Genomic DNA, 288,358 nt, shown 5'->3' on the forward strand with positions numbered 1-288,358 from the left:
GTTCACTATCACATCATTAACAGTGAATACTTTGCTAGGACAATCTCAGACCATAACACCCTCTTGCTGGGACTCTGTTGGACACGAGTTAGGCCATCCATTCCCACCTGGTATTTAAAGCCGGAATCTCTAGAAGACCCAGTGTTTCAATCAGTAATACGAACGGCCATAGAGCAATAGTTTGAAGAGAATGATGGGACAGTGTCAAGCCTATCGGTGGAGTGGGATGACTTCAAGGCAGTAATAAGGGGCAGGTGTATCTCTGAGGCATGGGGTATCTGAGGGACCCTCCTAAGAGAGACGCTGGCTGCGGAACAAAAATTAAGGGAGATCGAGAAAGACAGACCATAAACTATATGATCAGAGCGCATGCAGAACGAGACCGTACTGGAGCGCTGCTGGCATGGCCATCAAATTCCGCTAAGAGAGGGTCGTAATCCTGGAGCTCACGGACAAACACATGCCAGCACTTGTCCGTCAGCAGGAAATCAACTGAGCCTTCCACGACTATTATGTAAATCTGTATCAGAGCAGGGTGTTGGGTAGAGAGAAAGATACTGATTCCTTCTTAGAGCCCACGAGGCTGCTGACTATAACAGAAGAAGAAGCAGAATCATTAGGAAGAAAAATATATATTCAGGCAGATAGGGCCGCAATTAAGGCTATATTCAGGAATAAAACTCCTGGCACTGATGGCTTACCAGTTGAATTCTTTGATAAGTAAGTTGAGGTGCTCGGGCCCAGACTGCTGGAGCTCTATAACTTAGTGAAGCAAAGTGGTAAACTGCCAGTGTCCACGAGAGAGGCCCTTATTATCATGTTTTTAAAGACCGGAAAAACGGCCTTTGATAAAACCTCCTACAAATCCCTTTCAATGCTCAATTTGGATTACAAGATCCTAAGCAAAGTGTTAGCCACACGACCTCTACCACATAAGACGAACCTCATCCATCAAGACCAGGCTAGGTTTATACCTGGTCGTAACAAAGCCCTTAATGTTCGGAGACTACTGCAAGCATTAGCTGGCAATACCTACTGTAAGGAGTAGGCCGCATTATTTGAAATAGATATAGAAAAAGCTTTTGACAGTCTAGAATGGCCGAATCTCTTTAAGGTGATGAGGCGGTTCTGACTGGGGTCGGGATTTGTGTGCTGGACGGCCATATTATATATGGAATCCAGGGCTAGGGTGCGAACCAGGAAATGATCTCAAGAAGCTACCGGGTGGGCAGAGGAACAAGAAAAGGCTGCCCCCATCCCCCTTCCTGTTCTCCCTAGCTAAGGAGCCTCGAGCTGATCGAGCTCAAACAGGGATCCCATACCGGGATCTGGATATAATGGGTAGACAGCACCATGTGGCACTATATGCTGATGACCTCTTGCTTTTCCTTCGAACGGTGAGGGAGGTTTTAGATGGGGCTATGGAACTACTGGTGCAGCTTCGACAGGTATTGGGCCTCGTAGTTAATTGGAAAAAATCATGCCTATTCCCAACCAAAACAGATAGAGAAAGACCGGCAAAAGTAGAAGCAGTGATATGGTAACATAGCTGTCTCCCATAGCTAGGGACTACAATATATCAAGAACCAGGAGATATATTGGAAGGTAATATAGAGAAAGCCACCCGGGGTGCGAAATCGAACATGGAATTCTGGGCTTCCCTCCCCCTCTCAATGAAAATGGTGACTTTACCGAGGTGACGCCAGACTGGATCCCGGCGGGGGTATTCAAAACCCTGAACTCACGGATGAACCTTTATCTGGGGGGCAGGCAGGTGCAGAGTGGCATTAGCCACCCTTCAGAGACCTAAGGAGCAGGGTGGCCTGGCACTGCCGGACTTTGAGAGTTACTATTTAGCAGCACAACTACAGTGGTTCAGACAGTGAGATACCGGACCTGGACCTTCTGTCTCGCATAGTGCTGTGGTTGCCCATCATGCGGGTGGAAGACAGAGCTGAACTGAGGGTGCTCTGCAAGTGGTGAGTAAGGAGTTTACAAAGGCTGAAAATACGATGCCCATACACCCCAGACATTCCATTGGTAATCCTTACGCTAATGCCTCATGGAAGGGTCTGGCGAGGTCTGAGGGAATGGTCGGTAGCAGAAGCGTCCACTGTTGAAGCACTCTATGAGGATGGCACACTTTTGCCTTACAAAGAATTGCAGGGAAGTTATGACTTACCACAGAGCCACTTCTTGCTACACAGAGTCCTCCCTGCAGCAATACATATACACTGGGGAGCAGGGCTGTAGGGAGGTAGGATCCTTCTGCATGGTTACCCTCACTTTTTGCCTGGTGTTTTGCTGGGTTTTTGACCAGCCTGACTGGGATCCTGCTAATCAGGACCTCCGTATATCTGCTTTCTTTCTGTTGTGTTAGTACCTAGGTACAATCCCAAATTGGACACTGGTGTACCCTTATTAGTCCCTAGTATATGGTACCCATGTACCCAGGGCATTGGTACCCCAGAGGTCTCCCGTGGGCTGAAGCATGCATTATGCCACTCATGAAAGACCATGCAAAATGGAACTACAGGCCTGCCATTGCAGCCTGTGTACCTTGGTGCATGCACCACTTATAGGTTTACTATATCTAAGGGTCACTGCACATAAAACCTATAAGTCACCCCTATAGCAGGCCTTTACAATCCTGAGGGCAGGGTGCTTGGTTCTAAGTGAGAGGGTGCCCCTGCATAAGCAGGACACCCCTGCAGCCTACGGAGTCCATTCTCCTGGGTTGTCAGTGAAGCAGCCATATACTATATAGAGAGGCACCGTGTACATACATGATGACCATCTTGAAACTGGCTGCAACGAATCCTAACATGTTTGGTATCCAACATGTTGGAATTATACCCCCACACCATAAATGGTGTGGGAGGTATGATTCCAAGCACTGGAAGAGCCCTCCGTTAGGCTCTCAGTTTTCCCGGTACCAGCCAAAATGGTTGCTGTTGACCAGAGACATATTTCCATCCTCCTGCTGCTGAGCCAAGCTCGAGCAGAGGAAGGTGGAACAACAGGCATTCTGTCACAGGGAGGTGTGACCACCTTCCAGACAGGATTTAGTGTATTGGGGCTGGGTGGGTGCGCTTGCCAGCGCCTGAAAGTTTGCATGAGGGGCACATTTGCCGTCCCTGTGCATAGTCCAGTTAAAACCAGTCCCGGGAGCCGTATGCTCCTGCTATGGCGCGAAACTGGACAAATGAAATGGAAGTAACCTCCCCCGGTCCAGACCCTCCCCTGGGAGGGTCCCCTGAATCTTCCCAACCATTTCCCTAGGGTACTTAAGAGCTTACCTAGGTGTTGATCCCTGGATTCGTCATGGACAAGATTCAGAACTGAAACCACTGCACTTCTACCGTCTGGGCACTCTAGACTTCGCTGGACTTCGTTTGGGCCTAACTTCATCTCCCTTTCAGTCTGCTGCCTCGTCTGTGCCTGTGCACCATACAGGATTCGTGCAGGACCTGTGGAGCATCCAAGACACTTGAAGATACTCTCCCTTGGAGTGAAGGAGTCACACCCCTGCATTCGCAGGCACTGCAACACTGCTGACCGGTCTGCTGATCTCGAGCTCCTACGAACTTTGAAGGGTTCAACAACACAGGAGGTAGGTTTCTAAGTCCCTCAAGGCCAGAGCTGTCCTCTCACCCAGTTTGAGGCCAGAATCCCTCGCGGGCTGCAATACCCAAACCCCTGGGCACTGCGTACTTTTGCAAGTGCAAATGCCTGTTGGCAATTCTGCAGCAAGTGCATTGGGCTCCAAGTAGCCCAAACCTCTGGCAACTTCTCCTGCAAAGATCTTCAACCACATCGCACTGTGTGCTCTGTGGCCTGTTCTTTTGTAAAGGTGCACCAGGTCCTCCTGTGAATCCAGTGTCATCGACCTGTGGGTCCTGTGGAGGGTCAACTACATCTTCTTGGCCTACCCTTATTGCTCTGGGCTTGCACTGACTCCCCTGGTTGTGGTGAGTCTCTTGGACCTTGCTGGTCCTCTTCCTGCAACTTCTTGAACTCCTGCGTGGGTTGCTTTTGCCAAGGCTTGTTGGTGCTCCCGTTGGACACTGACCCCTCAGCACTCGACATCTTTCGTGGGACCGCTCGTATCCGTCACCTGGTCCCCACAGCTGCAGAGTCAAGGTCATCGACATCTCTCCTGAAGCACCCGCCATTGGTGGGCATTCGTCTACCAAGCCCCGGGTCACTCCCAAATGACCCAGACTCTCACCCCTCTGCTTTCAGGTACTCTTTGTCAAGAATCCACATTTGGATTCCCACTGACACTTTCTCCTCTTCCAGTAGCGGCCCTTTCCATTGGGTTTGACTGCAGTTTCCGACGCCACTTCACACATATGCACCGGGCTTCCCTGGGATAGGTAACTTGGGTACCACGGTATCCACGGGTGGGTTGGCTCTCCAACCTTCTGTCTTCCACGGCATTTCTTCAGGGTCCACCTGGAAAAGTTCTTAAACTTTAAAAATCCAACTGCGACTTACCCGTAGAGTTGTACCGAGCCTGCGATCTTGTTCTCACACTGCACGCGTCATCAGTGGGATACAACCTCTCGACATTGCCCTGACTCGAGTTGCAGTTCTTATACCACTTTCTAGGTATATAGTTTGGTCCCCCCTGGGGCCCACTGTGTATTAGTGCTATTTACTGTGATTTCTTTGCTATAGTATTGTATGCTTTGTGTATATCTCTGTGTGGGAGATACTGTAATGTATTAGAGAGTATTATATAATAAATACATATTTTTATAAATACAATGTGTGGTTCTTTTTCATTTGGTCTATACTATAAGATTGCATTCTGGTAAAACTAGCTGCTCTACACTCTTTCAAGACTAAGCTTGAAGGCTGCTCTCCACAGCTACCACTTGGATAGCTTTCAAAGGTTGTCTGGGACCTCTTAAATCACCATAAGGGTTGTCTGGACTGAGCCAAGGTGCCCACTTACATTAGTGGACATCATATACCAGGCCAGCTTCTCACAAGGGCTCTCTGAGCCGCAATTATGAAGTGGGTCCCAATATATAGTGTCTTCCTCTGGGAGGTACAAAGCAGTTGTTTGCCTTTCCGAAGGCTTTAGAACGAGACTTCACCCGTACTTAACAATTTGCGATTACGTTGGGAGGAGGACCTAGGGAATCCCATTGAAGAGAAAAATTGGACTGATTCCCCATTTCTAACATCCCTACCTTAGCGAATCTCCTAGAAAAATGTGTGCAATCCCAACTTTGTGCTCACATAGAGAATTACCAACTATTAGACCAGCATCAATCTGGCTTTAGGAAGGGGCACAGCACCGAATCGGCTCTCACTCACATTATGGATGACATTTTAAAAATGCTTGACCAAAACAAATCCTGCCTCCCGATCCTCCTTGACCTTTCCTCCGCATTTGACACGGTTAATCATGACAACCTCCTATCCATCCTGCAAAACAGAATGGGTTTTTCTAATCAGGTGTTACAATGGTGTTCATCCTTCCTTCATCACAGAACTCAAAGAGTCAAGGCAAACCACTCTCTCTCCCAGCCCTCTCCTGAACTCATGGGGGTCCCCCAGGGTAAGCTTTATCTCCTATCCTCTTTTCTTGGAACCTCTTGCAAACTCTCTAAATACCATGGACATTCTCTTCCACATGTATGCTGACCGACACGCAACTATATCTGAAAGTCTCATCCTCCGGAAAACATCATCTCACTCAATACTACCCTAAGGTTTACCCAAAACTGGTTAATGGAGGACCATCTCCTGCTCAACACTTCCAAAACGGAATTCCTGCTCATCTCACCTCTGAACCACATCCCTGAGCTAGACCTCTGGCTGAGTCAACTCAATGCTTTCAACTGCACTCCAGGCATCGTAGATTCTGCCAAATCTCTCGGTATCACCATGGACAAGCACCTGAACATGAAAAATCATATCAGCAATGCATACAAAGGAGCAAACCACTTGATGAGGTCACTCAGAAATATCAAACCTTTCCTTCCTCTAAATAGTTTCAAGCAGGTGGTCCAAGCGCTTGTCAAGGCTAGACTACGGCAGTGCTACCCTCTGTGGCCTTCCCAAATACGCCCTGGCTCCGCTAAGGGCCTCACTGAATGCTGCGGCTAGACTGGTTACAGATACCAAATGAAAAGAGCATATATCCCCAGTCCTAAAATCCCTCAAGTGGCTGCCCTATGAAGCGCAAAATCACTTAAAGATTGCTGTTCTTACACACAAAGCTCTTCACTTGAACACCCCTACGTATCTTACCCAAAAATTTTAACTATCCTGTGGAGTAAGACCCTCAAGAAGCGCCTCTACCTTCCTCCTGAAACCACCCATCCTTAACAACGAGAGAAGTTGTCACTGAGCCTTCTCTGGCGCTACCCCTAAGATATGGAACTCTCTTCCACCGGAAGTACGTAGAATCTCCTCATCGAAGGCGTTCAAAGTGGAAGCCAAAAGATTCCTAATGAACAAATTCTTACCCTAATAGGGATAGACTCAAGTGCCTGTTGACATTGCTCCTACTACTATTGTACTTCCATCTGATTCAGCCCCTCCCCTAATGCATACTGTAACTCCCCCTTGCTGCTCACCTACACCTGTCTGTTACATTACCCTCCTGGGTGCAATTGTACTGTAATATGTGACCTATCCTGTTTTTTTTTTCTCCCTCCTAGGTGATATGAATATTGCTTTTGTATTTCCTCCCCCGTTACACTGTTAAGCGCTCTGATATCCCTCGGGATCTTGTTTGTGCTATATGAAACTTTATAAATAAATAAATTTAGTGGAACGTTTCCCGAGGGTATCTAGAAACGCCCGGTTTCAGCTGATACATTTTTATATATTACACAGGGCATAACTCACACCTGCACGAATAAATACTTCCTGATAGAAACCACTAAGTGTCTGTGTTGCGAGTAAATAGGGGCCGACTTCTTGCATATGTATTGAACCTGCTCAAAGTTGGGAAACTACTGGGGAGCAGTAACAGACATATTAGCCGAAGTAACCGAGAGAGAGGTTCATTGCACACGGGACACTGTTTATTACACTGGTTTCCACACACCTCTAAAACTAAAGTAACCAGCAAATTCCAGGACTTGGCACTACTTCTGGCCAAACGAGAGATTACCAGGCAGTGAAAATCCCAAAGAGGGCTCTTCATGGAGGGATGGAAAAAAGAGATAGGATGTTGGGCAGATTATGAAGGAGCTATACGACTGAAAGAGGCCAGAAGGGGCAGGGGTTCCCTGCAAGCAGCCAGGGCATGGGAGGCACTGGTTGCTTTATTTCAGGGTCCAAAGGAAGTGACCACATCACTCCTATCCTGTCTTCTCTTCGATGGCTTCCCATCGAGGCAAGATCTATCTACAAAACTGCCTGCATCACCTACAAAGCCTTGCACACTTCCCCCCCCCTTGTTACCTGGCGAATAAACTGAAAATGTCTGGAGGCTCGAGACCTTCTCAGAATGCGGAAAAGTTTCTGCTTGAGCCCCCCTCCTTCAAAAGGGAAAGATCGATGGTTTAATCGTTCTCAGGTAATGCAGTGAGAATCTGGAACTCGCTTCCGCCATTGCTCCGTGCCGCCACCTCCATCCAGATCTTCAAAGCTGACCTCAAATCTCTTCACTTCCAAAGACACTTTCAAGACTAATACCCTCACTCTTAGACCCCTCTAGGAAGTTCTTTAATCATTGTAAATTTGTAATATTTTCTTGTACATTTGATGCAGCGTTTACCAACTTGGGTTACTCAGAAACTATTATACTCACCTGGGCCCATAAATATTCACACATAAAGCTGGTAATTACTACTGCGATCAATTTTGATATTCCTGTGTGATGATTTTACCATTACCAATTATTACCAACCCTATCACCTTAGGTTTTAATTTCCTCTGGTCAATAGATCAGGTTGTTAGTTGAATAGGTAAAACATGTAATTAAACTTTTATTCTTCGAATGACCACAGACTCGAGAGAGAGAGAGTTTTAAAAGTTTTATCTAATCAATAATTTTGTGAGTCAAATACCAATACACGTCATACACCGTTCTCTCGAAGGTAATAATCAAAATAGAACAAATAAGTCTTAGTTAAGATCTCATGTTGACGGAACCTAGAAAGGGTGGAAACAGAGAGCAGTACAAGGACATACCACACAGAATTATATTTACCTAGTAGGTGTGAGGACCAATCCTTAGCCAAGGAGCTGGATAGAGACCCCTGAGTCAGTCAGGAGCTAAATGACAGATTCATGACAGGTGACCTCTTCTAGATGCAACGTCAGCGTCGCACACCTCTCTGGCACTACCTCTTTGATTCTTCCCCTCCTTCAGATGTGCCTCCTCGAATTTCTTCTGTGCTCCCCTTCTAGATGATCAGATTCTTCTTCAGCAGTGTCTCCATCTTTTTTCTCTCTCTCGTGTCTTCTATCAGAGTGCTCGGACAGCTTCTCTGACCTCTGTGGCATCCGCCGTCATCTGCGTCGGTGATGGGTCCCTGTGACATCTAAGTGACTAAACCTACCTTAGTTATACTATTCTATGTGTATGTACCACCCCCATTGTTTCAATATTCGTGAAAAACCCTACTTCTGATTGGACAAGGAGATGGGTAGAGGTCATCACACCATACTAATGTAATGCTTTTTTTTAGTTCTTTGTTCATTATTCCCACCCCTTAATTTACTTTCCCAAGCTTTATTCCCATCCGTATTTCACATTATGATCAATACATTGAGTACGAATTTTGACTTTTTTACTTCCCTCTTCGAGTGAGGTGAGGTACCCAAGCGCTTCTTGCTAAAGCGACCTTGGCTGAGTTTCAACTTGTCTCATCATGGTTCCGGACGGTCTTTGGGTGCGCTTGCGCACAAGTCAGGTAGGATAGGGTTTTCAGTCACCCTCCAGGCCCAAATATGAACTAATGATAAAGTTTAAAAAAAAGACATATTAGAATACAAAAATATAATACAAAAATATTCCTACTCTAATCCCATTAAATTATTTAACCTTTTGCATTAGCAATTTTAAATAAATGTGCAAGGTTTAGTGTAAGCATAGCATGTGCATTAGCATGTGAGTTTCAAGCGACCATCTTAGTAGCTATTGCGCAGCTGCAAAGTTTGCCCACCAAAGCAAAGGACGTCCTACTACGTGAACGCAGTAGACGCATAAATTCCCACGTTTTCAGCAGCCATTTTAAGTCACTCTAGTTAATGGTTAGTAAAACACATAGGCAAGCTTCCCCTAGATTGTGTAAAAAGAATGTAATGCAATATTAGTATTTACAAACATGTTAATTACAGTATTACACGTTATTCGAGAGGATTCCATCCAAGCAAGTCTCTTTCATACAAAACCTTGCTCCATCAATCCCCTCTCTGATGGCATTTATTGCCATCACTAATTTCAATCACTAAATCAGATGCCAACTTTAGCAATTCTCCATTTCAATTTCATCTTCAACTCTTTAAATTTTTCCTTTCTCTTTCTTATATAGTAAACCTTTCATTCTTTTGTAAATATCTCCTTTTATCTCTTCAAGATGAATTTCACCCTATTTTCTCTTCTTTTCCTTCTTATTCACTTCCATTTTCTTCTCCTGTAACATTTGCACCAAAACATTATTGCTAAAACTAATCAGGTTATTCCCATTATTCGCCTTATTATTTGACCTATACTACCTTTACCTAGGTTAGAAAACTAACTACCTATGGTGTAAATACTATTTGTTAGTTTCTTCCATACACTGTCAACTTCCAGTGGTTTTAAATCTTCCTCCAATTTTGTGATATTTTTGATATAGCCTCCAATTTCAACGCTTTTGTCTGGAATATAAGTGCAACAATGTTGCGCTTTCAACATTTTACAGACTCCACCCTCTTTAGCCAATAATATATCAAGAGCAAGTTTATTTTGCAAAACCATAGATCTGACCGCAACCAATTCTGTATTTATCATCAGAAACCCTCCAGCAGTGTCAGTCGATAAGCGATCAACCACTGTGGATAATTTACAAATTCTTTGTGTATTCAGAATAACTCCTGCTGAAGGTATCAATGCACTAAATATGTCTCCTACAATTTCTGAAAAGCTAGCCCTTTTGTTGCGTGTTAGTCCGTTATTATCTTCATTGTTTCCAGTGATTATTTTAACATGATATACTTTAGGGAATATTATTCCGAAATAGCAACTGCCGTACCAATGGTCAGGCAGCTCAAAATAAGCTTTGTTTCCACACACATAATAAATTCCAGGAAATTATGGATCTGTTCCACCTTTTAGTCCCCATCCCCCCATTACTAAGAAATTGTGTTCACATTCACTGGAACCTATAAATATATTGTTATGCTCTGTTTTAACCTATGGAGACAGATATTCCCTTTCTTTTCAAGGTCCAGGGACATAGCAGCATGAGTCTTGCCAGTTGCAATTAGGTCGTCTCTCTCAGCCCATTTAGGTATCTGAGGTTTCGGTTCAGAGGCTCTTCTTTGAAAATCCTGTCTCCTTTGCTCACCTAAATTCAAAAATATATTTTCTTCTTCATGTAACTTACATGTTAAATTGTGCTTGAGTGCTTCAGCTATATCTATTTTTTTCATTGTTAGAAAATATTCACCCATGAATTGTGAGTCTCCAGTACTAATGACTGGGTTCATGCTTTTCCGCAGAGGAACTTCAGAAAAAAATCACATCTACGTTAGAATAATAATATTGTAATTTTCCAGTTCGATAAAATAAACTAGCTAAAACACTACATGAAATACCAATTGTCAATGGCAAGTGATGCTATGTTACACCTTCTGCTACTGATGTGGGCAATTTCATACACTCATGCCAATCACTAACTTCCATAGTTTCTACATAATGTACTAATAGGTTTGCAAAAACATTTAAATCTGTATCATTTTTATTCATAGTGTGATGTAGATCTGTCTCATCTGGTGCTTCTAAATCTACTCTGTCTTGTTTAATGTTAGCCACTCTTTCACGTGTATTAGTGTTGTTCTGTTTGTTTGTAACCATTAAATAGGGGACGACTATTGTTAATACTAACCATATTGTAAGTACTAAAAATATGCTACATATACATATTCTACAACATTTCTTTACACAGTTTCGTTTCAGTTTTCCTGCAGCTCTATTGTCAGCCATTTTAGATTAAGAAGATTTCTCCCTTTTTTAGAGATTTGGTACAAAATACAACCTGGGGAGTTATCTTTTCTTCAAGTTGGTCTCACTTCTTGGTCAATTCGTTCAGCATTTAATTCTTCATCACTTCCTCCACTTATTTCAAGATTCTCAAAATCTTCAAGAATTACATATGTCCATTCAGGACCCTTACATTTATTATTCAGACTTTTCAATCGTGGACTTCTTCTTCTTGGCTTTTCAGTGGACGGTCCAGATTAGCTGGATACTTCATTTACTTGGTCAGGTTCTTCATTTATAGTTTTAAGGCGGTACTTCAATCTTTTAATAATACTCGGCCAATTATCGCCTTTCCTGACCCTTTTAGCTTGCACTGTGCTTCAGCTCTTCTAGAGTTCTTTTCTTTTCATTGATTTGTGGCACAACTTGATTATTTCCTTCTTCAGAATTCCTTTCTATCTGACCTTGTCCAGGACTTATCAACTCAGTCGGTTCTACCTGGATGCGTTCTTCGTCCCTAATCTGACCCTGTTCAGGATTCCTTTTGATTTGTTTTGCTTCTTCTTCCTGAACGTGTGTTTCTTTTCCTAACTGATCCTGCTCAGGTCTTTCAGTTTCTTGATTTTCTTCTGCCTGGGAGTGTTCTCTAAGTCCTCTCTCTCCCACCTCAGACTTGTGAATGGGGAGTTTATTTTCTTCCGTCTGACTAAATAGTTCTTTCCTTATCTGGTCCTGCTCATGTTCTTTTACAACTGTATTTTCTTTTATCTGAACATGTTCTTCTATTCCTAACTCGTCCTCACTCTCGTCCTGTCTTTCTAAAGGGGTGTGACTACTTGTTCTTACAATCACTTCAGGTATGTCCACTACTGGGATCCAGTCATCCTGACTAGTGCTAGGCTGTTCTTGTCCAGCTACTTCAGGATCTGTTATTCGTGATCCTTCAGCTGTACAACCGTCTGCAGCCTCAACTGCTCGAGTTAGTTGGGGATCTATTTTGATGGGTGCTGGTACTCTTTTTGTATGGCTTGCATGAATCCAAAAAGGCAAGCCTGCACATTTTACAGCTATTGTTTTAACCAATATAACCTGATGTGGTTTTTCCCACCTTGGTGCTCGGCACGATTCTCAAGTGTGATTCTTCACAACTACCCAGTCACAGGGATTCAGATCATGCGCTGGGTTCGGCTGCCTGGCAACTGCATCTTCCCCAACCTGGTGAGAGATAGAACGCACTTGGTCAGCCAACTCTTTGCAATACTCCAGTACCAAATCATCAGATATTTTCAACAGCCTGTGTCCTGGTGTGCATGCTTTCCTCATTGCCCTTCCCATGAGTATTTCATGGGGACTCAAACCAGTATTTTTATCTAGGATACTTCTGAGCCCCATCGGGACAAGAGGTACAACATCAGGCCATTCCAGAGGGGTGGATGCACACACCTTTCCCAGTCTTGACTTGATTGTGCCATTCAATTGTTCTAGCACTCCAGAAGCCTCTGGGCGGTATGCACAGTGCAATTTTTGTTCAATTTTAAATGCTTCAAAAATCAATTGAAATATTTCATTCTTAAATTGAGACCCTCTATCTGATTCAATAGTTACTGGAAAACCGAATCGAGGAATGAGTTCCCTCAATAAGAGTTTGGCCACTGTTAAGCTGTCATTCCGCCTGGTTGGGTATGCTTCCGTCCACTTAGAAAATAAACAAACTATGACAAGTACATATTACAGTCCTACGCAAACAGGTAAATGAATGAAATCAATTTGAAGTCTTACAAATGGACCTTCTGCTTTTCCAATTCTTCCCGTGCTGACTACTGTTTTCCTGCCTGGATTAATTTGTTAACCTGTTAAGCATCTCTGGCAAAGACTCTCTGCGACATTCCTGAACCTTGTATTGAACCAATCTTGTCTGATCATAGCATCTCTGCCTATGTGGGTGTCTCCGTGATACATTCTAGCCATGGATACCAGCATACAGTCTGGCATCACTGGCCTTCCATCTAAATAGGCCCACACACCTTCTTCAGCTCTTCTCTGATAACCCATTTTCTCCCACTCCTCCTTTTCTCTTATGTCTGCTTCATCTTGTATGTCTTTTACTTCTTCCCATGTTCCTACGCCCCCAAGGAGCATAAGTTGGCAGCTCATTCCACATGTTTCAATGTTCTTGTCTCGTGCTATTTTGTATTTAGCACAGTATTGAGCAACCTGGTCAGCATATCGATTACCAGCTGTCACATGGTCATTTCCTGACTGGTGAGCAGCACACTTGACCGCTGCCACTTATTTTGGCAATTGTATTGCTTCAATCAATTCTTTTACAAAATTCCAATGTTTAATGGGGGATCCTGAAGTCATGAAATCCCGCTGCATCCAAAGTTGGCCAAAGTTGTGCACACCCCCGTAACCATACTGACTATCAGTGTAAATGGTCACTTTCCAATTTTTCCCAATTTTACAAGCTTTAATTAACGCTATCAATGCGGCTACTTGTGCAGACTTGACTCCTGGTAAATAGGATGCTTCGACTATTCCAGCCAATGTACACACAGCATAAGCAGCGCTCAGTCCTCCTTCTTCATGGCGCATACACGAGCCATCTACAAAGAACTCATGTTCTGCATTCTTCAAGGGTTCTTCCTGTATATCTGGACCGTGTTTGGTACGGAGTTCAGTAATGTTCGGACATTCATGTTCGACTTCATCTTTCACTTCTTCCTGATATGGATCTAGTAACAAGGTAGCTTGGTTTAAAAAAGTACACCTAACTATGTTCACTTTCTCAGACCCCAGTACAACTCTCTCATATTTTGTCAATCGACTAGGAGTAAGATACTGAGTTTGTGTTCTTGTCAATAGAATTTCAACTGAATGTGGGACGTACACTTTTACAGGGTGTCCTATTACAATTGATTTGCATTGTTCACGACTCATGCACGTCGCAGCTACAGCTTTTAGGTACCCTGGCAGTGCAGATGCCACAGGGTCCAAAAGAGGAGAAAAATATGCCACAGGACGTCGCATTAGGCCATGTTTCTGGGTTAGGAATGAGAGTGCACAATTATCTATCTCATAACAGAACAATGCAAATTCTTTTGAATAATCTGGCATACCCAAGGCAGGTGCTTCACACAGTTTCGTAACTTCAAGAAAGCTGTCATGCTTTCATCGTTCCACTCTACTGGATCTTTTGCTTGTTGCTTAGTCATTTGTATCAAAGGTTTGGCCAGTACTGAAAATCCCACAATCCACTGCCTGCAATAACCTATGACTCCAAGAAACATCCTTATTTCTTTTTGGGTTTGTGGTAATCGCATTTGTCTTATTATTTTTATTCTTTCTGTGGTCACTTTCCTAACTCCTCTTTCTATTTGGTGTTCCAAATATTTGACTGAATTTCTGCAAAACGGTAATTTCTCTGGTGACACTTTATGCCCACCTTTAGCCAGATGATTTAGCAATGCAATTGAATCAGTAACACAGTCACTTCGGGTTTTCGATGCGACCCATAGGTCATCAATATAGTGTACCAAGACTGATTGGGCAACACCAGAGATTCAAGAAATTTTTTCTAAATGTGGTTAAAAATTGAAGGACTTTCAGTGTACTCTTGAGGAACACGATTCCAAACGTAAACACGCTCCTCAAATTTAAAATAAAATACAAATTGACTATCAGGATGCAATGGAATGGAGAAAAAGGCATGGCATAAATCAATTACGGTAAACCATCCTGCTGTCCATGGTATCTAATATTAAAATGACTGCTGAATTTGGCACTACAGGGCAACATGGTATGACAATATTATTAATCTTTCTTAGATCTTGAACCACTCTATATTTCCCGTTAGGTTTCTTTATACCAATAATGGGTGAGTTACAAGGACAGCTCATTATTTCTTTCAGAATGCCTTGCTCAACCAATCGATCAATTTCTGCTGCAACACCAGCTTTAATTTCCGGACTAATTTTGAATTTTTGAGTATTTGGATAAACTGCACCTTCTTTTACAGTTACCTTTACTGGATCGACATTTGCCATTAGTCCTACTTCTTTTCCCGTAAAATCCCACACTTCAGGATTTACAGTAGTTTTGACCTCATCTGGTAGTTCGTATTTTGTCATCATAGAAAACCTTCCATTCACCTCTGTTCCTTGCTTGACTAACATGATTTTGTAGACTCCGTCTTCATCGGGGGTCTGAATTGCAACACCATCCGGTGTGCAAAATATTGTGCAATTCATTTTGCACAATAAATCCCTTCCTAGTATGTTTACGGGACTTGAGTCACACACCATGAACTTGTGCATCTCTTTTAAAATTGCCAATACGCACCTCCATTGATTTTGTAATTGGGGTTCTAATTTGTTTATTAGAAACGCCCACTACTTGGATCGCCTCGCCCGAGAGGGGTAGGTTTGGGATGTCTGCTGTTCTCACAGTAGAACGGGTAGTACCAGTATCCAACAAGAAGGTGATGTCATTCCCTTCAACCTTACCATCTATATATGGACCTGACTGATCTACCGGCAAGGATGCGCCAAGTACGCACTCCTCTTCCTCCCCTCTCAGGCACCGTCATTGTATATCATTGTCAAAATAGGAATCCTGCAAAGGAAACTGTGGTGATACAAAATTTTTCTTACCACTTCCTTCCTGAAATCCGGTGTCCAAACTGTACTTGGCTCGACTCACAAAATTTGGCATAGGGCCAGGTGGCAAATGGCTCTGTAGATTTAAAACCTGCTGCGGTTGCCTCATTAACACCTCATTCTGCGTCTGTGGATTTAAATTTTGATTTTCGATGTTATTATTATGTATAAGTTCACACTCGTTTTTCCAATGCCCCAATTTTCCGTACCCGTGACAGGGAAACTTTTCTTTGCCTCATCTCTGCTCAATCGCCCTCTTGGTTTACCCCCACTATTTCCGCCTTGGCCTTGCCCCTTTTCTTGATTTCCTGCCTGATTATTTAATTGGAGTTCTTGCTGTTCTGCTAATTTAACTTGGGCCCACATTACTTTTTCTTCCAAATTCTTTCATCTATTATCTATTTCATCTCCACAGTACTTTGCGTACTTGAGGATTTCATCTATGGGCTTCGCTTGCCAGCATAACATGTGCTGCTTAATCATTTGCGATATGTCCAATCTTAACCCAGACACAAACCGATACACGAAATGTGTCATGGCTTTGTCTCCAATATTCACAAACCCACTGTACTGCTTGAAAACCTGTAAAAAACGTTCATAGTAGGCATGTACTGACTCATCCTTTTCTTGGGTTGTTCTGTCTATTTGTATCCAATCAGTTTCTTTTGGGGGAATCCTTCCTTTCAGGAAAGTAATTACCTGGTGATATTTTTCATTACTTCTTCTGACGAGGCTCCTGTCTTTTCATCCCTCGGGTACTCATCATGGGGCCAATCAATTGTAATTTTACATTCTGTCCGTAAATCTGCAGGTACAACTATGTTGAATAGACCATCCAAGTCCTTCAACAAAACTTTTGAAACCTTCACAAACCTTTCAACTTGTCTGTACCATTCTACTTGGATTTCTCTCCGCTTGGGGAAATCATTACTAAAAGATCAAATATCCTGTCGGGTCCATGGGGCATGTACATAACCTCCTCCTGGTACCTCTCTCATTAGGCACAGTCTTTCAACCTTTTCTGTTTCTTTCATTAAGTACTCAGATGTCGTTCGATTCGCCTGTGCTTCTTCCTTTTTCTTTGTCCACATAGTTTTCCATCTATCTAAATCTCCCCATTTTTGTAACAGTGTTAATAGCTCTTTTATCTGTAATTTTCTTTCCGACACATTCATGTTTTCTAAATTTTTATCAGAAAATTCAGCTCTATAGGGTTTCTGCAATACTTTTGATTTCCCAAAGTCAATTCCCATTTCTGAGGCCCCATTCATCAATTTCTCATGAAATATTTTTGTATTTCGAGTGATGCTTCTACATATGAATAAAAACTCTTCCTCACTAAAGGTGTTTAATCTATCCATTCCTATATTCCCAGCTATCATTTCTTCCAATTCAACTCTTAATTTAAATATATCTAATATCGGGGGAGGAGCCAAGCTCGCGAGCGTAATGGTCGCCTTTTAGCTCGGCTCCCGCAGCCCTCCGGCCTGATCATATATCCTGTATAATATCCTGTCCGGAGACGACACATTATCGGAGAATTGGAGACGGAACACCTCGCTTGTACTCACCGTTTGGCCCGGAGGTTTCGACGTGCAGCGGTTCCGAAGTTGTGCCCTCCGCAAGACCGGGGCCTCCGTGGAACCTAGACCGGGACCTAGCCTGTGGGATCCGACGACTGTCGGCCCCGGTCGAGAGAGTGAACCAATGATGAGAGCCGTTGTGCGAACATCCCGGCGATCCTGATCCGGGCCTGCCCTGGTGACCGCGAGGCTGATGTGGGTGAGATGCACCGGGGACTGATTCTGTGAAGGGGTTCCCCCCCGCCGCTGCTTTGTCCGGCGGCCCTGGACCTCTGCGCCCGGACTCTGCTTGTTGGGGGCGCCGGTGCTGGTGTAGGCGGAGACCCGCATTGGGCGGACATCCTTTCTGCACCAAGGCTGCCATTGCTGGGAACCCCCCGGAGCTTTGTAAAGTCCTACATTTTTGAACTGTTTTTTGAGAGTCGCGGAGGGTGGCGACTGGGCTGACTTCGCGAAATGGCGGCTGACCCTCTGAAACATGAATCGCCTCGTGGCGGCGGGCTTGGGTTGCCTGATTGCGCGGGGGTCCGGTCTGGTGAGCGTGAGCTTACAGTCAGAGATATCCTGGAAGCTCTGAGATCCCTGCGCGCATCCCTGGCCCCCGATGTCCCTGTGAGCCCGCCACGATCTGCCGCCATTTTGAGCAGCCGTTTCTTCTTGCCACCCTCTTGTTTCAGTGACTCCATTGCCTCGCCCCCCTCGACTGCTGCAAGTGTTGCTGCCGCTGAGCGACGATCATTTTGTGTGCCGGTGACTTTGGAGCTCCCTGTTTTTCGAGGTTCTGACCCCGGGGACTTGGACATTGTGCCGCGGCCCTGTTCGGCTCGGATGCCTAGAAATATTGGTGGACTGCCGCCTGCACCTGCTCCGATGGCTTCGCATTTGTCTATTGCCGAGAACCCCTCGCTTTCCCAAACGGCGAAACTGAACTCCTGTTCTTCATCACCCGTGCTGCGATTGCTGATGCATTTAAACTCTCTACTCAGACTTTTGCTCACTTGCGGACCGATTTACCCCCCATGTCTACATGGTAGTCATAATTTTTTTCGATTGTGTGCTGGTCTTGTATTGAATAGCTCATTTTACACTGTCATGTGGTGGGTGGGATTTGTGGTTCGGAAGGGATGGGGGTGATATGCACGACTCCTGGTGGATTATTGGTATACGACTTCGTGGCGCAGTTGTTTGTACCCATAGAGCGGTGGGAGGTCCCCTCCTCTGTATGTTTTATGGCGCTTGATGGGGTGTCGTCCTGGTCTGTTTTTTGCTGCGATTGTCTGGTTGGGAGGAGGGCTGCGGCCGACCATATTGATTTCTGTTCTTATGCTCCTCCCTCCTGTTTTCTTTATTTATGTTTATGTTTCTTTTTGTCTTGTTCTTCTCTCTTTCTTTCTTGCTATATTTCGGGTTCTGGTTTAGGGCGACAGGCACGCTGTCTGAAGGGTAGGCCATAGCCTTCTACAGGGGTGCAGGGTGGGATGGGTGGGTTGGGTTCTATTTGTTGTTTGTTTTATGGTTCTATGGCCCTTTTGTATCTCTTTATAGTAATGCCGCGTCTGTCCTTGCCTACCGTGGTGTGTTCGGGGTGGGGCGTGTGGCGTCGTTGATCCTCCTTTTATGGGTCAGTTGCTTTTCATCTCGATTGCTGTACCCTCCTTGTTGCTGATACTCCTGTTTTCCCCTGTACTCTCGCCACGGGACGCCTGTTTCGGCGTGGTCTTCTTTCTTTCGTTTTTTGTATTTCATTTCCTTTTATCATTTTTCCGTCTTGTCCTCCTCCCCTCCCCCTCTTTCCCCCCTCCCCCCCCTTTTCCTCGCCCCCCCCTCCTTTTTCCTAGAGGTCACTATGACGGGTTAGTTTTGATATAATGTTTATCCGATCCCTCTGTTCTGGCTTGGCTGTGGTTTGGGTGGTGGGCATGTAAAGATGATAATGATCACGTGTCGATTATGTCTAAATTATCCCTATCTCCCTGTGTGTATTGTGTTGCCTCTCCTGTATTACGGCCCCATACCCCCTTATTGTCGCAGAGGATGGTTCTGGGACTTCGGACGTCTCTATATTGAAAGTGAGCCTATCGTACTCCTTATCCCCATATTATAAAATTAACCTTTTTTGCTCCTGTTTCTTGGCCATCTGGTTCCTATGTGTTTTCTCCCTTTTTACGATTGTATTGCCTCTGCTTCTTGCTGATTGACTCTGTAATGTTTGCCTTGGAACCTCTGATTGCTTTACATATTGAGACCGGCCGATTTGGTTGTAGGCCTAGACTTGTATATCCTTTTAACGCTAATAAAGGTTTAAAAAAAAATATATATATATATATATATCTAATATCTTTGGTTGGGGTTTTGATCTATCTATTTCTCGTGTCCATCTTTCTATTTCTTCTGGGGTTACCATTGTAGCAGTTTTCGTTCCTGTAGGTGTCTCAACTCGCATTTCTTTCGAAGATCCTGGTGTGACTTTCCTGAATGAATCATTTATTGGCTCTCTTATTGGCAAATCCATTAAGGAAATTACCAATTCACACTCATTGGTCTGATCATCAATCATTATATTTTCTTTTCTAGGTTGCATGATCGGAGTAGTCATGACAGGTGTTTTAGGACAATTTTGCTTCTCTCCATATAAGGGAACAACAGGACCTATAGTCACGGCTATCGTTAGGGCTTCAGGATTTGTCTTCAGCTGGGTTATTTTCTGAATTAATTCACTTCTATTTTAATTTTTTGCTTCCTTTCCTTTTTCTTGAAGTAGCCTTTCCATTGTAGTCTTGTGTACAATCTGCGGAACTAAAGGTGTTTTCAGAATCAGGGAACTAGGGGTAGTTCTATTTGACTCTTCTTGGTAAGGTGGAGGATTTTTCATTAAAATATCTTCAAAATAATCGTCTTCTGAATCTCCACTGCCTAGCACTAAATGTTTCGTTTTCTCTGTACATTTACTTCCTATCTGTTCTTCTGTCATAAGTACAGGATATAATTCTTCCACCACCATGGCTTGTCTCCGTTGTTTCATCTGACTATCTCGAGTTTCACGAGGAAACTTGGGATAAAATGTACTCAGGTTCTTATTACTTCGTGATCTATCACGCACAAATGCTTCAGTTTCCCATTCGTTTAAAGCTTCGTACTGGTTCAATCTAGGTCTTGGTTCTAAATCATTCATGCGAGTTCGTAAATTATGTAAAATTCTCCCATTAAATGTTCCCAACTTCGGGAAATGCTAATATTCCATCATCTTTTGTATGTTCTATCCAATTTTCTAGCCATACACACGTATGATAGCCTCTCTCCATCATGTATGATGCAGGCGTTTTCGGGGGAGGGATAAGAATTCCTTCTCTAGTTTTAATGGGTTTATCCTTTTTAAAAGAATTTTTAATTTTCTGCATAAACTACTGTGACGGGGTGGACCTGCATGATAAGGATAAAGAAGACGAGCAGGAGTGGTGGGCCGCAACCGATGTCTTACCCCCTCTTGTCCCCTTTCAGCAGGACTCTTGGCATCCCCAAAATCAAGCTTCACTAGACGACGAGGAGAAACAAAGCGGGGGCGCCTTTAACTGGAGCTTCGCGTGTGACGAGACTCCGCCTCTTTTTGACGTAAGATCGTACTTCCAAGAGGAGGCACCGTGGGAGAGAGAGGCGGAAGCGAATCTCGAGGAGGACGAAGCGGTGGCGATTTTGAGAGCGGGAGCGATTGAACGGAGGCAGAGAGACGCAGGAAAGAGCGAGGAGGCGAAACCTGGACCGGCTTCCAGCGCTGAAACACCCGGAGACCAACGACCCCACGAGTCACCCCGCCACGTTCCCAGGGGAGGAGCATGGCTGGAACAGGTACGGGGCAAGGTGGCGGGCTGGGTAGGCAGCAAGCAGTGCCCGGTGTGAACGCGTGTCCCTGCCTGCATTTAAGACCGATTTTTGTATATACGGTATCACTGTATATACCTCCCTAGCACCTTACTTCTCCCTCCCCCTCACGAGCACTGACCTTCACGTTTCCTGAGTGTTCGGCACAGTGCACCTTGGGAGTTGTAGTTTTTCCTCACTCCTCGGACCTTAGTTTAGGAAACGGATAGTAGGACGGTTGTCCTGATTAATTTTTTTTTCTTTTCTTTCTTGTTTTGGGTTGCGGTTATCCTGCGACGAGGTGACCAGAGGCTGGGAAAGACCTGGTGACAAGATAATCATCAAACCTGACCCATTCTTCTCAGAGTTGCTCGACAGACAGAGCAAGACGGATCCTGCCGCCATATATAGAGAAAGACTCACAACTAGACGTAAAAAGGTCTTCGGAAAAATAAAGCCTTCTTTAAAACGATTTGGTCTGATGTTTGATACTGATACCCCGCCACAAGTGGTGTCAAAAGTGGGATCGTCATCTCAGTCCGTCTGCCATACCAAGATGGACGCCCTCATACAGAACATGATTAAAGGACAAGAAAAGTTGGAATGGGCTGTCGAAAGGCAGATGTCAAACAATGTTCTGGGTAGGGAACGCTACTCAGCAGAATGCGCGCGCTATAAACTTGAAACAAAAGTTTCTTCACAATGTTTCTTTTTATTTGTTTTCATAGTTTTTTTGAACGTTTCAAACTCCTTGCTTCAGGATAAATACTTCGAGTTCATCTTTACACACATAATAATAATCTTATGTTGCAGTTTTGAATCCAATGTTTCCATATATCATATCTGAACCCAATGCATTTCGGGTCAACACAACAGGGACCCTTCGTCAGGGGTCTGTAAAAGAAGTCAAAACAGGACCAGTTCAAAACCTCCTCATAAAATATCATCACAATAGTAATAACATCAGCGTAAGGTCACAAATCAACTTGCATGCTCAAACACGGATATCGTTAACTCTAAGGTATACATGCGGGGAAAATATGATCGTATAGTGACTAAATGTGGGACGGTAAAAAACCAAGAGCTTGTGCAGCGTGCGAGTGGATAATGAAATAAAAGCAACTAGCTGTTGGTGCAATTACCTCTTATCGTTACCAGCTGCCATGGTCACCAAACCCATCCAAACCCGAGTGGAAAAAATACACTAGTTACTTACTACAGATCAAACAGTATCGCGTTTCCCGCGTTTTCTGATTTGAGAGTGTTACCTAACCAGATACTTGATTGGGTGATATATGCGAATTGGAGGTCATGTGACCAGTGTGAGGGACCAATAGGAAACCCCAATAGAACATAATGTATACCATGTGATCGTATGCACGAAATGTAAACAACATATCGAAATTAGTTAGAACAAATGCCCGCTTCAATAAGAACAATAAGCGAATTGCAACCGTAAAAAGACGAATACATGACAAAGTAAGCAATGTCAAAAATACAAGGAAAAACATAGCAATGTTCAGTAGTCCACAGTATTTACACATGATGAGTCATACCCTAGAATTGGGGGCACAGGCACGCTCATACCGTCAATGCTGCAAAATAAAGGGTTAATTTACAAAAAACATGAATGTTCAATACGATCATTCATCCCAATCGGATGCATGGAATTTAATTTTTTGATCCAGAAATACTCCATTCTTAGTCTCTGTTTCAAAGGATCCATGTCGCGACGTTGTGTGACCGTCTCTAAAACCATGAATCTCAATTGTGAAATTTGATGACCAGCTGTTTTCCAATGGTTAGCAACTGTGGATTTCATATTAGCCAAACGAATATTGCTTTTATGTTCAGTTATCCGAACTTTGATTTTTCGTTCGGTTTGACCCACATATATTTTACCACACGGGCATTTGATGGCATAGATGCAATTAGTGGTGTCATAGGTACTAGAGTGTCTTAGTTCAATTTGATGCCCTTGGGTGGGATGAGTGAATGTAGTACCTACTATAGCATTGTTGCAATGAGTACAGTTATAACATCTCTGCATTCCTTTCCATGTAACCTTAACTTTCTCGGCAACATTCAATAGTTCCTTTAAATTTTTCGATCTTTTCATGTACACGAAAAAAACAGATAAAAATTCGAGCTTGTTATTCCAGAGTTTCCACCCGGAATCGCTGATCAAACATTTACCCACTTCCCAATACATTCGACTCAAAAGAATCACTACACATGATCAGGATTTACAAGATTCCCTTAACCATCAGACTCTGAAGTACCAACAAAGAGGTTATCCTCAGGATATTCTGGATACATCTCTTAAAACAGTATCTGAACTACCCAGAGCGACATTACTACAATAAAAGACAAAAATCTTGAAAGAAAAAACTGTATGTGTGTTGAAGTACTCTACAGAGTCCGCCAGAATCAAAAGGATCATCAACAAACACTGGTCATTGATAAAAATGGAACCAGATCTCACTGATCTATTTAGCGAAAAAGTAACTTTCGCATTTCAAAGATCGAAAAATTTAAAGGAACTATTGAATGTTGCCGAGAAAGTTAAGGTTACATGGAAAGGAATGCAGAGATGTTATAACTGTACTCATTGCAACAATGCTATAGTAGGTACTACATTCACTCATCCCACCCAAGGGCATCAAATTGAACTAAGACACTCTAGTACCTGTGACACCACTAATTGCATCTATGCCATCAAATGCCCGTGTGGTAAAATATATGTGAGCCAAACCGAACGAAAAATCAAAGTTCGGATAACTGAACATAAAAGCAATATTCGTTTGGCTAATATAAAATCCACAGTTGCTAACCATTGGAAAACAGCTGGTCATCAAATTTCACAATTGAGATTCATGGTTTTAGAGACGGTCACACAACGTCGCGACATGGATCCTTTGAAACAGAGACTAAGAATGGAGTATTTCTGGATCAAAAAATTAAATTCCATGCATCCGATTGGGATGAATGATCGTATTGAACATTCATGTTTTTTGTAAATTAACCCTTTATTTTGCAGCATTGACGGTATGAGCGTGCCTGTGCCCCAAATTCTAGGGTATGACTCATCACGTGTAAATACTGTGGCCTACTGAACATTGCTATGTTTTTCCTTGTATTTTTTACATTGCTTACTTTGTCATGTATTCGTCTTTTTACGGTTGCAATTCGCTTATTGTTCTTATTGAAGCGGGCATTTGTTTTAACTAATTTCGATATGTTGTTTACATTTCGTGCATACGATCACATGGTATACATTATGTTCTATTGGGGTTTCCTATTGGTCCCTCACACTGGTCACATGACCTCCAATTCGCATATATCACCCAATCAAGTATCTGGTTAGGTAACACTCTCAAATCAGAAAACGCGGGAGACGCGATACTGTTTGATCTGTAGTAAGTAACTAGTGTATTTTTTCCACTCGGGTTTAGATGGGTTTGGTGACCATGGCAGCTGGTAACGATAAGAGGTCATTGCACCAACAGCTAGTTGCTTTTATTTCATTATCCACTCGCACGCTGCACAAGCTCTTGGTTTTTTACCGTCCCACATTTAGTCACTATACGCACATATTTTCCCCGCATGTATACCTTAGAGTTAACGATATCCGTGTTTGAGCATGCAAGTTGATTTGTGACCTTACGCTGATGTTATTACTATTGTGATGATATTTTATGAGGAGGTTTTGAACTGGTCCTGTTTTGACTTCTTTTACAGACCCCTGACGAAGGGTCCCTGTTGTGTTGACCCGAAATGCATTGGGTTCAGATATGATATATGGAAACATTGGATTTAAAACTGCAACATAAGATTATTATTATGTGTGTAAAGATGAACTCGAAGTATTTATCCTGAAGCAAGGAGTTTGAAACGTTCAAAAAAACTTTGAAAACAAATAAAAAGAAACATTGTGAAGAAACTTTTGTTTCAAGTTTATAGTGCGCGCATTCTGCTGAGTAGCGTTCCCTACCCAGAACATTGTTTTGCATGAGTGAAGGCACGGCAGACTACGTGCGACGAATGTCAGCGCCAACCAGATTCTACCATAAGTCTATCAAAATTTGATTGGATATTTTGGAGTGCTCTGGGATACCATAGTTCCGAAAGGCAGATGTCGTCAGCCCAGGCAGACTGCAAATTATTTCAGAACACCATAACGGCACATATAGAGAGTCTACAAAAAACCACACCATACCCGGGAACCCCACTGGCCACAGAGAGAAGGGTACACATCCCCAACCCAACAGGAATAGCTCTCCAGAAATATGTACAAGGGGAAGACCCAGACGCCTTTTTGATGAATTGTGAGAGGGCGGCCAGGGCATGTGGATGGCCCGAGGACAAATGGCCTTTTTTTTTAGCACCACTGTTGACAAGTGAAGCGCAATTTGCCTACCAAGTGGCTAACCCCGCTGGGAATGCAAGTTACCGAGACATCAAGGGGGTCATACTGGATCACCTCGGCTTAGACGCAGAAGCATATAGGGTACGTTTTTGAAAAGAACGAGGGACCCCAGGGGAGAATCCCAAAACGCTGTTCTTTCGCCTCAAGATGGCTGCGGATAAGTGGCTACAACCCAACACCAGCACCAAAGAAGAAGTAATGTCGAAGATCTATTTGGAGCAATTCATGGAGGCACTACCCTACACCACCCAAAGTTGGCTAAAGCAACATTCCAGCCTCTCGGTTGAAGAAGCCATTGAGATGGCCGCAAATTACAACCGAGCGCAGCCACGAACAATGGGGTGGGACAGTGACAAGACGCAAAAGGCAGTTATACCAGCCAAAGGAGAGAAGAAGATAAAATCCCTAATCGAACCTCCAAAACCTAGAAATGCTCGGATAGAGTTCCCTCCCGTGAGAGGGCCACAGTGCTTCGAGTGTGGCGAATGAGGCCACATAGCCCGTATGTGCCCCCGAAGAAAACCTGCTGAAGAACCGATGGAAGTCGGATACCTGCCAAAAGCGGTACTTTATTCAGCCGAGATGGGAGCATCCTTTTATGTGAGTGTAAGGATGAATGGCAAATTAGTAAAAGCACTCCTAGATTCAGGATGTTAACAATCCGTAGCACAGAAACAACACATACTACCACGCCAGTATCTCCCGGGGGCAATAGTACATCTCCGCTGTGTACACGGAGACGTAAAACCATACCCCGTGGCACTAGTAACCATAACTCCCTTAGACAAGGAACCCTGTACAGTCAAAGTAGGGGTAGTTGACAAACTGCCTAAAGACATCATACTAGGGGTTGATAATCCGGGTTTTCTCTCACTATTTCAGGATGGGATAGGTGGGGAGAAGGGTAAGGGGGGTGGCCCTACTCTGGCCCTAGTCACCCAGGATCCATGGTTAATTGATTGCAGTTTCGGTTTCGCCCAAGCTGATGACAATACCCTCTTCAATGCCTGGGAAGCACATGTGAGTCAGAACAACCAGATCATTTCGTACCCCCGGTTTCTGATTAAGAATGAGCTTCTTTATCGAGAAGGAGAAAAAGGAGGCCCCACTCAGCTGTTGGTACCACTACCTTTCCGAGAACAGATACTGTTCTTTTCACATGCACACCTAATGGCAGGGCATTCAGGAAAAGAGAAAACCACTGAAAACATGCTGAGACATTTCTTCTGGCCTGGCATTTACAAGGACATACAAAATTACTGCCTCACATGCGAAATATGCCAGAAGAAAAATACACATAGACCTACCGCTGCACCACTACACCCAATGCCTATTATCGGCACTCCCTTTGAAAGGGTCGGAATGGACCTGATCGGACCATTACTTAAATCAGCCAGGGGGCATATTTACGCCCTAGCAATCGTAGACTATGCCACCAGGTTTATTGAAGCCTTTCTCTTACGGACTCCTACTACTCGAACCATAGCTGAAAAATTTCTAGAATTATTTTCCAGGGTAGGATTCCCCAAAGAAGTGGTAACAGACCAAGGGATGCCTTTTATGTCTCGCATGATGAAGGAGGTGTGCAGAACATTAGATATGCATCAGCTACGGACGTCAGTATATCATCCCCAAACGGATGGGCTCGTAGAACGGTACAATCAAACTCTGAAGACCACCTTAAAGAAGATGCTCGCTGCGGAAGGTCGCGACTGGGATCGCCTCCTACCTTTGGCCCTGTACGTCTTAAGGTCCCAAATACAAAGTAGCCTCGGCTGTTGGTCCTTCGAACTAGTGTACGGAAGACAACCAAGGTTCCTGCTCGAAATGACCAAAGACGCATGGGAAACGGAAGAACAAGACCAACGATCGTTGTTGGAATATACACAACAACTAAGGTCAAAACTAGGAAAACTGAGAGATCTCGCTTGCTTCAACCTGGAGAGAAACCAAGTTAAACAGAAGAAATACTACGACCGTGGAAAGAAGTTAAGACGGTTGGCTGTGGGAGAGTGGGCATTGGTGCTTCTGCCATCCACGAACAGCAAATCTAAAAATGAGTGGACAGGTCCATACCGAGTAACAGAGACCATTGGTGATACCACCTACAGGTTACAAGTCACACCTTCCAAGAAGCAGTGTTATCACATTAACATGCTTAAGAAGTGGCTCTGACCTCCTCCTAAGGTTAATAACCTACTCTTACCCTCGACACCCAGCCCCGAATCCACACTGCGGAATCTAGTGGTCAATGAAGATCTTACAAACAAAATGACAGAGGACCTACAGAAGACTCTGCGGCCCTTTTCTGACATTTTCTCGGATCTTCCTGGAAAAACGGGCCTAGCAGAACATAAGATTGAGACTCATCCGGGAAAACTGGTAAAACAGAAACCATACCGGATACCAGCAGCCCGAAGGGAGGCAGTGAAGCGAGAAGTCCATGAAATGCTAAAACTAGGGGTCATTCGCCCCTCTGCGAGCAACTGGGCGTCCCCAATCGTAATGGTCCAGAAACCGGATGGATCGACCCGCTTCTGTATGGATTTTAGAGCCCTAAATGCCATCTCAACGTTCGATGCTTATCCTATCCCTAGGGTAGATGAACTAATCGAGAAGATCGGAGACGCGGTATACATCACAACATTCGACCTCACTAAGGGGTATTGGCAAGTACCACTCCGTGAAGAAGACCGGAAGAAGACAGCCTTTATTACAGATGAGGGTCTATTCGAATTCAACGTCCTTCCTTTCGGACTACACAGGGCGCCGGCCACGTTCCAACGACTGATGAATCGGATTTTAGGTCCATACCCTTCATTCAGTTCTGCATACTTGGACGATATAGTAGTGTATAGTAGCAGTTGGACAGAACATTTGGAACACCTGGAAATCATCCTAGAAGCACTCACCCAAGCAGGACTGCACGTAAACGCAAAAAAATCACGCGTAGCATTTCAGAAGGTGAAATACCTGGGTTATGTGTTGGGCGACGGAACGATCCCCCCCCAAACCGAGAAAGTAAAAGCCATAGAAGAGACACCCTTTCCAACAACCAAGAGGGAGCTGAGGGCATTCTTAGGCCTAATAGGTTATTACCGTAGGTTTATCCCCAGGTTTGCAGAAATAGCCTCTCCCCTAACAGACCTCCTCAGAAAAGAAGTAAGGCCCAAAACACTCCTCCAGCCATCAGCAGAAGTTATAGACGCATTTAAGAAATTAAAGAAAACCATTACCACCAAGCCAGTTCTCATGTTCTCTGATTTCGAGAAAATCTTCGTCCTGGCAACCGATGCTTCTAATGTAGGAATAGGGGCGGTATTATCACAGGTAGGGGGGATGGGTTAGAGCATCCGGTTCTGTACGCGAGCCAAAAGTTATTTCCTAGGGAATGCAAATATCCCACAATAGAAAGACAGTGTCTGGCCATTAAATGGGCCATCGACTAACTTATTGTGTTTTTATCCAGGAGCCTAAATCGATATTACTATTTTATGCCCTTGTTCGGTTATAATCAATAATATCCCTATAACGGCATAATAATCATATCCATATTCAGTCGTAGCACATGCTGTCACATTAAGCAAGGCTACTTCCCCGGCCCCCTAGAAAGCACAACAAGTTCTCTAAACAATCCAAACCTCCAGCAACCTGGGAAATCCCCCTTGCTTTTGTTTTGATTTCATCCTAGAACTCCTGTAAAGCACTGTAAGAACGGCCAGTTCTTAGTGACATCTTTATTGACGTCTTATGTCCAACCTTACGTCAAACTCGGCACCTTTCAGGTATAAATATACCAACGTTGCCTTAAGCAAACACACAGTGGTGGTTTTGGAGCAGCTATCTACTTGCCCGAGAGCCCAGCTGATGCGAGAGCCCACGGACGCTGCCCCTCCCTTTTGACGCACTGAGAGAGACGCTGTCTTTTCTCCTGCGGAGAAATCCAGCTCCGGTGTTTCCGGATACCTTCGCGGGTTACTGGGATATCGAGTCCTGAGAGAGAGATACAAGACCTCCTGCTTTCTAATTACCCAGGTACGGAGCTGGCTAAAACCTTAGAGAGAATTCTTGAGTCAGATTCTTGGCAAAAACAAACTTAACTTAAACTGCTACTTACTTACTCCTTCCCACGTATTAGGCTTAGGTCAGGTACACCGGGGTAGGCGTATTTAGAAGCACCAGTTGAGTACGTTAATCAATGTATATATGTATATATATTTTATCTATTTTAAAGTATCATATGGCTAAGAAACCATATCAATGCTTTTACAGTATTATTTTATAATCCTCCTTTTACTGTACGCACTTTACTTTACTATGAGTATTGCAACTATGGCAATTCATTTCTCTTATATGAGAAAGAAGACTGCTCAATAAATAATATCTTTTATTGAAAACGCCCGTCTCTCTTTTCTCTGCACTCTGGTGAAACTAAGTATGCACACTTGACTGAGTGAAATAGCTGTCTATTGTTTTCACACGACTCTAGCGATACACTCTTATTCTGAGGGAGCAAAGTTGTCATGTTATATGGTTGTTGGAAGCTAATCCCTTCTTGTCTAATCAGGAAAGTTAATTCCTTCTTGAACATTCGAGAAAGTTTCTAGTGACCTCTGAGCTAGCTGGCAAACATTAAGTCTAATATAGTCAGTAGAGACCTAGTTAACCTCAGTCCTACGTCTACACTGCTGACTATATTATTCCAATGCGCAGAGCCTATTGGGAATATAGGTACTACACTACATGGCGCCCAACGTTTGGTAAGGCGATAAATCTAACGCAAGACGTTAGAGTAATTCAGTCGTGCTTTTTCACACAGACCCTTTTTCCCGTAAATACTCCAAAAGACGTCTGGAGTGGGTAAAAGGTTAAGATCCGTCCGAACTTAGTAGAAAGAGATTTCTATGTATAGTTTTTGGTATAGTCAACGTTGAAGGATACAGTGTTCCAAAATATTGTGCACCTAATCTTTGTTTCCTTGAAACCTGATCTGCAACCAAAAAACCTGTCAGTAAAATGCCTGACGGAGACGAAGAAAGAGATGCTACAGCGTCTCAACTGTTGTTGGAAGACACAACTCTCCAACAGAATGACCCGAATGCTATACTCATTCCGGTCAACATAAGAAGAACTATAACTCTTAAACTTATAGAAAATGGACTAACACCAAGAGGTGGAATAGTCGTATTCGTAATTGAGGCTCATGAATATCGGCAGACAGAGGTATTCTATTCATGGATAAACTTTCCAGCAGCAAACGCTGTCACACACGACTTCCACTATTACAAAATAGAGGAACCTCCGGATGAATACACCCCTTTCGAGGAGGTGGAAATCCCACTAAAATACCAAGAGCACCTGCTCTGGTTTAAAGGCGCCCTAAAACATAATAATCACATCACCAGGCTCGGTCCACTAGGTAGACCAGGAGCAACGTGGCCGGTTCTAGCCAGCTACACACCACATCCCGACATCGAAAAAATGTCAGTACCAGAACTTTTAGCACAGCTAAAACAACTGATTAAAATACATAGACAATGAGTCCAATATGTAATGCGGACTTCAACAGTCCAACCAGCTATTAACATTCCACAGCTGACCCCTCATCAGGGGAACACAAACAAAATAACACCACAGAATATACAATCCTGTCTTGGTAAAGTACCCGCAAAACGGGAACAAATTCCATTCTGGTTAGCCCAAAAAAATCACTCAAATAGAGGCAGTATTTCCGGATACTACCCCTACTGAGAAACACAGAATTCTGACTATCTGTATTCCAATGGGGATCGCACCACATGTGGAGGACTGTGACACTTGGGGCACAGTCTTTGCTTCCATTTACACAAAAACACATGGTGTTCTGTCCATGGCGGTTATACCAGATGTGCTAAGACAGATTCAAAATGAATACGGTCCAGAACCTGCTTTAACTCTGGGTATGAAATTACTGAAAGACTTCAAGCAGGTCTCGGCTATATTATTAGCCAACATAAAAGGAGAAGCAGCATCTGTGGCGATCCGCCAGAAATTGAAAGAAACAGATATAGCAGACCAACCAATTGAACTTGCCAGAATCATAGAAAAATCCTATGAAGAACTAGGAAGAGATAGTTTGGGTGGGAAACCAGTAAAACCCCAACTAACTGAAAATCCTGAAAAGATATTTATTAAATATAATCTAAACACTCCAAAAAAGAGCTGGGATGGAAATAAACAATCCACTCCCAAAGAAAAAAGATTCCAGTCCAGAGGAAGATCTCCTCGGCGGAGAGAAAGATCTCCGGACCAAGGACACAAGTCTCCCCAGAGGGAGCCCTCTGAGAAAAGATACAACCTTAGAAATAGGGATAATCTAAAAAAAACCTGATAGATATCAAGACAATGATACACATCCCTCTCGATCTTTTCAGACTTCCTCGCAGAAATCAGAAAGAAGAGGACGGTCAGAACACAGGGAAGAGCACGTCAAGTCTAAAGACAAGGAACCTGCTCATCAAAGTAAAAAATTACAATTTCCAAGGAAGAAGTTAGCCAGTATTAAAATAATTAAACATGCCGAGGATACTGAGGACACAACTGAAAAACTGAGAGTGGGCCCAGACAATGCTAGACAGCGCAGCAGAAGTGACCATAGCTCGCAAGATCCTAATGAATCTTCTGGAGACAGTGGACACAAATGAATACATTCAGGTGGAAACTGCAGATACCAGAGTTAGCAAACCTCATAAAATATACGAAATAACATTACGTATAGAGGGAGATAAGACTAGGAAAGTAAGGAGTCTATTTTGGGATAACCTTTCCAAAGGCTATGACATCCTTTTAGCTGAGAAAGACTGGCCACCAGAGTTTGTCAGGGAGTGCCCTCATGGCGAAGAAATTATTATGCCTGCCTTTTCAAATCATATTCCAATTCATAAAAAATATACATATGCAAGAAAATGGGCAGTAGCCCAAGCTCCTGCATTATATAAAATCATGTCCAGAATTGCTCCACAGAATCTGATCGTTGCTTATAAGGGTCCAACTCCCAACGTCACAAGAACTCTCGTATGAACACACAGAGGTCTTGAGCCATTAGGCGAGGGATAAACAGAACAGGGAAGGGAATGGGAAGGGTCAGCTGGGGAAGGGATATACCTGAAACGACAAGAACATATACTTATTATACTCAAGTGACAACAGTCTACACTCAGTAATTCTCACTAACTGAAACCCTAAGTACCTTGTGGTATGCGAGAAACCAGCCTTGGTGAAAACACAGCAACCACCTCTTGACACTCAGTGAAAACCTACAGGAACATAAACATAGGTCAAAGAACATGTACACCTTCGCAGAAACATAGACCACCTCATTCGTCCCCTGAGCACCACACATACCATGACAGAATGCCAGAGGGTCGAGAACTGGGAATCTGGAAAACCAATGAGGCACTAGGCAGATTAGAACAAGGAACACAGATCCAGGTCATCCAATAATAATCCAAGTTCCTTATTTGTGGAAATGGTAGTGAGTGGGAAGCAAAAACCACATCACTCCGCTCTCAACGTCATAAGGGTAAAATAAATGATAACAATGTCCCCAGCTGTAGTCAACACAGTTCGGCCAAAATGTCGAGATGAGTAGCCAGTAAACCTCCTCGCTTAGGAAGTAGGAATTCAATGAAAATAAAGCAGGATACTTGTCAGCGCACGGTAGCGTGTGGTTTCGACCACCACAACGCTCTGCGAACCGCGAATCCCCGAAAACAAAGAAGCAGTTCAAGATAAAGAAAAGTCCCTTTGGTGCTTTCCCCGAAGCGAACAGAATTCTGACCAAAGGGTGAAACGGCAACGCGTGGCAGAGAACCACCGCGTTCCGCTCAACGAAGAAGGAACAAACACGGAGGGGCAGGAAGAACGCACGTGGACACCAAGGTGCTTCCACAGTTCCGATCCTACCTGGATCACGGGGGCACAACGGGAATAAAACCCGGCAGGGATCCATTACACCACGAGCAGCAGTACGGCGTCTCTGACCGGCTCCAGGAACCCGGAACCTGACAAGAATTGCACGCAACAGGAAGCGTGTTTGGGCTGTACAAATACTCCCCTTCACCGGGGAGTCTGGGAGTTGTAGTTCGGACTCCCGTTTCCGACTACCATGATCGTGATCCATGCGCTGGCACAGCGAGTGTCCAGCAATGCAGGCGCAACCTGTATGGTCCTGACAAATCATGTAGGATGGGATGAGGACTCTCCTCCTCACAAAATCCAATTAAAATGTCAACCAACTGCACAAAGGCAGTACCCAATTAAGCAAGAAGCTAAAAAGCAAGTCAGGGAGATCTTAGATCAACTTGAATACCAAGGGGTGATTGAAACATGCACCTCACAAATGAACAATCCTTTGTTTCCTGTCTCCAAACCATACAATTCATATCGTCTAGTTTTGGACTACAGACACCTTAACTCATGTTGCAAGACATTTGCAGTACAAAACTCACACAATGCAGCACTAATGAATAGCATCGTGCGCAAAAAATACAAAACAACATTAGACATCTCTAACGGATTCTTTTGTCAAACCATTGCACCTGAAAGCAGGTATTTGACCGCTTTCTCAATAATGGGATCAAGGAAAATTTCTGTCGACTCCCACAGGGATTCAAGAATAGCCCAGGATTATTCTCAGCAAGAGTAACAGAGTTACTACAAATATATGACGATGAGGCATTATCATATGTCGATGACATCTATCTAACAGATGATGACTTGGATACTCACTTGAAAAGAGTGAACACCATAATACTTGGGTTCGCAGCAGAGGGTTACAAATTCAACTTTAAAAAGTCACGAATTGCCCATCTAACTGTCCTGTTTTTAGGATATGAATTATCAAGTGAAGGCAAAAGCCTAGCGGACAATTACTTAGAGAAATGCGCAGTACTCCAAGCACCAAAAACGCTGAAGAACTTACAATCAATACTAGGTTTCCTGAATTTTGGAAGAACTTACATTCTAAATTATGCAGAGAGGGTTAAGCCTCTCTATGAATTAATAAAACCAGATTTTAAACCAATCAATTGGACTCAAAAACACACAGAAATTTTGAGGTCATTGCAAACAGACATGTTAGCTAAAACAAAATTGCAAACTCGCGATAACACACGCAACCTTGTAATCCGAGTCATCCCAGGAAGATGCGGATTCACGTACCTGACCTCTAATGAGGGAGAAACGGTACCAATAGCTTACAAATCACATTTGTACACACAAGCTGAAAAATCATTCAGTCTTGCGGAAAATATTGTAAATGCGGTTCAAACAGCTGTAGAAAAAGAAAAAGCCCAAGCCGAAGGCAAAAGGATAACTGTTTTAACAGCAGAATCAGCCTTTGAGGCATTAACAAGCCAACGCAATTTAACTACCGTGGCATTAGATCCAAAATGGATACAATGGGAAATTTCTCTTGCTACAGAAAAAGTGAAATACTATTTTGACCCGAACATGAAAGAACTGAAAGATCTAACGTATGAAAAAGAATATCCTCTGTCAATCGAAATTCTGCCGCTACAACAGTACGCCTGTGTAATATATACAGACGGATATGCAGAACCCTCAGTTTGGGGAAAACAAGCTTACAATGCTACGTGCGAGGTTGTTAAATGCCGTTGGCACGAAGGTAAATTGAGACCACTGGTAACAATGTCTCAATCTGTAAAAGACAATTCATGTCAACAAACTGAATTAATAGCTTTAAAATGGCGCTCGATATTGCCGATCGCGAATTCCCGACACTAATAGTGTGCGATTCGCATTCCAGCGTCAAATCTTACAATAATGACTTGCAGAACTGGGTTCAAAACAGTTACAAAGATGACACAGGTGCCACAATCAAGCAAAAAACGCTTTGGGAACAAATAATTCTTTTACGAAAAGAACTACAAAAGACTCACGTGATACATACACTGAGTCATCAGCGTGATGCCGTTCACGCTGCAGGGAATTCATTGGCTCACAAAGCCACAGAGGAAGCAACTCAACCGGCTTCCGTAGCCACAAAAAAGCGTTCAGAAAAATACATAGACGGGGATACCATGCTGGCGGTAAAAACGTCTTCAAAAGGCGACTGTGCAGCATTACCCGTGAACTATCCACTCAATTATACATACATAATCGATGCAAACTCCGTTCCTTTTGCCCGAATCCCTGGAGTGGGGGATAGAGGGATTCCAAACACGAACAGGAGAATCTTCTTGACCCAAGAAGCACATATGGGATTAGGTCTAAGGCATCAGATGATCAAAGAATCTCTGACAGAATTACAATCAGAATACTGGTGGCCGGGGATGAGCCTGCACAACTACAAATTTGCAATGAGCTGTCCAGACTGCAACAGAGATCGCAGTGGCGAACCGGCCGGAGTAGTGCCAGGACCCCAAATTAGAGAGCATAAGGCGATCTATACGCATAATCAAACAGGAAAAATGCGTCCCATTGTATATTATTTAAGACTAAATTCACTTAAAATGTGGCCCTAGCGCTCGGCTGACGCCAGAACTGTTATAAAAGATTTGCGAGTCTATATCGGCACATACGCAATTGGCATGCTACATTCTGACCAGGGTCCTGCTTTCAGCTCTCGAGCTTATAAGGAGGCCATGACCAGCATGGGCATTGCATTGCGGTACTCTTGTCCCTTCCATCCTGAGGGAAATGGGATTGTGGAAAGAAAAAACCGAGACATAAAGCAATCTATAACGGCGAGGGTATTAGGTTCGGGTGATGGGTGGGTCCAACATTTAACAAGTGTCCAACGTAGTCTTAATAATCTGCCAAGAAATTCTCTGAAAGGTTTCAGCCAGTACGAACTATTGTTCGGGACTAGAATGCATATTCAGGACTTAGATAGTCAGACTTCAGTGGTAGAAGAAAAATGCTTTGATATCAAAGATCGTTTGGCTATTTTACAGGACTTAAATGAAACAAGTAAAGGCCTGAGCAACGTAAAGCTAAAACAGCAGCCAACAGCCACTGAAGATAAACCACCTGTCCCAGCAAGGCCTGTCTGGATTCCAAAGATTGGGGATCTGGTCAAAGAGAAGATCGCGGTGAAGAAGGAATTTGGGCCTTCTTACAGAAAGCAGTACCTGTCTTAGCTATCAGCGGAACAAGATCAGTTGTACTACCGCCCCTTGCTGGTAAAAAGGAGAAACGAGTTGTATCCATCGACCTGGTAAAACCACAATCATGTGACCAATAATAAGTAGTAGGCCCAGTGGACTCCCAAGATGTAGCAGAACACCAAAACTCGCTACAATACAAGAGGTTCAAACTGAGAGACTAATCACATTTGATAAACCTGCAGTGAATAAAAAAGGACTATGCAACAATGCAATGAAACTTGTGCCTCTTGAAACCCAAATTTCAACAGTTCGTCAAGAAACATCAGTCTACAACGATGTAGCCTCAGACTATTCTAATGAAACAAAGAAAAATCCAAAAGCAACTGAAAATTCGGAAGCGATTCCAACAATTGACAGGACTGCATCCGGCTACTTCATCAATTTCGATGACTTTTCTGAGGATCCAAGCGAGCCTGAAAAACAGCCAACAACAAAAACTTTTAAAGACAAAGTAACAGAACTCTTTCATCAACTCAAAGAAACCTATCTGATTTCTCCATGGATTACATTTTGGATTGTGTTAGGTGTACTTTTCCTCCTGCTTTGGCTCATCATGGTTCTTTGTTTGGGAAGATTTATTGAGGGAAAATACAGTACAATGGACACAGCAAGTCAGAACATCAACTTGGTCCTAAAGCCACACAAGTCATCTCACATCGAGAAAAGAGAACTATCATCAGTGAATGTTACAGCCAATCCAATACCCGGTGGGGTAGCATGGGACAAAACAGATTACGAAATCTATGGCCCGGTCGAGCTCTTGAAATATCCACATCAGTTCAAGGTTTCATTTAGTGACTTTGTAAAACCAAGTACATTCTCTGATGATTGGGACTTTGAAAGCATTAATGATATGATGTCAGATTTAGTAATGTCAGCAAAATTTACAGAACATGATTATTTACAGAGTTCATCTAATTATGAAGAAATGTATTGCTACAACCACTATGCACATCACTATTTGCATAAATCTGCTCAGCCTAGAAATGTTTTTAATTATAATCAATGGGAACATTGTGCAACTCCTCCAAAAGGTAGTTCGAAAACATTTTACGAGAAATTCCCATACTTCTCAGGGTTTAACACAAGTGATGCTGAAACGTTTTATTTCAAAATGTTAAATAAGACAGGAATGAAAACAATGCTGACAAATTCTAAATTGATTTATTCAGAAACATTTTATGAAAAAATGACTACATTTGGTTTTGATTTTTGGAAAAAGAACATTGAAACAAAAACGATCTGGGGTACAAAAAATTGGAATGTCCAAGGTATAGAATCATTATTTAGAGCCTGCATGATCCCAGAACAAATAATATTCTTCAATGACACAATTCAACAGACAACCTGTCTTGGTCTAGCCAAGATAAAGGATTTAAACAAACTGTCTATTCCAAAGCCAACACCTGACAGTAATAGCACTACAAATGTTGAGATAGACGTATCCCATATTTTTAACCAAAACAGAACACATCTTGATTGGAAGAAATGGTTGATCTGGCCCACAGACACAAATAACTGTCAAGATAGATTCCTTAACAAAATACAGGGGTTCAAATTGACCAGGCCAGACCCTAGATACTCCCAGAGACAACATCCAGGGATAGTTACAACATACAGTGTAGGAAAACTCTGCCTCGAATGGCTACAGACATCCACACTGGCAGAAATTAAGCAACACTTGACTTTACTTAAAGACGGTGCTGACTTGCGTGATTTCATAATGGGACCACGCAAACAGCGTCATAAACGTTTCATAGCGGCCGGTGTATACGCTGCATACAACGAAGCTTGGAAAGTAATGCAAATTGAAACAGCAGAGAAAATACGGGAAATTTACCATATTAATTTGGAAAAATCACTTTCTGTTGTGGACAATGGGTTAATGACTCTGTCTTCCAGAATATATTCACTGGACAGTATTGTATCATCTGCTATTGATATAATAGAGCAGGACTTACTAATGTTACAACACGGTTAGTCCCAATTGCGTTCTATTGTACAGCTTGGCTGGACGTTGCAAAATCTGCGTTCAAGCTACGTGCCCTGGCGTTTAATCAACACAACGTCATTATTCTCTATCTTTAACCTTACTGATACACAAATCAGTTTGGCACAAAAAGGAGCAGACTATACGATTCTGAGCATTGAAAAAATTGAGAGATTACCAATGACAATGTCAGAATGACCTGTCATTGAATGGATAATACACGGAATAATAACAATTCCGATAACAACTTTCCAATTTAAATACTGTCAAGAGTATATACCAGCAGGCCAGTATGAAAGGTTGGGTAAAGGGTACATTAAGTCATCATGGAAATTACCTTACACACACACATGTTATAGTGAAAAGGAACAAAATGTATTTCTTAGTGGTAACAATTGTAAACGATCACTAAGTGGTATACTTCTGTGTCAAGGTATTAACTTGCATGGGGCCTGTGAGAGGACTTCAAATAACCTTTCATGTCACCAGCATGGCACACCTGCAACACGAATAGAGCCATTCTTTAGACGGCTTTCTAACGGGAGCTATATTCTAATAGTGGACTACAGATGTTGTGGCATGGTGCCAGGAAAAGCTTATCTCGTGAGCGTTAGTTCCATGGTCACTTGCTGTATGCAAGTATTGTAGCCAAACAGCACTCCAGACACGGAGGCGAAAATTTGGCCTTTTTTTAATATCTCTTCTATTCGAATTGATACTTTAAGCAGAATGAAGTCTGTTCTTTTACAGACAACTGTGCCCTTGACGTCATCAAAAGAAACGTATGATCTGCAAGTTGCAAGGACAACGGCAGAGATACATACCCTTTTATCAACAAATTGCCCCGTGCATTTCGCAGAAATGCTAAGCCAAATCCTAAATATGTCTGATACCAGCGGTATCCCAAATATATTTAAGACAATTTTTTCGGGACTGTTAACTCCCTTCAAAACAGTTCTGGGCATTTTTCCTAATTTTGTCCATTCTGTCTTTGGCGGCCTACCACTTCTATTGGGACTCGTAGCAGGCATTTTATTTTTGATACTTCTGCTTCGATATGGCAAGCCATGTCGCAGACAAGACTCCAGCAACAATGGAAGAAACGATCATAGCAATACGCTATCGGGACCGCATAACTAAAGTCCTTGGATTAGCTCGGCTAAGAGATCTGAATATGACCTGGTTTCTTTCATTCAGACCCATCTGGCAGAATTGCATCTTACCTGTGCTTCGATGTATGCTATGCGGAGAAGAATGCGTGTTGGACGTCTGTTTTACACTACCATCAGCAGTACCTTTGGATACAGATACTTTGCTAAGTCCTGTATCGGCTCATGCATCGTGTTGTCCCCAGCGGCTACCCATTCTGATGACGGCATTTGTTGAGACTTCACCACTACGATTAGGGGGTAGTGAAGTACGAGATGAGAGCAACATCACCCAGGTACAACCTTCTGTGAGCATTGCTGATCCTGACAACGACGATAGCAATCATCCTCAAGACTGCTCAGTTGCGGCATTTTCCAACTTGGTCGAACTTTCACCTGAAGCGGTAGACCACTTTTTTCGAGTCTATCTGAAATGATTTTCTCCCCTGAACAAAAAGAATAACTTTTTAAGCAAATGAGCCCACAGCGTTCCCTGAACTCTGAATTCGGCCTTCAGCTTTGATAAACAAAAGCTACTGAAAATATTTGGAACTATCTTTTTTTTCCCCATTGAAAGCAAAATTATTTTTTCTTCGATTCCAAAATATTTACCTTTTTTTCTGGCACATGTACTCTGCTTAAAGTAGAACTATTCTTAGAGAACAGAGCTTCTATTTTTAGGAACTCTAGGGACAATATATTACCTCAGCCTCTAGCACATTTACAGAAACTGTATTTATATGTAATGGAATGGTCTCGACCTTCTTTTCTGTATTCAGAGCCATTTCATGTGTAAATTTCGCAAATCATTCATGCTGTTATATATATGCATCTTTTTTACTGAATGATTACACTGCTTGAATAGCGTACAGTACCTATAATCATTTTCGTGTATATCGTATGCACCATTTCAAATGCTAAAAATGTATTTTGGGGTGGGTTGAAATAAACATGCACTTTTATATGTTTAATATTGCTTAGTTTTAGTAATGATGGACATTAGATCGTGGAGTGGGTATTGTGTTTTTATCCAGGAGCCTAAATCGATATTACTATTTTATGCCCTTGTTCGGTTATAATCAATAATATCCCTATAACGGCATAATAATCATATCCATATTCAGTCGTAGCACATGCTGTCACATTAAGCAAGGCTACTTCCCCGGCCCCCTAGAAAGCACAACGAGTTCTCTAAACAATCCAAACCACCAGCAACCTGGGAAATCCCCCTTGCTTTTTTTTAAATTTCATCCTAGAACTCCTGTAAAGCACTGTAAGAACGGCCAGTTCTTAGTGACATCTTTATTGACGTCTTATGTCCAACCTTACGTCAAACCCGGCACCTTTCAGGTATAAATATACCAACGTTGCCTTAAGCAAACACACGGTGGTGGTTTTGGAGCAGCTATCTACTTGCCCGAGAGCCCAGCTGATGCGAGAGCCCACGGACGCTGCCCCTCCCTTTTGACGCACTGAGAGAGACGCTGTCTTTTCTCCTGCCGAGAAATCCAGCTCCGGTGTTTCCGGATACCTTCGCGGGTTACTGGGATATCGAGTCCTGAGAGAGAGATACAAGACCTCCTGCTTTCTAATTACCCAGGTACGGAGCTGACTAAAACCTTAGAGAGAATTCTTGAGTCAGATTCTTGGCAAAAACAAACTTAACTTAAACTGCTACCTACTTACTCCTTCCCACGTATTAGGCTTAGGTCAGGTACACCGGGGTAGGCGTATTTAGAAGCACCAGTTGAGTACGTTAGTCAATGTATATATGTATATATATTTTATCTATTTTAAAGTATCATATGGCTAAGAAACCATATCAATGCTTTTACAGTATTATTTTATAATCCTCCTTTTACTGTACGCACTTTACTTTACTATGAGTATTGCAACTATGGCAATTCATTTCTCTTGTATGAGAAAGAAGACTGCTCAATAAATAATATCTTTTATTGAAAACGCCCGTCTCTCTTTTCTCTGCACTCTGGTGAAACTAAGTATGCACACTTGACTGAGTGAAATAGCTGTCTATTGTTTTCACACGACTCTAGAGATACACTCTTATTCTGAGGGAGCAAAGTTGCCATGTTATATGGTTGTCGGAAGCTAATCCATTCTTGTCTAATCAGGAAAGTTAATTCCTTCTTGAACATTCGAGAAAGTTTCTAGTGACCTCTGAGCTAGCTGGCAAACCTTAAGTCTAATATAGTCAGTAGAGACCTAGTTAACCTCAGTCCTACGTCTACACTGCTGAATATATTATTCCAATGCACAGAGCCTATTGGGAATATAGGAACTACACTACAAACTCCGATACTACTTAGAAGGGAAGCCATTCATCCTCTACACTGACCACGCTCCCTTGAAATGGATGTATAGGAACCAAGGACAAAACCCACGAATACTTTGTTGGTTCTTGTCCTTACAGCCTTTTGCCTTTGAAATCCATCACAGGAAAGGAAAAGACAATAACAATGCTGATTACCTGTCCCGAGTTTTTCCTCTCCCCAAACGGGAGAATCCAGGGGGGGAGGTGTGTGACGGGGTGGACCTGCATGATAAGGATAAAGAAGACGAGCAGGAGTGGTGGGCCGCAACCGATGTCTTACCCCCTCTTGTCTCCTTTCAGCAGGACTCTTGGCATCCCAAAATCAAGCTTCACTAGACGACGAGGAGAAACAAAGCGGGGGCGCCTTTAACTGGAGCTTCGCGTGTGACGAGACTCCGCCCCTTTTTGACGTAAGATTGTACTTCCAAGAGGAGGCACCGCGGGAGAGAGAGGCGGAAGCGAATCTCGAGGAGGACGAAGCGGTGGCGATTTTGAAAGCGAGAGCGATTGAACGGAGGCAGAGAGACGCAGGAAAGAGCGAGGAGGCGAAACCTGGACCGGCTTCCAGCTCTGAAACGCCCGAAGGCCAACGACTCCACAAGTCGCCCCGCCACGTTCCCAGGGGAGGAGCGTGGATGGAACAGGTACGGGGCAAGGTGGCGGGCTGGGTAGGCAGCAAGGAGCGCCCGGTGTGAACGCGTGTCCCTGCCTGCATTTAAGACCGCTTTTTGTATATACGCTATCACTGTATATACCTCCCTAGCACCTTACTTCTCCCTCCCCCTCACGAGCACTGACCTTCACGTTCCCTGAGTGTTCGGCACAGTGCACATTGGGAGTTGTAGTTTTTCCTCACTCCTCGGACCTTGGTTTAGGAAACGGATAGTAGGACGGTTGTCCTAATTCCATTTTTTTTCTTTTCTTTCTTGTTTTGGGTTGCGGTTATCCTGCGACGAGGTGACCAGAGGCTGAGAAAGACCTGGTGACAAGATAAACACCAAACCTGACCCATTCTTTTCAGAGTTGCCCGACAGACAGAGCAAGACGGATCCTGCCGCCATAAATAGAGAAAGACTCACAACTAGACGTAAAAAGGTCTTCGGAAAAATAAAGCCTTCTTTAAAACGATTTGGTCTGCCGTCTGATACTGATACCCCGCCACAATTACCTTTTTCTCCTTTCTCCATACATTTTATGTGAATTTCCTTACTGTTCGTGGGTAAACCCTATAAATCTTCTATCTGGACGAGACCCTATTATAATTGGATCGTATCTCCACATGCAAATCCCACTGCCTATTATTATTGGGGCTTCTATTTTGATGACTAATCAGATGTTCGCCTTTGCTCTTAATGCTTCTCCAATACCAGAGCGTCTTTTATTCTGGAGACCAATCAACTTCTGTTTTGCTTATTTGCTTAACCAATGTTTGCGCAGCTTTTCAGTGACCTCGGTATCACTCCTCTCTACTGACCCCTCCTTTACAATTTTACATCAGCGACACGCCCGCTGTCTCAACCAATCTCAGTGCAGCTCTCAGTGACTTCAGTGCAGTACCCGCAACTGACGCCTCTTTTCACAAGGTAATGCGAAACTTAATTTCTTGCAATTTTACATACACATTTCATTAATTACCAAAGTAAAAACATTTGCTACTGTGCCAAATTTACTAATTTCAAAGAAAAGTCAATTTCTTCTGCTGCGAGTAAAACTTTTGGCTTACCCTTCATACACTACGAGTAAAACCTCTTCCTCTTACTCCTCACTCAAGCATAAAAGAACCTGCTACTCCTTCAGTATTACCCTTTCTAGGTGATATAAGACCAAAGTTTCATCAGCGAACTCTTTTGCTACCAATCACTCTCACTTTTATACAAAGAAAATAGTCCCTAAATTAGTGCTTTAAGTTTTACATAACTTTTCACACTTTCTTCATCATGGAAAGTAACCTCACTGCAGTATGGCTTCCATTTACCACCCGCTATTCAATATTCCCGAGAATTTCCAGACAACATAAAACAATACATACGGGTTTTGGTTAATACATAAATCAATGATTCAATACGCAATATTTACCTAACTAACTAAACCCTAACCATAACGCTGCTACCAAGAAAAAGATGAATGCAGCGTTTACCAACTTGGGTTACTCATAAACTATTATACTCACCTGGGCCCATAAACATTCACACGTAAAGCTGGTAATTACTACTGCAATCAATTTTGATATTCCTGTGTGATGATTTTACCATTACCAATTTTTACCAACCCTATTACCTTAGGCTTTAATTTCCTCTGGTCAATAGATCAGGTTGTTAGTTGAAAAGATAAAAAATGTCATTAAACTTTTATTCTTCGAATGTCCACAGACTCGAGAGAGAGAGAGTTTTAAAAGTTTTATCTAATCAATAATTTCATGAGTCAAATACCAATACACGTCATACACTGTTTTCTTGAAGATAATACTCAAAATAGAACAAATAAGTCTTAGTTAAGATCTCATGATGACGGAACCTGGAAAGGGTGGAACATAGAGCAGTACAAGGACATACTACACAGAATTATATTTACCTAGAATGGTGTGAGGACCAACCCCTGGCCAAGGAGCTGGATAGAGACCCCTTAGTCAGTGAGGAGCCAAAGGACAGGTTCAGGGCAGGATAGGTGACCTCTTCTAAATGCTACGCCAGCGTCGCACCCCTCTCTGGCACTACTCTCTTCGATTATTCCCCTTCTTCAGATGTGCCTCCTCTAATTTATTCTGCGCTCCCCTTCTAGATGATCGGATTCTTCTTCAGCAGTGTCTCCGTCTTTTTTCTCTCTCTTGTGTCTTCTATCAGAGTGCTCGGACAGCGTCTCTGACCTCTGTGGCATCTGCCGTCATCTGCGTCGGTGATGGGTCTCTGTGACATCTAACTGACTCAACCTACCTTAGTTATAATATTCTATGTGTATGTACCATCCCCTAATGTTTCAATATTCGTGAAAACCCCTACTCTGGTTGGACAAGGAGATGGGTAGAGGTCATCACACCATACTAATGTAATGCTTTTTCTTTAGTTCTTTGTTAATTTTTCCCGCCCCTCAATTTACTTTCCCAAGCTTTGTTCCTACCCGCATTTCACATTATGATCAATACATTGTATATGAATTTTGACTTCCTTCCTTCCCTCTTCGGGTCGAGAGGTGAGGTTCCCAAGTGCTTCTTGCTAGAGCGACCTTGGCTGAGTTTCAACTTGTCTCATCATGGTTTCAGACAGGCTTTGGGTGCACTTGCCCAGAAGTCAGGTGAGATAGGGTTTTCAATCACCCTCCAGGCCCAAATACGAACTAATAATAAGGTTAAAAAAAGACGTTAGATTACAAAAATAAATGAATGCATTGTATACCACTTATTCCTCTTTAATCCCATTAAATCATTTAACCTTTTGCATTAGCAATTTTAAATAAAGGTGCAAGGTTTAGTTTAAGCATAGCATGTGCATTAACATGTGAGTTTCAAGGGGCCATCTTAGTAGCTATTGGCCAGCTGCAAAGCTTTCCCACCAAAGCAAAGGACGTCATACTACGTAGACGCATGCGCAGAAAATTCACACGTTTTCGGCCGCCATTTTAAGTCACTCCAGTTAAAGGTTAGTAATACACATAGGCAAGCTTCCCCTAGATTGTGTAAAAAGAATGTAATACAATATTAGTATTTACAAACCTGTTGAGTACAGTATTACACGTTATTCGAGAGGATTGCATCCAAGCAAGTCTCTTTCATACGAAACCTTGCTCCATCAAATTCCCCACCCTTGATTGCTATTTGATATTGTGTTATTGCCTTCTATGGTTTTACCCTACCTCTTCTAGTCTCCTGTTTATTTTTGTAATGTTCTATTTTGTAACATTTCTCTCATGTAACATAACTGGCTCTATTGTACAGCGCTCTGACACCTGCGGGTAAAGGCCGCGCTATACAAAAATGCATTAAATAAATAGTTGAAGCACCCCGAGCACCCTTCCCCACCGGAGACCCTGGACACCATCTGAGAGACCATGATACACAACAACGGGCTAGATTACACCAGACTATATACACCTAAGTAGTTCGCCCCCAGACAATGAAATCGGAGTGCAGTGTCCAAGATTAGCTAACAAGAATAAGCACGGGTCACCACCACACACCATTGATATGTTGCAATGTACACAAAGACACTAGGCTCAGCCAGGTCACGCCCAGGGGGAAGGGGGTTCGTTGGAACATACCATCCTGATTTACGAGGTCCACCCCGAAAAATCTTTGACTAGCACTGGCGGAACAGTTACCGGCATTTGTAAAGTTATGTTATGGTTAAGAATATACAACCCGGAATAGATGGGTGCCTGTAAAGAATGCATATGTCTTATATCCCGCGTTCTATAGACCGGACGGATTGATCGCCTGGAGGTTTGAAGGACCATGAATATTGTTGATTGACTGTATATGAATAAATCATGAACTGTTCTATATACACCCCGGAATAGATGGGTGCCTGTAAAGAATGCATATATCTTATATCCCGCGTACTATAGACCGGACGGATTGATCGCCTAAAGGTTTGAAGGACCATGAATATTGTTGATTGACTGTATATGAATAAATCATGAACTGTTGTCACTTAATCTCAATTCTCAATAAAATGTGTTTAAAAAAAATCAACCAGAATTTTGTCGCACATCTAAACTGTGCCGCTAAAATTTCCTTTTGGTAGTCCTTCTGACAGGAGTAGCTTCAGCTTGAATGCACCGCTGGAGACTGACGGATGGCAAGCGATGCGCACGCGCAGCCGCCTAGTCCATTATGGTACGATACGAAAGTCTTTCTTCCTTCTCTGCTTGTCCCCGCACGAGCTCCCATGGTCTGTTGTTTATGTCCACGCCCGTCGAGTGCGCGCCTTGCTTTACGGCAGGCGGCGACGGTGGCTGGTTTTACGGTCCTGTCTGCAGCTGCGGCTTCACCGGCAGGTGCCGGTCGTGGAGAACACGGATTCTGCGAGCGTAGAACCCGGACACGGCGTCCCCCGGCGGCGGCAGCGCTCCCTGCCCGCCTCCTCCGCTGGAGGCGCGCGGCGGCCTGGAGCCTGCGGTGGGCGGCCCCGCCATGAGCCTGGGTCCCAAGGAGCTGTCCAGCCTTTTAGGACTGCTCTCGGAGGAGGCGTGCACCAGCACCTTCGAGGCGCTGTCTGCCGCCTTCCATCATGTCTTCTTGAAGTCCGAGCACTTCCGAGCCGGGTCTGTCCTGGTGATGCTGCTACAGCAGCCAGATCTGCTGCCCAGCCCGGCGCAGCGCCTTATCGCACTCTACCTGCTCTGGGAGATGTACCGGACCGAGCCCCTCGCAGCCAACCCCTTCGCCGCTATATTCGCACACTTATTGAACCCACCGCCCCCAGGCTCCGAGGAACTAGAGCGGCCGCTCTCAGGTAAGGAAAGAGGTAGCGCAACATGAGGGTGGAGGGCCCAGGTGTGCAGCATTGAGGCGAGAGTATAGATTGTGGCGAAGAGTGTAGATTGTGGCGAAGAGTGTAGATTGTGGCGAAGAGTATAGATTGTGGCGATCAGGCTGAAGAGAATGGCCTTGGAAGTTCGCACTGGGGCTTAGACCATGCTGCTGTCAAACTAGTTTGGCTTGGGTACACACATCTGGTGATAACCGACCGTTCCTCCCACCCTATATCCGCACTTTTGTATCATGCATGGAAGAAGATCAAAGCCAGCGTAGTGTATCTATACTGTTGTTTGTTTGTTTATTTATTTTAAAAGTTTTATATAGCGCTAGCTTGACCCGTGAGTATCAGAGCGCTTTACATACACATAGTAAACAGCAGAAGGATGATATTACATTACATAGTAGGCCGGCAGTAAGGAAGCAAACCACAGAAAATAAAATGCAGCATGGGAAATGAATGTGGAGCGGAGGGGGAGAGAGAAATAAAAGAAAAAGGCGAGAGTGACATGGTCCGGTCACCCACTATTCTTGAATGTCCAGAGAGAGAGGAGACAACTCGGATAAAGAAGACGAGGTTATTTGACATTGGCCATGAAAGTATTTGTTTAGGAGGTGGAGTTTCAGGTCCCTTTTAAAACAAGAGAAGGAGGGTTTGCATCTGAGGACTCCAGGGAGAGCGTTCCATATCCTGGGAGCGTTGTCAGAAAACGATTGGTATTGGGTGGTTTTCTTTTTCAATTTCGGAGGAATAAGAAGGAGTGAGTTGGAGCTTCTTAGTGTTCTGGATTGACCTGCTCTACTCAGTTTGTTATTTAGGTAGTTGGGGAGAGTGAAGGGTTTTGTGTGTGATGCAGGCCAATTTATAGATACATCTCCCTTCCATGGGAAGCCAATTGAGGCAGTTGAGAGCTGGAGTGATGTGTTCAAATCTTTTAACTTCAGATACGAGTTGAGTGTTCAGCACTGCTCTGAGAGGGGCTAGGTGAGCTCTGCCTTCTTGACGTGTACCCACCTCAGATCTAAAAAGGCGTGGAAAGTACAGGTTTATCTGCTCAGACTTGCATATTTGTAAGCTGCGAACCCTCAAAATAGAGTCTCTTTGTGCCTATTTAAATGCCTTATCAGGTAAGCGATAATCTGCAGACGTTGCCAAACTTCAAGCACAAACAAAACTTATTGTGTGGGGAGATGGTTTATTCGTTGACAGTAAATTGTTTTTCGAATGAGGGTATTCAGATACTTTTAGCTGGCTGCCTCGATGTTAAATCGTGTCTGTCGGAGAATATGTTAATTTATACGAACACAATGCATAGGACTACCGATATTGCCCTTTTTTGCTTGTGTAGTGCAGAGAAGCGAATACGAGGTTGACAGCAAGTTGTTTACAGTCTGCAGTTATTCAAGATGTCTGTCTCGGAGCACCTGCCGCATGGGGCTCATGCCAAGCGACCCAAGTTCATCAAAACTAATATTAAGGAAATAAGTGGGAGAGGGAAATATGTGGAGTAAATGCATAGATAGTGAATAGTAATGTGATGATAGAAGAAAGAGGGAGCGAAACATCAGGGGGAGGCAATAGAGGAGGTCGAGGGGAGGTGCAAGAGGACAAAGGAGGTGAGAACATGGATAGAGGAAACAGCATTTGACAGGAAGAGAGGTACTCAAATTAGGTTAGAGTGGAAAATATACGGTTGTCGGGGTTGTGAGAAAAATAGGATAATTAAGAGTGAAGACGAATAGATAAGAGTAGAATCTGAGGTTAATGGCCCAGCCTTTGGTTTCATAGGGATTGTGGGTTAGATACATGCAAAATAGGTGAGGCTTTGACAGAAGGACAGTAAATCCGGTGCAGTTCTGATTTCTGTAGACATGACGTTCCAGAATAGGGAAGCAGCTCCAGAGGATTATTGATGGAGGGCATGTGCGGCCAGGAGTATTGGAATTTGAAGATGGGGGTTGTTTTTGCTTCATCATTTCTTAGGGCTTTCCTAGATCTTGTATAGATTGTTAGAGAAGGTGGGGCACTTGAGTGGATTGCTTTGAAGGCTAGTCAGCTTAGCTTTAATTTAATTTTGGCTTAATTGGGAAGCTGGAGAAGTCAAAAGATTTGGGAGATGTGATCCAATTTCCTTGAAAACAACATTATAGCTGTGGCATGAAGAGCAGCTTTTAGAGACATACCGTCTGATTGAGGAAACTCCTGTTAGGACACATTCCTTAAGTCCAGACAAGAATTAGAACTTGTGCAGAGGTTTTAATATTGGTTTCAACTTTAACACCTGTAGATATACATTTGAGATTTTGGCAATTTTATTTATGTGATTCCGTAGTTAGTGTAGTGTTATTCCAAGGCAGAAGACGCCTGTCCTAGACTATGGGGTGGTTACGTCTAGTAGGCGCAAGTGTTGCAGCAGAATCGGATGGAATGATTTTTTGGTGCTTTGGTGAGGATAGTAGGATTTCAGCCTCTTCTGGGTTAGGAGTGAGGGAGTTCTTCTTCATCCATTTTGGGTTCTGTGGGACCACTCGAAGAATGAGAATGTCAGATAATTTTGTGGCCTTTAGGTTAAATTTGCATATCTGCGTATTGGTGGATACAGAAGCTTGATACTTTGCAGACTTTGCTGAGAGGCTTGACATATAGGCTAAAGAGGGTTGGAGATAGGGGGCTCGGTCAGAGGCATCAATTTTCTTCATTTGGGTGCACTATGAGAGGAAGGAGGAAAACCATTTGAGGACAGTGTCTTTAAATCTAAAGTGGTGATGTCGGAGAGAGAGAGCAATCTGGGGTGCTTAATTGTTACACAAGCTACTGTAAGGTCAAGTAAAACTAAGAGGCAGGATTCTCCACCATCCAATATATGATGGATGTAGTCCAGATTTTTTTTAACAATGCTGTTTTAGTTCCATGACCTGCTGTGAATACAGGTTAGTGTGTTGTCAGTAAAAGCTTGTTCTTAATGAATTCAGAGAGTTGTAAGGAGACACCTTTTACAATTGTTTTACCTAGCCATGGTAGGCTGGAAATTTGTAGGTAGATTTTGATCAAGGTTGGGTTTACTGAGTAAGTATGAGCTTTGGCAACATTTGAGAGAGTTAGGAAAAGCAGCCATGAGAGAAGAAAGCATTACTGATTTGACACCATTTCTTAAGACAAAAGTGCAAAATTCACTTTAATAACAACAGGGATGAGATCGTGTAAGTAAGGAGTGACATTGAGGTTTTTTTTTTTTGTTCTCATTCTGCCAATTCTCTTGTTGGCAATACTCCATTCCCATTGCTAGGATACCAGCCAGGGGTAGAGTCATTCCATCCAAGCAAAATAGCTGCTTCCACTTCCACCCTTCACTGGTGTGCCCATAGAAAAGAAGGGGCCAGGACCGACAGCAATTCTTTGGCTTAATCATTGGACCCCAGATTTTTTACTCCAATCAACCAGCATAGCCCATACTTTCTTCTGACTGCTAGGATTGCATGCTATATCACGTTGGCTTATAGATATAATATTCTTCTTACACTATGAGAAAGGAGGTGGGGCTCCTGATTTCCAAGATCTGCAAATCTCCTGTTTCCCCAGTAGGATTACATAGAAAATAAATCTTGAAACCAGATTATTAAGACGAGTGGCACTGTCCTGACGTATTCCAAAAAATACAAGTAAAGGACTTACCCTCACCTGTATGCCGGTTACTTCTGTCAGGAACTTACACAGTTCAGTCCAAAAATTCAAGATCTTGGGACATGTTAAAAACATATGCACGTCATCTGCTGAGGGGTCCCCACATCTTGGGCATGTATAGTGTGTTTCTGAAAATGTTGATAACTTTGCTGTGAACCAATATACCCTATAAACAGTGAAAAGGTGGTTACGTTTGAGAAAGGCAGGGAACCAATATACCCTATAAACAGTGAAAAGGTGGTTACGTTTGAGAAAGGCAGGTTTAACTATCTCCCAAAGCATTGCAAATGAACCAAACCAAACCTCGCTCAGGTTTATGTTTACTAGGTCTTCTCCCCAGAGCTTTTGAATGTCTTTATCCAATTCATCTTCCGCCTCTACCAAAGTACGATACCACAAAGAAGACCTCCTTTTTGATAGTGCCAATGTTTATCGACTGATCCAGCCAGAATTCGTCTTCTTCCTCATCCCAATATTTTCGTGCCCACCACGCAGAAACTTGATAATACTTGAATCTAGTTAGTTGACCCCTGTACATAGACTTAACATTTCCCAACTAACTAACGCAGTCTCCGACTTCAGGTCCCCCCATCGGGAAATCCCCGCAGTTTTCAGTGGAAGGCTGAACAAGTCCTTTAAACACTCCGGGGTGTTATTCCTATTTTTTTCCGAATGAAAACCCATAATCTCAATGCCCCCAGCAAAATCTTCAGTCTCACTTTAAAAAAAAACTTCGGGTCCCCATACTTAAATAAAAACTGATCTTGTCCATCCCTCAGTCCACTCAACATTGCCCGAAACAGTATTCCTATTGATGACCCATCAACTTTATTTAACAGCATCTAACAGTTATTAATGTAAAATGCCTGCCCGAATATCATCAGATCAGGAAGCGCCCCCTCCGATTGCTGCATGGGTGGGGGCGGTACACAAATGGGCACTGGCGGAGGAAGAAACATTGAGAAGAAGAGGTGAAAGGGACACGCAAACGCCCTATATCACTGGACTGGGCTATCTTATGGAATCAATTCAAACAATCACTAACCCATGACAACCCGGAGAGGGTCCCTCACACACCACAAGACACACCGTCACAGATGCCAGACCTCCCGCAGTGTACAGTTAAAGTCACTAGGTATTAATGCCGGGCTTTACGCCTTAAGTGTAAGCCTGAACCCCAGTAATAGACCGACCACAGTTCCCGCCACTTCGCCCCATGTAACTTGTGGAACCATCGTTCACCGAGACACATGCTGCCCTAAGTCCTCATCTGACACCTGTACCCAGAATCCCCTGAGCACCCCCCCAATTTTGTCCCCCCCCAGTTAAATTCAGCAGTTCTCCGTAGAAAGATCTCACTAGTGACCAGAAACTCGACTATCCACCGCACGAATAACAAAGCAATATGATATCAATACAAGTAAATGTGTGCTGCAGAATCGTAATTTCATGCAACATGTCACTGTAAATGTAAAATGTCAATAAAAATATGGTTGGAAAAAAAAATCAGATCAGGAAGCGCCAACCCTCCCTTCTCCAATCTTCTGCTTAATTTTTTCTAGGATATTCGGGGACCCTTCGAGGCCCAAATGAAGCTGCCCATTATTCCCTGTAATTTAGCAATCTCGCCTTTGTCAAAAGGTAAGGGTATAGAGTTAAAAAGGAAAGTAACCTTAGGGAGAACAATCATTTTAATGAGATTTACCCTGCCATATAGATTTTGGGGTAAATTCGCCCAACTAACCAACAATCTCCCTACCTCCTGACTTATCTTTCTCCAGTTAACAGTAGTCACTTCACTAATTTCTGCATAATTATTATACCCAAGTAACACATATGCGATTTCGCCCCCAGGGTTTGCCTAGGCTGATTCCATTCCATAATTTCCGTCTTATCTCTGTTTACCTTGTACTTTGATATTGTCCCGAATATTTGCGCTTTAGCCATTAAGTTAGGGTTAGCCCTCTCAGGGTTGACCGTATACAGTATAAGATAGTCTGCGTACAAGGCTAATTTAGCCTCCAAACCTGCATATCTAAACAGAACAATGGAGTCATCATTTCTAATCCAAGCCACTAATGGTTCAATATAAAGATTGAATAGAAGCGGAGACAGGGGACACCCCTGCCTAGTTCGCCGCATTATATTGAACCAATCCGTTAACTTCCCATTGACTAGAACCCTTGCTTTAGGTGAACAATATAGATGTTGAACTGCCCTTATGATATTCTCGGGAAACCCAAAGATCTTAAGAGCCTCCCAGAGCTAGGGCCAATGAACTTGGTCAAAGGCCTTAGTGGCATCCCCTGCCACAACTGTTACAGGTAAATTATAACTTTCCACCAAATCAATTACACAAGCATCCCGAAAGTTAGCTCATTGAGCTTCCTCCCAGGGATAAATCCTCTCTGATCTCAGTGTATAACACTTTTAATAATCCTAGCAACCCAGGCGGCCAATATTCCTGACAAAACCTTATAATCTGGATTCAACAACGATATTGGCCTATAGGAATCTACCGCCAGGGGATTTTTGTTAGGTTTCAAGATCAGAGTTACTGTAGCTTCAGCCCAGGACCCGCGGATCTTCCCTTTCCAACAATATATCGTTAAATAACTCTTTCAACACTGGTATTATGCTATGCAGAAGACTAAGATATATCTCAACTGGAAGAATGTATGATAGATATAGTCCAGATTTCTTTTTAACAATGCTGTTTCAGTTCCATGACCCTCTGTGAATACAGGTTAGTTTGTTGTCAGTAAATGCTTGTTGTTAATTAATTCAGAGAGTTGTAAGGAGACACCTTTTATAATTGTTTTGCTTCTCCATGGTAGACTGTAAATTGGTAGATTTTGCTCAAGGTTGGGTTTACTGAGTAAGTATGGCTTTGGCAACTTTTGAGAGAGTTAAGAAAAACAACCTTGAGAGAAGAAATCACTAATGATTTGACACCATGCTTAAGACAAAAGTGCAAAATTAACTTTAATTACAGCAGGATGAGATGGTGTAAGCAAGGAGTGGCATTGACATTTTTGACCATGTTGGAGAGGTCCTCTTGTGTGACCGATTTAGAAATTATTCCAAGTGTTAGTTGTCTTGGATGTGAACACTTTTCTAACAGAATCCTTTTAAACAATCAATATTCCCAGTGGCCCTGGTCATGGCGCCATAGACCTGCCTTGGTGAGGCTCTTGTGCCCAAATTTAGATCCTCCCTGAAGAGCATTGATCTGTTTTCTCAGAGGCCATCTGCATCCAGCAGACCTAGATCACTGGACCCAAGTCATTTTAGCTGTCATTAGTTTTAGCATGTGTCCCAGTCCTCCACCAAATTGTCTTGGCTAATCTGCCAAGATTTGTTTGTCTCCATATGGTTTTGAACTTTTTTGCCTGCATTTTTGTTGCAGTTCTGGCATTATTATTAGTTTCTACTTGATACATTTCCCTTAAAATCTAAAGGGCTGGAGGAAGGGGAGAGATTTTTTTAAGTGAGGTTACACGTTCATGCTCTCCCTTTCAATAACCATACTCCAAAAACAGACACCCTCATAAACAGTTCACCTACTTGGAGGCAAATCACCTCTAATGCTGAGTGATTCTTTTACTGTGTGTGACGTATCTGTCCCAAACCACCACAGCTATAACCCTAAGGGCATTTGCCTAAAATGAATGGGATGGAGCCTCACACCCGTTGGGTGTCATTCTTCATCGTCTGCCACCTCGCGCTCGCCAAAGCAAACTCTAATGACGGTGGCCTCGTCAAAAGGCTGAGGGGCTATTCAGTGAGGCAAATGTTGTTCAGGCCCTAGCTGTAATGGTTTGGGACTGATATGTTACCTACAGTAGAGGAGTCACACAGCATTAGAGGTGATTTGCCCCCAAGTAGGTGAGCTATTTATGAGGGCACGTTCGTTTCTTGGTGCATGATTAGTATTGGTTTCCCTCAATAGCAAGTCTTGAGAAGAATGTCCAGATGTGGTTATGAATCGGAGTGCTGCTGCAAGCATGTCTACACATATAAAGCTGCACTTGGAGCCCCTCTCTAAGTACCTCTGGTGACAGAGGTTCTCTTGGTTGAACATTGGTTCATTATTTGTGTCTGGGTAGTCTTCCCGTTCGTTGGGCGTTCTGACTTGGACCTGAACTCAATCTTCATACATTGCGTCCTAGACCCAATGGAGGACTCCCACTTGATATGGCACTCTATCTCGTCCTCTACTTCATGAGAAAATTCATAATTGGGCATACCTTCTGTATCCCTCTCAATATTGTTAATCAGACCTGTCATAAGGTCATGGTCTTTGCCTTTCTGTCTCAAGACATGCACATCCTGCTGTACAGAGGGTCTGTGGGCTAAAATTATGAGTCGTTCAAAAATGCTCACTAGAGCTTTTTCAATGCATCTGCTTTCGATGACATAATACTTAGTTTCCTTTTCAGACTTTTGACCTTTATCAGGGCCTGGATGCAACTCTTCTGGTTCATCAGTTAAGGGTAGGTTTCGTGGCTGTTTAAGTTTTACAGCTGAGTCTGATTTCATTTAGCGGTCTAATAGGTAGTGTAGTATAAGTTGCAGCCGTGAACACAGGGTCCTGTACTAAACAAAATCGAGTCAAAATCTCCATAAAAGGTCGTCCTGCTTTTCTAATCATCCATATACTTGGGTACTCCTCAGCTTCCAGGATCTCTCAGACCCAGAGTCTGACATGACTCTCACTGATAACCCAAAGCCAGTAGACATTAATTTAACTCAAACGTCAAACTTTATGGTACCCTGTGAGTCTCATTACATTGAGGAGGGCTGATTATCCACAAACTACTGAGATTATAAGTTTTAGTACTAAGCAAACCTGCTTTTTGCCCTTCCACTGATGCATGTTATAATTGGGCCCTTGGATCTCGGGTGTGGCTGTCCCCTCCCAATAGTCTACCTGATCAACCTGTGAAACCGCTTCATTGCTGGTGCGATAGACACAGATTGTGATGCAGGTCTGTTACTGAATCACCAGCAGTCTCTTTTCATCCAGCAAAAGGGCTTGACACACCAAAAGTGTTTCTAAAGATTTCATGCAATTCACTTTTGACATGAAATGTGTGTGCAAAAGGGCAGGTCATATTTTCTGATGGTTTGGGTAGATCCCTATTACCACCTCCTGCTTTCTTTGCTAATAGGTAAGAGGGGCCCAAGTGAAGCTCAAGCGATCAGTCCAGCAGTGGTCCTGGAAGACACAAACACATACTCGTGGATGCAACGTGAACTAAATTAGTGCTTGCATAGACGTCAAAGACCCAGTGATGTTAGCCAATCCCAAACAGGAAAAAGCCATGCATAAAGTAAAATATTGCATATGTAACGTAAATGCATGCATATTCGATAAATCGGGCCGTACTGCGTGATATATCACAAGCTACATTTCTAGAAATTCAGCATAAAAAAGGTCGCTCTGTTCATGCTGTGGGCATTAGTAGCTGGTACAGAGACTGGAGTGTTGCGTCTAGTAATGTGAGTTTTGTAGTTAGCAAACTTAGTTTTTGGGTAATGTAATTTTTCTGAAGCATCTCATTTTAAAATATCCAAACATTAGAAAAAGCATAGTGTAATGCGAATCTCCGGTTCACATGGAAATACTCGCCCCCCCCACCTTTTAAAATGACTGCTACCTCTGGCAACTTCATGCCATTCACTGAATGCAGCATAGATCACTGTTAAAGTGCCATGAACCCTGAAATCTATGCTCTTTTGCAGGCTGTAATTTTTTGTTGTATGATTCATAAAGTTGACTTCTCACGATTTTTCTTGAGTCAACCAAATGAACTTTTGAGGAAGGTGTTTGGGTTGCATTTTTTGCTGGAAATTAAGAATATAGATCGCAGTTAAGATTGCACGTGGGTGTGAAATCTAAATAGCCTGATGCCCAGGACATATTGTTTGGGGCGAAGGAGAAAATGGTTTATGTTTGTTTATTTTGTCCTTGGGACAAGAAGGCCCAACCCAGTGCAGCACAAACCTTTTGGTTGTCAGTTTACAGTATTACAATATGGAGCGGGGAAGGACATTTTCTGAAGTTGAGGTAATATTTGTGCCCATATGTTAATACTGTTCGAGCTTGAATTAATGGTTCATTAATGCATAGCCTTTATTATCAGAGTGAGCGCCCTAAATAAATATTGTAAGCTCTGACTGCACTGCTGACAGTGGTTCCAGTAAACAAAACGCGTGCACACATTAGAAAGCTAAACAGTAAGGGGCTACCAACATCGCCTCTATGAGATGGGTGATGGAGTGGGTAAGCTCTTGGCGTGGTTGGATAGAAGAGAAGCAGCATCACGGTGGGTATTGGAGGTGATAAATGAGGAAGGGGTCTGTGTCAGGGACAGTCAGGGCACCATCCAATATATGATGGATGTAGTCCAGATTATCTTAACAATGCTGTAACATTTCCATGACCACCTGTGAATACAAGTTGATGTGTTGTCAGTAAATGCTTGTTGTTAATGAATTCAGAGAGTTGTAAGGAGACATCTTTTACTATTGTTTTGCTTATCCATGGTAGACTGGAAATTGGTAGATTTAGATCAAGGTTGGGTTTACTGAGTAAGTATGCGCTTTCGCAACATTTGCGAGAGTTTGAAAAAACACCTTGAGAGAAGAAAGCACTAATGATTAGACACCATGCTTAAACCAAATTTCAAAATTAACTTTAATAACAGCAGGATGAGATTGTGTAAGTAAGGAGTGGCATTGAGGTTTTTGTTGGAGACGTCCTCTTGTGTGACTGATTTAGAAAATATTCCAAGTGTTAGTTGTCTTGGATGTGAACACTTTTCTAGCAAAATTCTTTCAAATGTTGACAGGTTTCAGAAAGACCCTGTGGGGGAGAATTGTGAATGCATGTATTGAAAGAGAGTTCTGGTTGGGTTCCGAGATGCCTGAACTTGGGTCATTTTAAACTTGGATTTGTCTTGAAGGATGAATTGTTAGTGCATCTTTGTAAGAGCTTTTAGTTTTGTGCGAATTATTAGTGATTTAGAGAGTCTCATTGTTTTTCGTTATTATGGATTTCATATCTGCTGGAGTTCAGGCGGTAGGTAACTCAAAGGCATGGGAGTCTGATACAAACTCCTTTTGATTTCAGAGGGGCCGCTGTACCAATAGCTTGGTTTTAGGTATTATTGCAGATGTCAAGCGCTGCGTTTGCTTTTACATTAAACTGCAGTAAATGTAGTTTGCAGGTCATCGGTTCTTCGATCATGCATGTTAGCTGACGAATTAATAAAATATTGGTTCTTGATAGTGGAAGACTGAATTTTGATCGCAGTTAGAGGATGAGGGACGATGAGTAAAAACTGGATGGGAAAGTGGTCAGACTAGTCCTTCTCAATTGGTTTAAGGCATTGGATTGTATTGGGGTTGGCATCTGATCGCTGAGAATTTTTATCTTTCTCTGGACAGTCAGTCGCTTCACTATAGAAGAACCACCATTTCTTATCATTGTCTGTCATTTTGCTGCAGTAAGCTCTTCTCCTTATTCTGCTGGCTTCCGCTTCCATGAGAAAGGAAGAATAAGACCTACTGCGTGTGGCTGGAGCAGGAGGTACTCTGACCGTCAGGGCGCTGGTAAGCGTAGCTCAAGAGAGCTAGCCAGCTCCTGCCAGGAGCAGCTTGCGAGAACACGTGCAGCCTGACTTTACCAATCCAGGACGGCACTGTACCGCTGCCTGGGTTCGTACCGCTGGAGTGGATAAGCTGAGAAGGCCCCGGGGCATATACCGCCTTTGGTTTTTGCAATCCTGATTGGTTCTAAATGACTACACTTAATTGGCTGAGCCCTAGAGGGGAAACCCTGTGAACATGGTCCAGTAGTTTACATTCCGTGTATGTTGCCGCATATAAGTGAGACATAACAGCACACCAGCTACGTGGGAGCTTAGTAGTCCGGGGGGAGGTTGACAGCTACTGGGCTGGCTACCTCAAGGAGGACTGTGTTATTGCAAATTAAATATCGTTTATCTTTGCATGTGTAGAATTGGAATTAAAATACTTCTTTTATACAAAATAAGTATTTGACAGCACATTGCTGTATTATGTGTATTGTGTACCTGTTGAGTTAAGATTCATGTTCATTGTTCTGTGTCTACAATTCCCTCAGAGGGAGCCTTGACGGTTCGGCTACCTTGACAATTGAATCTGGTGCAGAAGGAGGCTCTTGATCCGAATAAGTGGGATCCAGAGTAGGGTGGGCCCTGGGACAGCAGTAGTAAATTTCTTCAACCACCTTGGTTGGGCCCAGTAACCCCTGCTTGCCCCGTGGCCCTCTGAACGGGGTTCTGACAAGTACGTAGTAGTTTGGTCTTGTCTCATGAAAATGGCATTTTACAGGTGTACTGTTTATATGCATTCTATTCTATTTTTAAGACCTCTATTGGCTTTTAAAATTGAGTGAATCACAAAGTGGGCAAAGAGAATTTGTAAGTACACATATGTGCCCTATTTCAATCGAAGTGTGTGGGTAGCCAAAAAATGGGATCCCTGGAGGCATGCCCTTTAAGAACATTCCTCCAAAGGCAAAATGCCGAGTGTTGCTGCACCTGTCGTCAGTGGCTTACCCTCTGGGTACCTCGGTGTCTATTAGAAACCTTGCGCTTGTCTCCAGCCTGCCCAAAATCACTCCTCATTATGCTGAAAGCCTTTACTGGAACATCTTGTAGAGAGAAAGTTGCACGTTAATTTGCAATTTAGACATGTAGACTTTCCCATGTTTGTAAGGGGTTGCATATTAATTAGTTATAGCTCGAGCCACTGGAATTATGCGGCTGTGAAGGGACAAATTATGCAGCAGAGTTGAGTAAATTATGTGTCAAGAAAAGGTGCATTATACAGCACATTTTGTGATAGTATTACGTCATTATTTTGTTCATTTTAAACTTGTTAACACTAACTGGGCATTAGTTGCACCTCTTTCATTTTAAAACCCAAATATAGCAATAAGCAACATAAAGGTGACCAGTACAACTTCGCAAAGGGCTGTTGCGGGGATTCTGCACATATACAGAACTATGTGCAGGAAAACAGGACCTCAGTAGATAGTGGTGTACCAACCTATCCCCTCAGTACCCCAAATCCGACTAGCAATAGTGTCTCATCCGTTCTCCGACTAACAGCGAAGCTACCAATGATTAGACAACCCAGAACACAATACTCCTGACTCTCAGGAATCGCTGGAGCAAGACCACTCCTTCGCCCACTCACTCCTACTTGTCCACAATAAAAGTAATCACGGTATAGTTTACAATGTTTATTTTAACTAACATGCTCTATGGTTCTGTACACGTGCCATTACTAGCAGCAAAATGCATAAACACAATATGCTCAGCATCGTCACAAATTCCATAGAATACAAATGGGGATATCATTTTATAAAGACAGTGGAAAAGGGCTACAGTGCCTAACCACCCTCCCCATGATAAGAAGTAGTTTATTATAAAAAAAGAAGACCTCTGGGCTTTGTCAGCAGTCCCCATACCTCAAGGTCTAGATGAAAGGTTTACATTTCAGAACAAGTACAGCTCTTCTCTCTGGGAAGGTCTAACTCCAAGTGTCTTCACATGCTTCGCTTGCAATATGAAAGTATACGATTTTCAGTAGTGCTGCTGTGTGTCATGTTATGTCTAGGTGCGAGGGACTGACCACAACAAAATAACAAGGGGCATTGTTTTACGACCTTGTAGATCGTGTGCAGACTAAACCTAAGAGCACAGCAGAGATTTCGAAAAGCAGACAGTTCCCATGTGAAAAGAGCAACAAAGTCTTGCAAAATAAAGGCATGTAGTGTTGTGTGCAAAAGTATCCTCATGGCAACGAAGCTCATGCTAACTTAGCAATGTCGACAATGAACCCACCATCCATACTACAGGGCCTTCCACTGTGCTGTTCGCTGCATATTAAATAACTTTTGAACAGTTTGTGGCAAATGCTGCTAATCAAAAATTATGCGAAAATCGCTGCAGCCGTACAATCAATAATCCCAGTGGCCCTGGTCATAGCGCCATAGACCTGCCTTGCTGAGGCAAGTGTACCCAAATGTAGATGATCCTGAAGAGCATTGATCTGTGTTTCAGGGGCCATCTGCATCCAGCAGATCTAGATCACTGGGCCTAAGTCGTTTAAACTGTCATTAGTTTTAGTGTGCGTCCCCGTCATCCACCAAATTGTCTTGGCTAGTCTCCCAAGATTTGTTTGTCTCCTATGGTTTTGTGTGAACTTATTTGTCTGCATTTTTGTCGAGTTCTGGCATTGGTATTAGTTTCTACTTAACACATTGCCCTTAAAAACCCTAAGGGCTGGGGAAGGAGAGAGATTTTTTTTAAATTCTTTTTATTATATACATTGTAATCAAGGCACATAGCATTCCAATTATACACATATACATTGCTATCTGTCGGTAAGCAGTTCCGTAACATTGGTGTAATGATAATCATGACAACACAGTAATTTATATTATTCCTGATATTAATCTCCAATCCCTTCCCCATTATCTTCATCAATACCTTCTTCCGCCCGCTCCCTCGGTGGTTCACAGATGTAACACTTACATTTATTCCACGCTCCCCAAATCTTGTTCCATTTTCGAGGACAACCACGATTAACAAACAGCCTTCTCTGCCACCATAGCAACGTCCATATCTTTACACCATGCGGCTAGAGTTGGTGACTCTGCAGACCCCCACTTTTGTGCGATGTTACGTTTTGCAACCATTATCCCTAGCGTGGCCCAATCTTGTGCTGGATGGGTAAGGTCATTCGGTTCCCAAACATTCAGTAAGCATCTTTTGTGTTCAGGCAGCAATGATACCACCCCCGTCTGCGATATTGTCCTCATCACCTTTATCCAGTACTCTATGATTTTGGGGCACTGCCACATGGTATGATAAAACTTACCCTCCTCCCCACAACGCCTTAGGCAATACGGGTGTGTCGCTGTACCTATCCTGTGGAGGGTGAGCCTAGTGTAGTAGGACCGATGTAATATTTTGAGCTGCACCAGCCTAAGTCTTGAGAGTATACCCACCTCCCGCGGGGAAGCTAGTGCCTCCTGCCAGTCCGTGTCGTCCAGTTCCCCTACATCACGGGACCACTTTTCCTTGAGCGCCACCTTGGGATCAGGCAAGTTATTAACTAGTTTTCTGTAGGTGAGGAAGGTAGCCTGTTTAAACATGCATTCCGCCAGCAGTCTATCTTCTAGGGGCGAGGCTTCTGGGACCTCAGTGCCTGGCTCCAGGACCGCCAGCAGTGCGTGTTTTATCTGCATATATCGGAAGATTTCGGAGGGTGCCATTTCATGCTGTTGTTTAAGACGTTCAAATGTGATTACCTCCCCTTTGCTCCACATGTTTCCCACTGTGCATATGCCTATTGCATCCCATTGTGCGAACCCCTTACAACTCGGTCTTCACAGTCGCTGCGCATCCCAAAGAGGGGTAAGCTGGGTTATGACCCCTTGCCAGCCCAATTTAGCATTCACTGAATGCCATAAGTTGATTGTATGTTTTGTGGATCCTATTAACGATGGGGCCTGCTTTTTGCTATAAAGGGCTGCCATCAACCCGTCCGCTCCCAGCCCAGCCCGCTTTGAGTGCAGGGTCCGTCTGTGGTGCTTGTATCCATTGGTTCATGATTTTCAACTGAGCTGCCCAATAGTAAAGTTGAATATTTGGGAGTGCTATCCCTCCGTCATACCACCCTCTAACTAACTTACCATGCGCTATTCGCACTGGTTTATTACCCCACAACAGATTGTTTACCTGAGCCGCTATGTTCTTGAAGTATTTTGGTGGCACTAGAAATGGTGTATTCTCCAGTGCGTACAGTAATCGAGAGAGCGCCATCAATTTGAAAAGCGCCGCTTTTCCCAGCAGCGTCAAGGGTAATGTTTCCCAATGGACCGTATCTCTTTTAAAACGCTCCAGGGGAGGCATGAGGTTTCACTTAATGAAGGTGCCTAAATATTTAAATATATCTTCTGTGATCTGCAGTGGACAGTCGGCTGGGAGTTGAGGTGGCGGGCCATGTAATACAAACAGGATTGCTTTGGACCAGGTTATGGTATAACCAGACGCCCGACCAAAGAGTTGACATATATTCAGAAGCACCAATATGGAGCGTCTAGGGTCGGCCATATATAATACGTCATCCTCATTTTTTTTCCAAAACTTATTTTATTAATTTTTGTACACAAAACATACTTGATTGGTTCGAAACATACATTACTCTCGTCCCACAAAGTCCCATCGCTGAATACAGTAGTTCTCACAATCAATCTCTCATTTGAGCAAGGTTTCGAATACTTTCTTCAACATACCTCTATCTAAATCCCACCCTCCTCTCCTCCCCAAACCCGTCACCGACGCCTGGAGATGTGTTCTGTCTCCTGTATAGGCGCGCGCAGGAAACTAAGTGAGTTCTCCCACTCGATGCCCTGTCATGGTGTAGGGTCATGTCTCAAACAATGAGCTATTGCACATTATCATCTTGCGTCTCATGGTCCCGTAAAGCCTGAACTAGCGCCTCCCATGCTGACGTTGCTTCTAGCATCTTACCATTCTTAAGCCTGCGCGCCTATTGATACCTCAGTGTGCTTTCGCTGCCGGCCCACTTGAGCAATTCGTTCTTCCATCTATGTCTGCTGGGACCTGCTGTTGATTTCCAGTGCTTTGTAATCTCGCGCTTTGCTAGTATGAGTCCCATGTCTATAAATTTGCTAGTGTTCTTGTGCTTGGTGTGTGGGGGAACCAGTGTAGGATACTGATGGCCATATCAGAATCGAGCCGTCTTCCTGTTATTGCGTTTAGTGTATCCCCCACCTCCTTCCAGTATTGTCTCACCTCTGGACAAGACCATAGCATGTGTGCCAATTCTGACCCTGCTCTCGTGCACCTAGGGCATGCCGCATCTTCCACTTTGAAGAATTTCTTCTCCCCGGTGTTAAGTAGGCTCGGTGAATAATGTAGAAATGTACTAGTTGAAGCCTGGCGTTCCTCGTGCTTTTCCAGGCCCTGCGCACTATCTGTGCCCATGCTGTTTCAGGGATGGCTTTCCCCAGGTCCTCCTCCCATTTCCCACTCAAAGTGTCTAGTGGCAATAACGTCTCATTAAGCATTCTAGAGTACAAGCATGTAACTGCTTTAAAGGTACCCGCCGCCATCATTACATACTGGCAGGCCCTCGTTGTCTTAGGTTCCATTAAGCCTTCTCGCCAATGCACCTGCACCGCACTCACCACTGCCGAGTGCAAAAGGAAGTCACCTCTCGGTAATTCAAATGTTTCTTGGAGTGTCTGGTAGGGCAGCAGTATTCCGTCTTCGAATAAGTCTCCCACCATTTGGATACCCTCCTCCTCCCAAACCTGTAGGTGTGACCAGTCGCCTCCGTGCGGCAAAGCCGTCACCAGTCCTAGGGGGTTTTCGGGTGCATATGGGTGCAGTACCCCTGCTTTGCGTTGAGACCGATTCGAGCACAGTCTAAGTGTATTCTCTTCTAATGTCAAGTCCTTAAGATTCAGCTTCTGCTGAAGAGCTATAAATGATAGAACATGGCGCGGGGTTCCCCCCGTTCGTGTGTGTTCCGGGCCCCTAAACACTCTCGCTGCTTCCTGTGTAAGGATCTGCAGTTGGGCCGCTAGGTAATATGTTTCAAAATCTGGTGCCGCCAGCCCCCCCCCTCGATTTTAGATCTCATGAGCGTTGATTGCGCTACTCTACGGCGCCCCGAGCCCCACAGGAAAGATACCACCATAGATTTCAACTGTCTAAAGATAGTTAGGTATCCATATTGGCAATGTTCTGAAATAATACAGAAATCTGGGAAGCGCAATCATTTTAAGCAGCTATATGCTGCCCGTCTCTGACAATGGGAGAGTGGACCAAAAGGACATACTGCTTTTCAGGGCTCTTACAGCTCGTCCTATATTACCTTCCAACAGGTCTGCAGTCTCGTGATAAATGTCTAATCCCAAGTATTTCAGGCAGTGGGGTTCCCACCGTACTGCTCGTGTGGTATTGGGCTGTGCCTCCCCCTGTCGTACCGGGAACAAACATGTTTTGGACCAGTTCACTCTCAGTCCCGATAATTCCCCGAAGTTCGAGGGCAATCGTTCAGCCCCCGTCATTGCTCCGGCAGCATCTTCTAGGAAAAGTAGCAGATCATCTGCGTATAGTGATATATACTGCTGGCCATTTTTAGCACTCAGTCCCTTGTAGTGGTCCCCCTTCCTTACCGTGATCGCCAGCGGTTCTACCGCTAAGGCGAATAACAGCGGAGATAGCGAGCCCCCCTGTCTCGTCCCTCTCTCTACAGGATACTGCGAGGATACCAATGTACCCACTTTCACTCTGGCCATCGCGGATGTGTACAGCACGTTCGTCCACTGCAAATATCCATCTCCCAGTCCGAATCGTCCCAGCACTTTGTATAGATATTCCCATTCTAAGCTGTCAAAAGCCTTTTCAATGTCCACCGATAGTACCATCGGCTGTGGTGCCTCTGGGTGATCTTCTCCCAGGAGGCGCACTAATCGTTGGACATTCGCAGTCGTATTCCGAGTCGGTATGAAACCCGCCTGGTCTTCGTGGACTAGTGTGGTCATGTGTTGTAGCAAGCGGGTCGCCAAGATGCTGCTCAAAATTGTATAGTCTGTATTCCGCATCGACAGTGGCCTGTAAGAGGCCGTATTCCTGCCCTCTCTCCCTGGTTTCAGCAGCGGTATTACTAACGCTTCCCGCATTGTCTGCGGCAATCGCCCTAATGTCTTCGCCTCTTTATAGACTTCACGAAGCCTAAGTGCGAGCAAATCAACATATTTCGCGTAGAACTCTATGGGCAGGCCGTCTAGTCCTGGGGTTTTATTGCGGGCCATACTTTTGATGGCGCTCCGTATCTCCCCTATTTCAATGTCTTTCCCCAAGTTCTCTGCTTGGTCTTGCTCTAGCTCTGGTAGCTGTAGGTCACTAAGGAATATATCTACGGTCGGGTCTCCGGCCTCTAACCTACTTTTATAGAGATCCCCATAGTAGCATTCAAAGCAGTGCAGGATTTCATGTTGGGTGTGCACTTCTTGTCCTTCTGCCGTGTCTAGAGCCACGATGGGGAAGCTTCTTTTCATAGGGTTGGCCAGCCAAGCCAACAAAGTGCCCGCTTTATCACCTTCTGCATGGGCCCTCACTGTGTATGCTTTGTAATCAAAGCTACGCAAGCGGTCTACTTCCGCTGCCACTGCTTCTCTTGCCGCACTAACATTCTCCTGTAGTTCCGGGCGGCCAGGTCGTAGAAGCTCTATCTCCAGAAGAGCACTATCAGCCCTGTCTAAATCCTGCAATAGTGTTTTCTGCACTCCCGCATACTTCCCTATACAGAGCCCCTTGACAACCACTTTAAAGGCATCCCATTCTAGCGCCCTCGTCCCAGTTGTCCCAGCGTTCTCTGCAAAATATTGAGTAATTCCCTCCTCTAATGCGACCTGAAAGAGTGGATCTTCAAGTGTCTCAGGGCGTAGTTTCCAGGTGGGGACGCATGAGATTCCAGGCATCCAGTACATCGTGCTCAGTAAAGGGTTATGGTCCGATATCGTTCTAGTAAGATATTCAGAGTGGGCTACAGTGGACATCACTCCCGGGGAGCATAAAACTGCATCCAGGCGCACGTGAAGTTCATGCATGCCTGAGAAGTAGGAGTAATTTCGGCCCTGTGGGTGCCGAGCACGCCAGGTATCAATCAGTCCCCAACGTGTCTGCCAGTCCAGTCTCCCTTTCGTTAATCGGTGTATCGGGGAGTCAGCCAGGGGTGGGTGCGATCTATCTAATGAGATGTCCGTCACAGAATTAAAGTCGCCGCCCATCACCAGCGTGCCTGTTAGATAGCCGGCCAGCGACACTGACAACCTCGACAGAAAACTCAGTTGATCCGTGTTAGGTGCATAGACGCTGCAGAAGGCAACCTCCCTACCCCTTAATCTTCCCTCTATGGCCACAAATCTGCCTTCTGGGTCTATTGTCTGCTTAATTAACTGGAATGGGATCCCTGCTCTTATCCATATTAACGCGACCCTAGCGTATGCCGAGTACGTGGTATTATAAATTTGGCCTCTCCACCTGCGCTGCAGTGCCGCCCCTTCAGCTTTGGTTAAGTGTGTTTCCTGAAGCATTGCAATGTGTACTCCTCTCCTGACCAAGTAGGCATGGACTTTGTGTCTTCTTGTCATGGTGTGTAGACCCCGCACATTCCAGGTCATGCATCGTAAGTTGGTAAGATCACCCATATTCACTCTGTTTCCCACGCAACTCTCCTAGTCTCTCCTCACATCTCTTTTGCGCATCATCATCCGTGACAATCCCTCCCGCCCCAGTACCCAAACTCCCCTCAACGCCCATCCCCCCCCCAGAACAGGACCTAGTAACAAACATCTAGTTCCCATCCAAACTATCACAACATAGAACTTGTCTCTAAGCCCGACAATGGTAACTGCGGGCATGCCTCAAGGGCAAGGAGAGGGGGCCGGCAGCCGCTCGGTGCTCGCACGCTCCGAAAGGTCTCTCCGATCCCTGAGCCCTAACATAACGCATTCCCCTGTTTTTGCTCCCCCCCCTCCCCTAACTCACTGTGAACGACCAATCCCGCCTTGTTACTTCAGCATCGGGAGCCTTCAAAGTTCCAAGTTCGCACTGGAGTCTTTGTCCTCCAACGTCTATCCTTCATCTAGCATCCCTGCTGCTGTCGCTGGTGTAACCTTCGGTAGCTGGACACTGTCTGCCTCCGAATGTTCTGATTGTTCCGAATTTGATCCAGCGGCCTCTCTCTCAGACCCCGTACCGTCCATAGATGGGTTCTCCAGTGTAGCCGATATCGTGGACACTGCTGCCAATGCTCCCTGCTGCTCCATCACCGTCTGAGATGGGGACGGTCTCCTCAGTCCCTGCTGCCTGTTGTGAAGTCGTCTTGACTTCCGTTGAGGCAAGCCTTCTGCGGCAGTACGTAGTTCCTTCTCGCCCCCGTCTTTACCTGCCTTGTAGGTTTCAAGCCAGGCGCAGGCATCATCCGGGGTGTCCAAGAAGCAAGTCTTACCGTCGACGATAACCCTCAGCTTTGCCGGGTAAAGGAGGGAGTACTGTAGCCCTCAGTGCGCAGCTCTCTTTTGACCGCTAAGAAGGAAGTCCGACGGTGTTGGGTTTCATATGTGTAATCGGGGAAAATGTTGACCTTACTATTCTCCACTTGGAAGGGGCCGTTCACCCTCGCGTTCTGAAGGAGCAAGTCACGATCTCGGAAGTGTAGCAGCCAGGCTACCACTGGTCTCGGGGGTCGGCCCTGTTGAGGTAGACGAGCCGGTACTCTGTGCGCTCGCTCCAGTGTGTAAAATGTGGACAAACCCTACGGTGCTACTACAGTTTGGAGCCAGGATTCTAGGTAGCGTACCATATCCGATCCTTCGATTTTCTCCGGCAGGCCCACCACCCGTATGTTATTCAGTCTATTGCGGCCTTCGGCATCCTCAGCTCTTTTTTCCAGAGCCCCCACTCGTTCCAGCACATCGTCTAGGGCGGCCCTAAGTCCCTGCTGCGCCGGCGCTATGGTCTGGAGCGTGCTCTCTACTTCCGTGACTCTATCGGTCAGTTTGCCATGGTCGGCTCGGAGTAATCCCAACCCTGTGGCCACCTGCGCTATATCGTGCTGAAGCGCTGTGCGAGTGTCTGATATTGCTAGTAGGATTTTGTCTAGTTGCTTCTGTAATTGGGGATCTCTCACCGGTTTGCCCTCTCCCTGGACTTCTCTTTCAAGCGGCTCGTCGTCTGCAGGTTGTTGGGACCCGCTCCTCGGCCCTTTCGGTTTTCCCATCTCCGGATGGACTGGCGGCGGCCTAGGTTGCCCCGCTCGACTTGTTGATCGCCGCTAGGGCAGGCACCTGGCCGATCCTCCCTAGATCCCCCCCACCCGCTCATAGCGTTGGCTCCCCGCGCACGGTCACAGCTAGGCGCGAAGGATCAGCCCCAGCCGTCCGGTCCGGTTCGGGTGCGGCCCGGCACTCCTTGCGGCTGTTTCGCAGGTCGTCAGTGCCAGGGCTTTAAGCTCGCTGCTACCCCTACACTCTGGCCCCACTCCTCCGTGCTCCGTCTCCAGGGGGTCTCAGACCGCACGAGTTGCTGGGCAGTGCGGCCTTTAGTCTGCGCTGTCACAGGAATCGGGCCTTTTCTCCTGTTCCCGGGTTTGGGAAAACGCCTATGTCCGCGTCGCTGGCGGACAGCTCCCACTCTCAGGAGTGACTGAACTTCTGTCGTCAATGGTGCCAGCAGCACGTTAGGGGTTATTCCCAATCGTCCTTCAGGAAATGCTCTCACTCCCTGGTCTCTCCCAGCACTTCCCGCAGTCCCTGTAGGTAGCAATGGCTCCGGGTGTGTTTGAACACTGGTAGTCCCCTTCACTCTCTCTCATGTGGCAGGCATCTAAGTTGGGGGAACTCTCTATCTGTCCAATCCCCAGCAAGGTCTGTACGCTCCACAGGCCACCCGCGATCTATTCTCAATGATACGGTTCCCCACTGTCGCAATCACCGCCTAGATGCACCACTGTGTGCCATCAGTAACAAGTAGTCTGTCCCGTGATCCTCCCGTCCGTCGCAGCAATGCACGTATGGCGTCGCGTCACTCACCCCCAACCAGTTTCTGGAGTGCTTAAGGACCGTCCCCCGGTGTTCCCGTTGGGCTCCTGTTTGCGGGGGAAGGAAACGAGGGAGAAGGCCCCCAAGGGGCGTCCTTTAGTCCTCGCTCCCCTAGTTGCGGTCCCGCTCTGCTGTTGTCCCCAGCCCGCAGTGAGTGTCTGGGCCTCAGGTTACTATCCCGGGCAGAGCTCTCGTCCACGGCCGAGCGCGTCCCGGGGCGCTCCAGGCGCGTGTGCAGGGAAACGTCCCGGACCTCCGCCACACCGCTCTTCACAGGTAGTCCGACCAGGTGTCCCACTGTCACTCTCCCAGACCCGCTGCTGGCCCGATGCCAGTTCCGACCTACGCCGTGCAATCCGGAGCCCCAGCCATTCTTTAGGAGCAATCAGCGCTCCAATGATGGCGCATCTCAGATGTGCGTCGCGGCCGTCACAGTGATTTCGCCCCCGCTATCCAGTCGCGGTCTGCTAATGTCGGTGCTCCCCAGGCTCCCGGTTCGGTCAGCCCAGCGATCCTCCCCAGCAGGCCTACCGTCCGGTCCGCTGCTGTGCGCACTCCGGTTTCGGTCCTAGACTGGGACAAGCCGTCCTCATATCACAGCCGCCGTCATTCACCACGCTACGGAGCTCCCGGCTCGCCAGCGGGGATCGCGCAGGGGGTCTTCCTGGTCATCGCTACTCTCAAGTCCTCAATCCAGGTGGGGGCACCCCTTTCCCACACTTCAGTGGTCAGTGGGGAGTCTCGGGCACTTCGTGTTCAGGATAATTTCCGGCTCGGATACGGGGCCCTGAATTCAAGCGGCCACCATCGCTGGCTGCTAGCCACGCCTCCATATTACGTCATCCTCATATAGCGAGATGCGGTCTTCCCACCCGTCTGCCCATCTAATTCCCCGGATCATCGGTTCCCACCTAATCCAGGCAGCCCTGGCGTGAGCCACGGGTCAGTGGAAAGTCTTTGGAAATATGACCGTTGGCCGTGACATGTGCCATCATGCTTAATGTATATTAGCCGTATCCATGCGCAAAATTTAGGGCCGAAGCCCAAGTGATGAAGCACAGCGAATAAGAAGGGCCATTCAACCATATCGAGCGCCATTCGGGCGCCCAGCGAGAGTACCACAGCTGGCTCCTGAATATATGGAATACGGGCCATCACACTGTGTAAGCGTCTCGGGTTCAAAACCGTGTTTCTACCTGGCATAAAACCGGACTGGTCCGGGTGTATCAGGGTCATAAGGTGCGGCGTCAGTCTGGTTGCTAGGAGTTTTGCAAGTATTTTGACCTCTGCGTTGATTAAAGAAATTGGGCAGTACGAGGTACATTCCTCATGGGGCTTTCCAGGTTTTGTTATCACCACTATAGTGGCTAGCTGTTGATCTAGAGGGAGTTCGCTCGCCTGCAAACTATCACAATACATATTCAACAGGTGTGGGGCAATAGTCCCAGCCATCTTTTTATAGAGTTCAATGGTATACCATTGGGTCCTACCGCCTTCCCTGACTGCAGTGAGCCTATCGCCATTTGCAGCTCGTCAACCGTAAAATCGGCCTCAAGCGTAAGGGCCGCTTCTAGTGCGAGTTTGGCCATTGCTATATCTTTTATGTAAGTCAGTGCCTCTTCCATAGACATAGTGGAGGTTGATGTGTAAACCTGCTGAAAGTGCCGTGCTAGCGTGTGTACTATTGTCTGCCGGTCAGTCGTCACAAGGTCTCCCTCCGTCCAGAGCAACGGTATCGATTTTCTCCCTTGCTCCTTCTTATCAAGCCATGCCAAAAGTGTTCCGGCCTTGTCCCCAACCTCCTATATCTTATGCTACGTGGTCGTTAGGTGCAACCTAGTCGCTTCCCTAAGATATTCCCTATACTGTTGTTGCTTAGGACGCAAATATTGGGATGTAGCCGGTGTAGGGTTGTTGGTGTGTTGGGCATCAGCGTTATGTAGTTCTAACTCTATGGTGTGCAGTTGCTGCTGTTTTTCCCGTTTATCGCCCACAATGGAAGATATGGCCTGCGCCCTGAGAACTGTCTTGTAGGCCTCCCACAGGGTAGTTGGGGAGCGGACCGACAGGATATTTTCTTGAAAGTAGTGTTGTGTCACAGAGGTGAGAGTTTTCTTAATTTTGGGGACCCGCAGGAAACCAGGGTATATGGAATAGACACGTTGCCGCGTCTTGAGGCGATATGTATATGTTAGCAGTTTTGGAGAGTGGTCTGATATGCCCCTGGGTCTGATCTCTCTGACACTTTCAACATTTCTCAAACTATCTGCTGACACAAGAAAATAGTCTATCCTGGACAGGCTATTGTGAACCCCAGAGTGGAAAGTGAATAATTGCGCTGCGGGGTGATGGCAACTCCATACGTCAGTGAGCCCAAGCGCTTCTAGAAATCCCTCAAGGCGCGATACACCAGCCGTGTGTAACCTCGCAGGGTAGCGGTCTAGGGTTCCATCCACAGTAGCATTAAAGTCCCCACCGATCAACAGTTCTCCCTCCGGAAGACCCTGAATAAAGTCACTAAGAGCTGGGAGTGTCACGGCGTGAAGGGCAGGGGATATGTAGACCGACACTATATTGATAGGTCGCCCCTTCCATTGACCAATAATGGCCGCGAAGCGGCCGTACCCGTCTATCTTCGTGCTGTGTATTATTAATGGTGACTGCTTCCTGACTAAAATACCCACTCCCCTCGAGCCGGAAGAGAACTCCGAATGCACAACCATTTTGAAACCCCACCTGTCTAATGCCTTACAAGTGGCACCCATGAGGTGCGTCTCCTGTAGTAGGACTACCGTCGGGGAGTACAGTTTTAAACTTTGTAAAACTAAGCCTCTTTTTTAGGTCTCGGCAACGAGAACTATTGTCGCCTAGTAAGCTAGCAAGGGACTACAGAGAGGTGGACGAGCCGACCAGGGTCTGTGGACGCGCACAAAGGCAGGCAGGCAGGCAGGCATGCGCCAGACACACACACAGACAGACAGACACACGCACGCACGCATGCATGCATGCATGCACACACACACACACACACACTCTCACACTCTCTCTCTCTCTGCCGCCCCCCCCCCCCACTCACCGGGCTCTTTCCCTCCGCATCGGGTCAGTCACGGCAGAAGGCAGACTCGTGTCTTCTCCGGCGATCTTCAGCTGATGTGCACGCCCACGCTGCGTCGTGCGCGCCCACCACGCTGTTTCGCGCCCGTTGATCCTCAGCTTGTGATTACTACTCCTTCTAACCCGGATTCTAAACTACTATTTCTTGGTTCTCTAACTCCACTCTGTTGATTCCTAACAAACTGATACTCAGCACATTTCACAGTCTCGCTTTTGCTTCTCATAAATACAATAAGATTATTTTAAGCAATGTCTACCCTTCTTTTGGTTCTGTGCCTATTATGCTTCTGACTATAGAGTTTTAGAAAGTGTGGTGGAAGATTCAATGATATCAGCAGAGTGAGTGTGCAGAGGAGTGAGTGCAGAGGAGTGAGTGCAGAGGAGTGAGTGCAGAGGAGTGAGTGCAGAGGAGTGAGTGCAGAGGAGTGAGTGCAGAGGAGTGAGTGCAGAGGAGTGAGTGCAGAGGAGTGAGTGCAGAGGAGTGAGTGCAGAGGAGTGAGTGCAGAGGAGTGAGTGCAGAGGAGTGAGTGCAGAGGAGTGAGTGCAGAGGAGTGAGTGCAGAGGAGTGAGTGCAGAGGAGTGAGTGCAGAGGAGTGAGTGCAGAGGAGTGAGTGCAGAGGAGTGAGTGTGCAGAGGAGTGAGTGTGCAGAGGAGTGAGTGTGCAGAGGAGTGAGTGTGCAGAGGAGTGAGTGTGCAGAGGAGTGAGTGTGCAGAGGAGTGAGTGTGCAGAGGAGTGAGTGTGCAGAGGAGTGAGTGTGCAGAGGAGTGAGTGTGCAGAGGAGTGAGTGTGCAGAGGAGTGAGTGTGCAGAGGAGTGAGTGTGCAGAGGAGTGAGTGTGCAGAGGAGTGAGTGTGCAGAGGAGTGAGTGTGCAGAGGAGTGAGTGTGCAGAGGAGTGAGTGTGCAGAGTAGTGAGTGCAGAGTAGTGAGTGCAGAGTAGTGAGTGCAGAGTAGTGAGTGCAGAGTAGTGAGTGCAGAGTAGTGAGTAGTGAGTGCAGAGTAGTGAGTGCAGAGTAGTGAGTAGTGAGTGCAGAGTAGTGAGTGCAGAGTAGTGAGTGCAGAGTAGTGAGTGCAGAGTAGTGAGTGCACTACTCTGCACACACTACTCTGCACTCACTACTCTGCACTCACTACTCTGCACTCACTACTCTGCACTCACTACTCTGCAGAGTAGTGAGTGCAGAGTAGTGAGTGCAGAGTAGTGAGTGCAGAGTAGTGAGTGCAGAGTAGTGAGTGCAGAGTAGTGAGTAGTGAGTAGTGAGTAGTGAGTGCAGAGTAGTGAGTAGTGAGTGCAGAGTGCAGTGCAGGTGAGTGCAGTGCAGTGCAGGTGAGTGCAGTGCAGTGCAGGTGAGTGCAGTGCAGGTGAGTGCAGTGCAGTGCAGTGCAGGTGAGTGCAGTGCAGGTGAGTGCAGTGCAGGTGAGTGCAGTGCAGGTGAGTGCAGTGCAGGTGAGTGCAGTGCAGGTGAGTGCAGTGCAGGTGAGTGCAGTGCAGGTGAGTGCAGTGCAGGTGAGTGCAGTGCAGGTGAGTGCAGTGCAGGTGAGTGCAGTGCAGGTGAGTGCAGTGCAGTGCAGGTGAGTGCAGTGCAGTGCAGGTGAGTGCAGGTGAGTGCAGGTGAGTGCAGTGCAGGTGAGTGCAGTGCAGGTGAGTGCAGTGCAGTGCAGTACAGGTGAGTGCAGTGCAGTGCAGGTGAGTGCAGTACAGGTGAGTGCAGTGCAGTGCAGGTGAGTGCAGTGCAGGTGAGTGCAGGTGAGTGCAGTGCAGGTGAGTGCAGTGCAGGTGAGTGCAGTGCAGGTGAGTGCAGTGCAGTGCAGGTGAGTGCAGTGCAGTGCAGTGCAGGTGAGTGCAGGTGAGTGCAGTGCAGGTGAGTGCAGTGCAGGTGAGTGCAGTGCAGGTGAGTGCAGTGCAGGTGAGTGCAGTGCAGGTGAGTGCAGTGCAGAGCAGGTGAGTGCAGTGCAGTGCAGTACAGGTGAGTGCAGTGCAGTGCAGGTGAGTGCAGGTGAGTGCAGTGCAGGTGAGTGCAGTGCAGGTGAGTGCAGTGCAGGTGAGTGCAGTGCAGGTGAGTGCAGTGCAGGTGAGTGCAGTGCAGGTGAGTGCAGTGCAGGTGAGTGCAGTGCAGGTGAGTGCAGTGCAGGTGAGTGCAGTGCAGGTGAGTGCAGTGCAGGTGAGTGCAGTGCAGTGGAGTGCAGGTGAGTGCAGTGCAGTGCAGGTGAGTGCAGGTGAGTGCAGTGCTGGTGAGTGCGGTGCTGGTGAGTGCGGTGCTGGTGAGTGCGGTGCTGGTGAGTGCGGTGCTGGTGAGTGCGGTGCAGGTGAGTGCGGTGCAGGTGAGTGCGGTGCAGGTGAGTGCAGTGCAGGTGAGTGCAGTGCAGGTGAGTGCAGTGCAGGTGAGTGCAGTGCAGGTGAGTGCAGTGCTGGTGAGTGCAGTGCAGTGCTGGTGAGTGCAGTACAGTGCAGTGCAGGTGAGTGCAGTGCAGGTGAGTGCAGTGCAGTGCAGGTGAGTGCAGTGCAGGTGAGTGCAGTGCAGTGCAGGTGAGTGCAGGTGAGTGCAGTGCAGGTGAGTGCAGTGCAGGTGAGTGCAGTGCAGTGCAGTGCAGGTGAGTGCAGTGCAGGTGAGTGCAGTGCAGTGCAGGTGAGTGCAGTGCAGGTGAGTGCAGTGCAGTGCAGGTGAGTGCAGTGCAGGTGAGTGCAGTGCAGGTGAGTGCAGTGCAGGTGAGTGCAGTGCAGGTGAGTGCAGTGCAGGTGAGTGCAGTGCAGGTGAGTGCAGTGCAGGTGAGTGCAGTGCAGTTCAGGTGAGTGCAGTGCAGTTCAGGTGAGTGCAGTGCAGTTCAGGTGAGTGCAGTGCAGTTCAGGTGAGTGCAGTGCAGTGCAGGTGAGTGCAGTGCAGTGCAGGTGAGTGCAGTGCAGGTGAGTGCAGTGCAGGTGAGTGCAGTGCAGGTGAGTGCAGTGCAGTGCAGGTGAGTGCAGTGCAGTGCAGGTGAGTGCAGTGCAGTGCAGGTGAGTGCAGTGCAGGTGAGTGCAGGTGAGTGCAGTGCAGGTGAGTGCAGTGCAGGTGAGTGCAGTGCAGTGCAGGTGAGTGCAGAGTGGTGTGTATTGACAATGTAAATGACAATGCCATTTATTTATGATTTAAAGAAAAAAAAAGAAATGTCATGAGCAATGCCAATAGCTCTACCTTTAATGATGCCGAGACCATTGAATTGTAAATGCTTGTTTTATTTTGTCCCCCAGGCCACGCACGATCCATGTATTCAAGGACAGGGGAGCTACACTGACCATGGAAGACGTCCCCGGGTCAGGGTCCGAAGGGTCCTGAGTTGTCATACCTGCAATGATGCATAGATCGCGTTACGGAGTTATACTTGCAATGAACGTGTTGCCACTGTCTAAGAATGCTTCACATATAAGTGCCTTTCTAAAAACTGTAAAAAGAGAAGAACCTAACCACAATAATAATCCCAGTCCCTCCACCCACCACCCTGACTCCCTGCTAGACGGAATCAAAACAGCCCGCCACCCCAACTTTGCAGAGTGCATAATACTCAATCCCAAGAACAGAACTTTCGTGTAGGGGGTGAGAAGTCCACGGAAGACTTAGTCCATCCCCACCCTAAGGACAATCTATCAGCCAAGTTCTACTGCATCTGATTCAGAAAGTCAGCTTCTATGGCCTTTGGTTCACCTCCAGGCAGGGGAGGAGAAAAACAGGTTAGTCCGGTCCCACTTGAGAGCAGGTCCCCTCTACCTAGGCGCCCACTCTGGGTACTTGGCACTCGGAGTCCGGTGAGTCTCAGTTAGTTATGATCACCTGTCCTCATTCCTCAGCCTCTGAGCCTTGTGCACTGCCTTCCTCTCATTCTTATCTGCGGTCTTCAGAGTTATCTTCTTCCCTCCGTTGCTGTTGGCGTCTCTCCGACCTTCTGGACTTCTCCACTCGTCGCCATCCCTCGACCCAGTCGCGGGCTTCTTCCGGCGTATCGAAAAACCATGTCTTTCCATCCGCCGCTACTCGCAGTTTCGCCAGAAACAGCATGGAGTACGGTAGTTCCATTTGACAAAGTTCTTTCTTTACCTCCAGGAAGCTCCTGTGACGTTTAGAGACTGCTGCCGTATAATCCGGGAAGAAGGATATAGTCTAATTTTGGAATATGGCGTCCCTATCACGGAAGTTAAAAATGCGGCCAGGACTGGTCTAGGGGGCGCTCCAGGCTTAGGCCTCCCTCCCGACACTCTGTGTGCTCTTTCCCCAGAGAAAAAGGTTGATCGTCCTCTGGGTTGTAGTCTGGTCTTTATAAGCTCCTCAACATAAAGGTCCATTGCTAGACTCCCTTCGCTTTCGGGAATGCCCGTGAATCTAGCGTTATTGCTCCGGGAGCGCCCTTCCTGGTCGTCCAGCTTCGCTGCCATGAGTCTGATTTCGGTTTCCAGTTGACTGAACTTTTTTAGCAGTATAGCAGAGTCTTTGGATAGAGATTTCTTCACTTGTTCCACTTCTGTGACCTTGGCGGTCATCTTTTGAAAGTCTGCCCTCAGAAAAGAGACATCCGTGGAGATAGAACCCACAGTCGATTGTACACTTGTAAGAGCAGACATGATGTCTTCCAACGTCACTTTACCTGCCCCTTCCCCCACTGGGGTCTTGGCCGTTTCATCCTTATGTTCCGACAGAGCAGTGAAGTCTTTTTCGTATGCAAATTTATCCAGCTTTCCCTGGGTGGTCGTGGACCCCTGCCCCCCATCTTTGGTCGAGTAGCGTAGCGCTGGCTGGTAGTCTCCGCCGCCTGCCGCGGGTCCTCACTCCAAGCGCGGCCTGTCTGGTTTCTCGTCGCACCAGAAACACAGGAGCAGTTATGTCCATACAGCCAAGATGCACTCAATTATCAGGGCTCTGTAGGCAGCGTATATATGGCCAGCTAAGCCCACAAAGTTCACAATAAAGTGTTCTTTGACTTGATACAGTCTCAGTCCCGGGGACTGGGGCCTAATGATGCACCTCTGTTGCAGGCGCCAGGAGTGGGGCAAGTAATGAATTAGTTAGGGCTCCCCTGGGGCAGCAATTGCGCTTTCCGTCTTCTGGCCTGAAATTGAGGATCGCTCCCCAGGCCCCCCACAGACAGTGCTGAGTAAACCTTTTTCCCCACACTGAAGCTGCTACGATGTTTGGTAAGAAGTCCAGGCCCCTTCTCTCCTTACGCAGGCCTTAGTGCCAGAGGAGCATCCTCTTCGTGTAGGTGCTCAGACCGCTGCTCCTTCATGGTCTGAAGATCGACTGTATCCAGGTTGTGTGGGGCATTTCAGCGCCTCCCGCGGTGGATTGGGCCCGGGAGCCCATCAAGTGTGTCCCAGGCGGGCACCAGTCACAGTGTGCCTCGGCCTCAGTCTAGTAACCCGGCCGTGCTCCCCTCCACCCGCTCCGGGGCGGGCTACGCCGTCTGCCGGGTCCGGGTCGTCACTGCCGATATTGCCTCAAATTGAGTACGCCAGGCACCGGGGAGCCGAGACGAGTGTTGGGCGGCGCCTGATGTGCGTGTGCGGCGCCCGTGTCCCGATGACTGTTTCTCCCACTTGTGCCCCCCTCACCGCTTAAGTGTTTGCCGTCCCTCCTCCGTCTCTGGGCCTTTGCCGCAGGCGAGTCCCCGGTCGCGGCCACGCGGTCAGTCCTCTCTGAGCTGCGCTTCCTTCTCGGCTCGTAGATAGTCATTTCGAGCCCGAGTTTGAGGAAATTGACACCTTGTTAGTTCCGCTACTTGGAGCGTCCTTGGGCAAGGATTAATTAATGGATGATATGCCGGATTGACTGGGGGATCTACTTCTCCGGCGGAGCTCCTCTAAGTTGCAGCCATCTTGATCGGCTGCAAGCCACGCCCCCGGAGAGAGATTTTTTTTAAGATAGGGTACAGGTTCATGTTCGCCCTTTCAATAACCATACACCAAAAACAAACATCCTCCTAAATAGTTCACCTACTTGGAGGCAAATCACCTATAATGCTGAGTGACTCTTTTACTGTGTGTGACGTATCTGTCCCAAACCACCACAGCTATAACCCTGAGGGCATTTGCCTAAAATGAATGGGATGGAGCCTCACACCCGTTGGGTGTCATTCTTCATCGTCGGCCACCTCGCGCTCGCCAAAGCAAACTCTAATGACGGTGGCCCTCGTCAAAAGGCTGAGGGGCTATTCAGTGAGGCAAATGTTGTTCAGGCCCTAGCTGTGATGGTTTGGGACTGATATGTTACCTACAGTAGAGGAGTCACACAGCATTAGAGGCAATTTGCCCCCAAGTAGGTGAGCTGTTTGAGGGCACGTTCGTTTCTTGGTGCATGATTAGTATTAGTTTCCCTCAATAGCAAGCCTTAAGAAGAATGTCCAGAAGTGGTTATGAATCGGAGTGCTACTGCAAGCATGTCTACACATATAAAGCTGCACTTGGAGCCCCTCTCTAAGTACCTGTGGTGACAGAGGTTCTCTTGGTTGAACATTGGGTCATTATTTGTTTCTGGGTAATCTTCCTGTTCGGTGGGCATTCTGCCTTGGACCTGAACTCCATCTCCATACATTGCGTCCTAGTCCTAATGGAGGACTCACACTTGATATGGAACTCTATCTCATCCTCTACTTCATGAGAAAATTCATAATTGAGCATACCTTCTGTATCCCTCTCAATATTGTTAATCAGACCTGTCATGAGGTCATGGTCTTTTCCTTATTATTATTATTTATTATTTGCGTGTTTGTATAGCGCTATGAATAGACTCCCAAAGGAGTATCTCCGCGCTTATGACACCTGGAATCAAGACTTAGAAGGGACCACAGGGAATATGATGAGCATGCACATCCTGCTGTACAAAGGGTCTGTGGTCTAAAATTATGAGTTGTTCAAAAAAGCTCACTAGCGCTTTTTCAGTGCATCTGCTTTTGATGACAGAATACTTTGTTTCCTTTTCAGACTTTTGACCTGGATGCTACTCTTCTGGGTCACAAGTTAAGGGTAGGTTTTGTGGCTGCTTGGGTGTTATAGCATATGAGTCTGATTTCATTTAGCTGTCTGCTAATAGGGTGTGTAGTGTTGAATGCCTAAACACTTATAAGGTCCCAAATGCGAGACCTATTGGCTATGCCAATGCTTGTTTCAATCTTGCGCGTTGGTATGATAGACAATCCCAGATTTTAAAGGTAGTCCAGAACTATCTGCCTGATATTTTTGTAAAAGAAAACCTATTATATTCTAATCAGCATCCTTCATATCTACACCCTGAAGCTTTTTCTGTAAATGTCAGTGGATATTAAAACATGATCCTCTAATTTTAGAGATGAAGACAAATGATGTTTATATCTATGTGACCGGTGTTGCAGCCACGAGCAAACTGTTCCTTCCGGCCTAGTAGGGAAACACACAGGGTCCATCTCAGAGGAGGCCCGGGGGTGCAGTGCTCAGGTCTGTCGCTAGAGGTCAGGCTCCTTCAATATAGACAGGCAGCACGGTGGGTTCAGCCTCTGTGCCGCCGCCTGGTACAGAAAGAGGCTCCTGCTTTGGGTTGTGGGTTCAAGTCTATGTGAGGGGAGGAGACAATCTGCAGAGGGGCCAATCACCGGTCTGCATGAAGGTTTTTCATAGCACCTCCTGCTGACAGGCTCCAGTGATTCGTCCTAAACTGCTTTTCAATATTTTCCTGTCATATGCTCCGGGCTCCGTGTTTAGCACCTAGTAACTCACATTGCCCCTCCCCCATCTCACCCCCCACCATCCCACATGGTCACACCCCGTTACCCAACCAACTCTGTGTTACCTGTGTGAAGGCGGTACCCCTGTGCTTGGATCATAGCAAAAACAACTCCGCTCTCCGTCCTTCCAGGATCGATGCAAGGAGCCTTTCATGGGCTGCGCTGCTGTGAGATGAGGCAACTCAGCAGCATCACCAGACGGTGAGCGCAACACCCACATTCCCCACAATCATTTGCCTGATATTTAAATACAACCCAACAAGTCACTTCTCTTTCATTCTTATGGAATTGAAAATAATGTATTCATTCATATGTACTACAATATGCTGAGGTTTACTACTATACTATAGATTGTTTATTTCAACAAACTGCAGCATCACTCTCACCTTGATAGGTGATTATAATCATTGGCATGTCCAGAAAAATCAAGAGAACTGTAGCCAGAAGGACCTGTTAAGGGCCTTTCCACCATGGATTTGATATTCACTTGTACTTTGTGTGACATTGATTAATCATTTTTCACAATTTTTGAAAGGCATTTCCTGGAGGATTTATCTGGATAATTAACGTGTAAAAATAGCATACCTATACATAACCGCATTTAAAATATTTTTGCTATCTGCGTATCAAGCTATGGTTTATGAGGGGAATTAAATTAAAACCGAAATTGTTGTAGCAGAAGGAGCAAGCTGATATTACCGGCTACCTACAAAAACAATCTCGTTTCTCGTGCTAAAAGGAGGCAGCAGGGACAAGAGGAGGGGGCGAGCGAAAGCTTTTTACTTGCGAGAGCGAGCAGCGCCAGGAGCGATAATTGCTACCATATGGCGCGTGTGCTCCCGCAAGTGAATCGCCACACGTGCACGCGTTGCCATTGAAGGCAATGGAACGCGTGCACGTTTTTGGCTGAAAAGCCAAAGCGATTGCAAAAGGTCTATTTGCCTAATCCGTGCATGTGCGCTGCGTAGGCGAGACCTAAAAAAGAACCTGTGAAGAGAAACGTAATAAATTTGGAGCGACCGCTAAAAAGATTATGAAGCTTGTGATGTGAGTGGATTAAAGATGGCATCAGGGCTATTGCTGTAGATGGTCGTTCAGTATTAGCCACTTGACTTGTTTTTAGGTTGAGCCTAACGCAGCGCTGCTTAGGATGACCTCTTGGAATCACTCAGGACTTTTTGGGAAACTCGTGCATGTACTGCACTGTTTCAATGAGCCCTTGTGCATGTACGGCGTTTACCTTGTGAGAGTGAGCAGCTGCGCCATCTGTTTGCAATTATCACTTATGCGGCCGCGCTTGTTTTCTTAGAGACGATGTCTCCTCCCAGTAGTCTCTGAGGCCAGATGCTGCCATCCTGCCAGAATAAACGGCCAGTTGACTTACTATTACACGGCAAGCCGCTTCCCTTTATGTTACTTGAGAACGTTTTTTCCGGACAGGTTTCAACTGATGTTTTTTTTGCAATAACAAGAGGCGAGATCAGCGGGGGTCTGAAACGTCGGCCGTTTTGAGCTGTAGCTTGTTCTAGAAGAGACTGTTAATTTATCAGGGGATGATGATTCAATAAGTCTTTAAATGTGGAGTTTTGGATAAATCAGTACATTGTGCTTTTTTAAGTACGGGTGCACGATTGCAGCAATCGTGGTTCAGATATCCATCTGAGCACAGTATGTCAGACCAGGTGTGTAAGTGCTCCAAAGCTAATGGCTTGCCCTGCGCACACTAAAAGTGTGATTGACTGCTCAAGGTCTGTCACGCAGCCAATCATCATGCAGCAAGACAGAGTGAACTAACAGTTACTTAAGCTACAAGTGAATACATTTTATGGTGTGCATTTAAATTGTCAACCTTGTTTGTGAAATGAAAATGGTTCTACAAATCACTTTTTCCCCTTAGTAGGAACAGTTCAGAGACGTTAAATGTTCACCATAATTCAGCAGCGTGTTTCTGCAAGCTATGTCATGTGAATCCTAAACTTCTTTCTTCTCATTTTCCTTAGGGTTTTTGCCTCCAATAACACCACCTGAGCGTTTTTTCCTTTCCCAGCTGATGTTGGCGCCACCGAGGGAACTGTTTAAAAAGACCCCTCAGCAGATTGCCGTTATGGAAGTCCCAAATATGCCTCAGTCGGTGGACATTAGTGGACTTCAACTCGCTTTGGCAGGTGAATAGAAATTATTAGTGTGTTTTAATAAAACATCTCTGTTTCAAATACGAGTTAGGGACTCCTGTTATAAGGGAGGTTGCTATTTCTGCAGATCGATTTTCTATAACACTGCTTGACGAATCTGCATTTAGTACCTTCTATCAAGGGACAAAGGTAGGGCTCTTTATCTTAAGTGTTTTAGTAATTTTTGTTCTCAGCTACATCAAAAACTACTCAACGGCCGAACTTGGCGTGATAATTTAACTTTTTACACAGAACAGGACACTTCTTTTTCGTGTCAATTTGTTTAGTAGTTTTCTGAGCAGTTTGAGGTAGGGAAAAATGTGTTGTGTGGGATTCGGAGGATGTTTCAGCCCGATCGGTTTGTATTTAAATTCATATCTGGTTGAAACAGTTGCTTTTCCAATTATGCTTCAGTGGTATCACCGAAGTCTGATATCCTGTCACTGATGCAACATTTTGGTCTGACTGTCAAGATGCAAGCTGTTTAAAAGCGGTTTTCAAACCCTCGCAATAGAAAAGATTTTCGGGAGATCGTAAAGGGGCGTACCTCAAACCCAGCGGGGATAATGGTGCATCACAGAAGGGTGGGAAAACGTTATTTCATAGAAAAGTGTGGAAATAGATATATTCAGTTTAAAATGTCAGTGAACCGCAGCAAAGGAAGTCTAAAAAAATCGGCAAGTGATTGACTAGAGGGGACTTTTATCCTTCAGCATTTGCAGGCTTTGTGGCCAAGGGAAGTGGGCAATGGGTGTGGCCGTATGTCACGGCCTGGCACCAGAGTCTCAGCATAGCCAGCATTTTAGAAGAGCCAAGTGGGAAATTTTAAAAAACAACGGAGAGAATGTATTTCCCCCGTTGAAGTCTGTTGAAGCATTTGCAGGCGGGAGACAGCCAAAATAAAGCCATATTTATCTTAAAAAATCGAGTCTACCGTCTGGATCGGGTCTATTGGCATATAGGAGTCTGCTGTGCATGGCTGAAGGAAGCCATGCACTGCAATCACAACTTCAGTGTATATCTGCCTGGTAATCTCTTGATTCAATGGAATAGGTGCAAATAATAGCTAAAGACAGCTGCCTTTTATGTGACAGAGTGCAAGGATTAGGTACACAACCAATCGTTAGTTGGTAATGTTCTGTTAGTTTGCAAGTTTATCAAAAATTTGAAAAGCTACTGTTATCCTAAAGTATCCTGCCCCTCCAATCTCCCTGTTTAGTGATGTTAGAGGTATCTTTGTTTTCAGCTCTTGGTGGAAGTTGCATTTATGTTGGGTTACATTTTCAATAAAAAAAAAATTCTTAAAATTCAAAATTAAGAACATTTAGGAACGATAAACATTGTGGTATAATTGTTGAGGTTACAATTGAAACAGCTAGCCTGGCTAAAGAGAATCTACACAGCGGCAATCTGTACTGCAGAATCCCTATGCGATGTGGAACCAGCATTTGCAAGGTCAATAAGTCTTGCCTTTGAGACCTATTGTCTCTTGATGATTTTTAGGTCTCGCGATGCGCGCATCGAGCGGAGCGAGAGGCGAAAATCTTCATGAAACCACCAGCTTTTTGCTGGCGTTTTCATGAAGTTCACGTGAACCACGTGTTCAAACATGAACGCGCATCAGCCTCCCTCCATTTGCCGCACAGCACATCAAAGGGCTTCGCCCAGCGTGCGCTCTGCGGCTTCTCGGCTTCTCCTCCCCTAATTACGCCGCACACAGCCTTCCTTGCATTTCTCCTCCCCCTCCCCAACCAGCTTCCCCCAGGCCGTGTTCCCTCATCCCTAGCACCCCCTCCTCCTTCAGCTTGAGCTGCGTGAACACGAGCGGCAAGCATTTATTAACTATTTTGAGAAAGTGGGACAGGCAGGAAAAAGAAAGCTGTCTCTTTACCCGACTTCAACTATCTTTCCCTTTCTTTCTGCCGACAACATGGAGAAATAAGAACCCACTTAAACCCTTTGCGTCCTCACTGTTCCATTTTTAAGAGCAGTCCAGCGCCTCAACTGGTGTTTACATACTTTCATCACATTACCGGTCCGTCTTCTGGAATTACAGTAAATCAAAGCACGAGTACAGTTTTCTGCACTACTACGGATTAAGTTGTTAAGTACTTGTTTTTTTATTCACGCGCAGATGTGTCAAACATGCTTACATGGTCTGAGTATCATTTTCTCATTACGAAGAAACGATTTATAGAAAAAAAAATATCTGCCTACTTGTGCTGCGTTTACAGTGAAGATGATTTCAATGTCACCATTACTTGCCAGCCTTCCCCTCTTTCCTGCCGTCTAGACTTGTTGACATTAATCAGTCTTTCCTCAAAGGAGTTGTGGTTTGTATCACATTTTTGGTCGAGAGTCTCACGGCTGATCTCAAAATAAATATCTTCTGCATAGGCACCATGGAAATGACCACTGCACCTTGTGGGCAAAATCCATGCTTCTGAATAAGTGTTTTGTAGTGCTTGGAACATAAAACAGAGAGGGTAGTTTACTGCAGAACGTATGCTTACCATAGAAAGAGTCTACCTGCCTGAACTGTAATATACTATTGAAAAATAATGGTACAACAAGCATTGGCATTGCCAATAGGTCTCGCTTGTGGGACCTTATAAGTATTTAGTTTTGCAGCACAATATCCTTGTTGCATAATCGGATATTGTGCTGCAAAACTAAATACTTATAAGGTCCCACAAGCGAGACCTATTGGCAATGCCAATGCTTGTTCTTCCTTGCTGATGAAGACACCTGTAAAGCACAGGCACTCTTGTAGAGTACTTGATCACAAAGAAAACCGCATTTGCAGCCCAATAGGTCTCGCATTTGCGAGGGTTTCAGTTAATGGCTTTGTAAATGACAATGCCTTTTTATCTATGTGTTGGTTTTTAAAACAGATAATTTTAAGGTATTGTCAATTACAATGCCAATAGCTTAAACTCTCGCAATTGCGAGACCTATTGCATTACAAATGCTTGTTAATACGGAATGTTAGTATGCTGCCTGCCTGTTAGTTCGCGTGCCTTCAAATAAGAAGCGGGGCGGGGGGGGGAGGTGGAGGCAGCCAAGGAGACTAGCGAGCTTGAGCAAGTCTGAAGCACAGGGGTGGTGTTAATAAATGAATAAAGGCGCAGGGCCAGCGGTGCTCATACAGCTAAAGCCCCCCCAAAAAATAAGAAAGCACAGCGTGCATCGCTCTGGTAAAAAAAAAGCAATAAACAGTTGCACTCGCGCATGCATAACAAAGGTGCAGTCGCAAAGAAAGCGGGTGCTTGTGTTAATCTCAGAGGGCGCCGTGCTGAAACCTAAAGCGCGGCGCCTGAGGGTGGGACGGAAATGAGGGGCTCCGATGCGCGGGTGCCATTAGTGAGTGTTAATTAGTTTCGCATAACAAAATAAATGTCTTCAAAGCCTTTGCAGGAAAGCATGACAAATCTGCAGTAGGACAACATAATTAAAGATAATAGTGCTATCAGACTAAATAAACATACCGTGTAACCACACAAGTAAAAAGTCCAGCCCTCATGTGAGGTTACAAATGCAGACAAGGCGTTAGTAAGGAGAGACTAACAAGCCTATTAACGAATCCAAAACAACCATTTAGAAAGGACAGTAACAGGAGCCAATTGAAATGATGAGGGGCGGAGCTTCAAGTCCACCCATACCTGAATACAGCATGCCTCGCAGCGCATGCACTGCCCAGGCTCGACTTAAAAAATATTGCTTCAAAAGGGAGTAGAAGGAGCAGTAGTTCGGTCATGCTCTAGGGGTGGGACAAACAAGAGGAAAATGTAAAGCTCATACAAGATAACTTATAAGAAGCAAGCAAATGATTAACAATAAAGCCAACCAGTGGTAAGCAAAGGGGGAGGGAGCTGTAAGCTGACAGTGTCTCTCGCAACAGTTGGGACATGCACTGTCTAGAAGGATGCAACCTAAAAAAGATCCCTAAATTGGTATTGAATTATGATAATTGTTCAACAGTTTCCTCTTTTACTACAATGTACATTTTCATCCTATAATAGTAAACTGTTTTGAGAACGACTAATTTGATATGCTTGATTTCAGAACGACAGTCTGAGCTACCAACGCAGAGCAAAGCAAGTTTCCCCAGCATTCTCAGTGACCCTGATCCGGACTCCTCGAATTCTGGGTTTGACAGCTCCGTTGCCTCTCAGATTACAGAATCATTAGTCAGTGGACCAAAGCCAGCTATAGAAAGTATGTATGTTGTCCTGTTTGTATTGTCTTTTTTCACACAATTCATCCTGACTGTTTATGGTGACAGTGAATGACCTGAAAAGGGGAGGTTAAAGGAGTGCTAAATCATGCACCAATGTAGGATCAAACTTTACTTTGGACAAAAATTAATTCATGCATTCCAGTGGAGGCTCTTCATGGAAGCCAACATGATATCTCATATAGCCTATAGCATGAGGTGAGTGAGTAATACTTCTGGGTGGAAACAAAACATATTCCTTCTATATTTTGAAGAATAGCTAAACCGGCTTGCAGGACAGCTCTGCTTTTAAGTCGGTCCTAAAATGCTGATTCTTCTATTGACCTCACTCTGTCTAAGCAAGGCTGTGTTGGTGTCTGAGAAAGTATGGAAATATTTGCTTAGTGATGGCTTTCCCTTGGCTAGCAACAATCCTGTTCTCGTAGCAGTCTAGATAAATTGACAATAGCTTTTAAATTAAGCTAAGCACTTCTCCTAGTTGTTGTGACTTGCTGCTAAGCCAGATTCATGGAACATGCATTTGATAAAATTTGCACCAGAGAATAGTATATACTGAAGCATGAATTTGTAAGTGGTAAGCTAGGATCTTCGCTCAGTCACTGGATTCTCGATGAGCTTCTGTAGTGATGCACTCAGAAATGGGCACTATGTTTCTATGTCAAACTACATTGTGCAACTGTGTTTTTTTTAGGGCGCATGCGCTGCATAGGAAAAATACCTTTTGTAATCGACACAGCTTTGCAGGCAAAAATGTGCACGCGTTGTATTGCTTTGAATGGCAAAGCATGCACGTTTAGCGATTCCCTTGCGGGAGCGAGCGGCACCATGTGTTAGCAGTAATGACGCTCGCTCCCGCAAGGTAAACGCTGCGTGTCCCTGCTGAACTATCCCCATCCCTCCCACTTGTTAGGCTCACCATCCTTCGTCTCTTTCTGTTTGAGTTTCTGCTCGGCTGCGTGTAACGTGATCTAACTTGTTTTCTTTTTAAGAGACGCTAAGCATTCACTCACGTTAGATTCTCTTAAGACACTTATAAATGAAACTAAACACCGGACTCCTTGAGAGGTTCCCATTCCTGGGGATTTTCTTTAGTTACACGTTAAGTTCTTTAGTGAACTTATTTGATTTCGTAGGGAGGCATTACACTTGTGGCCGTGCTTAATTGAGTTTACACAAGCGTCCTGTACCTCCCGACAACGTTACTCAATGGCTTGTTTCTTTTGCCTCTGCTCGTGTTTTAGTATTGTTGTGTTTTTGGGCTTTCCAAACAGAACATGCTCAGCAGACTATTGTAAATTATGTCCTTATCTACTTTCTTGTTTTGTCCCTTAATCACCCTCTTCCCACTGAATCGGCTTGTGTGTTTGTAATAGCATGACTTTTCAGGCTTCTATTTTTCTTCGCATTTTTTTTTATGTAGCGCAAACTCAGGCCAAGGACTTTGAAGCGCTTTATATGAGCAGCAGTTTACATTACAAAGGTCAAATTTCAATTATGCTTGTCCTAAGCTTGATAGGCACTTCGAGTCATCAGCCTCAGCCAGCAGACTCAATATGGTATTCCCAGGTGAGTGAACCCTGAGGCACGTATAATCTGGCTGAGTATGTGCATTATTCCCCCTCCCACCCACACACATTTTGCGACTGCCCTTGCTATCTTGGGTGGTATCCCTTGGCTGCGCTGCTGATGTTCCTGCTCTGATTCAGATGGTCTAGGAGCAGTAAGAGGGTGTCTGGCATAGTGTGTGTCCTGCAAGTAATTGTGTGGGTGTGAGTAGGATGAGCAATTCATCTTCCTAGTGCCGATAAACAAAAAGGACCATTGACTCATGGTGATACCAGCATCTTGAGCTTCCCACTTTGGGAGCAAGGCAACATGTTTAGACGGGCAGAGGCTTAGAATCATTTAGATGCACACCGGACTTAAATATTATCTACAGTATATGCGAGGCAGCAGCTGAGGCTTCTGCTTATTCTGGCGATTCCCGTAAAATGGAGTTAAAAATGCAAGCATGTCAAAGGACTCAATAGCTATTTATCATGTTAGATGGGCTGAGGCCGTCGCAAATGGGCACCAGGCTCAATTCCTGCCATCGGTGCATCTGACCATGTGTTATTCAGCTCCCTGTGTCCTTAATATTTTTACACTGTTTAGTGGGCGTTTTACAATGTGCTGCACGTTGCTACTGGTGCGTGTTACCATCGCTAGATTTCAGGCTAATTTAAACAGTAACTCTAGCCCTGCTTCTTGCACGATAAATGACTCTATAGCTGTTTACCAAGGTAGACTTGCTGAGGCCACCGCAAAGTGCACCAGGTGCGAATCCTGCCATCAATGCATCTGACCACCCTGTGTTTCTAGGCCAATAAATAAGCTCCCTGTGTTGCTCATTTTGTTACACTGTACAGTGGGTGTTTTACAATGTGCTGCACATTTCCACTGATGCATGCTATCATCATGAGATTGTGGGCTAAGTAATTAAGCTTGCCATGTCATTTGATTAAGTATGTCATAGTAATGTTTTTCCCATGTGTGGCAAAGCAATTTCTGCCATCGTATAATTGTTCAGGATTTCAGTAGTATAGGTAGAAGTTTATTTAGCATTCCACCTTTGTAATTCCTAAAAAGGAGGAGTTTCGCGAGGCGATCTAAGTTTCTTTCTGTTTAAATGTTGAATGGTTAGTTAGCCATGTCAGGCATTTACTTTGGAAGTTATACTTAGGTTAACCAGCTTTGAACCCCGGCCACAGAGGTCGGTAACTCGCAGATTGGCTGCAATTAAGTTCCTATGTCTACCAAATCTTGTTAATCACACAGGCCGCTGTGCAGGGTGGCCTTAACATGAAGCAGAACCTGACTCCCGTCAATGCTCTAAGGCAGTTGTTCCCAACCTTTTTTGACCTGGGGCTCCCTTGTCCTAATCGGCAGTTGGCCGTGGCTCCCCACATTTTTTAGGTCCAGCTGGAGAAAGCAATGCGAAGCTCGACAACTTATATCGCCCGTCTCATGGGAATCTGAGACCGGGGTCGGGCACGCGCGGCGATTGGTGTCTGTGGACGCGCACGTCCAGGCCGGCGCCGTGCACAACTCCTGCCTCAGATTCCCAGTGCGCGCACACACACACCGGCAGGCACACACACACACACACACACACACACACACACACACACACACACACACACGCACGTGCGCACACGCACAGACAGACAGACAGACACACACACACACACACACACACACACACACAGGCACACGCACCCCCCTCCCCCCCACACTTACCGGGGTCTTTTCGCGTGTCCCTGTCTCCCTCGGCAGCCAGCGGGTCAGTCTTGTCAACAGGCGGGGCTCTCCACGACCACGGGAGCTCCGCTAGCTCGCAGGCAAATCTTCCGGCTGGCTACAGAAGCGGGGGTAGGCTGAGGCTCCCGTCTGCTTCCTGTTTGCGGCCCCGCCCCCGTCTCAAAACAGGTTGCATGGCTTCCTTTCCAATCCGGGCTGCGGACATAAAGCCTGCAGGTAGGTGTATCACAAAATATCTCACAATAGGAACAATTAACCTTGGTCTTTGTCCCCTGACTTGAATTTTCCAGCGTGGAATTTCTACATATGCGCCTACTTGCCTAGACCCACAAACAATGAGCCTTAATGCACGGCCCTTAATGCAACCCCAGTCCGCACTTGATGCGATAATTATTTTGCCCCCGGGGTAATACTGACCCCTGCAGCCAAATCAGCGGGGCGCAAAACCTTCAATAGGACCACATTCCGAATCCGACCAACATAAATGAATATCTTTAAGATATGTGAGATACGGGAGTACGCCATTTTACTTGACGCCACCTTCCTGACTGGCTTGTAATGTTTACTTTTGACTTCATTTCGTTTTTAGCTCAGAAACTCGTCATACATGTGCAGGTATTCACTCGATGCAATTACAAACAGTACTCAGCTCTGTGAAGCAATGACAGTATTGTTTCTTCTTAGCAGCCCTGGAGCTCGAGGCTCCAGCTTTACAAGAAACACCTTCATTTAGGATTCTATGCAGTTTCCTGCAGACAATTAATTCATCGCTGACATCTTATAACTGACCAGGAAGTAAGCATGCAGTTTACTATTGGTCGATATAATCCGGAGCAATGTCCCTGAGCAATCAGACTTAATTACGCTTGTTTCCGGAACCTTTATTCCTTGAATGTTTTGTAAATGCCTGGCAAACGTAGCGTCTCCTCCCTGATTCTTACTTTTACTGTCTCAGGCACTGGTGCAAACTCTGTCCTGCTCGCCAACGTGGCTCGCAGTCCGGAACCAAACTTTAAGCACATTTTCTACCGCAGCGGGGCTATCGTTCCATTTTTTGCCTTCTCCTGTCAACACGGTTAAGTTTTTTTTATTCAAAGGCTTGAATTCTTCATCCCTGCCTCAATTATGGCTTCTTTCTTTCTTTGCTTTATAGTCACTGTGCTGTCCGCATCACAGGCTGAGTTTGTTGCTCTTGTCGTTTTGTAGCTATGATAGCACTATCAATGTAATACCAAGCATTGGCATAGCCAATAAGTCTCGTTTAATGGACGAGCAATGCACATTATATAAAGTATTTGTACGTCTATTGTAAAATGTGGGATGTTTTTAAACGACTCAAAATGCAATGTATGGCAGACCTGGCTCACGATGTTACACATGCATTGGGTCCCTAATAAGAACAAATGTAACTGAAGTGGGTCTAAAGCACCACAAGTACTTCCTCTTTTGTAATCGGATGTAAGATTCCACAGCTGTCATTAAGTGTCCCGAGGTCCTGCTGTCACGTTAATCGGATAAAGGGGTTCCCTCTTCTGAAATAGCTGAATGCTAGCCTGTACTGCAAGTCTGTGATGCGTCACATGTCTCTTGGATGGTAGTTGGCATAGAAATTTTCGGATGTTTGCGGTGGTGACGAGGCTTCCTTTTCAATAATTGGCATGCTGGTGAGATCACTGCACAAGAGAAGGGGTCGGGCACTGTTGATAGCTAAACGTGCCAACGTTGTAAAGAGGCTCCAATAAAACTCGCTATAGAAAAGTATTGGGCTGAAATATTATTTTGGACAGTCCTAACATAATGTTAAGTATTTGATAATATAAATAACTAATAATTACTACTATAAATAAACTGTAGTGCATCTAAACAATAGTTACTTTAGACCTCAGTATTATAGGCCTGCCCTCTTACACACTGCCCACTCCAAACTGCCCGCTCACACTCTGCCCGCTCACACTCTGCCCGCTCACACTCTGCCCGCTCACACTCTGCCCGCTCACACTCTGCCCCCTCACACTCTGCCCGCTCACACTCTGCCCGCTCACACTCTGCCCCCTCACACTCTGCCCCCTCACACTCTGCCCCCTCACACTCTGCCCCCTCACACTCTGCCCCCTCACACTCTGCCCCCTCACACTCTGCCCGCTCACACTCTGCCCCCTCACACTCTGCCCCCTCACACTCTGCCCCCTCACACTCTGCCCCCTCACACTCTGCCACTCACACACTGCACACTCACACATTGCTCACTCACAGTGAAGTAGTCCACACATACTGCACCCTCACACACACTGCCCCCTCACACTGCGCACTCACACTACTTTTGGCCACACACACTGCACCCTCACACCCCGCACCCTCGCACACCTCGCACCCTCACACACTCTCATTACACTGTGCCCTCACACACTGCCCCCTCACACACTGCCCCCTCACACACTGCCCCCTCACACACTGCCCCCTCACACACTGCACACTCACACATTACTCACTCACACTACTTTAGGGCAAACACACTGCACAATCACACCCCTCACGCACTGCCCCCTCACACACTGCCCCCTCACGCACTGCTCACTCACACTACTTTAGGGCGCACACACACAGCACAATCACACCCCGCACCCTCACACTGCCCCCTCACACACTGCCCCCTCACACACTGCCCCCTCACACACTGCCCCCTCACACACTGCCCCCTCACACACTGCCCCCTCACACATTAGCCCCCTCACACATTAGCCCCCACTCGTCACCACAACATCATCACTCAGCACCACCACAGCATCAATCTGTGCAACCATTCAACAACAACTGGTTCAAATATGTTCTCTCAATGTTTCAAACTTTATTACAAATGTCACCCAAAAAATGTTAATATTTCACTTCTGTTCTTGGATTTTCGTCACAATAAAATACACTGAATATAATCTTCACAAAAGTTATTTACAAAAGTTTAAGCTATTGCCATTATAAATTACAATAACTAATTTAAGTATTAATTATTTAAAAAAAATAAAAACCATTGTTATTTGTAATATCAATACATCTAACTCACGTAAATACAACACCTATTGCATTACAAATGCTATAGGTGTCACATTTGCGAAAGGTATAACTATTGGCATTGTAAATGACAAAGCTATTAATTTCGCTATTTTCAAAACCAACACAAATAAAAAAATTGTCAGTTACAATACCAATAGCTCAAACTTTCCTAATGCGAGGCCTATTGCATTGCAAATGCTTGTTTTTTACTGGTGTACACGGTCAATGAGCACGTGCATGCCTTCGCCTCGCCTGTCTAGGCATGCTAACGGTGGTATGTGCACACTTCAGATGCTCTCTCTTTGGAAGGTGTTTATCCTGTGTGTGTTAGCAATCTCGAGGGTGTGCACGTTACCTATGTTTGCATGCTCTTTGCTCGCGGGTGGATGCTCTCTGCTCAGAAGTGCCTGCCTTTGTGCACACTTTCGAGATTCTCTCTCTGAAGTGTGTGCACTTTTCTGTGTGCACGCTCAGCCATTCAGCGCTTAAGTGTGTATGCACGCTCTTTGATCGTGTGTGCATGCCTCACCTGGATGCTAGTTGACGTGTGCCAGGGCGCAGGACTATGAGTGACACTTTCCCATGAGCAAAATCAAGCAATGAAGACGAGGGAAACATATAAATATCAGAAATTGCTCCCATTTGAGCAACGAGCAAACTCTACAAAGATCTTGAAACTGGTGCAATGCACCGGATCTTTCCAGCATGGCACGAGTTGGGGGTACATGCAGGTACACGGCGTCCACCCACTATTTTCACAGGGTGGACGCCGTCCCCCCTGCCAGGAAGTTGGGTCCCACAGAAATATGCTGAACTTGTCCAGTGAGGGGGCTTTTTTTATCACCTCCAGCCAGGCCGAAGTTAAGGGGCCATCAGGCCTCCTCTTGTTTGAAACTCCTGACTGGAACCTCACACTTAAATGTAAATGCAGCAGAGGGGAAACAAAGGCACACAGCTTGCAATCTCTTCACAGGTATTTGAGAGGCATGCTTTTGCCTTTGTTCTGTGCCTGTATATAAGTGCAGCCACTGTAAGACTGTCAGATAGGGTGGTCTGTCCCAGTATTTACACAAATAATTTAAAAAAAATTAAATTTCTTTTATAGTGCTACGTTGTGATGTCATGATGTCACTTGCATAGTGTCTAACTTGGTCAGCCCCCCACTTCTTTTTATTGGACTTGTGCCCTGCTTTACAGATTGCATTTTAACCCCCTGCGCTTCTTTATGGTGGGTCAAAACTGCTCCTAGACAGAACTCTGATCTCTCTCCAGCAGGAGCATTAATCATAAGGAGCATTAATCATAAGTTAGCTTTGATGTTTTTGTTGTTGTGTGAGGATTGCTGGACCCACAAATAACTCTAGCAGGAGCTTTTACACCCATAAATTATGTTTAAGCACAGCACCCCCTCCCCCATCTCAGTCACCGGTGCAGCTGAACCACAAGTAACAAAAGGATCTCTGTGGCAAAAGCAATAACCCATCGGGCTATCTTCATAAAATACATTTCGGTGATATCAAGGTACTACATTCTTTGTTGCAGGCATGTTAACCCTCTGCACTAGTTTATGGTGAGTCTGAGACAGGCGGGCAACTAGAGACACATTTCGGGGGGGGGGGGGGGGCTGCAAAAAGAATTGGGGCTGGGGGCTAATTCTTCAGCCGTAACCAGAGCGGCTGTAAAAAGGGATGTAAACACAAGAGCCTAATTTACAAGTACACGGTCTTTTAAAGACCTGTGAAGTATTGTGGGTGCTACCTTCTTAGCTGCGACGTAAGACCCCGGAGCTGCACGAAGAGACCTTTCGAAAAACAGTGGGACACTGACAGATCTTACCGCTCATGAACGCTGAAGACTGACTCAAGTATGGATTGGGGCTGCGGCACTACAGCGAACAGCAGGCTCTGTATTTTTTCCAAAAGCATGTTGGTGTGCGGCTCGTCGCTGTCCTAAACAGTGTGACCTGAGTCCAGACAGCATGGGACTCTCACTGCGTGTGACTGCAGATCTCGAGCTGTGTAACGTAGCAGGGCAGGCGGCTGATGACTGTGCGTTAAATTTCACACATCGTGCCGCGGCGCCCCTGGCACCTCATTACGGCGCACCGGGGTGCCGCGGCGCACAGTTTGGGAACCACTGCTCTAAGGGTAATTGGGGGCACTGGTTCGTATATGGTTGGCAATAAGCTGCCTTTCACACACTCATAGCCATAGGAGATGGAAGGGCTCATCGTGTGAGCACTGGGACTCGCCTGCCTCACAGGTTGCGTTGCCACTTTTTAAGGAGCGAAATACCAGCCAGGTTTTTTAAAACTGAGTTTTACATAGCGCAAACTTCACCCGAAGTTGCGTTACATGAGGCCACATTAATTTTTGTCAGGCACGGGGAAATTAATTGAGTTGCCCAGAATCACCGGCTGTTGAGCATCCTTGCCGAGACTCGAACTCTGTTCCCCAGATTCGTGTACGACCGTTCTACTTTCATGGAGAAAACAGAGAGAGGAGTCGAAGAGAGAGATATTTATCTCGTGCAACTAGCAACCATTGTTCGGACATTAAAGCTATTCACAAGACACCAGGAAGGAAAATACAGGTAACAGTCCTCATAAAAACAACAGTTCAGCTGCAACGAAAACAGACAGATCAAGCAGTTAGTGAAGGCAACATTGTATTTTCTGTTATGGATTAAATCAAATAACATCCAACAGTGTCTGGAATTATTCAGGTGTAGCTAGAACAGAAACAAGCATTGGAAATGCAATAGGTCTCGCAGCATTAGAGTTAGTGCTTTTAGAATTGTTTATGGGTTTTTTTTTTTAAATCTTTAGCATTTTTGTTTCCTGTAGGCAATGCTAAAGAATTACAAAGAAAAAAAGCCATAAACAAATCTAAAAGCTCTAACTCAAACGCAGGAACATTAACTAATTCTCCCACAGTCACAGTATACAGAAAGCCTGTGCGGTTTCCTTTTAGTATAATGACTCCACCTTCTGAGTTGTTTTCTGTGAGTAATGTTGAGAGGTCCCCTCTGAGGTCGTTACGGATAATAACGGCAGCTTTCGGCCCTGCGTGTTGCCTTCCCTGGACACTTAAGTAGCTGGCTATGAGATTGTTGGTAACCGAGCAAATGAAAGGCGTTTGTGCACAGCCCTGGGAGTTGTCACAAACACACCTCTCCTCCCCCCAGCCTACCTCTCCCGACACCACACCCCCTCACACCACCGTGTTGATATGCAGGTAGAGGAGAGAAGCACTGAAGTGAAGCTTTCCAAACTGGGCAAACTGGTTTTGACGGTCCCGGGACAGTGTCAGAGTGGGTAAAAGAGGAACAAGATGTGGCGTGGTGCAGCCTTGCTTCTGCAAGATTAAAAGAAGTCGCACAGGCAATGACTCGTAACGTTTTTGTCACGAAATGAACTAAACAAAATAGAAAATACATCTCAGTCGCTAGATTTAAAACACGGACTTCATGCAAGTATTTATTTATTTGATCGTTTTTTATAGCGCAAACTTGACGGGTATCAGAGCGCTTTATAAATTTGCAGAGAGCAGCACAGTGATAGAAACAAAGTCATATATGAAGAAGAAAAATACAGGATATAGCACTTAGCACCCATAGAAGAGAGGGTGCGATTTACAATGTTCAAGAGCAGAGGGGATAACTCAATAAAAGCCAAAAAACGTGTGTCTGGTCACAGAAAGCAAGCTAGACGCAGCTGGGACATCGGACTGCCGAAAGGCTTATTTTTTGTTGGGACTGTAGCTCCAGCAAGAGACTTACAATGACAGTCAAATGGTCGGGTTAGGCCCCTAATAAAGTGCCGTGGCCAGGGGAGGGGTTGAAGCAGCGCGAGGGGGCAGGGATGCGAGGAGGAAGTCCTGGGAGGGGGGAGCCCGGGCGGGGCCGCATCTCTACCAAGTTAGCCGAGGGGACTGGTGGGGGTGGAGAAGGGGGTTGCTGAGGCCAGAGTACGGAGAGCGATGCGGGGGTGATAGTTTGTTTGTTGGTTTTGGTAGCGCGGACTTTGCAGTGGGTTGGCGGGGCGCGTCTCGATGGGAGCATTAAGGATGCGTGAGGAGAAAATTATAGGTGAAGGAAGGCAACGTTGAGTTGCGTGAATGAATAGTGACAATGGTGAGCAGCAAAAATACATGAAGTAGCAATCGGTACATTATAGGAGGAAAAGTGATATGTGTGCAGGTTTCAGAAGCGTACAAAGTGCAGGTAGAGGTACAATACTGCAATAAATGGCAGACACTTCAGAACAAAAATAGTGTAAATGAAATGGGCACCGCAATAAATTAAAACTAGTCAGTCACAACACGGGTAAAGTGTGGGCTGTAGTATTTCGCAACAGATTCGGGGAATGGAATTCACGGAACGTGTCACACAAAGATGCGCGATTATAGTATGCTGGGTTGTGACTCGTACGAGTGGTATTGTACAGGGTCTGCGTTCACTCGAACAGAAAGAACGCTGCGGTCTTAAAGGTCTGATGCCTCGTGGTAGAGGAACAGTGGGGTCTCCTCTCACTTAGTGAGGTCTTGAATGTGTTTTAAAGTGGGCGGCAGAGCTCTTTAAGACTACCAATTTTCGCAGAAATCTTGCAATCTCATAGTCCTGTTTCACCCGTTTCAGACGTCGAGAGTGTGAACATGTTTAGAAATAAGCCTCCGCGCTGAAAGTAGAAACAAGGTCACAGCAAGATTAAGGGATTTGTCCAAAATCACGGGATGTTCAGCCAACGCTAGGACTCAGCTAGCGGCAGGCAGGCAGGGGAGGAGGGGGGAGGAGAGTAGGGGAGGCACGGCCTAGCGGCCGTGCAATCAAGTAGTGAGGGGGCGGAGCTGGGGGAGGCTGTGGAAGAGAGTAGGCAAGGCGACACGGCGGGAGGGGGCGGAGCGGGTAAACAAAGACGGACATGCACGCGCCCGTGACTTTTAAGGTCAATGCGCATGCGCATAAGCTTAATGCGCATGCGCATTGACCTTAAAAGTCACGGGCACTGCAAGGAATCGCCACGATTCCTTGCAGTGTGGATAAAGAGTGGATAACTCGCAATACTCTCGCCTTGCTCGATGCGCATGCGCATCGACAGGCGAGACCTAAAAATCATGATTCGTGACCAGTGCTATCATAGAACGGAAAGTTTAAGGACATAATAATGGCATCGTTGTCACGCTCGGGACCCGCAGGCTGCACTGATCCTAGCCACCGCATGGCCGGTCACCAATGGCACTTGAAGTAGCAGGAGATGTTGTAGCACCCAAGGTAATGTGCTGCATGGCTAAATACTTAAAAAGTCCAGACGGCGAGACCTATTGGCTATGCCAATGCTTGTTTTAAGTAGGTTTTAAACTTTTTTGATTTAAAATTCCGACAGTGACTGTTACAATTTACAAGCAGGCACACCAAGTCCCTTTCATAGATCCTGGTAGTCGGTGTTCAGTGGGATGACATACCTTTATGAGCACGAAATTAAAGGTTGCAGCATGTACACAACAACACCTCAATACGTTAAAGGAACCCCAAGTCAAGACCTCTGCATTCAGTAGGTGGACAATGTGCTGCCCAATTTTTATTGGACATTCTGTTTGGGGGGGTGAAGGGGTCATTTGAAAGTAAGAAACCTCTTGAACTGTATTAAGTTATCTTCAGATATATAATCATAAAATGAGGACCAGGCCGAAGCTTTTTGTAGTCTGGGGTATAATCATGTGAATGATACTGTAAAAACCGCTTTGCATGTTAAAGGGGTAGGTACCAGTTGGGTGACCAAGCAATTACTGAGGTACTGGCCTTAACTCAGCCTGCAGTGCCCCCTAGTGCATTGGGACATGCCCCTAAAGTCTAAAAATAATTAACTGCTTTCATCTCATTTTTCTTGCTTTGAAAATAATTGGCCAAGACTTTTTCCTGTCATAAATCATAATACCATTGTTATTGTTCACAGTAAATTCAAGCAAATTAATTAAATAACTAATTTAAACTTCAGTTTCTTTAAATGACAATTGCATTTTCTCTTGAAACATTCATAATTCATCTGTCTGTTAAGACCTTAATTTAGGGGCAGTTTTGGAATAACGGTTCAAGGCTTTAGTAATAGTAAAGTAAAGTAAAGTCCACATTTGTAAAGCGCACCATCACCCGTAAGGGTCTCTAGGCGCTGGGGGGCCGTCGGGAAGATTAAGCGAGCTATTGCCCAGAGTCACATGGTGCTGGGCTACCCTGCCGCCGGAGCCGGGAATCGAACCGTGGTCCCCAGATTCCAGCGTCAGTCGCCCTGGCCACGGCGCCACATGAACGGCTAGCTTAATCTTCTGTCTAAAAACAGAACAAAGAAAACGGAAGTGGAATCTTGCTATATACAATTTCAGCAAAATTATGGTTATGGAGTAAATAGGAAATCTACTCCATAACCATAATTTTGCTGAAATTGTTATAGCAAGATTCCACTTCCGTTTTCTTTGTTCTGTTTTTAGACAGAAGATTAAGCTAGCCGTTCAAAAATAATCTCAGTCATGACTGGATAGTGTACTGTTCTGTTCTCATCCCTTTGTGTTTTTGTTATGCAATGACCCTGGATGGATGGCTGTGCACAGAATATTAGTAGACATCCAGGGTCTGGAACTTGGCACTTGCACTCTGATGTCAGTTATCCAGTATCTAATTAAGGTGTAGAATAATGTCTTTGTTTGTATTATATAATATGACTTTACAACAGACCATGTTTAATGCCAGAACCTCCTCGTAGAGCTCTATCAATTTACTCACCCCACTTCTGCTGCAAGAATTGGGACCCCCTGTCCCAGGAAGCAGGAGACAATTGTGTGCTATTTACAGTTGTAAGTGGGCAGGGAAAGTTGTGGTTTTATCTCCCACTAGGTTAACTCTAGAATAACTAATAGGAAGCATGCCATCATCGGTCTTGCAGTCGATTAAGAAGAAGAAAAAAAATCTGGTCTTGCGATATATTAATCCAGCCATGCCCTCCCCCAAACCCCATTTAGGAGTGGAAACCAGTTGGTTGTTACAGTACATATATGATAGCTACTCTACTAAGGCGTGATAGTTTTGCAACGCTAGTGCCATTTACTTGCTCAGATGAACCTCCTCAGTGTAGTCTGAAATGGCTGCAGACGTCACAGGATCGCTGTGGGACGTGTGCTTGTGCCTGCTGCAGTTAGCTAGAAGTTCATCTAGATATGCAGCCATCTGCCATGTGTGACCCCCTTATTTAATCATCTTTGAAACTAGCATGTGGCAAGAATGAGGGGTGCACTATGATAGTATGTAAAGTAAGATGTCAAATACTCAACTAGATGCCATATATTTGGTGTCCCAGGTGAAATTATGTTGGTCTCCAGAGTATTTATGGACTGTGGTACAATGGCTTCGTGGGGCAACACTTGACGCCAAAATATGGAATGATCCAGAGGCCATATGTTCCAGTGCTTGTCTTCTATGCTTCAAAGATCTGTAAACGGAGTACAATTTAATGGATAATAGTAACCCCTCTTATTAATAGCTCTGAAAAATGTCAGATGTGCTGTAAAAAGCACATTATTAAAGTAACTAGGCACAGATTTCTTAAATTACACCCCATCATTTTTCCTTGTTGATCTTTAAACCATACATTCTGCAAAATGTATTCCATTTTCTAAAGAAATGGAACAATTACACTGCACTGTACAGCAGACATCACATCATCCACCTAAAGTGGCAATGTTTAGTGAGTTTGGCCACCTTGGAGACCAGTAATATGCCAGCTTAGGTCAGTTTTAAGAGGTAAGGACTTGATAACATGGGCGAAGATTAAATAGCACAGATGGGCCCAAAACATAAGCAACCAATCCCCTACTTGGGAACCTTAATATCTAGGACAATCTGTTGGGATGTTGGGGTGAAATGTATGTAATACCATGTAGGTGTCATACATCAGGAATATGCTAAAAAAAAATGCATATGTCTGAAATGGCTAGTATTGAACTGCTTGGTAGGTCAACAAGCCGATCTCTCTGTTCAGCTGTACTCCACTTTGATCTGGTCTAGTTCTGCCAACTCTGAAATCTAGTATACAATGTTTTTATTTTAATTTTCCACAAACTGATTAAACAATTACACCACTGATTTATTTTTCAACTGAGCAATATCACTTAATGTCAAACATCTGAAGACACACTCGAGCTGTATGAAATATAAACTGGAAAAAAATGTACTCTTATTCTTCTACAATTTGCCAACAGTGACTAAACTGAAGTGATGTCATACAGGCTTGGTATCTTGAAATAAGGAAGAAATGCAGTGTAGTATTTAACTAAACTGCTAGGAGCTTAAATCTTGCACATAAAGGTCTGCAGGATCCTTGAGATCAGAGACCTCAAAGCATATACCGCGTTCCATTGGCCATTACTGCGAGCTGGTTATTAATTGTCACTTGCTGAGACACTGCAAGACACCATTCTTTCAGGATAGTGTCAAGCACTTTCAGAGTGTGTGGCTGTTTCCTGCCTGAATGAATTCAGACAACATACTGAATACTTTGATAGAGATGCTGATGAGAGACTGATTAGTAATTTAAAGTCTTCATTTGTATTCGCTCTACTCTCATTACTGAGAGAGGAAACCAACGCTGCCTATAAATCGATCATTTCGTTTTTAGCAACTGAGGGCAGTAATTTTGCTAATGGTCTCATGATTTTCTTAACATTCCCAGGTGGGGCTTGGGCCTACATTTCTCTGTGTGTACTGAAGATATTGTTTGTACTGCAGTAAACAGTAATAACTTCATTTAGGCTTGTAACCCTCTGCCAATTCTGTAAACTGCTGTATTGCTTCAAAAGTGGCAGTTATTATATCACAATTATGTTTTCTTAAAACAAAAAAATCATCCTGCTGTTTGAAAACTGGTGTCTCCTTAATTTGGAGCGCAAAGTCTTGAAATTTCCCACATATGCTGCAAATTGCTCTAGCAATGCAAGTAATAAATTACAACATGAGGACCTGCACCATTAGTACATCCGCTGTGTTAGATTTAAAATTAAAATCTGTTTCTTCTGCATGTGTATTAACTATTGGTGAGTTCCCAGGTATGCTTTCATTTTGATCAGAATGGACTAAACTTTATATCTCCATTGCAATTTCATTTTGACCAAGATTTTATAGTCTTTCTTTAATAAAGCATATTGAGTGGTATGATCCTGCTTTCAGGAAGATTACTTTTGCACTCTTGAAAAATGAAGTTGATAGAGAGGAATCCGACTAAAAATGTTATCACAAGCTCTCTAACCCTATTGTTTATAATGTCCCCCAAGTCCTTTTTATTAGTCCTTATATAACACTTGGTGTTGCCCTTATAAACAACCGGTTTAGAGAGATTGTGATAAGATTATCAGTGGGTCCCCTATCTATTGTTTAATTGCGAGACATTTTCACCCATCACAATAATGTTCAGTAATACTACTGAATGAGGGTCTACTTACAGTGAAAAGTTCATGAGGAAGTCTGTTTTGGCATTAGTTTCATTAACCTCCGTATCGGAAAATGGATAATCAGATTGGCATTCTGGAAAAATCAATCTGTGTTCACGGGAGGGATGCTGAAAATCTGCTGTATACAGAGTTTTACCTCTGAAAAGTTGAAGCCATAAGTATTACGGTAATGCTAGAAAAAGACCCTCATGACAGCTTCAGTGTCTTAATTCACTTAGCTGGTAATTGGAATCTTAATAGTTTGCCAGATTATGATTACAATTTTCTTAAGCCAAGTATTTTCCATGTGCTCCTCCTCTTTGTTCAGTTGACCGTATATCTGGCCACTAATTATCTTGCACTAAAAATTGAATTCTTTTTAGTCCTCCTTAGCTTGCTCCTGTTTTTTGCCCTGTGTGTCAGATTTATAGATCAAGCAATCTCTCTCAGAAGATTGGAAATCCAATAATCAACTGCTGGGTTTGCTGTCACTAGTTTGTTGATATGAAGTAATACAAACCAGCTGACTCCATGTTGTAGCCTCAAAGGCCACATTCTCCTGAAAATTACCTCTAGAGAATCCTTTTTTCCTTACAAACTCTTCGAGTGCCATGGAGATACTGGGGGAGCCCTTGTCCGAGAAAAACTGGATTAGGATTCATGAAGGGGTCAAAACTGTCAACTCGAATGTCAGGTTTAAATTAGTCCAAAATAACTTTGTACATCAGACATACCTCACCCCCAAAACACCTAGTAAACTCTTCCCGACCAGACCTGATAGCTGGCCTAGATGCGGGGCTGCTGCCTCGGACTTATTCACATGGTGTGGACATGCCAGATGCTGTCTCAGTACTGGACCTTGGTTCTGGAGAAAATACAAGAGGCGACGGGAGGTGCTGCTGGGTCTTTTGCCCGCTCCGAAGCAAAAGAAACTAAGCAGGAAGTTTCTTGATGCTGGTGTTGGCATTGGCCAAACGACGGATCGCTATATCATGAATGGGCACTGCTCCTCCAAAGATTGAACTGTGGTTAGAAGATTTGGGTGAGTGGGCGGCAGCAGAAGTAGTCAGAATGAAGAGAGTGCGGCTGGATTAGAAATTGGAGGATGATCTGCGGGCATGGACGACCATGCTGGCAGATATTAAAGACCTGCAAGCCCCGGCATTAGCATCCTCTATACGCAATCCCCCACATGACGGACATTGACGCATTATACCTCACTAGACGCTGCGGTAGCCATATAGTGAGTGTCAAGACCTAAAGACCTTTGGACAATGTATGAGGGGAAGTGAGGCTGACAATTTGCTGACAACTTGAGGTTGGGTGGGGGTGGGTTCTGGGTAGTTGGGTTCCTATATGATTTATCCTAGCTGGAAAATACAAGGTGGCGTACTGGAACGGATATATGTCTACTGTACTGTTGTGAGAAAATTTGAACAATTGTATACAGATATCAGATATCTATATTGCTGGATGTAAGTTCCTTAAATGCCAATAAAGAAATGAAAAAAAATATATAATAATAATACTCTGGGATAATTTAAAAATTGTGTTTGGTACACTTTACAGAATTTTAATGTATCTTTATTATAGATGTGCTTGGCAAAGAGTTTTGTCATCAAGGTTATATTGCCATCTCTGTACTTGTCGTGAAACACGTTAGCCCTTTGTGTCGAATTAACACTTGAAGGAAAATTAAAATTTGAATCTAAAAAAAAAACTTTTAGAGTGCCATGTAACATTAGGTCTAACAGGCGTCCTGATTGTCCCAGTCTCTGTAACAACTCCGGCATTATCCGTGAAACTAGTTGGAAAGTAAGCAAACCATGCAGCCATCAATTTGTTTGATGCCAAAATGAAATCTTCCCTTAATAACTCGCTAAATAACATGTTGAAATCTAATTACCAATTTATCTCCGTGACAAATATCCATGAGGCATAACTCTGCCCAAACACTCTTAATCACCCATAAAGTTCTGGGATTATTCTAAGTACTGTCTATAAAAGAGGAAGCATACATTAAGACCTGGAAAAGCTGGATGCAGGACAGTACCATACTCTAATACTGCACTTACCTGTTGGATGAAGGACTCTCTTATGGATCACTAAAAGTACACCAGTCAGCCTTAGTAACTTACACAAGGTATTTAATAGGACGGAGTTTCTTCCAAACACCAGGCATCAATAGATTCGTAGTGGGAGCAAAATGGATAGTGCCACAAAGGTCCGCTCCCATGCAAATATGGAACCTAAACATACTATATCACCCTCTAAGACCAGTCTTTGTGCCTATGCACAACACTCGAATACTTAGCAGTCGAGTCTGCATTCTTAATTGCGATCTCGTTGTTGGGAAGGGTGGGTAAACTCTAGGCCATCACAACACAACCTTACTTGCCAACCCACAGAGACAGAGTTGCAATGAGAATTAACCCACCATTCATGCCAAAGGTGATTTCACATTTCCATCTGAATCAAGCCATAGAAAAACGTGTTTTATTACCAACATTCACAATCTCATGCTGAGTGGGCCCAAAACTCAATGGACGTCAGAAGGACAGTCCTGTATTTACTGGGTACAAAAACTATCTCCGGAAAGGAAAGCAATTTTTCATCTTCTTTGTTACCACAATTAAAGGTTTGTCAGTCACTAAAGAGACTCTCTTGAGACTGATAGTCTAAACAATCCAGATTAGTTACAAGGCAGCAGGAATGAAGCTAGAAGGAAAACTAAGGGGGCATTTCACGAAGAGAAAAAGGAGTGATGCTCACCTTCTTTGTTAATGTGCCATACATGACTTTTGCATTGCAGTCACATGTTCTTCCATACACATCATCACTTAACATTACTGTGTGGACATTTAAGCTAACAAGAAGCACAGGTTGGACACCTGTTCACAAATGCAAACTTTTCAACCCAACCTCCGGGGGAGGGGGGGAGGGGGGTGGGGGGGGTGCATGGGTGTGAATATAGCTACTGAATTCATGTGCAGCGTGTGAATCTAGAAAAGGTACACACATCAAAATTAATGGTTACTAACAGTAGGAGTAATTCAAGTGATCCACCCACATACTGGAAAACAACATGATTTTGAAATATAGGAGGTGCTTCAAGATACAGAATAACAGGAATACAAAACGACAAGAGAATTGTTAAGCGGAAAAGAGAATCTGAATATGGCATTCACATGAATGGTGTCCAACGCATACATCGGATTTCATTTGAGGAGGGCCATGGCACAATATGATCAACTACTTAATGACACCCACAACTTAAAAAAAAAAAAAGTAAATCCAGAAAATTCTTCAAGCTGTAAAACTACTTCTACAGGTAAGTACAATTTTGTACTCTGCGGTTTTAATGGCTCTTTGTTCTTTACCTCAGGGTACAATTGTAGCATGGTCAGGGAAGCCAGCAGCTAGAGTATGGGATATGGGTTAAGATGTAGTTTTGAAAATAGCTGTGACAACAGATCCCTATTGAAACAACGACGAACAGGGAAAACAAATGAGGAGCTGCAGTTGGTGACTCCGTAGACTAGAGCACTTGAAATTATATTATTTCAAAGATTGTTTCCTTCTTTCATAGGCTGCATTAGATTCTGGTTAGGATTTTAGGTTATTTGCTGTTCCCGCAGCACCACCACCCCTGTATCACCATCAGTGAGGTAGTCCTACTAGGCTCCTGTGTGAAAGTTGCCATCGGAGCTCGTTTATCTTCTGGCCAAGATTATATACCTCTGGACTGGTGATGTGTTGACTGCGAGATAGTGTGACTTGTTGAGTGGGTGGATGTTTTGGAGTCTCTGATGCTTGGAGTAGCTTAACTGCTAGTGTGTTACGTTTGGGAACTAGTGTCCCAACACCAACTCACTCTGTGTGCTGGGGTGTTTATTTAGGGGGTCGAAAGGGAGTGGAGTGGAGTGGATCGTGGCTATGTTCAGTCCACATTTCGGCCACAGCCTCTGGTTGTAGCCTCTCTGCTCACCCTACAGGAAGCCACATGCCACACAGCAGTGCCACCTACCAGACTTTGGGTGGGCCTCTTCCTAATACTTGTTCTGCCAAACAATGGTGCAGGTTCAGGTCCCCACACTGGTCACAGAAACTTTGGTCAACCTCTGTGACTGGGATGTACGTCAGTACAACGCGATAATTTTGATCGCGGTACTTTACAACGCGGTTTTCACAACGCAAGTCGTTACAACGACTTGCGTTGGTGCTGGATTGAGGATTAATTTAATTTTCTATTCCAACTCCAGCCCACGTAACTGTAGGGTTAGGTGTTGGAATAGAAAATCAATCTATTCCTTAACCAAGAGCGCCATCCAGCGCAAGTCGTAGTAATGTCTTGCGTTGTAATGGCTGCGCGGTGAAGGTCGTGCGGTGTAAACACCGCGTTGTAAACGATGCTTCCCTGTGACTGTCAACTTGGACTTGTAATTCTGATCTTCAAGGCTCCGCCTGTAGCGACATCTAGAAATTGAAAGAGAAACCATTAATGAAGGGTCAAATTGCTTTCCGAATTGGAACTTGGTTAAGGTGTGTCAGCACAGTTCTGCTACGTGCTGCTGTCCTCTGGTGGTCCACAGTGCCTGATATGAACCTCCGGCAATCCTCTCTCCCTTTATCCTATTGATTTGTTGGTCAATTCCTTCTCTGTCAGCAACTTGTAACTAATTATTCCTGCCACAATATTGGTCAAGTCTGTCTTGGTGGGTTAAACTTTATTAATTTCTTTGAGTTAAGGTATACCTGCTTTCCCTTGGCAGAGACACAACTCCTCCTTGCCCCATACCCTGCTGATTACAGCTTCCAGCCCACCTTTATAAGCCTGGTTTGTTCCTTGACCTTGTCCTTTGAGTGAAATAATTTTCATAATTTGTACCCTCTTACTTGACGGGCCCTGGTATGATCTGGCACAGTCCCTTCCAATATCCCCACCCCAGTCAAATACTCATTTGTGTACGATAATTGTAAAGAACATAAGATACATTTTTTTAGTAGAAAAAAGGTGTCTCATTGTGTTGTCAGTCCTATAAGTTGCTGAACCGACCCTGCCAAATTCCTTTAGAAAGTTCTTTATTTGTTTACCGGATTTCTGCACTCTTCAACTAGCATGTAATCCTACTTGAATGTTTTACTTTGTTTCATTTGCCTGGTCGTGTGCTGTCCATTTTACAATCCAGTCAATGCCTTCTTGGGCTCTGGAGATCACGGCTACCCTGAAATGCATAGATTAATAATGCAAATTGAAAACCACTTTTTCAATCTCTTTCTCAAACTCTTCATTTCAACAAATGGAACGTGAAAGGGGGGGGGGGCGACTAATTGTAATCCAGAACTGAAGTTATTGGAAGATGCTGAGCCCCATCTTCTGTCCTTTTTTGGTCTCCTGCTACTTCCAGACTGTTGACAGACCCCTGCCGACAGACTGCATCCTCCAAATCTTGCTATATGTCCTTATCTACTTTTGCAACTTATGTGTCATGAAGGTAACCAAACCTTCTCTTACTGGTGTTTTTATCTCACCATTTGGTGGCAGTCCTGACTGTCTTATGGATGTGGAGCCTCTGCCAGTTGCCCCAGTCACCTCAAGCGAAGAGGCAAACCGGGATGATTATTTTTAGGCCAACAAAACTTAACTGATTCACTTATTCTATAACATTTTACACTAAAAGTAAGACATTTTGCTTTTGTGTAAGATCTCTTGTTACTATCTCTACAGAAATAAAATAGGGGGGCTGTAATGCAACCGTTTGGTATTGCAATACATTTCCCTAACTGAATCTTATTATTTTGTCTTTGCCTAGAAAACATTCTAAATGAAGTAGCACTGCCAGAAAGGCACTCGTGGACTTCCATTCTCCTGTAGCCATGTGAACATCAATTTAGCGTTTTGTAAAACAAAAAAATCCTGTTTTACTTCTGACTTTGTGATTGACTCATTTTGGCTAAATTATTGTAGTTCTTTTTCAGAGTGCCTTTTATTTTACTGCAGCCTGTGTTCTAAAGGTTCTAACGATCCACAGTGGAGTTGAAGGGTTTTGGTCTGTGATCAGTTTTTCTCAATGATATAGAATGGTTCTATCCTGTGAGACAGATGTTCTACAGTGTGAGTTAGTGGCATGGTAGCTTTCGGCTCTCCCACCCCCTTGTTTCAGAGTATGTCATTATTACTCATCCTGTTCCTGAATGAAACATTGCACCGAAGATGTAAGATGTTGGGTATTTTTCAATTTCATCGAGGCCCAAGAAATAAGCAACAGTTTTTAATGATGCTCTCCGCTTTCATTTTAATCCAGTACTCAGTACTTTTAGTTGAGGGCCTCCCCTCTGTTACCAGTGCTATCAAGATTATTTTGTACTTCTTTGGCATTAATGCTCATTTTGGTTTTTCATATTAAGTAATAGTTGAGGCAGGGGTAAGGCTACAGTGAAAGAGATTTCACCCACTGGCCTAAAATATTGATAAAATGACGAGATAAGTTTGAACTTGTAGGAATGAGGCATGTTTGTCTCTGTTTTTTTGTTGCTTTTATTTGTTTTATAGATGGATCTTTAGACAATACATCCCTATGCCAGTTTCCAATGTAAAACATATTAACTAACTTAGGACCGATTAAATAGACAAGCTGTATGCCCCAACGTTTTACAACGTTTTGAGGAACTTAGTTGCAATGGGGACAAATGTCCATGAAATGCTACTTTTTAAAAATTATTTTATTTATGGAAATGCAGCAGGGACATTTTATCTTAAATCAAAATACTAATTTATATGTTAACAGATCACCAATAATCAACATTCATGCGATTAGGAACACTGATGCTAGCTAACATTTTTTAACAAGCATTTACAATGCAATAGGTCTCGCAGCATTAAAGTTTGAGTTATTGGCATTGTGTATGACAGTGCGTTGCATACATTTTTTATCAAACTTTGAATTGGTGGGCAGTGAGAGTGTGTGCAGGAGTATGCTGTTCTTGAAAGCAGTGTGGTAGAGAGTGCAGGAATTTGGGTGACATGAGCAATGTGGATGATGCACCTCACGCACGGGGCTGACGCAGTTATTATTCACACATTCAAACACATACACACAAAATATTGATCATCACAATGGAGCACATTGGCCTCCAGGATGTGACAAATGTCCAGTAATGACCTGTTCATTACTGTCTCCAGACCCCTGTTTGTCTCAGTGGACTAAAGCATCTACCCCAGGGATCTGTGTTTCGCCTCACAGTCACATATTCAAATCCTGGCAGTTCTACCCAGCTATTCATCCTTCCGAGGTCGATAAAAGGAGTGCTATTGAGTTAGATAAAAAAAACACACATCTGCCATTCAGCACAAAGATGTCGTAAATGAGTGATTCCAAATACACAACATGTGGTTATACAAGTCTGCGAGTTGCATGTGTAAAGGCATCCAGACATTTGCACTTTGCTTTTGGAAACCGGCGTAGACCCACTTCTTCGCTTCTGAACGCCAGCACATGTGAAATCACAATATATTTTAAAAACGTTCACACATATAATGCCACAACCAAGAAGACTAGTTCACCGCTGGAAAAATAAACAGGCTGAACCAACTGAACGCAGATACAGTTAACATTTGACCTGATGATCAACATATGTGTATGTTATCACATGTGTATGCCACTGGGGTAAAGCACTCAACCAGCAGATGTGCTCTGAGGTCGTTTTAAAAAGCAATGCATGCATGCACAAGCTCGCAGACCCTGCCCTAAATATTCATGGAGTCCCGGCGCGCTCACACAGGAGCACTCACCTTCCGTTCTTGGTGACGATCATTTCGTTGGTCACCTCTTTGAACTTGTGCCACAGCTCGCCGTCCTCCAGGGTCACCTGCAGCTGCTTCTCCGTCGGGTCCCCCTTCTCCCTCCCGGCCTGCAGCTCGCTCTCCACCACATTGAGCAGCCTGGACACGGCGCAGTCGGCGTCCTTGCAGCCGGCATCAGTCATGGTGGCTTAGAGGGTCCCCTCAAACTTTTCACCACACTGTGAACAGCCTCAAGCTAATAATTGTAAATGCGTGAGGTAGGGACAGCCGAGCGACTGGACTCCCATCACAGAGGGGGGTGGGGGGGGCTGCATCCTCCTCACCTGGCGGCCTCCAATAACACGACACCAGTTCCTTTCTTAAGGGTTTGCGCAACCGGGATTCAGCACTAATTATTTGGAGGGTCAGGTGGGTGACAGGTTGACTTTCTGATTGGTTAGCTTATAAATAGCAGACATTCAAGGCAAGCACTCCATGATAATTGCCACACGCAGTCCTTATGAAGAGTTCCCGCCTTTACATGTGAGGGCCGCTTTTTGCTGAGAGGCCGATAATTGGACAACTCATCAAGGGAAATTATGTACGTAACGACCGGAAGAGAAGTGGTGACATCGTGTGTGTCTACATGCAGGTTTACATATATAAAAAAAATGTTTTTAAACACAGCTATACAAACTCCTTCCGCGATGTGTCCGGAAGTCAGGCAAAGTCGCCTGTGACGGGGGCGGGGCTGCGTCTGCACCGGAAAAGAAGGCAGGCGGAGTGAAAGCGTCTCGGGACGCCAGAAGGAGAGCGGAGTCCCTCTACATTGAACTGGTAAGTTGAAAAGAGGGGAGGGGGGCTCGGTGCACTCGTGTGTGTGTGTGTGTATGATGTGTGCGACGGCGTGTGTGTCTGTGTGTGTGTGGTGTTTTCAGCTTCCTAGGAGACAGCGCCTGGCCGCAGCGCTCGTTCACGTGCGCGTGGCACTTTGGAATCGCCTCCAAGGCGATGCGCGCGGCCAGGATTGTCTCCTGGGAAGCTCACATGGCAACAATAGGGGCTCGGCGGAGACGCGCTTCGCGCGGCTAGCCGAGACCTAAAAAGGGCATCATCTATATCTCGGTCCAAACCTGCTCCCGCTGCTCGAAGTACTCCGAGCGAAGCTCTTACCAACGATAACCTATGGCAGTGAGGCCATGCAAGGGAAGGATTAAACAACCCTGGACAAAACGTTCTCTAAAGCGCTAAGAATAATATTCAAGCTTCCAAAATATACCTCCCCAGCGCAATTAAGGCTAGAATTTGTATTACCAAACCAGGCAATAAACCGGAAGGGCGCGTATGTTTTAAAAGCTGGTATAAAATAAAGAGAGCTGCGGCCGGATCTCTAAACTCATTCCTATGGAAAGAAATATCAAGGAAAACCAACTCCCCCGTCATGGCCTATCTTCAATCAGGGATCAGCGTGTTAGCCCTACAGAACATCTGGGAATCTGGACTTCCTTTTAACAACGTCAAAGACCTGGTTAACAAGTCGATAAACCTCGTCTCTACTGAAAAAGACCAAGCAGACTTAAATAAGAGGGCCCACAGCTGGTTTATGATTCAAAGTTATTCAAAATGCTTACCACAATTGTACCTAGGCATTAGCTTCTCCAGAAAGCTGAAGGAAAGCTTCTTGGCAATGAGGATGGGGATTTTACCTGTTAAAATCCACATGGCCCCCTGGAAACGCTCATCTCCATCCACCCTCTTCAGATTATGTGGAGAAACTAAAGAAGACGTGTTGCATTTTCTGTGTATTTGCAAGACTCTAGACAGCGAGAGGAGAGAGCTGTTAAAGCCACATATAAATGAAATGCAGACCTGGTCTTGTAGACAAGCAGTGAAGGCGTGTTATGATGGGGACAATGTTAGATTAGTTTGCAGTTTTGTTCGTTTTATGAAAGAAGTACAAACAAAACTAGGTGCAGAAACCACCCATGTCCATGGCCCCCCGCCAGGTGATTGCATATGATTCCCACCATGCATAGACATTAAAACTAGCAGGCCACAACTTAACAACTGACCATTTAGATCTATGGACACAGGTGACTACCCAAGCCCGGGACTCGCATACAGACTTCGTCTGAATTAAGAAGTTCACTATAATTTTATCACATGTATTTTTAACCAGTTAAATTCTTGTTTTTAGAACAAAGTCACCCTGTTTTTAAGGAAATATGAAATTGTTAGATATGTGTTTTTATAGTTGTATGGACTGCTAAGATTTTAATTAATCAAGCAATAAAGACTTACTTACTATACCTCTCCGTTATCTGAAAGTCTGCTCGCCGCTGAATTCCCCATTATCCCCTTTTTCCAAGCTCTGCCAAATTTTCTTGAACCACTTATTAGCACCCACTCTGTTTCAATACAAATTTTCATATCTTTTGACCTTACACAATTTAATAAGCTACTGAGCGCTGTCTGAATAGCTACCAACTTCCAATTTGCTAAGATAAGTGACTTTGCAACTAAAGTACCTACAAAACAAAGATGGTTTTGCTCGGTGGAGAGGTTATTCAACTCTGATAGAATGCCGAAAAGGGCTCCGAGCAGATCAGGAGTAATCTTTTGCCCCGTTTGATTCTCAATTTCATTAAAATATTGGTCCAGAATAAAATCCAACCAATCTAAGACAAGCAAATATTCAATGTAGCCAGGCCCCTGCTTCCAACCCGCATCTAAAAATATCGTACGTATTCTGATCTTACGTGGTGTATAATATATCATCCATTTACAGTAAAACACTGTTCTCTTTAAATTGGCTGGGCAGATGGCTTTCCTGCTGTACTGATTGTGTACTGATTGTTTTAATACCATTGCACTAAGGTTATTTTGCAGCTAGCGATGGGGGTTGTTTTGCTTAAATGCTCAAAGTAACTTGAGGCCTAAAGTCTGAAGCAAAAGGCTGCACCAGTTACCAACTCCTGTTCAATGAGAGATCAAGAAGGCCAGAGCAATTTTCTCCATTATTTCAATAATAACCTCCTGGTAGCCGGTGCAGAAATGCTACATTTGGGTAAAGCTAAAAAGAGTGTGTGGCTGATTAATGTATTATTCTGCCTTAATGTCAGCCATGTAATGAATTGATTACTTAGCATGTAATGAATTGATTACTTAGTATTCCCCTCTGTTACCAGTGCCACCCAGATTATACCGTACAGCTTTGATTTTAGTGCTTGTTTTGGTTTTCCATATTAGGTCATGGTGCAGGCAGGGGTCAGGCTACAATTAAAGAGATTTCACCCACTGGCCTAAAATATTGATAAGCTGAGGAGATGTAGTTTATCTTGTCTGAGTGTGATGTAAGTTTCTTAATCTGTTACACTTGAAGTGAGTCTAAATGCTAAGAGCACCAGAGAGACTAGAGGCAGTTCACTATTTACACAGAAGGGGGCTGAGCGCACACTGCCTCACATCCCAGCAGAGTTCGCCACTTTGCATTATGGTGATTGCAGTTAACAATTAACACTTACTTGAATATTAGTAGCAGTATTTCACTACAGTTGGTGCAGATAGTGCTGTTCGTTTCTAGACACGTGTTTCAGGATTTTATCCTTAACCAGTAGAGATCAAAAGTGAATTTTATCAGAGGTTGCTAAAAAATAATGCTGCCACAGTCCTTTCAGTACCTTTCACAGGCACACAGGTGCATCTTCGAAAGCTCGTCAGCTCACTGGCTCAAGGGTGCCTTTCTAAACCGAAGGGAGATTGAAGCGTGTTGCCTCACAACCCAGCACACCTCTTTTCATTATGGTGAATGCAGTTCACAATTAGCGCTTACTTGAATATTAGTAGCAGTATTTCACCACAGTTGGTGCAGGTAGTGCTGTTCATCTCTAGACACGTGTTTCTGGATTGTATCCTTAATCAGTAGAGATCAAAAGAGAAGTGTATCCGGGGTTGCTGAGAATGTTGCCACAGTCCTCTTAGGTCTCTGTACCTCTTATAGATGCATCTCTAAAAGCTGGTCAGCTCACTGGCTCAAGGGAGCCTGTAGGAAAGTTCCCCTGTTTGACATGGTCACCCCCACTTTTTGCTTGGTAAATGATGTGATTTCGACTGAAGTGCACTGGGTTCCTGCTAACCAAGTCCCCAGTGCCAGAGCTCTTTCCCAAAATTATACTATTGTTCCCCCAATTGGCAAACCCTTTAGCACCCTCGAAGTCCCTAGTAAATGGTACCCCTTGTATCTAGGGCCCGAGGACCGAGGGCCTAAGAGCAGCAACACAAATTGTGCCCCCTAAGGGAACCCTCACAAAGCAGATGCATAGCTGCTATCGCAGGCTGCATGTCTTGGTGCAGACCAAAGTGAAAACACATACCGCACATTCTTGTGTGCCATGTCCCCTACCACTGCATGTAATATTTGTAAGTATCCCCTACAGCAGGCCTAACAGCCCTAAGGCAGGATACTGAATATTACATGTGAGGGCACATATGCGTAAACAGATATGCCCCAGTGCTGGTCAGTCCTATTACTGCCAGTGCAGGTGTACAGGGAAGCCATTTTAAAACATGTGCTGCACACTGGTGAAAGAGTTCTCCAGGTACATGATGGCTTCTCTGAAAATGGGGATGTTTACTATCAAACATCTCATATTGGTAAACCCACGCCGATGCCAGCGTTGGATTTACCAATACATGCACCTAGAGAGCACCTTAGAGGTTCCCTCTGAAAACCTACTAGTCTCTGGTGTCCTTGCTTACTGTTTTCTCCCAACCTGCCACCCGAGATGCTGTTATGACCTCCTAGGTGAGAGCCTTTGCCCTCAGGAAATCCAGAACAAAAGTCTGTCTGAGAAGAGTGTTTAATGCCCCCTCCCACAGGATGACCTGCTGATTAGACTCCTTGGGGCAGGTGAGCTTCCAAGAAGCTGCCTCCTTGGGAATGTAAATTTGTGCTCCCCTCACAGGAGAGGAAGACCCCTGTGTTCAGAGCCCCCATGGCACCTGAACAGGTGGGAAGATTAGCTATCAATACTGGCTCAAGGCCTTGAGGGTAGAGCGGTACTTCCACAACGGAAGTGGGAATGGATGCGTCCTCCCCAACAGTAACCGAAGCAAAGTTCGCATCCAACCCAAGCAAAAATGTAAAACAATTATTGATCCTAAGTTTGTGGCCTAATTTCCTCTAAAACCAGTGGTTTCCTACTGCCATAAATGGGAGCACAACCTCTTTGTTAAATTCCCCTCACACACTCTAATAGTGTCATGTTTCATCATAGGGGCACCCTGGTTCCTAAAGGCCAGGGTGGGCTCAACCGTTTTCCAGGGAGCTCTTAAAAGAAAAAGGCAGAGGGGTCTTAAAGGTTAAAAAACCACTATCACCTCCAGGTATCACTTTAATATGGAGGGGCAATGGTTATTTCAATAAAAAAACAAGAACACAGGTTTCTGTAGGATTTAATGGTCCTATGGTCCTATGACCCTATGTATGGCTATGTTGGTCGGAAGGTGTGCCATCTGTAGGCTAGTACCACCTCTAAGATGGGCTACTGTGAGGTGGCCACAATTTTTTGGAAGTGGCCATCTTTGTGATGGCATACTTAGTTTGGGTAGGACACGGATATGCCCACTTCCCACGGGAAGTGGTCATGTAGGGGGCGTAGTGACCTCCAGGGTCAGTAGTCCTTTGACTACTAACCTGCACTCACCTAAATTCAGTTTTATGGGGAGTCCTTGGCACTAGAGAAGCACATCCTGATGACCTAAGATGAAAGCGGACACAGAAGTGCAGCAAAAGCCAAGAAGAGAAGCTACTGACCCAGTACCAACCCTGCCGGCCTGTCTGCATCCCTCGTTGAAAACGGCGCCAAAGACGACTTGTCTTGCAGCCGTGGTTCCAGAAACATGGGAGGACTGCCTAGCTTCGATAGACTTAACACCTCTGGTGAACAGCAGAGCTGTTCTAAAGAATCACCAATAGAGAAGCCTCTGAGGCCTCCAGAGCTGCCAAAACCCAACACCTGAATCCACCATTGTGGACACTCCTTTGTGAGTAGCCGTTGCGCTATAGAAGAACCCAATTAACATAACATAACATTGCACCTGTCACCTCGGGCCGGAGTTAAAGTGGGCCACCAGTACCAACAAGGTTCCCCAGCCTTCCAGAGCTTTAGTCCATATAGACGTCTCCTTCTGCCTCTACATGCAGGCCCCCTTAACTGCAACTGCTCCGGTAAGGAAAAATCTGATGCCTAAGGACACCCCTGGGCCAAATGTGCCCCCGAGCATTACAAGACCTGAGCCCACTTGGTGGTTCAGCCCGACCGGCTTCCTAGCCAGAGCCTGCAGCCTCTTTTTACAGTGACTGATTCCCATTGGAACGCATTGGGCTGATTTGCAGCCTGCACCTGGCTTCCCTCATACCACTGGTGGTGTACTGTTGTTGCTGCCTTGGACATTGCCACCACTCACCTTAACTCATGGGATTGCTTCTGTAAGTCGATGTACTGTACCTGTTCGCAGAACTTGTTCTTCCTTTCACAGGATAACATTGCAGATCTCATAAATTGCACTGTGTCCACTTTTTAAAGTTAAAAGTTTTTATATTTAAAAACCGTACTTACCTGAACGATTTTTCTCCGATGCCAAATCATATATAAAGGTACTTGCTATTTTTATAAATTGGTGTGGATCTCCTTCCTGAGTCATGTCATTTATTAATCATTGTGTGTTTTTTTACAAATGTCTTGCACTCTTATGTGTTAACCCGGACGCTGCTCGACCACTTTACCTCCCTGCATAGCAAGCCCCTGTCCACTCATAAGGCCCCAGTCAAACCCGCGAGGTTTGCAGAATCTTCCTCTACTACCAACATCAGCCAAAACCCTGGTTGTACACAGCGTTCTCATGAGCAAGCTGGATTATTGTGATGCTCTCCTCCTAGGAGCTCCAGACTTATTGCTGCAAAGGCTGCTGTAGCCAAACTGGCTCTGGATAGGCCTTAAAGATCATCCGCAACAGATGCAGTGAAAGAGCTTCACTAGCACCCAGTCAGGCACAGAATTGCCTTCAAGGCTCTTCCGGTACATGGTCCATTCCACTTTAAGAATACCCTTTGGAAATATGCTCCAGGGAGATTAATCCACTCCTCGTCAGCGAATCTTGTTTGTATTCTAAATTTCAAGAAGATTAGACCGGGAGGAAGTGCCTTCTTTGTGATAGCAGCCAGCTTTGAAACCGGCTCCCAGCCTCTCTTAGGCTCTCATCTGATCTCCTACGGTTCAGGACTTCTCTGAAAACCTGGTACCCCAATCCACCCCCCCCCCCCACACACACACACACTAACTCCCACTGCCACTTTTCTCTTAGGAGCTGCTGACTGACTCTCAGTTGGATGCTCTAGCGCCAGGATACCTTTTTAGGCGCCCGTATGCTTTATAAATATTTTAAAAAAATAGATAAATAAGGGAACCCCTGGACTCTTTACACAGTATATCAACTAACTGATATATCACATAAAGAGCCAACTTCATACAGAGCCTTTTTAAATTGATGGGAGCACACTGCCTCACATCCCAGCAGGGTTCGCTCCTTTGCATTATGGTGAATGCAGTTCACAATTAGTGCTTACTTGAATATTAGTAGGAGTATTTCATCAAAGTTGGTCCAGGTACAGCTGTTCATCTCTAGACCCATGTTTCTGTATTTTATCCTTCATCAGTAGAGTTCATAAACACATTTAATCGGGTTGCTAAGAATGCTGACACAGTTGTCTCAGGTCTCAGTACCTCTCTCAGGCACACAGGTACATCTCCAAAAAGCTTTTCAGCTCACCGGCTCTAGGTAGCCTTTTTAAATGGAAGGGGGATAGGATCATACTGCCTCACATCCCAGGAGATTCCTTGAGCCAGCAAACTGACTAGCTTTGGAGATGTGCCTGTGAGTGATACTTGGACCTGAGAATAATTTGGCTGCATTTCTAGCAACCTTAAATGACGTTTCTTTCCTCTCTACTACTTCTCTCTACTGATTAAGAGAAAACCCAGAAACACGTGTCTAGAGAGATACTGCAATGTCTGCACCAAATTTGGAGAGAAACTACAGCTAATTTTGAAGTGCTAATTGTGTGTATTTCATTTACCTGGATGCAAAAGGGCGACTGTGCTGGGATGTGATGTAGTGTGCTCCTTACACCCCTTTAGGTCACTATATATGTATTGATACTATTGCTATGTCCTGGAAGGAGCATTGTCTAATTTGCAGATCTCATTCATGAGCTTCACCACTGTGGTTTTAACTTTACATATTTATAATATGGGGATGACTTCAAAGTGGTTTAATGCATAATTTGTACTACTGTGTTGCTGTTTAAAGCTGTTTTTCTCTTGCTTTTGCAGGCCATTTTCGGCCAGAATTCATCCGCCCACCACCTCCACTTCACATTTGTGAGGATGAACTGGCTTGGTTAAATCCAATTGAGCCAGATCATGCCATCCAGTGGGACAAGTCTATGTGTGTAAAGAATAGCACTGGTGTGGAGATAAAAAGAATCATGGCTAAGGCGTTCAAAAGTCCCTTATCATCCTTACAACAATCACAGGTAGCTTCTCTCTTCTCCGTATACAATCAAATTACCTATATAGCCTGGTCCCTCAACATGTGAAAGCCTGTAATCTACTGGAAATGTACCAAAATGATTTGCTTGTATAACATATGCAACTTTACACCTAAAGTTTTAGCTTCTGACTTGTACGCCAAAATGGAAATGGGTCTTTCTTGGGTTCTTTTTTCCACCAACCACCCACCCTGAAATGCTTAGTTTGAGTTTCTCTCATATAGTTAAGTGAACAGCTGTAAGTATTCACTTAACTTTTTTAAATTAACCTTTTATTTTTCCTTCCTCTTTTAAATAAATAAAACAGGAAGCTGAAACTACCACCTCTTTAAGCAAAACGTAGTTCTAAAGTATTCACCTGGATACTAGACCACCCCAGAAGGTGGAACTATTGCTTACTGGGCCTAAAGCTCTCACTTTTGGTATAGTTGATGAATATAATTGCACTCAGCCCCTTTGCACCCACATCACCATCTGACCATATCCAAGGGCACCTTCTAACCTAATATAAATTGTATTGATTATAAGGATGTGAGCTGTTTCACTCCCACCTGCTTTATTGCTCAGCAGCTATATTAAAGCACTAATGTGTATCTTTATCTTTTATTTAAAAACGATATCTCCTGAGAGCATTGTGACCAAGAAAGGATTCTCTCAAATCATGTGATATCAGAATTCAATCGCAGAGCGCCATTAGCAATACGTTCTTCTGTCACTCTTTCTTTGTGTTGCTCTCCACAGTGTATCTGTGATCCAGGTAAATTTCCATTCGATCCTGCGTTTGCGCTAATCTTGCCAAAACGTGAAATAAATAGAGCATTTTTAAGGAATGTAAGCTAAAACTTCAGAAGCACTGAAACCTCAGTAACATTCCTAGGCTGTTCAACCCGGATGGCAGTACAACTATCAAAAATGTGCGGTGGGTGAGATAATCCTCACTTCTTGTCACCTCAGTAAAATTTCTACTTTCCGTTACAGTTACTTGGAAGTGTTTCATTGTAATTCGGGCCACAGTTGACTAAATACATTTCCAAAGTTTGCGAATGTAGAATCTGGGGATCAGTCAGTCAACCAACCTTAAAATAATCCCTAAATCAAACTCGGTCAAACCTTGTGAATGCTATTGCAGTCTCCACCTCACTCCCAATTGAGTGAGCGCTAAACATTTCCTTATCAGTAACAGCCTCCTGCTTTACCCACCAGTCTATGCTGGGAGAAGAAACTGAGAAAAAGAATTTCCTGAAAAAAGCAGCAGTTAATTGAGCCCTCTGGGCTAGATCTCCTTGTTCATAGGCCCTTAAACCCCTTACTATGCACCTCCCAGGATATCCCGAAATTTGGGAAACCATCCTGATTTTGGACTCTGTCCCCCTAGTAACAGTGAATGAGACCTCTTCCATCTTAAAATAAATAACAAAATTGTATCCTACCGAGAGAGGTTCGGTCCCAGTTGCTTATCTCAAAATTCCCGAGATCGTCTCCTAAAATACACCAGGCCCTCACTGACCGAGACTTCACCACCTACTGGGTGCAGTTACTCAACTAGGTCCATCAGATTCCTCCAAGTTTGCAGCAGTTCCAGATTAAAAAAATAAAATTATGCTTGAAATTTCTACATTGGTTACACAATGTTCAGTGCTCCATTGTGCTGTGGATGGACATAATCATTCGCCAGTGACATCATGCAACAGCTTCAGATAGTTGATATAGAAATCTGTACAGGTGTCTCCACTTCAGCCACCCTAGCCCTGTTTGCTGATGTCTGACTCCATCTTTTTGTCTGGGCTTAATTCCGAAATGGGTCTGCAATTCCAGGCCTTCATATGTAGGAACAACCTCTGGTTCACCATCCTTGATTCGTCTGAGAGGGAAAACTTATCCCCATTAAGCAAATGTTCTCCTGAGGTGACACGTCTTCAGCCTCTGCAAAGCCCTTTAATGGAGTTGAGCTGGACATATGACTTGTATGCAAGAAGTCAACAGACCTCTAGTCTTGCCTGCAAACATAGATATAGAATCACACGCAAAGAGCCCTGCGGAGACATTAATTTATTTTAGCCACCTTTAGAGTTGGTAGTTTAAGTATTGCCCACTTGAAATCCACTAGTTTGATCCCCAATCTTGTGATCAAGTATCTCCTGGCTCATCAAAAAACTGTTCCTGTAGAAGACCGACCACAGTTTTTAAATGCTTTGTCAAAATACTTGGGTCCAGGGCTATCAAAATCACGTAATCCACTTAGAATTGGAACCACATGCCCCTGAAGGGGAGAAACTCTGCCACCAGTCGGAGCAGCTTGGTGAAGCAACAAGGAGTACACAAGAGACCAGACTGTAGTAGAGTGAATTCAGATATCTGATCCAGCCAGTAGAGCTGAAGAAACTCTGTGCATGCAGAAAATCTGAACTGTCAGGTAAGAGTCCTTTAATTCCAAGGAAATGCTCCTTCCTTAGATGAGCCTTCATTTTGAAAAGAGGGTACACGAGTCATGCTCTAAATTCACATTAGTTCAGACTGGCTGGAAGCCTTTATCCTTTTTCTCCACTAGAAATACATTTTAAAAAAATCTGGAGGTTGCAGCGCTGTTGTCCAAATAGCGTCTTCACATTCCATCTTCTGCTAATGCCAGTACCTGTTCTCTCCCGGATAAACAGTCTTGTTCTGGTAATCTGCACTAGAGAAGTATAGTGTTCTATATAGAATCCTTAACAGTCTGTAAGTACCAAACATTCCCCATCAGACATCATTGTGTCCAGAAGCAAGCCAGTCTTTTCCCACAGAAGGACTTGAGAATAATGATTTACTTCCCTGTATCTCGAACTGTGTATCCTACTTGCTCATTGTGGTATCCCCACTGGAAACTGTCTTGTTTGTCTCTTTCTGAAAGGAAAGAAACTTTTTGTGGTGTTCATGGCCAAAGCCACCTGGAGTCTTTTGGGGACCTGATTTGGGAGCCTCAGTTCAGCGCCCTCTGTCAAGAATTGTCTGTCCAAGAATGCCCAGGCTGAAACTATTATATGAACCCCGTGCTTTCTCAAAGTGCATTAAATGTTGCCAACAAACCTTGAGCTCTTTCATAAAGGTATCTCCAAATTGCCATCCCTTGTCACGTTTGCCCCTTAGAATAGTATAGTTCTGCAAACTTGGAGCAGATTCTGAGAAGCAGCAGCACTGTCACCACATCTGATACCGTACAGTTCATGGCACTAACATGGTGATTGCATGTGGAATCCTATCCGCTAGATTTCTAGGTCTCCCTCTGAGACACTTTTTCTTGGCTATATTTCTTGTCTCTGTAAACTTTGTGAACCATCCATCAACAGCTTATCCTGGCAAGCCCACCGGGATCAGTCCACTTTTTAAAAAATGTATCTTTAACACATTTGATTGATTTGAATATTAGGACTCAAATACTAAGAAAATGTAAAAAAAGAAAAATTAAACGAGTCACCTGGTTCCCTTGCCCCAAGTCGCCCCCCCTAATGCCCATGCTGCCACAACAGACCGATACTACTGATACTAACTGACTCCATAACTGTAGCCTGTTGTATAATAAACCTTCGTTACCAAGGCTTATATCCCCATATTTCGTTGTTCAGTGTCCAGAGTCTATAACTATCCAGCGGTATCTTCCCCACGTCTCCCAGATCTATATATATTTATTCTACCGCAGGGTGGAGGGAATCTTGATCTTCCAACTGCAGGCTCGCTATTTTGTGAAACGACCAATCCCAACCACAGCAACGTTGGTTTATGTCTGTGTACATCCAAGTCTACGTTTATTTGTCGAAGGACCATCTTCTGATTAGTGTGCAATTTCCATCCCAGCACGGAACCCAGGCAGGTAAGTACTGCTCCCAGATGAACAAATTAACCTGCAGCCCCCTATTGTGTGTAGGAAATCACCGTCCTGTTAAGAACGGAGGCAGGAAGGGGAGGGTGCCACACCTATTTTCCACTCCCTAAATCTTGTGAAGTAGACCTTATGCGGATATTTAAAGGGGTTGAACCCGGATGCCACTGCTGTTTCCCTCAGGAATGTCTTAGTCTCCCCCATTCTTCATCAGTAAGAGGTCCCAAGATTCTCTCCCAGACCACCCTCCCTGAGTGCAAGGAATCTGCCAGGGTTGTTCGTCAGGGATCTGTAAATTCAAGTATCTTTATTTTCTTCTGATTCTCCCAAGAGAAGTTTTGCTCCTAGGAGGTTACATTCAGACTTTGAGTAGAGGAAAAAACGACTGCTGTGTAAGCCATATTCATAATGGAGCTCATTGTACGACTTCGACACCGTGCCAGTCACTTCATCTCCCAGGATAGAAAACCCAGTAGCATCCCATTTTGTGGAACCCCTCCAGGTCTACCACATGTTTAAGTATTGTTTCTACTCAGATTGGTGTTTCTTCTGTTAGTCGTTTACCCCAGCACCTTCTGAGTATTTCTCCAGATCCGAGGCTGTTGTGTCCATGGATCAATCCATGATGGCATTGAAGTCCCCTTCCCACAATCAGTGTACAAGGTTGGGTTCGGAGACGAGCATCTGACAAGCCACTCAACGTAGCGGTAATCAAGGCCGGGGGCACATAGATACTGCCCACGGTTGTCCTCCAGGCTACTTTTGAGGAGTGCATAACTGCCCTGTAGGTCTAAGTGGGACTTTGTGATGCGTATCGAGAATATTGGGAATATTTGGTGCAGAGGGATCGCTACCCATCTGGACCCTCTAGTAAAGCCAACAGAAAATATAGCTCAACTTATTAACTTATCCTAATTTCCATCTCATCAGTTTTGAGGTGGGGTAAGCAAATACTTCTATTAATCAGTGAAATTAGTATACAATAATACCAATACTTGTCTCACACACAGAAGTATATTCATGAGTTTTTATATGCAACTTGAAAGTGTAATTGCATGTTTTTCATAGGGTCGCTCCAGATAGAAAGATGAGAGAGAAGGTGCTCAAAAAGAGTGCCCGTGTAGGAATTTTGTTAACGAATTAAATGAGGAAGTTATACATAGAACATATCCATTATATAGAAACCTGTCCATTACATTTATTTGTACATCATAAATGTAATCTCATTGTATTGGGGTATTAGTTTCAATCATAGTTGCCCCTTTTTTCCTCTGAATAATTTTGCAGGTACCTCACAAAGACTTGAATACTCCAGTCCTGATGAAGACCCGCTCTTGAGGCTCTAACTGGCCTCTCTCCTTTTTGCCTGGTCAAAACAATGACATTTCACAAAGCCTAGATTGGATTATTCTTCCAAAAAAGGGCCAGCTAATGAGGCATTCCACCACGTACACCTCCAGTACCTGTGTGGAACCTAAACATTTTCCTAACACAACTTCTGGGACCACCATTTGAACCACTACATTACTGTCAAATACAATTTTTAACATGGAAGGTAGCCTTCCATGTAGCAATAACCTCTCTACCCAGGTTATGTGAAATACATGTGCTCACTGTTGAAGAAGCATATTTCGTACTGTTGCCAGACGAAGTGAGCTTACGCACAAACCCAAAGTTCATACCTAAAGTTATATCTCCTTTCTATTTAAATCAAACTTTGTAGTTGCCAGTTTTCTTTCCACAACCACAGTCTGAGTGCGCATTACATGCACAGGATGTTAAACGGGCACTTCTGTACTACTTGCAACGTAAAAACTCTTCAGGAAAACACACTAACTATTTGTTTAGTTTTCCGATCCACATAAAGGAAAGGCTATTTCAAAAGCAGGAATATCTAGATGGATTGTCCAATGTATCCAAATGTGTTATGCTAAAGCAAAACTAACATTAACAACTATGCCAAGAGCTCATTTGACAAGGAAGACAGGAGCAACCATGGCGTTTTGGGGAAATATCCCTCTTGGTGACATTTGCACAGCAGCAGCATGGATGAACTCACATACATTTACAAAACATTATGATGTGCATGTTAAAGCAAGACAACGAGCTGTAGTGGGAAAACAGTCCTTCAGACATTTATTTTCAAACAAATGCACCATCTCATGCCTAAAGCCACCTCAAGAGGGGTACTTCTTTAAAATGTGTGCATAGCATGTGTATCTGCAGCAAACACTTCGTACGAATGGAGTAAGCATCTATTTGTAGCGTGTAGTGCTGCAGATTCACATGCACCCTCCTTGTCAGGTATTAGATGGTGAGAAGAATACATACAAAATACAGCATGTTCAACAGCAAATGCTAACTTAGCGGAATATAGCCTCACTCTGTATATGGCACGGTGGAAAAAAACATTATCCAGCAAAGGAGCCGTTGAACATTCGCAATACCTTGAAGGGGAGGAGAAAAGACGAATGACGCCTATCATAAAATATTGCAGAGCCCGGGCCTAACACTAGATGGCAGGAGTATGCATAGCATGTGAATCTTCAGCACAACACGCTATGAATACATTTTTGCAGGGTAAGTAACCTGGTCCTTTTTAATGCCGGAGATTATGGGATTTTCCCAGAATCACAGGATAATTAAGCAATAGCGCTTGTCTTTTTCAGCCAAAGCCCTCCATTTGTTGCAACTGTTGAGCCATTAATGCACCACCATGGGTGGGATTCAGGCAATGCTGTTTTCAGTCGGCAGCAGTAAACTTGCTACTGGTGTACTTTCACTGTTCCCATTCCAAATCCCGAGATGGAGACTGCTTTGCACTGGCTGAAAAACAGGATCGCTGGAAGAGGCACCCTGTTGGTAAAAAAAGTTGTGTCTATGAGACCTGGTCATTTAATGCAGTTAAAACTGTTATGAAGATTGCAGCACTACTTGCATGTTCCACAGTGACCACTGCTGCTTCGTAATCTACCCCAGTCTGAATTATCCTACCCCACTCCAATCTACCCCACTGTACCCCAATCCACTCTAGCCCACCCCACTTTACCCCACTACACTACACTAGAGTCTACCCCCACTCCATTCCACTCTACTTTATTCCAATCTACCCCACTCCACCCCAATCAACCCCTACCGACCCCACTCCTCTTCCCCACCATAGTCTACCCCACTTTACTCTACCGTAATGTATCCCACCCCTTTTGCCTATTCTACCAGACTCAATTAACTCTTCTCCAGTCTAACCCAATCTACCTCACTCCAATCTACCCCATTCTACTACAATCTACCTCTCCTTACCCACTCTAATCGGCCCTGCTCCACTCCCTTTTCTCAATCTGCTCTAGTCTAACCCAACTACCACACTCCTCTCCAATCTACCTCACTCTACCTGATCCACTCTACCCCACTCCAATCTACACCTCTCCACTCCATTCCACCCTACCCCACTCTAATCTACCTCCACTAGACCCCCATCCTACATGATCCCACTCAAATCTACTCCACTCCTATCTGTTCCACCCCACTCCAGTCTACTCCAATCTATCCTTCTTCATTCAACTACAATATATCCCACCCCAATCTATCTTACCACAGTCAATTCTACCTAACGCCATTCCATGTCGGACCCCATTTAAATCTACTCCACTCTATACCAATCTTCCCCACTAAAATGTGCTCCAAGCAATCTACCCCATTTTAGCCCACTCCAATTTACCCATCTCCAATGTACTCTACCCTACTCCAGTCTAACCTAATCTTCTCTACTCCACCCCACTATAATCCACCACTCGCCACTCCACTCTACCTCCATTCGACCCCCACCCCACTCAATGCTATTCCACTCTACCCCACTCCAGTCTACCCCTTGGTACCCTACTTAAGTCTACCCCAGGGTACACGACTCTGCCCACTCGACTCTAGCCCACTCTACACCAGTCTACCCCATTCCAATCTACCCCAAAATATCCACTACACCCCCCCCCTCAACACCACAAACTTTTAGCCATTCTGAACAGCAGCCACACTGACGTACAACATGGCTAAAACACATTGCCAAAGCCCAATAGCGTTTGCATAGGTGAGACCTATTGATTTTGCCAATGCTTGTAACTATTTATAAATTCCCCCGTCGCCTGCCTCCACTCTCGGCCACAGCCAACCACTGACCTAGACACCCCTTGTCCACGAGTTTCCCTCCATCAAAAAATTGAAGGGTCTTTATGGGCAAGTTACGCCCCTGCATCCGTTTTCCATGCAGAGATGCTAGTTCCTTCTTCTGCTTGGACTGTACAAGGCTTTTCATATTTATCTGCATAGCTGTTGTGCAAGTTATGATTTGTGCTACTAACTAGAACTTGCAAATGTTTTAAAAAACTCTTTTAAATAAGTATACAGCAAAAAGAGCAGCAGTAAATCTAGCAGAGCAGCCACTCGTCCCAAGGTTTTGATAACAAAAACATTTTACTTATCCCATCATAGACCCCAACACCCACCTTGGGTCCCATTGTCTTGGTCATTGAAAGCAATTGGTCTGGGGTGATACATCCCAGTAGAGTTGATGGGGCAATGCACGGATGTCCCCTATAAGTATTCCACTTGCCCCAGATCTGCTCCAATTTCTTAGGACACCCCCCTGCCTTCATAGATAACTTTCTCAGCTACCATACACAAGTCCATGCCCCTCTTCCACTCCCCCAGGGTTGGTGCACTCCATTGTCTGGCTATATTACGTTTAGTGATCGTCATGCCCATTGTGACCAGGATTTGCTCCTTGTGTTTAAGATCTGTTGCCTCCCAAACATTTAGAAGACACCACTTAGGTGAGGGCTGTAGGTCCTTCCCCACACACCTCTTGCATGCACCTCACAATTGCCTCCGTAAGTTTTAATGGCTGGACACTCCCATAATATATGGTAAAATGTTCCCTCCTGCCCGCACAGCCTGCGACACCCGGTGTCTAGACCCCTTCCCATCTTGACTAAGGCACCACAGGATAGGTAGGACCTATATAGTATTCTGAGTTGGATCAATCCGTGTTTAGCCAATATTGCTTCTTCTTTGGGGGAAGCCTGGGCCTCCTGGCAGTCCTCATCCTCCAGTTTCTTAAGATCAGATTGCCAGTGCTCCTGGAGTCGCAGTAGAGAGTCTGGGAAATTATTGATCAGTGTCTGGTAGGTGAGGGAGACAGCTCTGCGGTCCATATGATCAGTTAATAACCTGTCTTCCAGTGGGAACATCTCTGGGAGGTAACTTCCCCGCTGTATAGCCGTCGTTAGTGCGTGATGAATTTGCAGGTACGGAATGTGTCAGTGGTTGCCAGGTCGTATTCCCGTTGTAGTTCCGCGAGTGGGATGACCTTACCTTTAGACCATGGGTCTCCCATCCTGGATATGCCTGTGGCGTACCATTTATTGAATCCTGGGCACGTGCCCAGTACATAGTTTTTCTGCATCCCACAGTGGCATAGCCTGGGTGATTTATTGTGTCACCCCAACTTTTTATTACTGAGATGCCAAAGTGTGATTGTGTGTTTGATCCTGTAAAAAGGTAATACTTTGGGTTGGTATATAGGATGCGCTCGTAACTCCCCTGACTGAGAACCCATCTGTCCATTCGATATACAGCCCGTTGCGCCGCCCAATAATGTCTGGATGCTGGATACGGCGATCCTGCCATCGTACCACCCTCTTACCAACTTCTTTGTGTCTATTCGTGGCGGTCTACTATCCCACAGCAGGGTTCTGATCTCACCCTCAATGGCATTACATTAAGACTCTTGGTCCAAATACGGTGCATTTTGTTAGGCGTATAAAAATCGAGGAAGCACCATCATTCTAAGTAAGGTCATTTTAAAAAATATTTTCAATTTAGTAGTTCTAACTTGCAAATTAATTAATTTTGTAATCATATACCACATCCAAGAGTTCTCTGCGCCCCTAGTTTGTAAACTAGTTTTTTATGTCGGTCTTATCTCGTCAATATGATCCCCATGCCTCAATCTAAGGCAGTGGAAGACTTACTGTTTGTGCAGATGGCGATTTCTCTGAGGCGCTCCGTTAGGAAGAGATGTCCATTCAAAATGCTGATCCACACCTACAAAGCCCTTCACAATCAAGGTCCAGCATACATCAACTGCTGCATGAACTTCCACCAGCCCTCCAGACACCGGTGCTCCGCCTCCTTCGCACCCACTCCCCCCCGCATTTTCCGAAGCAACAATGGAGGACGCTCTTTCTCCTAGTCCTAGAACGACCTACTCCTCATCCTCTTCTAGAATTCAGGAAAGGACTCAAGAACTGGCTTTATGTCCTTTGTTTTAAACTTCAAACTATTTTATTTCAAAATATAGGTTAGGAAAACAGAAGAAAACTGATACAAAGTATAAATGAATTGCACACTGCAAGCTAAGGTGTAGAGCATCATACAATTTGTTGACTAACAGCGTTAAAGTACAAAATGTCTAGGTATAACATTCCTGAGTGTGCACGAGGCCCGGGGTTGATCAAAAAGTAAAAAAGAAAAAGGTAGAAGCGGGAGAGAGGAGGAGGAGGAGGAGGAGGGGGAAGGGGAAGGGGAGAGGCATGGCATGGGAGGGGAGAGGGAGAGTTGGTGCCCTATTGTGTGGTGAGGGCACATGGGATGAATGGATGAATTAGGGTAGGTCTGCAAGGCATGAGACCTGTGGGAGTGATGTATCGCTGGTATTTGGGAGCTATGGAGGTGGAGGGGTGTTGGTCTACCTTATGGAGATAAAGGTCGAGATTGTCCCATAGGCCACAGGAGCGTGAAGAGTTGTGTACTTATTTATACATGATATTGTTAGCGCTTCTGGTGGCGCATAGGATGTTCCACCATCTTTTGAAAGAGACTTCTGTGGTAGATTTCCAATTTAGTAGGACTGTTTTTATATCTGGGGATAGGTTGATTTTGGGGTGGTGAGCCTCTAGGCCAAGTGTTGCGGTCAGTAGATGCAGGGATTAGTGGATTTTAAAGATGTCTTGAATGGTTTGTTGCATCTTGGACCATAGCGGTAAATCATTTTGCATGTGAACTACATGTATTTGATCGATCTGGGTGATTCCTCACAGCACCCCAGCAGATTGTAGGATCCCCAGCTTGTGTAGCCAAGATGGGGTCCAGTAGAATTTTTGTGCATCAACCAAAATCTAGACAGTGCAATAGCCGGAGCAATTTTCGCTAGAAAGGAAGAATGCCAGATTCTATGCCACGTAGAATCATAGAAGTGTGGGATCACTATCCTGGTATATATGGCGGCCTTATCTTTTTAAGGTTTTTAATGAGGTGTATCGTGGAGGGTCTAGTAGTTAGTAGATGTGAGATGCAACATGGTCAATTCTTTTGAGTTTCCTTAAAAGGTCGGTGAGGTCTGGATTGTGTGATTTTGGGAGCCTCCTAATTGATTTTTTTAAGTTTTAATTTTTTTTTTACATTTGATTGGGGGAGGTTGTATCACCTACTCAAGTCAGCAAAGGGGGTGGGGTGTAGTATTGTACCTAGGTCTCCAGTGGTGTTGAGGCCTCTTTCAGCCCAAAGTTTCCAGAATAGGATTCTGCCTTGTAGTTTGATTTGACAATTATGCCACAAAGAAGCTATGGTGAAGTTGGCAAGGCGGTTGGGCAATAATTTATCAACGGCTGCTTCCGTATCTGCGCTAATGGGGTAAGAGTGAGACATAGGCAGTTTTATTAAGCCGCAGAGAATTAGTATGGATTGTAGGTGGAGCGGGGATAGTAGATGGGATTAAATTTACAGGCGGGAGGGGGGGGGGGTAGTCCCTGGTCTTGTTGAGCCACCAGTTATCCTGGGCATCTAGGAAAGCCTTCTGATATCTATGGAAGTCAGGCATGTTTATACCCCCTCTGGTTTTGTTCAGTTTTAGGCTCGGACTGGTAATGCTAGGCCTCTTCCCCTTCCAAATGAAATTCAGAGTGGCTTGAAGAGGTACAGTGGATGTTCATTAGGAAGATTTCTGTTTTAGCGTGGTTGAGGGTGTAGCCAGATACCCTTGAGTAGTTATTGATTTCTATCTTGATGTGTAGGATGGCATTTTCTTTATCTTCTGTGAAGATCAGAATGTCGTTGGTATAGGCTGCAACATGTTGCCTACCTGATTGGAATTGGACCCCTTTGATGTCTTTGTTTGCTTTTGAGGAGCATATGAGGTGTTCAATATTTAACAGGAAAAGGGGGCAACCTTGTCTGGTGCCTTGGGCTAAATGGAATGAATCAGATAGGCAGCCGTTTATCTTAACTTTTGCCACATGGGCGGCATACAGGGCCATCACTATTCGGATAAAATTCTCGCCTAGTTATAATTTGTGGAGTGCCTCATGTAGGAAAGTCAAGGAGACCATGTAGACGGCTTTGTCCGTGCCGAGAGCCATTGCCTTAGTGGGCGAGGACGATGACCAAGCTTTTTGAATGGCGTGGCAAAAGACACAGATGTTGGCGGATAGCCTGACTTTCAGGAATCCTGTTTGGGTTGGGGCAATCAATTTTAGTAACACCTACTAAAGTCTTTGTGCCAAGATTTTGACATACAGTTTAAAGTCGATATTGATTAGCAATATCTGCTGGTAGTTTTTAATGTCCAATGTATCCTTCCCTTCTTTCGGTACAACAACTATTGTGGCCTTGGCAGCCGTGCCAGAGACTCACCCGGTGAATGCGTATGATCGAAACAAGGAAAGGATGGGATCTGTTATAATGACAGGGAATGGTTTGTAGAAGTTCACAGTGTACCCGTCCGGACCTAAAGCCTTGCCTGATTTGAGAGATATCATGGTTGAATGTATTTCTTCAGAGGTATTTGGGGCAATGAGGAAGCATCTGTCCTCTGCTGAGGCTGATGGGAGTTAGCAGGAGTTCAGTTAAGAAGTGCAATCATTCGTGTTAATTGTGGTGTTGGGGGTATAGCGTCTGAGTAGAAGTTATGGGAGACCTCTAAGATCTCAGTAAGCGAAGTTATTGTGATGTCTAATTTGTTTTTAATGGTTGAGGAGGTGATTTCGTTTTTAGAATATTTCCGATAATTGGATAGAGCCTTTTGTAGTGGTTGATTTTTCTGTGTTGGCGATATCCATCCATTTTTGCACTCTGGTACTTAGTGTTTGGTTGTACTCATATTTTAGTATGCTCAGCTTAGAGATGTCATGAGAACCCGTGCAGTGTCGGTTGGGTCAGTTTAGGGATTTAATCTCCAATTTGAAAGTCAAGACGTTTGTTCATGGATTTTTTTTTTCTGAAGGAAGCTAGGTTCATTAAGGTGCCCCTAAAAGTGGCCTTTAGGGCTTCCCTCCTAACTGAGTCTGTGGTGTCCCTAGCTCTGTTTTCTTGCAATTTTGTAGAACTGTTTTGCTAATTTTAGATTTGGATAGGTGGGCCTCCGGAGTGTATCTTTAAGGCGCCATACTTTTGAGGATGGGAGGGTGTCTGAGAGTAAGAGCTCAAGAGATATGAATGCGTGGTCGCCAATTAGAATGGACTCCATCATGGGGTTCTGTGCCGTGGGAACTAGATGTATCTACTAGGATATAATTAGGGCTCCCAGTTTTATGGTATTTGGTTTTTGACATTTCCGTCTGTTTTTATCCATATTTATTTTTTGCTAATTTTTTCAGCGTTGATCCATTTTTATTTTGTGCTTTCTGTATAAATGAAGCTGCAATTGGTATTTTTCCACATTTATTTAACTAATTGAATGCCAATTGATTTTAATTTCCAGAACATTTCTGCAGTATACAGTGCAATTGCATTGTAGAATAACATATAACTGGAGATCTGCACTTAATTAAACTTTAATAGGAAATCTATTGTTTTTTTTTCATCTACCCTTCCTCTCAATCTGTACACCTACTGATTTGGCACTCATGATTCACAGTAAAAAACAACCATCCAAGAAGACCTATTTTTTGTATTGTTCTGTATTTAAAAATAAATACAGACAGGAAAATTAATAGTTTTCCGTCTGTATATCTGTAAAAATCAGTAAAAACAGAAAACTGGGCGCCCTAGATATAATCCATTCTTGTGAAGGTATGATGTGTGGAGGAGTAAAATGTGTAGTCATTGCCACTAAAGTTCAATAATCTCCATGTGCCGATTAGATTGTTATTCTTGCAGCATAGTTTCATCTATTTGTGAGACCTGCTGCCATGAAATATGCGAGCAGAGAGGGGGAACAAGAATAGTGGAAGATGCCTTACAGATTTACCTGGTAGACCGTACACCTTGAAGGTAACATTGAGTGGGAGTGGGAAGGGAAAGGGGGGGAGAGAGGGAGGAGGAGGAGAGAGAAGAGAGGAGAAAACTTGAACAAAATAGAACCCAAAAATCAATCCCACTGACCACCCAACCCTTGAAGTGTGGGAGAACCACACTTCCCCACCCTATCTTGAAAAGAGGAGTGGAGTGCTACAAGATGGCCGGGCTTAAACATTGATGGAGGAGCTCCATACTAGAGATATGACATCCTAGGCTAAATGTATAACATGCTGTAGACACAATATACAGGCAAAATGCATTACCTCAGTCATAGGATTGACATTTGAGACATACCTAGGATGAAACAGTAGGTTAGAATAACGTATGTGGGTAAGCAACTTATTTGCAGAACCTATAGTGCATCAAGGTACTTTACCCGGAGAATCCTGCTGAGTCGTGCACGAGAGTACAAAAAACACCATAACATTCATGCCAAAAGCATGCACATAAACAAATACAAAGATACATACTCCGTACCTGAGCTAGCAGATGCAGGACGGCACTCTAAAAAGCGAAGTGGCCCACTTTAGCTGAGGTGGGGTAGTAGCCAAGCAAAGCATGCATAGGAGTACAAGAGTGCCATAGATTCTAAACAAGAAAAACGTGGACATAAGCAAGCACATGCGGTGATGCATTCGGAGATGCGTGTAGATGCTGAGTAGTGGAGAGTACCCACACTGGACAGTCTAGTTAAACAGTTACAGACCGTGACAGTCGAACCAGTGTGTTGATACAGTCTTATGCTAGTTAAGATAAAGCAACAAGGTTCATGACAGTTTACGCACTTGCAAACAGTACATATATGAACCAAAGTACAGGCATATGAACAAGGACGTAGAGACTACCAGGGTGACTGGCATGATGAGAAAAACCGGTACGCAGTTGGCCGATCATAATAGAGCACCAAGGGGCTAGGTTGAGTCTGATATGGAGGTCAACCTGGATGATCAAGGAGGAATAAAGTCAAACGACATATGTGTTTGAGTGGCTGTGTCCAGAAAGGCTTGAAGGTTGGCAGAATTGGAGAAGACCATTGCTTTGCTCTGAAGAAAATGCAAAACTTCGCTAGGCCGATGAAGGGAAAGGGAATGTTACTGTCTTTCAGACTTTGGCGCAGTACCAGGAAGCCCTTCCTTGTGACTGCTGTTTCTTTTGAGTAGTCCTGGGCAATCGATAAGTACGATCCTTTCCATGTGACTTTTTTCCCGCATGTGGGCAAGGTTTAATTCGGTGTGAAGATAAAGCCATGGCCTAAAAATCATTGTTCTTGGGTTAGTGAAGTGACCAGGTGCGGAATTGGGCAGTTTACTCGAAGGGATCCTGTGCGCCGGTTCGATTTTAAAGTCTTTGTCTAATTTGAGGCCCAGTGTGAGGGAGATCCAAGATTCCAGAAACTCAACGCACAAGTTAGTGTCTTTTTCCGCATTCACAGGTAAGCCAAAGATAGATTTCCTCTCCGGTTGCGATCTGGCTGCACAACTTAACCCACTAGAAGCAGCAAGAATCTCAGCGCCTGGATACCCTCACGGGTGACTAGCCACGCTTTACAAATCCTGATTGATTGATTGCCCACGTTTTGGTCTACAAAAGCTCTTCGTGTGCACAATTTTGATATATTCATCCATGTTTGGGGTTTTCACCTGGAAAAGACACTGCATCAGCAGGCAGGGAGGGGCAGGTGCCAATGAATGCAGAACGATGATTATCTTGCACATTCTGTCACCTTTCAAAACATGAGCTGCCATTAGAAGCTCAACATCTAAACAAATGGGTGTTATATGTGAGTTGTTGCAGCTTTGCTTTACGCAGCATCTAGCATGGAAAATTGCTTTGCTAATAACCATTTCTTTATTACGTAGTTCATGAGATGTAGACTGCTTCTGTAGGAGGCGAATCATGTTTATCAAACACTTAAATTTGAAGATTGCTCTTGAATACAGCCTAAAGTAGAATAAGGTTCTAATTGGTATTTTGTCCCACTGGATTATGTTCTGTATAACAGATTGCAATCAACAAGTAAAATAAATCTCTGCCAGGAAGATCGATACTGGTGTCTGATGGAAAAATTAGCTATTCCTGCACTGCTTAGCCAAAAGTTTGTTGCTGAAATTATATATATATATATATATATATATATATATATATATATATATATATATATACTTTTTTTTTTCTTCTTCACACTTCTTCTTTTCGACACAGTTCAAGTACAAAACCGAGTTAGCCAGGGCTCAAATTACTTCAGCGTGTTTAATTTCGTCAAACAGTTGCAACGTTTTTTTATTTTTTGCTACTGTTTGAGGAAATTAAACACGCTGAAGTAATTTGAGCCCTGGCTATCTCAGTATTTTGTACTTGAACTGCGTCGAAAGGGAGAAGAGTGTGGAGAAGTTGTAAGGGGCCAGTCACTGCACTCCGTCAGAAGTAGCAAGAGGAACAGCTTTTTCAGTACGGAATACATATAATATAAAAAAAAAATTATACCTATATCAGTTCAAACATTGGCATAAACTTCCTAGAGATACTATCAAAGATGCAAATTTTCTTTCTTTAATTGGATCAGGAAACTGCTTCCTCTGTCCACCTTCCCTTCAATCTAAAGTTATGTTTCTTGCTTTTAACAGTGGGGGGATGAACGCTTTACTTTTGAGGCTGCAGACCATTCAGAACACGGCAGCCAGAATCACTCTCACCCTCCCGTGCACTTACATCACACCTGAAGGAGCTTCACTGGCTCCCCATTCATAAACGAACACAATTCAAACTCCTCACTCACACTTTTAGTGCACTACATAACACTAACCCAAAATACTCCGCAATCTCATCTGCTTTCACAAATCTTCCAGACACCTTCTCTCGTCTGGACTCCTACTTTCACAAATCCCACACATACGGAAAAACAGATCTGGCGGTTGAGCCTTCTCCTAAATTGCTCCTAAAGTGTGGAACGACCTGCTGATACACATAAGAGCCTTATCCTCATTTCTTGAGTTCAACAAGAAGCTGAAGACCTGGCTTTTCGAATAGTCCCACTAGTACTTAGGCTCATACCTGATCAATGTCAGGATACCATCCCTGGTGATAGTGTGCTTCACAAATCTACATAACATATTGTGTTCGTAAATCCCACGGTGCAGAAGTATGTATCACTATTCTAGGAGCACAAATCCAGGTAGGAAGGAACGGAGAACTGTACATTGCAGGGAGATGGAAGATGATCTACAAGACCAAGTATGGAATTGCACAAATACATTTGACACATTTAAGTATAGAAAGTTAATGTGATTTGTGCTCTTAATGATAAAATATTGACTAAAGGGCTGATGCTGGGATTTATTCCTGTGTCCCCAAATTCTACAGCTCTAGCCACTAGGCTTCCACTTCTCCCCTAAGTACAAGTTACCTGGCATGGAAATCTTCTTTGGCTTCTTGATAATCAGTTAATTATCTAGAAAGCAACTAGTGGAGACCTAGGACAATAGCGCTCCTCAGCACAGATCAGAGTCAGATACCCAGTCTGTTCTCTGATAGCAGAGTCAGCCTGAAGCCTTAAATGCAAAATATAGTTTTTCTCCAGCAAAGTTTGTGCTTTCAATATTCACATCTGTTAAAAGAAGCAATGAATATTTTATCAAGCTGCTTTCCCTGGGGTTCTGTCAGTTTATGCAAACATCATTGGTATATATGGGCCTAGATTCTCAGTTGATCCACCAGATGATCTATGGTTCTGTTACTAGTGAGTAATGTTTATTGACTATGTTCTGCCACTTAATATTGATCACAGTGAGCTTCACAGTTGGTGTAGTATTTGTTGATGATAATCATACTCTAATTGCTCCGTTGTTAACTTCAAATGTTCATTCGGTACTTCCTGGCGTCTGATCTGTATAGTCAAATATTGTCCATGTTTTCACTTTCTGACTCTGTAATTTTAATGTTTTCAGTTATAGGAGTAGTCGAAATAAATGTGCTGGTTGATTCTAAATCCTTGTGTATGGATCTCCATTGTTTGTTTTTCTTTTTTAGCTACTTGGAGAACTAGAAAAGGACCCCAAATTGGTTTACCACATTGGCCTCACACCTGCAAAGCTACCTGATCTAGTGGAAAATAATCCTCTAGTGGCTATTGAAATGTTGCTGAAGTTAATGCAGTCCAGTCAAATCACCGAGTACTTTTCAGTCTTGGTCAACATGGACATGTCCTTGCATTCAATGGAAGTTGTGAATCGGTAAGAGCTCATTCTGCGTATGACTTTTTATGAAATTGTGGATTTTTTTTTTCTCCCAGTCTCAAATTAGTATTACCCCTATAGGAATTGTGCTGAAGGACGCATGGTAGGTCATTTCTGTATCTTAGATCTGCTTTGGTGTTGCCTAGAAGCATTATGGGGGTCTGGACACGCATTGAAGATGATACTAAAGAAATGGAGTAGCAAGGTTTAGGCCACTTCTTACAGGATTTGTACTGAAAGAGATGCAAGTGTGGTCTCTTGGGTGCTTGTATGCTTTAAGTTTGTTACCCTTTGTAGTAGTTTGGTGAACATGAGTAAGTGTTCTGCTGCTGATTGGTTCAGAGCAGCACAAGCTTCCCAAACAAAGTAAGAGATATCCCTTGTAACAAGATAGTGGCAATGCCCATTCTGTCTAAAGAAGAATTGGAGAACTCCTACCAGAGGCAGGAGAGGGGACTAATCGACTTCTTTGTCAGAGAAGAAAAGATGGGACCTGTTGTGTGATACGAGAGAATGCCTGGGGAACATATAGTGACTATACAGATAAAAGCATACTTTTTGACAGATTAGATAGTAACTCATCCTAACAAAAGACAAGAAGTGAGTATTTTGTGTCACAAGAGAAGGGAAAATAAACTATTTAATTTGTTTCAAGAGTAAACTGAGAAAGAATTTGTGCCCCGAAAGTGAAACTAACTTATTGTATTACGCGAGGGGAAAACAAAATTATTGCGCCACATTGTTAGAACATTTAATATGGCATGAGTGGAGCAATAGTCACTTGTTATGATAATAACCAGAAAAGTATAATTTCAGGAAAAAAGGAAAACCAACTCACTCTGAGGGATAAAGATTTTAATGTGTCACAAGACTCAACTCCATATGATTAGATGCGTGGGGAATAATTCTGCCTTGAGGAGAAAAATAAATACATCCTCACAGTATTGTGGCAGCTATTTGGATTGGTGGTGATCTAGTCGTGGAAGCAGGATCTTTACTTGGGTCCACTAACAAATGCAGGTTTTTCTGTGGCCCATATGATCTGTGCTACCGAGCATTAAGTCCTCCCCACTGGCCTTTATTACCAAACTAAACTCTCTTTGGCCCTATTTTGTTACAGAGCTGTCATTCCTCCCCCTGTCTCTACCCCACCCATCTCGGGTTCTCCTGTTTTGACCCTCATCTTATACCTCTCCTCACTTGTGTCCAGACAACCATGCTGGTCGCCACAATAGTCCCTACTTGCACTGTCTCAAACACACCTGCCAACCTCAGACACTGGACCCAACTTGAGATAGGCATTCCTTTTTTTTTTGTTTAACTTTGTTTTTATTATTATCATTATTTTCATACTTGCAGTTTACATTGTATTTGTCCCAACTGTAATTAAATACCATTTACATCTCAGCTGTATATAGACAATGCTGTTATGGCGGTAGACATTTCAGCCACTAACATCTGCTACAGACCTCATATATTAACAGTTGGCTTGTCATCTTGAACATACAAGTGCTAACTATAGATAACGTTGCTTAATACAAACATATAAAAATGTCCCCTTCCTCGTGGAATATTTACAGTAGGTCTACCCAACATTACATACAACAAATCCGTGAGAACCCCTTCGCATTGTGGCAGCCCAGCCATCGAACTAGACTGTGTGCGGTGCTCCTAGAGTTCCCCACGCCTGCCAAAGCTCAACAAAAATATTTTAGACGGTGTATTATGATGGATGTCTAAGGGCTGAATATGTATCTAGGAGATGAGTGGGGGGTGCAATCAAAGAGGCAGGAGTGCAGCACATGAAGAGGAGGGGGACGGGATGGGGTAAATGCGATAGGTGAGAAAGGAAAGGGGGGAGTGGAAAAAAAAGGGGGGGATACCGGTACAACCATACTCCTGTGCAGGCAGCTGTGGCAGGATGCTAAGTGCTTCCCTGCTGTCCGTGTGTTATATATTATCTTCTATTGCCTTCTGGTCCTCCTCTTCAGATGCACCTGCTGGTGCCTCCAAGGGGTCTCACCAGGTGGTGCGGAAGTCTAGCAATATTACGTCCCATGCCGCCGCTATTGGCTGCTTTCGCAATCCCATAGCGTCTTCTCGGCGGAGCGCTACACTTTCGGGCTGCGCCAAACACAATAGAGATTGATACCAGGCTGTTGCTGTTGGGGGGGCAGTGGACTTCCAGCGTCGCACAAGTAGACGTTTGGCTACTATGAGGCCCAGATATATGTATCTAGAAGTCACTTTATACTTTTTGGGCCGTGGGTACAGGCCCAAAATGCACATTTCCCATGTCCAGTCCAGGGCGCACTCAGTGCATTGAGATAAACAGCTGGTGACTGCACCCCAATACGTTTGTATAGCAGTGCATGACCACAGAATGTGCAACAGGTTTGCACCAGCCTCTTCACATCTTGCACATCTGGTATTGGTGTGATCAAAGTACCTGTTTATACGTTCTGGAGTCAGATAGGCTCTGTGAATGATGTAATATTGAATATGCTGGAATCTGGCATTACGGGGGATTTGCGTAGGGCTCTCGAGTATACTTTCCCATTCCCGGTCTGTGATGGGTCGCTGCAAGTCCACCTCCCAGTGGGCTCGGAGAGAGAGCAGTTGCGGTGACCTATGGATTCTAAGAGAGTCTGCGAGCCAATCGTTTAGGTGAGGCCTGTGCCCAACTCGTGTAGGTATTGTATAGTTAGGTGGGTGGCAGGTACCTGTGTCATAATCGCCCCACAGCGCACTCAGCGCCTGTGTCACAACAGCATGCAACAGGAATTGTCCGTGCGGAAAGCCCGAACCTTCCGCCAGGTCGGCAAATGGGAGGAGCTGCTTATCAGTATAGAGATCACTTAATGTCTGTATACCGACCTCTTCCCAATGCGTAAGTTCTCCTTTGGTTACTGCCCTAATTCTCCTGGGTGTGCCCCAGTATAGGAAGCGATGGTGCATATGGCGCTACTTGGCGCATGATGCGAAGACTACGCCAGTAACTTAGGTATGACACCCCGACCAGCAGCTGAGTAGGTGTGCCGCCCACCCGACCTGGATGGAACATTGTCACTGTTTGGGAGTGGGTGAGCCCGGGTGTTTGCTCTGCTGTGTCTTCAAGCTGGCGGGCGCTTAGCCAACGCGCCAACCACTGAAGCTGCGCAGCTAAATACTATTGCTCTACATTGGGTAGAGAGAGCCCTCCCTGGGTGGTCTGTGGATACATTTTAGCTAGCGATACTCTGCTTCGCGACCCATGCCAGATAAATTGCTGCCTATCTGACTCTAGGCTTTTTAAAAACGGAGGTTGAACGTGCAATGTTTAGATTGTAAAGTTACAACAGGAGGCACTGTAGGACCACCATTTTTAGTAACTCGATCCTGCCCATGACTGCTAACTGCAAGGTAGTCCAAAAGGACATCTGTGCCCTCACCGCTGCAGCGGCACAAGTCAAGTTGCCTTCGAAGAGATCCTGCGGGTCCCTGTATACAAGAATCCCAAGATATCGGAACTCTTCAATCTACCAGTGTACCACCCTACCGCTGATGACTAATTGTGGGTCATGGGTAGGTTCTACAAAGTGATACAGGCATGACTTTTCCCAATTCATCTTCAGTCATGACACTGAGGCGAACTCGAGCAGTTTGTCCTGGAGTGCCTCGCACGGTCGCCCCACATCTCTGATATATATCAACAGGTCATCCGTGTATACCAACTGGATTCCCCAGTCAGTTTGTGTACTGCACAGTGCCTCAGCTAACGGTTCAGTGGCAAACACGAATAGCAATGGGGAAAGTGGACAGCCTTGTCTCGTGCCTCCTTCTATGGGGACCCACTCAGACACATATGGGCCTGTCTTGACTCTGGCCGTGGGACCCGTGTAACTGAACGAGGCCTAGAAACACCTCCCCTAATCAATACCAAAACACAGTGCAGCAAATATGTACTCCCATTCTAGGATGTCAAACGCCTTCTCCAGCTCTAGAACAAGGCATCCAGCATGCGTCCAGCTATCCCTGGAGTAGCGCGCCACCCGAAAGAAACGTTGCACTTTTAACGATGTGTTACATGCAGATACAAATCCGTTTTGGTCCTCATGCACCAGGTGAGGCACCAGCGGGGCCAATCTATTTGCCAGTATTTTATTATTTTTGCTAGCACCTTATAATCTGTATTAAGTAGTGCCAGCGGGCGGTACGATCCCACCAGCTCCACATTCTTGTGACGCTTGGGCAGGGACACTAACAAAGACTCGCGAAGCGTCTCCGGGAGCACACCCATTTCCTGCACATTTTGATGCATTGCAATGAGGCGCGGTGCCAGGACCTGCTGATAGGCTTTGTAATATTCGGCTGGATAGCCGCCTGGGCCCGGCGATTTGCTTGTGGCTAACAAACTTATAGCATTTTGCACTCCCGACAGTGTGAGCGGTTCACTCAACTCGTCCCATTGCTCTGATCTGGTGTAACGGCAAAGGAGCAAGGAAAATGTCTATTTCTGTAGGTGTGGCATGACTTAGCGATTGATACACTCTGGTGTAATGCTTGGTGAATTCACCATGAACTTCATGTTGAGTAGTGAGCATGGACCCCGCCGCAGACAGCAGACTCAGTACGGGAGCCTGCGCGTGTCCCTGCCAGATCATGCGAGCAAGCAATCCGCCCGCTCTACCTGCCGACGCATGCTGCATGTGTCGCATAGTTCAGACAGCGTAATCGCTCCGTCACCTCAGTATAGCTAGTACACTGCGCATCAATGTTCTGCTGCACATCAGCACACTGCGCTAATTCAGCTTTGAGTCGGGTCAAGGTGTCTACAATGTGCTTCACTTCTGTGTCTAACTGTTTTCAAATGCTCCAACTCAACTCCATGCAGCACCTTCTGACCACCACCTTGCCCGCATCCCACACAGTTCCTGTATCCGCAGCTAACCCCACATTATGCTCAAAATATTTTTCGATCTCTGTATTTACTGTTGAGATAGGCAATCTTTATCGCTTAACGTCTTTCTCCTAAACCCCCAAAACAAACTGCAATCTGTAGCGACTCCGCCAGGGTACTCTTTTATTGGGGACATTCACTTTGCTACTTCAAGTGTGCAGAAACCCTGTGTTAGCACTTGGTAGTGGTGCAAGGACTAGAGCTGTCTTACAGATACTCTGAGGTCAACTTTGTCTGCCCTGCTCAAATCGTCCTCCTTCGAATCAAAAGTATGGGCACAAACTTCCAGGCATATGTCTTCATTCTAATGTAGACCATGCTGCCAGAACTGTGGTGCAATCATTAAATGTGCAGGCACAAGAATCTGTGTAGAGCAGCATCTGTGATTATCTGCTTTTCTCTCGTTTGAAAGCCAGAAATCTTTTAAGTGGTTGTATTGAGTGCTAGCTGTAAGAAGGTGAAAGCTCTCAAATCGGGTTAATGCATGCATTTTACGTATGGGATAAATTCATCAACAGAACTTTTTGCACACGTCCAGCAGAGAACAGGTATGCTATGCAAGCTGCACTAGTTTTACCCCTTTCTTCACCATTTAATATTATACTCCACAGAGAAATACAACACAACAGAATATCTAACATGCTTCATAACTACTTAGATGTCATGTAACAGGCAGTCAAAGTGCTTGCTGCTCTCCATGGTCACAAAGGATTAAGCAGCTCTAAAGATCAAATTAAGCAGAACATCTTGCATGTAGTTCAAGTATTGGCTATGCAACATATAGTATTATGTTACTCATTACGTATTAGTCACCAGGATCCACCTATTCAAGGGTGGGGGGGCTATCCAGTTCACATCAAAAACAGAAATTGGAAAACCATTCTGGAATGCCTGTTGGCATTTCGTAACGATGCAGGACTGGGTAAAGAGAATTGCCTTTTTTCTCTACACTGGATTGTCCCTTTAGCTCCATATTAGACCGACCATTATTACACACATGAACTAGAACACTTACTACTGCATTACTTTCTACTGCACTAACAATTGAGATGCCACATTCTACACAACAGGGCATATTTGACAGAAGTCTTCCCTACATCTCATTTGTGCATGACCACTTTATCTACTACAAAACCATTGCAGCTCCGATACTCTGCAGCCAGCAAGTGCATCGCTTCCAGCAGCACTAAACACTGTCACATGCTTTACTTTGTGACAAAAAAACAAGCCATGACTGACTCCTTTATTCAAATGAAGCAATAACAATCGCTATACTCCGTGCGGAACAGAGTTAATGAAATTATCTGACGTAACATGATATGCAAAACCCTGCTGGGCTGTACCACATAGCAGATAATTAAGTTGCTCTCTACAGCACTAACTTTAAAGTAGATATTCATATAATAAACAAAATTACACATGGTCAGCGCTTCTTGGGCATGGCATATAGCTATCAGTAAGAAATGCAGACTAACTTTGACTAAAATGAGTAATCCCTAGCCTCAGACCAAAGAGCAGTGATGTCATGCAGCCACTGCTCTCCCACTCTAATAGTTACTGAACTGGGAGTGTATACTTTTACATTGGCACCAAGCCATCTCACGTGATCATTCAAGATTATTTGCACTTGCGGTGATCATGACCCCATCAGGGCCACACAACTTATCAGCTATAATTACTACAAAACTTAGTAGAAAGGAGTTTATTTGTAATCACTGGTCTTAAGACCAAGGTCCTGCAGGGGGGCCTAACGGAAGATAGGTTAAACACAAAGAATGCATAAAAAGCTGCTATCCATCCAGCAGCAATGTCCTCAATTGCACATAACCTTTCATCTGCCAGTTGCAGGTTTCTTCTCTTCTGGGCTCTGACACTTTGTACTTTCCTGATCTTGGCAGCAGATTGAATTTGAGACCTCGTCTCATAGATTATACTTCAGGCAGATTTCTCACCTTATAAGTATTCCCTGGTGCCAGTATGGACCTGGAAACGTTCTACCATTGGCACCATTGCCCTAGGGAGTAGTATGTGTATCCAGTTGCAAATCGCCTGCTCAGCAAGTGATGACACCAGCCTGTTTATTGCATTCCTGTCTTTTGTTCCTGTTTTTTTGTCCCTAACTGATAGTGGTACATGGGGGTTCTTTGTTTTTCACAAAATGTTCCAAAATTCTAACAGTGCTTATGTAGTAGGCTGTCATATGTTGACTTCGAAGGCAGAGGAGTTCTAACCTGGCCAACGTTTCTGCAAGCAGATTTACTATCTGACCAGCACCGCATCCCCATAATGACATTTGAATTTGGTGCCTGGAGTCTGACTGAACTGTGTGCCACTCTTGTGCCTCCGTATATCTGAAAGCCATGAGGGAGCAGGTAGTTAAACTGTTATTGGCTCAGGCCTGTAAATGGACCCCTATTTGGTACCTTTCCCACTAGTGCCAACTTTTAAAGGGTCTTCCCACAAGATACTACATTGAAAAGAAGTCTTCTTCCTCGTCTTAGAAAAGGCTTCTGCTCTCAAGACTATTTGGAGTCAGGAGTGCTATCATCTTCCTCTGAGGCATTTTTTATGTGGTCCTGGCCCTTCTCCCTCTGGTCCCCTTATGGCTCATAAATGTCGGGTTAGACTCTGCAAGCTCAGCAGCTCCAGCCTTGATGCCACCAATGTGCCTTCATATGATCAAGCCTCTGTGTTCTTTATGTGAAGCCTCCCTTTCTAAGAATCCTATATGGCTTTTAAAGTTGTCCCTGACAATGTTCTTTGAGGTGCTCTTATTCACTTTCTCAGCCTTCTAAATCAGAGGAAATTAGAGTGGCTTGAGAGAAACTGAAGGCTTCCTTAAAGTGTTTTCTTGCCTAGAACGTTGTTCCCATGGAATAACTCTTTGACTTAGATTGAAACTCATCAGATATGGCCAACTGTAATTTTAGGGTGGCAACTGCAGCAACAACAAGGTAATGAAGGGAATGCTTGAATTATTATTATACATTGGGATATGCTTGAGCTGCATCCCAAACCATTGTTTTTCACCCACCATGCTACCTCAGTTTGGATCCAGCCATATGCAAATCGCCTTAACCCTGCTCCAATCGGAACAGTCCAACCGAACTGCCAGGCCATTTCCTCCCTGAACCAGAAAACAAGCAACCCAGGAATGGTTTCATCCTTATTATGGGCTCATCAGCCAGGTATATCTCGATTCCAGTGGCACAGTGAGCATGGGATCCATGTCTGGGCATACATGTCGCACTTAGGCCTGCAACAACAATGAGGTGACGGAGGCAATGCTTGAATTAATCTCTGCCACTGGCAATCGCGGGGGCTACATCTGTCATTTGTTCTTTGCGCACCATGCCACCTCAGTTTGCCCCCAGCTGCAAATCATCCTTGACCCTGCTCCATTCAGAGCAGTCCAGCTTGAACTTCCAAGCCAGCCTCCCATCAACTTTTGTGTGCTTCAACTAGATTTTTAGGCACACGAAGAAAGGTGATTTTTGGAGGCTGATAACCTCCACCCTCCATTTAATACAGGCACTGAGCTTTACTTAGAGCTTCAGCATTCCAGTGGTCACAAGAAGGACATATTACATTTCCTTCAAGTCCTCGCTCTGAAATCTTTGGTCCTTCACAGCCAGTGTGTTTAAAGCAGCAGAGGGGTTTGAATTGGTACTGTCATATGCGGGCCCAAATTTGATATTTTGACAGAAATCTTACAGACATCTGTTAGGAATTGCACCCTTGCATACCTCGATCTTGCGGGTGGTAGACCTGGATTTGTTACAGAAAGGGGCATGCAAGTGATGCCGATGACAGAGAGGGCCATGGGATTTTATGCCCTGTACTTTCTAATTCCCCCTACGCTCCCCCTCCCAAACAAAGTCTAGGATTTAACGCTCTTAAACCTATGTCAGCGAGTGTGAATTTAGGATGATGGGCCTGAGCTAGGTCCTCCTAACATTGAACTCGCAAGATTGAATGGTGTCCTTGTATAATCATGACAACTATTTTTTCTTCTGAGTATCTGTGCATAACTTTTGGGTCTCAGCACTCCCCAATTTACAGTACTGCCTTTTGGTCCTAAAACTGCTCTGAAAGTCTTTGCGAAGGCACTAGTAGCTTCCCTCAGAAGTATGCATATTTCTTTACATGTATGATTTACTGGTCAAGGTGGCTACCCCATGCTGGTTTTGGTCCATTTGGTGCACACCAATTACCCTGGTACATCCCCTGGTTCGCCATCAAACATCAAGTTCCACGTCACCCCTCTTAGAAATTGAAGTTAATTGGTGAAAGGCTGAAAACTATCTCTGTGGTGACTTTTCCTGAGCTCCATAGGATCCTACATACTCTGACAGGCTCAAGTGCTGATTCTAAAGGTTATCTGTCATTTGGGCTTAATGGGCTCCTGCCATTTGGGTACAATACAATCCTTCCAGTGGTGTCTCAGACATTGGTGGTTTAAGTATTAGGAGAACCCCCCCCCCCCACACTTGTGTTTTAAATCTTCCTTCAGTTCTGCAGACCTCAAGGTGGGATGTCCCATTTGCCTTCGACAGAAGCTGGCCACTGCTATAGAGGCCTCTTCGCTGGGCTGGGACGCTCCTCTGTGGGAGATGACTAGGAGCAGTCTTAAGTCCTGTCACTAGGTCTGCTTTTGAATGTCCTGGAGCAAAGCTCTGTTTGCTAGTTCTGGATGCATTTCTCTTCTCAACATTGGGTCATGCTCTCTGGTATTATTGGACATTATACCCCTGTCACTATCTCAACAGACAGGAAGGAGTGTCTTCCTGGACCAAGTCATGGAAGTCACTAGGTCACGCAGCACAACCGGTGGGCCCTTCCAATAGGAGATTTGGTGCAATGATTAGTGTGTACTTAAAGGATCACAAGTGGGCACTACGCCACAAGGTAACAAACATGATCTTCTCCCGGCTGGGCCTCCCTGCATTTGCTCTCTTTGCCATAGTTCGAAACAGGAATTAGTATTTGTTCACCTTACTGGATTTCCTACTATGTGGTTCTCTGGAGGACTCCTTCTGCTTGAGCTGGGCTTGGGATCTATTTGAGCTTTCTCTTCCATCCCACTGATCTCAGGGACACTGTAGAAGTGCAAGAGTATAGCGTATTCTCAATGATCTGGGCTCGGCGAGGAAGATTCGGTACACCTATCTGTTGGAACTTTGTGTTCATTCGTCCTTCTTTTGGATAGTAGATCCGCTTTCTCAGGAGGATGATTGTGTCTTTCACCCAGTACTTTGGCACTGTCTGCATGTAAGGAGACTGAGCCTTATCAATTTGAGGCTTTCCTTCTCCCTCCAGATGCAGTGGATGGCTTCCTGGATTTGGCCAATAAGTATGTTTATGCTGAGAGACGTTTGTCTGTTGGGGTCAGTGTGCAGGCTTTAACCCTTCCCAGGCTAATCTGTGGGATGTTTTTTACTTTCACTCACTCAGCAAGGTTTGGCAGATTCTTGATGTGTTGTCTGTCACCTTGTGCCTTTCTGATCAGCCTTCTTTGTTCAGTTTGCCACTGGTGGCTTATTCCTCGAAAGATTTGATTTGCACTTCTTTTCTCTTTGTTGTTCGGCTGCAGTGGCACTTAAATTTGATTCGGACGTTACTCCTGGCATCGTATTTTAAATTGATGGTCATTTGTTCCATTTGTCTTTTTCCCCTTAGGACTGTCATTGTTGGCATTATTACCTAGGCGCTTATGGTTGGAGAGTTGTGCCCAATCTGTCTGTCCACCATTAATTGTATTCTACCCAGACAAATTGTTTCTGTGTACTTGCCACTCTTCTGAAAAATGTGTTTACCATTGAGGAGTATTTTATGGAGTCTTCTTGAGTGACAGAGGAGCAGGAGGCCCTTTAAACCACCACAGTGTCTTATAAGATTTTTACCCAGGAGCATCAGAAGAGTAACACATTGCCTTTGCTTCTAAACTACTAAGGAATATTATGCAAATCTACACAGGAGCTGCCCAAGAGCAACCCAGTAGTGATACTGTTGCACCACCACCAAAGGGTATTATATGCAGTCTTTTTGATAACATCATACTTCATATCTAAATCGCAATTAACGCACAGTGGAAAGTTTGATTCCCCCTGCCCCCTTCGCTCCAAACAGTCCTGCGATTTCTTCTCATCCCATACTCCACCATGCTCATTCATTTCATTCTACCGGCTAGCTTGTTACCGACATTCCTTTCTGTGATGCCGCTCCTGCTGCAACGGATCTCTGTATTCTCTTTCCGAGCATGGCTGCTAAGCTGTACAATGCAGAGCCTGCTTCTTTCCATTCCCCACTCCTGCATCCCTCTCCTTTTACAGGCTCTAGTTTTCAAACACACTCGTCTACTTCCTTAAAACGACTGTAAGGGCCACAGCATCAGACTGTAATGAGGCAGAGCAAGGAGATTACATGGCTGGTGCTTCGATAACAAAAGGTTAAGACACAACCTTAAGGCACCACCTAGTGCGATAGTAATGTGATACAAAAGACCAACAAATTGCCATTTCTAAGTTTTTGGGAAGTGCTCTTGAAGTTTCTATGCTGCCTGCAGTGCAAAAAAATCCTTACCCTGATCCTGGTAATCGATGTGGCACATTAAAGCAATAGTATGTAGGTGTTTTATGGTGATGCCTTAAGTGGGTGCTAGGATTCAACTTGGGCTTCACACATACTTAGGCAGAGGGAGCACTAAAAGTAAGCCTGGGGCTCTGAAAATACCAACAATTCCAGGTAATGCTCATAACATAAGCATACCACTGACTCACCTAAAGATTGTTTTGTTGTTTACATTTATAAATCACTTAGGAGGCACGCATATCAATCTGCTGTACCTGTCGCTACATTACCGAAAGACAGTGTACCTTTTTCAATGAGAGAAATCCTTATCCCGGTTGCATTAAGGTTGCTTCTAAACTAGCATGGGGTGAGATGCGGTAGGAAAGAAATAACCTAGCTGTCAGTATACAAAAAATGTGGATCATGATTTTTACACCATGCCCTCTAAGAAGCTACATAGATGTTTTCTAATGCTATAGAAAAGTGTCTTGCTTGTGACGTATATAACAGCAATTTGCAATGCAATAGGTCTCGCATTTGCGAAAATTTGAACTATTGGATTGTAAATGACAATACCTTTTATTTATGTGTATTGCAAACTTGCCAGAGGTGCATAAACATACACTTGGTACATATAGCCGTTGCTTAGGAGAACCTAGGCTGGCAGTAACTGCACTTCTTTTACTGCCAGCCTTGCTTCTCGTAAGCAAGGACTATAAGTTTAAAGTGCGTGTTTACACACTGCTTCCAGGTTTTCAAAACACAGAAATAAAATGCATTGTCATTTACAATGCCAATAACTCAAACTCTTGCAAATGCAAGACCTATTGCATTGCAAATGCTTGTTTAGGTTTCCACTGTGCCGCGCTTGCGCTGTGCTTATGAAATCTCTTGAATAAAAAAATATATATAATAATCTTACTAGGGGTTTGAATCCGCCCCTTACCATTTGATCATTCCAAGGTCGCTCTCATTTACGTGCTTCTGATTGGCCAGCATGTAGTCTTCATTTGCTTTCTACACTGCTTTCAGTGCTATGGCGTGGAGCTTGGACTAAGTACAGCTTCCGGTCACTAGCTACTGGCCAGTGTCTTTCTACTGTCTACCCATTCTGCAGTGTTTTGTTTTTTCCACTTAATTTACGAATCAGCACTCCATTATGTGCATTTGCAGGGCGTTTATCTCCTCCCGGCTTGTTGGCGCCCTCTTTCCCCAGGTGCCTGCAGGTATATACTTTATGAAATTGTATTTTATTACAGTGAACTAGCCCTCTTTAAATTACTGGCAAATAACTTAATCTCCCTGAGCCTGCCCGCATGTGTTCCCCTTCACCATCACCACCTCCTACTTATCGCTGGTTGCCCCCACTGAACTCCCTTTGCTGTACACAGATCCCCTCCTTCCCTGACCCTGCTTTTCTCTTATTTTAATGCAGTTTTATATAGCACAAACACCACCAGAAGGTTTTGGAGCGCTTAACGTGAGCACCAGTTACTTTATACAAGGGCATATTTATTGTTGTAGGCACAGGGAGATTAAGTGATTTACCAAGGATCACAAGCTGTTGAGCTGACGTTGAAACTCGAACCCGGTTTCCCAGCTATATAGTTGGCAGCTCTGGTCCTTACGCCAAATCCTCTCTAGGCTCAGTGCTTACGGGCAAATCACCTAATCTCCCCATAGGGGTAAATTGCTTACTTTAGGGAGCGGATAGCGGGATGACCACTAAGTCAAGAATGCGAGACCCCGAAACATCGCTCATAAATGAGGAGCAGGGGACAAGCCAACGTTAGGGGCATGGGGGAGAGACCTGGATAGATCCACGATTGCAGAGAAAAAGATATTCAAAAACTGAGGTTGCCTAAAGAAATGGGATAAAAAATAACTAAATGGAATACGTCTAGGGGTGGAATCTGTATCTACCCACAGATGAACTGCGAAGAGGGAGGGATGGGATATATCAACTGCAAATGTGATGGGGAACAAATGCATGTGATAAGCTGTATACCGGGACTGAGAGACACTAAATGTAATTTGTATTATCGGCATAAATTGAGAACTAACTTTCAACCAGTTGTAATGCTACGATTCTTCAAATAAAAAGATAAAAAAAAAAAAAGTGAGACCCCAGATGTCCAGGTCTGCACATTGATATATTGCCACATGGTGAGATTTCTACAATAGAGTTAGAAATGTAAGTGTATATAGTTAATGCACAGATGGAAATAACTGATGTTATCTTGTACTATGTTTAATATGAAAAAAAGGTTTTATAAATAAAACAAATTTGAGTAGAGTCTTGAGGATGCACCTCGGGAAGGAACCTCCATTGTGAATCTTGTTGCACGACATGACCGCCTCTGTACAAGCAGTTTGGTTTACAGAGCCCACAAAGCAGGCTCAGGTTGCACACAGTAGTATGCAATAACCAAGATAGCTTCTGTTTTGTTGTAAATGCTATATAAAATACAAACGCCAAGTTCCTTCCTGCCAGGTCGACACCAGTAAAAATGTTTGTGCTCAACACACATGTTGATGTCAAGCACTCATTCTACACATGCTGCGAATGACCGTTGTTTACTTTTTCTGTGAACATATTTGGGGTTCTACAGGAATTGCGTTTGATTAGTCAATGATTATCCTGGTGTTCAATGTTATTCTGTACAAAGAACTTGATAGTAAAACATCTTCCCGACCTGCCAAGAGAATCACATCCCTAGCCTCAGTTCAACACTTTGTGATTACAGGCAAATCACTTAATCTCCCCAAGCCTAAACAAAACTTGCTTTTCAAATTAAAAAAAAAAATGTTTGCAGATTTTTATAGCACTAACCCCACCCGAAGGTATTGGAGCACTTGACATGAGCACCAGTTACTTTTCACAAGGACACATTCATTAGTGATTTGCCCAAAATCACAGGCTGTTGAGTTGAGACTTAAACTCGGCAGCTCTGGCCCTTACTCAGCATTCTTTCCCCAGAGGACTCTACATCTTCTCCCTAGCATCAGCCTCAGTTCAAGATTTTGAGATTACAGGCAGATAACGTAATCTCCCCATGCCTAAATACATCACACATTGGCAAAGCCAATAGGTTTCAGCTATGCAAAATCTATTGGTTTTGGAAGCTTTATTTAAGACATGTTGCACAGCAGTGCCAGCTGCTGTACAACATGTCTTAAAGTTTTTTGTTTTTTTAAAGAGCTATCACGTGGATGCCTTGTAGTCCTTTTTTAACTTTAAAACATGCTGCACAGTAGCTGGAGCTGCTGTGCAACATGTTGCAAAAACATTACCAAAACCAATACATTTCGCAGAGGCGAAACCTATTTGCTTTGCCAGTGCTTGTTGTTTTCTGCTGTCACTGTGCTTTTATTAAGGGATTTAATGTGTTTATTTTATATTACAGGCTCACTACAGCTGTGGACCTCCCTCCAGAATTTATTCACCTTTACATTTCAAATTGTATCTCCACTTGTGAACAGATTAAGGATAAATATATGCAGGTGGGTAGTTGACACACTTTGACATGTCCTTGTTTGTTGAGTCCCAGAGTTATGCCTTCCTAATGCTCCCCCATGCTATCCTATTGTTAATCAGGACGGAAGAGTAGGTGGACATTTTTTCTATTGAATGTATATTAACTAGTATTGTTGTACTTCACCATCTATGTAGTAGTGTGCCCGTTGCTGTGTAATTGATGAATTGTAACTGGAAAATGTATCTGGAACAGATGACCACGTTTGGTACCTAATTTACTGCAGTTCCATCATGACTGAGTCTGCATGTTGCCACCTGGTAGCACAGGTAGGTGGTTGGGATGGGGGCTTTAATGGAGCCGTTAGAAACCTAGAAGGATAGTTTAGAAGGTGAGGAATATGCAGAAAGATTAGGTGTCCACCAGAAATGTAGTTACCAAAGGTAAGTATTTTTTCCTTATGGGTAGGGTTAACAGGAGTTCCTTGGTGGCAACAGTCAATACTCCAGTACTGGGCCTTTCTTTTACAGATGACCATTTTCATGTTGGTTCAGTTAAATCAACAAAAGTGAACGTAGAGTACAACTGCCAGACAGCATAGGCGGCTTGTTACACACAAATCTAAATATAAAACTAAAGCACTGAATCTTTTGTGACCGCACGTCATTTGATAAACCTGAACTCCTCTGGCCAACTGGACTATACTGCATGGTGGGGGTGTGACAGACTGCCTCCTAGTACTACTTTAGTGAGGAAGAGGCAGGTGCAAGAAGAACCTATAGCTATATAGACCACAATCTCCACAGTTCAAAGGTAAGCAGCGTTGCTGTTAAATTACCTAGCTGAAGCAGTTCTTCAGTTCATGCTTCTTCAAGTCAGTTCTATTGAATATGATCTTGTGACTGCCTTGGCAACCTCAGCCCATTTAGAAATCTTCAACTTATTCTCTGGTCAGGTAAGGCCTTGGGAAAATCTTCCTGGCATCACACCAGCTTCTCCTGACAAGTAGTCTTGCTTCTCATGCAGACTGTTAAGTTCTCTCTTCTTAAGTCACACCAGTAAGGCTTAATACAGGATTCCCAGAAGGCCCAAGTTGGTGCCATTGACGAAGGTTTCACTTTTGTTAGCGAGACTTCCCAGCATGACCACTTCTTTGTCCTGGTGATTCACGAAATGCTGGCGCAAGGAGGCTCTTATCCTTAGTCCACCTGGATTAACGGACATTTCCCCACGGGACAAACTAGACTCTCACTGGACACTACTGTTTGCCCTGCTTGATTGTGTGCTTATTTTTGTTTAGACGGGGGGCATTGAGGAGAAGTAGTCCCCTGCTGCCCTCCCCAGTGTCCCCACAGTCCTTTCGCTATCTACATTTGCAGTGCAGTGCGGGCAGCAAAATGTCTATCTGCATAATTAATGCGGACCAAAGTCTGCATACCAGCCTTCTTATAGCAAAAGCTGGAAGCCTCAGGCAGCCATAGGATCATCTTTTTCAAATGCCTGCAATCGTGGAGACATGCAACTTCCCTTCATCCGGTTTCTAGACTCAGAAGCCAATGATCACGTTGGACGTGTTTGGCACTCTGTAATCAACTCAACCACCTTGTCCAGTCCAAAGCAACAGTGATGGCAAGAGAACCTGGGTTAGGGGACTGGATAGGGATCTACCCAAAGAAGGTGAAATTGTTCCAAAATATCCTATTTTTGTGTTCCAGCAAGCATACCCTTCTATCACCAATTGAGCATACTTTCCGTAAACCAATGTGAGGATTGTTCATTGTTACCTAAAATAATACCTAAATGCTGATTGTGCAGATGAGATTGACTTCCCTTATTGGCTTCTTTTTCAAGCTTGGTACTGCAATTTGCCCTTTCCAAGAGATTGGTATCATCTCGCTGACCAGAATAGTATTGAAGTTAACTAGAACTACAGAATCTTAAACATTAAGTCTGTTGGTACATATATTCTAGTCCTGGCGCTTTATTACCTTTCTGCTTCACCGGGGTTTCTGAAACAAGATCCTTGCCAAGTTCTCCTCCGCACTAAAATGTTCAATTGCGAAAAGTAGGATGGCCATTAAACTAATAACTTTCAACTCTCAGATGTACAGAAGTCTCTTATGGACATGCCCTTTGACGAGACTCTCCTTCTTGGAGATAAAGTGGGATCTGCTCTGGACTGCTTCAAAGAAAGGAGCATGCTCCTTAGGTTGCCTGCCCTATTAACTGCACAAGCCTTTTCTAATACACCCATACCCGAATGGTCATACCTGCCTAAGTTTTAGCTTGTGGTTAGTGGAGCACAGCCACCCGGTTGGAGGCAAGAGCCAATGATTTTTACCTCGCTGGCAAGCCATAACATCGGAAAGGTGGATCCTGGAAATTGTGCATAAGGGGTATGGTATGCCCTACCCTTTCTGGTCACTCCCCCTTCCATCATCCCCAGAACAACTGACAGAGGACCATCCGTCCAACTTACGGCAGGAAGTGCAAGTCTTTTTGGCCATAGGGGCTGTCAACAGGGTGTCTGCATTGGAACTGGGTCATGGTTGCTATTTCTGCTACTTCGTGGTGTCAAAAAAGGATAAGGACTTATGTCCTATTTTAAACCTGCACCCTCATAGCCTGCCTCCGGTAGGACTAATTCAAGATGCTCACTCTGGCCCAGATCTTGTCTGCCCCCAACCCTGAAGACTAGATGGTGGCGGTGGACCTGCAGGACACAAACGTCTACATCCCTGTCGTCTGATCCCACCTTTGTTACCTGCAGTTTGCATTTAGACAGGAGTATTATCCATTTGCTGTGCTCCCTTGTGGTCTTACCAGCACCCCTTGGGTCTTCCCAAAAGTGATGGTGGTGGCAGCACATCTTCGAACGTCAGGGATCCCACTTTTCATACCTTGATGATTGGCTGCTGAAGGTGGGCTCACCAGGCAGTTGTCTCCTACCTCCAGACTACAGTGAACCTCTTAACATTCTTGGGGTTCACTCTCAATGTGCGAAAGTCACAGCTGACTCCTTCACAGCCGTTTCCTTTCATTCGAGCCATTTTGGATACGGTCCGGTTTCATACATTTCATCCAGAAAGGAGAGTGCAGGACATTCAGGCTATAATCCTGATCTTTCAGCCTCTGTCCCGGATTTCAGCTAGGTTGATTGAGTCTGCTGGGACTGATGGCCTACAGCTTCCTCTGGTGAAGCATGTCATGCTATGCAGTGGGATCTGAAGTCTTAGTGGGCCCAACATCAATTGTCAGTGGCAGACTCTTCTCCCACTCCACCCAGAGCGAACAGTGGTGACCTAGTCATCACTTTTGTAATGGGGCGGCCGTCTAGTGGAGGTTGAGGTGGAGGGCAGGAGCCAGCCTCTCTTCTCCGGTGGATGCATGGCTTCACATCTACCTCGAGGAGCGGCGAGCCATCCGCACAGCTTTCAAAGCCTTCCTGCCCTCCAAGAGATGGCTGTTACAGGTACTCACAGACCACACTTTTACAATGTGGTATTGCAGCAAACATTGCAGTGTGGGGTTGTAGACCTTGTGCTGTAAGGTTTTTCCCCTCTGGAAATGACTGGATCATAAAGGAATCTTCCTGATGGTGAACCACCTGACGGGATCATTGAATGCCAGGGTGAACTAACTTAGCCATCGACACCTAGTGATCATGAGTGGCAGTTACAACCAGTCTTTGTTTCCACATATTGGGAGAACCTAGGCATTATCTCTTCAACTCCGCCTGCAAGGTCGGAACTTCTGGTTTAGAGTTTCCAAGGCGTGCCTCTCTGTCAGACTCGATTTGATTTAAAATCTTTATTTGGTTTTGAAATAAAACTGATAACGTACAAATAACAGTTCCCAAGACGCATAAATGAAACACCTTGTCATATAGGTGTTGCATCTGACCTAGTGCTCTAATATCGGATGCAGAATTTGTCACGATGCATTACAATATTTTAAAACTCGTTTGATAGATGCCGAAATATATGTAAAATGCAGAATATAAACTAAAATAACAAGTTGCAGGCAGTAAAAACAGAATGTCACACGATTTGTAACCTATTTCAAAACTCATAAGTTGCAACTGAAATATCAGCATTAACTTTTGTTGGCAAGATCTAACGCCAGCCAGCTCACTGTAAAGTGCTAATGCACTTTGGTAAGTTTAAACCAAACCTATAGGGTCACAAGGTGCCTGCGCAGATTGAGGCATAAAAAACCCTGCTTGAAACCTATCTGCTGCTGATTAGTTGGCCTTGCTATGATGACTCCTGGTTAACCACTAAACTCTAAAAAAACAAAGACCTCAATCTAGAGTCCACTATGTTAATATATAATAAAGTGGTAAACCTATTAAGACACACTTTCAAACCAATCACTGCAGCACTACGAACCTTCAGTTTCACTTGCTCATTCTAGTAGCTTCATAAAAATAGAATATTATGGCTAGACTACCAGGCCATTACCTCAACATGTAGGTATATTAAGGTTTTGGGCCATCAGAGAGTCACGTAACATACCAATAGAGAGGTTAATGCATATAATTAAGATGTTTTCTAACCTACTTGGCTTCCCAGGTAAAGGAGGCAACATTAAAACACATATTTGAATTATACTAGGAACATAGATATAAGTAAGCATCATTGTAATTCCTAATAATAGCTAAAAACAATGGTTTTAAATAAACATTTTGTATACCAGTATAGAAGCTACAAAATAGGATAGCATTGTTACTCTTCTGGAATGAGCATCTGTCCTCTGATCAGGCTAATAAGATTTGCTGTCGCAGCAACAGGACAGGGCCCTGCACCTCGACCTCCTCCATCTCCACCTTCATGTTTTGAGCTTGAGTGGTGACAGCAGAAAACGTTTACCGATAGAACAACTACCTTTGGGAAAATGTCAGTCAGGTGGCCCTTCACAAGAACGGTATAAACTTGTTGTTGGACATATTTGTTGTCTGTTGCGGCACACGACAGATGGGCTTATCCAGTCTACAATTAAAGGGTACCTTTCAGCTCTTTTGGCCTTTTTACGGTTACCGAATCAGCCCTCTTTACTTCAGTCACCTGTTGTGATACGCTTTTCGAGAGGGCTCCAATATTTGTTTTCCCCTTCTCCCTTTGTTACGCTGCAGTGGGATATTAACCTGGTCCTCGCATATTTGAAGTGCACCCCGTGTGAGCCTCTGCACAGCTGTCCTTTGTAGCTCCCCACCCTCAAGACCGTATGTTTTGTTGCCATAGTCATCTGCCCAATAGATGCGCAAGCTCCTAGCTCTGTGTTAATCCGCCATATACTACTTTCTTCCTAGACAAACCAGTTCTAGGGTCCATTATCCCAAAAGTAGTGATGCCATTCCACGTTCAGTCAAATCATCACGTTGCTGGGGTTCCGTGCTGCGCCTCGCCCCTGTAAGGAGGAGGAGCTACTCAACATCCTGGATCCCAAAAGAAAGCTGAGCTGTTAACTTAATCCTACCAGAGAACACAGAGTGGACAATTAGGTTTTTATGGGGTTCTTGGGAGCGACAAAACCCAAAGCCGTGCAGAAAAGTACTATTTCTCACTGGATCTTACTCTGCAATAAAATCTGCTATGCCTTGGCCAGAACAAGTCCTTTGAAAGGTTACGTGCTCTTTCCACCAGGGCCAAGGCTGCTACCACTGCATTACCACTTGATATTTGTCTGGCAGCTACATGGTCGTCCCTCCGCACATTCATGAAGCACTACTGTCTAGCAACTCCGGTTCACCAAGAGGGGCATTTTCCCCCTTGGTCCTACAAGATGTTTTTGTTTGAGCCAATTCACATCTGCAGTTATAAATCTCATTCAGAAGAACAAGTTACTTACTTTGGTAACTCTTTCTGGTAGAGAGACTATCTAACCGCAGAGTGCTTGCCGACCCTCCTTTCTCCCCGTTCCATGAATTGTACTATGTCTAGTAAGAAGATCCCAATTCTAGGAATCCACACCAATTTGCTGTTGGGGTTCTGCGTCTGGGTGGGCCACTAATAATCTTAAAAGCAAAAGATGTCTGGAGTGACGCCTGTAATGGCTCTGCATGTCATTTCCTGAGCTAAACAGCATCCGTGCAGAGCCACACAACGCCACCTACCAGTGTGCAGAGGTACTGCTCTAAAGTTACCGGATCCAGTGTGACGCCTGGGGAAGTATTCAAAAGATGAGGAATCTGAGGTTCGATAGTCTCTACCAAAAAGGGTGTTACCGTAGGTAAGTTACTTGTTCAAATGGAATGGTGAGTCATCACTTCCCAGGCTTACTGTGACCCAGAAATCACATCCCGGTGCCTACAAGGTTGTTATGTAATTCATAGCTTGCATTGCTGTCTTGATAGTTAATTCCAGATCAATGCTTGTAAGTGGTCACCATTTTGGAGATTTTATTGGCAAACAAAGGGGGCCATTCACTAACTGCACACAGCTGTGGAGCTCTTTGTCTTGGTTCATTCACTGTCAAATCATGCACTTGGTCTCTCTGTAGTTGTGGCATTTTTAACCCCACTTGATATGTTTTGGGAATTTTTTAAGTTCCTTGTACCATCCAAAGTCCCCAAGACAAAAGATGGACAGGCCATTAGATCCTTGACTGTCTCATTTGAAGTTAGTGTTTAAATCTAATTCATTCAGTTCAAGATCACTGGTCAGGAACAGCATGACCACAACATTTCTTAACGCTATCCCACATTCAAGTTGTTAAATGCAGAATCTGTTGTACCCTGTGCCCTAAATTCCTTGATCATAGATTTAGCATATCTAACAAACATATTTTATTAAGAGACCTCAGTCCTTTACTCCAGCAACACTCTATCCATCATTGTTCAGCCAAAGTAGGGTGGCTATCATTTGCTGCCATGTTTGGGATGGCCTACTGAGTATCACCAAGGCTGAGGTCTACCCTGGAATCAAACTCCGGTCAGAGAAGACATCATTTAAATCTAATATAGTTGGGTCTGAATTAATGTGTGGTAAAAGGGGGTTTTGCAGCCGCATGAGAGGTTTAGGTTTGGAAATGAGCCAATTGGACCCATGCAAGTAACGGACATCTTGGGCCTTCCAGTCCTGAAATGAGAAAATGCCTTTGCCTTTCTCTCTGAGGGTGAGCCATTTCGCAGGTGTCCTGTAAGCACTCAAAGAAAAGTCTCTTATAAGTGTTGCGAGGTTCCCGAAATCGTATGTTGCAAGACTTGAGTAGTGGTGCATAAATGTCTTCACACGCTGGAGCATAACAGTATTGATTGAAAGTGCTTCATGTTGCGAGCAGCCTCACATTGGAGAGCTTAATTGGTGGGCAGGGAACCCATATTGGTAGGCAGCCATGTAACATAAAGTGAGAAAGAAGGAGCCATGCTGTGTTAGAAAAAAAAATCCTTATTAAGCCCCCTGCGTTCCAAGCATTTCTCTAGAGGGCATGACTAAAAGGGAGTTTTCACACGACCACGCAATTTAGGTCAGAAGTGCATGTTGATGAAAGAAAGGTCTTTTTCAGTGTGGTTGCTTCTATGCAGATGTTTGGCCTATTGAAGTTAAAATAGAGGTGACAAAGGGTAAGGGCCACTGCAGAGATTGCTTTTCTATGACCAATAGTTCACATCTTCCTAAAGAACAGATGGTTCAAAGCAATGGCATAAGTCTTCTGACAACCTTACAGTGAAAGGAAACTTTTTGAGGAACACTCAATGGAAGCTGATCCTGCAGGGCTGTGCCTTAGTAAATTGCTAAATCTTTTAAGGAAGCACTCAACTAAAGTACCCTTCAGTTGGTTAGTAGATCAACATACTTCTAATACCATGGGCAACGAGTAACTGACATGGATACTGAGAAACAGTCTAAGCTAGCCACCCCAGCAACTTAATACCCATGAATAAATGATTTTATGTTACTTGTTTTTACGGGTCGTAAAATGTTTTTTGCATGTCTAAAACCATTTTTAGTGCAGGCTGGATGTGACCCTCATTATATGCTTTTACATTTTATACTGTACACAGAACCAAAAACGTAACTGTTGAATCAAGATGTCCTTGGAGAGTCCACAATAGAGAGGGCATCTTGGCTAATTATTTACAGAATAGCAGTGCCAAGGCTCTAGGACATTAGTGGTGAGTAATACCCACTATGCATGTTACTAAATAGCTGCTAAAATCTGGAGAAAAGGGCTCAACTTGCCAACTTCCAGTAGATATTTTTTATAAGGTCAGAATGGAGAGCTAAGGCTCTCACCAGATGTTTGGTGAACAAGACAAAGACACCTGCAGATTCTGTGGTAGGCTCTACATCAAACTAAAGATTGGTGTATCCTCCCTCTCTCACTCCACTTATTGGCTTGGTGTCCTTAGGCTAAGTCAGGCAGTGTTTATTTTAAAACCCTAGGGAAACAAAGTGTTTGAGATGCATTAATATCTGTTTATTTTTTAACTTTTATTTTTATGTAAGGCATATATGAAAGTACAGTTTTACTACCTTCTTTTGCAAAATGATTTTGCCATCTAGAGTGTGCATTATACCAATTGACTTACATATTGTTGCTACTTGAGACTCACTTTGTTATTCCATGGCATTTCCTATATATGCTTTTGCATTGGATGCAAAACATGTCTTCTGCATTTGCATCTAGGGAAGTCCCAAAATTGAGACGTGTGCATGATGTTAACCACTCCATCACCATTAGCTTGTGAATGCTCCCAACCACCTCCTGCTCCCACCACTCTTTCATGGTTTGGAGTATGATTTTCCTTGGACCTCTGATTTCTTAAGTTACTGCTTCCTCTTCCCCCATCTGTTGCGATTCTAGACTGCTCTGTTTAGTGGCAATATGGTGGGGGAACAGTTGGTGGTATTGATGTGAGCCTGTTTATCCATAACTAAAGACTAGAGGCAACAGTAACCTCAAAGTCCCTTCTTACTCAGTTGGCGTGCTAGCCTACTGTCCCTGTTGCCATCGCCTAAACTCCTACCCTTCCCAAAAAACCCGACATAGTGGACATTGTTAGTTGCGCAAGTACACAAATGCTGTGTCCTAGTATATCACGTAAGTTCAACACTGTGTGGTGGGGAGTCAGAGCAGTGGACCTTGAATACTTTACCCAGTCCATATGACTTTCTGTAATCACTTATAGTAAGTCGTGCAAAAATATACACCGCTAAGTTCACTTAAAGAAACCTCACTGTAGCCAAATGGATGTGGAAGGCTTTACTCTTATGAGAGAAATGACCAAATATAGTGCTATCAGTTATAGTAGGTTGGCAAAATTATATAGGAGTCTATAGTGAATCTATTCTTAATTACATTAGGAAGCTTCAATTGTGCAAAAGTGTGCTAATAAATTAATAATTTTGAACGTTTGTCTATAATAAAAAGAAGTGGGGGGGGAGTACCATGTTTTCAGTGGAAGTCGTGCTTATGATTGAAACAGGCAGCTGAGCACTAAGATGGTTACTGTCCTTCGTGGCTCAGGTACAGGTCCTTGTTTGTTTATTGTGTTTGAGACTTGTTGGGACCCAAGGTTCTTATGTCACATACAGCAGATGCAGCTACAGAAGACCCAGTTATTAACCCCTAGTGCGTAATGAGTGACAAAACCCACAGGCAGAAATGAGTAATTACATCTTTCCCCAGCAGTAGTAGGGAATGCCAAGATGGTGGCAACTCAGGTTTGACACAGGCCATGCACCTGACAGACAATTCCCAAATTAAGAAGGGATACTCCTGGATGCCACCCTTTGAGCAGGCGCTGTGATTTTTCCTCTGTGTTTGTTCAGTGATGTGGCAGAAAGAGCAGAGAGATGGCTGAGGAGTGGGTGCAGATATGACTGGTTGTAATGCTGCATTTAATGTTCCCTCTGGTGAGGGACAGTTACCAAGGTTTGAGGTGAGGACCATGGCCAATAAACTGGTATAGCAAGAGTGTGAGTGAGTATGTGTGATATAATATTTGCATGTGTCTGGAAGCAGCTATGCACTGAGACCCCAGCTTCATTATCTACCTTGGATGGTTCTTGATCAAGATGAAATGCTTATCAGTACAGAGGATGAAGTACTCATAATAAGTGTAGGTTGCACTTAATTCCAATATCTTCAAATTAGTCTACACACTCCATCTCGTTCTTGGGTATGGAATGGTAGTGGGGGGGGGAGATGCTACAGATTTTTGTGGATGAGCTGGTCCTGTTCTAGGATTGCAAAATGTGTAGATGCTCCTCTGTTCAAGAACGTACTGTGTTGGTTCTTGATAACCCTATGTTCGTACCATGTGTGGCTGCAGATGCACATACTGTACATAGTCCTGACATCTAGTGTTGGGCTTGGGCATAGCAAGTTGTTTTCATTGAAGAAGTCTTTCAAGTCATGAGGTCTCGGTGACTCCACCTCTGGTCGTTGATGCACATGTTCACTGACTCCATTGTTAGAACTTTTTTTCGCCGTCATCCGGTTAGGACGTGATCCATTGTGCTGCCATGCTGGACAAATTTGTTCGTGTGGCTTTAAGTCCACTGTCTACCACCATGTTCCAAGAAGACTTCTCATTTTTTCAACGTGTTGCACCAGTGCTATCTTTCAATCCCATCAACCACTAGTAACTTGGTCTCGCGATTCCCTTCGGTCCACCATGTGCTCCTGACTACCTTGGGAGATTGAAGATGCTCTGTGGTAATGGAACCCTCTTTAAGAAATGCCCCCATTGCCACTCTTAAAATCCCTAGGCCAACCTCCATGCTATCTGCAACTTGTCTCTCTTGCTGGAGCACTACTAATGCTCAGTGTTTTGTAGCAGGAATGCCTTACACCTGTGCGGAGACTTTTTCAGGAGCACATCAGGAGGTCCAGTCATCTTCTGAGAAACCTGATATTTTTGGCAAGAAGCGTAAATTTTCCTTCGAGGAAGTTGAGCCATCTGATGCTTCTGTGCCCCAGAGGCCCAATGACAAACCCTCTATTACTCCACACCTCCGCCCTCACCTTCTTTGCTTTCCTCTCAGGGGTCCACGGAGCCTTACTCTGACACTGGTAGCCGGCCAAGCCCTTATTCTTCAGCTGAGGACTTTGCCATGTTTACACTGGTGCTTCAGGAGATCCTTGGGAGAATTATGATGTGGACCCCCGACATATCCTGACTAAGAGCACATTGCTGTCGGGGCCATTAACCCCGAGCCCCCCCCCCCCCATATGACACTAAGTTGTACCACAGGGGTTTCCAACGTGCTGCTGCCAACCATAAGGTGGACTTTTATGTCACACCTGAAGAAGATGACTCCCTGGTGGAAATAGTCCAAGGCGGGCCATTCTGTACACTAGATCCCACTGCTCAAGGGGATCATTAAATCCACCCTTGAGATATTTAAGGACCTGGTCAGATCTCGTCATGCCGCGCATCAAAGAAAAGTACAATCCGGCTCACTCTGATCCACTCCACCTCAGGGGTCATGCCCCACCTGACTCCCTAGTTATCACCACTGATGGAAAGGAAGCAGCAGCAGCCCAGGCCACTGGGGGCACTCCACCACCTGCAACCAGATTGATGCTGTGGGAACGAGAGGCTGCAGGTGTGGTCACGCACTAGGGTGTTGCCTACTCAGTAGGCCTCCTTTCAAGGTATGACAGAGCCCGCTGGGAGCAGATGGAGGTGCTCTTGCAGCACCTTCCTTACAAGTATGATAAGGGGGAGGTTAGAAGAGCTGGTTGAGGAAGGCAAGGCCATCTCCAATGCCACTATTAGGTGTGCTTTGAATGGGCTGGTACAGCCACCAGGAAAGCGAACACCTCAGTCATCCTGGGTTTCCATTCCTGGCTCTACATGTCTGGCTTGGGAACTCCACCCACAAGTCCTGCTCCCTTACTTTTGCAGGTGGGGCATCCCAGACATAGATCTTTTTGCCATGACAGAAAATGCAAAATTCCAATACATTGCCTCCAGTTTTTTTTTACACTGCCAGTCCATTGGCAGTGCTCTGTGAATGAACTGTTAATGGATCTTTGCCTATGCTTTTCTTCCTTTCCCACTCATTCTGTTCTTGGTTAGGAAGTTGAGGCAGACATCCCACATCCTCATCCCGGTGGCTCAAATGTGGGTCAGACAGCAACTATTGTCAACCCTGCTTGATATGTCCGTTGTCCCTCACGAAAAGGTCCCCAACAGGCCAGACATTCTCATACAAGACCACGGCATGGTCAGGCACCTAGACCCCAGGCAACTCAACATAACAATTTGGCTCCTGAGGTCCTTGAGTTTGGTTACCTTGTTTTGCTGCAGAAGTGCATACTCCGATCAGGGACACACACAGACACACACACAGACACACACACAGAGACACACACACAGAGACACACACACAGAGACACACACACAGAGACACACACACAGAGACACACACACAGAGACACACACACAGAGACACACACACAGAGACACACACACAGAGACACACACACAGAGACACACACACACAGACACACACACACACAGACACACACACACAGACACACACACACAGACACACACACACAGACACACACACACAGACACACACACACAGACACACACACACAGACACACACACACAGACACACACACACAGACACGCACACACAGACGCACACACAGACGCACACACAGACACGCACACAGACACGCACACAGAGACGCACACAGAGGCGCACACCCCCCCCCCCCCCCCCCAAACGGTCAGGCTTGGCTTACACGTAAGTTAGGCTACACCTCACCACAATTGATAGCTATATACAGAAAGGGAACATCCTTCCCTCATAAAAATCCTCGTTATCAAAGCATTAATGGAGGACCCTAAATATATACGTCCACCAAAGAATCTCCCTGCCCCATCTGAAACATCAACATTGTCCTCACTAGACTGACGGGGACAACCTTTCGAGACACTGTATACATGTCCTCTCCAGTTCCTTTCTTAGAAGGTTGTCTTCCTCCTAGCAATCGCATCACTCGGGTGCATCAGTGAATTTCAGGCCCTCACACTTCAGGAACTTTTTTTTCCAAGCTCACAAAGACCAGCTTGTTCTTAGAACCAGTCTAAAGTTTTTGTCCACGTGGTCTCCCCTTTCCACCTTAACCTATCGAGCTCCTGGTCTTTTTCCCACAGCCTGACTCAGTAGCTCAAAGAGCACTCCCCATGCTTGACCTTGTGCGTGCTCCTTTGTACTACATAGGAAGCACAAAATCCTTTAGCAAAACATATCAGCTGTTTGTAGTTTTCTTTCAGCCTCATAAAGGTCTTGCCATTTCAAACGCACGGTTTGCAGGGTGGATTATCAAAAGCATTTAGATCTGCTATGCTAAATCTAAAAAAGGCCATCTTGCCACCACACTCCAAGCAGGGTGCTACTATTGATTTCCAGGGGACTGTATCAATAGCAGACATTTGTAGAGATGCCATGTGGCCCACTCCAGACAAATTTACCAAACACTACTATGTGGATGTCCTAGCAAGAAAGCATGCCAGAGTTAGCCAAGCTGTCCTCTGGGCTTTGTTTCAGACCTCTGCACCATCCACCACTTAGGGGAGCTTTGCTTTACAGTCTATGCACAACATGTGTATCTACAGCCCCACATGCTATGAAGTCAATATGTTACCCTTTAAGCAGCTGTTAATTGCATGTAGTGCTGTAGATTCACATGCGCTGGTCCTCCTCCCTGGTAACCAGTGGTTTTTCCAGATACCTTTCACTTTTAAATGATCCTTTTCTACTTGCATGCTCAATATTTCTGTACAGACTTCTCCATACTTAATCTCACCCACTAGGCAATAAATAATCTAACAATAGAGTCTGTGACCATGCCCATCTACGACCAGATGAGTCACCTAAATCTCGTGACTCAAAAGACTTCTTTGAAGAAAAACAGCTTTGAATGTCAGATCCCAACACCAGATGGCAGGAGTCAATCAAGCAGTGTTTTTTTTAATTCTTTTTATTGATTATACCAGTACATTGAGACCGCGGCATTGCAATAGAAAATACAATTTAATTTTTAACCCCCTACGATACACATATAGCAAATTGCAGTATTACATCACGAAAAATTTCAATGCTTGGACTTACAAAGACAGGTCAGCGTCGTCTGTTGGTAGCATAGGTGCCTCATATATCCCGCCACTGTAAGCATTCCAGGCGCCCCAGATAGAGCACCACTTTTTTCGACACCCCGGGCAATGTACACTGTCTTTTCCTGAAACACTCACCAGTCCATGTTTTGTTTTCATTTTAATAGTGTAGGCGGCATGTCAGACCCCCAGTACTGTGCCTCGTTTTGCCACTGTTTGACCCAGGGTTACCCAAGTTTTCTCTGAGGTGTTAAGGTCTGTTGGCTCCCATACGTTAAGGAGGCAGCGTTTCGCTTCGGGGTGTATGATTTTATGGACGACCATCCTAAAGGTCTGATGTATAGCTTGCCAAAATCTCTGAATATGGTTGCATTCCCATAGGATGTGTATAAATGTACCCTCCTGCCCACACCCTCTACGGCACCCACTCACACCCTCTCTCCCCATGCGCAACAACTGGGGTCCTGAGATATAGATCCTATGAAGGATCTTGAGTTGGACGAGCCTCAATCGGACGGAGAAATCCACTTCCCAGGGGGACGCATCCGCCATTCATCGTCATCTATTTCAAGGCCGTCTGCCACCCAGTGCTCCCTAAGCTTCTCAAGGGGATCAGGGGTATTGTGCAATAGTTTCTTATACGTAAGGGAAACCACTTTTTCTTGCAAGTAGCAATCTAGTAGTCTATCCTCCAGCGTGGAGGAGTCGGGGAGCGATATGTTCGCGTAGAGGGCATGGCGTATCTGTAGATAACGGAAGAATTCTGTATCCGCCATGTCATATTGTTGTTTCAGCGCAGAAAATGATAGCACCTCACCCTTGGACCAAAGGTCACCTATACGCGATATGCCTATGAGGTCCCATCTATCAAACTCCTTGGAGTCCCGCAGCAGAGCCAGTTGTTCCGAGTCCCAAAGAGGGGTGTTAAGAGTCAGTTTATCCCTCCAGCCTGTACTTTTTTGAACATCATGCCAGATTCTCACCACGTGTTCGGTTGGACCAGTGAGCAACAATTTTCTCCGCGGGGATTACAGTGCCAGCTGAAAGTTTCCGCCCAGCAAAAGCCATCTGTCTATGGCATATCCTTGATCGCGGGGGTTTGCGTTAAGTAGCCTGGTTGATGGCAGCAAGTTGGGCGGCCCAGTAATATTTTTTCATATCTGAGAGACTTATGCCGCGGTCAGACCAGTTGAGGACCAGTTTTTTTATGTGCTATCCGAGGTCTCCCGCTTCAGATCAATTCCCTCTGAAGACCTATTTCCATGAAATAACTGGCTGGCACCGGATTATGCGTATTCTGTAATGAATACAAGAAGCGGGGTAGGGAGATAATTTTAAATAATGCTGCCTGCCCCAGGAGTGAGAGAGGCAGCGTCTTCCATGCAGCAATATCTCGCCTCAATCTCTTTAGCGTTGGATGCAGGTTCCTGTAATAGTGTAGTTTGGGGTCTGGGGTAACAAATATTCCCAGATAACGGAATCCTCCTTGTGCGATCTGAATGGGGCAGTCGTCAAACAAATGGGGGGGGGCCTGAAGTACATACATTAGTGATTTATCACAATTAATGTAAAACCCAGACTGCCGTCCAAATGCTGCAAAAATATCTAGGATACTTCTGAGTGATCTACGGAGGGACGTTAAAAAAAGGAGAATGTCATCTGAATATAGCGAGTTGCGATCCTCCCAATCCTGCGACCATTTCAGTCCACGAATAACAGAGTCCTGCCGGATCCCTGTTGCCAGCGGCTCCAGGGACAGAGCAAATAATAGCTGTGACAAAGAGCACCCCTAATGGGTACCCCGGCTCAATTCAAAGGCCCTGGAGCGATTGTTGTTAACTACTACCTGCGCCTGTGGTGCCGCATGTAGTAAGCTGATCCAGAATACAAAAGTGGGTCTGAAGCGCAACTTCTCAAGCACTGCCATGAGGTACGACCACTCTATTTGGTCAAATGCCATCGAGGCATCAAGGGATAATATAATGGCGTCTTCTTGGATCGTGCTAGCCCTGCCCTTGACACCATGTACTCCCCACAAATTTAGGGCTGTGTTCCGCTGAGGCATGAACCCCAATTGGTCAGCATACACTAAACTGCTTAGTTAGCCTGGTAGCGACTAGTTTGGCCAGAATTTTGGGCTCTGCGTTAAGAAGGGAGATGGGTCTGTGCGCAGAGCATCGATCCCTAGGTTTTCCTTCTTTGGATAACCACCAGAGAGGCTAGACGCTGGTCTGGTGGGAGGGTGCCCACATTTCTGCTTTCTTCATACATTGCCTTTAGGCATGGGGAGAGCAGGTCTGGACATAGTTTATACAGGTCGATGGGGAGCCCATTGGGACCCATGGCCTTCTCTGATTTAAGACTTCGAATGGCCTGCGCAATATCGTCATTCATTATAGGACTATCGAGATAAAGCTTATCGTCAGCGGAGAGCGTGGGCAGTCTGCTATCTCGCAGGAGGACTCTAGAATCTTCTTCCCCCAGGGACGTTGTGGATTGGTATATTGTGCTAAAATGTTCCCCGAATGTTTGTTATTGCCATGGGGTTACTGATAGTGTTGCCGCCTTCAACCGTTAATTCAGAGACTAATCTGCTGGCTCGTTCTTTCTTGTCGAGCCAATCAATCAACTTGCCGGCCTTATCTCCTCACTCGTAGATCATGCCATCTCTTCCTGCCCCCACTCCTTGGCCTTATCTGTTGCTATGTGCTTGCACTCTTCCCTTTTTAGGTGCACGAGGTACAGCGTGTCTGGTGATGGATCTCCATCCAATAGTCTCTCGGTCTAAAACGTCTGACTCTATTTTGTCTAGTTCAATCAGGGGGTTTTAAGGGCGCTACTCACCCGTGAGGGTCTTAAGGCGCTTGGGGGGGGGGGGTATTCCTGAAGATGTGCAGGGTGGGGGCGCGTCTGATGTCTATCTAGAGCTCGTTCCAGGTCTTGGCTGCGATGTAGGAGAAGGTTCTTCCACCCGTTCTTGCACTATGGATGTGCTGGTTCGGCGAGGTTGGCGGTTCGGAGGTTCCTCTTGGGTACGTGAAAGGAGATTCTGTTGAGATATTGGGGTCCGGTGTTGTGGATGCATTTGTAGGCGTGGGTGAGTATTTTGAAAGTTACTCTTTTCGACAGGGAGCCAGTGGAGATTACGCAGGTGTTGGGAGATGTGCTTGTGTCGAGTGATGCAGACGGCGAGTCTGGCTGCGGTGTTCTGTATGGTCTGGAGTTCGCGGAGCAGAGACTTAATGATCTTACTGATCTGGTGCTGTCCCATGCAGAGGGGAGGGTCAGAGGACGAGGACCTCTATCTTCTCTGTGTGGAGCTTCAGGCAGCTGCTGCTCATCCAGAATGCGACCTACTTCATTCCTTCCTGGAAGTTGAGTCTGGTGGTGAGGGGGTCCTTGGTGAGGGAGAGGATGAGCTGGGTATCGTCTGCATAGTATATTATGCTGAGTTTGTGCTGTCTGACGATGGCGGCGAAGGGGGCCATGTAGGTGTTGAAGAGCGTGAGGCTGAGCGATAATCTTTTGGGTACTCCGTAGTTAATCTCTGTGGGTTCAGAGAGGAAGGGTTGAAGTCTGATTCTTTGGGTCCTGCCGGTGAGGAAGGAGTGAAGCCAGTCAAGGGCGGTTCAGTGTATGCCGTCGTCGTGGAGTCTGGTAAGTGTGCGATCAGAGACGGTGTTTAAGGCTGCAGAGAGGTCAAGCAGGATCAGGGCTGTGGTGTGTCATTGTCAAGGAGGGTGCGAATGTCCTCTGTGGCGGCAAGTAGAGCTGTCTCAGTGCTGTGGTTGCTGCGGAATCCAGATTGGGAGGGGTTGAGGATGGAGTTTTCTTTGATGAATTTGGACGTTGATGCTCTTCTCTGTGACTTTGGCCGCGAAGGGGAAGAGGGAGATGGATCTGTAGTTCTTGAGGTCTGTGGGATCCGTTGGACTTTTTGATAAGGGGTCTGACTTCAGCGTGTTTCTAATCTTCGGATAAGATGCCGGTTTCGAAGGTGGTGTTGATGGTGTGTCCTACCTCCTGTGCGATGGCGGCGGCTCTGTAGAAGATGTGCGGGTGGCCGGGGCCCGTGGGGTCTCCTCAATGGAGGCCTTTCATGGTTGATGTGGTGTCTTCGGTGGTGACTGGGGTCCAGGAGGAGATGGTGGGCTATCTGGTGTTGCTGTGGGCGGGAGTGGTTTCGAAGTCAGGTGTCTGGTCGTTGAAGTTGTCGTAGAGAACTTTGATTTTCAGGTGGAAGTAGGAGCCGAGCTTGTTACAGAGGTCCTGGGAAGGGGTGATATCTGTCGTTTCGCTGGGGGATTCGGTGAATTCATGGATGATGCTGAAGAGTTCCTTAGAGTTGCTGGAGTTGGCGAGGATCTTGTTCTGGATGAATGTCCCTTTGGTGTATCTGATGCGCTGGTGGGTTTCTGTCACGGCGTTCTTGTAGGTGTTGCGGTCTTTCGGGGATTTGCTTTTTTTCCAGTTCTTCTCAAGACATCTGCAGGTGCATCTGGATTCTTGGAGGTAGACTATAAACCAGGTGGGCTTTCTGGGGCGCTGTCTGTCGGGTTTACGTAGGGGTGCAAGCTCATCTGCGCAGTTGGTGAGCCATCTGTGGAGTTCTTTGGCTGCGAGGTTGGCGTTGGCCGAAGTGTCAAGGATTGCGCGGTTGAGGGTGGAGTTGAGCTGCTCCTCTGTGACCTTGTTCCAGTTCCTTCATGGAGGGCAGGGTGCCGGTTTGGGTGCGGTGGGTATGTCGACGTGGTAGTGTATGCAGTGGTGGTCCATCCATGCGGGTTGTGTGGTGTGGCTGAAGGGGATGGTGTTGCCTCCTGTGAAGATGGGGTCGAGGCTGTGTCCTGCCTTGTGGGTGGGGGTGACGACGAGTTGTTTCAGTCCGAAGTTGTCAAGGAGAGTGGCAGAGTTTGGGTTGCTTAGGTTGTCGAGGTGGAAGTTGAGGTCTCTGATGAGCATGTAGTCCATGGAGGCAATGGTGTGGGGAGCGATGAGGTCGTCAATGGTAGTGGTGAATGCAGTTAGAGGTCCGGAAGGTCTGTATGCGAGGGTGCCTCTTAGGTTCGTTCTGGGGCTGGTCTGGATCTGGAAATGGAGGTGTTCGGTGCCGGGCGGGCTGGTGGTGGTTGTTCATTCCGGGGTTGAGAACGCGGAGGGCAGCTGACTCGTAGCAGTGGGTGGTCGGAGAACCAGGGTCCCTGGCGCTGGTCGTGGTCGGCTTGCTTTTGGCACGCCTCGGCGTGCCCGCAATTAAATAGGGAAGGGGGAGGGAAGCGCAGCGGGGAGGCGGGAGCGGGAATCGGCAGGGGCTGCAGGGGTAGCAGCAGCGGCCGGTAACGGAAACGGGCATAAAAACAAAACAAGCAGAGAATGACAGGGCAACAAATAACAGATCACTAATAAAAGTACAGAGGCAATAGAGATAGCAGCGGAACCAGCAGAAGAGCAAGGCTCTCCCACTGGACCACCAGGAATGAGGCGCAGGCAAGACTTGCGGGTGGAGAAGGGCCTCGTACACCTACCTGCACAGGCAGCGGCACAACAGCAGAGCTGCAGGGGTAGAAAGCAGGTCTCTGAACAGGAGGTCGAAGGTCTTGCTCAGGAGTATGCACAGCATTTGAAACTACAACACTACATGCACCAAACAGATGCTTACAGGGTAACATATTTCTTGCATTGGTCCCCGACCTGAAGGTGGTGAGCGATGAAGGTTTCTTCAGTTTCAGTACAACTGTCCTTATCTTCATTTACTTTTACTCCAAATGGTATTTCTAAAAGATGGCAGTTTGAGTGTCTCCTTCTGTGCCTATAGCATAGATAAATCTTAAAAAAACAGGAGATGAGCTACACAACACAGCTAGTGGTTAGAAACTACCTAGCCAGTGGAAGATCTAGTTTGATACCACCTGTTAGAACGATCTCAAGCTTCTTGCCTTTTGTCTAAAGAGAACAGGATCAGGTGTTCGAGGCATGTGGGCTGCTAAATTCATATCTTAGCATTAGATCGCCGCCTAGTGTTGGGTCCGGATGATCGCACATTGTTGTCCTGGAAGAGTCTTCGAAGTATCCTGAGATAGGTGGCTCCTCCCCTGGACTACATCCCCAGATTGTTTTTTTCCGCCATTGGGTTCGGATGTGGTCTCGACGTCTTTCTGTCGAAACCGAGAAAAACTAACTTTTAGCGGCCAAAAGGCCTCGTTTTTTTTTTGCGTCGGTATTGTCTGCGCACGGTCTCGAGTCTTCCGTCTCTTGGAGCCGGAATAAGCGGAGTTTTCTTTCGCTTTTCGAACTTTGAGGCCTTCTCATCGCGACACGACTGCAAAACTTTTCTGACATGGAGCGGAGCCCGTTTAAGTACTGCCCGCTTTGTGGGTCCAAGTACCCACACATCGATCTACACCCCGTCTGTAACAAATGCCTTTCGCCTGACCACGACGACGGCAAGTGCAAGGCCTGTGCACAGTTCCGCTCTAAGAAGACTCTCAAGCTTCGGCGCGCGGTGCGCATGGAAGCTAGACAAGCGGCCCCGGATCCGGAAAACATCTTCGGCGACCAAGACGAAGAGGACCAGGGTCATCATCTTCAAATCTCCCCACCCGAGACGGAGGTCGAGGCGGATCCGGGAGACGACGACGGAGTCGTGGGTCAAGGCCTTGAATACGTCGACGAGGTAGGAGACGACGATGAGATTTATGGGGCCGCGGCAGATAGCTCGGGGGACGAGCTCTGCCCCGAAGGTTACGAGGATACCGACCGGGTCACGGGATCGCCTGTTGGCCTTACCCAAGACCCGTTGCCGCAAGCCACAGCCCCGCCTTCTGGCCCGGCCACGGACTTACTTGCTGAGCAGACTGTTTCGAAACCGAAACCATCGGGATCGACAACATCTAAGATGGCCGACCCGAAAACGAAACCGAGACTTAAGGACTCGAGTGTCCATAAGATGGCTGCCGTACCGGCGAAAACGGCTGTGCCCGCTACTCCATCGACTCCGTCGACCTCCGGTCCGCAGAAGTCGAAGAAGTCCGTCGATTCCGCTGCTGCAAAATCGAAATCGACGCCAGAGGAGGGGTCCTCTAAGAAAGATGGTCGGCACGGGTCAACATCTGCGCCGCCGTCTAAGCACGCCAAAGCCGGCTCCACGGAGGCTACGCAGGCGCACGGATCGAAGACTGGCACGTCTGCGCCCCGGTCCCAGGAATCGGGGTCGGTGACAGCGGGATCCGCGTCCAAAGCGCACAAGGCCCACAAAGACGTCGGATCCGAGGGAAAGGTCAAGACATCCTCGTCGGCGCCAAAACACACTGTGAGTGAGACGTCCCTCATCGCCGATTCACTACAGAGAATCAGGGAGAAGGCCTCTGCTCCGTCGGCTCCGATATCATCGCCGCAGCCGCAAAAGGACAATCCAGCAAAGCCTTCTGGAAACCTTCTCTTTATTTTGCCGCCGAAGGAGGCGCCGAAAGCCTTTTCCACCAAATCGGCACCAAAGAAGGCGATTTCTTCAACGGCTGGCCCGCTTCCACGTCGGGTACTCGAATCAGAGGATGATTCAGAGCATTTCATCGACGCTGACACAGGCAAACTGACCCTCTATAAGAGAAAAATCACTTCGGAGTCAGTGGACTCATATGTCATCCCACTGAAGAAGAAGAGGGTGCCCCTTGACGCTTCAGGCCTCATGGAACCAATCCAGCCTCCTCCGAGACGGAGCCCTACTCCCTCACCAGAACACTCTGCGGGTGAGGGGTATGATGAGGACGAGCAATACAATTTCCCTATCAATGAACCAGATGCACAACCGGATTCATATGATGACACTGGTGACCAGGGCACCCAAAGTGTGGGGCAGGACCCGCAGCTTTTTAATGCACGTGCATCCCCAACTGAGGATTCAGCAGGTTTTCATGCACTACTTGAGAGGGCGGCAGCCAATCATGATGTGGACATGCATGCTGACCCGGTTGAGGAAGACTTCCTTTTCGACACATTTTCAGTCTCTGAAAGGACAGTAAAGACACTGCCTATGCTTAAAGGAGTCCTCAAGCATGCTGGGGACATATTTAAGGAGCCTACAAGAGCAAGAGTGGTCAATCCACGTATTGAAAAAAAGTACAGACCTGCACCTGCAGACCCCGCATACATTCGGGGACAGTTGCCACTGGACTCTCTTGTGGTCGCCAATGCCAGGAAACGTGCCAACTCCCAGACGAATGGTGAAGCTCCTCCCCCGGATAAGGAGTCCAAAGTGCTTGAGGCAGGGGGCAAAAGAGTAGCTGCACAGGCATCAAACTTTTGGCGCATTGCCAATACACAGGCACTCTTAGCGCGTTACGATAGGGCGCACTACGACACCCTAGAACAGATTATACAACACCTGCCTCCACAGTTCCAAGAAGGCACCAAACTGCTTATTGAGGAAGGGAAGCTAATCTCAAACGCAGCTATCAAGTGTGCACTTGACGCAGCAGACACAGCTGCTAGAGCTATCAACACTAGCGTTATGCTGAGACGACAGGCGTGGCTCCGCATCTCAGGGTTTAAACCGGATATTCAGACAACCATTCTTAATCAGCCAGTCAATCCTGATAGTCTGTTTGGTCCAGATGTTGACACCACCCTAGAAAAAATAAAGAAAGACACAGAAACTGCTAAGTCCATGGGGGCCCTTCAGTCACAACAGTTTCGTGGCAGCAATTTTCGTCGCTCAGGTGCACGTGGAGTCACCAGAGGACAAATGGGCCAACAATCTCAGTTCTCAAGAGGTGGAGCACAATCCTCGTTCACTAAACAGAACAAGGGAGGTTACAGAAATAACAGCAACAGAGGTCGCGGCAGAGGAAACAACAGCTCCCGCTCCTCTACCCCGAGCAAACAGTGACTCTCTGTCACTGCCCCCCGACCACTTAACACCTGTCGGGGGGAGACTGCAGCAGTTCCTGCCCGTCTGGAGAAACATCACCACAGACAGGTGGGTGCGACAACTAGTTCAGTATGGTTATTGCCTAGAGTTGAAATCCACTCCACCCAACATCCCGCCAAGGCAAAGGCCTATGTCCGCAGAGCACTTGCTCTTATTGCAGCAGGAAGTAGTGGTGATGCTGCAAAAAGGCGCAATCGAGCTCGTGCCGGTGGAAGAGGAAGGCACAGGGGTATATTCCCTGTACTTCCTTATTCCAAAGAAGGACGGATCTCTCAGACCCATTCTAGATCTACGTCCCCTCAACCTGTACATACTATCAGAACATTTCCACATGCTTACACTGCAACAGATCCTTCCCTTGCTAAACCAAGGGGACTTCTTAGCAACCTTAGATCTCAAGGATGCTTATTTCCACATTCCACTACACACGTCCCACAGGAAATACCTCAGGTTCACTATTCAAGGCAAGCATTACCAGTTCAAGGTCCTACCCTTCGGAGTCACCACAGCCCCAAGGGTGTTTACCAAGTGTCTGGCGACAGTAGCAGCGCACCTCAGGAGGCAGAGCATCCATGTCTACCCCTACCTAGACGACTGGCTCGTGCAAGCCAAGTCGGAACAACAGTGCGCCGCGGACATGTCGACTACGATTCACCTTCTTCACAATCTGGGTTTCTCGCTGAACTACCCAAAGTCGCATCTACAACCAGCACATGTCCGGCAGTTCCTAGGTGCGACGATCAACACCCTGACGGCCATGGCTCAGCCAAACCAAGTCAGGATAGACAGCATGCAGTCTCTAATCCAAAAGTTCAGACCACAACACTCGCTTCCAGCGAGGGTGTTCATGCAGTTGATAGGCATGATGGCCTCCTGCATCTTCATAGTCCCTCACGCACGGTTACATATGCGCCCGCTCCAGGAGTGCTTAGCGAATCAGTGGACACAGGCTCAGGGGCAATTGACAGACCTAGTGTTGGTTACCAGTCGGGCATACGACTCTCTGCATTGGTGGACTCCACACAACCTTTGCAAGGGCCGACTGTTCCAAGAGCCTGTGCCGCAGATTATCCTGACAACGGACGCATCTCTCCAGGGATGGGGAGCTCATCTGCTCACTTACACAGTGCAGGGACTATGGACGACGCAGCAACAGAAGATGCACATCAACTATCTGGAACTGATGGCAATCTTCATGGCGATCAAGTCCTTCATTGTACATCTGTGCAACAAGGTAGTGTTAGTCCGGACGGACAACATGACTGCGATGTACTACATTCAAAAGCAGGGAGGCACCCACTCGCCACAGCTGTCTCATCTGGCTCAGAGCATGTGGAAGTGGGCCATTCAGAGGAACATTTTCCTCATGGCAGAACACCTCCCAGGAAAGGACAATCAGATGGCGGATCTGCTCAGCAGGTACAGCCATCAAATGCACGAGTGGGAGATACACCCCTCTGTCCTCCACCCGTACTTCCAGCAGTGGGGTCATCCGGAGATAGACCTGTTTGCCACAAAAGAAAATGCAAAATGCCAACACTTTGCCGCCAGGTTCCCTCACCCACAGTCGCAGGGGAATGCGATATGGATGAACTGGTCAGGCAAATTTGCGTACGCTTTTCCGCCAGCCCCTCTAATACCGCTGGTCGCAAGAAAGCTAAGGCAGCACGCGATGACTCTCATCCTAGTTGCTCCAACGTGGGCGCGCCAGGCTTGGTACACCACGTTCCTCGAACTCTCAGTGGTGCCGCATCAAAGACTGCGCCTCACGCCCAGTCTTTTGACGCAGAACCATGGAGAAATTCAGCATCCAGATCCGCAACAGCTCAACCTGGCGATCTGGCTCCTGAAGTCCTAGAGTTTGGATACCTTAACCTACCTCCTGAATGCATGAACATCATCAAGGAGGCAAGGAAGCCAACTACCAGAGCATGCTATGCTGCAAAATGGAAGCGTTTTGTCATTTACTGTACAGCCAATGACATCAACCCGCTAGATGCATCTATCCCCAACATCATTTGCTATCTGTTGCATCTTTACAAGTGCAATCTAGCATACACTTCCATTCGGATACATCTATCCGCCATAGCGGCTTATCTTCAAAACAGGCAGCATCTCTCTGTCTTCAGAGTGCCTGCCATTAAGGCCTTCCTTGAAGGTCTGAAACGAGTCATTCCCCCAAGAACACCGCCAGCTCCGGTGTGGAACCTCAATGTCGTTCTCACCAGACTGATGGGACCACCATTTGAGCCACTGCACTCGTGTGAACTCCAGTTCCTTACGTGGAAAGTAGCTTTCCTAGTAGCTATTACGTCTCTGAGGCGTGTCAGTGAGCTGCAAGCGCTCACAATCCAAGAGCCATTCATTCAAATTCATCCAAATAGGGTAGTGCTACGCACTAACCCCAAATTCCTTCCGAAGGTGGTGTCACAGTTTCATCTCAACCAAACTATTGACTTACCAGCATTCTTTCAAAACCCGCAAACGGTGGCAGAAAGAATGCTCCATACCTTAGATGTACGGAGGGCGTTGATGTACTACATAGACAGAACACAACCCTTTAGAAAGACAAAACAGCTTTTTGTTGCCTTCGCACCACAACACAAAGGCAACCCTATTTCCAAAGCAGGGATAGCCAGATGGATTGTTAAGTGCATCCAGATATGTTATCAAAAGGCCAAGCGCACTTTAACAATACCCCCAAGGGAGCACTCCACACGCAAAATGGGGGCATCCATGGCTTTCCTAGGGAACATTCCTTTAGAGGATATTTGCAGAGCAGCCACGTGGGTTACACCACATACCTTTACAAAACACTACTGTGTTGATGTACATTCCAAGCAGCAAGCTGCTGTAGGACAGGCTGTTCTAAAAACACTTTTTCAGGTTTCTGCAGCTGGCACGGGCAACCGCCGCTGATGGAGGGACTGCTATGTATTCTATGCTAAGATATGAATTTAGCAGCCCACATGCCTCGAACTGAATATGCTACTTACCAGTATGCATCTGTTCTTGGCATGTAGGGCTGCTAACATTCATATCGCCCGCCCTCCTCCCCGGTGCCTGTCGCAGCTGCAGATATACTATTGTATTTATTTATTAGCATGGACATCCTTTACACTTTTCACTCCATCTTCTGCCACAATGGCGAAAAACAATCTGGGGATGGAGCCGATGCCCATGCGCACTGTAGTCCAGGGGAGGAGCCACCTATCTCAGGATACTTCGAAGACTCTTCCAGGACAACAATGTGCGATCATCCGGACCCAACACTAGGCGGCGATCTAATGCTAAGATATGAATGTTAGCAGCCCTACATGCCAAGAACAGATGCATACTGGTAAGTAGCATATTCATTCCAAAACTTTTTTACAAGTAGCTCAGTCAGACCTTTCCAAAAGAGGTTTTGGAACTTGAACCCAATGTCATAAGTATTTGTTGTACAGATAATTTTTAAGTCTTTCACTTGAGGAAGCTGTAGCTCTTGTCAGACGATTTTTATATAAAATAATCTACATTGATTTTTGGTCGGCGGTCTTCGTCCATTCTCTGTTAAATTGCTATTTGCAATTTTCTTCTGTCCCCTACAGCACAGGGTTGGTCCACTTTACCCAGTGGCTTCCTTCACTATAGTTGACTGCACAGAGCTTAGGTATGTTGTCACAATCTGCTAAAAGTAGTTTCTTTCTCTTGGTGACCATTCTAGTTCAATATCTTGTATTATTTATACATCAATCAGCATTTGTAGGGAGCGGTACTGTCACCCCTGGGGGTATCTGGACGCTGGTGTGTGAGGTCTCCGTCGAAAAGCCAGGTTTTGAGGAAACGGTGGCAAGAAGGAAGAAACCAGCAGAAGAAGGCAAAACAGAGTGTAGAAAAACAAGCAGAAAAAGGCAAAACAAGGCAGAAATATTTGCAGTAAAAGGCAAAACAGAGCAAGAAACGAGCAGAGGAGGTACAAGGACAGCAGGTAGACAGGCAGTAGACGGTAGCGGACTGTGAGCAAGCTGGACAGGAGAACTGTCACAGGTGGAGCAGGCAACTTTAAATACCAGATATGTACTTCGCTTAAATTTTGGGTATCCCGTAGGGTGGTGATTTATTCTGTCTTTTCTGAAGTTGCTGGTATATAATTAGGTCTAGCCTACATAACGGCACAAGCTGTCTGGTTGTGAAAGACTTATTGTGAGCTTAACGCCGTGCATTACCTACCATTGATTAGCTTAATTTGTCACTCATTTTCTTGCTTCTTGTTAGATGGCTTGCATTTGTCGTCTTGTGCGCCCCTCCCTTGAAGCATAGCCTCTTTCAATTGTTTTTATCGGCTGACATATCCTTCCACTACTCAAATTAAGAGAACTACTTTTGTCGTCTAATTGAGTCCATTAGAGTGCATGTGTTTTCTAGCTCTCATTAGTGTTGCTTCCTCCCTATGTACCTCTACCCCCTCCGTGTTTTCTCTCTCTCTCTCTCTCTCTCTCTCTCAATTTAAATGCTGCGTCCACATTGTTCATGGCAATACACATGCCCGTATGTACCTGTACTAAAGACCTCTCAGTAAATATCCATTAAAAGTATTAATTTAGTGTTGCCAGTCAAGGCTACAGGCACGCCTTTACTTCGAGGTGCTTTTTCACATCTTTTATTGTATCTTTCGGCTACAGGCATCCTGTGAACTGTTGTAAGGAGGGCTTGTGTAAATACAGCAATAAGCACGCCTTGAGTGCATAATGGTGCTTGCTCAAACTCAGTGATGAGTACGCCTTAATAAAGCGAAGGAGTTGGTACATTGAGTATTGTGAGAGAAAGCGTGAAACTGTGAACTTACCTTTTGGCAATCTTGCTTGGAAGTGAAGTAATATGCAGAACGTGAATCCACCACCGTTTTTTCGGTATTTGCCAGGAGAACCTAAAATAAAATGGAATAATTGGAAAAAGGTTTTTGAACGTTATGCCAGAGTTTGTGCAGCGTCGTTGAGCTCTGAAAGTAAAACAGCTCTTTTATTGTATGGTCAGGGTCCTGAGGCACAAGAAGTGTTTGATCACCTTCCGGCCATTACTGACAGTGATGCAGTTGAAACGAATGACTGAGTTATGCCGAGCAGGCGTCTTGTAAGCCCCGAATGGGCCACTGAACCCAGCCGGCAGTGTGGTAGGGAGGGGCGGTATAGCTGCTGGTTTACAGGGCCCTACAGCACACAGGTGGGTGCCCTGGGACTGAGGCTGCCGGATCTGAGGTCCTGCAGCTAGAAGAGTCCGCAGTGGGCACGGAGTCCCAAAAGAGCTGCCATCTTGGGCGCGGCCAGCGATTTCTCCCAGAGCTGGTTTGTCATCCAGAGCCGCACTCTGGGAAATAGTGGCCTCCGATGGGTGAACCCGGCTCCCACCGACCTCCGGTGGCGAGGAGGTGCGCTTGGTAAGGGCAGTTTATGGCGGCGGAAGACAAAGGGGGTCCAGAGCACTCTTAGAGTGCGACCACCATCTTGGCGCTCAAAGCCACGCCCCTTGAAATAGTTTTAACATACCTCTTGTATGGTCCAGTTGTGTTTTCTTCAGTAGGGCAGTTCTTTGATTATCTCAGCAAGTGTAAAAAAACTTGATTGAACTGCCAATTGTTTCTTTGCTGTGTTTTTTTTTCTTGTTTTTTTTTTTTTTTGTTTCTTTCGAAACGGCTACATAGCTTCTCCAGTTGTTTGGATACTGTTCTTAAGAAAATTAGGGTGCAAGTACTCTGACTCAAAGAATGTTGTCAATAGTGCCATCATTCGATTGATAAAGACGGCAAAGTTTGTTTGATCTCAGATGATGATCACATTCCGTCAGATTTGGGTAAAGGGATATTTAGTAACCTAAACCTTGGGAAAGATCTTGTTTGTGAATGAATTATTTACTCCAAATAAGGTTGTTTTTTTCCTCTGTAAGTCAGTAGTAAATAATTCAGATATGTATAATACGCCAATTTAGTTCAGTCCAAAGCAAACTAAGCAGTCAAAATAGTTTTCTTGATTACGTTTTTGCTCAGACTTAACCATATTTAAATGTATGGTCATTGACAGTAATTTGTACTCGTCTAGCAGTGTGATAGATCTTTGGATATTTAAAGGCTACAGCATCTCGGTGGACATTAATTCCTTTAAAAACATTTTTAAATGTATTTTAATTGGGATTTATACAGTCACAAAAGTAGGTAAATATGTTAGTATGGTTTGAAGCAATCAACAACTGAAGGCCCAGTTTTAATCTTAGAAGGTTGTGGGGCGTGGAGACTCCAGAGTATTCTACGGAGTTTTCATAAACCAATTTTCTAGTTTTCCCTGAGCTTGTTCTTTCAAGGGTAAGGCTCCATAAGAGCAGTGATAGTGATTCTAGAACTTATCTTTGTCACTGTATGGCACCGCTTCTAATAAGTATAATTCTCGCATTAAAAGTATACCTGCCCTGCTGATCATGTTGCAGTCCAAGTACAACACCTGTGCTGTCAAGATTTAATCCAGCCCCAGGTTTATCGTGGCTGCTTAGAAGTAAACTGATCCTTCACCATTATTTATATATCAGCCCTACAAAGAAATGTTGTACTTTTTCTCTGTAAAGATAGGGACGTCCTGATGATTATACAGTAGTTCTTGGAGCCTGTCATGGCAATACAGGCCTAAATTAGCACTGCATCTGCTAAAAAAAAATTGAGCTGTATGTTACTAAAAGCTTCTTCAGAATGTTTAAACTAAGAGACACAGGATGATAGACAATCCACCTAGCTTTCATTCCCAACTTTTTCAAATTGATCTTACAACTGATAACTTCCATAATGTAATATTTTAAACTACTGATTTCCTTTTTATTGAATTATTTAAACTTCGTTACACTGAAAGTGGTCATTGGAAATCAAGGAGATGAGACGTTGAAGGAGAATAATTTGCCACAGTAATTCAGAGTTGAAGGGAAAGATACAGTGAGCTGAGATATTGAAGCTTTCAGCCTTTATCCGTATCAGCCTGACTCGATTTGTAGGGTGCAGCATCTGAGGAGCACAGAAACCTCTCCAACAAACTGCTAAGCTACTCTGTCAGGTCAATTGTACTTGGAGAAGGATTTTCGTATCACTTCCTAGAAAGGACCATTTGTAGGGAACATTCTAGACATTAAACCCCAAAAGCGTTTGTGAGGTGAGATTCTTTCTTGTTTCACACTTGTCCTCGATCCATCAATGACTGCTTTAAGAAAAGTCTACTTTCCACTTCGTAATTCCATTTATAGGAGAACGTTCACAAGCATGCCTCTTTTTTACCAGTAGCCTTAGATCTTGGTTAATTCGAAAGGTAAAATTCAAGTCGGAGGACTGGGTCCAGAAAGCTATCTTCTCAAACAAGTTGTAGTGTAGTTCCTATATTCCCAATAGGCTCTGCGCATTGGAATAATATATTCAGCAGTGTAGACGTAGGACTGGGGTCGACTAGGTCTCTCCTGACTATATTAGACTTTGCCAGCTAGCTCAGAGGTCACTGGAAACTTTCTCGAATAAACGAGGAGGGGTTTAACCTCCCTGGATAGACAAGAAGGGATTAGCTTCTGACAACCATATAACATGACAACTTTGCTCCCTCAGAATAAGAGTGTATCTCTAGAGTCGTGTGAAAACAATAGACAGCTATTTCACTCAGTCAAGTGTGCATACTTAGTTTCACCAGAGTGCAGAGAAAAGAGAGACGGGCGTTTTCAATAAAAAGGTTGTTATTTATTGAGAAGTCTTCTTTCTCATACAAGAGAAATGAATTGCCACAATTGCAATACTCATAGTAAAGTGCGTACAGTAAAAGGAGGATTAAGAAATAATACTGTAAAAGCATTGATATGGTTTCTTAGCCATAAGATACTTTAAAATAGATAAAATATATACATACTTATATACATTGACTAACGTACTCAACTGGTGCTTCTAAATACACCTACCCCGGTGTACCTGACCTAAGCCTAATACGTGGGAAGGAGTAAGTAAGTAGCAGTTTAAGTTAAGTTGGTTTTTGCCAAGAATCTGAGTCAAGAATTCTCTCTAAGGTTTTAGTCAGCTCCGTACCTGGGTATTATAAAGCGGGAGGTCTTGTATCTCTCTCTCAGGACTCGATATCCCAGTAACCCGCGAAGGTATCTGGAAACACCGGAGCTGGATTTCTCGGCAGGAGAAAAGACAGCGTCTCTCTCAGTGCTTCAAAGAGGAGGGGCAGCGTCCGTGGGCTCTCGCATCAGCTGGGCTCTCGGGCAAGTAGATAGCTGCTCTGCTCCAAAACCACCACCATGTGTTTGCTTAAGGCAACGTTGGTATATTTATACCTGAAAGGTGCCGGGTTTGACGTAAGGTTGGACATAAGACGTCAATAAAGATGTCACTAAGAACTGGCCGTTCTTACAGTGCTTTACAGGAGTTCTAGGATGAAATCAAAACAAAAGCAAGGGGGATTTACCAGGTTGCTGGGGGTTTGGTTTGTTTAGAGAACTCGTTGTGCTTTCAAGGAGTCTGGGGAAGTAGCCTTGCTTAATGTGACAGCATGTGCTTCGACTGAATATGGATAGGATTACTATGCCGTTATAGGGATATTATTGATTATAACCGAACAAGGGCATAAAATAGAAATATCGGTTTAGGCTCCTGGATAAAAACACAATACCCACTCCACGATCTAATGTCCATCATTACTAAAACTAAGCAATAGTAAACATTTAAAGGTGCATGTGTATTCCAACCCACCCCAAAATACATTTTTTGCATTTGAAATGGTGTATGCGAAATACATGAAAATGATATTGGTACTGTACGCTTTTCAAGCAGTGTAATCATTCAGTTAAAATGATGCATATATATGATTAGCTGAACGATCTGCGAAATTTACACATGATATGGCTCTTAATACAGAAAAGAAGGTCGAGACCATTCCATCACATATAAATCTAGTCGCTGTAAATGTGCTAGAGGCTGAGGTAATAGTTTCTCTAGAGTTCCTAAAAATAGAAGCTCTGTTCTCTAAGAATAGTTCTACTTTAAGCAGAGTACAAGTGCCAGGAAAAAAGGTAAATATTTTGGAATTGAAGAAAAAAATAAGTTTGCTTTCAGTGGGAAAAATAGTTCCAAATATTTTCAGTAGCTTTTGTTTATCAAAGCTGAAGGCCGAATTCAGAGTTCAGGGAACGCTGTGTGCTTGTTTGCTTAAAAAGTTATTCTTTCTGTTCAGGGGAGAACATCATTTCAGACAGACTCGCAAAAAATTGGTCTACGGCTTCAGGTGAAAGTTCGATCAAGTTCGAAAATGCCGCAACTGAGCTGTCTCGAGCATGATTGCTATCGTCGATGTCAGGATCAGCAATGCTCACAGAAGGTCGTACCTGGGTGATGTTGCTCTCCTCTCGTACTTCACTACCACCTAATCGTAGTGGCGAAGTCTCAACGAATGCCGTCATCAGGATGGGTAACCGCTGGGGACAACACGATGCATGAGCCGTTACAGGACTTAGCAAAGTATCTGTATCCAATGTTACTGCTGATGGTAGTGTAAGACAGACGTCCAACACGCATTCTTCTCCGCATAGCATACATCGAAGCACAGGTAAGATGCAATTCTGCCAGATGGGTCTGAATGAAAGAAACCAGGTCATATTCAGATCTCTTAGCCGGGCTAATCCAAGGACTTTAGTTATGCGGTCCCGATAGCGTATAGCCAGGATCGTTTCTTCCATCGTTGCTGGAGTCTTGTCTGCGATTTGGCTTGCCATATCGAAGCAGAAGTATCAAAAATAAAATGCCTGCTACGAGTCCCAACAGAAGTGGTAGGCCGCCAAAGACAGAATGGACAAAATTAGGAAAAATGCCCAGAACTGTTTCGAAGGGTGTTAACAGTCCCGAAAAAATTGTCTTAAATATATGTGGGATACCACTGGTATCTGACATATTTAGAATTTGGCTTAGCATTTCCACGAAATGCACGGGGCAATTTGTTGATAAAAGGGTATGTATCTCTGCCGTTGTCCTTGCAACTTGCAGATCATACGTTTCTTATGATGACATCAAGGGCACCGTTGTCTGTCAAAGGACAGACTTTATTCTGCTTAAAGTATCAATTCGAATAGAAGAGATATTCAAAGAAGGCCAAATTTTTGCCTCCATGTCTGGAGTGCTGTTTGGATACAATACTTGCATACAGCAAGTGACCATGGAGCTCACGCTTACAAGATAAGCTTTCCCTGGCACCATGCCACAACAGCTGTGGTCCACTATTAGAATGTACCTCCCGTTAGAAAGTCGTCTAAAGAATGGCTCTATTTGAGTTGCAGGTGTGCCGTGCTGGTGACATGAAAGGTTATTTGAAGTCCCCTCACAGGCCCCATGCAGGTTAATACCTTGACACAGAAGTATACCGCTTAGTGATTGTTTATAATTGTTACCACTAAGAAATACATTCTGTTTCTTTTCACTGTAACGTGTGTGTGTAAGGTAATTTCCATGATGACTTAATGTACCCTTTACCCAACCTTTCATACTGGCCCGCTGGTATATACTCTTGACAGTATTCAAATTGTAAAGTCGTTATCGGAATTGTTATTATTCCATGTATTATCCATTCAATGACAGGTCTTTCTGACATTGTCAATGGTAATCTCTCAAGTTTTTCAATGCTCAGAATCGTATAGTCTGCTCCTTTTTGTGCCAAACTGATTTGTGTATCAGTAAGGTTAAAGATAGAGAATAATGACGTTGTGTTGATTAAACGCCAGGGCACATAGCCTGAACGCAGATTTTGCAACGTCCAGCCAAGCTGTACAATAGAACGCAATTGGGACTGACCGTGTTGTAACATTAGTAAGTCTTGCTCTATTATATCAATAGCAGATGATACAATACTGTCCAGTGAATATATTCTGGAGGACAGTCATTAACCCATTGTCCACAACAGAAAATGATTTTTTCAAATTAATACGATCAATTTCTCGTATTTTTTCTGCTGTTTCAATTTGCATCACTTTCCAAGCTTCGTTGTAAGTAGCGTATATACCAGCCGCTATGAAACGTTTTTTACGCTGTTTGCGTGGTCCCATTATGAAATCACGCAAGTCAGCACCGTCTTTAAGTAAAGTCAAGTGTTGCTTAATTTCAGCCAGTGTGGATTTTTGTAGCCATTCGAGGCAGAGTTTACCTACACTATATGTTGTAACTATCCCTGGATGTTGTCTCTGGGAGTATCTAGGGTCTGGCCTGGTCATTTTTAACCCCTGTATTTTGTTCAGGAATCTATCTTGACAGTTATTTGTGTCTGTGGGCCAGATTAACAATTTTTCCAATCAGGATGTGTTCTGTTTTGGTTTAAAATATGGGATATGTCTATCTCAACATCTGTAGTGCTATTACTGTCAGGTGTTGGTTTTGGAATAGACGGTTTGTTTAAGTCTTTAATTTTGGCTAGGCCAAGACAGGATGTCTGTTGAATGGTGTCATTCAAGAATATAATTTGTTCTGGGATCATGCAGGCTCTAAATAATGCTTCTAGACCTTGTACCTGCCAATCTTTTGTACCCCAGATGGTTTTTGTTTCAATGTTGTTTTTCCAGAAATCAAAAACCAAATATAGTCAATTTTTCAAAAAATGGTTCCGAATAGATCAATTTAGTGTTTGTCAGCATTGTTCTCATTCCTGTCTTATTTATCATTTTGAAATAAAACGTTTCTGCATCACTTGTGTTAAATCCTGAAAAGTACGGGAATTTCCTGTAAAATGTTTTTGAACTACCTTTCGGTGCAGTTGCACAATGTTCCCATTGATTATAATTAAAAACATTTCTAGGTTGAGCAGATTTATGCAAATAGTGATGTGCAAAGTGATTATAACAATACATTTCTTCATAATTTGATGAACCCTGTAAGTAATCATGTTCTGTAAATGTTGCTGACATAACTAAATCTGACATCATATCATTAATACTTTCAAAGTCCCAATCATCAGAGAATGTACTCGGTTTTACAAAGTCACTTAATGAAACCTTGAACTGGTGTGGATATTTCAAGAGCTCGACCGGGCCATAGATTTCGTAATCCGTTTTGTCCCATGCTACCCCACTGGGTATTGGATTGGCTGTGACATTCACTGATGATAGTTCTTTTTCTCGATGTGAGATGACTTGTGAGGCTTTAGGACCAAGTTGATGTTCTGACTTGCTGTGTCCATTGTACTGTATTTTCCCTCAATAAATCTTCCTAAACAAAGAACCATGATGAGCCAAAGCAGGAGGAAAAGTACACCTAACACAATCCAAAATTCAATCCATGGAGAAATCAGATAGGTTTCTTTAAGTTGATGAAAGAGTTCCGTTACTTTGTCTTTAAAAGTTTTTGTTGTTGGCGTTTCTTCAGGCTCGCTTGGATCCTCAGAAAAGTTATCGAAATTGATGAAGTAGCCAGATGCAGTTCTGTCAATTGTTGGAATTGCTTCCGGATTTTCATTTGCTTTTGGATTTTTTGATTCATTGGCATAGTCTGAGGCTACATCGTTGTAGACTGGTGTTTCTTGACGAACTGTTGCAATTTGGGTTTCAAGAGGCACAAGTTCCATGGCATTGTTGCATAGTCATTTTTTATTCACTGCAGGTTTTTCAAATGTGATTAGTCTCTCAGTTTGAACCTCTTGTATTGTAGCAAGTTTTGGTGTTCTGCTACATCTTGGGAGTCCACTGGGCCTACTACTTATTATTGGCCACATGATTGTGGTTTTACCAGGTCGATTGATACAACTCGGTTCTCCTTTTTACCAGCAAGGGGCGGTAGTACAACTGATCTTGTTCCGCTGACAGCTAAGACAGGTACTGCTTTTCTGTAAGAAGGCCCAAATTCCTTCTTCACCGCGATCTTCTCTCTGACCAGATCCCCAATCTTTGGAATCCAGACAGGCCTTGCTGGGACAGGTGGTTTTTCTTCAGTGGCTGTTGGCTGCTGTTTTAACTTTACGTTGCTCAGGCCTTTTCTTGTTTCATTTAAGTCCTGTAAAATAGCCAAACGATCTGCTGTTTTAACTTTACGTTGCTCAGGCCTTTTCTTGTTTCATTTAAGTCCTGTAAAATAGCCAAACGATCTTTGATAGCAAAGCATTTTTCTTCTACCACTGAAGTCTGACTATCTAAGTCCTGAATATGCATTCTAGTCCCGAACAATAGTTCGTACGGACTGAAACCTTTTAGAGAATTTCTTGGCAGATTATTAAGACTACGTTGGACACTTGTTAAATGTTGGACCCACCCATCACCCGAACCAAATACCCTCGCCGTTATAGATTGCTTTATGTCTCGGTTTTTTCTTTCCACAATCCCATTTCCCTCAGGATGGAAGGGACAAGAGTACCGCAATGCAATATAAGCTCGAGAGCTAAAAGCAGGACCCTGGTCAGAATGTAGCATGCCAATTGCGTATGTGCCGATAGTGACTCGCAAATCTTTTATAACAGTTCTGGCGTCAGCCGAGCGCTGGTGTCTACATTTTAAGTGAATCTAGTCTTAAACATAAATGGGACGCATTTTTCCTGCTGGATTTTGCGTATAGACTGCCTTATGCTATCTATACGAAGAGCCATGGCAATACTCCGGCTGGTTCGCCACTGCGATCTCTGTTGCAGTTTGGACGGTTTATTGCAAATTTGTGTTGTTGCAGGCTCATACCCGGCCACCAATATTCTGATTGTAATTCTTTCAGAGATTCATTAATCTTTTGGTGCCTTAGACCCAAACCCATATGTGCTTCTTGAATCAAGAAGATTCTCCTGTTCGTGTTTGGAATCACTCTATCCCCCACTCCAGGGATTCGAGCAAAAGGAACAGAGTTTGCATCGATTATGTATGCATAATTGAGTGGATAGTTCAGAGGTAATGCTGCACAGTTGCCTTGTAAAGACGTTTTTACCGCCAGCATGGTTTCTCCGTCTATGTATTTTTCTGAACGCTTTTTTGTAGCTACGGAAGCCGGATTATTTGCTTTCGCTGTGGCTGTGTTAGCCAATTAATTCCCTGCAGTGTGAACGCCATCACGCTGATGACTCAGTGTATGTATCACGTGAGTCTTTTGTAGTTCCTTCTGCAAAGGAACTATTTGTTCCCAAAGCGTTTTATGCTTGATTGTGCCACCTTTTGCATCTTTGAAACCGTTTTGAACCCAGTTCTGCAAGTCATTGTAAGATTTGACGCAGTAATGCGAATCGCACACTATTAGTGCGGGGAATTCGCGATCCGCGATATCGAGCGCCATCTTTAAAGCTAGCAGTTCAGTTAGTTGATCCGAACTATCTTTTACAGATTGAGTCATAGTTACCAATGGTCTCAATTTTCCTTTGTGCCACCGGCATTTAACAACCGCGCATGCAGCACTGAAATTGTGTTTACCCCCAACTGCGGGTTGTGCTGATCCATCTGTATAGATTACACAGGCGTAAAGTTGTAGTGGCAGAATCTCGATTGGCAGAGGATATTCTAATTCATATTTTAGATTCTTTAATTCTTTCATTTCCGGGTCAAAGTAGTATTTCACGTCTTCTGCAGCAAGAGAATTTTCCCATTCGATCCATTTTGGATCTAATGCCACGTTAGTCAAATTGCGTGGGCTTGTTAATGCCTCAAAGGCTGATTCTGCTGTTAAAACAGTTATCCTTTTGCCTTGTGCTTGGGCTCTTTCTCTTGCTACAGCAGTTTGAACCGCATTTACAATGTTTTCTGTAATACTGAATGTTTTTTCAGCTTGTGTGTACAAGTCTGATTTGAAAGCTATTGGTACCCTTTCTCCCTCATTATAGGTCAGGTACGTGAATCCGCATCTTCCTCGGATGACTCGGATTACAAGGTTGCGTGTGTTATCGCGAGTTTGCAATATTGTTTTAGCTAACATGTCTGCTTGCAATGACCTCAAAATTTCTGTGTGTTTTTGAGTCCAATTGATTGGTTTGAAATCAGGTTTTATTAATTCATAGAGAGGTTCAACCCTCTCTGCATAATTTAGAATGTATGTTCTTCCAAAATTCAGGAAACCTAGTATTGATTGTAAGTTCTTCAGCGTTTTAGGTGCTTGGAGTACAGCGCATTTCTCTAAGAAATTGTCCGCTAGGCTTTTGCCTTCACTTGATAATTCATATCCTAAAAACAGGACTGTTAGATGGGCAATTCGTGACTTTTAAAAGTTGAATTTGTAACCCTCGGCTGCAAACCCAAGTATTATGGTGTTTACTCTTTTCAAGTGAGTATCCAGGTCATCATCCGTTAGATAGATGTCATCGACATAGGATAATGCCTATTCATCATATATTTGTAGTAACTCTGTTACCCTTGCTGAGAATAATCCTGGGCTATTCTTGAATCCTTGTGGGAGTCGACAGAAATTTCTGTGACCCCATTATTGAGAAAGCGGTCAAATACCTGCTTTCAGGTGCAATGTTTTGACAAAAGAATCCATTAGAGATGTCTAATGTCGTTTTGTATTTTTTCCGCACGATGTTATTCATTAGTGCTGCACTGTGTGAGTTTTGTACTGCAAATGTTTTGCAACATGAGTTAAGATGTCTGTTGTCCAAAACTAGACGATATGAATCGTCTGGCTTGGAGACAGGAAACAAAGGATTGTTCATTTGCGAGGTGCGTGTTTCAATCACCCCCTGGTATTCAAGTTGATCTAAGATCTCCCTGACTTGTTTTTTAGCTTCTTGCTTAATTGGGTACTGCCTTTGTGCAGTGGGTTGACATTTTAACTGGATTTTGTGAGGAGGAGTGTCCTCATCCCACCCTACATGATTTTTATATAAGGCAGGAGCTTGGGCCACTGCCCATTTTCTTGCATATGTATATTTTCTATGAATTGGAACATGATTTGAGAAGGCAGGTATAATCATTTCTTCGCCATGAGGGCACTCCCTGACAAACTCTGGTGGCCAGTCTTTCTCAGCTAAAAGGATATCATAGCCTTTTGAAAGGTTATCCCAAAATAGACCTCTTACTTTCCTAGTCTTATCTCCCTCTACACGTAATGTTATCTTGTATATTTTATGAAGTTTGCTAACTCTGGTATCTGCAGTTTCTACCTGAATGTATTCATTCGTGTCCACTGTCTCCAGAAGATTCATCAGGATCTTGCGAGCTATGGTCACTTCTGCTGCGCTGTCTAGCATTGTCTGGGCCCACTCTCCGTTTTTCAGTTGTGTCCTCAGTATCCTCGGCATGTTTGATTATCTTAATACTGGCTACCTTCTTTCTTGGAAATTGTAACTTTTTACTTTGTTGAGCAGGTTCCTTGTCTTTGGACTTGACGTGCTCTTCCCTGTGTTCTGACCGTCCTCTTCTTTCCGATTTCTGTGGGAAAGTCTGAAAAGATCGAGAGGGACGTGTATCAATATCTTGATATCTATCAGGTTTCTTTAGATTGTCCCTATTTCTAAGGTTGTATCTTTTCTCAGAGGGCTCCCTCTGGGGAGACTTGTGTCCTTGGTCCGGAGATCTTTCTCTCCGCCGAGGAGACCTTCCTCTGGACTGGAATCTTTTTTCTTTGGGAGTGGATTGTTTAATTCCATCCCAGCTCTTTTTTGGAGTGTTTAGATTATTTTTAATAAATATCTTTTCAGGATTTTCAGTTAGTTGGGGTTTTACTGGTTTCCCTCCCAAACTATCTCTTCCTAGTTCTTCATAGGATTTTTCTATGATTCTGGCAAGTTCAATTGGTTGGTCTGCTATATCTGTTTCTTTCAATTTCTGGCGGATCGCCACAGATGCTGCTTCTCCTTTTATGTTGGCTAATAATATAGCCGAGACCTGCTTGAAGTCTTTCAGTAATTTCATACCCAGAGTTAAAGCAGGTTCTGGACCGTATTCATTTTGAATCTGTCTTAGCACATCAGGTATTATCGCCATAGACGGAACACCATGTGTTTTTGTGTAAATGGAAGCAAAGACTGTGCCCCAAGTGTCACAGTCCTCCACATGTGGTGCGATCCCCATTGGAAGGCAGATAGTCAGAATTCTGTGTTTCTCAGTAGGGGTAGTATCCGGAAATACTGCCTCTATTTGAGTGATTTTTGGAGCTAACCAGAATGGAATTTGTTCCCGTTTTGCGGGTACTTTACCAAGACATGATTGTATATTCTGTGGTGTAATTTTGTCTGTGTTCCCCTGATGAGGGGTCAGCTGTGGAATGTTAATAGCTGGTTGGACTGTTGTAGTCCGCATTACATATTGGACTAATTGTCTATGTATTTTAATCAGTTCTTTTAGCTGGGCTAAAAGTTCTGGTACTGACATTTTTTCAATGTCTGGATGTGGTGTGTAGCTGGCTAGAACCGGCCACGTTGCTCCTGGTCTACCTAGTGGACCGAGCCTGGTGATGTGATTATTATGTTTTAGGGCGCCTTTAAACCAGAGCAGGTGCTCTTGGTATTTTAATGGGATTTCAACCTCCTCGAAAGGGGTGTATTCTTCCGGAGGTTCCTCTATTTTGTAATAGCGGAAGTCGTGTGTGACAGCGTTTGCTGCTGGAAAGTTTATCCATGAATAGAATACCTCTGTCTGCCGATATTCATGGGCCTCAATTACGAATACGACTATTCCACCTCTTGGTGTTAGTCCGTTTTCTATAAGTTTAAGAGTTATAGTTTTCCTTATGTTGACCGGAATGAGTATAACACTCGGGTCATTTTCTTGGAGACTTGTGCCATCCGCTAGGAGTCGAGCTGCTATTCTAGCTGCCTCCCTTTCGTCTTCACTTTGACATTTTTACTAACAGAAAGGTTTTTGTTGCAGATCAGGTTTCAAGGAAACAAAGATTAGGTGCACAATATTTTGGAACACTGTATCCTTCAACGTTGACTAAACCAAAAACTATACATAGGAATCTCTTCCTACTAAGTTCCGGCGGATTTTAACCTTTTACCCACTCCAGACGTCTTTTGGAGTATTTACGGGAAAAGGGTCTGTGTGAAAAAGCACGACTGAGTTACTCTAACGTCTTGCGTTAGATTTATCGCCTTACCAAACGTTGGGCGCCATGTAGTGTAGTTCCTATATTCCCAATAGGCTCTGCGCATTGGAATAATATATTCAGCAGTGTAGACGTAGGACTGGGGTCGACTAGGTCTCTCCTGACTATATTAGACTTAAGTTTTTGCCAGCTAGCTCAGAGGTCACTAGAAACTTTCTCGAATAAACGAGGAGGGGTTTAACCTCCCTGGATAGACAAGAAGGGATTAGCTTCTGACAACCATATAACATGACAACTTTGCTCCCTCAGAACAAGAGTGTATCTCTAGAGTCGTGTGAAAACAATAGACAGCTATTTCACTCAGTCAAGTGTGCATACTTAGTTTCACCAGAGTGCAGAGAAAAGAGAGATGGGCGTTTTCAATAAAAAGGTTGTTATTTATTGAGCAGTCTTCTTTCTCATACAAGAGAAATGAATTGCCACAATTGCAATACTCATAGTAAAGTAAAGTGCGTACAGTAAAGGATTAAGAAATAATACTGTAAAAGCATTGATATGGTTTCTTAGCCATAAGATACTTTAAAATAGATAAAATATATACATACTTATATACATTGACTAACGTACTCAACTGGTGCTTCTAAATACGCCTACCCCGGTGTACCTGACCTAAGCCTAATACGTGGGAAGGAGTAAGTAAGTAGCAGTTTAAGTTAAGTTGGTTTTTGCCAAGAATCTGAGTCAAGAATTCTCTCTAAGGTTTTAGTCAGCTCCGTACCTGGGTATTATAAAGCGGGAGGTCTTGTATCTCTCTCTCAGGACTCGATATCCCAGTAACCCGCGAAGGTATCTGGAAACACCGAAGCTGGATTTCTCGGCAGGAGAAAAGACAGCGTCTCTCTCAGTGCGTCAAAGAGGAGGGGCAGCGTCCGTGGGCTCTCGCATCAGCTGGGCTCTCGGGCAAGTATAGCTGCTCTGCTCCAAAACCACCACCGTGTGTTTGCTTAAGGCAGCGTTGGTATATTTATACCTGAAAGGTGCCGGGTTTGACGTAAGGTTGGACATAAGACGTCAATAAAGATGTCACTAAGAACTGGCCGTTCTTACAGTGCTTTACAGGAGTTCTAGGATGAAATCAAAACAAAAGCAAGGGGGATTTCCCAGGTTGCTGGAGGTTTGGTTTGTTTAGAGAACTCGTTGTGCTTTCTAGGAGTCTGGGGAAGTAGCCTTGCTTAATGTGACAGCATGTGCTACGACTGAATATGGATATGATTACTATGCCGTTATAGGGATATTATTGATTATAACCGAACAAGGGCATACAATAGAAATATCGGTTTAGGCTCCTGGATAAAAACACAATAAAGTGACACCAGATCATTGTGTAAAAATGAGTTTGTGATATACAAAATGTCTATTTTAACCTATAGATGGAATTGCTTGCACGTAAAAAAAAAAAAAAGATTGCCACTATTTTAGTTGAGAGAAAAGGTAAGGTGTGATAGGTGGGTTTTTTAATTTGTTTTTTTTAGACCTACAAGAAGCAGTGAACACTTAAACCTACAAGTTGTGCATTTTCTTCACCCATTTACTGAAGGCTGCCCACTCTGCAATGGTTGTAGTTTTACCCCTGCTGGGACTAGGAGGAATTTTGTGTTAAAGAAGGGAAGGAAAGGAACATACCCAGAATCGGAGAGTTGTGGGCAAAGGAGTTTTTGCATGGGGCAAAACTAGTTTTCCTATGTACCAACTAAACCAAAGTAAAATGTTATAAATGCTTTGTACTCCATTTACCCATTAGGAATTGCACGCGTGCTACATTTCTGAATATGTAAATGTTCACACGTCGGAGTACTGCTGTAAAGCTGAGGCATCTTCAGTATCCCAGGAGTAGTCCTGGTAATTAAAAAAAAAAATGCTCCTACTGCAGGAAAGTTCTGATTTTCTTGGAAATCATAGAAAAATCCTTGCAGCACTCATGCAACAGAAATAATGGCTTAATAGGGATAGAAAAGGAAGTTGAAAAACGCAAATAGATGCAGGAGGACTAAAGTCAGCCCGAATACCTATAAAACGTTTCAAATCCTGAGGCTGATTTTGGATGTAGGATTACAATTGGTTTGGCATAATTGGAAATGATTCCAACATGTAAAAGCAATGATGTTGCTTAGGGATCTGGGTGTATTATTGATCTGCTGCAGCATTCATGAGTCATTGGTCTTGGGGTTAAATAAAGGACTATGTTGGCACAAACCGTTTAGTACAATCCTATTAGTTGTAGGTGGTCCTAACCCAGAACCTGTACCTTTTCAGTCATAGTAAAGCTTTCCGCATTTCCCAAGCTCTCCATGATGGAATTGAACAGTGTAGATACAGCTGCAGTCCTATTTTCTTTCTTAATTTTTGTTGCGCGTCCAAGCCTGAAACTAAATGTTTTCCTATCCATGTCTCTGCGTTTTAAATGTTCTATATAGTTAACAGGATCTCATTTTCTTTTTTACAGAACCGATTGGTGCGTCTTGTTTGTGTCTTTCTCCAGTCGTTAATCCGGAACAAAATCATTAATGTACAGGACTTGTTCATAGAGGTGCAAGCCTTTTGCATTGAGTTCAGCCGGATAAGGGAAGCAGCTGGACTTTTCAGGTTGCTGAAGACGTTGGACACTGGGGAAACCCCACCAGAAACTAAGCCTTCAAAATAAATTTACGTTTCTTGTTTTACCACAGGAAAGGATTGTCATCAGAGGATAAAGTTTTGTATATCTCTGGATTTTTTTTGTAAGTTTTTAATTTTAAAGCCAGTTCTTTGAAACATTTTGCTTAGTTTAACACAGTGTAAACAACATTTTATGCACCGGTTAGAAAACAAAGCAATAAATATTGCTTTTACTTTGAATACCAGACCATTTTAAGACTAATCTACCTTGGATTTTTATTTTTATCTTGTTCATAACTGGTAAATGGGCTTCTTCCTCGTCAACTCAGTTATGAATGAGTGATTACCATCATTTAGAGCTCTTTGACCTTTAATTCCTATTACATGAACATGATGATGAAATCGTTCTCTGACATACTATTGTGATGTCATGTAACCCAGTGTAAAGAGCTGCAAATCAAGCCCACCTAGCTTATTGTTGTTTACTATAGAGAAATATATATTTTTTTCTTTTTGTCCAAGCACTACTTAAGTATTTGTTTTAACAGATACATTTCACCAACATAAGATAAAATAAAGTATGTAAAGGAAATTCAGTGACACAATACAATTGGGAATGGCAATCTTTTTGAGCAGAAAAGTTATATGTAGTGACAAAGCCTCTGAATCCCGCATCTTAAATTACTAAAAGCAAAAGTGCTAATGTTTGTATTCTTGTGCTGGCAATGTTCATAGGCTCTATAATAACCATTTTGTTTGTGAAAAATGTGGCATAACTTGCTTTGTCTTTGGTCCCTAAGAACATTTACTATATGAAACTTACTATTGGTTTTCAATCCTATAGTAAGTTTTTGGTTCAGGCCAAAGTTGCTTCAGAAAATTGTGTTCCCTTTTAGCGTTTGGATGAAGACAGACTTAGTTGCTGTTGGTATGTTAATGAGGCTCATACCCACCCATGGCATATTGTAGAAGTGTATCTTGTTTATTTGCGACCATTATGTTGCCGTTAAGGGGATGCAGTTTCTGTTTTCCTAAGTTGCATTCATTGAACTGATAACGCTTCAACAGGATATAGTTGCAACAAGGTATATTGGATGACAAAATAATAAGGGCCTTAGATAATGGAAAGAATTTGTGTATCAAAAATATGGTGAAAGAAATATATAGACGTTGGTTGGAGAGTAGCAACCAAATTTGCATAGTTGGTCGCAAATGGATGAAAGCAGGATAGATTTACTGATATGTTCAACAGCGAAGCAAAAGGTGGCAAATCAGCAATGCGTATATTGGCAGTAGCATTTTATGTTGTCGAGCTGAGTAAAAGTAGAGTGTGTGTCATAGGATTGAGAGTAAAGTTATTGCAGGTAAGAGTTGTAACTGAATACATGCTGAACAATAACCATGTAAAATACAAAGCAATGAATATAGTTTGGGGGTAGACTGAGTAAGGAGAGTCAAACAAGGCCCACTGTGGAGTTACCAAATGGATCAAGCAGTTACAGGAGCATGTTTTTCAGAAGGGATTTGAAACTGAAAAGAAGGGTCATTCTTGCTTCGAAGAAAGACATTTAAGATTTTGTTGAGATGCTGGAGGAGTATCTGTGAGGTATGGTTTCTGATCAAGATTTCTCTCTCCAGAATCTTCATTTTTGGAATATTCCCCAGGCGCCAGACTGAATATGGAAAACTTTCTGATAGTCGTCTGCGATCGACTGGATTCTCAGGTGACGTTCAGTCCTCCCTGATAGTCATGCCAATCGATGGGATGTGACTCACATGCTTGGAGACCAGGCTAACTCGACCCTTGAATGCTTCAAGAAGAGTAAGGCAACTTCTCCCTTTCTCGCCTCTCTGCTTAGCCTCCACAATTCCACTTTCCTTTCATTGCTTTGGTGGAGGTGTCCCTTACCACCAGCCCGTCCTGCCCCAGCAGTTTTGCTTGAGAGGTCGAGGTGCTCACCGCGCCAAAGTTTAGCGTGCCGCTCAGTCCCCCACAGCCCCCCTGCCGAACCTCTTTAGTGTGCCTTACAGAGCCACAGCCACCTGGTAGGAGGCAGAATCCACCAATTCTATCAGGGTGGGCAAGCAATCACATTGGACAGGTGGGTCCTGCAGACTGTTTGCAAAGGTTATGGCTTTCCCTTCCCTTCCCTCCTTCTCTTCCCTTCCCTCCTTCTCTTCTCTTCCCTTCCCTTCCCTCTCTTCCCTTCCCTCTCTTCCCTTCCCTTCCCTCTCTTCCCTTCCCTCTCTTCCCTTTCCTTCCCTCTCTTCCCTTCACTTCCCTCTCTTCCCTTCCCTCCCTCTCTTCCCTCTCTTCCCTTCCCTCCCTCTCTTCTCTTCCCTCCCTCTCTTCCCTTCCCTCCCTCTCTTCCCTTCCCTCCCTCTCTTCCCTTCCCTTCCCTCTCTTCCCTCCCTCTCTTCCCTTCCCTCCCTCTCTTCCCTCCCTCTCTTCCCTTCGCTCCCTCTCTTCCCTTCCCTCCCTCTCTTCCCTTCTCTCTCGCATCTTCCACTGTCCACTCAGTGATTGACAGAGGACAATCTCTCCCTTTTTGCTAAAAGACCTGCAAGCCCTTTTGGCAAATGGGACTGTTGAGAGGGTGCTAGCACCAGATGTCATGCATGGTTATTATTACTGCTACTTTCTGGTGCCCTAGAAGGACGTAGGTCTTTGGCCTATTCTAGATCTGCATCCACACCCGCCCACTCCGCCTTTTCCCTAAAAGATAAATTAAAAATACTAATTTTTGCCCTGGTCGTTTCTACCCTCGACACTGGATGGTGGCATTGGACCTGCAGTATACATTTCCACATACCCATCCTATCACCCTATCAGCGCTACCTGTGGTGGCATAGGAACATTTTTACTCCACTGTGCTCCACTTTGGTCTCACCAGGGCCCCCTGGGGTGTTCACGAAAGTGATGGTGGTGGTTGTGGTGGCATCCAACCTTCGGAGGACAGGGGGGCTAGACTTCCCCCTACCTCAATGACTGGCTGTTGAAGGTGGGCTTGCCCCAGGCAGTCGTCAACCAGCTCCAGACTATGGCGATCCTCTGGTCATTTTTGGGGTTACATAATTGTACCAAAGTCACACCTGAATCCTTCTCAGACGCTCCACTTCATCTGAGCGATTCTGGACACTGTTTGTTTTCATGCCTTTTCCAGGTTGTGATCTTGATCTTTCGGCCTCGGTCCTGGAATTCTGTGACGTCACCTCCGAGGGAGCTGGGACTAATGACCTTCTGCATCCTGTTGGTCGAGCACTTCAGGTGGCTCATGCGGGCTCTGCAGTGAGATCTGAAGTCCCAGTGGACACAACATCAAGGGTAACTCTCTGACCATGTTCAGATATCGGAAGAGACTGTGCAAGATCTGCAGTGGTGGTACTGGTCCGCAATTGGGTCAGCGGCAGACCCTTCTTCCCCCCCCCCACCCCCACCCCCCCTCGCCCCCACACCTGGAGCTGGTGGCGACCAATGCATTGCTCTGGGCTAGGGCGGCAATCTGGAAGAAAGGGAGATCAGAGGCCTGTGGTCTATGTTGAGTCACATCTCCATATCAGTCTTTTGGAGCGGAGGGGTTTCCGCTTGGCATTGAAAGCCTTCCTTCAATCCAAGGAAGGGGATGCTGGTACAGATGCTCACTGGCAGGACCACTACCTTGTGGTACGGCAACAAAGAGGGCTGGGTGGGGTCATGAACGCCCCTGGAAGTGGCTGAACTGCCAAAGAAACTGCCTAGTGTGGAACAACCTAGCGAGCTCCCTGAACGCCAAGGCGGACAAACTCAACTGTGGGCGCCTAGAGGATCACAAGATTTGATATGCAGCCTGAGCGATTGCCAGCGGTTGATCTTAATTCAACCATTCCATCCATTACTTTGTTGTTTTTGCATTTGTCTCCCTAAGTGCGCCCGGTATGCCCAGATGTGGGCCCCAAGCTCACTGTGCCACTGGAACCAAGCTATACTTGGCTGAAGAGCCCTGACTAGGGCGAAACCAGTCCTAGGCTGTTTGTGTTCAAGTTTAGGCAGGACAAGGCCTGCCAGTTCGAACTGGACTGTTCCCATGAGGAGCAGAGTCGATACTGATTTGCATATGCTCGGTCCAAACTGAGATGGCATGGTGGGCAAAAAACTATGAATTAGGATGCGGCTCTGAGCGATTGCCAGTGGATGAGATTAATTCAAGTATCCCATCCAGCACCTTGTTTTTTTTTTTATAGAGGATCACAAGTTGCAGTTACACCCATAGATGGCGCAATGTTGCTTCTGGGAATGGGGAAAACCCTGGCTTTGCTGATAATGTGCAATATTAGCACTTTGTGCATTCTAGTGCCCACAGCATGTCTTACTTGGAGACTAATCCAGTCTTGAGAGGCACTCAGGACTCCTGTACTTCTTTCCAGCTATACCACACCTTTCCTGTAAGCTATGCTTTAGGCACTGGTTATCTGATCAGCATTCGTTATTCAAATCACTGGGTGTGATGAGGTTTTTAGGTCTCGCTGAGTCAGCGCATGCGCTGCTCTGCGAGACATTTTGTAAGCGGGTTTTAAAAGTGCTGGTAGCAAAAGCTTGGCCACCAGCTTGCTGTTACGCGCACTAGCGCGCGCGCAACTTGCACAGCTGCCATTTGCTACTGGCCAGCCTGCTTTCACTTTTAAAGTTGTGTGCGCTCGCGCCGTCACTTTCAGGGTCGTGCCATCCCGCCCCCCCCCCCTCTCTTCCTCATTAACACTTTCAGCTTGCGCTTTTACTTTCACGGCTGAATGCCCGCGCACGCACACACACTTGATCGATATTACTTTCGCGGCCAATGCTTGTTTGTTTAGCCTCAGCTTGCGCTTTTACTTTCGCGGCTGAATGCACACGCGCGCAATCGATTTTACTTTCGCGGCCAATGCTTGTTTGTTTAGCCTCAGCTTGCTCTCCACCCCTACACCACCTCCCGCCCATTGATGTCTTTCCGGGTTGTTTCGCGGCCGCCGGGGCGGATTCTACTTTCTGCTTTTTCGGTAGATGCGACTTTGTTCACTGTGGTTATGGTCATCACACTTTCTTCTTCATCCAGTTGAATTATTTTGCATGATTGTTAAAGTTCCGCCTGGTTCCATTCCTTTCAAGGCGCGTGACAAATTTCACATTTTCTATATATTTGTTGATAGAGCATATTAAATATGCTAAAAATCAGTTACAAAACCTATTTTAAATCTTGATACATTTTCGCCAAACTTGTGGTGCAGACTTGATATTTGCAGAATGCTTTTAGAAAGATTTGATTCACTACGTCCAAAAAATGCTTACATTATGAAAAGCATTCTATTTTAAAAAATGGTCACATAAACTGCAATACACTCTCAACACGCACCTACGATTGTGTGTGACACACACACACACACACACAAAACAGATGAAAATCAAAAAGTCTGCGCAACAAGGTTCCAGTCTCGGCGTCGGCTCCACATCCTATGATTCTAGACACACCACTCAACTTCCCGGTGCTTAAAAGATGATTGGGACCTTATGTAATTGCAACTTATGCTCGGGTAAATCACTTTGCGCTTTATAAAATGGCATAAAAAAAAACATTTTTTTTTGGTGTTGACCTTCGAAAACCGTGGGTAGGAACTCCTTGTGCTCACCCTTACCCTCATGATTTCTTTATATACTTCGTTCCACACAAACTGCTACCTCAGCATTAACACACTTGCACGTCTGAGCCTCAATCGTTCACGTATTGTGAAATGAGAGACATGTCCTAACACACCGAGGTACTTAGTAAAACATCGGAATGCTGATAGGCTGTGCAGGCCCCTCGAGACCAGAATCTGTGAGCTACAGGTTGCCCTCGACATTTCACCCCAATGACCTTTAGAGCGATACATTAGCTCATACCAGCGCACCTGTCTAACTTTCCCGTTGATACTTTTTCCTTCTGAGGTAATCCGTTTAGGTTTAAGCACGCTGATGCAGTGCAGCAACTATCTACTAAAACTTTAGGCTACTATGCCACACAAGAACTTCTTGAACCACTTCCAGTTTTAGCACTTCATATTTTAGCCTATGGTGGAATTACATGACTGCATGCACAAGTGCGGAAATGTACTGTACACAGCAATTTAATTTACCTCAAGGTGAACAAGACAACATCAACTGTTGCATGGCTAAACACTTATAAGGTACACGGTTTAGCCATGCCATAGCTGTTGTTGTTGCACCAAGGATATTGTGCCGCATAACTAAATACTTATAAGGTCCCAAAAGCGAGACCTATGGGCTATGCCAATGCTTGTTTTTAAAGGGCTGCAGTATCTGTTTCTCCCTTTCCCTTTTGTTATCCCCGTACTTATGTAATGTGTACTCCACTTGAGTCAATCCACAGCCGTCTACTATGGCGCATTGCCACCAAATCGTGTTCGTAGTTGCCATCCTTCTGCACAGCGTGAGTGAGCTACAGGCTCTGTATTCATCCACCATATACTATCTTCTTCCCCAGTAAGCTGGTTCTCTGGACTAGGGCATCTTTTCTGCCAAAGTTGAAATGCGGTTCCAAGTGTGTCACAAACCATCACCATGCTCGTGTTCTGTGCTCTTCCTCCCCCCCTCTAAGAAGGAGGAGAGACTCCATCTACATTGATCATATCCGAGACCACCAGTTGGACAATCAGCTCTTTGTGGGGTACAAAATAGGCGAGCTGTGCAGAAGCATATCATCTCACGTTGGATAGTGCTCTGCATTTGGATCTGCTACACCTTGACAAAGAAGCAGCCTCCAGAACAACTGCAAGCCCATTCCTCCAGGGCCAAAGATGCTTCCACGGTGTCCCTGCCCTAGACATTTGCCAGGCAGCTACATGGGTGTCTTTCCATACGTTCTTGAAGCTCTAGTGTCTGTACAGCCAAGTCTACAGTGAAGAGCACTGTGTCAGCTTGGTTCTGCAGGACTTTCTGGTTTGAGCCCTTTCACTGCCCACCACCAATAAAGTACTGCTTTGGTTGCTATTCCAAAGGTGATGAAACCACGGTTAGAAGTCTCCGTTAGAAGAACAGGTCTTGGTAATGCTATTTCTGGTAGAAGCTAGCCGCAAATTCCTCACTGAACATCCCACTCTCACTGTTCTGAGATTGAACGCTACCCATAGAAATCTGCACATTGGACTATCCATTTACTTTTGCAGCTCCTTGTCTGGAGGTGGGGACAGTTTGGAAAGCAACTGACTTCAGGAGCGGAATGGAGTTAGTGCAAAGCCACATGGCACCACCTTCTGGTGCACAGAGGTACTATGGAAAAGTTTCCAGATCCAGTCTGACACCTTGGTAATATTTCCAAGATTTGAATCTGCAGCTAGGTAGTCTGTTCCAGAAGTAGTGCCTGTAACTTATTCATTCTTAGAGAGGGGTTGAGGGATATATTTTTGCTTCAAAGGGAGCAAATGCCTCCTGATGGGAGAAGTTTAGCAATTTAGAGTTTACATTACATGAAAGGCAAACTGCTCTCATAGAGCATGGTACTTCTCTCTGGAACCATATAGGACGGGCAAGTACAGCGATTATGTGGTCCTGTTTCTTGGCCTTTGTGAGAAGCGTGGAAGATTGCCATAGCCTTAACTGATAGTTTTGAACTTGGTGGGGAAGGATAGATTTAAAAATCGTCTGATGGAATCAAAATCGGCATAGCTGTAGTTTGCAAATGACCTTTTGAGGTTTAGGTTTGAGTAGAGAGAGAAGCAAAAGGATTTAGCAGTGGTAGCCAGCTTAGATGCTCTATCTCCTGACATTAAGATTTCATTCCAGAGTATATCAATCACTAGAAATTGGTGAGCAGGGGGGCTAGATGTATGAAAAAACTATTTAGCGATTTCCTAATTGTGAATTTGAGCAATACGCAAATAAGAAATTGCTAAATGGCATGTACGGTAGCTGGCCTCCTGAATTTAGTAATTCAGAAACGAGTCACATCGCAAAACAGGAAGTTGCAGTTTGCGATTACCTAACAGTTCACGTGAATGCAGTTGCAAATAGCGACCGTTTTAAAAATGAATTGAGCTTCTGCTTCCTGGTTCAGGGAAATAAGCCCTGGAACAAGAAGGCAAGATCTCAACAGCCAGGTAGGGAAGCAAGAGCTGCAGAGCACAGGCACTGATTTGAGGACCCCCAAAAAGCAGACATTCAATGCAAAGAATGGCCAGCCAGGAGCAAGGGAAGGAGGCGGGGGAAGGGGAAGGAAGAGAAAACTGAAGTTTTCTGAGCCGGAACTGGACAGTCTCACTGAGGAGTGTTTTAACAACCACAACTTCCTTTTTGGCTGGGCATCCATGAACGTTCCTGAGTCATAGAAGCACAAGTTATGGAAGGAGATGTAGCAGAAGATGAATGCTGTTGGTGTTGCACCGCGCTATGTCGCAGAGGTTCACAAAGGTTGGTACTGCCTCTATTCCCACACAAAGAAAAAGGTCAATGGCTCAGCGAGTCCCGTAACACAGGAGGTGGACCTTCCACTGCACCCCCACTCATGACACTGGAGGCAATGATGGAGGCCACCCTGGAGCCAAAGGCTGTCCTAGGATTTGCCAACCTGGACACTTCTGTGCCTGTATCCTCGCAAAGTAAGTGCAAAACCTTTATTATAGCAACATTTCTGGGCTTGAACCTCACATTGGTATGGAACTATTCCAGGTGTAAAAAAAATCCAACATGGTGCATTTTGGGAATTTTAGTTATACGTAGTAACAGTGTAGTCAGAAATGTTAAGAATATTTTGATACGACTAATGAAAATGTGTTGCACACATAACCTAGTTTAATGGTATCTCCATTATCCATTTAGATAAACCTGAGGAAGACATTTAAGGCCCAACCGATGAGGATGAAGAACAGGCAGAGATGCAGGAAGAAGAAACTGGAATGCTTGAGTGTGTGCCCACTACATCTCATGGCCACTCCAGCAGTATCTGCTTCTCCCCACAGCCACCATCATTAGAGGGTGAGGATGCCATACACTTCAACCCTGCAGCCAGTTGTCAGGAGTGTACCAATCTGTTTGGCTGTAGGCACCTTCACACATCGCAAGCTTCTGGGGCTCTGGCAACTGCTGAACAGGAGGTGTATGGTGGTCTGGAGAGATCGATGCTGCAGGTTCAGCTCCTGCATCACAAGCAAATTAAGATGGTTAACCGCAAATTGCAGGTATTGCAACAGTCCGTAATAGTGGGGCTCAGCACAGTGGCCAATCAGTTGACAGACAATCAGGCCCACATAGACACAAAAATGAACCAACTAACCGGTACAAACGAGAAACTCTGCACAGAAATGTTGGAGGACAGGAACACTCAAAGGCACGGGGAGAGGAGCAGTGCTGTGTGAATGGAAGCCATGATCAAGGGCCATTGGGAGACCAGCACATGCCACCACTACACTATCCAAGTGTACAGTCCGAATCTTGTCCTCACTCTCCATCGTTACTCAAAGAAGGACTCTTAAAAATCCTGAACTGGATGACAAAAAACCAGTTAAAACTAAACGGCGACAAGACGGAAATACTGGTTCTGGGAAAAGATCAAGATCTCTGGAATCCCGTACATTGGCCTGACCAGATGGGCGCCTTTCCTACCCCGGTGACCCACGCTCGAAACTTGGGCTTTATTCTGGATAATTCCTTGTCCATGAACAAACAGGCCAGTAAGGTAACCGGCCTATGCCTCACCATAGTCAAATGGTTGAGGAAGATCCTCTGGATGCTGCCTGTACCAACGCAAAAGACCGTAGTCAATGCCCTCATTACATCGAGGCTTGACTACGGCAACATTCTGTACTTGGGCGCAAACAAATCTGTAATCGGCCGACTGCAGGTGGCGCAAAACGCAGCGGTTCGGCTACTCTGCAATATTCCCAAGAACTCCGGAGTCTCGAACCATCGTCGAAATCTACATTGGCTCAGGATTGAAAATAGAATCCGCTTTAAAGCCCTGAACTATATGTTCAGAATTAAAGCAGGTACAGCGCCCAAATATCTTCAAACCCTCGCCTACCTCTATACTCCCAAGAGAAACCTTCGGTCGCAAACAGCAGCTTGTTTCTGCGTACCGAGATTCAAACGGGCAAAAACAGGTGGCAGATCCTTTGCCCATCTGGGACCCTCCCTTTGGAATTCGCTCCCCCCTTGCATCCGGAAGGAAGGAAACCATTTCAGGTTCAGAAAGCTTGTTAAGACCTGGCTGTTTGAACAATAACACTCAACAGCCATTTCCCCCTTTTTTCTGCCCTCAAACTAGCTGTGTCTAGGCGCCGGGAAACCCTTCTTGGGTAGCTGTTGCGCCCTACAAATTGAAAAAATAAATATAAATAAATAAAATACAGTGACTCTGCATGTGGAGATGGGCCACTTCTTTTGTCCATCTTCTGGGCCAGTTTGTGCATAGACTGGTGAAACAGGAAAGCTGTATATTAAATCGATGGGTGATTTAGTAATATAAACAAAGGCCTATATCAATTACATTCCCACCTGTATGCTAAGCATATATATACAATGAGTAGAACAACAGTAATTGCAATAGAAATTAAGCGCCACAGTTCCAAGTGGTAATACTTCCGGACTAAGAAGTCCCCAGACCTCAAGAGGAACACCAGAAAGCGCAGCTAAGTCTGAATAAATAGCCACAACGTTTCCTAGCATACAGTCCTGCCTGAACCCTATTTTTGCTACAGGTTTGAGTGCATTCTTCCTTAACACCATACCATACTCTGGTCCTTGCTCCCTGCTTACATCTCCCTAAGAAACTGAGTAATATGTCGATCCACACCAATATCAGTCATAATGGACCACAGCTTCCGTTGGCTAACACAGTCAAATGCAGAGGATAGATCAACAAATGCTAAAAGCATATTACCATGTCTAACTTGGGTACTTCCCGATTGAAATGTTAAGATTTAGTCCTTGTTCAATTGTCCCTAACCCACACGTAATCCATATTGTAAGTCTGAAAAATCTTCATTAGAGCCTGCCCATTCCTGAAGTCTAATCAGGATGATGCGGCCGACTACCCTTACCAGCAAATGTAGGAGTGAGATAGGACAGTAGCTAGCAGGGTTATGGCGGTCACCCTTTTTAGGTCTTGCCAACGCAGCGCGCATGAGCTGCATAGGAGGGGACCTTTTGGATTCGATCAGTACTTTGCCTAAAAAGCGTACACGTTTTGCATTGTTTTCTATAACAATGTGTGCACGTTTGGCGTTTCCCTTGCGGGAACGAGCATTGGCACTATCTGTTTGCAATGATCTTGAAAACAGATGGTGCTCCTGCTCGCTCCCGCAAGGGAAATGCTGTGTGTCTGGTCCCCTCCACCCAGTTCCTGTCACCCCGCTCGTATGCATCGGCCCCTCCTCCGCCTTCAAAGTACAGACCTGCTTGCGGGGCTTTGAGAATCTTTTTCCGTTGAGTGAGGGCTTGTTTAAATTTGCACGTATTTCGTGTAGCGTGGTATGATATGCATTGTTTTTAATGGTAATTTAGGGTTTACAACAACGGTGAAGCTGAACCAAAGTTAAGTTTGAGATTCAATCATACGGCACGGACCTGTCAGCACTAAACTGCCACTCTGAGCATGCGGTCCACTTATGTGTGAGCCCACTAATTCCTCTTCAGTGTAGGGAAAGAACCAAACTGCGGTCACAAAAGGAGCAAACTGGCATATCGCTGGACACTACAACAGTGAAATTGTTTCTCAGAATACTTAACATAAACATTGTTGCGTATTTGTTTTGCATTTTTCATTACTCTAAAACCACTTGGGGAAATATTATTTTAGTACATATTTACAGATTGTACAGGCCTGTGTACGAATAACTGTGTGTATATAGAGTACATATAATAGAACAGACATATACTAACCCCTAGAATATTCATAGTACATGAATATTGTGAGTGCACACAAAACTATTCACCTCTATGCATTTAAAGTGTGCACTTACATGCTATACTCTCCAATGTATGACACCGACATGTTATAAGCGAGAATAATAAATCACTCTCTTTGGATATACACAGCTTATCCCCCTTGTCATACGCTACACAAACAGAGCTCCAGCAGCTTGCAATTTACAAAGTCAGCCTCCTCCATCCGCCCGCGGCTGTCAGTGGGCCCTCCCCGCACTCACCTGGAGTTGTTGTCCAGGCCTGGATCCAGCATGTCCATGGGGGTGAGGATGGGGCGGTGAAAATTTCTGGATGGGGGAGCGTGGGAGGGCGCTGGGCTCGCCGCGGTCGGCGGTTCTTATTTCCTGGTTGCTGTCAGGCTGTAGTAGCCTCGCGGGCGGCAGGCAGGCCTCCCTCTCCCTCTCCCTCCTCGGGCCACAGAGACACTGGGTATCAGCGCTGCTAATCACGGGGACAAATACTCGGGTCATGTGAGGGAGAGGATTGCCTCCCCTCCCCCCCACCTCCGGCCAGGGAGAACACGTGAGGAGGGAGCGCGAGACAGGACGGGAGAGTCGAAGCGCGCGAGCTGGCGGCTATCTTGCACAAGGGGCTCCGCGGTGATGCCGTTCGCGTGTCTTTTGCCTTGGAAGCTGTCCCTATTTTGTGCTTTTGAAACGCTCCCGCGTGCAGTTTGGTTTTGCTTCCTCAGCTGGGATGCCTCAGTGCATTCCTGCCGGCTTGGGAAGCCTCTGTGTTGTGGTCTGTGATATCCATGCATTGCTGCTTGTTTACTGCCGGAGTCTGATGCCTACATGTGATTCCTGTGTGCTCTCTCCACATGTTGTGTGCAGTAATGCCCGTGGCTCCGTGCTACGCTTGCAGGGCTGTCTGCACACCGTTGCTTCTGCTTTTGATGTGAATGTATGGGGGCAGCCTCTTTGATGCTTCTTTGCTACTGCATGCGAAATCTTTGTTGTTTTGTTTCCCTACTAGTGATGGTTGTGTGTTCGTGCCTTTGGTGCTTGTGTCACACTGCCCTTTTCGTGCAATTCCTGAATTTGGATGCCTCTGGCTGTATGCAGCTCCTGCACGGATCTACTTCTCAGCATTTTTCATGACGGGAGTCCATATCTAGGTAACCAATTACCCTGTACTGACGAGAGAAACACACGGTGTGGACAGGGCGCGTAGTTCTACTTCTTGCCTCACCTACCATGGACCCAGCACCACTCACCCTTTAATGTCCCTCCATTTTTGTGCGCCTCCTACTGTCAGACCTTGCTTCTTTGCACACTACAGTAGTATTTCCATTCCCAGCAGCAGGCGTCCACATGAATCTGGTGGGTCAGTTAAGAGCTGCTCTCGAATTTCCTTGTGGCTTTGCAAATGGAAACATAAACACTCCACTGTTTTTTTGTGATGTACTTTTTAAATAGCAATCCTTACCCGCGTGGTGTCGTGCAAGAGGACGTTGTTTTGTACTTGGTGATTAAAAAAAACCACAATTCGATACAGTTATGTTAATCAGTAATTTTGTCAAATTCGCTCATTTTTTGCACTTTTTGAAAAACGACATTACAATACTGGAGCTGTTCAACTAATCGAGTGATGGCAAGAATTTCAGATTACAAATCTGCACACTCCTGCTGTTCACCTAGGCCTAATTTTAGGAAAGAAACACCATGGTGTGGGGAATCCAAGGTGAATGTCTTGTCTTGTCATCACAAGCCCCTTTCCGACTCTCATGCATCTTCTGAACAAGTGGGTTATTACCCGTGTTTATATTACACTTATGTGACATTGTGTATGCTTTACATCTGAAAGAAACAGGTTAGTATTAGATTCCTTACCTTAGAATATCCCCAGGCGTCAGACTGGATCCGGAAATTTTTGCGTAGCAGTACCCTTGCGCGTCGGTAGGCGTCATCTGCAGCTCCGCGTTCGGCGCCGTGATGACGTTGTTGGAGTACTTGGACGCCGTCTCTGCGTGCTGACGTCGGTTCTTCTTTTTTCCGCGCCTGCAGCGCAGATCCGGAGAAAGTGGTGCCTTAGTCATTTTTTGACTAAACTTTTTTGATCCCTTTTGATCATTTTTTCGAGTCTTCGACTCCGAACGGTGCCGTCAGGGATGCCTGGTTTTAAGCCCTGTGAGGACTGCGACTGACTGATGTCGGTCACCGACCCTCACCGTCGGTGTCTCCACTGTCTCTGCGTCGACCACGACGACAAGACCTGTTCCGATTGCCGGGCCCTGACTTCGAAAGCTAGTCGGGAGCGGTCCCGCAAGCGACTCGAACTCCGGCAGTCGGCCCCGCACCGCGAGAGGTACCGGTCCGGACGGAGGTCGAGGGACCGGTCGCGGGATCGGAGCCATCATAGCTCTGGGAGTCGACATCACTCCTCCGGTTCGAAGTAGTCCGGTAAGCACAAGAAGTTGAAGAGACGTCATCGCTCTTCCGACTCCCCCCCGACGCTTGTGCGACGAGGCCGGGGTTTCGGGTGACACCGCCCACGCGGCTCCGTCAGAGTCGCGGCGTCGCTTCCGGCACCATACCCTCCGGTTCCTGGGCCGCACGCGACGCCAGAGGAGATCGAGCGGTTCCTCATGGCCATGAGGTCCCTCACTCCTCCGGCGGGCTCCGCGGCGCCTTCGGGCCCAGCTGACCCGTTTGGGGGCCCTAGCGGGTCGGGGGCTTCGGCCCCGACGCCGTCGGGTGCTTTGGCCCCGGCACCGCCGGCACCTTCGGGCCCGGCGCTGCAGGCCCCCACTGGATCCGGTTCCGGATCCGGGTGGTCGCCGGTTGACCTGACAACCTCACCAGCGCCGGTCCCTCAGGTGTCCCCTCCGGCGCCGTCTTTGGGCGGCGCCTCCCTCGATCCGTTGAAAGCGGCGCCGCTCCGACGCCGATTGGACAGTTCTACTTCAATGAACCGGCCCCATCCTTTGACACCCCTGAATATCAGGAGGTGGGTGATGAGGAGAATTGGGAGAGGTCTGAGGACCCTCTGACACGGGAGTGTCAGTCCCAGGAGGACTGGACAGGTGGACTTGGGGATGCCTTTGGTCTGGATACCTCACCAGACACTGGTTTTGTCTCCCCTCCTACCGTGGCTTCGGAGGAGGGGGCAGCCTACAGCGTGGTGCTGACGCGGGCGGCCAAGGTCTTGGGCCTTGAGCTCCCCGTCGCGGCCGTGAGGACTAACCTCCTCACTGAGGTCCTTAAACCGCAGTCAAGCTCGGCTGCGCCTCTGCTGCCGTTTAATGAGGCCTTGACTGACGTTCTTTTGGGCACTTGGTCCAGGCCCGCTACAGGTTCGCCTGTAGATAGGAACGTGGCGACCCTTGTTTCCTGTCCACCCACCCCACCCCCGAGAGCCTGGTTATTCAGGCTTCGAATTCCCAGACCGCATTTCCGTCAGCTCCGCCTGACAGGGAATCCAAGAGGTACGAGCAATACGGCAAGAAGGTATTCTCCTCCCTGAGTCTGGGACTGCGGTCTTCCAACACTGCGTGCCTCTTGGGCCGTTACACCCACTCTCTGTGGGATACGGTCGCGGACGTGCTGCCAGAATGCCCATTGGAGATACGGGCTAAACTCGGCCAAGCCCTTGTGGAAGGCCTGAGATGCTGCACGTTATTCTATCCGGTGTGAACTGGATACCACCGACTCACTGGGCAGAGCGATGGCAACGACGGTGGCGATTCGTCGCCACGCCTGGTTGAGGTCCGCCAACTTCTCGGCTGATGTCCAGAATACACTTATGGACATGCCGTTTGATGGCCGTCGCCTTTTTGGCGACAAGGCAGACCATGCGCTTGAGCGCTTTAAGGACTCCAGGGCTAAGGCCAGGTCCTTGGGCCTCTCGGCCCCGCGCCAGCAAACAGGTGCCTTTCGCTCCTTTCGTGGCCAAGGAAGGGGCGCCCCCACACGTGCTGCCAGCCACGCACCGCAGACTAACATCCAACGCGGTGGCGGTCGGGGACAGCGGTGAGGCCAGTCCACACCTTCCCCCGCAGCATCCGCCTCAAAACCTTTCAGGCCCATGTGACGCCAGTGGGGGCAGGGTTCGCCATCACCTCCTCCACTGGCGCACTGTCACTTCGGATAGGTGGGTTCTGCAAATCGTCCGAAGGGGCTACTCCCTCCCCTTCGAGGCGACCCCTCCAGCCATGCCACCGCAATACCACCGCGTATCGGGAGATCATTTGCGACTTCTGCAGGAGGAAGATACGGCCCTCTTGGCCAAGGGGGGCATCGAGCGCGTTCCTGGGCCAGAAGTAGGATGTGGTTGCTACTCCCACTACTTTCTGGTACCCAAGAAGGGCAAAGGGGGCCTACGCCCTATCTTGGATCTACGGAACGTCAACGGCTTCCTCCGGAAGGAAAAGTTCAAAATGCTGACACTGGCTCAGGTTTTGGCTGCCCTAGACCCAGAAGACTGGATGGTAGCGTTGGACTTGCAGGATTTCCACATCCCCGTCCTGCGGGCCCACCGGTGCTATCTGCGGTTCACGGTTGGTCACGAGCACTTTCAGTCTACCGTGCTCCCCTTCGGCCTTACCAGAGCCCCACGGGTGTTCACAAAGGTGATGGCGGTGGTCACAGCTCATCTGCGCAGGTTAGGGGTTTCAGTCTTCCCCTACCTTGACGACTGGTTGTTGAAGGCGGGCTCGCCCCAGACAGTCGTCAGCCACCTCCAGACGACGGCAGACCTACTGCACCAGCTGGGGTTTTCCATCAATGTGCCGAAGTCACACCTGTGCCCCTCTCAGAAGCTCCTCTTCATCGGAGCGGTTCTCGACTCGGCGCAGTTTTGGGTTTATCCTCCCGAACAGCGGGTTCGGGATATTCAGGCTCTGATTCCACTCTTTCAGCCTTTATCCCGGGTCTCGGTCAGGTTGACGCTGCGGCTTCTGGGGCTGATGGCCTCCTGCATCCTTCTGGTGCATCAGGCCCGGTGGCGGATGCGGGCTCTGCAGTGGGACCTGAAGTTTCAGTGGGCTCAGCATCAGGGCAACCTATCCGACCATGTCCTGATCTCGGAGGGCACTGCGAGACAGCTGCAGTGGTGGCTCACGGACCGCGATTGGGTCAGCGGAAGATCCCTCTCCCTACCCCAACCAGAGCACGTAGTTGTGACGGACGCGTCCCTCCAGGGCTGGGGAGGCCACATGGGAGAGGCGGAGATCAGAGGCCTCTGGTCTCCGGCGGAGTCCCAGCTCCATATCAACCTTTTGGAGCTGCAGGCGATTCGTCTAGCACTGAAGGCATTCCTCCCCTCTGTCCGGGGGAGTGTGGTGCAGGTGTTCACGGACAACAGTGGGGTGAGCCTTGGTTAGATCTATTCGCCACAGAAGAGAACGCGCAATGTCATCAGTTCTGCGTGTTAGGATTTCCAAGGCGACACTCTGTGGTACTGAAAATTCTGGACCCGTGTTATAAATATCGTCGTATCATGACGATTTTGATATCAGCAGACCGAGAATGGAAAGTATACTATACACAAGCATTTTCGTCATATTCGAGTGACGAAATCACCCTAAAATTAGAATTCTCGTCCTGAACCCTCAGATTCCATTTTGTGTACGGCAGCCATTTTATGAGTTGGCCTCACATAGGCCAATGATTAAGGCCAAACCCGATTCTGAAGGACACGTACACCTTTGCTGACTTCTCTTTGACCTGGGCAGGCTGACTCCACTGCCCAAGGCCAAACCTGTTCGGTCCGTTCCTCTCCCAGCGGCCGGGCAAGATAGTATCAGGGCACAACATGCCATAAACCTTTCATCGCACCCGAACCCTTCCTAATCTTGCACACACCTGTCCCTGTTTCCTACTTTATGACCTGCTTTACGAGGAGGAGGTGCCCGTTTTTATTGGGGGTCCGTCGATATCTGATGAAAATACTGGGCCTTGCCGGGTAATTTCATTGTGGGTTGAACAAACTAAAATATGGGCTTGTCATCATGACTCTGCTTTTCCTTTTGTATTGCAAATATGTGAATGGTCAACTGTAAACTGAAGAATGTTTGCCTGAAGCATAATATTTTGTATAAAAAGAGGAGGCTGGCGTTGTAAGATTGAGCAGTCTCCTGAGAATATACACCGTGTTGTACTTCTAGGACGCCTGTTACTTGGTTGCAGCCAATAAACACAATCTTTGACTTCACCTAGAAGACTCTGAGTTTCTGTAGTCTGAAACAGGAAGGACCCGAAGTCTTAGGGTGTACCCCTTGCACCGCTGGGTTCTGAAAAACCCAGTACTTCAGTTGGCGCCCAACCTGGGGCGATTTCAGCGGTACCGGTCCAAGCCAGAGGTTCGTGAGGAGCTTCGTGTGAAAATTCTGGAGGAAGGCCGCCACTTCATCGACCCTTGCATGTCGACATGGTCCGAAAGTCTTTGCTGCGAGGTTCCCCGCTTCCCGACGGCTACGAAGGACTGCTGCCCTGACTATCGCCCTGTTTTGGACCCTTGATGATTTGTAGAGCGAAACGATAGACGAGTCTTCTGGTGACGTCATCGATACCTCAGTTAAGTATAAGTGGAGCGTCTCCCAGTCCTTAGTTTGGTTCTTAGTTTGGGTATCCCCTTGGGATCTTTGATTTGGAACTTGCAAGTACCAAAGCCGAGCGACTCGTGTATTCACGAGACTATCGTATTCGATAATCCTTTGAAGTTTGAAGCTAGACTAGAGAGCGAAGATGCCTGGTCTTAGCAGACTTGGAAACTTGTTTTGTCTTGGTTGTAATAGGGATTCCCGATTGGGGGACTCGTGTCCGGTTCCTCCGATTGGAACTCCAACCTATGAGCTCTATGTGAAACATGGCGTAGGCCCAATCACATATAATGAAGTATGGATCCGATACACCAGAAAGGATGGTGTTTTAAAATGGCCCCAATATGGTAGCTTTGACACGGAAATCCTAGATAATCTGTAAGTTAGACTTTTTAAGAAGAAAGCCCGGCCGGCGATGTTTGACTCTTTCCGCCTATGGCGAAAGGAAGCCAAACAGAAAGAAATTAAAATAGCTAAAAAGAATAAAAGAGAAAAGGGTATCTCGATAATGCAAGCTGCTATGCAGTATAAAGATGATGAAGAAGAACAGGCAAGTGAGCAGTTGCACAGGCAACGTAAAATGGCGATCGATAAATGTTATCCAGTTTTGCCGCCTCTTCAGCAAGATGCAGCAAAAGAACTTGAAAAAGACCCCTAATGTCACACTTATTGAGTTCGCCACCCCCCTATGCGCAGAGTGCTACCGCACCTCCGCAGCCTTTAGTTGTGCAACCTCCGGTTGTTGTGCCTCAAGTTCTTCCACAGCCGCCAGCTCCTCTACAGTTGGCTACTACTCCTATGGCGCAGCCTCCTCAAGGGCCGCTGACTTTGCTACCTGCTCTATCTGTACTTCCTACGATCTTGCCTACTGCATCGACTACCCTTTCCGGTATTCTTCCTGATACCGCCTCTGCGTCTGCATCTACCCTGCCTCACACTGTTTTTCCCTCCTGTTCTCTCGTCGACTTCTTCCGTTAGACAGAGAATGACTGACACTGTCGCTAGTCTCCTATATCCTCTATTTGGGGCATCTAGTATGACCCCTGTTTCAACGCGCAAACAGTTGCGCAGTCAACTGCCCGACTCTAGAGAACAGGAAACATTGGACTATTTGGCACATAAATGGGTTACTGACCCGACAAGATATGAGCTAGAGTCTGTTATGGATGTCTTCCATCAGTGGGAAGCACCAAAGCAGAGGTACGTTTTTGATAACATGTGTACTTTCCTTTGTGAAGATTTAGAGGAGAATGATTTGGAGCCCAATCCGCCTGGGTTATGTCATGTACGGTACGAGTTTGGGAAGGGCACAATTGTGGGTTCTGATGTTGAAAAAGCAGTTGCGACATTATTGTCGTTTAGGAGTGAGGGTGTTTCCCGGTCATTATTTGAGCAGGATTCCTCCGTTAAAAGGAAAGCGAGACAATATCCCATGACAGAAGTACCTCCAGTATGGAAGGAAGAAGTAGCGACTGGTCTGAATAATGTTCCCCCAGCTATACCGGCACACTTTCAGCGTGTTTGGGTACATGTTCCATGGAAGCGAGCTGAAGTATTGGCCCTTAAACAGACATTGCCTGATCCCCGTAAAAATCCTGCAGAGTATTACAAGGAATTGTCACACTGCAAGCTCTTGCATTATGAATTTAGCGGATATAGACATGTTGTTTGGAAATGTTGTTCCACAGCCTTTATGGGGAAAGATTCGTCATGCGGACCTGATCAGGAATTAGGTGATACATGGGTTAATATTGCTGCTGCTGATGGCAGACAAGTTGGTGGTGCTAAACCCGAACCTTTAGTGGCAGACCTCCCTGGTAGGATTATTACGTACATGAAGACTTTAATGCCTGCAATGCGAGTGAATTGTGACAAATTGTCTGCGTGTAAGCAGAAGAAAGATGAGACCGTGTCTGATTTCTTCACCAGGTTCGAAGAAACGTTTATCGACCACAGTGGTCAAGATATGAGTATAGAAGGTGGTCAACGGTTGTTCGTTGACAAATTCGTGCATAATTTGCTTCCCGAGTTGTGTAAGAAGTTAAAAGATTCAGAAAGTTCGTGGGCCGTTTCCTCTTCAGCACAGATATTGGCTACTGCGCAGTACTACGAAAATAGGGACAAAGATGAAAAGGATAGGGCAGACAAGAAAACGAAAGAGTTAAAAACAAAAGTTCTTTTACAACAAGCATATCCGCCACGTGGTGGTCAGAGTAACTATCAGCAACCTCAACAGTTTCAGAGGAACTCTCAACGGTTCGAGTATCCTCAACAGCGTGTTCCTGTAGGCCCCAATCAGTGTTCATATTGTAAAGAAGAGGGTTATTTCAAGTATAGTTGTCCTATTTTGTTACAGCGTATGAATGGTGCTTCTGGTGCAAGAGGTCGAGGTGTTCCACAAGCGCCTAGAGGTAGAGGACGTGGAAATTTCCCCCAGAACGCGCGCCCATTTCCACCTCAGAATTCAATGAATAGTTTTGATCAGCAGAATAACGCGTCTGGTAGGACGCCTCAGTACTATGCTGATGACTACTATGCGGGAGATGAGAATATGGAAGGTAATGATTGCTAGGACAGCCATAGACAAAGAGAGGGAGTTGTTTCAGTTCCAGTAGATCAGAGTGGACCTTACGTTGAGGTGATTACATCGGGTGTGTCAGAGCCTTTTCTGTTGGATACTGGTGCTACAAAGAGTTCCATTATGCACTCTAAACTCCCTGGCGCACCTTTGTCTGGCGAAATGAATGTTTCAGTAGGTTTTTCTGGCGCCCCGGTTAGAAACCCGATTTCTAGTCCTATATCCCTTTCTGTTGGGCCTTGTGAATTAGAAGCACCCCTTATTCTGACACCAGGTTGTGGTGAAAACTTGTTAGGATTGGATCTGTTGAAACGATTGTATGCAACATTGTATTGTTCTCCTTCGGGAGTACAACTTACACTAGGTAAGAAAGTGGTCTCCCCAATGTATTTGTCAAAGGATAAACTTCCGACAGAATTGTCGCTTCTTCCGGATGTTCTTTGGGCTACTGGTCCTAATGATGTGGGTCTTTTGGAAATACCGCCATATGTGGTGACATTGAAAGCCAATGTTAAAATGCCACGAATTCCCCAATATAAAATCTCTAGTGAAGGTGAAAAAGCGTTACTAGCGATCATTTATGATTTGATTGAAAAAGACGTAATTGAAGAGACAAGAGGCAACGTTTGCAATAGTCCTGTTCTGCCTGTTTTGAAGCGTACTGACCCTTCTCAGCCACCTGTTTACAGATTTGTGATCGATCTTAGAGAAGTGAACAAAATCGTTGCGCCACAATTTCCAGTTGTTCCTGATATCACTGCCCTATTGACTATGATTCCAGCTTCCGCGACCTGGTTCTCGGTGATTGACTTGAAGAATGCGTTCTTCAGCATCCCGATTGCCGAGGAGAGTAGGGATATTTTCGGCTTCAGTTTAGGAGGCCGAAGCTTCCGCTTCAAACGCGCCCCCCAGGGCTACTGTGAAAGTCCATCAATATATAGTCAAGCTTTAAAAACACCGCTTGATACAATTGTTTTACCTGATGGCGCTACCCTTATTCAGTATGTTGATGATTTGCTTGTTGCTGCAGATACTGAGAAAATCTGTAAAGAAGCCACGTTGTTGTTGTTGCGTCATTTGTCTGATTTACATCACAAAGTGTCTCTTTCCAAATTGCAATATTGTCTACAAGAAGTGACCTATTTAGGTCATCTCTTATCGAAGGAGGGAAGGAAACTGACCCCAGAAAGAATTCAGGCAATAGCGAAATTGAGTGTGCCTAGGACACAGAGAGAAGTGCGTGCTTTCTTGGGCATTACATCTTACTGCAGACAATGGATACCGAATTTTTCTTTGTTGGCCAAACCTTTGGTGGCATTAACTTGTAAAGATACACCGAATCCCCTCCCATGGTCTGAAGAGTGTCAGAAAAGTTTTTCCGAATTGCGCAATGCATTATGTTCGGCTCCTGTGTTGGGTTCCCCCGACTACAGTAAGCCCTTTACATTGTATGTCCACGAGAAAGAAGGTTGTGCATTGTCAGTGTTGACACAGTTGTTCGGAGACAAACAGCGTCCATGTGCGTATTTATCGTCAACTTTGGACCCGGTAGCTAAAGCATTGCCAAGTTGCTTAAGAGCCACAGCGGCAGCAGCTGTTTCTATTCGGCAGTCTGCTGGTTTAGTGATGAATAATACATTGGTTGTGATGGTTCCACATGCAGTGGACACGTTGTTAAACAGAACCAAGACACAGCACTTAACTAGTGCTCGATTGTCAGGTTATGAGTTGACACTTTTAGCGAGTCATGTACACATAAAAAGATGCAACACGATGAATCCAGCTACGTTGTTGCCGATTGTAACAGAGACAGATGCTTCTGAACAGCATGATTGTTTTCTCAGAACAGAAGAAGAAACAAAAGGGAGAATAGACCTTCAGGACACTCCTCTTGTGAAGTGTGATGGTACCTTATGGGTGGATGGTTCATGCTTCAAGCTTCCGAATGGTGATACGACCGCGGCATATGCTGTTACGACTTTGCATACGATTGTTGAAGCTGCACGTGTCGCACATAATTCAGCTCAAGCAGCAGAATTGATTGCACTTATCAGAGCGTGTGTGTTATCAAAAGGAATGAAAGTGACCATATATACTGACAGCCAGTATGCATTCGGTGTGGCCCATAGTTTTGGACGATTGTGGAAAGAACGTGGGTTCCTGACTTCGCATGGAGCTAAGATACAGCATGGTCAGTTGGTGAATGAGCTTCTCGAGTCACTTACGTTGCCCTTGCAAGTTGCGATTGTGAAATGCAGTGCACACAAGAAGGTGACTGATGATATTGGTCGTGGAAATGCATTTGCTGACGAAATCGCAAAAGAAACAGCAAGGGAGGTGATGAGTCGAATGTATGTTGCAGGCCCAGCAAGATGGATTGGTGACGTTGGAATGTGTGAAGACACGATAGAGAGTGTGAAATCTATTCTAGCTGAAGCGTCAGAGAAAGAGTTGAGTGTGTGGAGAGAAAGTACGGGTAAAATGGATGCAAATGGTTGTTGGGTTGAATTGTCAGAGCATCAGCGATGGTTGTTACCCGATGCGTATGTGCTTGCAGTGGTTATAATGGCCCATGGAATGGCTCACATCAGTGTGAAAGGGATTTGTAAGTTGTTGGCTCCAGTATGGCAAAATGCTGGAATTCCTAAGTGCGCAGAGAATGTGGTCAAGAATTGCATGGTGTGTCTGAAATACAATCCTGGTAGGGGAACCCCAACTCCACCTGGTCACTTTGCGCCTCCAACGTATCCATTCGAGGTTTTGCAGCTAGATATCATCCACATGGAAAGGTGTATAAATTTTAATAACGTACTCGTTGTTGTTTGCGCCTTTTCAAGATGGGTAGAAGCATATCCCCTGAAGGACAACACTGCCATGTCCACAGCTAAAGCCCTTGTGAAAGAGTTTTTCCCTAGATTCGGAATGCCGAGAATGGTCTGGAGTGACAATGGGAGTGAATTTGTGGGTCGAGTGATGAAGAAAGTATGCGAAGGGCTAGGTATCCAACAGAAATTCCACGCTGCAAATCACCCCCAATCAGCTGGACTAGTAGAGTGCTACAATGGCACATTAAAACTGAAATTGGCCAAAATCCAAGCGAGCTCTGGTCTTAAATGGCCTGACGCTCTGCCTTTAGCACTCCTATCCACAAGAATGACTGTGCATTCGCGAATGGGACTTAGCCCCTATGAAATAGTGTTCGGCCGTCCGGCCAACATATGGGGAGTGCCAAGGCCGACGAAATTCAGTGAGATCGAACACCCTGTACTGCTTGACTATTTGTATGAATTGACGGCTAAATTGCGTGTTTTACACCAACAGGTTCACGATACTCTGCCTCAGGTCTCTGAAGCTCCAGGACATCCGATCAATCCTGGATCCTGGGTGCTGGTCAAGAATTTTCAGCGAACAAAGAATGACCAGCCCCGGTGGACCGGCCCTCATCTAGTTCTTCTCTCAACAAGATCAGCTGTTCGAGTGGAGGGGAAGAAAAACTGGATCCACGGCGTACACTGTAAGAGGGTCCCTTTGCCTCTGCCATACGACTGGTGGGTCCAGGAGGGTGTTGCTGACTCTGAGACTGTGCCTCGTTTTCTGCCTTTCAGTGATGCACGCATAAAAGGAACAATTTCTGAACAAGAAAGTGACAATCTTTTGCAAGAAGCTGTGCCCCCGTCAATTCGATTGGACACTACAGAGCCTGAACTCCTTTTTCAGGAGCAGACAGTACCTGGGAAGAAACGCTATAATCTAAGGCCGAGAACTATGGACAAATAAAATTTTCCTTTTCTTTGCTAATTTTTGAAAGTGCAGCTCTCTCATCTGAGAAACTTTTTTATTTTTGTTTTTCGAACCACCATCCGGGTTCCGCTGTAGGGTCGCGGTTGCCCAAGTCTTTGGAGTGCAGCTGGAGACGTTAGGTTGACAGTTCTGGTTAGTCTAAGGGAGTTGCCCTGGACTGACAGAAGCATTCCTTAGCATAGAACACCCTACCATCGCGAGCAGCATTTAGAGAGGATGGAGTTTTTCGAGATGGAGAGACCTGCCAAAACAATGAACTTTAAAGCTAAAATATGTAGAATGATGACCAAGAAAAGCTTTTTAATATCATGCATTTTTATGTTGTTCAGTGTAATGATGTTTTTAATAGGATATGTTTTATTCTCTTTTCAAGTGACATTTGCACCCACTACACAGCCCATACCTCCTCCTACTGTTTCCTCGCATTCTTTCCACCCTTTTCCTGAACATGAGTCTGTTAGGAGATTAGAGTTTATTAATAACTCCTTCGTTCAGCTTTTGCACCAACACCAACTAGTAATGAACACGACTAACTGTTGGGTGTGTGGTCTTATGCCTCACACAACGGATAAAGGTATCCCCTATCTGGTCCTACCATTCAGCCACAATGGCTCTGTGTGGGCATACAGAACAATGTTTATCTACGCACATGAAGTCTACCCCCTGCGTTCTGTGAAAGATAATCCTAAGAATAGTGCTCTAGTTAAGGGTATAGTAGATATGATTAGGGAAGATACTTCCTATGAGACTATCCCGAGAGATGAGACACTAGTATATATAGGATGGAACGTGACCGGATATGGAGTGACTCTGAGTGAGAAACAGCAAGCTTAGAGATCTTCCCCGATTTGGATTGTACCCCATCAGGGTCACCTATGTCTGCAAGGTAATGGCAAGAATCCCAGAGCTCAGTTAGGGAAAAGCATCTGCACTGAGACGTATGTTTTTGCGTCCCAGACTTCCCCTTTGTTCTTAGCAGCTAAGGGTACCTATTTCATCTGCCATGATAGAGCCTATACATGGTTGCCCCCTGACTTTTCGAGCACATGTTTTGTTTCGTTCCTGTTGCCTCCCACCTACACAGCCGCGGCAGATTACCACAAGACGAGGATAGTTAGAGGTGTTTTCAGTAATGAAGACACTGCAGGACAAGAATTGGGAGACTTCTTTAAGGGTTCTCTGCCGTTTTGGGGACCCCTGGTTAACAGCAGGAACATAAGGCAATTGACACGGGTGATTGAATCCACCATAGTTGAAACTACCGGTGCCCTTAGTAACTTGACTGCTGAGCTCCAGTCGGATCGCCTTTTGACCCTTCAGAACAGGGTCGCGTTAGACGTCATACTTGCAGACCGAGGTGGGGTATGTAGGGTGATCCAATCGAGTTGCTGTGTTTTCATTCCAGATAACGCTCCAACAGTGTACCAGGCCATTTCCAAACTGCAAAAGATTTCCGAATCTATTCATGTGGATAAACAAGATTGGTCGTTGATGGGATGGTTCTGGGAACTGATATCCGCCTGGGGATGGAAAATTCTGATGGTCATTGGGATGATTTTAGCCATTCTTTTCCTGTTCTGTCTGTGCGTACAGTGTGCTCCTGCAATATGTGGCCTTTGTGCTACATTGTGTGTAAGGAAACCTGTATCGAGGGACGAGCTAAGTAATAGGATGATGCTACAGCAACATCTCAATGACTTTACGAATATAGACCTAGACTCAGATTAGCATGAGTATAGGTTATTGCCTATGTAAGGGCAAAAGGAGGGTCTGTGGTACTGAAAATTCTGGACCCGTGTTATAAACATCGTCGTATCATGGCGATTTTGATATCAGCAGACCGAGAATGGAAAGTATACTATACACAAGCATTTTCGTCATATTCGAGTGTCGAAATCACCCTAAAATTAGAATTCTTGTCCTGAACCCTCGGATTCCATTTTGTGTACGGCAGCCATTTTATGAGTTGCCCTCACATAGGTCAATGACTAAGGCCAAACCCGATTCTGAAGGACAAGTACACCTTTGCTGACTTCTCTTTGACCTGGGCAGGCTGACTCCACTGCCCAAGGCCAAACCTGTTGGGTCAGTTCCTCTCCCAGCGGCCGGGCAAGATAGTATCAGGGCACAACATGCCATAAACCTTTCATCGCACCCGAACCCTTCCTAATCTTGCACACACCTGTCCCTGTTTCCTACTTTATGACCTGCTTTACGAGGAGGAGGTGCCCGTTTTTATTGGGGGTCCGTCGATATCTGATGAAAATACTGGGCCTTGCCGGGTAATTTATTGTGGGCTGAACAAACTAAAATATGGGCTTGTCATCATGACTCTGCTTTTCCTTTTGTATTGAAAATATGTGAATGGTCAACTGTAAACTGAAGAATGTTTGCCTGAAGCATAATATTTTGTATAAAAAGAGAAGGCTGGCTTTGTAAGATTGAGCAGTCTCCTGAGAATATACACTGTGTTGTACTTCTAGGACGCCTGTTACTTGGTTGCAGCCAATAAACACAATCTTTGACTTCACCTAGAAGACTCTGAGTTTCTGTAGTCTGAAACAGGAAGGACCCGAAGTCTTAGGGTGTACCCCTGGCACCGCTGGGTTCTGAAAAACCCAGTACTTCAACTCGCTCGGAGACGCTTTTCGTCGCGAGTGGAGTTGTGGTCTGTTGTATGCCTTTCCGCCTATACCACTTCTGCCCAGAGTGCTGAAGAAGATGAAACGCGACCGGGCCCAAGTCATCCTTGTGGCTCCGGACTGGGCACGAAGGTACTGGTATCCAGAGCTACTCAGTATGTCAGTCGATTCCCCGGTTCGTTTGCCTCTTCAGGAGGACCTTCTGTCGCAGCAGCAGGGGACGGTCCTCCACCCAAACCTGTCCAGTCTCCACCTTCATGCTTGGAGATTGAGCGGCGACAGTTGAGGCCATTTGACTTGCCTCCTGAAGTCTGTAATGTCATTCTGGCAGCCAGGAGTCCCTCCACAAAATCGGTATACGCCTGCAGGTGGAATAAATTTGTGGCATGGTGCACAGCAAAGGCTGTGGATCCTCTTTCTGAGGTTCTTCTCTTCCTTCTTTCTCTTGCCCAGCAGGGCTCTGCTCTGGGCACTATCAAGGGCTACCTTTCTGCCCTTTCAGCCTTTCTAAGGCTGCCTGATCAACCTTCTTTGTTCAAGTCCCCTATTGTAACTCGTTTTCTGAAGGGCATCACACACTTATTTTCCCCCTGTTCCGTTTCTGATGCCTCAGTGGGACTTGAACCTTGTTCTTACCTTTCTGATGTGTGCTCCCTTTGAGCCACTTCATAACTGCCCTCTCCGCCTTCTTACTCTAAAGACTGCTTTCCTGGTTGCCATCACCTCTGCCAGGAGAGTGAGTGAGCTCCAGGCTCTTTCATCAAAACCCCCTTTCCTTTCTGTCCATCCGGACAAGGTTGTGTTGCGGACTAGGCCATCTTTCCTGCCCAAGGTTGTCACGGCCTTCCGCATCGGGCAGTCTATCACCTTGCCCACCTTCTTTCCGCCATCGCATCCCTCTAAAGAGGAAGAGCAGCTTCACCGCCTGGACCCAAAACGTGCGGTTTCTTTCTATCTGGATCACACACGCCAGTTCCGGGTGGATGACCAACTCTTTGTTGGTTACGTGAGCGCTAAGAAGGGACGGGCGGTGCACAAGAGGACCATCTCTTGGTGGGTCGCCTTGTGTATCAAGGCATGTTACTCCTTGGCTAGGAAGGAGCCTCCTGTTGGGGTGAGGGCCCATTCCACTCTGGCCACGGCGGCTAGCACTGCCCTGGGCCGGGAAGTCCCCTTGCATGATATCTGTCAGGCAGCTACGTGGGCATCCCTGCACACGTTTGCAAGACACTACTGCCTGGACAACCAAGTCCAGAGGGATGGCTTCTTTGGCCGTTCCGTCCTCCAGGACTTTCAGGTATGATTATTGGTTCGCAGACGCACCACCGGGGTTGGTATTGCTGGGGTATCTATTCTAAGGTAAGGAATCTAATACTAACCTGTTTCTTTCAGATGAACAAGTTACTTACCTTCGGCAACGATATATCTGTAAGAAACAGTAGTTAGTATTAGATTCCTTACCGGCCCACCCATCCTCCCCGTTCTGCAAACTGATATCTAGCGTTAAGGTCATCCCCTTTGAGGGCCTTGTTTCAATGGCACCAGTGTTGGTTTTTAGCACGGCTCTGCGTTTCTGGCGCGGAAAGCTGTGTCTAAGAACTGACGTCAGCACGCGGAGGCAGCGTCTAAGTACTCCGACGATGTCATCACGGCGCCCACGACGCTGACGACGGACGCGGAGCCGCAGACGACGCCTACCGACGCGCAAGGGTACTGCTACGCAAAATTTTCCAAATCCAGTCTGACGCCTGGGGATATTCGAAGGTAAGGAATCTAATACTAACTACTGTTTCTTACTGATATATCGTTACCGAAGGTAAGTAACTTGTTTGTTAGTCTGTTATTTCTGAATTATTCCGTGCATTATCGTGTTCGTGATGCACTTTTTACGAAATCATGAAAGTTCATGTGGGAATTCGAACCTTTAACCTGCTGGCTGCTCTTTGATTTCTTAAGCAAGCTCGCAGACCATTTTCCATCCTTGGATCCTGTAAGGAGAAGGGTGGTGTTGGTGACAGTGCTATTTTTGTCGCTTCCAGCCAGAGCATCTTCCGTAACCAGAGCATATTCCGTAACCTTGTTCAGAGGAACGGCCAGTCTTAATAAAGCAGTGACTTGGCGATTCGTTGAGTTTTGATTTGGTTTTAAAGGGACGGGTTGCCTGCCCAGGGCGGCACCTGTTGGAGGCCAAGCTGCCTTGTCGCCTCTGGACTTTAGCCAGTGTATACAGGGGCTAGAGAGTTTGCTCTCTCCACGGGCGCTGCAGTTCTTCGTCTACCTAAAAGTTGTCAGGTACAGCGCTTTAAAATATATATTGTACAGTTTGTATGGCGCGTCCTTGTTCGGGTTAGTGGCCCACACAAGTCGAGGAGCGGAAATCTATACAAGCGCTTCAGCATGGCTTGCCTCTCTCTTGAGGTTTGCCTTGATCTGTATTTCATACTGAAGTGCTCTGGCTTTGCAGTTTGGATTTCCCCCTAAGCAGATGACAAATGGTAAGCCTGCTTTTGCTTCCTTCTTTTGCGTAAGTGGCATACGGTGCGTGCTCAGTGTTTTACAAAGCTAGTCACGACAACAAACATATGGAGGGGTGCGAGAGTGGGTTTTGGCATGTCCTCATTGGTTGGGTATTTGAGTGTTCTGATTGGTTTCTGGGTCTGTGATTCAATCAATATAGGGTTGGGGCTAGGGTTAGGATTTCTATTGGAATTAGGGACTAGGGTTTCCTGTGTTATTGGTTGTTGGGACTAGGTTGGGGCTAGGGTTAGACTTTTAATTGGAAGTAGCGATTAGGACTTCTGGTGTGATTGGTTGCTGGACTGGTTGTGGGACTAAGAGTAGGGTTAGGCTTTCTATTGGAAGTAGGTACAAGGGCTTCCTGTGCCATTGGTTGCTTGGACTTGGGGTGCGACTACTGGTAGGGCTAGGGCCTCTATTGTATGTAGAGAGTAGGATTTTTTTAACTGATTGGGTGCTTGGACTAGGGCTAAGATTGGATGTAAGGTCCTGGTCTCCTATTGGTTCTAGATTTTTAGGGCTAGTGTTGTGATTGGATAGTGTTAGGGCTAGGGTTCCCATTGGCTGACGGGGTCACCTGATTACTAGGGCTATAAAAGGCCAGGCTTAGGGCGTCTCAGCCTGTGCATCGAGGCTTAGAGCGGAGAGGACAAGGGCAGTTGCCTTTTTGAGCCTGTTCGAGACTGGTCGGGTCCAGGGCCAGAAATTGTGCACAATATACATTCCTCCATTATGCATCTATATACTTTCAATGTACTTATGGATCTATATATTTATCACTTTCTTCTAATTTAGCTTTTCCAATGCACTTCCCTATTTCTCAGCCTATACTTCACTCAATATATCCTCTACATCCACTCTCTCATTTAACCCCAAACCCCATACCACTACTATGATCCCCAAAATAACCCTTTCTAGACTCTCTCCTACTCTACCCCTCCTTGCATCATCTTACACCTCTTTTACTATACCGATCACCCAAAACAAACCTTTCTAAACTCTTCCCTCTTTTCTACCCTCCCCAACCCTTCTCAATCCAAATAACTGACTAACATTTCCACCACTAAAATTCCTTTCATGTTTCACCATACTAATTCAACACTAGTCCTGATGGGTTCCAGAGTAGCGTGCTACTTGCGCTTCAAAACCCCATCAGGGGTAGCACGCGCTATATAAATACAAACCTCTTTCCCTTCACTATCCGGCCACCTACCCTTCCCTACCCAAATAACTGAATAACATATCCACTACTCAAATTACTTCATATTGTACTATACTAATTTTCAACACTAATCCTTTGAGTTCCGGAGTGGGTTGCTACTCGCCAGAAAAGCGATTCAACATCCATCAGGGGTAACAAGTGCTATATGAATGCAAACCTTTCTTCTCCTTTTATCCCTCCGCTATCCTTCTCACTCCAAATAACTGACTAATATCCACCAGTGAAATTACTTTCATATTTCACCATATTAATTCACCACTAATCCTTTATGGGCTTCCTGAATAGCAAATTTCAACACCCCATCAGGGGTAACAAGCGCTATATAAATACAAACCTTTTTTTCCCTCCTCTATCCTTCTGCTATCATTCCAAATCCAAAGAACTGACTAGCCTATCCACCACTTAAAATGTACTTGCATGCTTCACTATACTAATTCAACACTAATCCTTTATGGTTCCCGGAGTAGCGTGCTACCCGCCGAAAAAGCGCTTTGACGCCTCGTCAGGGGTAGTTAGCACTATATAAATGCAATTACAATATTGTAATTGAATTGCCCTTACAGATGTCAATTCAACAGTATAAGGGAACTTGGTAAGATTCTTCACATTTTATTGGGACATTTTCTTATTTACAATAGCAAGACCTATTGCTATGTCATTGCTTGTTATAAATGGGAACAATGAGTGAGTCTGACCATGTTTGCAGAAAACCTGCCTTGGAGCATGCGCCTAAAACCAAGGTCAGTAAGGGGCTCCTACAATGGATGATTAGATTTAAAAAGATCAGGTCTCTTCTCCCCCCTCCCCCAAAACACCTGTTCACCTCCTCTAACGTGAATGAGAGGCTGGTGATACTGCGAGGTGAGTCATCAGCTTGCTAAATTGGCCCTGAATATTTAGTGGAGAGGTGGGCAATCCATTTGACCATGGAAATGGTGATTTCCAATTGAGGGCATCTCCTGCTCTCAAAAAAGGAGAGTTAATTACATGCCGAAACGTCGTGGTATCATTTCGTAGGGCTTGCTTTTTGCAAAGTCTCCCAAGCTTCTTCCTTCCAATCTTTCTTTCGTTGCTGAATAGGTAACTCATATTCCTTTCTGGCCACCTGTACATCTAGTTTACATCTCGGCGACTTTTGCAAAGCTTCCTTTAATCATCTGTTAGCTTTTGAGCATGAAGAATCAAACCACCCTTTTCTCTCAGAAGTTGAACATCTCTTAGTGGCAGTTAGGCCTGCCTTAATCCCTTTTGTGATAGAAAGGCTTAAATAACTACCTTATAATCAGTAGTTTCATCTAAACGGCTCAAATGCTTTTATATAATTTAAATGGAGCTTGTGGATTGGATAGTTCATTACAAGAGGCCAACTCGTATTCAGAAAATAAATTGTTCAGTTTATCTCCATAACAGTTGCTAAAAACGGCTCTTGTCACAATTGTCCAAGTTTGATCCACATAGCTTTCTAGAAGAAGACCAGCATAAGTATATATTAAAATTGCTACCCCACACAAAGGCAAGTTTCCTGGGAGTGTCATTGCAGATGACCTCAAAGTTGCTGTTAAGCTGCTGAAAAGTGGACAATTTGATAATACAGTTTAGACAGTCGATGTTACATTAGAAACATTCAAACGATTTGGCATGTAAATATGTAGGCCCCCTATTTGGTCTGCCAGAACTGGACGGAACAGCTGGAGTGTGTTAGGTTCTGTAGCCAATTACATGAATATACTCTACGGTCAAGGTCTCCTCTAGGCATACAATTAGAAACGTGATTATGAAATCAGACCATTCAGCAATCTGAGTCTTATTACGTAGTTCTGCATCATTTCAAAATACAGTCCTCATTAAAGTGGGTTTCTGGGTTCACAGGGAGACAGTATCTGTAATTGATAAGGCATCTAAATTACTTGGTGAAGAAAAGACTGTGGGAGACAGGATACATGGGACACCCTCCGGGCTCATGGGGGGCACTCAAAGTAAAACCCACGGTCTCAAGGGGGCTCAATTCCGGAGGGAATAATGGCCAGGAAGGGTTCCATGCGGAGGCAACTTCATCTAGCATTGCCAGCCCATCAAAATGGGTTATGGGTCGAGATGGCATACTGGTAACCCGGGGAGGGGGAGGGGGACACCCAAGATTAGGTCATACTGGGAATCTAAGGTTACTGGTCTTTTTTTGCTGATTGGTAGAAAAAGGCAAAGGGTCAAACATTTATTTGGTTGGGAGACACTGTGTGAGAGCCAGTTCTACACAAAATTTTTCAACCAAGCGCCATGATTTAAAAATCTGAAAGAAACGGTTAGTTGTAGATTCCATACCTTACCTTAGAATTACCCCCACCGCCTGATGGCCTCCTGCTGGTGGATCATTCCAGACGGCATATGCAGGCTCTGCAGTGGAACCTGAAGTTCCAGTGGGCACAGCATCAGGGGAACCTGTCCGATTGCGTCCAGATCTCGGAGGGCACTGCACGACAACTGCAGTGGTGGCTTACGAACCAGGATTGGGTCGGCGGCAGATCCCTCTCCCTTCCTCAACCAGAATTCACAGTGGTGAACGGTGCATCATTTCTGGGATGTGGCGGGAGTCCCTGTGGTGTTGCGGGAGGTTGCTGGGGTTCGGGTCGAATCCCTCTGGGCAGGTGAAGGCCTTGCCCACGGCTGAGCTGACCTGCTGGTCCGGGCAGTGCCACAGGGTTCGGTGGACCCTCCTTGTCCCGCTCTGGGTCGAGGCTGGATCGGGACCCCTCGTCCTGCTCCGGGCCTTTCTTGCCCCTCCACGAAAGCAGCTGCCTCGTCGGAGGGCGAGTCGGAGGTTGAGTCGGCTCTGGCAGCACAGCATGGATAGCCAGGCCACCTCCAACGCATGCTAGGCCACGGCTGGCGGAGGGTTACGTGTCATTCCCCTGGTCCATTTCGTTCTTCCACGCAGGCGGCTGCCTCGGCGGAGGTTGAGCCAGCGCCGTTCAGGCGCCGACCCTTGGCCACCTCGAATCTGGCCCGCTCCGGTCCCCGGCGCGGTGTGGCTTTGAGGAGTCTTCTCTGGCTCCGTCGGCGCCGGATGGTGGCACTGTTCGGCCGCAGGCGGTGGACTCTACGGCTCCGCACAGGGGTCGTGCCGTGGATGTGTCTTCGGACGCACCCTCTGCTGCGGAGATTGGCTGCATTTTGGCCTCTTCCTCTTCCTCCAGACTTGGTCCTGAGATTAGGCCTTCTGTTTTTCTCTTGGACTGCTTGACAAGCCTTCCGCGGGGGTTTCTTTCCCCGAGGCTCTTTTTGTTTTTTCCTCTGCTGCGGAAGTTCTTCCAAAGAGGGTTACCATGTCTTGGGACTTAACATACCCTATGAGGGGTAGTGGTAGCTGATATATAGCTTGCGCTATGCTAGGGAGTTCTGGTCGCCTTCGGGTGCCGGTACTCTGTCGTTTATGTATGTTGCTTTTGCTTCTTGAGGTCGTGAGCGCGGCCCCTCGTAGTGGTGTGGCCGGGCATTTTCTCCCCTTCCTGACCCTGTCCTGAGTGCTGGGGTGATTGAGTGCTCCCTTGTCATTCTGGGGCCCCGGGCTGTTCTTCTTGCGGCTTATGACTGTCTGTGTTGTTCTGGCTGGCCTGTTGCCTTCCATCTGGAGGGGGCTCGCCTTCCTTTCCCTCATGTCCTTGGGCTTCTTTTTCTTCCTCCTCTTCCCGTCTTGGCATTGGATGGAAGCCCTGTTGCCTTGTAAGGGGGTGGGGTGCCCTTGGTTCCTCTGCTTTGAGGGTACGGGCCTCTTCAGTCTTCTTTCTTCCTCCTACATCCTCTGGGGTCGGTGGTGTTCTCCTTGTGGGTGTTCCTATGGCCTGGCTGGGATGAGGTTACTTACCTGGTCCACAGATCTGGCCCCCTGTGGGACCCTCTGTTCTGTCCAGGCTGGTGGGGTCCTTTCGCAGACCCTCCTTCCCCGTGGGTTTTGCTAGGGTATCTATTCTACGTGACGGAATCTGCGGCGAGTAGTCTCTATCAGATGTACAAGTTACTTACCTTCGGTAACAATGTATCTGGTAGAGATGATTCTAGCCGCATATTCCTTCATGGCCCGCCCTTCCTCCCCGTTCTGCGAGGCCCCGGGTTGGTCTTCGGTGCTCGCCTCCCGTTGGGGGCGGGGAGGCTGCGTCTCCTGTGAGTGCCTTCTTTTGCTCTTGACGGGTGGCTCAGTCTGGTTGTGATTCATTCCTCCTTTTGGTTCTTGGAGGATGAGGTTACGGTGCTCTTGTGCCCCGCTGCTCTGGCTACTCCAAGTTTGAGGGGGTTTGCCTTCTATTTCTTCTCTCCCTCCCATTTCCTCCCCCTTCCCACCCCCCTTCCCCCCCCATCCCCCCCTTTTCCCCCCTTCTTGCTGCTAGGGGTCCTGGCCCCTCTGCTAACCTCTGAATAGGGGTCCTCTGGCCATGCCTTGCCCTTGTTCCTTGGGGGGTGGTTGGCCCTCTATGCTGGGATGGCGGTTTGTTGTTCCTGTCTGTCTGGGGACTGGCTCCCCTTTCTTGTTTCTGGATGAGGGTGGTAGGCCTGCTACATGGGTCATGAATTTTTAATGCATGTTCCTTGTCTCTGGGACACGGGGAACAGGTGGGCTGCTGTCTACATACTGGCAGGGTGGCCGCTCAGGGCTCTGCTCTGTTCTTCTTCTGCCCCCGCCTTCGGACACTGCAGTGTTGTACTGTTCCTTATGTTGTCGTTTGTCTCCATTCTCTTTTTTCTGCTCTTTCGCACACTGTTCCCATGCTCCCACAGTTTTTTGTCTGGTGCCTCTGCGTTGTGGTGGGGAAAAGTTCTCCAGAGAAAGCCGACGTAGGCGCACCAGGGTGGGACTTATGTAACCTTGCTGACGTCACGTACGCGGACGACGCCTGGGCGGAGTTGTGTGATGCTGCCCACCCCCGGCGCGCAGGGATGCTGTGCCAAAAAAGTTTCCAGATCCAGTCTCACGCCTGGGGATAAAATTTACGTGAAGGAATCTGCGGCTAGAATCGTCTCTACCACATACGATGTTACCGAAGGTAAGTAACTCGTACAATAGGCTCCTTGCATGTCCCCCAATGTTTGATGGTAGGCAGCATCCCCTTATGGTCAATAGAAGATGCTACAGCTGTCTTTAGGTGAGCCTCTCCTGCTGCATGGTAACTTGTACTGGCAATTGGAATAGAGTTGGTCTTCAATAAATCCAGGTAAAACTTAAACATTCCACCTGTTCAATCAAGTGGTCAGAGTCCAACGTGTACCTCACATAAGTCTCCAATGATTTAACCACAGAAAATAAGGAGTTGAGATTGTCGGAGGGTACTTACCAGGGGCCATACACACTGTGGACCTAGTAGGGGCTGATCTAGAGAGTGCCTTAGATTTAATAATTGTTTTCTGCTCCTTACCAGAATTTGGGTCTGGAACTTTGGGATGAATACCAGGGGTTCTAAGACTGCGAATCTGGGTCACACAGAGAGATAGTCAGAGGTGTTTGGACGTCCTGTGGGAATTGCCATTATCTGTAACAAGGATGTAAGTTGTAGGTGGAGTCTGTTTTAGAGATACTATAATACCTTCCGTGCAAGTGGACAAGCTCTCTTTCACACTCAAAATTTGTTTTTCGATTGCGCCCCATAGCCCCTGTTATGTAGATGAGCGTATTTTAATGGGAGATTAGGCTTTAGCCATAGAAGATGGATGCTTTCATTTGCCCATCTTCTGGTCCAATTAGTGCAAAGGCTCTGGTGAAACGGGAAAACTGTATTAATATACATGTTTAATAATAGATGGGTAAGTTAGTAATGTAAACAAAGGCGTATACCAATTACATTCCCACCTATGTGCACAGCATATATGTACAATGAGTAGAATGATAGTAATTAGGATAGAAATTATGTGCAGTAGTTCCAAGTAGTAATACTTCTGAATTTTAAAAAATCCTGACCTTAAGAGGAACACCAGAAAGCCCAGCTGAGTCTGAATAGATAGCCACAACGTATCCCCTTCAACTAGCAAGGGAGCAGTTCTTGCATCGAAGGAGGCACACAGAAGGCCAGAGTCCAGACCATGATTGAACCGGCAGCACATTTATCCACTAAGCAATTCCACACAAATAGATGGTAGATAAGTCAAGAACCACGCACCTCAATTTGATTGGTATCCTTCCTTAGAAACAAAGGAAATGCCAGGTGACTGACGGGGGGCCTTTTCAGCGGGGAGAAGGGATGAGGTGGTGGCCCTGCCTTGCCTCTTCCTGTCGCTGACTGTTGTGGTACGGTCCTTGGCATGGCCTGTGCATTTCATGCTCTGCGGTGCAAACCATGGCGCTTTATAACGCTCTACAGCATGCAGGTATACAATGTTGCGGGACCGCTTCCTGGGGCCCTGGACCCTGGTGCGAAGTGTGAGGTGTAGTCCTCCCCAGCCAAACTGCCATTCTCCAGTGCGTCCCGTCCCACGGTGCAGACAATGGTGCTGTATAGTGCTTTACCAAAAAACAACAAGTGATGGACTGAATGTGGATCAATGTCACACACTCCCCCAGTCAAAAGATCTGGCCCAAATCCATCGTTTTTTTGCACTCCACACCACCCTGGGTCAGATAATGGCTTTATGCAAATCAGCTCTGACCCTGTTGCCCCATGGGAACAGTCCAGTCCGAACTACAACAGCCATATCTTTCCCAGACCGGAATCAAGCATCCGAGGACCGGACCGGTTTCGAGGTAACACCGCTCTTCAGCCCGGCTAGCTTGACTCCAAGTGGTGTGGAGTGCCTGGGACCCACGTCTGGGCATCCCCAGCGCACTTAGGGCGGCAATTGCAAAAAACAACAAGTGATGGACTGAATGTGGATCAATGTCACACACTCCCCCAGTCAAAAGATCTGGGCCCAAATCCATCGTTTTTTTGCACTCCACACCACCCTGGGTCAGATAATGGCTTTATGCAAATCAGCTCTGACCCTGTTGCCCCATGGGAACAGTCCAGTCCGAACTACAACAGCCATATCTTTCCCAGACCGGAATCAAGCATCCGAGGACCGGACCGGTTTCGAGGTAACACCTCTCTTCAGCCCGGCTAGCTTGACTCCAAGTGGTGTGGAGTGCCTGGGACCCACGTCTGGGCATCCCCAGCGCACTTAAGGCGGCAATTGCAAAAAACAACAAGTGATGGACTGAATGTGGATCAATGTCACACACTCCCCCAGTCAAAAGATCTGGGCCCAAATCCATTGTTTTTTTGCACTCCACACCACCCTGGGTCAGATAATGGCTTTATGCAAATCAGCTCTGACCCTGTTGCCCCATGGGAACAGTCCAGTCCGAACTACAACAGCCATATCTTTCCCAGACCGGAATCAAGCATCCGAGGACCGGACCGGTTTCGAGGTAACACCTCTCTTCAGCCCGGCTAGCTTGACTCCAAGTGGTGTGGAGTGCCTGGGACCCACGTCTGGGCATCCCCAGCGCACTTAGGGCGGCAATTGCAAAAAACAACAAGTGATGGACTGAATGTGGATCAATGTCACACACTCCCCCAGTCAAAAGATCTGGGCCCAAATCCATCGTTTTTTTGCACTCCACACCACCCTGGGTCAGATAATGGCTTTATGCAAATCAGCTCTGACCCTGTTGCCCCATGGGAACAGTCCAGTCCGAACTACAACAGCCATATCTTTCCCAGACCGGAATCAAGCATCCGAGGACCGGACCGGTTTCGAGGTAACACCTCTCTTCAGCCCGGCTAGCTTGACTCCAAGTGGTGTGGAGTGCCTGGGACCCACGTCTGGGCATCCCCAGCGCACTTAGGGCGGCAATTGCAAAAAACAACAAGTGATGGACTGAATGTGGATCAATGTCACACACTCCCCCAGTCAAAAGATCTGGGCCCAAATCCATCGTTTTTTTGCACTCCACACCACCCTGGGTCAGATAATGGCTTTATGCAAATCAGCTCTGACCCTGTTGCCCCATGGGAACAGTCCAGTCCGAACTACAACAGCCATATCTTTCCCAGACCGGAATCAAGCATCCGAGGACCGGACCGGTTTCGAGGTAACACCTCTCTTCAGCCCGGCTAGCTTGACTCCAAGTGGTGTGGAGTGCCTGGGACCCACGTCTGGGCATCCCCAGCGCACTTAGGGCGGCAATTGCAAAAAACAACAAGTGATGGACTGAATGTGGATCAATGTCACACACTCCCCCAGTCAAAAGATCTGGGCCCAAATCCATCGTTTTTTTGCACTCCACACCACCCTGGGTCAGATAATGGCTTTATGCAAATCAGCTCTGACCCTGTTGCCCCATGGGAACAGTCCAGTCCGAACTACAACAGCCATATCTTTCCCAGACCGGAATCAAGCATCCGAGGACCGGACCGGTTTCGAGGTAACACCTCTCTTCAGCCCGGCTAGCTTGACTCCAAGTGGTGTGGAGTGCCTGGGACCCACGTCTGGGCATCCCCAGCGCACTTAGGGCGGCAATTGCAAAAAACAACAAGTCCCAGGCACTCCACACCACTTGGAGTCAAGCTAGCCGGGCTGAAGAGAGGTGTTACCTCGAAACCGGTCCGGTCCTCGGATGCTTGATTCCGGTCTGGGAAAGATATGGCTGTTGTAGTTCGGACTGGACTGTTCCCATGGGGCAACAGGGTCAGAGCTGATTTGCATAAAGCCATTATCTGACCCAGGGTGGTGTGGAGTGCAAAAAAACGATGGATTTGGGCCCAGATCTTTTGACTGGGGGAGTGTGTGACATTGATCCACATTCAGTCCATCACTTGTTGTTTTTTGCAATTGCCGCCCTAAGTGCGCTGGGGATGCCCAGACGTGGGTCCCAGGCACTCCACACCACTTGGAGTCAAGCTAGCCGGGCTGAAGAGAGGTGTTACCTCGAAACCGGTCCGGTCCTCGGATGCTTGATTCCGGTCTGGGAAAGATATGGCTGTTGTAGTTCGGACTGGACTGTTCCCATGGGGCAACAGGGTCAGAGCTGATTTGCATAAAGCCATTATCTGACCCAGGGTGGTGTGGAGTGCAAAAAAACGATGGATTTGGGCCCAGATCTTTTGACTGGGGGAGTGTGTGACATTGATCCACATTCAGTCCATCACTTGTTGTTTTTTGCAATTGCCGCCCTAAGTGCGCTGGGGATGCCCAGACGTGGGTCCCAGGCACTCCACACCACTTGGAGTCAAGCTAGCCGGGCTGAAGAGAGGTGTTACCTCGAAACCGGTCCGGTCCTCGGATGCTTGATTCCGGTCTGGGAAAGATATGGCTGTTGTAGTTCGGACTGGACTGTTCCCATGGGGCAACAGGGTCAGAGCTGATTTGCATAAAGCCATTATCTGACCCAGGGTGGTGTGGAGTGCAAAAAAACGATGGATTTGGGCCCAGATCTTTTGACTGGGGGAGTGTGTGACATTGATCCACATTCAGTCCATCACTTGTTGTTTTTTGCAATTGCCGCCCTAAGTGCGCTGGGGATGCCCAGACGTGGGTCCCAGGCACTCCACACCACTTGGAGTCAAGCTAGCCGGGCTGAAGAGAGGTGTTACCTCAAAACCGGTCCGGTCCTCGGATGCTTGATTCCGGTCTGGGAAAGATATGGCTGTTGTAGTTCGGACTGGACTGTTCCCATGGGGCAACAGGGTCAGAGCTGATTTGCATAAAGCCATTATCTGACCCAGGGTGGTGTGGAGTGCAAAAAAACGATGGATTTGGGCCCAGATCTTTTGACTGGGGGAGTGTGTGACATTGATCCACATTCAGTCCATCACTTGTTGTTTTTTGCAATTGCCGCCCTAAGTGCGCTGGGGATGCCCAGACGTGGGTCCCAGGCACTCCACACCACTTGGAGTCAAGCTAGCCGGGCTGAAGAGAGGTGTTACCTCGAAACCGGTCCGGTCCTCGGATGCTTGATTCCGGTCTGGGAAAGATATGGCTGTTGTAGTTCTGACTGGACTGTTCCCATGGGGCAACAGGGTCAGAGCTGATTTGCATAAAGCCATTATCTGACCCAGGGTGGTGTGGAGTGCAAAAAAACGATGGATTTGGGCCCAGATCTTTTGACTGGGGGAGTGTGTGACATTGATCCACATTCAGTCCATCACTTGTTGTTTTTTGCAATTGCCGCCCTAAGTGCGCTGGGGATGCCCAGACGTGGGTCCCAGGCACTCCACACCACTTGGAGTCAAGCTAGCCGGGCTGAAGAGAGGTGTTACCTCGAAACCGGTCCGGTCCTCGGATGCTTGATTCCGGTCTGGGAAAGATATGGCTGTTGTAGTTCGGACTGGACTGTTCCCATGGGGCAACAGGGTCAGAGCTGATTTGCATAAAGCCATTATCTGACCCAGGGTGGTGTGGAGTGCAAAAAAACGATGGATTTGGGCCCAGATCTTTTGACTGGGGGAGTGTGTGACATTGATCCACATTCAGTCCATCACTTGTTGTTTTTTGCAATTGCCGCCCTAAGTGCGCTGGGGATGCCCAGACGTGGGTCCCAGGCACTCCACACCACTTGGAGTCAAGCTAGCCGGGCTGAAGAGAGGTGTTACCTCGAAACCGGTCCAGTCCTCGGATGCTTGATTCCGGTCTGGGAAAGATATGGCTGTTGTAGTTCGGACTGGACTGTTCCCATGGGGCAACAGGGTCAGAGCTGATTTGCATAAAGCCATTATCTGACCCAGGGTGGTGCGGAGTGCAAAAAAACGATGGATTTGGGCCCAGATCTTTTGACTGGGGGAGTGTGTGACATTGATCCACATTCAGTCCATCACTTGTTGTTTTTCGTATAGGGCTTTACAGCATGTAATGTTGCATGACCTCCTGGGGCCCTCATTCTAAGTGGGAGGTGTAGTTCTCCACAGCCAAACTGCCACTTTCCAGCAAGTCCTGGTGCTAACAAAGATGCTTTATATCGCTTTACAGCATGAAGATGTGCAGTGTTGCTGGACCGCCTCCTAGGGCCCTGGTTGGCGGTGTAGTCCTCCCAGGCCAAACTGCCGCTCAAGCGCCACCTGTGATCTGGTCCAAATTATGGCGCTTTATAGCATGCAGGTGTGCAGTGTCGCAGGACCGCCTCCTGGGGCCCTGGTGCGAGTTTGGAGGTGCAGTCCTCCCCAGCCAAACTGCCACTCCCCAGCTTATCCCGTGCCGTGGTACAGATGATGGTGTTTTCTATTGTTTCACAGCTTGCAGGTATGCAGTGTTGCAGGACTGCCTCCTGTGGCGAAGTGGGAGGTGCTGTCCTCCCCAGCCAAACTGCCGCTCTCCAGCGCACCAGGGAGTGGAAATATTGATTTCCTTATGTTGTCAGTGCTAAAACTGATCTACACGTTGACTAAATGGTTTCTGATTTATTTTGAATGACAGTTTGTCAACGGTTTAGTGAAACCTACTATTTGGTGACACCTACTATTAAAGGTAGCATTACTTTGAGCATTCAACCAAGTGTGGTGGCATTATTTTACAGTATTGTGGATTAGAGGATGCTTACCTTGTGAAGTAATGTGTAGCAGTGTGGTCCCTGCGCCTTTTCCCTTTCATTGTTCTTTTCTCCTCTGGTGACAAATGAACAGGTGGACAAGGATCCTCTGAATCAGAATCGGACATGGCAATGTGTAAGCATCTTCTGCAGGCAATATTGTGTAGGTTGGCACATGTTGCTACAATCTTACATGCAGTTTTTGGTCTTTATTGCAAGGCGCCCCCACTTTTATTGAGGCAGGAAAAATAACATTTTAACAGTCCAAATGTCTGCTCAATCACAGTCAGGGAGCGTCAGTGTGCAGTATTGCCTTTCATTTTGGGTGTGGGAGAGAGGTTGGGCGTGAGTATCGAGGGACGTAGGACATATACACTGTTTTTGTGTGGGTTGGGCACTTACATATCAGCATTTACATTATTTGTCTGTACCTAACAAGTATCTGTCATCAAACTCCCCATTTACCGGTCATCTGTATAATCCGCTGTGCCTGAACATGTAGGAGTCCTGGGTAGTCCCTGGATATTGTGATATGTCAATGATTATGTTGTAGGCAGTGTAGACCTTGTATACTAAGGGAAAGCATTTTTATCCGGTTCCTAAAGAGGTATTCAATATGGGATGGGGACAAATGGGCACGTGTCCTATCTATATACCATATGACCTGGGGAAATTTAGCAATACAGTAACATTTCAATTTGGTAATGTGCATTTCCTTCTCATTCCTGGGCATGTATATGTGGTGGTGGATATTGAGAAGAATGGCATCTAGGAAAAAGCAGAAGAAATGCGAAAGCGCACTTTACGACACTCCACCTGCTACAGCTGCCACATCCTGGTAACTTCCAGCGGCTAATAAATGTAAGGAGCACAATACTTTGTGCAGTGATCACACTGAGGCAGTTAAGTGTGGAATCACTAAGTTTAATGACTGTTCATCTCCACAGCTTTCAGGGGCCTACAATAACTGACCCTGGTATTCAAGCGAACACATTCTGTCACCATGACAGTGACATCATAGACCCTAATGAACAGAGCTATAGAGAGAAAACTACAACATCTACTTTCTTTCCAACAAAATGAACAAAGGCATAAAAATGATAATAAGGCATGATCAATTGCAATAACGAGAGAAAAGAACGAATCAAAATAAACATAGAAAAGAAAACCAGACTAACAGTGACCACAGAGGGGAAACACCCATCACAGGATGGCCTATTACAGAATGACTATAGATCCAACTGTTTAGGCGGCACACTTCTCCTTTTGCTCTTGCGTGGAGAAACATATTCTAGGGACCATTTGCAAGAGTGAGAAAACTGTGGAGTACTCCTTTTCTGAGCCTGTTGAGCACGCCCCTTCTGAAATTGTTGGAATGCGTCCGCATCACGCACAGACTCAAGCCCCAACTGCAACAGCACTGTCCTGGGAACTTTGTAAATTCTGGAAAGATTCCACCAACTCCTCCCATTGACCTGCACAGCAAAGCGTGATGTGGCATCCACTTTAACAGGAAGACCAAACTTAAAAAGAACCTTGGCCACATAGTGAGGTACCTTTATTCTCACCCACTTTGACGCTGGATTCAAACCCCACCACATCAGAGACGGATGACTTGCTATGGGTACCCACATCAGTTTGACCGTACCCAATTTTAGAACGTAAACCCCATTTCTTCATCCAAACAGGGCACGTGAAAAGTAGCCACTCCCCTACGAAGCAGCTCTGAAGGACTGGTACCTCTAACAAGATTAGGAGAGATGCAATGCGCCCACAACATGCTCTGCATCGCATTCCTTGATCACAATCTTGGATGAAACTGCCCATTGAACGCAGTGATCATACCACCCAAACAATCCAAACTGGCATCAACTGACACATCACACTGATTAAGGGGATCAAACGAATTAAGGATTTTACAAGACCGTGGTTCTTGTTTTATGCGAAGAAACATGGCAGGATTGGTCCCCAACAAACATTACTTTCCTCTTGAGTAAACCCCTTAGATGTACAGTTTTAGCAGCAAAATTGGAAATACATTTTTGGTAGAATACACACAACCAGAAACTTGTTCCTTGGTCGTAGGGCACGGAGCATTCACAATAGCCTCAATGAGTCCTTCTTGTCGTTTAATTCCTTCACCGGAAATACGATGACCCAAATATTCAATAGATTAGATTCAACTCCAAAAACACACTTAAGTTTGTTAGGAACAATCCCTGTCTCTTTCAATCTGTTAAGGACCTCCCCAAGATTCTTGTCATGCGACATTTTGCATTTACCTGTAACTAAAATGTCATCTTGAAAAACATCTTTTTCATAACGTTGAAAAACAGAGGCTGCCGAAGCCAACCCAAAATACATCCTTCAAAATTGCAAGGTACCAACAGGAGACACAAAAGCCATTAAATGCTTACACATGGGATCCTACTCCACTTGGTGATAGGCAGATGCAAGATCTATTTTTAGGTCTCGCACCTGGCGACGCAGCGCTAAGCGCTCTCGCCAGCGAGACCTATTGTCGTCGACTATGCTTTCAAGGGCTCTCAAGAGAGACAGGAGATGGGCACGCGCAGGCTGGACGGGATATGTGGACGCGCGAGTGAACATGCATGTACAGTCCCGCGATGTTCCCCATCTCTTGTCCCCCTTCCGTCCTAGCAAGCCATGCAATGTGCTGCATGCCTCCCGTTCAACCCCGCTCACCGGGTATCTGCGTTGCTCTGCGTCTGGCTTTTCATGTCTCCTGCCGGACTTCTGTCTTCACTCCGGCTGCAACACGCGGGGCTCCCTCAGCTCACGGGAGCCCCGGACACTTCTTGCTGCAAGCTCCATGCCCCGCCCATGTCCCTGGCAACCAGCATGCATGCTCACTTCGGGATGTCGTCAGCACAGGGCAAAGACAGAACTGAAGACCTTACATGGACTGCTGTGTTGCAACAAGCATGAAATTTGGCAGAGCGGCAATGGCTTCCGGCTCTTATCTGTCAATAACATTTGAGTAACTATGTAAACAATTAGGGCACTCATGTGGTAGCTGCACACTGTCCTCCCATAGTCTGAGAAACCCTAGAATTGGGATTCCTCCTGTCAGAGGGTGTCGGCATCCCCCGGTCCAGACACGTGAGCGTGAGGCACTGACGCACTTTTAAAAGCGGCGTCAGCACCCCACCCTCCCGTACGATTACACTGTATGTATTGTTTTGTACTGATTGTGAGTAGAGCGCTTAGAGGCACATTAATGGACATCGTGAGCTACTCTAGCAACATTTTAACACAAATGAATTACAGAAAGAAGAACATGGCGCTGTGACAGCTCTACACATATAAGACGCACATTCCAGTCAGCGCACAGCGCTGCGAGGCCATACTAATATATGTGCTATACAAATACGAGCAAAAAGACATAACATCGCATCATAAAACCGGTGCATTAAGCAACTAACACGTTTCTTTTATTGACAAACCTATATATTCATACATTTCAGATGGCAGCAGAGTCAGGACGCTATTTTAGCACAATAGACTTTTAAAGAGAGGCCTGAAAGAGAATGACTTTATCATGCTTTTAGGTACCCGGGACAAAATCAGTTGAGGCACTTGGATTGCTATAATTGTAAATAAATGTAAATTCTCGATATGTTTCTCGGTTAATAATAATTGTTTTTCATGAAGTTGACGTGCTCTCGGAGCTGTTTAACCAATGCTACAAGTATCTGAACAGTACTGATTTCTGTTGGCATCAGTCGATAGAAAGGCAAACTAATTACCATTGTATTGTATACGTTATACTCAACTCAGCGCAGCGTGTGCGTTAACCAACCAAGCTATTTTAGCATGCTTACGTGTGTTAGGTCCCCCCCCCCCCGAAGAGTTTGGCTCGGTTTGCACCACAGGGGCCTGCAATACGCCCTTGTTCCAAACTGGCCCCTGTGGTTCTGAAATGCGGTGACGCTGAAAGCAGTAGGGTGAGGCAGTGTGCAAGGATTCGGTTCAGAAGCTGTCTCCAAAACATACTACTTGCAGCCCCACCCCTCCACAAGGCATCCCCCCCGTCCGCCCTCAAAGGCAACTCTCATCTGCTCCTCGGTGTGGGAGGGAGCTGCTGCACCTCACTTCAAGGGAGAGCTCGCGCTGTTGCTGCTGCCTCGCGCAAAACATCCGTACAGCCATCCATCTGCAAGCCCTTCCTAAAACTACTATTTGCTCACAAGGAAGGGAAGCCCATCCCTCGTAGGCTTTTAGGATCAAAGAATAATTCTTTGCACATAACACCCCTCTCCCCGTTGATCCACTTGGTTTCATGACAAAGGCGGCGCCGGCCTCTGTGAACTTTCATACTCCAGCAGGTGAAGTTTCTGAAGTTTTATCAATGCGCTGCATTGTAGTGAACACACGTGCATTCTTCTACGCAGCAGCCTCCGTGCGACGTCCCGCACCGCTGACCTGAGGGTTCCCTTATCAGGAGACTATGATTGAGCCTCCACCTTCCTTGGACCTACAGCAGGCATGTCCGCCAAGGTCCCTGTGTTTGCTCCGAACCCATCCCCTCTCCTAAACCATCTAATCACATGCCAAGCGGCCCTTTCAGCAGTCCCGAGGCGGTGGCACACATGTGAAAACCAAACACCGATAAGAACCGCATTCTGAGCAATATTTGCTAATATATTTAAAACACTCTGCTGCAAACAAAGGACAGTGAAGAGGGTGGGGTGTCTCACCTGCTTCAGAATGCTCTGTCCCAGGGCCAGCTGCAGCCAGGTGTACAGAGACAGGGCAATCCAGTGCGACATAGCAGCGCGGTCTCTGCTGCCTTGATTTCAGGGAACGGGACAGGGCACTCATGACCCAGGGCACGGGGTGCCATTGGGTGCCAGCCATCTCCCGATGGGTCCCATGTCTCAGCGGGCTGCGGAGGTGTCTGCGCTCTGCTGGGCTCCGGTCCTGGCAGGCAGCTTCCCCTCTCTCTGATGCGTTCCGCTTCCTGGCAGCGGCGGCAGGAGTGGGCAGCCCACCAGCCGCTGAAACTTTTAAACTCTTGTCTCCAGGAGCCCGGGAAGTCTGGTTGCTTCTGGAACACTTTCTTGCAAGTCTGAACTGCTTCTGTGAAATTGACAAGTCTGTGTTTCTTGCAGTAAAATGTGTAAATCTATGTTACAGTGCAATTTACAAATCCAAGTGTGTTCAAGGGGTATCTTTTTTTTCTGGGCGGGGGAGCAGCTGACCACAGGGAGGTCTGCCCCGGGGGCGGCCCCTCCGCTATGACAGAGGAGTGTCCCCATCTGCCAGCAGTATAAAAAAAAAAAGCATTTGCAATGCAATACGTCTCGCATTTACGGAGTTTAAGCTATTGGCATTGTAAATGACCGTGCCTTTCATTTTTGTTTTTAAAACATTAATAAAAGACATTGTTAATTATAGTGCCAATAGCTTAAACTCTGTAAATGCGAGACCTATTGCATTGCAAATGCTTGTTTTAAAAGAATCTGGCACCAGAAATCTTTGAGACAATGTCATCAATGCGCGGGAGGGATGCGCGTTAACCTACATTTCTTAGTTCAAACTGCACAAATCAATGCACACTCTCAAACAGCTCCCATTCATCTTGCGGGCAACCACCAATGGGGACAACCAAAGAGACGACTCAATAGGTTTGATGACACCTGATTCACACATTCTCCTCAGCTCTTCAGACAAATCATCGCTGAAGCTAATTGGCACATTCTGTAGCTTGTGTATAACGGGCACAGCATGCTCCTTCACCTTGATTACATTTTTGAACCCTTTGATGCATCCCAAATTGTCAGCAAACACATTAGCAAATTTATTGGACCATGTGGTCAAATTTTCACCTTGAAAAGAATCCCTCTCCACTGACACTTGCTCAGTCATGCCTGGCCTAAGAATCATGCCAATCAAACCCAGGTGATACCATCCCAAAATATTGAGTCCTTTTCGTGCGACGTAGACCTTTCCTTGAATGGATCTATCTTAAACCCTTTTATCTCAACCTTCCTGCCTTCATAAGAAACAGGACTCCTATCTGGTGGTTGAAGAGGTTTGTCCACCCAGTTACTCTCAGGTTACTCTTCAGTGATCATCGTCATATGTGCTACGGAGTCCTCCAGCAATTGTATAGACTTACCATCAACATTCAGATCCACCACGGGATCCACACAATTCTCAAAATCGTCTTTAACTACCATAATGACATAATCGTCCTTAACTACCATAATGACATAAGTCAATGAACTCGCAACTTCACACACAGAATCACCATTTTCTTCCTCAAAATAAACAGCATGACATTCTCTGGGATACCACACATTTTAGCGAAGTGCCCTTGTTCACCACATTTCTGACACAAAGCATTCCTAGCTGGACAAATCCATGACTTGGGGAAATGGCAGGAGTGTGACTGCTGCCCTTTGGTTCAACATGTAGTTTGTCTTTATCCCCTTGACGTTTAGCACCCTGATCTCTATGCCCATTTACAGCACCCACCACATTTTTCTCAGGTTTGAGTTGAGGCCTTCTGCGAAAGCTGAATACTTTTTACAACAGTGATAGTTTCTTGTAAAGATGGGTTTTTCAGAGTTAATAATTTCTCTTGTACTTTTTTATCTCTACAATGAACCACAACGTGATCTCTGATTAACTGAGAAGTGAAATGTTCAAATTTGCATTCTGAGGCTAAAATGCGCAACGCCCCCAACATATGACACAATACTTTCATCTGTGTCTTGTTCTCCTGTAAAAAAATTGTCTAGCTACCACCAGCCTACCTTCAACCTCAAATTCGTTTAGCTTCTCTTCTCCCTCACCCAGATCAAGGGGAGGTAAATGTTCGAGAACAGCTTGTCCCTCAAATCCTAGATCGTGCTCTAATATGACTATTTTCCGTTCAGCACTGAATCTTTATTATGTACCAGGTATATAGCTATTCATTTGGGAAAATATATACATGGAAAAATCGGTATGAAAGACACCTATGTATTTCTGAAATTGGAACAAAATATAGAGTTTAGAAACAGTAGATATTTGCACATTTCCGAAAATGTGAGTACCCATTCTAGCATGAGATTATAGGTCATGTTTCAAAATGACTTTTTTTTTTATACATTCTTTCATTTGGAAGGCAGAAATGCATAGAAAGTCAATAGGTAATAACAGTTGCTCTAAAATTCTGTTACCCTAAATCTTCAAATAAAAATGGTACCTTACTTGTGTGGATAGACCTAGTGCCTGTGGCAGGAAACTGCTCAAAGTGCAACGTGGACACATAATTTTTACAGTGAAAACTGACCCTTTTTTGCAAAGTGCCTAGCTGTAGATTTTAAACCCTAGCTCTGCCGGCACCTAGGGAAACCTAGCAAATCTATATGTTTTTGAAAACTAGACACCCAGGGGAAACCAGGATGGGGTGACCTGACTGGATCTCACCAGGTTCTATTACCCAGAATCCCTTGCAGACCTAAACATTTTCCAGAAAAAACACATTTTCCTCGCATTTCTGTGGTGGAAAGTTCTGGAATCTGCGTGGATCCACAACATTCCACCCACCAGTGTTCCCCAAAGTCTTCCCAGAAAAATGGTACCTCACTTGTGTGGGTAGACCTAGTGCCTGCAACAGGAAATAGCCAAAACGTAATGTGGACACACCACATTTTTACTGTGAAAATTTACACTTTTTTTTTGCAAAGTGCCTAGCTGTAGATTTTGAACCCTAGCTCTGCCGGCACCTAGGGAAACTTATACATTTTTGAAAACTAGACACATCCACACAATGTGGAGACAATGTACACCCTGGCTGAGAGAGACAGAAAAGACAAATATTCCTTCAAAATGAACAATTCCTTAAGTCCTCACATATACTGGTTGGATTTGGCACGAGGGTGAGTGAAGGTTCTGAGCATAAAATTCTATTAACGAGATTTCACAAAAAGAAAATGTACTGTTAATATTTAAAAGAATAAAAAACCTGAACCAATGACTCACAGCTCGTGAGCTGTAGAGCCATGGCAAGACACCAACCTCTTTACAGGTCATTCGCACACCTGTCATACGTGACACACAAGACCATTCATACTGCCAGCCGCGGGCCCAGCACATTACAGCATTCACATCAACAGACCTCTCCTTTCAAGGGCCTTTCACTTTCATATGCCCACATGACTGACACAGCAATGACACCGGCTGGTGGTTGACATAGTGTCTGCCGTGGCATTGACAAGCAGAGTGTGTAATGACCAGCAGCAAGTCACTACTCACACACTGCCAGCCAAATGCCAGCCCGTGCACACCGTCATCCAAGCACCATCCCACCCACACTGCCAGTCAAGTGCCAGCCCATGCACACTGCCAGCCAAGCGCCAGCCCACGCACACTGCCAGGCCATGCACACCGCCAGCCAAGCTCCAGTACACACGTTTATCAGCATGATAATTAGCACACGATCTTTCAGAACGCGCGCCACGAATCACGTTGAACTAACACAGTTCGTTTGAATATTTTCACCATCCGCTCATTTACTTTTTTACTCTTGTTTATTTTCCACTATAGCTCACTACTATAGTTTACCTCTTTGATTCACGTTGGTATACGTCCTCACACAGAGAATCGGAATACCATTAATTATTAATAGGATTTCACGCTGTTTTATCTATTTGGTTTCACTGTGGGTCCTAATGGCACTCTTTCAGGGTGATTATATAATTTTCACGCAACTTATGGATTGTTAATTATTCAATTAGAATAATTTCCACTTATCCTCATGTACAATACAATTAATTTACAGAACCCAGTCCCTGATGAAGGCTTTCCATAGCCGAAATGCATTGGATTATATTCTGGGATTAAAAATGGATTGTTTCTCGTGATGAACTCTGCTACTAACCAGAATACAGGTTGACACCTAATGGATTGATAAATAAAGTTATCTGGAAACAAGATGAAAATATAGTTTTGTTTTGAAAAATTACAACCCATTATATATTTTTTAACACTAAAGAAAACACAAAGCAATTGCAACTAGATACAAAACTATAACTGCAAAAACAGCAGCAGTAACTAAAGACTTCATTCTATTGCCAAACTTGAAACTGGACAACAACTATATGAAACCATACAGACCAGGCAGTACACTATTAGACTCACAGTTACTTCCAAAAACTCTTTTGAGTGTGATACAAACTGAAACATGTGGGCACACACAGCCCAGGTTTAGTAGGATGATCGGCACAGTGCATACGACTTTCCTTCCGCATACCTCTTCGCAAGCAGATACTACATCTCTTACAGCGATTGTTTTTTTTGGGCGTGGGAGGAATTAAATCATGAAAGTAGCGCTCTTTCAATCTAGACACATCCTCCACCACTCCCACTCTAGTAACAGTTGCCTGTTCCACAACAACAAGGCTGCCTATCACAGACTCCTGAAACTGAATAAAAGTAATCTTTGACTCAGGAGAACACTCCTTGAACACAACAAAAGCATTGAAAGTTGCTAAATTGAAGAGATGGGTGCCCAACTTCTTATACCAAATGAAAGCCTTACGAACAGCAGTGAAAGGTTCCAACCTCTGATCTACTCTATCGATATGTGCTTATTGTACTCTACAATGCACACAAGTTTGCGCACTTCAGCAACCTGACCCCAGTCACAGGTGAAGTACTCTCATCATGAATGGTAGTCATCATGTACACATTCCTCCTGTCTGCAAATTTCACAGCTAGCAGTTCCTCACTACTCAAGGCACTGCACTGTCCCCTCTGACGCTTCTTGGAAACAAGCTCTTTTGGGTAATACGGTTAGAGCGGATTGTACCACAAACAAAAGTGTCCACTTTGAACAATTCCTTAAACAATTGTATAGCAGTGTAGAAGTTATCAAGGTACAAATGGTGGCCTCTGTTAAACAGTCCTCTAGCAAGATCCCACACAATTTTCTCTGAAACTCTAAAGGTGTACAGACAAACCAGGGGGGGGGGGGTCAATAGTGGAATCCCTACCAGGGTACACTTGGAAATTATAGACATATCCTGTTCTACTCCCAGACAACATATACATCTTAATTCCATAACGTGCCCTCTTGCTAGGAATGTACTGCCTAAAAAAAATCGGCCCTTGAACAGGACCAAAGATTCATCAACACCAGCTATGTTTTTCCCTGGAGTATGGATCTCTGAAAATCGATCAACTAAGTGATCAAGAATAGGCTGAAACTAAAAAAGACGGTCACAGTCAGGGTGATCTCTTGGCAACGCCAAAGCATTATCAACAAAATGCAGCATCTGAAGCAAAAGTAAATACCGATCATGACTCATAATTGCAGGAAATATGGCTGTTGCCATCAAGGGACTGGTAGACCAATATGAAGCCATGGACGGCTTCCTTATCAAGCCCATCAAAAAAGTCAAACCCAAAAAATTTCTTCATATTATCCAGATTTGTGGGTGTCCACCGGGTAGCTCTAGAGCGGGGCCTAAGTCTGGCACTGTTGTCCCTCAAAAACTCTTCAGCATCCAAATTAGTCTGCTCAACAATCTCTGCCAAAAATACATCATCCATAAAAAACTGCATAGGCAAAATAAGTTCACAATTCACTCTACACCCTGCACCCACTAAAGGCAGGCAACACCGGCTGCACCATGTTTGGATCAACCCAGAGTCCAGCACTTCCAGTAGGAAGCCTTGCAGCCTCAGGCTGCAATACTGATTATTCTTGCTGCACCATCGGCACATCAGTGTCCTAAAATAAGTAATAAACAAAATGTGGCTTTATCACAAAGACCAATATACTCCAACACTATACCACTCACTTGCCAGAAGCAGCTAGACTCACCACCACCGACTCTGCACAGACACATTAAGGACCAACAGTATCCCACTAAAGAAGAAAATTACACATAAGACAACGCAAAACAAATAGCAAAGAATTTCATGCTCAAAACACTAACTAAATATGCTGATATTATGACACCACTTAGAAAAAAATCATTCATGCATGACATTAATACTCATTTGGAGTAAACGCCATAAAAGTGTTTTTCTTACCAAAAAATGCAACTACGCAAAACTGAAGATCAACCACTGCCAAAACCGCAAAGAAGAATCAAAAGCTTTGTACTAGAATAAAAAGGAGAAAAAAAATCACCTCATAAAGGGGAGTGACACTTGCCCAAGGGGCCGCTCCCAACAACACTAAAACAATCTGGTGGCCTAGTCGGAATACAATACAAATAATTGTTTATTTGGGCTGATCTGCCCTCCCAGGGAGGCAGAAACGGCCCAAATAAATGCTCCCCAAAGGGGCGCGACCCTTGCCTAAGGGGCCACTCCCCAGTAACATATTGCTCCCCCAAGGGGTCGCTCCCCAACAGCACTAAATCCCATCCCTAGTGTCTAATGGCTTCTGCCCCCTTGGGGGCAGTTAGGCCTAGAATAACAAGGTGGATCTGCCCCCAAGAGGGGCATAAACTGCCAAAATAAATAATTCCCAAGGGGAAGTGGCCCTTGCCTAAGAGAGCGCGCCCCCAAAACATATTGTTCCCGCAAGGGGAGCGACTGTTGCCCAAGGGGCCTCTCCCCAAATACACATTTAAAAAAACAAAATAGTCCCTGGTGACATAGTGGCTTTTTCAATTAAAAACGATCTGCCCCCCCCCAACCCCCAAGTGGGGCAGACCCACCTTAAAAAAATGACTCTACTCCCCCCCCCCCCCCCCCCCCCCATCAAGGGGCTGCTCCACGACACAAAGGCACTTTTTAAAAAAAAAAAAAATCCCTGGTGCCCTAGCGGACTCGCATTCTTTTTTCATTGTTTTTTTAAAGTGCTCTGCCCCCCCCCACCCCCCCAGGGGGTCAGACCCATCTAAAAAAATTGCACCCCCTAATGAAGCGACCCTTTCCCAAGGGGCCACACCCCAACACAAAGGCCATTTAAAGAAAATAATAAAAGGGCATTCCTGCTGCACGATCGCACCTCATGCGCGATTGCGCAGCAGGAATGCTTAAAAAGCCATTGGAGGTAAGGAAACCCCATTCCTTTCCTCCAATGCCTTTTTAACACCCCCCCCCCACCCCAGGAGAAACTTACCTCCTCTTCTCCAGATGCACTAGAAGCAAATGGCTTCCAGTGCATCCGGTATCCTCTAATGACGAACGCGCCTCGCACGCTGATGTCATTAGCTAATGTGGAGGGATGGGGCGGGGCAGCGAAAGGGCTTCCCCTGCTTTCCCCGGTGGTGGCAGCTTAAAGGGTGGCCCACGGGGGGAGCGCCAGTGCTTTCCCCGTGGGTGGGTGCTAGGACAGCCGGGAGCCGTCCCATGCACACGCCCACCGTGACATCGGATGTCTCTGAGCGGTTTAAAAACAAGTAAAACAAAACAAAATTCCCACAGTAACTTTGTTTGCGAGAGAGAATCCTCTTCTGTTCCTCTGACTCTTGAGTGCTCGTGACAATGTAAATATATGTATGCAGCCCAAATGCTTGAGGGTACAGTAACAGCAGCGCTAAGTCACACGCTAGTATGAGTTGGAATATCATTCACGTAGCATCTATGGTTGCACAGAATCAAGGAAAATTGAAAGCTGAAACAAGCTAAATGATGCAAACACAGTACCTTGGGATGACTAGTAGAGGTGATGACCTCTTGCAGCTTGTGAACAAAACATGGATTAGAATGCAGGAGTGTTGAAGAAACTTGATCCGAAGACCTGCGAAAAAGAATTTACCTGTGCCCAGGAAAACACACTAAATTGAATACAAACGCAGCCAGCACCTCCTGGAAAGCGATGCTGGAGCAGGTTCAAGTACTTGACGTGCCGATTTAAACATCTCACACCCTCCCCTTCTTTTACTTCCTGGTTGTAGCACGCCAGCACGCCAGGGAAGATCGTTGTGACCGCGCCTTTCGGTAAGTGCATAACATTATGCATTAGTACTTTGGGATTGTAGTTGAGTAAATTTTAAATCCCTGAAACGTACGTTTAATTTTTTTACAGGCACACCCTGGCGCCGACCTGTTACGATTCTGTAACACGGCCGCTATCGCCTATAATTGGTAAGACTAATTGCATGCTGCCTCTTAGACCCAAGCGGTATCTCTGATCCCCACTCTAATATGCAGCCTATTATATATTTTTTATGCAGGGCTGCAGAATCGAATCACTTGAGTAACTATACTCTCGATATGACATGCCTTGCGCTGCATTGGTAAGCCAAATCCGCCACCCCCTCACACGAGAGGAGATCTTTAGAGCTCATGGCCACTGCGAGACCTTTAGTCCATACGCGCACTTTAGCACAATTGTCCCCTGTTTAAATGCCGTGGTCACATCATTTAGACGCACGATTTGAAAATTTCTAGAGATAGCCTGCCTATGTTAAGCCGTCCTCGGTTATTCTGCACTCTCTCTCCCCCGCCGTATAGTCACGGGCTACTTGATCTACACTCGTGACCTAGAATTTTAGTACTACTTTAAAGAACCATCACTACCTTACCAGCCGGTCCGACGCGGTACTCACCTGGCACAGTAAGCCATGCACGGTGCACGAGAAGTCACAATTCTTCCTTGTTGTTTTTATTATTTTTAGTTCCTCTATTCTAAAGTATGTATTTTTCCTTCTTTTAGGCAAAGTAAGGTTTAATGAGAAAGGCAATATTACTGTTTGTCCTGATGATGGTTCCCATAACTCTTTAAGGGGAACCGAAACGCCGTCGACCTGCTTATGCACCCTATACAGATGATTGATTGTATAGTTTGTTGTAATGGTGCTTAATGATATTTTCTGTGTAATGTATTTGTAAAACAGAAAAACGCTTGTTGTTTGCCTTCAAACCTTTCCTATCTTCACTAACGGTAATCAACCCGCATGTGTTGGGCACAGGCTTGTGTACCACACAGGGGTTCTGTGGAAGGTATCTTTGTTCCACTTGTGTAAATCTTGTTTATTCAGTAAACTTGAAAGACCTCTGTCCGGCTGGACAAGTCCTTCCAAAATATAGATTTGATTTCGTCTATATTTATTGTATGTCTATTTTTTCATGCACGGGACCATTGTTGTTTCAAAAGAATTGCTCCCCGAGGTCCCTGGCTGACTGTTTTTTGGGGTCCCTTGTTGTTGAAAAAGAATATTGTGCGCAATCGATTGATTGCAAGGGCTTTACTCTCCCTCCCACTTCTCCTAAGTGGTCGCTAGCTTCCCTACCTGTACACAAGCGGTTTTTTACTGCTCCCCACATCTCCTTTCACTTCCTTTTCTCATCACTGTGATGTCTGACACAGCCCCTCTGTATTCCCTTGAATACATTAATAAAATTTGTGCAGGACCGTCATTATTCACTGACCAGGAAGACACCAATACTATAGGTAGTACCAATCTTTCTGATGAACTAGAAAAGCAAAAGAAGAAATACGTCAGACTAGAGTTGATGACTTTAATGCTCACCCAGTACCTAAAATCTAATACAATCCCACTTGGCCTTCAAGTCAGGAATATACCAGGGGTGTTTACGGACAATCCGAAATATATAACAGGCTTTAGCGGTATCGGCACTACCTGCTCTAGGCACTGGCTAGTCCTAGGTATAGAGACCGCAAGCGAGGAACTTAAAAAACTCACAGAAACAATCAAAGACTTGGAAAAACAGATAACTGATGATAAGGTAATCATTGATGCAAAGGCATTGCTTGAAAAGATTGATAAAACAGTTGCTGAATTCAATCGTATAGAGCAAAATAAAAAATCTAATAAAGTTAAAAAAGACATCAAACTTTTTTCTCTTGAACGGGCATACCCATACTTACAGAAGGATTTTTATACGAATCGTAACTTTCATCAGCATCAACAAAACCCTAGACCCTGGGGACGTTTCAATAATAGAAACACTGTTGTTGGTTTTACGGACTCCTCTGCAGAGTCATCAGATAGCTCTGATCCGGGCGAAGGAGGGAGTGGACCAACACGGAACCAGGCTCCTTTTTTATCCAGGGGAAATCCAGAACCCCAGAAGAGAGGCAGAACCAAACAACAGAAACGATGGCACAACCCCCCGGGGGAGCGCCAGACGAGGCAGAAGTTTTATCAGTGGTAACAGCCAACTCTAGTTTAGATACAATTCCCATCTTTAATATCTCTAACCACACCCTAACCCCAGATGAGCTATCTATCTTGAGTAAGGGTTTATCTTTTGTCCCCACCACCTACCCAAATTTTTTGAATCTCCAATCAGAGTTACTAGGCTTCTTCAGGAAGCTAAGACTGCGTGCATTCTTTGAATTAAATCCATCTGAACCAAGGGATGTTACAACCCCATTCCGCCCACCATCAACCTTCTCCCCTACCTCTAGCATGATCCCAAAAGAAATAATAACTTTTGAGAAAGTCATTCTCAGAGAAGTCTCTAATATAGAGAAATCTCATCTCTATGTACCATACAACATTTCCTTGGATGAAAGGTCAGCAATCAATTCCCTCAGAAATAATGCCAACTTGATTATCAAGTCGGCAGACAAGGGAGGGGGGATAGTTCTACAAGATATTGGTAATTACAAGAGAGAACTTTTGCGTCAGGTTACTAATACTGACCATTATTGTAAGCTTCCGTGTAACCCCACCAAGGATATTCAGACCCTTATTAAAACCATAACCATGGAGGCTCAGGAGAATGGTATTATAAGTCAACATGAGTACAATTTTTTGAATGTTGCTAACCCTAGAACTCCTGTTCTTTACACATTACCCAAGATCCACAAAAGGATGGATAACCCCCCGGGTAGACCAATATTATCTGGTTGTGGTTCGGTCTTAGAACCTCTGGGCCACTACGTCAATTTTTTCCTAAAGGATTTTGTGCCGATCACTGCTTGCTATATCAGGGATAGCATGCACATGATTAGTCTGATTGAGAACCTTGCTTTTGACCCTGAACATGAGACTCTGTGTACATTAGACGTGGAGTCTTTGTATACTAATATACCCCAGAAAGACTCACTACTTGTAATGCAAACTATACTAGACACCAGGACACGTCCCCATAGAGTACCGACTCTGTTCATAATACAACTATTAGAGATCTGCCTTACTCAAAACTTTTTCCTTTGTGACTCAGAATATTACCAACAAACACGGGGCTGCTCCATGGGAGCTATTTTTGCCCCCACCCTGGCAATTCTATACATGGACTGGTTGGAAACCCAAACCATCTTATCCAGTAGTAACCCATTCCATCAGGGTATACACACGTGGAGGCGTTACATAGACGATATTTTCCTAATTTGGGGCGGATCCACTGCGGATTTCCCAGGACTAATACATTGGCTCAATAATAACTGCAATGGACTTACATTTACCTTAGTCCACAACAAAGATAGTATTTCCTTCTTAGACCTGACCATTCAACACGATGAGGGAACTTTATACACATCTTTGTTTCGCAAGCCAACAGAAAGGAATACCCTCCTGAGCTATAATAGTTGTCACCCAAGGGCCCTGAGGGATAGCCTTCCCTACTCACAGTTCCTCAGACTCAGGAGGAATTGTTTTAAGAAAGAGGATTATTTCACTGAGGCGAACACACTGTCTTCAAAGTTGAGATCTAGAGGCTACCCCAAGCGCCTGATAAAAAACTCTATGAAGAGAGCCTGGTACTGTCCTCGCGACACTCTTCTAGAGCCGAAGCCAAAACAGACCAATGAGAAAATAGTGTGTGTGACTACCTTCACTACTGTATCGAATCGTGTCAAGAAATGTATAAACAAAAACTGGCATATTTTGAATTCTGGTCCCTTAAATTGGCAGACCCCCCTCTTTGCTTTTAAGAAAAGTAAAAACCTCAGAGACCAATTGGTTAGGGCAGCGTTACCACCCACGGTTGTTAGAAATGTCACACTCCATGACCATTGGTCACTACCACCTCTCCGGGGGCATTCGAAATGCGGTTCATGTGTGGTTTGTGAATTTGCAATTGAAAGCAAAGAATTTGTATATAAAAATGTAAGGAATGTACTACATAGTTTTACTAATTGTAATAGTAGTAACCTTGTTTATGCAATCTTTTGCCCATGCAATTTCATATATGTTGGCCAAACAAAGCAAAAAGTTAAACTGCGAATATCACAGCATCGCAGTCGGATCAGGTGCCAAACTCCAAATGCACCGTTGGTTGAACATTTTCTAAGCAAAGGACACACTGAGAATGAGATCCGCTGGACAGTCATCACTCAAGTCATCATACCACCGAGAGGGGGTGACCTAACCCGGATGCTCAATAGAGAGGAATTAAAATGGATCTTAAAGACAGACAGCCTGAACTCAGGGCTGAACCTACAGGAGGAGTGGACTGCTTTAATCTGAGAATTTAGAATGTAATTGGATCCCTTGAACTGTACGTCCTGTTTTATGCTTAACTGAGGTCTCTGAAGATTTATGTGGCTGTTATTCCCGATTATACGGGATGTACGTCTTTTAAACTTATCACCCTGCATGCTAGTCACTTTTGAACATCACCCAAGATGACTATGGTAAAAGTTGCCCCTTGTTTATTTCTATGCCCAAACTCCTCACCGGCACTGTCCAATCACATCTCACACCCTCCCCTTCTTTTACTTCCTGGTTGTAGCACGCCAGCACGCCAGGGAAGATCGTTGTGACCGCGCCTTTCGGTAAGTGCATAACATTATGCATTAGTACTTTGGGATTGTAGTTGAGTAAATTTTAAATCCCTGAAACGTACGTTTAATTTTTTTACAGGCACACCCTGGCGCCGACCTGTTACGATTCTGTAACACGGCCGCTATCGCCTATAATTGGTAAGACTAATTGCATGCTGCCTCTTAGACCCAAGCGGTATCTCTGATCCCCACTCTAATATGCAGCCTATTATATATTTTTTATGCAGGGCTGCAGAATCGAATCACTTGAGTAACTATACTCTCGATATGACATGCCTTGCGCTGCATTGGTAAGCCAAATCCGCCACCCCCTCACACGAGAGGAGATCTTTAGAGCTCATGGCCACTGCGAGACCTTTAGTCCATACGCGCACTTTAGCACAATTGTCCCCTGTTTAAATGCCGTGGTCACATCATTTAGACGCACGATTTGAAAATTTCTAGAGATAGCCTGCCTATGTTAAGCCGTCCTCGGTTATTCTGCACTCTCTCTCCCCCGCCGTATAGTCACGGGCTACTTGATCTACACTCGTGACCTAGAATTTTAGTACTACTTTAAAGAACCATCACTACCTTACCAGCCGGTCCGACGCGGTACTCACCTGGCACAGTAAGCCATGCACGGTGCACGAGAAGTCACAATTCTTCCTTGTTGTTTTTATTATTTTTAGTTCCTCTATTCTAAAGTATGTATTTTTCCTTCTTTTAGGCAAAGTAAGGTTTAATGAGAAAGGCAATATTACTGTTTGTCCTGATGATGGCTCCCATAACTCTTTAAGGGGAACCGAAACGCCGTCGACCTGCTTATGCACCCTATACAGATGATTGATTGTATAGTTTGTTGTAATGGTGCTTAATGATATTTTCTGTGTAATGTATTTGTAAAACAGAAAAACGCTTGTTGTTTGCCTTCAAACCTTTCCTATCTTCACTAACGGTATTCAACCCGCATGTGTTGGGCACAGGCTTGTGTACCACACAGGGGTTCTGTGGAAGGTATCTTTGTTCCACTTGTGTAAATCTTGTTTATTCAGTAAACTTGAAAGACCTCTGTCCGGCTGGACAAGTCCTTCCAAAATATAGATTTGATTTCGTCTATATTTATTGTATGTCTATTTTTTCATGCACGGGACCATTGTTGTTTCAAAAGATTTAAACAACAGCGTGCAGATGCGTCCTACGGCCTCCAACGCGTTGCCACAATGATCTAGCCTCAAATGTGACGACGCATTGTCACAGAGATCAGGACTTCAAAGCGTGGTGACTCAACATACGAAGACTCGCTGAGTAGAGCACTTCCCTAAAACGTGTGGACTTGCAATGACGCCCTCCCCGCATCCGCCAGCACCACAGGAACATTCAATTGCGTTACCATTCGGGATTGGAACCGAAGACGAAAGGACCTCTCAGCAGGCGGCCACACGTGTGCAATTCTCGCAGTGCTCTGAGTCCCACACACCACAAGAGAATGGTAAACGACTCACTGTTTGTGCCACAACGGTTCCGGATACAAGCAGAACGAAACTCCGTGTGAGAAGCACGGGCTGACTAGCACAAATAGAATTATGTGGAGATTCGCTGGAGACACACCAAGGTTGCTGACCTTCCTTTGTCTTCTCACCCGGGATCACAATGTTCTAGTATACAGGACAATAACCAGGAAACCAAAAGGAAAAACTGGCATCGAAGGAGAGCTCGGAGACTCAACACAGGAAACAGCAGCAACCGACCATCTTTGGATTAATTTGGTAATCCCTTACTCTGTTTGATACTTTCCTGATCACTCAGAATGTCCAAGGAGTCTCTTACTTACTCAGAAGAATATATTCAGACCCTTATGGGTGGCCCCTCCCTTTTGACAGGTCCACCCATTTCCTCCGCCCCCGCCAACCCACCCAACAACTCCCGTGTTCTCTTGGAGAAACTAGAGAAACTAAAGAAGAAGCAAATCAGAACTGATTTACATGCCCGCATGCTAACAGACTACCTCCGCTCTGGTGTCATTCCAGTAGGACTCCAGACCTGAAACACTCCTGCCATTTTTACCCAGGATCCCAAATTCCGTACTAGTTTCAGTCACCTTTCAACCACCTGCCCTCGCCATTGGATGGTGTTAGGCATTGACACCGCCATTGAACACAGCCGAAAGGAACACCAAGAAATTGAGGAGCTTGAACAACTCATCTTGGCTGACTCTACAATTCCTGATGCCAAAAGTCTGCTAGATAAAGTCAACACCACCATTTCTACCTTCAGTACATTCGAGCTAAACAAAAAAGCCACCAAAATCCAAAAGGATATCAAATTCTATAAAGTAGAGAATACCTACCCCTACCTCAACGAGGAGTTTTATAACACACCCTACATCCCTCCAAGAACCAAAAATTGGGGCAGATACAGGAACAACCAACGTATCACCTTCTCGGACTCATCAAACACCTCTGCCGAAGTATGAGACCCCGGGGAAGGCTCCAGCTCCAGCTCCAGTGGACCCTCCAACAGACCACCAACCCTACTCCCCCAAGGTTTTTTAGACCAAGGCCACGGACGCGGCCAACCTCATCCACGACAAACGAGAGCTCGCCAATATCAACCGCAGCTACCTGGAGAGAGACAAACACGCAACCGGTACTACCAATGGGGTCCCCCCAATAACGACCCCTCTGGTAGAATCCACTTTACCTACCACCGCTAACAATGAAGTCATACCTATCTTCAACCTCTCCAATTACGTCTTGACCAATGAGGAAACATGTATCTTGTCTCGAGGCCTAAGTTTTGTCCCGACTGAAAGAACAAATTTCCTTGAATTGTAATCGAGCCTCCTCAGATTCTTCTGGAGAATACGCCTAAGACAGTTCTTCATTAATGAGACCGAACCGAATGAATCTATGCCACAACGGTTCCACCCACCATCTTCATTCAAACCTCCGTCGGCCATGATGCCACCTGAAATCCTAGCATTTGAATGGCTAGTGCTCCGGGACATCGCTGAACTACAGTCGCAACCACAATTTGTCCCGTACAATATTCCCCTTGCTGAAAAACAGGCACTAATGGCTTTGAAGAATAATACAGACATCATTATTAAGCCTGCGGACAAGAGCGGAGGAATTGTCGTTATACAAGCTGATAAATACGACTGTGAAATTAAACGTCAACTCAACAATGCCGTACACTACCGCCCACTTACTAAAGACCCATTACAATAGATCAGAAAGAAGGTTACGGACGTGACTGAACAAGCTAAATTGATGGACATAATAACCCACAAGGAATGTCTTTTCCTAAACAACCCCCACCCACGTACTCCTGTCTTATACGTCTTACCTAAGATCCACAACGACCAAAATAACCCACCTGGCAGGCCCGTCGTGTCCGGATGTGGATCTATACTAAAACCAGTAGGTAAATACATCGATGCCATTCTCAAGGAATTTGTCCCCCTCACGGATACATTCATCAGGGATACCACAGACCTTATAAATACCATTGAGGACCTTGACTACGATGAAGAACAAAATCTCATGGCAGGGCTAGACATCAAGTCGTTATACACGAATATTCCCCACCATGAAGGTTTACAAGTGATCGAAAATCTTCTCCACTCAAAATACCAACTCTTTTTATCATGGATCTTTTACGCATTGTGCTCCAAAATAACTACTTCCTCTACAAAGACACTTTTTATTTACAGATCAAGGGAGTATCAATGGGCGCTTGCTTTGCTCCCAACTTTGCAATACTATATGTCCATCACCTGGAAAAGACCCTCATCCTTCAACCTACGAATCCCTTCCACGAAAATATAAACTTGTGGCGTCGATATATTGACGACGTCCTGCCACTTTGGAAGGGTACCAAGGAAACTCTCATGTCCTTTATTGACTGGTTGAACTGTTCGCAGGAACATCTCCGCTTCACAGGCGAATGCAAACAGAACGACCTACCCTTCCTAGACGTCATCATTCATGCCGAGGAGGGCAAACTGGGAACCCGCTTGTTCCGTAAACCGACGGAAAGAAACACATTGCTCCAATATGCCAGCTACCACCCGAGAGGGCTCAGAGATGGTCTGCCATTTGGATAATTCCTCCGAATCAGGCGAAACTGCAAGTGGCGTCACAACTACTTCAGGGAGGCTGATGTTCTGACCAAAAAACTCATCACCAGAGGATACCCCCAAACGACTGGTCTCAAGAGCCCGAAAAAGAGCGTGGTATTGCCACAGGGAGCATCTCCTCTCCAGCCATACCAAACAACCCTTAAAGAGAATTCCATTTGTTTCCAAATTCAGTCCTAGCAGCAACAAAGTGGCCAAAATAATCAAAAAGAACTGGTCTATCCTCCGTCCCTTCGAACCTTTCAAAGATGAACCTCTCTTCTCTTATCAAAGAGGAGATAATTTGTCATCCCACTTGGTGCGGGCAATCACTTGGCCAGAAAAAACACCAGATCACCACAGCATCACTGCAGCATGGGGTTTGCCGCCAATTCTGGGCCACTTTAAATGCCAGAGTTGTTCAGTGTGTGAACTTACAACCAACACCAAAGTGATCAAATACAAAGACAGAACTCATACCCTAAAAAAACCACACTAACTGCAGGTCCACTAATGTTATATATGCCATTGAATGCCCATGCGAACTTCTCTACATTGGTCAAACCACACAAACCATCAAAAACAGGATTGTGCAACACAAAAGCCGTATTAATTGCAAAGTGACCACAGCGCCCTTGGTGAATCACTACCTCGAGAAAAATCATAAGGACACAGACATGAAATTGCAAGTAATTGAACAACTGACACTACCCACAAGAGGTGGCGACATCCGATCCCTCCTGAATAAGAGTGAATGCAGGTGGATGACCCTTTGTGACTCCGTTAATAACGGATTAAATACCATTGATGAGTGGAACAGCACTATTACCATCTGACATCTTTACTGCGTGCACTCACCCTCTGCCTCTCTGAAATAATGGGCTGTCCATCCCCCATCCCTCAACCCATGCCATCCTCAAGATAGACATTGCCCATACTTCTGTCATTCCACTGAACCTCTGTCTAACGCTACCTATGTATGCTCAATCATGGACTCATAATGTAAATATAAGGCATGTGCTTTACTGTAATTTTGTTTCAATTTGATGACATCACTGTTCAGGCACCCGTGAGTCACGTGCTTAATATCTGCTTTCAACTTGCCATCACCCCTTGACTACCCTGCTGTCTCCTCGCCGACCAATTCCGTATCGTTTTTTCCTGCCTCCGATCACAACAGCCTCGATTCCCGAGCTGTTCCCGTGACAGGAGTCCCGCCCCTTTCCCCACCCCTTCCCTCTGCTCCTATCCCTGCAGTTCTACCATACTCGGGTAGCTCCACGTCATCGGGCATGCCAAATCGACCTATCTCTATTTAGCTTGCTTCCGGGAACCAGATTGCCATAGCAACTCCCGGACAGCGCTTCACTCGCTCGCCAAAATACCTCGAGGCTAGGTAATGCTCCTCGTCGGCTCCCACCGCCAAATCTGAACGGAGAGCCTCCCGATTAACAGCGATCGCTGACCCCTTCCCTTTCTCCACAGATTGACTCGCCTCACCCTACGGATTACGCCGAGATCAGCTCTCGCCTTTCCACGGACCACATGGCTCCGGATTATCCCTGCCTTGACTCCTAACCCCTGGTAAGTTCCTTTCTGCCTCTTACCACTGGCTCCAGGGGCACTCGACCCTCGAGCTCCCCACCCTGAATTGGTTTTCCATCTTCATCCTCAGCTCTCAGGCACTTGTGGTACTGAAGATTTCAGACACGTTACGAAACATCCATACAGATTTCCAAACCACGGAACTCCATCCTTGCTATCAATCAGTTGCCAGACGGTGAGCATTATTCCCCCTCCTATTAATCAGTCCGATGGACCACCGCCCTTGCCCGTCACTCATCCCCTTCCCACCCCCTTTTTTTCCTTACAGCACTGCATCCAGCCCCTCAGTCCTGATGATGATCCTAACTCTTATGGATCGAAACGCCGTCGACTTCCCAGCAAGATATTAGGCGCCCCTCACTTAGTGGTTCTCGAAAAAATGGAAAACATAAACTGAACTGTTTGAAAACCACTCTGCTTTTACTCACTGTATATAATTATTCACCAACACACTTTGCGCCGTCCACGCTGCTCTCACTGTCATTTGTGTCGCCGTAGTGCCACTCACTTTTGCACTCGTGCACCTTGTACAACCTTACTCTGTCATTTGTTATTTATTAATTGCAGTGCTGATACTAACTGTAATTATTTTTGCCCTACATTCCTCGAAATGCTGATAAAAATGATGCCTTGAGCACATATGAAAAATCAAACTGAGTCTCCTTGCTCCTTTATGGATAATGCTGTATAGATATCCTTTATATTTGTCTACAAATAATACCAGTTGGGATATTGTCCATTGTACATAACCTGGTGAAACACAGCATACACCGGTGCAGCACACGTGGGTGGAGAGAGGAACAGTCCAACCCGTCGCCAATTTTGTAGTGATCACACTGAGGCAGGTAAGTGTGTAAACACTAAGTTTAATGTTCATCTCCACAGCTTCCCGGGAACTACAATAACTGACCCTGGTATTCAAACAAGCACATTCTGTCACGATGACAGTGACACCATAGACCGTAATGAGCAGAGCTATAGAGAGACTTCTACAATTTGATATGGGTGGGTATGGATGGGCTGGGCAGCGAACTGCTTTCTAGGTGTGGCTTTAAGAGGGCAATTATATCCAAAATGACAGTGCTACTTAGCCTGTGTTTGTCCTTTCTCCTCCTTTTTTTGGTCAAAATTGTCAGCCTGACTCTGAAAATCCTCTCTTGTCTTCTCCTCTGGTGAGCAGCCAGTATTATGCGCATTCTCCTTAATATCAGGTACAGGACAGCCATTGTGGACAGCCGTTATGTATTCTGGGCCTACTTTTATAGTTTGCACCCATTTACTACCTGGTTTGAATTGGTGGTAAATTGCATGTACCAACGGGCCAAATAGCGACTAAATGCTATTTGTGACTCACTTATACATCCCGTTTGTGCGTTGGTATTTGCGATTTCCAAATACAGACTCACTATTTCCGTTCACTAAAATTTGCGATTCGCAAATCAGTCGCAATGCAAGTTTAGGTTCTCGAATGACTTTCGTACATAGCGTACAAGACTTTTTAAACCAGTTTGCAACCAATTTGCGATTCACATATATTTCATACATCTGGCCCTCAGTCTTCAGAGCATAACATTTTTCTATGTGTATGTCAGTGTCCTGCGAGGAGTATTATCTTTGCGATAAATTTGGTGTCTGATTTCCGCTAAATCAAAAGTTAAACATTGAGATAAAATAGAATTTGTGCTAAGATAGAACTCTGAGAGAAGAAGGTGGAATTGGAGAGCCGGTAGTAAAAATGTTAACTAAGAGTACCATTTCAAGGTGGTTGCCCCCAGCTCAATCTCAAGTGTCCAGGAGTACTTGATGTTCGTAGTATGTGTTGATGCAGATTCTCTACATACCCCTGCCATCTACCGTTTGGCCTGGGTGTTTGCAAGTTGTTTTTCGAGTGACACTGTATTGTGATTCCTCCTCAAGATGGCAATGCACATGGGCTTTGCTCCATGTAAGATTTATGTTTTTTGTCTGTCTCTGCCATTTGGTTTGGGCATGTACAGGCTGGGTCCATTTTCAGTGACTTACAGGGCTTTTCTTTGGAACCAATTGGTTAGTTTGACTCTAGTATCACCAGAAGGAACTTGGAGTCAGATCTTTGCTTTGTTCTCCAAGCGGTGTTCCACGGGCACCAGCCTCCCATTGACACCTCACTATCAGGGCTTTGGGCCTTCTCCTCAAAGACTTTGTTGTGAAGAATGCACGCACCCTATTGGAAAGGACACCCTTCCAGTTCTGCCCCCAGTGCCACTTTCAATTCTCATGGACCAACTACCACGAGGTATGCAATCTCTACTTCTTCCCCTGAGCGCAACTATATTATGCATGAGGCATGCCTCACCTTTCGGTGAAGCAAGGAGAGGCTGCAAACGGCAAGATGGCTGCCGGCTAGGAGCTCTTCTCGGGAGCTCCCTGGTTGGGGAGCTCCAAATCGGTAGATATCCCCCCTATTTACCCGACCTCCACCCCTTAACCTACCTACATCTAACGCCACTTGATTCCGGATCTTCGATTTTGTAGTGGCTCACCCGCTTGTACGACCGCCTGGGCTCCGAGGTCCCCTACCTTGACTGCCTCACCGCTCTTCAGAAGCATTGAGCCTTCCGACTCGGATGATCTGTCACTTCACCACCTCCAGGTGGATTCAAACCTTTGTCCTTCCGCCATCTGACATACTTCTCCCCTGTGGGACTGTTTGTTTTCCCCGAGGTGTGAGCGCATCGCCCTGCCTTCCCTCCTCTGCAATGAAAACGCCTTACGGGTCTTGAGTGGTGACGCCTGGGACCCCCACTGGTTGGGGTCACTCCAGCTGTCGCCAGATCTCTGGGGCCAGAATCCTCCACAACGTTGACGCAGGGAGCGCAGCCACAATGGTCTGATCATAGCTTGATGGAAGGCGCTGATTTAAGCAGAATCACCGCCAATTTCCTGTGGGGCGAAGAAACGCGAAGTCTCAAAATGGCAGATGACGAGAGACTTCAATAACCAGCTCAGAAGGTACAGAATCAACAACCGCATTGCCTGCCGGAGTGCCCATCTTATAAGGCGTTTACCCTCCCTATTTCCCGAAAAAGCAAGATAACTTTTGATGCCAAGATCAGTGTGGCTTTTTAATCTTGAGGCGTTCATGTACTAATACCCGCCTGACCCTAAGATGGTGGCTAAATTGTACAGATCGCGCTCTACCTTTCCTTTGCTGAGCTACACTTGCGACCATGAATTAAATCTGGTTCCACCAGCATGACGAGCCTCCGCAGAACGGGGGCTGGCCCTCAGATGGCGACCATGATGTAGATATCAGCAATTCCCTCAGCAATATAGCCTACCGCGGTCGCTGTGATGCTGAGCTCATCTCAGCCCTCCCCATGACACCAAGCTGGGGTGCAATATGACAACATTGTCTGCCGGTTTATCAGCTGCTCCTGCAATATATCTTACTAAGGATTTCCTCTTAATGGCAGACAGATGATGAGCTCCGACCGGGAGACCCCTAGGCTAGGGATTGCTTTTTAGGCTTTAATCCCCTGGATGCTACCCCCTTTCTTGGACCCCTACTTACACCTGGGGTTAGTCTTGACTGTGGTTCACATCTCTCCAACTCCCGCATTGGATTTTTACATTCTCAGAGTAACCTTGAACATTATCCTGAACCTTGAGACTGAGCAATATGGCCGATGCCCAGCGAAGCTGCCATACAGCTATAGAGGAGATCGGCCGTGGCTCACCTCCTCTGCCGTCACCTACCGAGCCAGACAATGGGCATAGTTCTCCTGGTCTCCCCGCTGTGTCTCTTTTTCTCCCTCTCCCTCCGACGAATTTTACGTAACATTGTTTTTATTGTGTTCTCTCCTTGCTTTTCTATGCTCTTGTAGCGGATGTAATTTGTAACATGTAACTCGTTCATCCTCTTGTAAAGCGCTCTGATACCTCCTGGTCTAGCTAGTGCTATATAAAACTCTTCAAATAAATAAATAAGAGGTGGTCACATTAGAGGATATAGAGGCATGATTTGGACAACACACCCACCATCGTCACGGAATACAACGACCAGGCAGAGGAAGAGGCCAGCCCCTTGGAGGCACAGGCCCTTCAGTCACCCACCTAGAGGTGGCCTTTTCGGACTCAGAGTCTGAGGAGGAGGTAAAAGAACAGGTCCATAGCGCCTCACAGCTGCGGACAAAGACTCCAGTTGTGACGTTGGTCTGACTAAACACAAAAATTAGACCTACAAAACAGCCACAAGTCGAGGCAGAGCACAGCCCGAGGGGTTTGGGCGTTGAACCCGTTGCATAAACATAAGTCAGCTTGGCCGCCACCACCATCGGAACATGGTTGGTACTGGCTGAAACCTTCAAAGCTGGAAACGCTCCCCACTCTGGGCACCGATCCAGATAGCCCATGGAGCGTGAAAATACTACACAGACCTCGGGCCCTTCAAAGTCAAGAAGCACCGAAACCAGTATTGACATACAGAATTCCTTTGGCTGAGCACAGGTGGCGTCAGAAACACCTTCCTGGGCTGGCTCCAAATAGTTTGAATTACCCATCCAACAGCTGTAGAAAGATCTGGATGCAAGGCAGAATGCCTGTTCATTTATCTGCAGATGGGCAGGATCTCCACCAATTTGCTTCCAAAGCCAGGAGAGACTTTACCACGAAAGAGGAAGCTCACCTTTGAGGATGAAGTTGCTATGGAGCCTCCTTCAGCTCCCAAGCACAAAAGATGTAAGGACAGGGGCACCAGCCTTCTCTCTGTTGCACCTCCTCCTCCACAACCACATACGTCCCTGCTCCACTTCACACCCCACTCCTCTTACGGGGAAGGCAGCCCACTTGTCCCAGCTGCCCCCTATAATGCACCTTATGGTACGGTGCCTACTGACAATATTGATCTACCCCTCCGATCTGTACCTGGCTAGGCCATCACCACTAGCTGATAGTACAGCATATCATGAAGTAATGCAGAGGGTGGCCACATTGTTGTACAAGTTGTATATGCACACCTTCCAGGAGGAAGACACTGCCCCAGACCCAGCTCACAGTTTATTTCCATACTATGCTTGGAGAGATGATGAATACCACCACAACACCTTTAAAGAGCCTGTGAAAGTAATGATAGTAACACCTCCAGTGAATAGAAAATACAAGCCCTCTCCCATCAACCCACTCTACATGCATGGTCATGTACCTCCTGACCACCTCGTGGTTAACACTACGTAAGTGTGAAAATATCTAGGCCACGAGATTCTCCCCGTCCAGACAAGAGAGCAAGAAAATAGTTGCAGCGGGGAGAAGAGTAGGATTGTAGGCATCCACCCTCTAGAGAATCATCCCCAACTCGATGAAGACCACCTTCCACAACTGTATGAAGAGCATCTCCGCTTGGATGAAGGACAACTGACTGAAACTCAAAACAGACAACTGAAGTCCTGATCTTCGGCAAACAGACCTTCTCTGGGACGACTCCTGGTAGCTGTCGGAACTCGGATCCACCCCCACGCCAAAACACCGCGCCCCCAACCTCTGCATCGTCAACAGCGAACTTTCCATGAAACGTCAGGTCATCGGCATCTCCTCATCCTGCTTCCACACGCTCCACAACATTTTCAAGTGGCTCCCCACCAGGAAGATGGTGACACAGGCCCTCATCACCAGTGGACTGGACGATGACAACGCACTATATGGAGGCACCGCCACCGAATTCATGCAAAGCCTTCAGACTTTCCAGAACACAGCGGCGAGATTGATCCTCAACATGCTCAACAGAACCCACATCACCCAGCACCTGAAGGACCTCCACTGTCTCCCAGTCCAGAAGAGATGCCATTTCAAGCTCCTGACCCATGCCTACAAGGCCCTCCATGACCAAGGACTTGCCTACATAAACCGCTGCCTGCACTTTCACCAACCCCTTTAGGAACCTCCGCTCTGCACATCTTGCTCAGATTCCTCACATACGCCACTGTGCACATAGTGCTCCTTCTCCCATCTCTCCACCAACCCTGGAACACCGTCCACCTCCACACCACCCCCTCGCTGACCCACTTCAGGAAGTGGCTCAAGACCTGGCTCTTTGACAGAGACCTGCTAATAGCACGAAGAATTCACTCCCCAAATCTGTAAGGGGCTCGTGGGCTGACTTCCGGTCTGTGCTCAGTGATCAAACCTGCCCGCCCTGGTCCGACTCGGTATCCAATACCGTTGAGCGGAGGGCGGGGCAGGTAAGAGCCAGACACGCCCAGCAACCCCGTGGTAGGCGAGTGGTTAGCGCTCTAGCAGCACCACTTGAGAGGACCATTTAGCCAGTCGTCAGCCAAAGCGCGCAGCGGTTGCGCGCAGAGGGGCGCCTTCGACGGCGCCAAAGACCAGCCTAAGACCTGCCCGTCTGCGCCCGTCCGCGCCAGACTGGGCCAGGGGACATGGAGGACTCTACATCCATGCCCTATGTATCCACCCAGAAAAGGCTGACTTACACCTCACAGGTACTGCTGAGTTTAAATACGCACTATACACCTGGCATAAGCTGCAGCGTACTACCAGAGGTGGAAGGACCTTTCTCTTGCTGTCTGTGCCACACGCAATTTTCTACGCATATGAGAAATACGTCATATAGAAGTTGCCCCAATCCTCTGTCTCCCCCTATCTCCATTGCGAAAGCTGTTGATGACCCTCCGCTAGGCAGTACTAACATCCTGTGTAACATCAGATCTCTTTCTAAACACACTGCTGAGGTCTGGGATCTAATCTCCTCCAAACAACCAGAGGTATGCTACCTCACTGAAACGTGGCTTAAACCACACAGTACCCCAGCCATAACTCTAGGAATCCCCTGCAACTATAAAATACTTAGGCTAGACCGTCCAGCGAAAACTGGCGGTGGGATTGCTATTGTTTATAAAGATGAGCTGACCATCTCGGTCTTAGACGAACTCACGTCTTCCGAAATTGAAATTTTAGTTTTCACAATACACACATCCCCTAAAGAAAACTATAAAGGTGCTCTAGTTTATCGTCCGCCTGGTCCCTACAACAATTTCTCTAATATTTTGGTTGAACTACTAGCCCCGCATATCAATTATAATAGTAAATTCATTCTAGTTGGAGATTTTAACGTACACAGTGAGAAACCAGACTGTAAGGGAGCACAATCCCTACTAGCAGATCTATCATCTTTAGGACTAGTATTAAGGAACTGTGGACCTACGCATCAGGCAGGTCATACCTTAGACCTGATATTCTCCAACGTCCCGCTTGTCCCCTGCCCACCGGCTACTCAGGTGAGCTGGACTGACCATTTTATCGTAGAATTTAGTACCCCCTACCAGGTACCCACCCCTTCTTGCTCCAGTTCGCTACCCAGTGTCCGCAGACAGTGGCATAAAGTTACTAACTCCTTTGGCGAAAAATTCAATTCCCCGGTTCTCCTACCTCAGGATAATATTGAAACTGCTCTTAAAAGATTTGAAGGAGAAACAAAGAGAGCCATAGATCAAATTGCCCCATTGAAGCATTTCAAATCTAGACCAGCTAAAAAAACAAGAAATCTGGTTTTCTGATCATCTAAGAACATTGAAACTAGGAGCAAGGAAACTAGAAAAAAGATGGAGAACGACCCATCTTCAAGAGGATAAAAGAAAATACAGGGATGCTTTATCCTTCTACCATAAAGCGATTCGCACAGCGCGAAAAACCCATATTGCATCACAAATACAAGAGGCAGGGAACTCCCCTAGGGTTCTTTTTCAAATCCTACAAACATTCGCTAAACCTACTGCTTGCGAATCCCCTGAGATGGCCTCCCAACAGCTATGTGATGAAATTTCTTGTTTTTTCACAAAAAAAATTAATACTATCTATGACAAAATAGTGTGCACAAACCAGACCACTCCCATAGACTTAGTATTTCCTCAGACGCAAACAGAAACTGGATTGAATAAATACTCCTTGGATACCTTTCCTCCAATCTCATTACAAGAAACATCTATACTAATAAAGCAGATTAAGAGTGGGAATCCTGATGACACCATCCCTGCCAGGCTAATGGCTGTACTGGCAGAACAACTTTGCCCAAAAATTACTGAATTAGTGAATCTCTCACTTACCTCAGGCGTTGTTCCCAAGGAGTGGAAACGAGCTCTTGTCAGACCGATAAGAAAAAACACTGCCACTCCATGGTCTGATCTAACCAACCTAAGACCTATTTCCCTATTACCTTTTCTGGGGAAACTAATAGAGAAACATGTGAACCGCCATCTATCCGGTCATATTGAACTCGCCAATGCCTTGGACTACTCCCAGTCAGGGTTCCGCCCCAAATATAGTACAGAATCCACCCTCCTGTCTGTCACTGATGACCTTCACATGTACCAGGACAAGGGCTTCTCTGTCATACTGGTTCTATTAGATCTGTCTGCGGCGTTCAACACCGTGTCTCATTCCATCTTGACTGAACGGTTGTCGAACGCTGGTATTAAGAATAAAGCCCTTGACTGGTTAGAGAGTTTCCTAGCTGATCGCACCCAGAGAGTCACCATGGGTGCATATCGCTCAGCGGAAACAGAGATTTCTAAGGGGGTGCCACAGGGCTCTTGTTTGAGCCCAACCCTTTTTAATATCTACGTGGCACCCCTGGCTGGAATACTGCGTAGGTACGGCTTCATCCCCGTATCATACGCAGATGACACGCAGCTCCTCTTCCCTTTTAAAACTCTGTCCGCTGAGGTTAGGAACTCTTTTTCTTCAGGCATGAAGGCAGTGGCAAAATGGATGTCTTCCAACTACCTCCAATGTAACGTCAACAAAACGGAGGTTATGTTGTTTGGGGAGGCAAAAAGTCTATGGACTCCTGAATGGTGGCCGTCAGACTTAGGAGCAGTTCCTGAACCCAAACAGGTCGTGAAGAACCTCGGAATTCGGTTTGACCACGATCTGTCACTGAAGCAACACACAAATTACATCTCAGGGACATGCTTCTATACCATCAGTCTGCTTCGCAAAGTTTTCCCTTTGCTACCTGACTCGGTTAAGAAAACTCTCGTCCAAGCACTGATCCTTAGTCGGATCGACTACTGCAATGGCTTGGTGCTCTCTGCAAACGAAGGAGTCCTGGCTAAGCTACAAGTCATTCAGAACACGGCAGCTCGCCTTGTTCTGAATGCTCCCCCGAGAACTGCCTCCAAGCCCCTACTTGAACAACTGCATTGGCTCCCAATTCGACAAAGAGCCAAATTTAAAATGTGCTGCTTGATCCACAAGTGCCTAAACGGACAAGGGCCCGTTTATCTTGAACAGAAATTTGTTCCCTACGTTCCAATACGTTCCCTTAGATCGAGCAAAGACCTCCTTTTGGTAGTTCCCCGCGCTAAGAAGTCCGGACATGGAGGTAAAGCCCTATCCATTGCTGGTCCCAAGCTGTGGAACAAACTCCCTCTGTCACTGAGACAATGTAAAGAGCATCTCACTTTTCGAAAACTTTTAAAAACCATCTTGTTTAAAAATGATGTCTAACAGCTCCTCCATCTTTCACGCCTGCTATTCACCGGTTCCAAAAGCGCGGAGATACTCCTCTTGGAGTGATTCTAGCGCTATACAAACCTATAAATAAATAGCGCCTAGATACCCTCTTGGGTGCTAAGCCACTCTCTACAAGTACCACCTGATTGATTGAGTGTTGCTCTCTTGATACAACAGGACCCATTGGGATGAAATGCAGGATCTTTTTAAGCACTCCTGAGGAACATAAACAAAGGATAGGTAGTGATGGCAGAAGACCGTCTCCAATTGCTGACACTTTTACTTGAGGGGTTAACACTAGCATCCTAGTAAGATGCCACACCTGGGTTTGTGTCTTGTGGTTTTAAACCAGAAGTACAACTACAACAGCATCTGCTCAACCTGTCCTTCAATGGCAGATACCTCCTCAGCCTGCCGGTTGACCATATGCTGGAAAACTAAAAAGGATATGGACAGTCTACAGGTCTGACAGTGACTGACCCTGCTTGCGGGATTCGAACCCTGCTCTGCTTCTTCAGTCTAGCCTTGGAGACTATCTCCCTGCGTTACTTGGGGTTTTCACGGCACACGTTATATTATTACAATGACCTCTGGTGCTGAAAGCGCTCTTAAAAGACCTCTATCACTGGAGTAGGATAGGGATATTGTGGCTGGACCGCATCAATGCCATGAAAATAAATGACTTCCCCGCCTGCTCTGTGTGACTCGCACCTTAACCCTGTGGATCCCCCACACCATCATAGCACACACCCAAAAACAGCTATTGCAATTTGTGTGGCATAACTCCACTCCCAGAATACCATGAGCGACACTACAAAAGATTCCTTATGAATAAATTCCTACCGTTAGTAGGACAGGCTCTCCTGCTCGATGACATTGTTCCTACTACAATGGTACCATCATTTAATACTACTCTTCTTTACCACATACTGTGCCCCCCTTCTCTACCCGTGCACAACTGTTTATTATAACCCTCTGTTTTGCAATTGTCTTGTAATCTGTGATCATTCCTGTTTTTACTCCTACCTGATGTTGATTTTGCATTAATGTCTGTCCTTCCTTCCAAATGTAAAGCGCTCTGATATCCTTCGGGATGTTTTTCGCGCTATATAAAACTTTATAAATAAATAAATAAAAGAGAACGGCTGACAGTGGGTTGGGCTTCCCCAATATAGAACATTATATTTATCATCACAGCTGCAGTCTGCTCTCAACTGGTACCACCTCCCAACACACCAAGCCTTGGATATTGCTGGAACACGGGTTCGCTGTCATCCACCTGCAGCACATCCTTTTGTCCCGAACTCACTTCCCGCCTCCACACACTCCATTGTATGCTTCTGCAACTCTCCTTCGCCACTGGGATAAGATGAACTACTGTCAGGCAACCACCACATAACCTGGGGGGGGGATTAGAATGTCCCTCATTTGGAACATTTGTACCATAATGGGGTAGTATTAGACAGGCAATCATTTATTCAGTGTTTTCACCTGACTACTGCGGACGAGTTACTCCTCACACAACTCCTTCATAGGGTGAACACCCCACTAGTGAAGGCCAAGGATAGCAGAGCCAAAACGCCATTAGGGCAGCTGTTCTCCCAGGGGTCCCCTAGGAAGGGAATCACTCTCCTATATGCAGTGTTGGGTAGTCTTTCCCAGCCCCTGCGGCATTCCTACCAGTCGCCATGGGAGCTGGATTTAGGGATCACTGTTGAGACTTGGCAGTGGCTCTCCTGTGCGTAGAACTACGCTCCGTTCGCGAAGTTTGCAAATTATCGGCAACTTCGCAGCGAGCGCGAAGTTGTCGACTACTTCGCAATCTACAGCGTAGCGTAGTAGTTTATCTTCCTCGCGCGCTCAATAGCATTCTCGCGTGCGCGGTAATGACTTACCAATAGCTTTCTCGCTTTTCTCTCCCGGTCGCATTCGCTACGATGTTTGGAATCCGGCCGCACAATCCCATGCGACTGTGAGAACGCGATAACGTCATTCGGACGCGCGAACATGTCATTAGGACGCGCGTTCCTCCTTGCAGCGCCATGTTGGTAAGATCGCGTTTCCGAACACACAGAAACTGCAATCTGGCACAGAATATCTCAAGCATGTTAAAATCTTCTCAAAAATGTTCATTTAACCCCTCAGATTGTGATTTGGCTGTATTTTTTTGGGCTAGGAGTCCTCTTTTTGTTTCTACTCTTTTTTTCAAGAGAAAGGAAGTGTCCCTGAGTCTCCAACTTCCTGTTCCTGTCCACCAGGCTCCTCCCAGTGCTTTGTCCATGTGGTGTTCACTTTCATTTGGATTTGGAGCTGGAAGGATCACTCTTTGGGTATGTCTGCTGCATCATAGCATTTAATTGGATTTATTGAGGAATTTTGGATTTGAACTTTTCTTTTACAAGTAAGTTTCAGAATTGAGAATTGGTGTACTGTAAATGTTTGTTTGGTTTGGTTTTTTTTTAACTACAGTTTTCTGTGCTTCTCAATCTTTCTTAAAAATTATTATTGAGGGAGGCCTGTACTTTCATGAGGGGCCAAGTTGGATGTGTTTGAAATTTCATCCAGTAGGCCTAGAGCATGGGTACTCACAAACTTCCTCTCGGGGGCCAAATTTACAGTGTGGTTCGTGGCTGAGGGCCGCACCGGTGGGGGCGGGGTCAGAGGGGGAGGGGGCGGGGCTAAAGCAAACAAAAATTGTGACCATGAGGTTAAACACAGGTCCCTGCAGCAGACACCTTCGTCCACTGAGCCACCAGACCCAGCATACACACATCTTTCTCTCCCTCCTCTCCCTCCTTCTCTCTCTCTCCCTCTCTCTCTCCCTCCCTCCCTCTCCCTCTGTGTCTCCCTCCCTCTCCCTCCCTCCCTCTCCCTCCCTCTGTCTCCCTCCCTCCGTGTCTCCCTCCCTCCCTCTGTGTCTCCCTCCCTCCCGGTGTGTCTCCCTCCCTGTCTCCCACTCTCCCTCTGTGTCTCCCTCCCTGTCTCCCACTCTCCCTCTGTGTCTCCCTCCCTGTCTCCCACTCTCCCTCTGTATCTCCCTCCCTGTCTCCCACTCTCCCTCTGTGTCTTCCTCTGTGTCTCCCTTCCCTCTGTGTCTCCCTCCCAGTCTCCCACTCTCCCTCTGTGTCTCCCTCCCTGTCTCCCACTCTCCCTCTGTGTCCCCCTCCCTGTCTCCCACTCTCCCTCTGTATCTCCCTCCCTGTCTCCCACTCTCCCTCTGTGTCTCCCTCCCTGTCTCCCACTCTCCCTCTGTGTCTCCCTCCCTGTCTCCCACTCTCCCTCTGTATCTCCCTCCCTGTCTCCCACTCTCCCTCTGTGTCTCTCCCAGTCTCCCTCTCCCTCTGTGTCTCCCTCCCTGTCTCCCACTCTCTGTTTCCCTCCCTCCCTCCCTCCCTCCCTCTGTGTCTCCCTCCTGCCCTCTCTCTGTGTCTCCCTTCTCCCTCCCTCCCTCTGTGTCTCCCTCCCTCTGTGTCTCCCTCCCTGTCTCCCCCTCCCTGTCTCCCACTCTCCCTCTGTGTCTTCCTCTGTGTCTCCCTTCCCTCTGTGTCTCCCTCCCAGTCTCCCACTCTCCCTCTGTGTCTCCCTCCCTGTCTCCCACTCTCCCTCTGTGTCTCCCTCCCTGTCTCCCACTCTCCCTCTGTATCTCCCTCCCTGTCTCCCACTCTCCCTCTGTGTCTCCCTCCCTGTCTCCCACTCTCCCTCTGTGTCTCCCTCCCTGTCTCCCACTCTCCCTCTGTATCTCCCTCCCTGTCTCCCACTCTCCCTCTGTGTCTCTCCCAGTCTCCCTCTCCCTCTGTGTCTCCCTCCCTGTCTCCCACTCTCTGTTTCCCTCCCTCCCTCCCTCTGTGTCTCCCTCCTGCCCTCTCTCTGTGTCTCCCTTCTCCCTCCCTCCCTCTGTGTCTCCCTCCCTGTCTCCCACTCTCTGTTTCCCTCCCTCCCTCTGTGTCTCCCTCCCTGTCTCCCACTCTCTGTTTCCCTCCCTCCTTCTGTGTCTCCCTCCTGCCCTCTCTCTGTGTCTCCCTTCTCCCTCCCTCCCTCTGTGTCTCCCTCCCTTCCTCTGTGTATCCCTCCCGTCCATCTGTGTCTCCCTCCCTGTCTCCCACTCTGTTTCCCTCCCTCCCTCTGTGTCTCCCTCCTGCCCTCTCTCTGTGTCTCCCTTCTCCTTCCCTCCCTCTGTGTCTCCCTCCCTGTCTCCCACTCTGTTTCCCTCCCTCCCTCTGTGTCTCCCTCCCTGTCTCCCACTCTCTGTTTCCCTCCCTCCCTCTGTGTCTCCCTCCCTTCCTCTGTGTCTCCCTCCCTCCCTCTGTGTCTCCCTCCCTTCCTCTGTGTCTCCCTCCCTCCCTCTGTGTCTCCCTTCCTCTGTGTCTCCCTCTCTCCCTCTCTGTCCTCTCACCTGTGTGTGTGTGTCAGCCCGGGCTGAGACAGCTTCCCCGGCCGCGCGCACTCAGCCGCACCAAGTACTTCATGGGTCTTTAAAAGACCATGTACATGTTAATGAGGCTTTGTTGAATTTCACCTCTTAGGCCCCTGCAGCTCCCCTCTGACAATCACTGGAATCCCCCGGGCCCCCACAGAGCAGAGTCTGAGTCCGTGCTGCTGTGGCTCTATTTGCGAACACTATTTAATTTATTTAATTTTAAACACAGGTGTCTGCAATGTCCGCGGGCCGGCCAGGAAGGCTTGCCGGGCCGCCACCGGCCCGCGGGCCGTACTATGAGGACTCCTGGCCTAGAGGGAGGTACCCAAGGGTCCACCCATGTTTCTGTGGTGTCTGTAAAACATCATGGATGGCATTGGATTTAATTGCATACTCTGTTGTAGTGGAATTAAAAAAAGTCAGTAAAATTAGGTAACCCTAGTAGTTCATGTAGTTAGTGTAGGCCTGCTTGAGTTCATTTACTTTCTGTGGGTGGCTTGGCCATTTTGTGTTTGTAGCCACTGTGTTTTTGCCATAGGCCTCCAAGCTTGTGGCCTACTCTGCCAGTAGGCCCAAGGGTACTACTAGAGTCCTCATCATGGGTGCATAGAAGTTGTTCAACTGATTTTGGGTATTTAAGTTGTAAGTGTAACATCATGTAGGTCATGGATGGCTTTGGATTGATTAGCAAAATGTGTTTTTGGTGTTGAATTGCAGGTTTTGGGTGTGTGTTGAATAATATGGCTTTTTCTGCGCACTAGGTAACCCTAGAATTCAGCTCGCGTAGTTTTGGTAACTTTGCACAGTGCTACAACGCGACCTTACTGTTTTTGTCTTCTTTGCGCGCTCAATGTGCGTGCTCGGGCACGCGATAACGACGTTTTGTACAGTTCGCGCTGCCGAACACGCCGAATTTGCAGTCTCGCAAGCAATATCTCTCGAGTTGCCTAAAACCTTCCCGAAAATGTAGATGCTGTTCATTTTGCTAAAGAAACTCCTCAGGTTGTCATTTGCTTGTAGTTTTTGGAGCATGGACCACTTACTGTTTCTGCCCTCTATGTACTTTGTTGTTTGAGGGTGGCCTGACCATGTGGGCGGCTTGGCGGCCATTTTGTCAAGCCAAGCATTGTCCTTTTGCCATAGGCATGTATTGTCTGTCTTCTCTTTCTTTTCATGTTTTGGGGGTGGCCAGGCTATGTGGGGGCGGCCATTTTGTGTGACCTTCCATCGTGCTTTAGTTTTTTTGCCGCAGGCCTACAAACTTGTGATTTTTTCTGCCAGTAGGCCTAGAGTCCCAGAGGTAGTCAGCGGGGATGCTTGATGTAGCGGTTTCCATTTTGTCTGTTGAATTTAACATCATTTAGGGCATGGGTGGCAATGCATTGAATTTTCAAATGTGGTGTTTGGGGTGTAGTTAACTGTTTGGGTGTAAACTGTAAATGCCTTTGTTGTTTGTGTTGTTGTGTAACTTTCAAACCTTTTAGCCATGGGGATTTTCTTTTTTGCATTAAGCTGTGATGTGTAACAGGCATCCTCCTTTTTCTGGCCATATAGGGATATAGGCCTGCTTGAGTTTATTGTTTTCTGGCCTTTACCCATGTACCTGTGATGAGAGTGCCCATGTGGAGCTGTGGTGGTAGTAGTAGTGTGCTGTTTTGTTTTTGACAAATTGGCCTGTGTCTTCCCATTGTTCATGTTGGCTTACTACTGTTCACATCCCCATTGCTATCTGCTGCGGGTCACTGATGCTGCATCCATCCAAAATGATGCACAAATTAAACATAAACAAGTTCCACTTCCACTACATTTGCATTTTAGTACTTTGCTATTCTTACTCTGAGTGTACTAATGTTTCTAGTAGTAATTAAAATTAAAGCTAACAAAAATCCACATTCGACTGATGCTTGTAGGTGCACAAAAGACTGAAGAGGAGGTGTCTGTCATCATTCATCGCCTGTTCTACTGCCAGACGGCCGTCCTTCTGTACTACGTCACGTGTGGTGTGACTAACCTGACCAGACATCATTCTCAGCAACTTGTGCAACTGAGTGCTGCTGCTGACATCTGAAGAAGATGGGCCCAAAGAAAGCAGGTACCAGGTCCTCCAAGACCAAGAATGTTGCTGAGAAGAAGAAGAAAGAACAGAAGAAGGAAGTGACACTTAAGTCGGGTGTTGACCCGAAAACCTTTTTTGGGAAAAAAAAGTACGCCTGCAGCAGCAGTGACCGGGGTCCAAGCTGGGGCCAGCACCTCCGCATCAGTGGGCCCAAGCCACCCACCCAGGCCCAAGCAGATGAGTGGGGAAGAGGTAGCCAGCTTAATGGTGGAAAGCAGTGATACTGAGCCTGACCTGAACTTATCGCTATCTCAAAGTAGTACACATTCCACGCAAGAGGGAACACAGCAGAAAAGTGGTGAACAACCACCGCCCGCAATAGTAATGTTCAACCTGAGCCACCGCCCGCAATAGTAGTTGTTCAACAACCACCGCCCGCAATAGTAGATGCTCAACGAAAAGAACAACCACAACCACCGCCTGCAATAGTAGTTGTTCAAGAACCACCACCGGCAATAGTAGTTGTTGTTTCTCCCGAAGTCGGGGCAGCTCAGGAAATTGAGCCTGATGCAGAGCAAGAAGAGGAAGCACCTCATGCAGGAGATCTATTGTTTTTCAAATCCCCACCAAGTAAAAGGAGCGTTAGTCCATCGAGTTCTTCGCCAAGCATCCCTTCTGATGATCTTGATCTCAATTGGGAGCCACAACAATCTGAGCATGAGAGGGAGAGACATCCCAAGAAGACCAGGCTAGGGAAAAGGAAGGTTCCAGGAAGCCTACCACTTATGGAGTGCGATGTTGAACAGCCGGATAATGATGGTGAAGACGAGTCAGACCCAGTCATCACAAGCATTACTCCTGGTCCTGAGGACATGGAGACCAACATTTTAACCCTAGCGAGAATGGCTGCGACTAGGGATGTAGCACGCATACCACTAACACAGGCCACACCAAAACTACCTCCGGCTTCCATTTTTACATTTGCACAGAGCCGGCAGCGTCCTACATCCAGCACAAGTTCCACCTCAGCAGAAGTTGGTAGTGGTACTACTGCGCAGCCACGTACTGAAATTCAACACACAACCTCCAGTTCATCCGGCATTGGAAGTGGCACCTCTAGCAGGAGACAAAAGTTAAGCTCCCCAGTGTGGGACTTCTTTAAAGTTAGCGCAAATGAGGAGAACATTGCTATATGCTCCATTTGCCATTCCTCTGTTAGTCGTGGTAAGCTTGGTACAAACTATGGTACCGGAGGCCAAATGACCCATATAAAAAAAAACACGCAATCAAGTGGGAGGACCACCTACGTATCATAAAAGCAGGAACCATTAATGTTGGTGGGGAAGCAGTAGAAGGTCCACAGGTCGAACAGGAAGAAGAGGGAGACATTCTATCTGGAAGTGGTACACTAAGTACCCCTGGCCGACTCCCCAGCACTGCAGTGGTAGATCCCACATCCTCCGCATCAGTAACATCTCAGTGGCACCAGAGTAAGAGTAACCCGGAGACACCAAGGAGTACGGGTGCGAAGTCTGCGACGCGAAGTACTGCATCGGGCATAACTGAAAGAAATACCAAGCAGCGTACCATTGTTAGCATGGTTAGGCAGGAGGGAAAGTACGAGCGCAACCACCCAATAGCATGTTTGTACAATGCTAAGCTTGCTAAAATGTTAGCTCTGGACCTTCTCCCTTTTTCTTTTGTTGAAGGGGTGGGTTTCCTGGAATTTGTGACAACCCTCTGCCCAAAATGGAATGTTCCCAGCCGCTACTATTTTGCCAGAGTTGCTGTTCCAGCACTACACCACGACGTGCTGGAATTGCTTGGAAAAGCCTTGCAGCAGAGTGCTGTGCATAGTGTCCACCTGACAACAGACATGTGGACCAGTTGCCAAGCCACTGATTACATGTGCATCACTGCACACTGGATCTCTTTTTCAGGTGTTAGAGACAAGATAACTGCAGGCATTGACACTACTGAGATTTTTAATGATACTCGCAGACATGCTACTGTAGCCGTGTTTGCTATGGAGAAATCGCATACTGCTGCAAACATTTAGGATGAGTTCAACAGCAAGGTCTTTGAATGGCTGCGACCAAGAGGCCTTAACATTGGTTTTGTTGCCACCGACAATGGCAGTAATGTAGTTTTTGGGGGGTTTTTCAAACAAATTTTATTGGGTTTTTTGTTTTGTTTTCAAATTATAGAAAATATATCCCATGTAGTCATACATGGTTTTATCATCAAATCTTGCATATTGTACAGTTGAGACGCTGCTCTTAATAATGTATCATGTACAGGTGTAACACATGCGTATGACTAGCTCTCAACACAGCCATCTCCCATGTTACAACACACATATTCGAGCATATTTATCAGCAATAACATGAACCCAGTTTTACCCCAACTGAACCCCCCCCCATCCCCAACTTCTGACTGCAGGTACATTCTGTGATACAGTGGCAGGGTCATTGTCAATATTTGCATAGCCGATTATTATCTTATGCATTCATATACCAGCATGCATATACATCGTACACATTCAAATACAAGTACAAATACAAGGCATTAGTAGAACAGTACACCACAGAGGATGTTCTTTAGGTATCCTGGTCTATTTCAGAGTCGCTCAGTGCAACCAGCATGACTTCCCATTCCAACGAAATCGGTATCTTACGCAACCCTCTCATCTCTTCTCTGCGCAACATAGCACCCTCTGCACTGCCCCATATTATCAACTCCGTACTCCAATGCAAAGGGTTGGGGGGGTTTAGATGACTTCCACCGCATGGTCAGCGTTCTAATCGCTAATATCAGTGCAAGGTCTATGAAGCGATACTGGACCTTATGTTTAGATGCATGCTTGTGCAGCCCCAGTATGCATTCTTCCACGGTATCCTGTATCTCCCGGTGTGTTGCCACTCCAACTACTTCCCTCACCACATTCCAGTATCCGCGTATAATCGGACATGCCCATATCATGTGTAGCAGGTCAGCTCCCACCTTCTTACATTGTGGACAGGCATGCTGCGTTTGCGGAAACATCTTGTCCAGCCGCTTCAGGGAGTAAGCACGGTGCAGCACCATTGTTTGGATAAACTTAAATTTGGAGTTTCTCGACACCTTCCTGGGACACTCTATTATGGACTTATATTCCCTGTCTGTAAGGCCCCGATCAATATCTCCCACCCAAGCCGTTCGTAATTTATCCAAAGGGTCCCTTGTGTGAGCGCAAATATCCGTATACAACCATCGGATCAGGTGTCTACCTTTCCCCATATAATGCACCATCTTAATCAGTTCATTGCTGGGAGGTTCCATCCTCTGTGGCGCCCAGTGTGTTTTCACATATTGCACCAGTGCAGCGTACAGCAAATACAAGTGAGCTGGTGCTCCCCTTTCATGTATGAATGCGTTGTGGTCTAGTAATGTCTCATTTTTTAATAGGTCACCCACCGTGCTTATCCCTACTTCTTCCCTAGGCGCTATTCTGCGTTTAGTGAGTGTACCGCTAGCCAACGGTATTCCCAGTAGTGGTATGTTACTGGAATACAGAACTGGTGTACGCGTGTAGCGCAGGGCCGCCATCCAACATCTGAGCGCCGTATCCAATAATGGGGGTAGGTCCCTTGGTATATTATGCCTAGGTGTTAGCCATGCATGCAACCTCCCCGCATCTATATCCGCCGGGGTATACCCTATTTCTTGCAGGTTTCGTCCCGCCCCCCAGTATGACAACCACTGCAGTTGACAGGCATAATAATAAGCGCGGAGGTTCGGAACTCCCAACCCTCCTGCCCGGGTACTCACTTGTAGTTTCTTTAAACTAATGCGCTTCCTACCCGTACCCCATACCAGATCTATTAATAGAGTATTTAGCAAGCTAAACGTAGTCAGCGGGACCATTATAGGCAGGTTGGTAAAATAATACAGTAAGCGGGGCAACACCACCATTTTTGCTATCGCTATTCTCCCCATTACCGATAATGGCAATGCAGTCCAGAACGCAACGCTAAATCTAAGGGCCCTAATCGCTCTGTTAAGGTTGCCCTCTAGCATATCCGCATTAGTCCTATAGATTTGGATTCCAAATATTTAAAAGTTGACTGTGCTACCTGGAGTTTGGCTACACCGAATTCTATGTCCATCACATCTACATGGTCTATGAAGAAAAATGCATGTGATTTTGCAACATTGAGTGCCATTCCAGACAGTGTTTCGAACTGCGTATACAAATCAGCTATGGGGGTGAGAGGCAATCGGAGATCATTAATGTATATGATAATATCATCGGCATATGCCGAGAAAAGATGTGTATGGCAGTAATGTAGTTAAGGCCATGGAAGATGGTCGCTATTTCAGGGTCCCGTGTTTGGCACACTGCATTAACATTGTGGTTCAAGACTTTCTGAAAAATGAAAGCAAAGTCAGCAACTTACTGACCATTTGCAGAAGAATCTGCACGCATTTCAATCATTCTTTTAAAGCCCGGAAGCAGCTACGGGTCATTCAACCTGAGTATAAAATGCCAGTCAAAGCACTCATCCAGGAGGTACCAACACGTTGGAACTCGACTTATTACATGCTTGATCGGCTGTTTGAGCAGTACATACCACTTAATGCTTATGTCATGACAATGTGAAGAAGATCAGGGGATCCAACTGTTATTAAAGCCATAACAGTTGAGATGTCGCAATGGAACCTCATTAAATGCCTGACAGAGATGCTACTTCCTTTTGAGGTCTTCACACGTGCAGTCAGCAGGGAGGACTGTACTATGGGCCAAGCTATCCCATTGTTGTACATGCTAGAGCAAGAGCTGAAGGAGGTGTCTGAAACATACGAAGGTGTTGAAGGAAAACTTGAAGCATGTAATTTGGCGAAGTCCTTAGCCGGCTGCTTATCTGAGAATACAAGGATTCAAAATAAGATTGTGTCACATCAACATTACATTACTGCCACAATTTTGGATCCACGGTACAAATTATTTGTGAACAGTAATGCAGTAATTCCTTTTTCAGAAGGGGATGTTGCCAAGTACAAAACTGTAATAGCTGAGGAAGCCACTGATTTAGAAAATGAACGGCTCTCAATTAGAGGCATGCCAGTGCCAGCCCAGGACAGTGCAAGTACTACTGAACATCCTACAGAGTCAAGTTCTTCTTCACAGCATGCAAGCAGTGCGTTTGCTTCCCAGCAGTCACCAACACAGCCAATAACAACAACCGCACCAACAGGATCTGATTCATCAGACACAAGCAAAAAAATAGCTGCTTGGTTTCTACAGAAAGGGATGGGTAAGTCCATTGCTGTCGCAAAGCAAAAAGAGGACGAGCAAACCCGAGCACCAATGAACATTGAGCGGTGGTCCAGGTCTATCTGGATGACACAACAGAGGTGTTCATGGAGCAAAGCCCATTGGTGTATTGGTATAGGACAAGAAGCCAATGGCCAGTGCTCAGCAGGCTGGCGATAAAGTATCTAGCTTGCCCTGTTGCAAGTGTCTCTTCTGAGCGTGTTTTCAGTGCTGCTGGTGCCATTGTGACTGTGAAAAGGACCAATCTCTCGCCCAAAAGCGTGGAGAGGTTAACCATGATCAAAATGAATCAGCACATCATACCACCAGACTACAAAATACGTGAATCAGAGCTGGAAGAGGAGAGCGAGTCGGAAGACATAACTAGTGGGATACATGACCTATTCTGTCAGAAGAACCACCAGGGTTTGAGGACGAGCTCCTCTTCCCTGACAACTAGGCTTTTAAATTGTTACATTCTCCCTTCCTTTATTTCTTCCTTCCTTATTTGTGTGTATCTGTCTTTCTGGCTCAAACTTCAAAACCAACACCATATTCCTTTCTCTTTTAATTACCTATTGGAGTTGCACATCTGAGCATTTACTGTGCACTCCACTCATCAGAGTCCTGCTCCATCTTCCTGACTCACCCTAAATACATTTCCATCTTGCCATACATTGGATGGAGATCGACAATAGTGCAATAATGTAGCCGCTAACAGTCCCTCCATAACAAGTGAAACGTACGTGACTATAGCCATCTTCTGTTTTGTTTCCAATCTGAAATGCATCACTGTCTTAAGGCTACACGTCTGTCTGCAGGCATACACAACTCTTCAATGTCAGAACTTGAGCAGGGCTCCAAAATTAAAGTAAACTCGTCATCACTTTCAGAAGGTTCTGCTGCATCTGTGATCTGACAGCCACGAAGAAGAGAAAGACAGGTATATGAAATGAATGACGCCATACATTGCATTGGATGCTTGCTGACCCAGAGCAAATGTGCATGAAGTAGAACTATACTAGTAGTTTAATATAATAACAAAGTACTTGTGTCTCAAGTGATGATCAATGTTTCCATGTTGTTTAATAATATGTATCCGATTGTACTCCTACTACTGCAGGTGCTGTCTGGACTTAATCGTAGTCACTCACTACAGACTGAGTTGCTGTTGGTGGTCTGTTGGAGAACACGTACACGTGCCACACCGGATGATTATGATGACCACCATACCATCTTTGCACGCTGTTAGTCAGTTTGATCTGAGATGATTGACGGAATATGTTCAGGAAGTGGAATACAAGGTAAACACACAACCAATCAACAAGAACCACAGCAGACCTAGGCTACATGTGTGTGCAGTGGTGGAATAGAATAGTGGTATGATTGACTGACATTGGCACATTGATTTAATCACTTGTTTTGGAAAATGCTAGGTTGATGTATATGCCTTTTATCTGAAACTGTGAAAAATGTAGGTAAATGGAGTTTGGGCCACAGACTCACGGCCCGGTGTTGTGGTGTGGCCCTGTAACTGTTCTGTGCTGGCTCCTATCTTGTTGTTCTTTTTGATGACTGCTGTGCAACTAGAAGAGTAGAGTTAATCAATGTATCCAAGCAGCCTCAGTCTGAAAATCTTCTCGCTCACGAGTCTTGTTTTGTTTTTATTCAGTTAACTTATTTTGTAATACCCCATTTCTTCTTTCATCAACACTTACAGGCCGGCCTTTCACCCAGCGCTATTATACGTGGAGCATCAACTCACACTTACCTTACCAATCCTCCTCATCATCCAGCCAGAGGCGCCCAAGAATGATATTCAGTCACAGTGTCCATGGAAGGGAGGACAAAGATGAATGACGAGATACAACTACACATTTGGCCCTATATAATACATGAACTTTAGTATCATTTTGATATTTTTCTTTGATTCCTTTTTCCTCTTCATTTATTTTACGCTTGTGTTTGGTAACCGATGGTTCACTTAAACTATCGCTTAATTTTCTTTGCTAGCTTTCAGCCCGCTACATCAGGTATTACGGTTTCTCAGAGGGCATACAGCCTAGGCAAAAGTCATATTCATAATATCATATATAAGAAATACTTCCTTTGAATTGTGTAGTAGTAGTTAATTATTTACCACTTCTTATTAACCATCAAGTTAATAATAAACCTTCATCATGCATCCATTTCGTTTTTCTTACTTGACTTTACATTTATTGGGTAGTAGTGGATCAGCAATCATCGTCTTCATTGTTTTGCTTTTGTTGTCCCCATGCGTACTGTTTATCTTTGTCAAACCTTTCCCCAAACTCCCGTTCCCATCCATTCATCAAACCCTAACCCTCTTCCCCCAGACTGTGTGGTTTTATATTGAGGTGTGATGTTACTACATTAAATCTACACCAACAAATGATCACACGCTTGCTGGGGCAGATGTGGTGAAAGCAACACTAATGAAATTAAATGTCAACGAGGCAGGGCGAGGATCTTCTTCTGCTTGCCCACCCAAGCTCACTTTATGTACTAGTGTACAAGGCAATTAACCCCTTCGATGCTGGCCTGTTTCCGCCGCTGTGTGGTAAACAAACGAACAGGGCGGGGCCGTGACGAACCCCAGCCGTCATCCGCACACGAGCTCCGCGGAGCGTGACGGCTGGGGTTCATCACCAGCATGCAAGGGGTTAATTTCCCAAAGTGACCCAACGAATAAATGTAAATAATTGCTGGCATTGTTTGAATTTAATTTTAGAGCATTTAAGTTTACGATTTGTATTGTGTTTTAATGACTCCAACGCAACTACAGTTATCTTCTTGTACTTGGCAGTCCCCGACACCATTGATTTCTTTGAGTTCGTTTAGCAGTTGCAATATTGTTTGTATTTTTTTGTCAGTATTATGTACTGTAATTTTCTACTTCTCCCACATTCTCTCTCAGGCAAATGACTGTCTCTTTGTTTTTGTTTGCCAATGCTAGTGCCAGTGTCTAGTCTACTACTACTACCATCACACAACCACTGCATATTCTCCGTTGTCTTGCGGTGCCAAACTTAATCATCATCAATCACAGGTAAGAAGAGAAGTTTGCTGGGAGGTATAATGGAGGAGAGGCTGGTAGTACTAGTAGGACAAATATAACTGAGTGAGGGGTACCGCATCTATCTGTTTGCATGTTACACATGTGGTCAATTAATAAAGTATTTCAATCAAACACTGGCCGCTGCCCTGCATCTAGAGTAAACCCTGTGACGTACAACAGTAACCCCACCACAAAACAACATCATATGTGTAAGTTGAAAATAAATAACATTTATTCATGTAAAAAATATCCTCCTAGTCCTCCTATCCCACCCCCATCCCCACCCTAACCCCAACCAATGTCCAAGTCCAAAGAATGTCCCACAAAAATAACCCCAACACCCAATTCCCACCCACTAACAAAAGTATTAAAAAAGGGGCAAATCAACAGGGTCCATTACAATTGGCGGGCTTTGAGGTGTTTGTCCACTATAATCTTCACGCACTCCTCTAATTGGTCCTCCAGCTTGGCCACCCGGAGGAGAAGTTGTTGCCGAAATGCACGGCACCTACATTTGTATCCATGCTGTGAAGGGGTGGCAGATGTTAAATGCCGGCGGTGAGCGGCTACCTGGCCGCGGCGCCGTACTCCTGCAGGTGGGGCCTTGCTGGGGCCAGACGCATTGGAAGAGGCAGCAGCTGCTGCCGCCGCCTCTTCCTCCTCCTCCTCGGCCTCAGCCACCAGCTTGCGGTACTCCTCCACAATGGCCTGCAGTTTCCTTTGCCGGGCCCTGGCTGCCAACTCCTTCCGTGATGGTTTTTGGGAAGGAGTATGAGTATCTATAAAAAAAGAAACAGAATTGTAACTGAAACTCTTCAAAATTAATTCAACAGTACATTGTGGCATAGTAGCACTACCAAGCGCAGTACATACAATTGGTGTCAACTTTTAGTATCTATCTAATCTATCCTCCTGCTTCCCCTGCCTGTAGCATTTGTTGAAGTTTTTTCCGGCATTATACTCGCCCTAGTACTATGGGTGGACTTGAGTATATTTTCAAAGTAAGACTCTGCTTCCAGTGACAGTCTCCACCTATGATGAATACAATACATTTAGGGGGCATCCACCCATTAAAAGTAAATGTCTATCATTCTTTATTATCGGCTTAGCTGGTTTCACTTTCACCAGCAACCACCCATGCGTCCACTCCTTCCTTGCCTTTGGTTTCATTGACACAAACTCCGCTCATGATTCTTGCTATCCACTATATCCATGCACCCATATTGTTTTGCCCAACCAGGCCTGCATTTTCTTTCACCTTCCAGTTCTACCCATCCT

The 288,358-nt window shown here is 45.5% G+C and overlaps 1 protein-coding gene across 1 annotated transcript; it reads left to right on the plus strand.

The window, feature by feature from the left end:
• Positions 1-47,217: 47,217 nt before the first annotated feature.
• Positions 47,218-197,234, plus strand: CNOT11 (CCR4-NOT transcription complex subunit 11). The gene is made up of 7 exons (XM_078658031.1): positions 47,218-47,777; positions 83,020-83,184; positions 87,256-87,408; positions 119,419-119,621; positions 137,803-138,005; positions 152,925-153,021; positions 196,478-197,234. Exons 1-7 carry the CDS (start codon positions 47,456-47,458, stop codon positions 196,673-196,675), a joined length of 1,341 nt encoding a protein of 446 aa, XP_078514157.1. The 5' UTR covers positions 47,218-47,455; the 3' UTR covers positions 196,676-197,234.
• The last annotated feature ends 91,124 nt before the right edge of the window (positions 197,235-288,358 follow it).

Source organism: Lissotriton helveticus, chromosome 8, assembly GCF_964261635.1.
Source record: "Lissotriton helveticus chromosome 8, aLisHel1.1, whole genome shotgun sequence".
In the NCBI taxonomy this organism is placed as follows: domain Eukaryota; kingdom Metazoa; phylum Chordata; class Amphibia; order Caudata; family Salamandridae; genus Lissotriton; species Lissotriton helveticus.

What these genes read in the sequence shown, in the direction of transcription:
- CNOT11 (XM_078658031.1), top strand. Translation starts at nt 47,456, where the DNA reads ATGAGCCTGGGTCCCAAGGAGCTGTCCAGCCTTTTAGGACTGCTCTCG. An exon ending in ACTTCAACTCGCTTTGGCAG is followed by an intron (nt 83,185 to 87,255) that starts GTGAATAGAAAT and finishes GCTTGATTTCAG; the next exon opens with AACGACAGTCTGAGCTACCA. An exon ending in CATCCTTACAACAATCACAG is followed by an intron (nt 119,622 to 137,802) that starts GTAGCTTCTCTC and finishes TTTCTTTTTTAG; the next exon opens with CTACTTGGAGAACTAGAAAA.